The sequence below is a fragment of the Melospiza georgiana genome, chromosome 13, assembly GCF_028018845.1.
Source record: "Melospiza georgiana isolate bMelGeo1 chromosome 13, bMelGeo1.pri, whole genome shotgun sequence".
Classification (NCBI taxonomy): Eukaryota; Metazoa; Chordata; class Aves; order Passeriformes; family Passerellidae; genus Melospiza; species Melospiza georgiana.
Window position 1 is genome coordinate 20,451,554 of NC_080442.1, and position 259,685 is coordinate 20,711,238.

At 53.8% G+C, this 259,685-nt stretch overlaps 24 protein-coding genes across 45 annotated transcripts; 10 read left to right on the plus strand and 14 right to left on the minus strand.

Annotated features, from left to right (window-relative positions):
• Positions 1-751: 751 nt before the first annotated feature.
• On the minus strand, positions 752-3,528 carry CIB1 (calcium and integrin binding 1). The gene is made up of 7 exons (XM_058033474.1): positions 3,447-3,528; positions 3,318-3,352; positions 2,798-2,900; positions 2,264-2,417; positions 1,898-2,016; positions 1,738-1,826; positions 752-1,496 (listed from the first exon to the last, which is right to left on the minus strand). The coding sequence occupies exons 1-7, from the start codon at positions 3,495-3,497 to the stop codon at positions 1,475-1,477; spliced, it is 573 nt and encodes a 190-aa protein (XP_057889457.1). The 5' UTR covers positions 3,498-3,528; the 3' UTR covers positions 752-1,474.
• An 86-nt stretch (positions 3,529-3,614) lies between these two features.
• GDPGP1 (GDP-D-glucose phosphorylase 1) lies at positions 3,615-4,688 on the plus strand. The gene has a single exon (XM_058033656.1). The coding sequence runs from the start codon at positions 3,625-3,627 to the stop codon at positions 4,681-4,683; it is 1,059 nt and encodes a 352-aa protein (XP_057889639.1). The 5' UTR covers positions 3,615-3,624; the 3' UTR covers positions 4,684-4,688.
• A 760-nt stretch (positions 4,689-5,448) lies between these two features.
• Positions 5,449-12,550, plus strand: TTLL13 (tubulin tyrosine ligase like 13). Of its 5 annotated transcripts, XM_058033655.1 has the most exons (13): positions 5,449-5,610; positions 6,113-6,231; positions 6,667-6,797; positions 7,162-7,318; positions 7,505-7,648; positions 8,030-8,115; positions 8,224-8,449; positions 8,814-8,998; positions 9,579-9,767; positions 10,227-10,359; positions 10,677-10,850; positions 11,115-11,466; positions 11,980-12,550. In XM_058033655.1, exons 2-13 carry the CDS (start codon positions 6,139-6,141, stop codon positions 12,222-12,224), a joined length of 2,115 nt encoding a protein of 704 aa, XP_057889638.1. In that variant the 5' UTR covers positions 5,449-5,610; positions 6,113-6,138; the 3' UTR covers positions 12,225-12,550. The 5 variants fall into 5 exon arrangements, with proteins under 5 accessions (XP_057889638.1, XP_057889637.1, XP_057889635.1 ...); XM_058033654.1 differs by having other exon boundaries at positions 5,527-5,610; positions 7,162-7,648; positions 8,030-8,449; XM_058033652.1 differs by lacking the exon at positions 5,449-5,610 and having other exon boundaries at positions 6,000-6,231; positions 7,162-7,648.
• NGRN (neugrin, neurite outgrowth associated) lies at positions 12,538-13,190 on the plus strand. The gene is made up of 3 exons (XM_058033110.1): positions 12,538-12,662; positions 12,727-12,837; positions 12,914-13,190. The coding sequence occupies exons 1-3, from the start codon at positions 12,538-12,540 to the stop codon at positions 13,188-13,190; spliced, it is 513 nt and encodes a 170-aa protein (XP_057889093.1).
• A 24-nt stretch (positions 13,191-13,214) lies between these two features.
• HDDC3 (HD domain containing 3) lies at positions 13,215-15,253 on the plus strand. Its single transcript, XM_058033111.1, has 4 exons — positions 13,215-13,413; positions 13,923-13,978; positions 14,062-14,302; positions 15,123-15,253. The coding sequence occupies exons 1-4, from the start codon at positions 13,260-13,262 to the stop codon at positions 15,251-15,253; spliced, it is 582 nt and encodes a 193-aa protein (XP_057889094.1). The 5' UTR covers positions 13,215-13,259.
• Positions 15,254-15,372: 119 nt separating this feature from the next.
• Positions 15,373-22,217, plus strand: VPS33B (VPS33B late endosome and lysosome associated). Of its 3 annotated transcripts, none has more exons than XM_058033311.1 (23): positions 15,373-15,496; positions 15,652-15,732; positions 15,809-15,870; positions 15,956-16,005; positions 16,127-16,194; positions 16,388-16,433; positions 16,723-16,817; positions 17,044-17,148; positions 17,423-17,519; positions 17,617-17,694; positions 18,117-18,190; positions 19,034-19,120; positions 19,310-19,400; positions 19,549-19,623; positions 19,894-19,958; positions 20,049-20,103; positions 20,181-20,227; positions 20,503-20,635; positions 20,876-20,949; positions 21,438-21,539; positions 21,697-21,772; positions 21,862-21,978; positions 22,096-22,217. In XM_058033311.1, the coding sequence occupies exons 1-23, from the start codon at positions 15,401-15,403 to the stop codon at positions 22,173-22,175; spliced, it is 1,854 nt and encodes a 617-aa protein (XP_057889294.1). In that variant the 5' UTR covers positions 15,373-15,400; the 3' UTR covers positions 22,176-22,217. The 3 variants fall into 3 exon arrangements, with proteins under 3 accessions (XP_057889294.1, XP_057889295.1, XP_057889296.1); XM_058033312.1 differs by having other exon boundaries at positions 15,812-15,870; XM_058033313.1 differs by lacking the exon at positions 17,044-17,148.
• Positions 22,218-22,523: 306 nt separating this feature from the next.
• Positions 22,524-28,011, plus strand: PRC1 (protein regulator of cytokinesis 1). Of its 3 annotated transcripts, none has more exons than XM_058033241.1 (14): positions 22,524-22,596; positions 22,811-22,943; positions 23,195-23,317; positions 23,635-23,865; positions 23,937-24,107; positions 24,616-24,765; positions 25,002-25,149; positions 25,234-25,370; positions 25,603-25,698; positions 25,815-25,961; positions 26,291-26,401; positions 26,553-26,663; positions 27,232-27,417; positions 27,921-28,011. In XM_058033241.1, exons 1-14 carry the CDS (start codon positions 22,571-22,573, stop codon positions 27,993-27,995), a joined length of 1,845 nt encoding a protein of 614 aa, XP_057889224.1. In that variant the 5' UTR covers positions 22,524-22,570; the 3' UTR covers positions 27,996-28,011. The 3 variants fall into 3 exon arrangements, with proteins under 3 accessions (XP_057889224.1, XP_057889226.1, XP_057889225.1); XM_058033243.1 differs by having other exon boundaries at positions 27,232-27,340; XM_058033242.1 differs by having other exon boundaries at positions 26,291-26,392.
• RCCD1 (RCC1 domain containing 1) lies at positions 27,920-33,614 on the minus strand. 5 transcript variants are annotated; one of them, XM_058033245.1, is made up of 7 exons: positions 33,443-33,614; positions 32,742-33,096; positions 30,239-30,360; positions 29,880-29,984; positions 29,588-29,740; positions 29,457-29,486; positions 28,569-29,251 (listed from the first exon to the last, which is right to left on the minus strand). In XM_058033245.1, exons 1-7 carry the CDS (start codon positions 33,597-33,599, stop codon positions 29,109-29,111), a joined length of 1,065 nt encoding a protein of 354 aa, XP_057889228.1. In that variant the 5' UTR covers positions 33,600-33,614; the 3' UTR covers positions 28,569-29,108. The 5 variants fall into 5 exon arrangements, with proteins under 5 accessions (XP_057889229.1, XP_057889230.1, XP_057889228.1 ...); XM_058033246.1 differs by lacking the exons at positions 28,569-29,251; positions 32,742-33,096; positions 33,443-33,614 and adding an exon at positions 27,920-28,386 and having other exon boundaries at positions 29,252-29,486; positions 29,634-29,740; positions 30,239-31,347; XM_058033247.1 differs by lacking the exons at positions 28,569-29,251; positions 32,742-33,096; positions 33,443-33,614 and adding an exon at positions 28,304-28,386 and having other exon boundaries at positions 29,252-29,486; positions 30,239-31,347.
• A 48-nt stretch (positions 33,615-33,662) lies between these two features.
• Positions 33,663-40,102, minus strand: UNC45A (unc-45 myosin chaperone A). Its single transcript, XM_058033240.1, has 20 exons — positions 40,032-40,102; positions 39,415-39,573; positions 39,011-39,047; positions 38,746-38,921; positions 38,551-38,643; positions 38,162-38,329; positions 37,802-37,970; positions 37,393-37,563; positions 37,118-37,289; positions 36,645-36,945; positions 36,352-36,446; positions 36,105-36,246; positions 35,800-35,940; positions 35,535-35,662; positions 35,311-35,377; positions 35,029-35,142; positions 34,829-34,944; positions 34,630-34,747; positions 34,392-34,547; positions 33,663-34,208 (listed from the first exon to the last, which is right to left on the minus strand). The coding sequence occupies exons 1-20, from the start codon at positions 40,041-40,043 to the stop codon at positions 33,948-33,950; spliced, it is 2,796 nt and encodes a 931-aa protein (XP_057889223.1). The 5' UTR covers positions 40,044-40,102; the 3' UTR covers positions 33,663-33,947.
• A 421-nt stretch (positions 40,103-40,523) lies between these two features.
• Positions 40,524-41,834, minus strand: LOC131088798 (protein shisa-like-1). The gene is made up of 3 exons (XM_058033112.1): positions 41,768-41,834; positions 40,917-41,130; positions 40,524-40,743 (listed from the first exon to the last, which is right to left on the minus strand). The coding sequence occupies exons 1-3, from the start codon at positions 41,832-41,834 to the stop codon at positions 40,524-40,526; spliced, it is 501 nt and encodes a 166-aa protein (XP_057889095.1).
• Positions 41,835-42,766: 932 nt separating this feature from the next.
• On the minus strand, positions 42,767-50,872 carry MAN2A2 (mannosidase alpha class 2A member 2). Of its 2 annotated transcripts, XM_058033208.1 has the most exons (24): positions 50,542-50,872; positions 50,115-50,369; positions 49,862-50,006; positions 49,600-49,771; positions 48,906-49,033; positions 48,633-48,806; positions 48,145-48,331; positions 47,883-48,060; positions 47,538-47,740; positions 47,106-47,288; positions 46,839-46,953; positions 46,600-46,667; positions 46,280-46,445; positions 45,796-46,032; positions 45,577-45,699; positions 45,371-45,485; positions 45,147-45,280; positions 44,898-45,039; positions 44,598-44,711; positions 44,389-44,405; positions 44,220-44,297; positions 43,739-43,933; positions 43,529-43,639; positions 42,767-43,376 (listed from the first exon to the last, which is right to left on the minus strand). In XM_058033208.1, exons 1-24 carry the CDS (start codon positions 50,671-50,673, stop codon positions 43,224-43,226), a joined length of 3,525 nt encoding a protein of 1,174 aa, XP_057889191.1. In that variant the 5' UTR covers positions 50,674-50,872; the 3' UTR covers positions 42,767-43,223. The 2 variants fall into 2 exon arrangements, with proteins under 2 accessions (XP_057889191.1, XP_057889190.1); XM_058033207.1 differs by lacking the exons at positions 44,220-44,297; positions 44,389-44,405 and having other exon boundaries at positions 44,578-44,711; positions 50,542-50,870.
• Positions 50,873-51,670: 798 nt separating this feature from the next.
• FES (FES proto-oncogene, tyrosine kinase) lies at positions 51,671-57,485 on the minus strand. Its single transcript, XM_058033445.1, has 19 exons — positions 57,414-57,485; positions 56,478-56,723; positions 56,207-56,380; positions 56,042-56,138; positions 55,500-55,683; positions 55,212-55,349; positions 54,983-55,102; positions 54,784-54,906; positions 54,530-54,716; positions 54,371-54,448; positions 53,949-54,158; positions 53,730-53,852; positions 53,476-53,529; positions 53,237-53,355; positions 52,943-53,037; positions 52,729-52,852; positions 52,462-52,619; positions 52,166-52,288; positions 51,671-52,011 (listed from the first exon to the last, which is right to left on the minus strand). Exons 2-19 carry the CDS (start codon positions 56,697-56,699, stop codon positions 51,869-51,871), a joined length of 2,472 nt encoding a protein of 823 aa, XP_057889428.1. The 5' UTR covers positions 56,700-56,723; positions 57,414-57,485; the 3' UTR covers positions 51,671-51,868.
• Positions 57,486-59,107: 1,622 nt separating this feature from the next.
• FURIN (furin, paired basic amino acid cleaving enzyme) lies at positions 59,108-73,137 on the minus strand. Its single transcript, XM_058033648.1, has 16 exons — positions 73,064-73,137; positions 70,787-71,171; positions 67,013-67,111; positions 66,316-66,411; positions 65,630-65,758; positions 65,315-65,391; positions 64,872-64,960; positions 64,519-64,691; positions 63,451-63,663; positions 63,262-63,362; positions 63,053-63,156; positions 62,760-62,877; positions 61,707-61,886; positions 61,487-61,611; positions 60,960-61,076; positions 59,108-60,890 (listed from the first exon to the last, which is right to left on the minus strand). Exons 2-16 carry the CDS (start codon positions 70,964-70,966, stop codon positions 60,322-60,324), a joined length of 2,370 nt encoding a protein of 789 aa, XP_057889631.1. The 5' UTR covers positions 70,967-71,171; positions 73,064-73,137; the 3' UTR covers positions 59,108-60,321.
• A 5,273-nt stretch (positions 73,138-78,410) lies between these two features.
• On the plus strand, positions 78,411-82,681 carry MFAP1 (microfibril associated protein 1). The gene is made up of 9 exons (XM_058033446.1): positions 78,411-78,570; positions 78,680-78,899; positions 79,576-79,708; positions 80,010-80,197; positions 80,609-80,717; positions 80,788-80,948; positions 81,188-81,347; positions 81,775-81,864; positions 81,979-82,681. Exons 1-9 carry the CDS (start codon positions 78,492-78,494, stop codon positions 82,159-82,161), a joined length of 1,323 nt encoding a protein of 440 aa, XP_057889429.1. The 5' UTR covers positions 78,411-78,491; the 3' UTR covers positions 82,162-82,681.
• Positions 82,682-83,045: 364 nt separating this feature from the next.
• On the minus strand, positions 83,046-84,097 carry HYPK (huntingtin interacting protein K). The gene is made up of 4 exons (XM_058033507.1): positions 83,877-84,097; positions 83,654-83,709; positions 83,371-83,422; positions 83,046-83,204 (listed from the first exon to the last, which is right to left on the minus strand). Exons 1-4 carry the CDS (start codon positions 84,060-84,062, stop codon positions 83,109-83,111), a joined length of 390 nt encoding a protein of 129 aa, XP_057889490.1. The 5' UTR covers positions 84,063-84,097; the 3' UTR covers positions 83,046-83,108.
• A 696-nt stretch (positions 84,098-84,793) lies between these two features.
• SERINC4 (serine incorporator 4) lies at positions 84,794-88,836 on the plus strand. Its single transcript, XM_058033522.1, is given in 13 exon segments — positions 84,794-85,264; positions 85,390-85,521; positions 85,944-86,122; positions 86,209-86,288; positions 86,382-86,475; positions 86,538-86,749; positions 87,017-87,112; positions 87,183-87,309; positions 87,513-87,585; positions 87,796-87,860; positions 87,862-87,903; positions 87,905-88,081; positions 88,377-88,836. Coding segments are annotated over 13 exon segments (1,545 nt in total). The 5' UTR covers positions 84,794-85,213; the 3' UTR covers positions 88,594-88,836.
• A 1,137-nt stretch (positions 88,837-89,973) lies between these two features.
• Positions 89,974-90,691, minus strand: SERF2 (small EDRK-rich factor 2). Its single transcript, XM_058033514.1, has 3 exons — positions 90,619-90,691; positions 90,285-90,393; positions 89,974-90,184 (listed from the first exon to the last, which is right to left on the minus strand). Exons 1-3 carry the CDS (start codon positions 90,623-90,625, stop codon positions 90,121-90,123), a joined length of 180 nt encoding a protein of 59 aa, XP_057889497.1. The 5' UTR covers positions 90,626-90,691; the 3' UTR covers positions 89,974-90,120.
• A 277-nt stretch (positions 90,692-90,968) lies between these two features.
• Positions 90,969-92,992, minus strand: LOC131088799 (peptidyl-prolyl cis-trans isomerase FKBP8-like). The gene is made up of 8 exons (XM_058033113.1): positions 92,758-92,992; positions 92,456-92,622; positions 92,277-92,365; positions 91,882-92,099; positions 91,631-91,803; positions 91,475-91,552; positions 91,242-91,345; positions 90,969-91,152 (listed from the first exon to the last, which is right to left on the minus strand). The coding sequence occupies exons 1-8, from the start codon at positions 92,990-92,992 to the stop codon at positions 91,116-91,118; spliced, it is 1,101 nt and encodes a 366-aa protein (XP_057889096.1). The 3' UTR covers positions 90,969-91,115.
• A 1,480-nt stretch (positions 92,993-94,472) lies between these two features.
• On the minus strand, positions 94,473-102,165 carry PDIA3 (protein disulfide isomerase family A member 3). The gene is made up of 13 exons (XM_058033690.1): positions 101,969-102,165; positions 101,809-101,887; positions 101,002-101,119; positions 100,509-100,616; positions 99,519-99,648; positions 98,944-99,060; positions 98,398-98,523; positions 97,798-97,980; positions 97,139-97,247; positions 96,210-96,338; positions 95,715-95,794; positions 95,159-95,216; positions 94,473-94,876 (listed from the first exon to the last, which is right to left on the minus strand). The coding sequence occupies exons 1-13, from the start codon at positions 102,136-102,138 to the stop codon at positions 94,757-94,759; spliced, it is 1,527 nt and encodes a 508-aa protein (XP_057889673.1). The 5' UTR covers positions 102,139-102,165; the 3' UTR covers positions 94,473-94,756.
• A 2,744-nt stretch (positions 102,166-104,909) lies between these two features.
• On the minus strand, positions 104,910-113,957 carry LOC131089063 (creatine kinase U-type, mitochondrial). Its single transcript, XM_058033582.1, has 9 exons — positions 113,654-113,957; positions 108,447-108,645; positions 108,016-108,111; positions 107,681-107,902; positions 107,090-107,175; positions 106,046-106,169; positions 105,781-105,915; positions 105,344-105,469; positions 104,910-105,152 (listed from the first exon to the last, which is right to left on the minus strand). Exons 1-9 carry the CDS (start codon positions 113,800-113,802, stop codon positions 105,036-105,038), a joined length of 1,254 nt encoding a protein of 417 aa, XP_057889565.1. The 5' UTR covers positions 113,803-113,957; the 3' UTR covers positions 104,910-105,035.
• A 647-nt stretch (positions 113,958-114,604) lies between these two features.
• PPIP5K1 (diphosphoinositol pentakisphosphate kinase 1) lies at positions 114,605-156,777 on the plus strand. 6 transcript variants are annotated; one of them, XM_058033840.1, is made up of 33 exons: positions 114,633-114,648; positions 117,189-117,398; positions 118,187-118,348; positions 118,613-118,787; positions 119,256-119,451; positions 119,544-119,634; positions 120,625-120,710; positions 120,946-121,100; positions 122,081-122,182; positions 122,466-122,627; positions 123,667-123,788; positions 124,251-124,352; positions 125,073-125,159; positions 125,597-125,672; positions 126,184-126,293; positions 127,217-127,302; positions 127,686-127,814; positions 128,764-128,885; positions 129,637-129,819; positions 130,698-130,839; positions 131,296-131,519; positions 132,402-132,529; positions 133,015-133,129; positions 134,468-134,575; positions 135,811-135,927; positions 136,182-136,346; positions 137,424-137,514; positions 142,454-142,576; positions 146,350-146,412; positions 148,891-149,070; positions 153,757-153,894; positions 154,304-154,417; positions 155,026-156,777. In XM_058033840.1, exons 4-33 carry the CDS (start codon positions 118,641-118,643, stop codon positions 155,694-155,696), a joined length of 4,335 nt encoding a protein of 1,444 aa, XP_057889823.1. In that variant the 5' UTR covers positions 114,633-114,648; positions 117,189-117,398; positions 118,187-118,348; positions 118,613-118,640; the 3' UTR covers positions 155,697-156,777. The 6 variants fall into 6 exon arrangements, with proteins under 6 accessions (XP_057889824.1, XP_057889823.1, XP_057889822.1 ...); XM_058033841.1 differs by lacking the exon at positions 117,189-117,398 and having other exon boundaries at positions 114,605-114,648; XM_058033839.1 differs by lacking the exon at positions 114,633-114,648 and having other exon boundaries at positions 115,492-117,398.
• Positions 156,778-161,352: 4,575 nt separating this feature from the next.
• Positions 161,353-208,383, minus strand: MAP1A (microtubule associated protein 1A). Of its 2 annotated transcripts, XM_058033572.1 has the most exons (7): positions 208,248-208,383; positions 203,351-203,452; positions 173,126-173,208; positions 172,603-172,743; positions 163,307-172,067; positions 162,428-162,660; positions 161,353-161,516 (listed from the first exon to the last, which is right to left on the minus strand). In XM_058033572.1, exons 1-7 carry the CDS (start codon positions 208,381-208,383, stop codon positions 161,361-161,363), a joined length of 9,612 nt encoding a protein of 3,203 aa, XP_057889555.1. In that variant the 3' UTR covers positions 161,353-161,360. The 2 variants fall into 2 exon arrangements, with proteins under 2 accessions (XP_057889555.1, XP_057889556.1); XM_058033573.1 differs by lacking the exons at positions 203,351-203,452; positions 208,248-208,383 and adding an exon at positions 188,972-189,066.
• Positions 208,384-216,978: 8,595 nt separating this feature from the next.
• Positions 216,979-243,878, plus strand: TP53BP1 (tumor protein p53 binding protein 1). 3 transcript variants are annotated; one of them, XM_058033821.1, is made up of 27 exons: positions 216,979-217,230; positions 217,315-217,366; positions 217,436-217,523; positions 217,769-217,839; positions 218,482-218,640; positions 219,085-219,166; positions 220,423-220,568; positions 221,389-221,518; positions 221,849-221,940; positions 222,972-223,144; positions 224,096-225,275; positions 229,149-229,268; positions 229,895-230,131; positions 231,119-231,176; positions 232,376-232,468; positions 233,569-234,070; positions 234,753-234,905; positions 236,875-237,164; positions 237,472-237,648; positions 237,913-238,334; positions 238,466-238,657; positions 239,140-239,343; positions 239,848-240,060; positions 240,636-240,730; positions 241,672-241,871; positions 242,683-242,828; positions 243,540-243,878. In XM_058033821.1, the coding sequence occupies exons 1-27, from the start codon at positions 216,979-216,981 to the stop codon at positions 243,725-243,727; spliced, it is 5,715 nt and encodes a 1,904-aa protein (XP_057889804.1). In that variant the 3' UTR covers positions 243,728-243,878. The 3 variants fall into 3 exon arrangements, with proteins under 3 accessions (XP_057889804.1, XP_057889803.1, XP_057889805.1); XM_058033820.1 differs by having other exon boundaries at positions 217,315-217,523; XM_058033822.1 differs by lacking the exon at positions 229,149-229,268 and having other exon boundaries at positions 217,315-217,523.
• A 1,088-nt stretch (positions 243,879-244,966) lies between these two features.
• On the minus strand, positions 244,967-258,056 carry TUBGCP4 (tubulin gamma complex component 4). Its single transcript, XM_058033823.1, has 18 exons — positions 257,955-258,056; positions 257,702-257,830; positions 257,011-257,133; positions 256,578-256,631; positions 256,087-256,143; positions 255,464-255,543; positions 254,648-254,849; positions 252,576-252,741; positions 251,320-251,444; positions 250,585-250,635; positions 250,116-250,221; positions 249,687-249,794; positions 249,318-249,456; positions 248,620-248,797; positions 247,719-247,853; positions 246,602-246,718; positions 246,038-246,177; positions 244,967-245,732 (listed from the first exon to the last, which is right to left on the minus strand). The coding sequence occupies exons 1-18, from the start codon at positions 258,030-258,032 to the stop codon at positions 245,720-245,722; spliced, it is 2,001 nt and encodes a 666-aa protein (XP_057889806.1). The 5' UTR covers positions 258,033-258,056; the 3' UTR covers positions 244,967-245,719.
• Positions 258,057-259,685: the final 1,629 nt, after the last annotated feature.

Consider the following 259,685-nt stretch of genomic DNA (forward strand, 5'->3'; position numbering starts at 1 on the left):
GACCTGACTCCGTGGTGGCTGAGGGCGAGGCCTGGGATTGCAGCCAGGGCTGGTTGTGAGCCCTCCCGCAGCTGGGAAGCACCAGCAGTGCCAGCACAGGCTGGGGAAGCGGTGAGCTCCGCAGAGATGGCGTGTCCAGGCAGGATTCCCCCGAGGGACTGGCACTGCCTTGCTCCCAGCTGGACCCGTGCACGGAACTTCCTGCACAGCCTGTTCTGGGACATCAAAAAAGCCACTGGAGGCGTTGGCTGGTGAGCTGCCAACAGACACGGCCCCGGGGCTGCAGGGGCACGGGCCTCGGCGGGCAGATACCGTCAGCACCGTGGGGCAGCGAGCTGGAAGGGCTGGCAGCGCCAGGAGCAGGAGCCACCGTGTGGGAAACAGCCACGCCAGAGCCCCGAGAGCCAGCGGCTGCTTTGCCCCAGCCCGGGGCCAGCCGGACCCACCGCAGTGCCGGCAGGGCAGAGAGGATCCTGAGCAGGGACAAAGGACCCTGCTGGTGCTGCCCGCAGTGACGGTGCCACTCGCTGCCCAGGGCTCCTCTCCGTGCCCCGGCCTGAGCACCGAGCCCTGTGCTGCCCAGAAGGACCCCAGTGTGCAGCAGGCGGCCCTGGAAGGGCTGTGGTGGAGCAGGACGTGGAGCCGTCCCCTGCAGCGGCGGCTGGCGGCAGGCAGAGAGGGCTGGCAGGAGCCCATGTCCCCAACACCCTGGTGGCACCCGTCCCACAGCCAGACAAAGGCAGCAAAGAGCAAGGGTGAAACCAGAGCCCTTTAATTGTGTCCTTACAGGGACTGGGGGAGGAAGAGGCCAGGGCGGCAGAGCAGCTGCTGTGCTGGAGCCAGAAGAGGGCAAAGACAGAAAGGGAGGAGGAGGAGTGCAGGCTCTGAGCACAGCCGTGGGGGGACAGCTCTGCTCTGGGGTCCCACCTGTACAGTGACTCCTGGGTGACTGCTCAGAGAAAGCACCCCCATTTGGGTTATTGCTTGTGGAAAATGATCCGCTTTTTGGTTATTGCTCAGAGGACCCACATTCAGTTACTGCTCAGAGAAATGGATCCGTGTGGCAGCAGGCAGGCTCCCAGAAATACAGGAGAGGCAGAAGAGGCTGGCAGGGGAGGCAGCTCCCTGCCTGCTGCTGGAAGGCACAAGGTAGGAATTGGTCCTGAGGGCAGAGAGGGGCTGTGCTGTGCAGAGTGGCCCCAGGCAGGAGCAGGGCTGCCCTTGGAATGCATAGGGATTCAAATTCTAATGCTAAGACGGCAGAGGAGCTGCAGGAGAGGCAGATTCCTGGGACTCCCTGCTGCCAAGCAGGCACCTGAGAGGGGAGCAGGAGGGTTCCTGCCCAAGGCACTGCAGCACAGCCTGGCCACTGAGGGCCCGGGGCTGTGCTCCCTGGAAGAGGAAATGGCTGAGCCCACAGAGAGCTGCAGGAACTGGAGCAGAGCTGGAGGAGTGCTGCTGGACAGCCAGGGGCTCACAGGACAATCTTGAAGGAGCTGCAAGAGATACGACAGGATCTGCACCTGCTTGCTAGCTGACACAAAGGGTTTACAAGCACCCAGCGCTGCAGGGACCAGAATGCCCGTGTGGGGGAGAGGCTCTGCAGAGCCAGCAGGGGATGCAGAGCTCTGGCATTAGGGCACGCTTGGCACAGGGCAGCCTGCCCTCGTGCACCACAGCTGTGTGCCAGTGAGCAGTGAGGGTGATGAGCCCCAGCCAGGCTCTGGGGACCCTCACCTGGCAAAGTCGGGGGAGCGGGAGACAACGTGCTGGAACTCGGCGAGGTTGATGGTGCCGTCCTTGTCGATGTCGGACTCCTCCAGGATCTGCGGGAAGGGGAGCAGTGAGCTCTGTGCCGGGGCTCTGCAGGGCCCGTGCCCCGGCTGGGAGCCCTCACGTTTTGGATGAGCTGCTCCATCTCTGCGCTGCTCAGCCGGGACCCCTCGCCTTGCCCTGTCAGGCAGTTCACCAGTTGCTCCAGGTCCTTCCTGTCCAGAATCCCATCGTTGTCAAAGTCTGCGGGGACAGACAAGGTAGGTTTTGGCAGGGCCACAGTGACCCCAGGGAGCCACAGACACCGGCACTGCACCCTCCATGCCCCTCACCATGCCAAACAGCTGTTCCCACAGGGAGTTCCTAAAGCCACTATCCCCATGGGTGCTCCAAGGGCACTGCCCGCCCTCCTGAACGTCAATTCATCACCCTGCTCCCGCTTCCTCCAGGTGCAGAGATCCCAGAACGCAGCACCTGTCCCCAGCCTTACCAAAGATGCGGAAGGCATAGTAGGATTTGACGTCAGAGGTGGCAGAATCGCTGAAGACACTCAGCATATCAAGGAAGTCTTCAAAGGACATGCTGTCATCCTCGGCCTCTGAGGTTGAGAACACGTGGCAGATGCGCTGCTGGAAGGGGTTTGCCTGCGGACACGGGAATGGCTCAGGCAGGGCTGGGGCCCTGCTGGCCCCATCAGGCACACCCTGGCTGTGGCTGCAGGTGAGCAGGTGCCCCGCTCTGCCACTGCTCCATCACCCATGGCACGGTGATGTCTGTTCTGTGCGCCTGCCGGGGTGCAGCCCTGTGCAGCAGGGATAAGCAGGGTCCCCCGTGGCACAGCAGGAACCCCCAGGGTCCGGCACAGCAGGGACCCTTGGGATCCTCCATGGCACAGCAGGGATCCCTGGGATCGTCACTTGCTCGATGAGGGCAGGGAAGCTCTTGGCTGGCACAGCGAGGCCGTGCTGGGTGCACAGGGCCCTAACGCGGAGCAGCAGTGTCCCGGGTGTGCCAGGCACCATACCCGCAGCTCAGGCAGCGTCAGGATCTGGCTCTTGGGGACCCGCGCGGAGCAGGCGTTCTGCCTCTCCTCCTTTGGCAGCAGTTCACTGAACCTCTTGTAGGCACTTTAAGAGGCAACAAAGAGAGCGGCTCTGTGGTGCGAGGGTGGCAGCACCGTGTGCCCGGCCGGCACCGGCCGCGCTCCCCAGGGCGGGCCGGCCCGTTCCCCCCGCTCCTGCCGGCTCTGCCGGGCCGGGCCGTGCCGGGGTCCCACCGGAGCAGGGAGAGGGGCCGGTCCGGCTGCCGCCCACCCGGCTCCGGGGCAGGCTGAGGGTCACCGGGCCGGCCCCAGCCCCAGCCCCGGGTCAGGGCGTCACCGGCAGCACCCGCGGACCTTGGCCCCGTCACAAGCGGCTCCGAGGGAGTGCCCCGGCGCCTCCCGGCTCAGCGGGCCGGAACGGGAGCTCTCCGTGCCCCCCGGCACAGGCTGAAGCCCCGCGGGACCGGGCCGGCAGGCGGGGGGCACTCACGGCGGTACTTACAGCAAGATCTCCTGCTTGCTCAGGAACGTCAGCTCCTGCGGGGACAGCACGGCTCAGCACCGGCACCAAGGCCCGAGGCAGGGCAGCCCAGGCGGGCCCCGCAGCCGGCCCTGTGCCCCGGTGCGGTACCTGGTACTCGCTCAGCAGGTCCCGCGGGATCAGACTGGCCGAGCCGCCCATGGCGCCGCTTCCCTGCGCGCTTCCCCGCCCGCCGCCGCGGAGCTGCCCGCCCCGGGCGGGGCAAACGCGCACGTACCGCCGGCCCCGCCCGCCCGGCACGCCCGGCTCCCGGCCCGCCACCGCAGAGATGGCGGCCACGCCGGCGGGGGAGCCGGGCGAAGCGAGCCCCGAGGAGTTCGTGTACAGCGAGGAGGACTTCGTGCTGCAGGCAGCCGGCTGGGGCGACCCGGGCTCCGCGCCCTCCCGGTTCGACCGGGCGCTGCTGGCGGGCTGGAGCGACCGTATGGAGCGGGGACTGTTCCGGTACCGGCTGGGAGCGCTGCCCACCCGCGTCCTGCCCGGCGCCGTGCGCCTCGTGGCGCAGCTGAACGAGCAGCGCAGCGCGGAGCGCCGCCCGCCGCAGCCCGTCCGCAGCCTCCGCGACCCCTTCGACCCCGCCGCCTTCAACTTCACGCGGCTGCGCCCCGCCGAGCTGCTGTTCCGCCTGCGCCGCGCCGGCGGCCCGGAGCCGCTGCTGGTGGCGATCAACGCCAGCCCGCTGGAGCGGGGACACGTGCTGCTGCTGCCCGAGCCGGCGCGGCGCCTGCCGCAGGCGCTGACGGCCCCGGCGCTGCGCGGGGCGCTGGAGGCGGCGCTGCTCAGCGCCCACCCCGGCTTCCGCGTGGGCTTCAACGGGCTGGGCGGCGGCGCCTCGGTGAACCACCTGCACCTGCACGGGCTCTACCTGGACCGCCCGCTGCCGCTGGAGGCGGCGCCGGCCGAGCCGCTGGGGCCGCGCCTGGCGCTGCTCCGCGCCGGACCGGCCCCCGCCTTCCTCTTCTTCGCCGCCGGCCCCGCGGCGCTGGAGCCGGTGTCGCGGGCCGTGTGCCGCGCGGCGGAGCACCTGGGCGCCGCCGGGCTGGCCTGCAACGTGCTGGCCACGCGGGGCGACCCGCCGGCGGGGCCCGGGGGCGGCCGCGGGCTGCGGGTGCTGCTGTGGGCGCGCCGGCCGCTCTTCGGCCCCAAGGCGGGCGAGCCCTTCGCCGTGGCGCTGTGCGAGCTGGCAGGGCTGCTGCCGCTGCCCGCCGAGCCGCTCTACCGGGACATCACCGAGGAGCAGGCGCTGAGCGCCATCCGCCAGCACCTGCTGCCCGAGCCCGAGCTGCTGCACCTGGGCGGGGAGCTGGCGCGGCTGCTGGAGCGGTGATGGCACGGGCGGCGGCCGAGGCGCTGAACTGGGGGCACGGGCGGTGGCCGGGGCGCGGAACCGGGGGCACGGACGGCGGTCAGAGCGGTGAACCGGGGGCACGGGCGGCGGCCGGAGCGCGGAGACTGTGGCATGGAGAGCGGCCGGAGCTGAACCGGGGGCACGGGCAGCGGCTGGAGCGCCGCAGAGCCGAGCGCACCGAGACCGGCAGGGGGCGCTGCGGGTGGAGGACATGGAAGTGACGATCACGTGGCCGCGCGAGGCCGCTCTGGCCGCATGCCCGGCTCTATGGTGCGGTCGCCATGGGAACGCGGCGGAGCCGGGAGCGGTGCGATGGCGGCGGCGGGCGGCAGCGGCAGGGGCAGCGTGGGCCCGGGCCCGTCCCCGGAAACCCCTCCGAGTGAGGGGGCGCCCATCGCCGCAGCCCCCCGGTACCGTCCCGCTGCTCCCGCCGGACCCGAGCCGCGGAGGAGGCGCAGGCGAGTGTGGGGCCGCAGCCCCCGGCAGGGTCCGGCTGGAGCCCGTCCGGCCGCCCCCGGCGGCGCCTCCCGCTGCCTCACTCGCGCTCGGTCCCGGCCCCAGCCCAGCCGTGGCACAGTGCCCAGGCGGTGCCCGGCGCTCCCCAGCCCCCGGGAGCCGGTGCGGGTCCCTCTGACCCAAAATAAATAGTGTTGCCTGAAAGTGCCCCAAGGATCCCCTGTGTGACCCAGCCGGGCACGGCTCCGTGCCCAGGAGCGCCCTGCCCGCCTCCTTAGGGCTGTAGCGAGCCGGGCTGGCTCTGTCGGGCTGCCCGCTGTGCTCTGTGTGCGTGGGGCATCGGGGCTGTCCCCACTCTGTGCCCTACCCGGTGCCTCGCTGAGCTACTGTCATCTCGTCTCTATTCCAGTGTCCCCTCCATCAACCTGAGCGGCTGCAAGTACGACAGCGGTAAGTCAGAGGGACGGGGACCCGCAGGCTCCCCAGGCGCTGCCAGCCAGCAGCGCTGCTGGCACCCTGTTCCCGCTGGTTTATCCACTGCTACCGGAGTTTGTCACACTTTGGACTGAGATTTCTCCCGATTTAAAATGCAACAGCAGCGCGAGCCCTCAACATCCCCCACACTTGTGTTTGCCAGCTGTCTGCTAAAATGGGCAAGAGGGGTTGGCCAGATAAAACTGGTGTTCCTGACGCCTTCCAAGGGGTTGTGCCAATACCTCTGAGAGGGGAACTGCAGCCCGGAGAGCTGCATGCTCCATCCCTTGGGGTTAGTCAGTCCCTGAGTGCAGCCCCTCGGCAGGGATGTGTTTCACACCCCATCCCTTGGGGTTTGCCAGTTCCTACGTGCAGCCCCTCGGGCAGGGATGTGTTTCACACCCCATCCCCGGTTCCCTGGGGTGTCAGCTGCTGCCCGTGGTCCCGGCTGGCCCTGTCACTGCTTGCCTTGGCACAGTGCGGCGGGCGGCGCAGCACTGCGGGATGAAGGAGGCGGCCGAGCACGAGGAGTGGACGGTGTACTGGACGGACAGCACGGTCACTCTGGAGCGCCTCATGGAAATGAAGCGCTTCCAGGTAAACAGAACACCTGCCCAGCAGGCATCGCTCGGGACACAGGGCTGTCTGTGGAACAGAAGCACCCAAAGTGTGCCTTGTGCCATCTGTGCCTCGGCGCCAGGGCATAGGGTCAGATGCCTCTGCTTGTGCCATGTCCCTGGCTGGTGTCATCAGCAGCACTCAGCAGCTGTGGTGGGAGCAGCAGCGTGCCAGCCCTGTGATGTGCTGTGAAATAAACAGCTCTTAGGCTGCTCCAGGGCTAAGATGGAATAGGCAGATGAATCAGTAGTGAAGCCCAGATAAAGCAAGTCTCACCCCCAGCAGTAGTTCAAGGCAGCCACAGGCCTGGCTTCCCTCTCACTGCTGGTTCTCCGTGCACAGGCTCTCCTCGGGGCTGGGAGAATCCATCCCTGCAGGGCGCTGCTGATCGGGGTTTTTCTGCACCACTTTCAGAAAATCAACCACTTCCCAGGCATGATCGAGCTGTGCCGCAAGGACCTGCTGGCTCGCAACCTGAACCGCATGCTCCGGCTCTTCCCCAAGGAGTACAACATCTTCCCCCGCACGTGGTGCCTGCCAGCAGAGTGAGTGGCGTGGGACAGTGCCCTGGGGACAGGGGACACGGGCAGGGAGGCTGCTGGCCTGCTCCTTCTGGGCACCAGAGCCCAAACCTGCATTGCTTTGGCACACACCGCCCTGACCTCTTCTGCAAACCTCCCAGCAGAGCTGGAGATGTGTGCAGGGAAAAGGAGGCATGGGGAGGCTGGGTCGGGTCACACAGGGACCCATCTGTGACTCCTGCAGATTAGGAATGGGAGTTCAGTTCATCCCCTGCAGAAGTTCAGTGTGTGCTGGCCTGCAGCACCATGGTTTCAGTACCCAGCTGTTAGGAGAGAGTTGAGAGGGGTGTTTTTGGCAGCTGGTGATAGTCACCTCTCCCTTGCACAGCTACGGAGATTTCCTTGCCTATAGATCCATGAGGAAAGCAAGAACATACATCTGCAAGCCTGACAACAGCTGCCAGGGAAGAGGGATCTTCATAACCCACCACCCAGAGGAGATCAAGCACGGGGAGCGCATGATCTGCCAGCAGTACATCTCTGAGGTACTGGGATGGTCCTGGGGGAGGACTCCAGCATCCCCCCTGCTCCCCGGGTCTCCTCAGGCCTGCTGGAGGTGTCGGTGTGGCTGTGGCACATCGGGGACACAGACAAAGCTTGTCCCTCTGCTGAGCAGCACAGGCAGAGGAGCAGTTCCTCAGCTCACCCTGCTCCTGCCTCTTTCCTCTCAGCCCTTCCTCATCGATGGCTTCAAGTTTGACATGCGCATCTACGTGCTGGTCACATCCTGTGACCCCCTGAAGATCTTTCTCTACAAGGAGGGCCTGGCCCGGTTTGCCACCATGAGGTACATCGATAACAGCACGAGAAACCTGGTAAAGAGGAAGTTTTAAAAAAACTCATATAGTATCAGTAGGTATCAGTCCTTAACTTGTTCTGGGGGCATTCCAGGCCTTGAAAAGGCAGGTATTGTATTGGGGGTTGCAGGAGACCTGGTTAACAATAAATTCATACCTGGTTTCTCAGGGTCTCACCCAACCAGGTTTTGAAAACCTGCAGAGTGAAGCCTCCCCCCACCCCTGGTGTCTCTGGGCAGCATGTTCTGCTTCTGGCCCTGATAAGAATGCTCAGTTCCACACCATTCCTACTCTGCCCATGCTCCAGGCAGAAAAGAACATGGGAGTATCTGCTGGGGCTGTTCCTGTTCTTGCTCAGTGGTTCAGAGTGAACAAACATCTCTTGTGGTTCCCTGCCAGGGTGACATCTGCATGCACCTGACCAATTATGCAATCAACAAACACAATGAAAACTTCAACACGGACGACATGGTGGGCAGCAAGAGGTACTGGCATGTCCCAGCACTGCAGGAACACTGCCTGGGGACACAGGTTTACCTCAACTTTCCTGGAGTGACACAGCTGAGCCCTTACCACCCCCTGTTCCCACACAGGAAACTGTCCACCCTGAACGCCTGGATGGCAAAGCACAACTATGACACATCAAAGCTCTGGGCAGATATTGATGACATTGTTATAAAGACATTGATTTCAGCTCACCCTGTGCTGAAACATCATTACCAGAGCTGTTTCTCCAACCGCACTACTGGCTGTGCCTGCTTTGAAATCCTGGGCTTTGACATTTTGCTGGATAGAAGGCTGAAGCCATGGCTGCTGGAGGTGAGGAAGGAGTGGAGAGCTCAGAGCTGGGCCACTAGGACAGGGAGTTTGTTTGATTCAAAAGGGCCACCTTGCTCACAGAATTAACCAGGCTCTGAAGCCAAACAACCTGCTGTGAGCAGGATCCAAGAGAACCCATTTCCTGCACACCATCTAACAACAGGGATTTTCCCAAGCCTTCAGACCCCTTGTCCTGGGAGCACCCTGAATTTGTGACAGCTGCCCCCTGTGGGGTGGGGTCCAGTGACCTGTGGCACAAGTGGGCAGGAGAGAGTGCTGTGTGTGGCTCCTGTCTCTGGCAGGGAGCAGAGCATCCCGGGGCGTGGCTGGGGTGCCAGGTTAGGTTACCTGCTTGTCTTGGCAGGTGAACCACTCTCCCAGCTTCAACACAGATTCTCAGCTAGACCACGAGGTGAAGGATGCCCTTCTGTGTGACACCTTCAACCTGATCAATGTGCACGCCTGTGACAGAAAGAAGGTGCTGGAGGAAGACAAGCGGCGGGTAAAGGAACGGCTCCTGCAGGCCAGCCAGCCTCCCTGGGAGTCCAGGTACTGCTGCTCCCCCACGGTGCTGCAGGTCCCAGTGAGCAAAGACAGGCACGACAGAGCAGGATAACACCGGGGCTGGCTGTGGAAGCTCCCAGAGCCCGGGCCATTGTGCAGCCTCTGAGCTGTCCCAAGCCATCTGCGTCCTGCAAGGAGGAGCCCCGGCTGCTCTCTGGGTGCCAGGAGATCTGTGACACCTTGTGCTCTAGGCCCTGGCAGAGCTCTCCCCAAGCTGCACCTGCCTGTAATCTCTTTTGCTGGGGATGGGCAGTGCCAGCATCCTGGGCTGGCAGGGATGCTCACATGAGGAACCACAGCCCTGCCTCAGGAACTGGGGATACCCTTCTGCAGGGCAGGGGTCCTTTCCAGGACTGAGGGTTTCCCGTTTCTCTGTCTGCCCTATGTCCTTTCACAAGCCCGTGGTCGGTGAGCCTGCTGCCTGGCAGGGAGGCTGTGGCTCTCTCCAGCTGCTGTTTCCATCAGGAGTCCTGGGACAATCCCGGGACATGCTGGGCACATCAGCCCCGCGCTCTGCCCGTGCCAGAGCCTCCCCCACAGCTCCCTGTGCTCCGTCCCGCTGCAGGCGCAGGGAGCAGGAGAGCAGCCAGGCTGCCTGGCTGGCACAGGCTGAGACCTACGAGAACGAGCACCTGGGGGGCTTCCGACGCATCTACCCAGCACCCGGGACAGAGAAGTACGAGCCATTCTTCCAGCAGAGCAGGTCCCTCTTCCAGGATACAGCAGCATCCAAGGCAAGAGAAGAGCATGCCAGGTATGCTGCTCCTGTGGAAACCCACTTCTCACAGGTGGCATGGAGACTGCTTGCTCCTGACCCCTTCCTGGGGAGCAGCTCTGATGCTTGGCAGGTGTAAGAAAGCGGGGAGAGTGGGAGGGGAAAGGAGTGAGCCTGCATGTGCTGGGGCAGCACAGCAAAGTGGCTCCTTTTGGATGGACTCCAGAGAGGAAAGGGCAGTAGTCCATTGACTTTTGCACCGTGGAGACACCATTTCCCAAATGTCCCCCTCCCTTTTGGCAAACACAGCCTAATCCAAGGGCATCTCTCTTTTTAAAAGTCTCTTTACAAGCTTCCCATTCCCTCTCTTGGCACAGTTCCATTATGGGCTATTCATATAGAACTTGGGCCTGCAGTAAATGTCCCAAGGTTGAAACCTGCCCCAGAGCCCTTTGCAATTGTGGCTCTGAGCTGAGTGACTGTGCTGTTGTGTGGCAGGCAGCAGCTGGAGGAGATGCGCCTGAAAAATGAAAAGCTGGAAGCTATCAGGAAGAAGAAAACAGAGAGGAATAAAGGCACAACTCCTACAACCCACCTTTCCTACAGAAGCACCAAGTCATGGGACAGAAAGGTACATCAGTGTCAGCACTGTCTGTGGGCTCTCTAAGTCACTGATATGGCTCTGGGAGCTGCACTGAGCCATTGGGGCACCCATGGAGCAGAAATTCCAGGTTTGACTCCCTGCCTGAAGTTCAGAGTCAACAACTCGTGTTGGCACTACTTGCAAGCACCAGTGTTGTGCCTTTCCACTTTGGCTCTCACTGGGATCTCTGTCCCTGCTGGGACTGTAACTGTGCCCAGGGCTGGAGCAGCTCATGGCTGTCTCACCTGTGCATTATCCCAGCTTCAGCTTTGCTGTAGCTCAGGTGTGTCTCTGCCGAGGTGCAGCGTGTGCAGTACAACTCCATGAAGCCCCAGAACATTGTGGAACACGAAGAGAAGAGGAGACTGAATGCTCTGCAGCAGCGTGAGAAGCAGATCCGAGGGCTGGGCATCACTGAGCTGCTTTCCCAGCTGCTCCCCACGGCTGAAACCCAGAGACCCTACGTGCTCCAGAGCCAGGTAATGGCACTGCCCACAGCCACCCCACACAGAAGTGGGCTGGAGCAGGGCTGGGCACTGAGCATCTCTGCTGGGGCAGGATGGGGGCTGCTGCAGGCACAGCAGCTGCTGTGCCTTCAGAATGACGAGTCTGGAATGGTGCCGGGGACAAAGTGCGGGGTGATGCTTCACTGTGCACCTGGGTGTGACTAGAGACTCTTCTTTCCCATCTCCTGCCAAGGCCTACAGAAGTAAGCCGTGGCCATTTTCCTTCCCTCCTTCCAGCTACTGTTTCCCTGGGATGTCATTGAGGAGCACAACGCCCGCAAATTAATGATGCTTTTCTCATTCCTGGGAGTCCCAGCTCGGCCCTTGGCACACAGGGTTTTACCCAGCCCTGCAGCCCAGGGCCTGCCACAGCACATGGCAGGCCCAGATCCCAAGGACACGGAGACCCTCTGCATTCGAGGCCAGAGCATCCCGTGCCACGCGCGGCGCAGGGGCGCCCGGGCGCAGGGCGGGGGCTGGCAGCAGGGCCCGGCGGCGGGGGCGGCGCTCCCCCAGCCCTGCGCCCACCCCCGGGGGCAGCAGCCCAGGGAGCAGGGCCTCCCTGGCACCGCCAGCCAGGCTGAAGGCTGTAAGTACACAACGCTGCCAGGCTGGGAGGAACGGGTGGGCTCCGTGGAGCTCTCAGGGATGCTGGGACACTGCTAAGCGGTCACTGTGCTCTGCTCGGGGCACTGCTTACCGCTGGAAACCTCTGAGGCTTGGAGATCCCATCTGCAGGGACAGGGAAGAACCATGGGTGGTTTCCCAGGATCAAGGGTTGATGTGCAGGCACGGGGGAGTGTGAGAAGCCAGGAAAGTCAAAGGGGTTTTGGGGATGCATTAGGTCCTGGGCGTCAGAGGGGACATGGTGACACAGCATAGCCCCCACTCTCTTCCCCGCACACTGCTCCCTGCCTGTGCTCCCACCCTCCAGCCTTGCCAGCCCAGCTCCCTGGCATCGGCTTCACCCACTTTGCAGCCTCAGGACCCCGAGGAGCAGGGGCAGAGGAGGGGCTGCCAGAACCAAGCCCACGGGGAAGGGCAGTGGGGGCTGCTGAGCTGCAGGCTCTGCACGACCCCACAACCATCTGTGCCGTTGCAGGTAACGCTGGTAGTCGGTCATCCTCCGATGGGGGCAGCTGTCCCCCGACGTCCCCAGCCAGCCCCCAGCAGGCCCCATGTGATGGCACTTCCAGCTGCGCTGTGGAGCTCCCCGCCGCCACTGCCGCGCAGCACACACACACCTCACACCGCGGCAGAGCCTCGTCGTGCCAGTGCGTCACACCACGCCGGCACCTTGCCCCGTGCCACTGCCCCTCAGATTCACAGCCTGAAAAGCACAGGTAACACGGCCAGGGGCTCAGCCTTCCGCCCGTGCGTGCTTGCCTAAGAACCAGGACTTGCAGGATGAAACCAGCACAGCTGCTGGCTGCCTCCATCAACTCGAGTCAGCTGCTGAGCCCCCTGACCAGCACCTGGGCCCAGCACGGCTCCGGCCACCTGCCCCGGCTGCCTTCACCCCTGCCAGGGCCGGAGACTGGTGCTTGTGCCCTACCCGCTGCACGGCCGCCTGCGCTGAAGCCCTCCGGAGGCCACCTCGCTCAGGACCCGTCGGAAGCTCCCGCGCCGGCCCCGCCCGTCCCCGGGCCTGTTCCGGGCCATGGCGGGGCTGCTCCGGCGCGCTCTGCGGGCCGCGCCGCTCCTCGCCCGGGCCCCGCGGCGGGCGGCGGCGGCGTGGCCCGGGGACCCGGAGCCGCCGGACCCGGCGCTGGAGGACACGCAGAGGTGCGGAGCGGCCGGGGCGCGGCGGGGCGAGCGGCGGCCCGGGCGCTCACGCGTGTTCCCGCAGGGCGCGGCGGCGGCGGGCGGCGGCGCGGATGGAGCGGCTGCGGCGGGAGCTGGGCGGGGGGCGCGGAGCCTCCGAGCGCGTCCTGACCTGGCAGGCCATGGAGCAGCTGCGGTGAGCGCGGGGCCGGGCGGGCCGCGCCTGCCGACCGCCTCGGTGAGCGCACCGGTGACCGTGCCCGTGCTCGCAGGTTCCTGCGGCGGGAGCTGCCCGAGGAGTGGCCCTTGGAGCGCCTGGCCGAAGGCTTTGGCGTCAGCACGGACGTGGTGCGGCGGGTGCTGCGGAGCCGCGTCTGTCCCTCTCCGCAACGCCGCCTGCGGCAGGACCAGCGGGCGCTGAGCGCCGCCGCCACGGCACCGGCACCGGCACGGGGGGCGGGGGACGGGCGCGAGGTGCGCGCCCCCGACGGGACGCTGCTGTACCGGCTGCCGCGGGGCTGGGGCGGGCCGGGGCCCGGCGCGCAATAAATGCACTTGGGGCCCGCCTCCGCCTGTGCCGCTTCCGTCGCGCCGGCCGCGGGCTCCGAGACCGCGGGGATGAGCTCCGAGGCGGCGGGGATGGGCTCCGAGGCCCTGGGAATGGGCTCCGAGGCGGCGCGGCTGCTGGAGGCCGTGGACTTTGCAGCCAGGAAACACAAGGACCAGCGGCGGAAGGATCCCGAGGGCACCCCCTACATCAACCACCCCATCGGTGCGGAACCCCCCGGCACCGCGCCCCGCTCTCGGGAGCCCCCCGCGGCCCTCTCTCCTACCCTGGCACCCCTCCTGCCCCGGCGCGATGCCAGCCCCCGGGAGCCCCTCGCCCTGGTCCCGGGACACAGCCGTGTCCCTTGTCCCGTGTCCTTGGGCCCGATGGGGGCAGAGCTGCCGGAGCACGGCGGCCCCGGCTCCAGGTGTGGCTGCCGCCCCCCCGTTGCCCGGCCGTGCCTGGGGCCCGCGGGAGCTGCTGAGGGGCCCCCGTGCCGCAGCCGCCGCTGCCAGGCCAGGGGACAGCCCCACCTGGGGGGCACTGCCAGCCCCCCGGGCCTTCCAGCCTGCCCAGCCGCGGATCCACCGCGCAGGACGGGCCCGCGGGGTGTGCCCTGCCCAGGGCTGGCCTCGGGGAAGCCTCGCCGCCCACCGTGCGGCGCAGCCCCCGGGTCCGGGCCCGGAGCTGCCTGTTCCTCGCCGCCTCCTCCCACCTTTCCGTTCTCGCTGCAGCCGTGGCCAGGATCCTGGCGCATGAGGCCGGCGTGACGGACATGGTGGTGCTGCAGGTAACGCTTGCCCTGCCCCGCCCTGCCCGCTCCCCGCGGCTCGGCCCGCTCCCCGCAGCCCCCTGGTCCCCTGCTCGCCGCAGGCCGCCCTGCTGCACGACACGGTGGAGGACACGGACACCACGTTCTCGGAGATCGAGGAGCGGTTCGGCGCGGAGGTGCGGCGCGTGGTGGAGGAGGTGACGGACGACAAGAGCCTGCCCAAGATGGAGCGCAAGCGGCTGCAGATCGAGCGCGCTGCCGCCTGCAGCCGCCGCGCCAAGCTGGTCAAGCTGGCGGACAAGCTGCACAACCTGCGGGACCTGAACCGCTGCACCCCGCAAGGTGCCGGGCCCAGGGGGCGCGGGGAGCACGGCGGCAGTGCAGCGGCACCGGCCACGGGCCCCGCCGGTCCCGGCCCGCAGCACGGCTGGCGCTGCTGCCTGTGCCGAGGGACAGAGGGCCCCGCGGCCGCGATGGGCCGGGGCGGGAGGCGGGGCCGGTGTGTGTGACGGTGTGTGTGTGCCGGTGTGTCAGTGCCGGTGTGTCAGTGCCGGTGTGTCTGTGCCGGTGTGTGTGTGCCGGTGTCAGTGGCGGTGTGTGCCGGTGTGTCAGTGCCGGTGTGTGTGTGCCGGTGTCAGTGCCGGTGTGTGTGTGCCGGTGTCAGTGCCGGTGTCAGTGCCGGTGTCAGTGCTGGTGTCAGTGCCGGTGTGTGTGTGCCGGTGTCAGTGGCGGTGTGTGTGGTGTGTGTGCCGGTGTGTGTGTGCCGGTGTGTCAGTGCCGGTGTGTGTGTGCCGGTGTGTCAGTGCCGGTGTCAGTGCCGGTGTGTGTGTGCCGGTGTGTCAGTGCCGGTGTGTGTGTGCCGGTGTGTCAGTGCCGGTGTCAGTGCCGGTGTGTCAGTGCCGGTGTGTGTGTGCCGGTGTGTCAGTGCTGGTGTCAGTGCCGGTGTGTGTGTGCCGGTGTGTCAGTGCCGGTGTGTGTGTGCCGGTGTCAGTGCCGGTGTCAGTGCTGGTGTCAGTGCCGGTGTGTGTGTGCCGGTGTCAGTGGCGGTGTGTGTGGTGTGTGTGCCGGTGTGTGTGTGCCGTTGTCTCCGTGGGACCGCGTGGTTGGTGCGGGCGGCCGCGGTGAGGCGGAGCCGGAAGTGACGTCGCGCGTGTCTCCGCAGGGTGGTCGGAGGAGCGCGTGCAGGAGTACTTCCGGTGGGCGGCGCGCGTGGTGTCGGGGCTGCGCGGGAGCAGCGCGGCCCTGGAGGGGGCGCTGCAGCGCCTGTTCGAGGCGCGCGGCGTGCCCACGTGACCGGGCCGCGCCCGCCTCCGCCAATAATAAACGTGCGCACAGATCGGCGTCTCTGCGTTGCCATGGTATTGCGCGGTTCCGCCGCCGCCGAGTTCCGGCCGCGCCGCGCCCGCGCCCGGGCGTTCCGGTGGCGCCGCGGTCCCCGCCATGGCCCTGGCCGGGCGGCGCGACGCGCCCGAACCGCCGGACTTCGGCATCCTGAAGCGGCTGGCCCGAGACCAGCTCGTCTACCTGCTGGAGCAGGTCCGGGGGCATCCCCCACCGGGGCGGGCATCCCTCACCGGGGCGGGCGCTGGGGGTTGGCGGGATCGGCACCGGCCCCGGGCGGGGGTCGGGAGCCGGGGCGGGCGCGGCTCGGGGCAGCCGCCGGGTGCCCGCCCATGCCCGCCTGCCCGCAGCTGCCCGGCAAGAAGGACCTGTTCATCGAGGCCGACCTGATGAGCCCCCTGGACCGCATCGCCAACGTGTCCATCCTGAAGGTACCGCGGGGCCGCTCGGGCCGCCCGCGCCCGCCGCCCGCCGGCGCCCGCGCCCACGCCGCGCCTGTCCCCGCAGCAGCACGACGTGGACAAGCTGTACAAGGTGGAGACACGGCCGGCCCCCGGCGCCAGCGACCAGTGAGTGCCCGGGCGGGGCAGGGCAGGGCAGGGAGGGTCCCGCGGCCCGGCCCGGTACGAGCGGCCCCGGCCCCTCTCGGTGCAGGTTCTGCTTCCTGGTGCGGCCGCGGGTCAGGACCATGAGGTTCATCGCCGGTGAGTGCGGCCGGGCCGGGGCCGGGGCCGGGGCTCCGCCCGAGGGGCTCTGCGGGCCGGGGGGAGCCGGGCCGGGCCGGGCGGGGGGCGGCTGTGCAGGGGCTCTGCGGGGTCTCCACAGATATCGTCAACGCTGACAAGATGTCGGGCAGGAGCAGGAAGTACAAAATCATCTTCAGCCCCCAGAAGGTCAGTAGGACCCACGGTGATGCCCATTTGCACTTTTCCACTCCCCTGTGGGCACCAAAAGTTATTAGTTTTTAACCCAGAAATGTTTGCGTAAACCCGAGTGCTGTGACACTGGGAAGGCGCTGGCCCCTGCAGAGCTTTTCCTGCTCAGAGCTCGCCTGGCCCTGAGGGTCTCCCCTTCCTTCCCTTGCAGTTCTACGCCTGCGAGATGGTGCTGGAGGAGGAGGGGGTCTTTGGTGGTGAGTGGGGCTGCGGGGCTGGCCCGGGGAGCTGACACCAGAGGATCCCAGTTACATCCCAGTGCTGGGATCCCCGTGTGGGCAGGGAACACGGGTTCTCTCGAGGCTGGCTGCCAGCCTGCAGGCCAGTGTGTGCCCACACAGCACAGCCCCTCTCCTCTGCCCGAGGAGAGGAGAGAGGGTCCTGCCCCCTGGAGCTCCACAGGCCCTGTTCTGGGGCTGCTGTGATTCCTGGGGCTGTTCCTGCCCAGGGCTGCATCAGTGTCCCCTGTTCCTGTCCCACACACAGATGTCACCTGTGACGAATGGTCCTTCTACCTGCTGCCCCTGGATGAGGACATCATTAGCATGGAGCTGCCCGAGTTCTTCCGTGACTATTTTCTGGTCAGTGGGACACGTGGGGGGTGACAGCCTCTCTGGGGCTGGGGACAGGAGGAGCTGTGTGGTGCCCTGCTCAGCCCTCAGTCTGCTCCCAGGGGCAGCTTTTGCTGGGCAGGGGTGGCTCGGCCCCAGCTGGCCTGGGCAGCCTCGGGGCAGTTCCTGCTGTGTGCTGGGGATGGAGCTCCCAGCCCTGCCCAGGCAGCTGCCCACACTGCCCGCCTGCTCCCAGGAGGGAGATCACCGCTGGATCAACCCCGTGGCCAGAGCCCTGCAGCTGCTCAACTCCCTCTATGGCCCCTTTGGGAAGACCCACGGCATCGGCCGCTGTGCCAAGGTGGGGCTGGCACGGGGGGCTGCGGCTGGCAGGGCCCAGGGCCCCGTCAGCCACGGGGCAGCACATCAGAGCTGTCACCGCCCGTGCCACCTCCTGGGCGGGTTTTGGGGGTCCCGTGTGCCAGGGTGGGTAGCGCGGGGGCGGCTGCTGCTCGCTGGGTGCCCCGCGGGCGGGAGTGTTTGTGCCTGGCCTTGGCCGTCAGCCCCGCTGTGTGCCCGGGCCCTGGCTGGGAGCCTGGGCCGTGCCCTGCCCTGGCACCCTGCGCCCCTCACAGATGAGCTACGAGCTGTGGCGGGACCTGGAGGAGGAGGGCGACGGCGAAGGGCAGGGCAGGAAGCCCGAGATTGGCCACGTGTTCCTCATGGACAGAGGTGGGCTGAGGCAGGGGCGGCACATCCCAGAGGGGCAGGAGAGCCCCCGGGGCAGCAGGAGGAGCGGGAGGGCAGCCCGGCCGTGCTCTCCCTGCAGACACCGACTACGTGACAGCGCTCTGCTCCCAGGTGGTCTACGAGGGGCTCGTGGATGACACCTTCCGCATCAAGTGTGGTACGGGGCGAGGGCAGCGCGGGCAGCGCGGGCTCTGCATGCACAGAACGGGGCAGAACGGGGCAGAACGGGCTCTGCACCCACAGCACGGGGCTCTGCACCCACAGAGCAGGGCAGAACGGGCTCTGCACCCACAGCACGGGGCTCTGCACTCACAGCATAGGGCAGAACGGGCTCTGCACCCACAGCACGGGGCTCTGCCCTCACCTGGCCAGCAGGTTTTGTGCAAGTTTGTGCCTTGCATTGTCAGGCACGGTGCTGTTCCCACAGGGACAGTCCCAGTGTGCTGCTGGGCATAATCCTCCCTTTTCCCAAGAGACTGGGCTGGCATCCCCTGTCTGTGCTGCCTCGTTCAGCAAGGCTCGTGCATGTGGGAATGTTGCTATGTCTGGGACAAAGCAGCTCTTGGCTTTTCCCTGCAGGCAGTGTGGATTTTGGGCCAGATGTCACCTCTTCTGACAAGAGCATTAAAGTGCTGCTCAATTCCCAGGACAAAGTGAGTGCTCAGGAGCCTCGGGGGATCCCTTGGTGGGAGGAGGCAGAGTGAACCATTCCCTGCTAAGGCTGAGCAGGGGTGGCTGGGGCTGCTGGGCCCTGGGAGCATGGTTCAGGCACAGAGAGCACAGAAACCTGGTGCAGCTCCACTCTGAACCTGTCAGAGTCCCTGCGTGCGGCGCTGTGTCACAAAGGAGTGCTTTAAGGTCACTAGGGGAACCCCAGCACAAACATGTGCAAAAACAGGTGTCATATAAAAGCTGCAGCTTGACAAAATTCATTGGCAAAGTTCTAAATGGTTAAAGCACACAGATGAAAAAAAATTATAAATCAATCCATCCTAACCAAAATCAACTCAAAAATATCTCCATGGAGGTGGAGGTGGGGAATGAGGGGGGAATCCAAAGGATAGGAAAGGAATACAGCAGACCCTCCTGTTGAGTCGCAAAGTTCATAGTAATTTTCCATCCTGGCCACAGTTCAGGTTGGTGTTTGACTATGGAATTTGACAATGAAAATATTACTCCACTTGGGTCTTTATTCAGGTTACAAAAATAATTTTCCCAGGCTGTTCATTAAAAGACAGTAGCTGGTTAGACAGTTCTAGTTCCTAGGAAGAGAGAGAGTTTCTGCTGAGCTGGGGGGGACCCTCAGGGCTGACCCTTGAGGAGCTTTCCCAGACCTGGCGTGGCCTGGCTCAGAGGGACACGCTGCCAGGGGCTGCTGTGCTGCCAGCCAGGGCTCTGGGGCACGGCTGGCACTGCCAGCGAGCTGTGCGGGCTGTGGGCAGCATTGGCCCAGGGCTGCAGCTGGCCGGGCCCTGGCAGCTGTGCTGCTCGCACAGGTGTTCAGCCAGATCCGGAACGAGCACTTCTCCAACGTCTTTGGCTTCCTGAGCCAGAAGTCACGGAACCTGCAGGCGCAGTACGACGTGAGTGTCACCCTGGGATGCGTGTGGCACTGTCCCTCGTGCAGCCTGGGCACCGCCCCAGTGCAGCCTGGGCATCCCCCAGTGCAGCCTGGGCACCATTCCCCAGAGCAGCCTGGGCACCATCCCAGTGCAGCCTGGGCACCATCCCCCAGTGCAGCCTGGGCACAGCCCCTGCTCTCCCTCTCGCAGCGGCGCCGGGGCATGGACATCAAGCAGATGAAGGACTTTGTGTCCCAGGAGCTGAAGGGACTGAAGCAGGAGCATCGCCTGCTGAGCCTGCGTAGGAACCGAGGGGCAGGAGGGGCCCTCGGCTGTGCTGCTGGGGCTGGGGGCAAAGCAGGGGCTGGGGGCCCTGGGTGTGCCCAGCAGGATGGGGCAGGGGCTGCTGGCCTCTCCCCTCAAAGGCACTGTGTCTCTTGGCTGTGTAGATATCGGTGCCTGTGAGTCTATCATGAAAAAGAAAACCAAGCAGGACTTCCAGGAGACCATCAAGGCTGAACACTGTGAGTGCTGCTCCGTCGGTGCCTGCCCCACTCTGAGGCACGGCCTCGCTGGCCCCAGGCCCGCCCTCGTGCCTGGTGTGCCCTGTGTGGCCCCGTCCTGGCAGCCCCTTCTTTCGGGGGTGTCCCAAGCTCCCCAGTGGGGTCAGGCTGCAGTGTGAGAGAGGGACTGTGGGCTGGGCTGGGGGGCATTCCCTGGGGTGCGGGAAGGGCAGCAGAGCCCAGCAGGCTGGCAGGAGCCCTGGGGTGACGCTGCCCGTGCCCCCGCCACAGCATTGCTGGAGGGCTTTGACATCCGTGAGAGCACCAGCTTCATCGAGGAGCACATCGACCGCCAGGTGAGAGCAGGGGCTGCTGCCTGCAGCAGGAGCACCGTGCTGCCCCCGACCCCGCTCCCACAGGTGTATCCCTTAACCCCACTCCCACAGGTGTCCCCCGTCGAGAGCCTGCGCCTCATGTGCCTCCTGTCCATCACTGAAAACGGTGAGTGCCGCGCTCGGCGGGGCCAGCAGGGCACCCAGCCCCAGCCTGGCACGCAGCTCACCTGCTGCTCCCCGCAGGTCTCATCCCCAAGGACTACCGCTCCCTGAAAACCCAGTACCTGCAGGTGAGCGAGGGCTGGGCCGGGCGGGGCCCCCTCCCCGTGCTCCCGGCCACGAGGGGCTGGGCAGGGCCACGGCAGGGGCTGGGCCCTGGTGCACAGCTGCCCGTGAGCCCCAGCACGGACCCTGCCTGCACAGCCCCCCTGAGCCCCAGGCTGCCCCTGCCCTGTGCCTGCTGGGGGCTCTGAGCAGCCTGTGCCCTGCCTCAGAGGGGCCAGCCCGTGTGCTGCCCGTGCTCACAGAGGGCCCACGCTGATCTGATGCTGCTCCCCGCTCACAGAGCTACGGGCCCGAGCACTTGCTGACCTTCCACAACCTGAAGCGCATCGGGCTGCTGACCGAGCAGGCAGCCGGGGAGACGCTGACAGCCGTGGAGAGCAAAGTCAGCAAGCTGGTGACAGACCGTGCTGCAGGTGAGCCAGCCCCTGCGCCGTGTCCTGCAGCCCGGCAAGGGGAGCTGCTGGCCCAGCTCTGGCTGCAGGCACAGCGATGGTGCTGCAGGCAGGGCAGGACAGGGGTCTCTGCTCTGGGACACCAGGGCTGGCAGCACCACGGCCATTCTGCACAGCACACAGCTCTGCACAGCGCTGCCAGCCTGGCTCCACCGTCCAGACAGAGCCTCCCAAGCTGTTCCTCCTTGTCGTGTTTTCCAGGAAAGATCACGGATGCATTCAGTTCTTTGGCCAGGAAGAGTAATTTCCGAGCCATAAGCAAGAAGCTGGGGTTGGTACGTCCTCCAGGGCTGCTGGCTGGACACAGTGACACAGAGCACAGAGCTGTGCTTAGCCCGTGCCCAGGCTGCAGGCCTGGCAGCCCAGGGGCACACAGCTCAGGCCCAGAGCTGCTGCAGCTGCTCCAGGCAGCCTGGGGGCTTCTCCTGGGGCTGGGGGCCGTTGCCAGCTCCCCACTCTGCCCTGGCCCTGCGCCCTGCGAGTGCTGGGGCTTTCCTTGCCCCCTTCAGACACTGCAGTGGCGCTGGGCAGGCAGCCCCGTGTCCTCCATCCTGGGCAGGGCTCCTAGGCTGCTGGCAAGGTGACATTTCTGGGACATTTCAGGGACATTTCTGTCCCTGGCCCCTGCTGCACAGCCCGCCCAGGCCATGTGATGCTGGCTCTGGCACGGTGGGGACAGAGCCGTGCTCCGAATGTCTGTGTCTCCTCGCCCCTGCACCTCTGAGGGGGAACGAGGCACCTTTGGTGTCACCTGTCACTGCAGATCCCTCGGCTGGATGGCGAGTATGACCTCAAAATGCCTCGGGACATGGCCTATGTCTTTGGCGGGGCCTACGTGCCCCTGAGCTGCAAGATCATCGAGCAGGTGAGCTCACCTGCTGCGGGACAGAGCCGGGCACATCCCTTCAGCCCTGCCCCCTTCTGGGGCACCCGGCAGGGTCCGTGTGCCCAGGCCTAGGGCTGGTGGTGGCCGTGTGCCCCGAGAGCCCCCTGGGCAGTGCCCGTGCCGTGCCGTCCCTCAGGTGCTGGAGCGCCGCGGCTGGCAGGGCCTGGAGGAGGTTGTGCGGCTGCTCAACGGCAACGAGTTCTCAGTGTCAGGTAGTGGGGCTGGGGGCGGCGCGGCTGCCCGCTGGCATTCGGCCTCCTCATGGGGGCTGGCATGGCCTACAGCGCCCTTCCCTCTGCAGACAGCGCCGTGGAGGACAACCCCGCCTGGGATTGCCAGCGCGTCATCCTCGCCGTGTTCCTGGGGGGCTGCACCTTCTCCGAGATCGCGGCGCTCCGCTTCCTGGGCAAGGAGAGAGGTACGAGCGGCCCGGGCGGGGCAGGCTCCGTGCTCCGTGCTCAGGCTGGAGCCCACGGGGATGGGGCTGGCAGTGCCGGTGCTGCCCGGCTGGGGCACTGACAGGCCTTTCCTGCAGGGTGCAAGTTCATCTTCCTGACCACGGCCATCACCAACAGCGCCCGCATGATGGAGGCCATGATCGAGGCCAAGGCCTGAGCCCTGAGGGCAGCCTGCCAGTAAAGATTCTGCTGACAACGACGCGGCCTGCGCCTGTCTGTGTGCGAGCGCGACCCGCTGGGCAGCCTTGATGCCCGGGCCACTGCGGGCCCGGTGGAAGGCGCGGCTTAGGGCCCGGCGGGGACGCGCGGGGAGCGGCGGGGACGCGCGGGTCCGCCCGGGCGCAGTCACGGTGCGCTGTCCAAATGCGGCCGCGCGGGGGCGCCGTTACCGCGCAGGGCGCGGCGGCGGTCTCGCTTCGGATTGGCTGGCAGCGCCCAAGGCTCTGCACTGCCATTGGCTGGGGTCGGCTCGGGGGCGCGGCCCGGGTGGCGGTTGTGGGCGGGGCCGCGGCGGCACGGCAGCCAGTCAGTTTGAATCGGCGGCGCGCAGCGATGGAGCGCGGAGCGGTGAGGAAAAGGTGCGGCACCGGGGCCGGGATAACCGCGAAAACCGGGATAACGGGGGGACACCGGGGCCGGGAACGGGGGCCGGGGCGAACCGGGACTCGGGGCTGGGGCGCGGCGGGGCGGAGGCGCTGCGGAGCGCGGCGGGAGGTGCCGGCGGGACGGGCGGGGCTCGCAGGCTCTCGGGCCCCGGCCCGGCCGTGCCACTGACGGCCCCGCCGTGCCCAGCGAGGCGCTGGCCAACGAGGCCGTGTCCTGCCTGAACCGCGCCTTGGCCGCGCTGCGGGACATCTGGGAGGAGATCGGCATTCCCGAGGAGCAGCGCCTGGAGCGCACGGACGTCGTCAGGAAGCACATCAAGGTGAGGGCCGCCGGTTCTTCTGTTGGGCCGCGCACCTGCTGCATGCAGCGGCAGCCCGCGGCCCGAGCGGCTCGGCCTGAGCCCACGCAGCGCCGCTCTCTCGGGGCTCAGCACGGGGCCGGGGGTCCCTGCCCGGCTGTTGCCGCGCTCCCCACACCCGCTCGGGCCCAGCCGCGGGTCCCTCTCCGTGGTCCTGCTGCCCTGCCCGCCCTCGGTTCCCACGCCCTGCCTCTAACCACACCCGTGTGCAGAGCCTCCTGGACATGATGGTGGCGGAGGAGGAAAGCCTGAAGGAGCGTCTGCTGAAGAGCATCGCCGTGTGCAGGAAGGAGCTGGACACCCTGTGCCGGGAGCTCCAGCTGAGCCCCTTTGAGGTGAGGCGGGGGATCCTGGGCTCTGCCTGGGTGTCCCAAGAGGCCCGAGCTCAGAAGGCAAATATCTATTCAGAACTGCTTTTCTGGGTGCTTGGTAGAGGCGAGGGCTTTGTGGCTCCTCACAGGCCAGGCACTGGGAGGTGGCTCTGTGGTGCTCTCCAGCACCTTGTTTGGCGTGTTGCTGGTGTTCATGCACCTTCCTGGGGAACATCTCACTCACACCCAGGCCTGGTGGCCCCGTGTTTGTATAAAAACTCCCAAGCACAAGCCAGGTGCTGGAGAAGTGTGGAACAGAGCTGATTTCTGGCCTCTTGCAGACAGAGGAAAGTACCATCCTGCAGATGGAGAAGAACCTGCGCACGTGTGTGGAGGTCCTGCAGAAGCAGAAGCGGGACCGTAAGCTGGAGCTGAAGGCCCTGCAGGAGCAGGACCGGGCCCTGTGTGACATCCTGTGCACAGCCCTGTTCTCCATCGACACCGGCAGCGTGCCCAGCCTGGACGACCTGGACCGCTACCGGCGCCACGTGGCCTCCCTCAACACCCTGAAGGTGAGCCTGGGGCTCGGGGGCCGCTGAGGCGCCCACAGGGGGCCCTGGGTCTGACACTGCACCCACCCCAGGAGCAAAGGCGGGAAGAATTTGTCAGCAACAAGCGTCAGATCGTTCTGCTCATGGAGGAGCTGGACCACACCCCGGACAGCAGCTTCGAGCGGGACGTGGTGTGTGAGGATGAGGAGGCGTTCTGCCTGTCCGAGGACAACATCAGGGCCCTCCAGAACCTGCTGCAGCAGGTACGCAGCGCTCTGGGCCAGAGCTGGGGCTGCCACCGCGATGTAAGAGCAGCTGCTGGGTTCTGGCAAGGCTGCTGTGTGTTAGAGCACGCTTCCAGGGGCACCGAGGGGCTCCCGTGTGCCACGGTGTGTTGCAGTTTGAATTGCTGCTAGTAAATTCCAGGGTAAAGAAGCAAAAGAGGCTTTGGCATAATATCCATAGATGTTTAATTCAGCCGTGCTGTGAGATGTTCTCCTCTCCCACACACACCCCCTCAAGGTGCCCCTCTCCCCCATTGGCCTCCTGGCTGACCTTGGTCTCCAGGCAGTATCGAGCTGAGGCTCTATCAGGGAAAAGAGAGGGAGAGCCTCAGGAGCACCTGTGTTGAGGCATAGGAACAGGGGAAGGAGCCAGTGGGGTGTAGCTTAGGAGAAGCCCCTGCCCAGCAGTGAGGCTCAGTGGGTGCAGCAGAGCCGGAGGCTGCGCTGACCCCACACTCCCCTTCGCTCCCTTCCCTCCCGTGTGCAGCTGGAACGGCGGCGGGCCCTGAACGAGGCGCTGTGCGCGGAGCTGCGCTCGCGGATCCTGGCGCTCTGGGAGCGGCTGCAGATCCCGCAGGAGCAGAGAGACTCCTCGGCCGTGCACCTGGCCGGCTCCAGAGCCCGCACCAGGAGAGCTGTAAGACCTTGCGGTGCTCACGGGGCAGGGCTGGGGCAGCAGCCCCGGGGGCTCTCGTGCTCCTGGCTGCTCGGGGAGGGCTGAGGGGAGCGGGGAAATTCTGCCTTTGTGGAGGGAGGAGCTGGAGGCTGGTGCTGCAGCTGCCTCCTCTGGAGAGCGGCTCATGCTGAAGATGAACCCTGCTCTCCCCCCTGTTCTCCCCTGTCCTCGCTGACCTTGCTCTGCTCCCGGGGCAGCTGCAGCAGGAGGTGGACCGTCTGGAGGAGCTGAAGCTGCAGAACATGAAATCTGTCATCCACGCCATCCGGGCAGAGCTGGCTGACTACTGGGACAAATGCTTCTACAGCCAAGAGCAGAGGGAAAGGTTCAGCCCCTTCTATGATGGTGGGTGCTGGCTGGGCAGGCAGATGTGGGGAGGGATCCCAGGGCTTCCAGCAGCCCCCTGACCTGGCTCTTGTGCCCCTCCAGAGGATTACACAGAGACCCTGCTCGAGCTGCATGACGCTGAGGTGGGAAAGATGAAGATCCACTATGAAAGACACAAAGATCTGTTTCAGGCTGTTCAGAAGTGGGAGGAGAACTGGAAGCTGTTCCTGGAGCTGGAGGTATTGTCTGGGCAGGAGCATGGGGAGCCGTGGGTCAGGGTATGCCTCTGCTCCCCTGGGACAGTGCTCTGGAAGGAGCAGGGAGCCAGGGCGGGCCAGTGCAGGGATGAGGTGCTGTGTTTCGAGCACTGGGGTGTTTGTGCAGGGCTGGCTCCTCTGGGGCCTTCGCCATGTGAGGTTGAGGGGTTTGGGTGGTGTGTCTGTGCCTCTCCTGACCACCCTTCTCTACCAGAGTAAAGCAAATGACCCCAGTCGCTTCACCAATCGAGGAGGAAACCTTCTGAAGGAGGAGAAGCAGCGAGCAAAGCTGCAGAAGACGCTGTCCAGGGTAGGTCCAGCCCTGGGGAAGGACCGGTGGTCCCACTGACAGAGGAAGAGGGATCCTTGGGTGTGGGGACAGCTGCGGTCAGGGCAGCCCCTACACTGCCCTCGTGTCCTGATCAGCTGCAGGAGGACCTGGAGAGGAAGGTCCAGACTTGGGAGGAGGAGTTCAAGGGACCTTTCCTGGTGAAGGGGCAGCAGTTCGTGGAATATGTGTCAGAGCAGTGGCAGCAGTACCGGCTGGAGAAGGAGAAGGAGAAGCAGGAGCGGGTGAGTACAGAGCTGAGCGTGTTGGCTCCTGCCTGGGAGTGTCCCTGGCTCCTGCCTGAGAATGCCAGCCTAGGGCAGTCCCTGCTGGGCCCCAGCCACCGCCCTGGGCTCTGCCGGCTCATTCCCAGCTTGGAGGCAGCAGCACTGGGGCTGGTGCCCACGGCTGTTACGTCTGAGCGGGCCGAGGTGACGCTTTGCTCTGGCCTTGTGTGACTCTGTGCTGAAGTTCCTGCTGCGTGGCCGTGCCAGGCTGTCAGCAGAGAGCCTGGCGGTGTCACACTGTCGGCAGCCCCCGGTGCTCAGTGTGTGAGTGCAGCCGTGTCCCACAGCACCTCAAGAAGAGCCGGGAGATGGAGGCGGAGATGCTCTACGGCAGCGCCCCCCGCACGCCCATCAAGCGGCGCATGCTCAGCCCCCACACACCTGCCAAAGTAAGCAAGGTAAAACGTCCCTGCAGGCGCTGGGCTGGGCTGGGCGTGCCTGGAGCGCAGCCTCGGGCTGGCTCGGCCCGTGGGGAAGGCTCAGCTGGGGTGCTGCAGCCCAGGGCAAGGGACGGTGTCCTGTGTGACGCGCGCTCTGCTCTCTGCTCAGCTCCACGGCACCTCCAGCGCCAGCACCGCGTCCAACACCACTGTTCGCTCGGCCCTTGGGGCAGCCCTCTCCCACTCGCCCACCTCTCGGCTGCCTCCCTCCGGGAAGAAGGTGAGGGGCCCTGGGGACTCCCTGCCGGGGCTGGGCTGCAGGGGACAGGTCAGCTGAGGTGGTGCCGCTCTTCTGCTGTCACCCCGTGGTTCACCGCCTCCCCTGCTGAGCCCGTGGGGGACAGAAGCCCCTGTTGGTCTGCAGTTTGCTCTGTGGGGCTGCTGCCATCCTGCTGGGCTGTTTCTGGGACCTGAGGGAGGAGGAGGAGGAGGGCGCCAGAAAATCTTAGTCCAGCCGATATTTCTAGTGCACCTGTTCCTTAGTGCTGAGCCTGCAGCTTGAGGGACCTTCAAAATGTGTGTGGGCTGCCAGACAGGGCCTGAACATCCTTGCCTATGGCAGGGGAGGGGAACAAGATGGGCTTTAAAGTCCCTTCTCACCCACACCATTGCAGGACTCTGTGATTCTGTGCTGTGTGTTTCAGGGGCCAGAATTGGAGTGCAGAGTCTGGAGAGCGCCCGGAGCCTGACCCTGCTCTGGCTCTTCAGAGGGGAGGGCGCTACAGGTGCCACAGCTCTCCTGCCCGTGCTCAGCTCCTGCATCCCGTAACTGTCACCTCTCCCCACAGTTCAGCCGGGCCCGGACCCCCACCCGCCCGGCAGTGAAGCCCCCCCGACGCAGGCTGAGGGAGCAGAACAAGGAGAACGCGTTGCAGCTGGACAGAACCACCCTGAGTGGTGGGTGCACCCCCAGAGCCCCTGCCCAGCATAACCACAGCGTTAGTTCTGTTGCCAGCACCTATTCTGAGTTTGCGGTAATTCACCTCTTCTAACCCCCCTGTCACTGCACAGCACAGGACCTTTGCTCCTCCTGTGTCCCCCCGTGTGTCCCCCTGTGTCCCCTCTGCCCCATGGAGAGCTTCTGGCAGAGCTGGTGGCAGAGGGCCCTGAGCAGCGCTGGGGACAGAGCCGTGCAGGGACAGCTCCAAGGCAGAGCCCCTGAGCGTGGAGTGAGCAGGGGCTCCGGGGGGGCTGCCTTCCTCTCTCAGGATGGGGACCCTGGGCACCCGGGACAGCCTCTGTCCTCCCATCAGGCTGGGCTGAGCCAGGGATTTACCATTGTGGGACACTAACAAAAGTTTTCTACTCTTTATACACTTCAGTAAAGAAAGGCATTAATGTTCACTGGCTACATAATACAATTTGTATTCCATCTCCCTTTGGCGGCCTGGCCTGCCTCTCTCTGTCCCCTCTGAGCTGTGAGGCAGCAGCCCCCTCCCTTCCCTCATCCCGCTCGTTTCCCCGCTTGTTTCCACAGCGCCAACTCTCAAAGGCTTCCAGCTCTGAAAGCATCTCCCGTGTTCTCAACTCCACCACCAACAATGCCGCGTGATGCAGTCCTGCTCCGGCAGCAATGCAGGGCCTGCAGCAGCTCCTGCTCCCGGATAACGCTCCCCTCCGTTGCTGCTTTAGAAATGTGCTTTTATTAAATAAAAAATTTTAGATGTTGTAAATAAAGTCCTTGTACAGCCTCAGCCTCCGGGCGCGTCTGGGGGTCCCTGCGCGGAGCGAGGGCAGCACAGATCCGCGGGGCGCGGCCTGGGGGGTCCCAGCCAATCAGGAGCAGGGCTGCTGCTTCTCCGGCCACGTCCGGCGGCCTCAATCTGTGCCCGGATTGGCCAGATAAACTGGAATTCCGAGCTCCGATTGGCTGAAAGAGCTGGCGCTTCAATCCATGAGGTGATTGGCCAAACAAGGAGCTGTCCCTATCATTTCCTCATTGGCTAAAAAAAAAAAACAACAAAAACCTCGAACTTTCAATCCTCATCCGGATTGGCTGAAGAAGCAGTCCAATCCGAATCCTGATTGGCTGAAAAAACTAGCGCTGCTGTGCCCTGATTGGCCGAACGGGCTGAAGCGCCGATCCGCTCCGCACCGGGAGAGGCTGCGCAAGCCGAGCGTGCCCTGGCGAGCCAGAGCCGCACCTCAGTCCGGACCGTGCCGAGCCAGAGCCGCACCTCAGTCCGGACCGTGCTGTGCGCCCCCTGGTCCAGCTGTGCGTCCCAGTCCCCCTGAGTTCCTCTGCACGCCCCAGAGGAGCAGAATCAGCCCCAGCTCTGTGCCAGCGCTGTTGTCTGTGCCACTCCCCAGAACGAGCACCGTGCTCACACAAACCCAGGCACAGCCCCGTGCAGTCCCCGCCCCAGGACAGCTTCACTGGAGCCCGATATGCTGGAACATGGCTCACACACACCAACACTGCAGCCCTTATGGAAAAGTGAATTTAATGAAGACATCCAGCCCGCCCCAGGGTGTCCCTGGCCCTGACGCAGCTGCAGCCCCACTCCAGCGTGCCACTCAGGTCACTGTGGGCTGAACCCAGCCCCGTCCTGTGCTGCAGGAGGGCTGCCTGCCCTGCCCTGAGCACAGAGCGGTCCTGGAGCTGGTCCTGCAGAGCAGAGCCTGCCCTCACCCCCATCTGCAGCACCCACAGCTCCTGGGGCCCTCAATGCTCCCGCACACGCACATAGGTGGTCCAGGGCCCACACACCACCTCCTCCACCCGCAGCCCCTCGGCCACCAGGTGCTCCACGCGGCGTGCCTGGTCACAGCTGGTGTTGTTCCCGTGTCCCAGCTGCCCGTATTTACCTGCAGAAACAGTCATGACACAGCGTGGCCCTGGGGCCCCACAGGGCAATTGCTCCTGGTGTTTGTGGGGAGGGAGGGAGGGAACACAAGAGCCCCCAGTGTAGACAGAACTCGGACAGCGACAGAAGAGCCAAGGGCGAGAGAACAGGAACCAGAAGCTGCTCCCGGGGAGGTTGTGCAGTCCCAAAGCAGGGGTGCCACTTACCCCAGCCCCAGGTGTAGAGCTCCCCGCCTCCTGCAACAGGGACAGCACCATCAGGCAGCACCCAGTGAGCTCCATCCCCCACAGTGCCCCTGCCCCCAGTGGCACTGTCCCCTGCCCCGCTGGACACTCACGCGTGACCGCGGCTGTGTGTCGCGAGCCACAGCTGACCGCGCTGACCTCCAGGTCCTGTGGCAGATCCAGCAGCGCAGGGAACGCCTGGATGGAGATGAATGCAGCATCCTGGGCAGCCAGCTGCTCCTGGCAGGGCATCAGCTTGGTGCTCCCTGCACAAGAGGGGACAGCAGCATTGCTCACAGGCTGAAGCAGGCTGGCCCTGCGCTGAGCTGCAGGGGCTGTGCAGGAACCCGGCCCCCTGGCCTCAGCCCGGCCACGCGGCACTGAGTCAATGCCCCCAGCACCCACCTGCGCCCTTGTCCTCATCCCGCGCTCGCTCCTCTGCCAGCGCTTTGGAGGGCAGGGCCAGCTGCCCCGACTCGTTCCAGCCCCACATGTACAGGTCTCCTGCCTCTGCGGTGGGGGAAAAACGCATCAGGCAGAGCTTAGGCTGGGCCCCACCTGCTGGCAGCACTGGGTGCTCCGGGGACACGCACACCCCACACAGCCAGGTCCCCCAGGCCATGTGCCACCAGCAGTGTGCCCAGCCGTCCCACCCAGAGCAGCCCAGGGCAGCCCAGCCCAGCTCGGCCCAGCCCGGCCCGGCCCAGCCCAGCCCAGCCCAGCCCGGCCCAGCCCAGCCCAGCCCAGCGCGGCCCGGCCCTCACCGCTGACGCTGGCCGAATGCCACCCGCCGGCCGCCACCGCCCGCATGGGCACCCCGGCCAGTGCCTCCACCAGCCGCGGCTGCAGCTCCGCCTCCAGCTGCCCGTGGCCCAGCTGCCCGTGCCTGCAGGGACACACACGGACTGACAGACGGACGGACAGACAGACACACAGCCCACCGCATACAGCTCCTGCCTCCTGCCCACAGACCCCACCAAGCCCTTCCTGCTGCCACCAACCCAGCTCCAGGCTGGCAGAGCCCGAGCAGCTGAGGGAACAGCCACAGCTGAGCAGAATTAACCCCAGGAAAAGCCAAGCGCCAGGGAGAGAGTGATGCCCCGCACCACAACACCAGCTACAGCCAGGGGTGCGTGGGCAGCAGCGGGACACAGCACCGGGGGCTGCCCTTGTCAGAGATGGGGCAGGAGCAGGAGGGGCTGGCGGGAGCAGCTCCGCTGCAGAGCGGTGCCTGTTTGGTCTGGGGAGCATCAATGTGACAGCTCAGGACTGGAAAGGCTGTTCACGTTGTGGAATGGAAAGGAACGGAATGTTCACATTCCATATGGAATCTGCAGAGGATCTGAGGCAGACACACTGAGAGCTGAGCGGCACGGAAGGGCCTGCTGCAACAGGAAAGTGGCTCTGGGCACTCCCTCACGAGAGGGTAATGCTGACCACAGCCAGCAGCAGGAGAGGGGCTACAAAGGGCGAGCTGGGCCAGCACCCGGCTATCACACAGCACAGCTGTCACACTGTGGGACACACTGGCACAGGCAGGCGCGAGAGGATTCTCAGATGTGCTGAATAACCAAGCTATAAAAAAGCTAATCCTCAAGTACACATCCCCACATGTAGACACCTTTCCTCTGAAGGGAAGAAGGACCAAATAATGCAGTGCTGGCAAAGCAACAACTGCTGATGATAGCTGAGCGTTGTGTCAGCCACCAGCGAGCGGGGAGCAGGGACTGGGAGGGAAACGCTCCTGAGCGGTGACAAAAGGGAGGGCACTGGGCCAGGGCACGCAGCTCTGTGACACACGAGCATACTGGGCTTGTCTTCCTCAAGCAGCAAAGAGGAACAGAGCAACCCTCCCGCGCTACAGCTGAGAACAACCAGCCTCATCAGGCACCAGCAGAAAGCAGGGATCCAGGGCACCTGTGGCTCTCCAGCACCTTCTGGGAAAACTGACTGGGCAGCAAATACAGCCCCGAATGAACACCTGTCCCAGAGTGACTTTATGGGGCTTGTATCCCCCGCCACCTGTTCTCTTTATGCTGGATATTAAGTTCTGCGCTTTTAAGACTGGCTCTGAGAGCAAAAGGAGGAAAAAAGAAACAGAGTTTGTTTTCAAAAACTGCACTCACTCCCCCACATCCTTCTCCTAGACTGTGTTGTCTGCAGCACAAACAGACAGCAGGAGAAAGCACTCCTTTGCTTTTTAGTTAGTTTAGCTAGCTGAGGCGGTGAAGTTCCCTAGACTAGGAGTTTTCTTTTTCTTAGAACTGTTCAAACCTACCCTAAACTGAAAACCCAAGAGAACACCAAGAGCTCACACCTATAACCCCCCAAAGCCTAGAATGCTGCATTCCAGAGCCAGAAAATCTAATAAAAGACTAAGCAAACAATAATCTACACCTCACAAAAACTCTCCAAATTTGCCATCTCTTCGGAACAGCAATTTTTTTTTTGTTTAATATTATTATTTTTTTATACTTGTAAAATATTTGCTTATTAAATAAATAACTTTTTTCCACTTTTCTCCAAAGATATCTTTCCCCAAACCAATTTAGGGGAGGGGCCACTTGAATATACTTTCTAAAAGAACCCACCTCAGAAATTTCCTCCCAAAATTTACCCTAAACCAAAACAAATACAAGAACACCTTTGTGACAATAAACTGAGCAGTGCCACCAGCTGTGAAATGCACCCAAGTTCAGCTGCTGGCAGCTGACACAGGGTGCTGGAGGCTTTTCCCAAGGGGTTCATTCCCCTCCACAGGCTGTACCAGAGGGACCTGGCACTGAGCTGATGGAATCAGTCACAGACTGATGGAATCAATCTCCAGTTCAGAACACAAGAGCTTTGCTGCCAGCGAGGGTGGACTCAGGGGGAACAGGGGCATGGCGAGGCCAGCACCCCCCAAGAGAAGCCTTGATTTGGGATGCCTGTGCCGGGGGACCTGGCTGTGGTGGGGGACAGGTCCCACCAGCGGGTGGGCGAGCACTGGGCACCTGCAGCTGTACCCCAATGCTTCTGTCAGCTGTAAGGTAACATTCCCAACTCCACCCCAGGGGAAAGTCAGGAGGCGTATGCTGGCCCCAGGCAGTACGTGCAGGCTAATGGGGGTTCAGCCCCCGAGGCGACCCCCATTCCGACACCCTCTCACCTGCACTCCCCCGTATCCCTTCTGCATCCATCCCCACCGTTCTCTCTGCCTCCCACCAGCACCGCGCTTGTCCCGGAGCTCCTGCAGGCCCACCCGCCGCCCCGCTGAGCCCCGCTCACCTGCCGCCGCCCCAGGAGAACACCTCCCCGGCGGCGCCCAGCGCCAGGGCGTGCTCCGTGCCCAGCACCAGCCGCCGGGCCCGCACGCCGGCGGGCAGCGCGGTGAAGAAGGGCGGCCGCGGCGTGGCGAAGCCGCCGGGCAGGAGCGGCAGCGGCCGGCGCCAGGGCGGCTCCGGGGGCAGCGGCCGGCTCCAGGCGGGCTCGCCCTGCAGCGCTGCCCCCAGCGCCGCCTCCCGCCGCCAGGCGCCGGCCGCCGCCGCGCCCCGCAGCACCAGGTGCGTCTCGGACGGCAGCGCCTCGGCCCAGCCCGGCAGCCGCCGCCGCAGCCCCGCGCTCCGCACCTCCAGCCCCGCGCCTGCCGCGGCGGCATCTCAGCGAGCGGCCCCGGGCACAGCGCGGGGGACGGGACGGGGACAGCGCGGGGGTCTGGGAGGACGGGACGGGAACGTCACCGGGGGACCGGCGGGGAACGGGCGCGGTGGGAGCGCTGGGGAGGGGTGGGGGGGGTGCATCCCGGGAGAAGCGGCGTCAGGGGAAGGGGCGGACAGGACGAACCGAGGCGACCGGCGCGGCAGCGCACGGTGGGGACGGGACCCGCCATCCCGGGGAGCGGCAGGGGGAGCGGGCACGGGCCGGCCAAGGGCCGCGCTGCCCCGCGGGAGGGACGGCACCGGGGCTCCGGGCGGGCCGGGCGCGCTCACCGGTCTCCACGACCACGTAGCTCCAGGCGGGCCACACGCGGGAGATGCCCTCGGGGCCCGCCTCCAGCCGCCAGGGGCCCGGGCCCGGGCCCGGCTCCCCGGCCGCCTCCTCGGGGCTGAACCCGAACGCGAGCCACAGGCAGGCGGGCGCCGCCATGGCCGGGGCGGAACCGGCAGAGGAGGGGCCGGACGTGACGGCGCGGGGCGGACGGACAGACGGACGGAGGCCGGGCCGTGGTCCAAGAGTAGCTTTAGTGTTCCCGGGCGGGCCTGGCTCCGCCGCGCCGGGCCCGCCCCGGGTCAGCCCTCCCGGCTAAGGCAGACGGTGGCAAAGGCAGCGGCAAGCCCGGTGCTCCCCTCGCCCCGGGGCAGCGCCCGGGACAGCGTGGCCCCCGCCCCGGGCAGTGCTGAGCCAGCTCCGCGTGCAGCCCGAGCCCAGGGCGGCCCTGGGACAGCGTGTGAGCCTCGGCTGGGCAGCGTGTGCAGCGTGCGGGACCCGCGGGCCTCAGGCGAGCCCCGGGTTGGGCTTGATGAGCCCGTAAGCCACGGCGTGTGCCAGGCTCTCCTGGGCCGCCTGCGCCACCCGCGGCTTGTCCTTGTCCTTGGCAAGCACAGAGAGGATCTCCAGCATCTCGCTGGCGATGAGCTGCTCGGCCACCTCCCGAGCAGCTGCCATCATGTTCATCACCACCACGGCGCCACGGTGCTGCAGCTCCGCACTGGGGCTCAGCAGCAGGGCCTGCAGGATCTCCAGCCAGTGCACCGTCTGCAGGGGAGCGGGGCCAACATCATCACGGACCCCAAGGGAAGGGTTCCAGCTCCCCACCACAGCCCCATCTCAGAGTCGGGCCCAAGACACGATCGGCTGCCCTGGCTTCTGGGGCCAGAGCTCCAGGCCACCGCAGGGAGGGAATATGGGACACAGGGTGCTGTGTTAGGGTGCACTCACCACCTGGGGAATCCGCTTGCAGATGGGGGGATGCAGGGTAGTCAGCATGGCTAGGGTGCCCGAGGCTGCTCGCCGCAGCTTCTCATCCTCCTCCCCACTGTACAGGACCATCAGCTTCAGCCGGTCACTGCCCTCAGCCAGGAACATCTCCTGCACCTGCACAGGGGAAAGAGCAGGGATCGGGGGGGTGCGGTGGTCCAGCAGCCCAGCACAGACCCCAGCCCGTCCCGGCCTTCACCTCCTTGCTCATGGCCATGTTGCACATGCACTCAGTTGCGGCTAGCCGGATCAGCTCGTGCTCCTCAAACATGTAGCCCTCGATCATGGGCACAGCGCGCTCTTTCAGGATCTTCTGCCTGGGAGGCAAGCGGGCAGTGAGCGCTCCCTGCGCAGGGCAGCCCCCCAGGGCACAGCCAGCCCCTCTCCCCCATCCCTACCGCAGCCTCTCGCTGATGCCAGCCAGGTTGGTCAAGGCCATCAGCCCCTCAAAGTTCTCCAGGCCCGTGCGCTGCAGGTGCAGGAGGCTGACCAGGGGCCGCACCACCTCATAGATCTGGGGAGACAGAACACATGGCACCGAGTCAATGCCCACTGCTGCTCCCAGCTGAGCCCCTGCCTGGCAGCCCCCAGCACTCACCCGCTCGCCAGGGAACGCCATCTCCGGGTTGGACGTGATGGTGATCTTTGCTAGGGCCTGCGCTGCCTTGGTCTGCCCCACCTCAGTGCCCTCCAGGGACAGTGGGATCAGAGCCTGGGGGCAGAAACAGCAGCCTGTCCTGCAGCCAAGGCCACAGCACCAGGGCAGCCACAGCTTTCCCCAGCCTCGTGTCCAAGGGAGCCAGTGCAGCCCTGCTAAACCACAGAGCGCCAGCACCCCGGAGCAGTGCAGGGCAGAAGCACAGGGGATCCATGCTCTCACCTTGCCTCCTCCCTGAGCAACCACACCACCCCGGTCTTCTGCCTCCTCCACCAGTGCCAGGAACACTCTAGGGACCAAGTGGGACTGGTTGCAGCACAGTGGGGCCAGGCTGCACCAGACTCCTGGACATCCTCCCTGCTGTCCAGGAGCTGGCCTTCAGCACAGGCACGCAAGTTCACCAACAGGATGCCGGCAGGCTGGGAACCCGGCTCCCGCTGTCCCACCTGGAGATGAGCTCCCGGCAGGAGCTGGTGAGCGCCGGGTTCTCGCTCTTCACCATGCAGGCCAGAGCCGACACCACGCCGGCCGTCAGCAGCTTCCGCACGCGCCGCTTCACGAACTCGGGCTTGTCCTGTGCCACGGGCAGGGCACGCTGGGCTCAGGAGCACCTGCGCAGGTGCCCGACCCCCCCGCGGGCCTCAAGGACACCGTGTCCGCACTGGGAGCCCAGGCTGTCCCTCCTCCTAAGCGCAGCCGTGCCCTGCTCACCTTGGGGTGCTGCTCCGGGATGTGCTGCTTGGCATACTTGGCCAGCTCCAGCATCTGCGGGTCCGGCTCCTCGTGGTCATAGCTGTTGGTACAGTTCACCAGCGTGGAGGCAACAGCATAGAGCACACTCCTGTCCTCTGACTGCGGCGACAGTGGGCACCTGTCACACTCACAGCAGGGCGGAGCAGCCAGGACTGGAGCCCACCCAGCTTGTCCCACACACCCCCCCCGAGCACGAGCCCCACACCTGCTGCAGTACATTTCCCTAGTGCCAGGGTGCCCATCCCACAGCTCTTGGTATGCACCTTGGCCAGCTGGAACATGGCCTGCATTGCTGCCTTGTCCTCCACAAACTCCTCCTTGACATCTGCATCGAAGGTGAGGTAGGCCAGGCCCTCCACAGCCCAGCGCCGCGTGCCCGCATCGATGGCTTCGTTGCAGAGCCACCTGGAGAGTGCTCCCTGAGCCTGGCTGTGGGGCTGTGCACAGCCCAGCTGCAGGGAGCCCAGCTGGGGGGCACCTTACCCACTCCCCACACCCGGCCCCGCTCACTTGCGGCACTGCTTGGCCAGCTTCATGGTGGATCCCTCGGCAAACTGCTTCATGCTGAAGTCCGTGCCGCCAGCAGATCCCAGCTTGCAGAGTCCCTGCAGCCAGGAACAGAGTGTGGGAGCAGGAATGCATGTAGGCAACCTGATGTGAGTCCTGGACCCACAGCAGCAGGGAGCAGCACTGTGACCGGCGGTGCTGCACCCACAGCCCAGCCAGGGCCCTGTCACACCCTGTGCCAGCTGCTCACCATGAGCAGTTCCACACCCACAGCCCACCCTGTGCCAGCTGCTCACCACGAGGGCGCGGATGCGGATGCTGTCCCTCTCGCTGTGCTTGTAGATCTCCTTGAGCAGGTTGACGCCGTTGGCCGTGATGAAGGAGGCGCGCTTGGCCTTGTCGGCCGCGTGGATCAGCGCCTCCACGGCCACCAGCTGGTGAGCCTCGCACACAGAGGCGCAGAGGGACAGCACGCTGTCCATGATGCCCTCCAGCTCCAGCACCCTGTTCCCTGCATCTGAGGGACCCTGCAGCAGGCACGACACTGTCTGAATGGCCCGCAGCTTTCCTGGCAGCTCGTGCCCCTCGAACCAGCTCCTTCAGGGAAAGACCACCAGAAAGGGTCAGCATGATCCACCTGCTTCTCCCTGCCCCACCTGCTGAACCTTCCCCACAGCAGGTCCCCAGCCAGCATTAGCACTGAGGGTGACAGGTGCTGCCAGGCTGCAGGTGACAAAAGCCCCATCACTCCCAGGACACCCTGGCTCACCTCACATAGTCCTCACACAGACGGTGGAAGTTTTCCCTCTCGGCATCACACTTCAGGTCCTCATAGAGTTTGCTCAGCAGAACAGAGGTGCTCATGCGGCTGTTCTCTGTCACGGGCAGGCTGCCCGAGCTGCCGCACACGGTGCTGCCCACCTCCAGGATTTTCTTCAGGCCTGGGAAAGGTCAGACAGCCCAGTGAGGGGCACGGTGGCACGTGCAGACCCGGGGCAGAGGAGCACAATGCCCCAGCAGGACACTGCTAGCCATTCCACTAACCCTGATCAATCACCCAGAGGCTCAGGCTGTTGTTGGTCTCCTTTGGTGACCTCCTGGGCACCACTTTGATGAGCAGGTTGAGGGCGTTGTCACGGCCATGCGCTGAGGCCCCTTCCAGCACTAGCAGCTCCAGGAGGTGCTTGATCAGCAATTTCAGGTCCTTGGAGGAATCTTCCAAAAAAGACAGAGCCCAGCAGTCAGCACCCTGGGCATGGCCTCACCCCCCCATGGTACAGCTGGCAGAGATGCTGCCATGACCAGGGGCTTCTGCCTCCTGTTAACCTTGGATCAGAGCCTGGCTTTGCCGCAGGGAGCAGTGACAGGGCAGCAGCAAATAGCCCCACGGCACCTCTTGCACCTACCTGGGGCTGTCCCCGTGCAAGAGCCAGCCAGGGCAGCCCACACTCACCCAGCACCACTGCATCCTCCTTCCCACGGAAGTCCTTCTGCAGCCCCTCCTTCAGGGAGTCAAACACGACGTGCAGCAGGTTGCAGGCAGCCAGGGACACCTGCTCGTGCTCCACGCCCAGCACCGCCGCGAGACGGGGAGCCCCCAGTTCCGCCAGGATGGCCGTGGTCTGCAGGTACAAGCACACCTGTCCTCCGGAGCCCTTGGGGAAGCCTTGCTGCTCCCCAGCCCCTTATCAGGATGGTTTCCTCTCACAAGTTCAGGCCTGGCAGGTAACAGCTCGGAGCTCCCCTGTGTCCCTCTGCAGCCTCCCCAGCACGGCTTTCCCTGGGCCCAGCCCTGGGGTGTGGTGGCACCTACACGAGAGCGGTGGCCGGAGCACAGCCCCACCAGCGTGCGCAGGGCTGCCAGCATCAGGTCAGCCTTGGCCGTGTCCAGCAGCTGCATCAGCAGCCGCACACCGTCACTCTGGAAGATCTTCTCTGCTCCAGCCTCTTCCCGTGCCAGCACGATCAGGTTCTGTGCAGCCTGGGGAAGGAGAGTTCTGTCTGGGTCACAGCAGCACACTGCACAAGGAACTGCTAGCAGCTGCAGCCACCCACTCTCCGCCCCTGTCTTGGGGAGCATTCTGTGGGCAGCAAGCCCAGCCTGCCCAGGCAGCACCACTTAGCCACCACTGGCCAGGAGCAACAATCCTCCCCTCCTCTCCTCCCAGCCACAGCACTGCACCCCACTCCCTGAGCTCAGACTTTCTGCTTCTTCTCCGCATCCTTTTCTTCAAGATCCAGCAAGATCTGGAACATCTGCTCTACTTTTGAGTCCGTGCAGGCCATGGCCTTCATCTGCAACAGAACAGAAAGAGCGGCTCAGTGCTCCCCGCCTTCTCCCGCCAGGCACAGCCCCACAGCCCCAGCGGGCCGGCAGCCCCAGTGCGCCCCGCTCACCTTCTCGTGCATGCTGCTGCCCAGGGCACGCAGGGCCTCCTGGAAGGCCTTGTTGCGGGGCTCCAGGCTGAGGCAGCGCTGCAGGTCGCTGACGGCCTGGTCCATGCGGCCCAGCTGCTGCAGCGCCTGGCTGCGGCGGAACAGCGCCTTCACGTCCCGCCCGTCCGCGGCGATGGCTGCGCACAGCGGTCACTCACCGGGCCCTGCGCCCGCCCGGCGCCCCACGGGCGGCCTGCAGGCTGCTCCCCAGCCCCACCGACTGTACCTTGGGTGGCATCGGCCTCTGCCTTGGCGTAATCCTCCTGTGCACAGACAGCAGAGAAAAATGCCTGAGCACTGCTGGCACAAGCCGCACGCAGCCCACGCTCCTAACTTTGGGGACTGGGGACAGGATGGGAACGGCGGCACTGGAGACAGGGAGCCAGCACAGTGGGACACCCTGTCTTTCCCAGAATACGACCCTCAGAGAGTGTCCAAGGAGCGCTACATCCCCCCGTGCTTTTCAGGCACTTCTGGTCTAATCAAGCCCCTAAAGTTCCTCGTGTCCACCCCCTGCCCCAGACAAAGATTCCCTGCCAGAGATCAGAGAGACTGTGACTGCTTGGGAACAGCCCCAGCCAGCCGGGCAGGTTCGTGCAGGCCGCGGGGACGCACCCGCCCAGCGCTCACCAGCTTCAGGTAACACGCGGCCCGGTTGCGGTGCAGCACGGCGCGCTCCGACGGGGCCTCGCTCAGGCTCAGAGCCTCCGTGTAGGCAGCGAGGGCGGCTGCGTGATCCCCCGCCTGGAACAGCGCGTTACCCCGCGCCCGAAGCTGCTCCGCCGTCACCTGCCGAGGGGCACCGGCTGGGACACAGCCCTGGGCCCCGCACGGACGCGGGACAGGGAGCCCGGGACACGGAGACCCGGGACAGGGAGCCCCGGGACAGGGAGCCCCGGACAGGGAGCCCGGGACAGGGAGCCCGGGACAGGGAGCCCCGGGACAGGGAGCCCCGGGACAGGGAGCCCGGGACAGGGAGCCCCGGGAGAGGGAGCCCAGGACAGTGAGCCCCGGACAGGGAGCTCGGGAGAGGGATTCCCGGCACAGCGATCCAGAGACCCCCGGGACAGTGACCCCCCTGGGACAGTGAACCCGCCGGGACAGGGACCCCAGGTATAGGGATGCAGGGACTCCCGGGACAGTGACCCCCCGGGACAGGGACCCCCGGGACAGGGATGCAGGGACTCCCGGGACAGGAACCCCCCGGGACAGGGACCCGCCGGCCGGTCCCACCCGGCCCCGCTCACCGGCTCCTCCATCGCGCCGCACCCGTGACGTCACCGCGAATCGCCCGGGGAACCCTGACGCCACCGCCCTCGTCACGTGACGGGGCGCGCCCGGAGGCGGGCGGGGCCGACGCTGCAGCGCCGCCTCGCGGCCCGGCGGTGCCAGCACCGACCGGCGGCGGCCCCGTGTGTGTCCCCGCGTCCCCCGCACCCTCCCGCCGCCCCGCTCTGAGCCCCAGAGAGCGAGTGTCCCCCGTACGGAACCCCGGAGAGAGAGTGTACCCCGTACAGCCCCGTACTGAGCCCCGGAAAGCGAGTGTCCCCCGTACAGCCCCTTGTTAACCCTGCCGTTCGAGTGTCCCCCCCGCCCTACCCCCCGTGCGGCACCCTGAGGTGCGCGTGTTCCCCCCATGCACCCCCCGGGATGTGAGTGACCCCCCTCCCCTCCCGTCCCGCGGCCCCCCCGGGTGCCAGCCCCCCCTGTGTACCCCCCTTGCCGTGCCGCGCCCGCCCTCAGCAGCCCTGGCCGGGCCGGGTCACTCTGGGGGCGCCGTGCGGAGCCCGGGTGCGGGCCGGCTGCCCCCGCGGGGCCCCACGGGGCACGCAGCAGCCGCGGGGCAGCAGGCGGCGGAGGCGGCACCGGCGGCTCCGGTAGAAGTGGCAGAGGTCGATGGCCATCAGCACGAGGACGAGGAGCCCATAGAGCCCCACGAAAGGCAGGGCCAGCGGGTTCCTGCGGGGTGGGGCGCTTCAGGGGGCAGCCGTGACCCTGCCGTGGTACCGGGGAGGGCCAGGCGGGCCCCTGTGGGCTCCGAGGGACGCCACAGCCCCTGCCCCAGCAGCCAGGAGAAGCCGCCGGGAGTGTCCCGAGGGGCCGCATCCTCAGGAGGGCAGCTCGCTGCTCACCGCAGCAGACCGGGGCTAGCCAGGCTCGAGAGGTTCACTCCAGTGAGGGCTTCCAGGGCCAGCTGAGAGCAGCAGGACTTGAGAGCGTCCAGGCGGGGCTGGCAGCAGTAGCGGTGCCCGGGCGGGTCCGTCAGCCGCGGGCAGTAGAAGCCGGGGTGGGAGCGGCCATCAGGGCCCACGTAGCCCTCGCAGAGGTGCAGGTTCTGCACCAAGACTGCAGCGGGGAGCAGGGCATTGCAGAGCGCAGGGAACGAGCCCCCGCCGCGGGGACGCGGAAACTGCGCAGCGCCTGCAGGACAGGCTGCCAGCCCCACACCATGCTCTGTGCCGCGATGCAACGGAGCAGGCCTGCGCTGGGCTGGGCTCAGCACTCATGGGAGCCTGGCTGACATGGCACGGGGGGCCCAGCTCGCCCCTCAGAGGGGGCTACACCCCACGAGGCAGCAGTGGCTGAGCAGAGCTCCCCTGGCACTGCCTTCTGGTGCCACGGCCCTGAGTACGCCGTGACCTCCAGTGCTCACCGAGGCCTCGGCAAGGGCAAACGTGGACAAGGGCAGTGATGGTGGCAGGGAGGAGGGGAAAACGCCCAGGACAGCAGGTCAGCCCCCAGCCCCGTTCTGAACCCCTCCCTGTGTCCCCTGTGGGGACAGCACTTAGACCCCACAGAAGCGCGGCAGTGGGAGAAACCCAGCACCACCACACCTGGGCCCCCATCCCCAGTATGGACCACCACCTCTCCCTGCAGAGCCTCCCAGCACAGATCCCCACCGCTGTCGGGGAGCGACCCTCAGGGGACAAGGCCCCATCAGGGATGGGCTCAGGGAGCAGGAGGGGCAGGAATGGGGCTGTACCTGTCCCAGGGATGCTGGGCAACAGAGCCGCAGTAAGGAGCAGCTGGAGCAGGTGCCCATCCAGCATCTTCCCGGCCAGCCCTGGACAGAGGCAGTTGCGGCTCCAGTGGAGGCAGAAACCACAGCCCCTCCTGCTCCCGCCTCCATCGAGCCTCCACCAAGAGCCGCTCAGAGCCATTAGAGCCTCCTGCACTCCCCTGTCCGCAGGGACCGGGCTGGGGGCGGGAGCATCACTAATGAGCTTCTGGGGCCAGGACCAGGATGGCAGGCTCCCTCCCCAGCTGGATGCAGGGCACCCGCAGCCGTGTCCAGGGCCCCAGCTGGGCACCTGGGCCCATCCTGGAGTGTCTGAAAGGGCACTGGACCAGGCCAGGGCACAGGGCAAGCACTGCAAGGTGCTGAGCTTCCAGGGGCCAAACCCTGGGGGGGTTGTGGATGTGCTGGGAGTTGTGCAGGAATCATGGAATCACAGAATCATTTATGTCGGAAAAGACCTCTAAGCTCATCCAGCCCAACCCACCCAAGCCAGAGCTGAGGCAGTTCCACGCCCCACCCTGTCCTTCCCAATGCCCTCCCTGCGGGAAGTAAGCAGCCCCAGGGGGCCAGGAAGTATGGCCTGTGGTTCCCACAGCAACCAGGAGGATGCTCTGGTGACACTGTGTAATTAGCTGCAACTCAGCCACTGCAGCTCCAGCAGAGCAGAGCGCCAGGCTTGCTCTGAAACGGGGCTAAAGGCTCTGGGTTTGGGGGAGGCACTCCCACGCTTCACCCAGCATTGCTGTCCGCACCAGGAGCTGACTCCCATCCCCCTGGCTCCTGCCCAGCACCAGGCACTGCCTGCTCCCAGGCACAGCTGGGCCTGGCCGTGCCACCAGCCTCTCACAGGTGCCAGGGGCTCCTGGCTGGCCCCCGCCTGCCTCGGAGTGCTGCCCTGTCTCCCCACAGCACACCATTCCCGCTTCCCTGAGTGAGAGCCACAAACCACACGGACACCAGGGCCCTTGGAAACAGCTTTGTGTTTCCTATGAGCTCCAGGAGAGGTCAGTCCCAAGTCCACAGCACTTCCTCAGGCAGCTGCCCAACACGGCGGGTGCTCCTGGCCTCCCCTTGCTGCCCTGCCAGTCAGGGGAGCCCTGCACAGGCCCTGCCCCAGCCACCAGGGTGGCCACCCTCCTGGGCAGCCTGCCTGTGACAGGGCAGCAGCGTGTGTCCCACCAGCAGCAGCAAAGCCCAGCCTGCAGCCCTCCCCAGCCGCGCTCGGCCCGCCCGGCACCGTGTCCAGCCACGTCGGCTCCAGCCCTGCCACAGCAGTTCATTCCAAAATCTATCTGAGAACACGGAGCTAATAAATTAGAAAGCGGCAGCACAGCCTCTGCCAGTCTGCTGGCCCCACTCCACTGCTGCACTGGTGCTGCTCCTGTGCTGTCCAGCCACTCCACTCCTCTCCTGCTTGACACTACCCCAGGCGGATGCGGAACGTGGCGATTTCCATGGGGTCCAGGTGGATGTTGGTGCTGTTGGAGGCTGTGCCCAGCGGGTACATCAGTGTCAATGAGGTGGGCTGCAGGGAGCCCAGCTCCAAGCCCTGGAACAGGCCTCCCAGAGCTAGCTGAGGAGAGAGGAGGAAGTGGGGAGGCCCAGGTGAGGATGTGATGCCTGGGGCAGCACTGCGCCCAGGACAGCCTGACACGTGCCATGGCTGCCATGCCGAGCTCCCAGCCCAGCTGGTCCAGAGGAGGTGTGGGGGCAGCCTGGCCCTACCTTGCCCTGGCTGGTGGTGCAGTTGAAGCCCAGGTTCTTGGCCTCCAGGCTGCAGTCGAAGCCTTTGCGGTGCAGGATCAGTGCTGCCTCAGCCGATGGTAGCGAGTCATCCTGCAGGGAGGGGAGTGTGAGGCACAGCACTGGGGACAGCAGGGGCAGGACCCCACCAGAGTCCCACCAGAGTCCCACCATCCCTGGGCCGTGGCTCACCTCTGCCTGCAGCGTCCGCAGGTTGAGGATGTGGAAGTCACAAGGAAGGGTGGTGGCAAGGGGCACAAAGGAGCGCAGGGCTGGCAGGGCTGGCTTCTCCAGTGCCACCGGCATGACCAAGGCCTCAGCATTCTGGTGCACAGAGGTGATGTGGCTCAGCAGGGACGGGAAGCTGATGGGGCGCTCATCCTGCACCTGCCAAGTAGCACACGGGTCAAGTGTGGGCCCAGGAAGGCAGGCAGAGCCTGGGCAAAGCCCAAAGAACCTCCATTCCACTCAAGCAGTGCCTTGAGACCAGGCATCTGCCAGCACAGTGCACACGGAGCTGCCCCTGTCCAGGCAGGTCCCCCCGCCCCAGCACCAAACAGGACCCCAGCTAGCTGATGGTCAGGCTACAGACCTGCTACAAGCCTGGCTAGACTAGTGGCTAGCAGCTAGTGCACAAGACAGGGAGAGACAGCAGGGCCAGGCTGGCCATTACCTCAGGGCTGCCAGTCCTGGTGCCAGGGAAGCTCAAGGCTTTAAACATGGAGACCAGTTTGGAAAAGAAGCCGGAGCTCTGGATGGGTGGCACAGCACACGCATAGAGGGCAGCGAGGGGATTGGACAAGAACACTGTGATTATGAGGGCAACGTGGCTCCACAGGGACAGAGCCCACTGCACGTCCTGCTCTCCCCATGCCCCCTGCTCCAGGCCCATCCCTGCCCAGTGCCAGCATAATGGGACAAGAGGGGAGAGGACACCGCATCCCATCACGTGTGGCTTTCTGCAAATGCCTCCACCCTGCTCCATCCCAAGGCAGGCTGGGCTCTCAGCCCTGCTGCCTCACAGCCAGCACCTTTTTGGCAGTGCTGCGGCGCTCCAGGAGGAGCCGGAACCGGTTGCAGGTACGCTTGTTGTCCTTCAGCCCCTGGCCCAGGCCCCGGTTGTCATCCTGCATGAGGCGCCGGTCCAGGATCACCTCCAGCTGGCCTGTGGAGAGCAAGTCCCTGCAGCCCAGGCTTTACCAGGCGCCAGCCACACCCCACAGCACAGAGCCCCCAGCGACAGCAGGACCAGGGCACCCTGCCCAGCCTGCAGCACCCTCCTCCCCTGCTTCCCTTTGGGAGGACAGCCCCAGCTCCACAGCAGGTCCCCAAGGCACAGAGCCCAGCTTACCGCTGTGGAGGCTGGAGACCCCCAGGGCCTGGGCTGTGAGCAGGGTCAGGCGGCTCTGCATGTCCTGGATGTAGGCCATGGCAGGCATTGGGTAGAAGTTGGCCTGCAGAGGCAGCTTCCGCTGGTACCTGCGGGGCTGGATCTGCCAAGGAACAGAGATCAGTGGGCAGAGGTGGATCCCACGGTGCCTGGTGCCAGAGCACTGTCCCCCTGTGGGCAGCTGCTGTCCCTCCCCAGCCTGCTGCATACCTGGAAACCATTAAGGTCTGTGAAGAAGGTGTCATCACTCTCAATGTCAGTGCTAAAGCGCAGGGCCAGCTCCTTGTTGATGTGGTCACGGATGTCCACCAGGCAGGACACATCCAGGGACAGGCCCTCCACCCCTGTGGGTAGGCAGTGAGAGGCTGAGCCTCAAGGGCAGCATGGCCCAGTTCCCTGGGCCAGCAACACCTGGTGCAGCCTCAAGGCCTCACCTGGCACATTGTACAGCCGCACCACGGTCTGGACATGCTGGTAGTAGCTGGCAACCTCTGAGTAGAGGGGTCCCTCCATCACCCGCACCACTGGGGGGTCCTTGGGAGCGTAGGGCTGGGGAGAGGGATAGCTGTGCTGACGCTGCTGCCTGAGGACAGTCCTACGGACACAGCTGTCAGCTGGCTTCCACAGGTGAACCCTGTACCTTGGCCTCGCCGTCAGGCAGGAAGAGATAGGCCCCGCTTTTGTCCTTGGACGTCCTGGTGCCATAGACGAGAAATTCGCTGCTGACCCTGTGCGCCTGCTCCTCCCCAGCTGGACGCAGGCTCTGCAGGTGTGTGCCAGCACAGCAGTAAGAGCATGAAGCAGCCGGATGTACCCCTCCTGTCCTCCACCCCACGCCCTGTCAGAGGCCCACACTCACCTGCAGCAGGCCCGTGCGCCCCAAGAAGCAGGCCTGCAGGTGCTGGTTCTCCAGGCAGAAGTCATCAGCAGCAGCTGGGAAGACGTGCAGGGGCAGAGCCTCGGGCTTGCGCACGGGCACGTCCCGGCCGTGCAGGTACAGGCGCGTGGAGGACCTTGGCGTGGCGTGGCCGTCCAAGGCCTTGTGCAGCTGCAGTACACGCAGCCCCAGCGCAGGCAGGCGGGCCAGGACAGACACCTGCAGGCAGCACGGGGACCTGAGCCAGTCCCCGCCTCTAGGAACGACGGGGGCTCAGTGGGGCAAAGACCCTGCTCAGCCCTGCAGGGCCGCTGCTGAGGAGGGACACGCATGGGCACCCGCAGGTTTGGCGGCTGTGGGATCTCGTGTTGTGGGGCAGGGACAGAGCAGGGCTGCCGCTGTGTCCTGGCAGCATGCAGGATGGGAGGCTGGCACAGATGGGCTGTGGGTGTGGCACACCCCATACCTGGTAGACATTGGGCACCGCATCAGTGGCAGAGCTCCACACTGCACTGAGCTGGGAGGGCAGGGGCTGCCCCTCCTCGGAGAGCACACGCACGTGCGGGGAGTCCACCAGCACTGGCACCACACTCAGGCGCTCCTGCTCCAGCGGGTTGAACACCACCAGGAACCTGTGTGGGGTAACACAGGCCTGGCATCCCAGCCTCACAGCATCCCAGATGTCCCATGCCCCACACTAACTACAGATCCACTGCACCTACCCACAGCTTCACAGGTACTCCCCCACAGCCCCATAAGTCCCCAGAGCAAGGCAGGAGGCCCTACCGAGGTGAGGTGCCCAGTTTGACCACTGTCCTCTCTGGGAGAGAGTCCTGGCTGGAGCGTGTCTCATCCTGGGAAGGAGTAGTAAAGAGTTGGAGTGTGCCCCATGCCCCTGCCAGTTGGGCCCAAGGACATGGGCACAATCTGGGGCTCTCTTCCTGGCCTCTGCAGCACCGAGTTGCTTCTGGGGGCATGGGGACAGTGTGCCAGAGTGCAGGGAGGCAGGGGCTGGTGCTGCTCACCATGCCAAGGAACGGTGCAGCTGGGTCGTGGCGGTACGTGTCCTTGTCCCCCAGCACAAGGTAGTGCGCAGCATTGATGATGACGCGCTTGAGGTTGGTGAGGGATTGGAGCAGCCTAGGCAGAGGCAGAGTGAGCCACCATCTACATCTCCCTGGGAGAGGGAGAACCTCCCCACAGCATCCCCACACCTAGCCGTTCTCCCAGCCCTGAGCCCACCAGCCCCACTCTGAGACAGGCTCTGAGGGCGCCCTGGCCCCCACACGCACCGGACTCCGTAGTCCACGGCCACAGCCTCCTTGGCAGTGCCAGCGATGGCATCGTGGTGCTGGAAGAGGCCCAGGTTGCGGCGGGCGTTGGTCAGCAGGGCGTAGTCAGAGAGTGGGTACCTGCCATCGGCACCGGCACGGCGGGAGTGGGCGAGTGCCAGGCTGTACAGGATCTCGGCCCCCCTGCACAGGGACAGAGTCACTGAGTGTCCCTGGTGCTGCAATACCACGGGGGCTGGCCTGGGAGGGGGGTGGCAAAGGCACACACTGTCCTGGGACTGGGTGAGGGTTTGGCACTCTGTGCACTGGTCCAGTGTGTTGGCAGCTGGCGCAGACCAGAGACTGTTGAGCTCCCAGATACTGCCTGGCTACCCCTCACCAGTGCCCCCCGCACGCCTCCTGTGCCCCGTGGACCAGCCCACTGCCCCTCACCGGAGGTGGGCCTCCAGCACCCGGTCCAGGCTCTTGTAGAATGGCCGGGAGGTGAAGTATCCTGTCCAGTAGTGATCCTCTCGGTCAGCATAGGAGAAGAAATCCCCAGTCAGAACTGGGAACCCAGGCGGCCTCATCCCTGGCACGATGCCCACTTTCTTGTACAGGGCGTCAAAGTAGTCGGAGAGCGTGCCAAACTGTGCCTGCAAGACAGCATGTGCAGCCCTGAGCTGGGGCTCCTGCAGTGGGGGCTCTTATCACCCCTCACAGGACTGTTCACCCCTCCAACTGTGCTCTGCCGTGGCCTCCTGCTGCCCCCACCTCCACAGAGCTCTCCACACATACCTGGACATGGAGGTCGGGCCGAGAGTTGAGGAAGTCAAAGATGCGCTGGTAGTTGAGGAACTGGGCGTCCCACTCCTGCGGCTTGTCGTAGCGGAAGTCATCTCCCAGGGGCACCAGCAGCACCTTGCTGCGGTACAGCTTGGACTTCTTGCGGTACTGGTCCAGCAGCAGCTGGGCTCTGTGTGGGGGCCAGGGCATGAGGCTGGCCCCTGGTGGCCCACAGGGCTGGGAGTGGCGTGCCCCCTGTCCCTGCCGCACTCACCGCTCTGCCACGTTGGCATCAGTGATGGCGCGGGGAGGCACCTTCCAGGGACAGTTGATCCGGCCCCCGGGCAAGCGCTTGAAGTCAAACTGGCAGCAGATCTTGGGGTCTGGGCCACAGGTGTGAGGCACATCATAGCTGTAGAAGGGCATCATGTGGCAGAGGATGTCCGTGCTCGTGTCTGGATCTGTGGGACCAAGGACAGGTGAGCACCAGCCAGGGCTCTCCTGTGCCTGTCCCTGAGCAGGGGGGCCCAAAGACAGCAGTCTGACAAAGCAGACCTTAGTGCTCAGAGGGCACAGCAGTCTCCCCCAGTGTGTTGCTGGACTTGGGGGCAGGTGGAAAGTCACCCTGACGCCGTCCCACAGGGCAGACACATCACCTCCCAGTGCTTGGCTCATGTGCACAGAAAAGCAGCTGGCAGCCATTCTCTGCTGCCACCTGCCCCACAGGGCCCCCTCTGCAGTCCCCTCCCAGCAGCCTCTCACCCCACGTCTGTCTCCACATGAACTCCAGGTTCTGGGTGGCAGCAAAGTGCTTCTTGATGGCATAGTGAACGCGCTGGATGAGCATGGCCGTCAGGTTGGAGCGCTTCAGCAGGTAGGGCATGGTGGAGCTGTACCCAAAGGGGTCTACGGCCCAACCCGACCGTGGCGTCACACCTGGGGGCACAGAGACCTGTCAGCCCCATGCTGGGCCAGCAGCACCTCACGTGAGGAGGGTCCTGGCAGGCCCCCAGCCACCATCTGCCCGGCTCTCACCAATGTTCTTCTCCAGCCACTGGTGCCCCTCGATCAGCTGGTCAATCATGGCGAAGTAGTGGGAATTAGCCTCATCAGCCATCACCCAGCCGCCCGTCACCATCTCCAGCTGCCCATTGCCCACCAGCCTGCCAGGGGGACACCCAAGATATGACCAGAGCCCTGCGTGAGCCACATGTCCATTGCAGAGTCCTGCCCTGAGCCACCTACAGTCTACATGCAGCCCCCACAGCCACCACTGCCATTCCCCCCTTGCCATGCTGTCCCCACACAGAGAGTCATCCCTCCACAGCCCAATGCCAACCACAGCCCGCTCTCCCTCCACTGTGTCCTCCATCCCCGATGCTCTCAGGGCAAAGGGCAGACAGGGGGACCCTGTCTCACCACACAATGCTGCTCTCCAGGTCTCCCACCCTTCCATGAGTGCCCTGGGCCTTGCATACAAGTTCCCCAGCCCAATCAGCACAGGGAGGGGCCCAGGGCAAGACCTGTCTCTCCCACCTCTCCCTCCACAAGGCAGTGGGTCTGACATCTGATGGCACTGGGAGGCTGCTGGCAGTTTGAGGGCACCCCATGCTGAGCAGTGCAGGGCCCATGGCAGCCTTCCAGTCCCCAGAGCCGTTCCCTCACACACGCTCTGCTCTCAGCCTGCCTGGGAGCTAGGTGGGCACTGGGGCCAGGGGGGCAGCCATACCTGCGCACAGCAGCCCGCTTCTGGGCACTGATGTTGTCCCACCACTTGGAAAAAAAGGAGATCTCAGACCAGATGAAGCGCCGGCGTGGGTCCTCCTGCATCTTCAGCACCATGCTGTTGAGGATGTGCTGTGTCTGGTCGTAGTAGTACTTGTCAAAAGTCTTGATCCAGCCTGGCAGCACAGGTGGGGGTCACTTTGGGGGCCCAGGTTCCCTGCCAGCACTGCTCCCTAGCAGGAGCTGGGCCAGCCCCTGCCTCTCACCTGGGTCATTGTGGGAGTGCGGCACCACAAACACCTGTAGGGGCTCTGTGTCCCATTCGTTGGGCTCGTAGGTGATGTCGAAGCCCTGCTTCCAGACACCACCGTCCTGGTTGTCAAAGGGCAGCAGGGAGTACACAGCCAGCATCTGTGGGTAGGAGACAGTGCTATATAGGCCCCTGAAAGAGTAGAGCTAGGACTCCATGGATGCCAGGTATGGACTCCTCATATGCTAGCAGAGCTACCAGACGCTCACCTGCAGGTCTGGGCTCTGTCCTTTGCCCCCTAGAGCAAACTGGCAGTCTTGTGGGGAGACAGAGAGGAAACTTGGGCGATTCTCAGGGGGGAGCACCCAGGAGCCATTCAGGGGGTGCTGGGGCAATGCCGGCTGCCCCTCTGCATGGGCTGTCAGCTCCAGCACCGAGTCCTTAATGTGGCTGATGATCTCATGGTTCTCCTCCAGCAGCTGCTCCAGCTGCTCGATGCGGTTCTGTAGCACCGAGATCTGGCTCTGGGGGCACAGCGAGGGGCAAGAGGTCACCCACAGCTGCGGGGAGCCAGTCTTGGCCCTGGCACCTTAATGCCCAGAGACCAGGGCCGGCTTCTCATTAATTTCCCTGGCCGAATGTCCCTGTTTGCCATCCCAGGACCCCTCTCACTCACCCCAGACCCTCCAAACTCACCCTGGGGAAATTGCCCCCACTCTGGTGTCGTGTAGGGTCATGCTGTACCCGGTCCAGCATCAAGTAGAGGGAGAAGACGGCCACGCAGAAGATGGCAGCTCCACACACTGTCACCTGCTTCTTCAGCTTCATCCCGAAGGGATGCAGGGACTCACCTGCGCCGGCACTGGGGGGGAGCCAGGCCGGACAGCGCAGCCCCGCTCCGCGGCCTCCTGCCTCCTCCTCCAAGAGTCCTCACCGCGTCCTACTTGGCTTAATCCGATGCTGGATATTTATATCCGCAGATGGGGCCGGGGCCGGAGAGGCCGCGCGGCCCCGCAGGGCCGGGCAGCGCCCGGGCCCGCCGCGCTGAGGCCCCGCGGCGACGGCCCGGGCCGGGAGAGGCCGGGCCAGCACCGACCGTGTCACCGCCGCCACCCCGTCCGCGCCCCGGGCGGCTCCGCAGCCCGGCCCAGGCCCTCACATCGCCCGCCGGGGCCCGCCGGGATGGGCCAGCCCAGGCCAGGCCCCGCCTCGCGCTCCGCCCGCTGCGCCGGCCCGCGGGGGCGGCACCGAACCGGCCGGCACCGAACCGGCCGGGCCACGCGGGGGCGGCACCGAACCGACCGGCACCGAACCGGCCGGGCCACGCGGGGGCGGCACCGAACCGACCGGCACGGCACGGCCCGGCCCGCGGGGGCGGCACCGAACCGGCCGGCACCGCACAGCCCGGCCCGCGGGGGCGGCACCGAACCGGCCGGCACCGCACAGCCCGGCCCGCGGGAGCAGCCGCCCCCAACCCCGCAGCCGAGTTCAGATGCCGGTGCCCTCCCGGTACCCTGTCCCGGTGTGCCCCATCCCGGTGCGCCCCATCCCGGTGCCCCATCCCGTCTTTGATCCCTGTCCCGGTGCCCTGACCTAGGGTCCCGTTCCAGCCCTCTGTCCCAGTGCCCTGTCTCAGTTCTCCCCCACGCCGTTCCTGTCTAAGTGGACCCCATTCTGGTAACTTCATCTCGGTACCCCATGCTAGTGCACCGCGTGCCCTGGCACAGTGACCCGTCCTGGTGCACCATTACAGTGTCTCATCCCAGTGCCACGTCCCAGTGCAGTACAAGTCCGTGTCCCCTCACAGCTCCTAGAAGCACAGCTGCAGAGCTCGTGTGTTTATTGTACAAGACGAAGCCGGGCAGGAGCTGTGGCTGCCATATCCCACCCTGAGGTATGCAGGAGCCCTTGCCCTGGGGCTCAAGCACCACACAGCTACCCCTCGGTACCCACTGCCCAGACAGGGCTCTGCTGTGTCCCCAGCAGTGCCGTGGGATGGATCCAGGGCCCCTGGTGCTCCCTGTCACCGCTGCCTCTTGCGGATGGCGACGAGGTCCTGGTGGATGGTGCAGAAGTTGGGCCGCTTGTGGGGGTCATACTCCCAGCAGCGCTGCATCAGCTGGTACACCTCCTCAGGGCACTGCTCGGGAGGGTCCAGCCGCAAACCTGGGCAACAGGGATGGGCATGTGGATCACTGGCCCCTAACACCCCACATCCCACCGTGGGATGTGTCCGGCCCATCCCACAGGCACAGCCCCACAGTGCTGGACCCACAGCTCATGGTGGCTCTCAGGAGCCAGCCCCAGCCGTGTCCCCTACCATGCTCCACTGCCTCCCGTGTCTGCTGGTTGCTGAGGTTGGCATAGGGGACGGCACCCAGGCTGAAGGCTTCCCACAGCAGGATGCCAAAGCTCCAGACATCACTCTCTGAGCTGTATCGGCCTGGGGACATTGGGCAGGACAAATGCTGTTGGCAGGAGCATGGGCCCAGTCATGCCCATGCTCCTGAGGGCTGAGGTGCTCGGGGTCCCTGCCTCCCTCCCCAGGACCAGGTGTGTGGGAGTGGAATAGTGCCAGCTGCGGGGTGCCAGGCCATGCCTGGCTCCATCCTGTACCATAATTGAGTGCTTCAGGGGCCGTCCACTTGACAGGGATTTGCTTCATCCCCCCTGTGGCGGCGTAGATGCCATCCTCCTCCTCCCGTGACATCCCAAAATCACTGATCTTCAGGGTGTTCCTCTCCGTCACCAGGCAGTTGCGAGCAGCCAGGTCCCTGAGACAGCCCCAGGCAATCAGCCGTGTGCCCAGCTGTCCCTGGGGCTCCACCTGGCACGGGATGGGGTGGTGAGGATCCCAGGGCTCCCCGTGCTGCCAGGGCCCACCTGTGGATGCAGTGCTTGCTCTCCAGGTACTCCATGCCGGCAGCAGCATTCTCTGTCATCTTGACCAGCTCCTTCACTCGGAGGTGGGGACCCTCACTGCGCAGGAAGGTCAGGAAGTCCCCCCCTGTGCCCAGATTGCAGAGGCGGTGGGTGCCAGGCAGCGCTGGCAGCTCACCCAGGCGCGGGTGCGTGGGAGCGCGGGGCGGGTGCTCACCCTGCACCAGCTCCATGACGATGTAAATGGGCTGTTTCTGCGTGCAGACGCCGATGAGCCGCACGATGTTGGGGTGCCTGTACTGCTTGAGAATCCTGTGGGGACAAGGATGGCGCTGTGAGTGTAGGGGGGCCTGGCTGCTCTGGGCACGAGCCACCCGCTGCCATCGCCAGGGCACTGTGCCCAGCCAGCCTGGGGACACAGCCCTCAGCACGAGGGTGCTGCAGTCCCAGCACTGTCCAACAGCTCCAAGAGTGGACAGATGTGACAGGAGAAGCCCAGAGCCGCACGGACCTGGCTTCCTGCAGGAACTTGGCCTTGAGCTCAGGCGGAAGGGTTTCCCGGCAGGATTTCACAGCAACGGGAGAGTTGTCAGCACGCAGGCGTCCGCTGAACACTTCCCCAAAGTTACCCTTCCAAGACACAGGTGCACTAGGCTCAGCTCACCGTGCGGCCCAAGGCAACCCTTGTCCTCCTGCAGACCTGTGAGGACAGCCCTGCCCTCCTGCAGACCCCACAGCACCCCATCTCACCCGACCAATGCGCTCCCCCAGCAGCACGTCCTCGTGGTTCAGCACCCATTTGTCCTGCAGCAAACAGACACCCGTGAGCTGCCCCTGGCCCACAGACCCCTGCAGGCCCCTCAGGCAGAGCCCAGGTCCAGGTTCCCCTGTCTACCTGGAGAAGCATGCCTGTGGCCCTCAGCCCAGCCATCAAGAGGAGAAAGGGCCAGGCAGAGCCGCCCCTGCGCAGGGGGCCCCACCCTCCTCCCCACTGCCTGTCTCACCCTGGGCACAGCCCTGGCCAGGACAATGCCACTCTTGCGGGTGATGGGCTGCTGGCTCTGCAGGAGTTTCTGGATCAGCAGCGGAATGGTGGGGAAGCCGTCACCCTCCAGCCGAAACATGTTCTGCAGGGAGGGAGGCCAGGAGGTTGTGATGGGCAGGAACCTGTGCCTGGCCACGCAAGGCCACCCCAGCCATGCCCCCTGCTCGTGGTCACTCACTCCCACAGCCTGGATGATGAAGTGCCGGGGCTGCCCGTCCCACAGCACGCTGAGCACGTACTCCTGCTTGCCCTGGCTCTCCCGCACCAGGAAGTCCCCAGGGCAGGTGAGCAGCTCCTGCACCTCCGAACGCGGGATGGCCCCGTGGTACCAGACCTGCTGGCACAGCGGCTTCTGCACGTCTGGGATGAGGGGCACGGGGGGTGGCAGCTGGAAGGAGACAAGGTGAGCCCAGCCATGCACGCTCCTGACTTGTGCCAGAGGTGGGGCAGCAGGAGTGTCTGGAAGCTGTGCCCAGGGCAGGTGGGAGCAGAATCTGGAGGTGCTGAAGCAAGGGAGGCTGTGTGGCCAGCAAGGACAGGACAGGCTCATCAAGGCAGCTGGCCAGAGAGCAGGGTGGCGGGAGGCACCCAGGGACTCACCGAGTACTTTGGGCTGAAGATGCCCGTGATGTGGTTCTTGAGGGTCTCCAGCGCGCTGGCCCCGCTCCGCTCCTGCTCCTGGAAGGAGGCACGGGCTGTGCACCAGCTGTGCAGCCCATCGCTGCGGCTCCTGGAGCGCAGGAGGCGAGGCCGACTCACCGTGGAGGAGACGGACTGCCGGTCCTCCGGCAGAGGCAGGGCAGGCAGGGGCTCCCTGGCGCCCAGCTCCGCCAGCTTGCTGGCCAGCAGGTCCCGCTGCGCCCGCAGCTTGGCCTGGGCACACAGGCAACCCTCGAGCTGCTGCCGCGCCTCGTGCAGCCCCTGCCGCCTGCCCAACAGGTGCACCCTGGCGAGGGGAGGGCACGGTCAGCACCCGCTGCCCGGGCCCCTCGCCCCCCTCTGCTGCACCTCACCGCTCCCCGGGGCTCCGGCCCTGCTCCTCATCGTGGATCTCTGCCTTCAGCTCCTGCATCTGCTGCTCCTTGATACTCACGGCCTCTGTGGCGGCCACCAACTCCTCCTCAACCGATGTCAGGCTGCAAGAGATGTGTGCCGGCAGCGGGCTTGGCCCCTGTCCCTCACCTGCCCCTGCCCACGGCTAGCCCCACTCACCAGTGCTGGACACTTTCAAGGGTCAGCTCATTCAGCTGCAGCTCCCCTGGCACCAGGTTTTCTGTGTCCTCCAGCAAGCTCTCATCAAAGCACACAGCTGGTGGCATCTCAGATTCGTACCTGTGGGCACCCAGGACAGCTGTGCCTCCACTTGCCCGTGCTGGCCGCTGCCAGCCAGAGGCAGCAGGGCCGTACCCAGCAGAGAGGCTGCGGCTGTGTGGAGCCATACTGGTGGCTCTGGATGAAGCTGCTGTACTCAGTGGCAGGGTCGATGGCCTGGATGGCACTGGCAATCTCCTGGTGAATGGCCAAAAGATCCTCCTGTACCAGGCTGCTGATGCTGCAGTACTCGCTGAGGATCTCCTTTCTGTGGGAGCACTGCTGGTTCTGGGGGGCCGTGGGCGTGCCCAGGGGGTGGGAGTGGGGTGCAGGGTGGCAGCAGGGCACAGGATGGGCGGTGCAGCACAGGGTGGGCAGTGGGGCACGGGACGGGCAGCGGGGCAGGCAGGGCTCTTACAGGACGAGGACCATCTCCTGCTGCAGACCGTAGAGGGATTGATGCAGGCTGGGCAGCACCCGCTGGTAGTGGTGCTGGTGGTGCAGTGCGGCCGCCTGCACAGCCAGCACATACTGATTGTGGAGGGCATGGAGCTTCCAGAGGCTGCGCACATACTTCTCCTTTGCCTTGTCGCGCTCCTTGTCTGTGGAGAGAGGCTGTGGAAAACCCCAACCACCAGCACACCACCTGCCCCAACAGCGGGGCAGGGGTCACAGGGTGAGGGCTGGGAGAGGGTCCCCGGGCAGGCAGAGGAACCGAGCCTGGGGTGGTCACACTGTGACACAGAGATGCCCCTGACCCACAGCGTGGTGTCCCAAGGCCCCCAGGCTTGTGCCTGGCTTCCTGGGGGCCAGGCTGCGCTCTCCTCTATGGCCCAACCCCAGAACCCCCACCCACTCCAGGCTGGGCTGTAGTTTTCACGGAGTGCAGGGTGCTCCAGCCATCCCTGACCCATAGGGGAAGCTGGGAGGTCACGCAGGGGACAGGGGCCAGGTTGGCACCTTTGCTGGCCTCCTGGTACTTGCGCTTGGCCTGGGCACTGTCACGGGCTAGGCTGCGGTACTGTGCCTTCAGCTTCTCCATCTCCTGCTGCGTCGTCTGGAGAGGGACACAGTCAGGGAGCGGGTCCAGCACATTCTGCTGTTCCCCTGCTGGCTCCCACGTACCCGGCTGTAGTCCTGGCTGAGCTGCTGCCACTGCTCGCTGAAGGCTCTGCGCAGCTGCTGCTTGTCGCGGATGAGCAGGCTCAGCTTGGCCAGCGGCCCCGCTGCCAGCTCCTCCGCGTGCCGCCGCAGGATCTGGCTCAGCGTCTCCGTCCGGCTCACCAGCACCCACCAGGACTGCAGGAAAGGGAGTCAGGGATGGCGTGGAGATGGCATCCTCCAGCAGCACCTCTCGGGCTCTGCAGCGCGCCGTCCTGCTCTGAGGCATCCCTACCTTCTCGATGTGACCACTGTGGTTGCCATGGAGCTGCCAAGTGCTCTCCTGCTTTTCCAGCTGGGAGAACATGTGGTGCAGCATCCCTGCATACTCGCGGTCACTCTTGGCCCGCTGTGACATCCACTTCCTCATCAGCTCCAGGAGGCGCAGCTCCCCATCCTGCAGCCGCAGCAGCGCGCTGTGCCCCTGCGGGCACCACAGCTCCGGCCCAAAGCCCATGGCACCGCTGTGCAGCCAGGGGGGCTGTGGGGCACCGGGACAGCCTGAGCCACAGCTGCCACCCTGCACTGCCTGCGCCAGTGGCAGGGGCCTTTGCATTTCACACCCTCCTAGCCCATCATCCGGTCTGTGCAGCAGAGATGGCCCTCCCCACCCACTGCAAACAGCCCTGAAAAGCCTATTCAAAGCAGCAGGATGAGTGCTCCAAGCTCTGTGGGAGCTGGGGCCTGTGGGGATGGTGCTGGGAAGGAGGAAGTGTGGAGCCATGGACAGCAGTGTCACCTCTGCCATGCACAGACTGCTCCCCAAGGGCAGCACCAGCCCCTCCTCTCTGGCAGCTGCAGTCCTGTCCTGCCCTTTCCCACCCCTATGCCCGCGGTGTGGGAGCTCCCTGGGGCTGGGGCACTGGTGGGAAGCCCACAGAAGCTGAGGAGGGTGCTGAGCCGCAGAGAAAGGTGCGGAACCTGGATGTGTTCCAGCATGCAGGACGCCAGTAAGGCCACTGGGAGTTAAGCTGATCCCAGTGGCAGTCCCCGGATGCCCTGCTCTGAAACAAGAGTGCAACAGGAGCAGGAGAGTGCTGGGGCACCTCCCTGTGCAGCGCAGGATGTCTCCTGGCACGGCCCTTGACCTCACCAAGATCTACCCCCCAGCCTTTCAAAGGAGTCCCCATCTCTGCTAGTACCTCACCAGGGCACAGTGCCTCCGACCTACCTTTGGTGCTGGGTCTTCGCTGTGAGGCTGCTGCTGGCGTCCTGCTGGGGCCGGGGCTGACGCGGTCTGGACCCGGCGCAGCTCCGGCTCCTGGGGAGGAACAGGAAACCCAGTGCTGACCATACAGCCATTGCGAGATTTCCTGTGCTTCCTGCCCTCCCTGCCAGTCCCCACACCAGCAGCCAGCACACAGTTCTGCTGCAGCTAGGCAGTTCCCAGCCCCACCAGGGCCTGACACCAGCAGCTCCAGCCCTGTAACCAAGGGCTCCCCTGCTCCTCTGGAGCCTTCGCTCAGCGCCAGTCCCACCCAGCAAAGCCCCTCAGCTGTGCCTGGTCCTGCCTGGCTCCCAGCCCCACTCCATGTCCCTGTGTCTCCAAGAGACTGCAGGACCTGGGGGGTTCCTGAGGACTGTGTGTAGCCCCACTGAACTGTGGCCACCCTGTCACCATCCCCAAGCCTGGCCCTTGTGACAGGGAAGGGCTGCAGGACAGAGCATCCACCAACAGACATGCAGAGTGCTATGCCCCAGCCCTTACTGCCAGCCTGCATCCACAGAGCCAGGACCACACTGGGCACCTCCCCTTCCAAGGGCTTCGCTGGTGCCACAGCAGCACTGCCCAGCCCTGGCAGCTGCCACCACCACTGCCACTGCCCAGTGGCACGGCCCAGTCAGCTCCACTCAGCTCAGCCTAGCCACCGCCTGGCTGTTGGGCCTCCCGTGCCTGCCAGGGAGGCTCCGGCGCCAGAGGAGTTTCAATGTCACCTGCAGGACATTGCCGGGCCGATTCCACTTTTAGAGGAAGTCAGGGAAAAAATGTGTCAGCCGGGAGCTTTGCTGACTCGCCTTCCTACAGCAGAGCAATGTGGGGTGGCCACGTGCTGGAGCAGCCCCAAGGAAGGGCTGCCACCGGACTGCTTCTCCCACCACCACCATCCCTCCAGCATCCCCTCCCCGCCTGGCCAGGCTGCTCCTGGGCGGCCGGGGCTGGGCGGCTCTGCGTCTGACCGCAAGGGCAGCAGCTCTCTCTGGAAGGCAGATTGCTGCCCGGCCCCAGCCCCGCCTAGGGAGAAGAGGAAGAGCAGGGTGAGCGCGCTGCAGGCTGTGCCTGCCACGGGGACCTCGCTCCTGACCACAGGAAGCCGCTGCGGCCCAGGCGCAGCGAGGCCGAGCGCCTCCGCGGAGAGGAGCTGCCTCTGCGATGGAGCACAGCCACAACAGGCTCTTTTGTGGGGCTCCGTGAGGCTGCGGTCGGCTGTGTCCGCAGCTTGGCCACAGCACAAGCGGGTCCCAGGTCCAGCCAGGACATTCCTGCACCAGGGTGGTGCTAGACACGGGGGCTGCAGCCAGGGCCCAGGCTGTGGTGAAGGGACTGAGCCTTGTGCTGTGGGAAAGGGGTGCTAAGTCCCCAGGCTTTTCACACGCACACACCCACACACCCACACAGCCCGTTTCTGAATTAACTGCCCTCGATGCACGTCCCCATAAGCAGCTCATGCAAGGGACATCCCCTGCCTGTCCCCACCACATTTCCTGTCCACAGCCAGGGAAGGGCAGTGCCTGGCCCGGGGGAAGGTCTGCAGGCTCCAGCCCACCTGCAGAGCACATCTGGGTGCCCCTGAGGCCCACAGTCTCCACGGCCAGGCCACCGCCCCAGCCGGGCACCCACGGCACATAGAGCACAGGCAGCAGAGCTGGTTTGCATAGTTCTGAACATTTAATAACTCAGTCTCTCTAGCGTTATATCCACATCCATTAAATTAAAAACAGGCTCAGGAGGCAGCTCCTGGCCGATTAAATTACAAGAAAAAATTACTGTGCACCAAAAAGTTGTTATAGAAAAATAGTCCTGTGGCCCCTGGCCAGCGGCTCCATCCACGGCTGGCCCCGGTGTGCGGCGGCGGACGGCAAAGGGGCGCGTGGCACTGCCCCCCAGCCCACGGGGAAGGGGCAGCAAGGGGAAGGGCTCCAGCGGGGAGCAGAACAGATTGTCACCAAGTGGGGGCAAGGCACGTCGGGGGGCTAGGGCTGCAGGAATGCTGGGCACTGCCCAGCACAGGCAGGACGCAGGCAGAGCTGGGGCAGTGCTGGCACTGGCGCTACCTGACGGTCCCAGCCAGCAGCACCTACAGCCCTCCCCAGGGGCAGAACACAAGGGGCCCAAGGCAGCCCCCCAAAGCAGGGACTGTGCGAGGGGTCCCTGCCCAGGCTGTGGGCTGTGCCATGGGCACAGGGTCAGGCGGTGCCCAGCCTGATGCTCCCCGGTGCCAGGGCTCCTACCCGCTGCAGGCAGCGGCGGTGGGATGGGGAGGCAGTGGACAGCAGCAGCTGAGGCCTGGCCATTATTGCTGTCGAAGGGCACGGGTGGAAGCAGACAGGCCCAGGGGAGGCGGCAGGGAGCTGGGACACAATGAACTGAGCCTGGGACGCAGCCCCGCACGGGCTGAGGGTGGGAGGGGCAGCGGGATGCTGTGACACAGGCTGGGCTCAGCCCTGCCACAGCCAGCCCACCTTGAGCCATGGCAACCCAGGGATTTCACACGCTGCCCATCCTGCAGAACTCACAAGATCCCAAGCAGCAGCCATACACCCAGCAGGGGAGACACTGCTGCCATTGCAGGGCCAGGAAGCGTTGGGCCCCACTGCCACCAAACACCCCGGCATGGGGCACAGGGTGGATGCAGGGCCAGGAGAGATGGTGCAAGACTGGGACGGTGCTGTGCTGGGGATGGTGCCTGCGGGACCATGCCTGGCCACCCAGACTAGGGCTGAGGGATGGTGCCAGTGGGTGGGAGCCCCAGGCTGCTGCAGTGCAGGAAGGGGACAGGGGCAGAGTCCAGGGCCCCTCAGCCTCACCTGCCCCAGGCCTGCAGTGCTGGGCAGTGAGGAGGGAGGGGCAGGAGGGCTCATCAAAGGGCACTTTGGTCTCTGATGAAGGCAGTCCTCTCGCTGTGGGCCTCATAATCCTCACCGTCCGACTCAGAGGGACCCTCCTCCTGCCAGATGTCGGAGGGGAGCCCCTTGTAGGAGATGATCCCGCTGTCCAGGGCATACACCTTCACACCCCGCAGGCTGAAGCCTGAGCGTGCTTGCAGCACCAAGAAGATGGTGACAAAGATGATGACAATGAGGATGCAGCTGAGGCTGGCGATGAGGACAGGCAAGTTGACCGGAGGGGGGGCCTCAGCTGGTCCTTCGCCATCTGCCAGGGCAGGGGACGCACGGCTGCTCTGGGTCTGGTGGGAGCAGGAGAAGTCCAGGCTGCTGAAGTGGGAGTGCGCAGGACAGGTGAGGCACTGGTTGGGGCCAGGTCCCGCACAGGTGGCACAGGAGGGGTGGCAGGGCAGGCAGAGGTGGGGTGCGATGGGCTCCACGCTGTTCTCCAGGTTGTAGTGCGTGCTCTGGACGCCGGGTGCGAAGCCGGGAGGGCAGCGCTTCAGGCAGCTCTTCTGGTGCAGGTAGTACCCCTCCTCGCAGACTGTGGGACAGGCAGGGTCAGCTGGGGGCTCCCGCACCCGCACTCCCCCCCTGCTGTCCCCACACTTACCCACGCAGGTCTGGCTGGGGGTCAGGGTCTTGCAGCCACTGCTCTCCAGCTGGTTGGAGAGGCTGGGGGACTCGGTGGCCGTCCCATACAGCACGAGCGTGAACTTGGTGAGCGTGCCTGCAACAGCGCAGGGTGAGGACCACAGAGGTGCCCACAAGATGTGCCCATGACAGGCACAGGGAGGGGGCTCACGCTGGTTCCCCATCCTGGCTGCCAGGGCACAGCAGGGTTGTGCCCACCACCTGGGAGAGCGTCTCTTGTGGGGCCATGACCCTGCACGGGACTCCCAAGGGGCAGGGGGCCAGGTGAGCTGGCACGGGGTCTCCTTTTGCCTGGACTGCCCCAGAGGGGCTGCAGCACCATCCCACATGCCCAAGTCCAGCCTCTCCCCAGCCACACCACCCTAAACATCCAAGATGTTACTGGCCCCTCAGCTCAGGAGCAGGGGCAGGGGGGGAAACTGGGTGACTACACAGCTCACATCCCAGACTTGGAGGGAGGCAGCAGACAGGGAAGCACACTCCTACCATAGTTCTTGGCATCACTGGTGTTCTCAATCTCCAGCACCCACTCCCCAGAGGGGTCCTCATCCCACGAGTGCGTTGTCATGAAGGCCCAGTCATTGAAGCCATCGGCCGAGAAGTCGTGAGGCCTGAGCGACAAAGGCAAGGGCACAAAGATGTGGCTGTCAACACATGCCAGACTCACCAGGGGCCAGCCTGGGGCACGCCAGAGCCCAGCACGTACCTGGCAGCCAGCAGGGTGGAGCGGGTGCCCATGGGGCTGACCAGGTGGATGGCCAGGTCCCCGCGGCGGTTGTAGGACAGCGTCAGCCTGGCCTGCGCGTGCTCCAGCCGGCTGATGTAGTTGGCTTTCCCCAGGCAGGCATCCACCTTCCGCCGGACCTCGAGACGCTTCCCAATGTCCCTGCCGAGCACAGGCAAGTGTGAGGCCAGTCCCAGACTGGGGGGACAGACCACAGTCCCCATTCCTTGCTGTGGGGCTCTGCAGCTGTCCTGGGGACTGGGCACCAGGACAGCTAGAGCGGGAATCAAATCCACAGTGGGTCAGAGTGGCACCACCACAGTACCATTCCCAGATGGGTGCAGGCAGGAGAAGGGGTGCCCCAGCTCCTGGGCATGAGCGGCGGGAACTGCGCTGCCCAGTGCTGCCACACATGAGCCCTGAATAGGCCCTTTATTCACACACGGCAGGCCAGCTACACCCTGCATGGCCCAGCCAGAGATGGGATGGGCAGAGCCGTCTCCATCCTGCTGCTGGCCTGTGGCCGGTCCCCCCCGATGCCAGCACAGGATGTGCCTGCTGTACCCACACAGGGCTGGCTCCCCAGGCGGTCAGGGCAGGGCCCAGCCCTAGCTCCCCTCGTGCACAGCAACATGATCTCCCCACCCAGGAGCCCCGAGGGAGTGCCCTGTCCACAGACAAGACTGCACTGTGGCAGCAGCAGCCAAGCAGGAGTCAAAGGAGCTTCTGTCTGCCCCCTGAAAAGCCCCTCTGTCCAGGATGACTCGTGCTGGCTGCACCCCAACCGCAGCGCCCCAGTCTGCCCATGCTGACTGGCCCAGCCCCACAGCAGGGAGGCTCATCGGCGACGCCAGAGCGGGATGGCTGGAGGTGCCTTTCCCAGCTCTCCCCAGGCTCTTGCAGGATGCTCCAAGGGTCTCAGCAGCAGTTCAGTCCCAGAGATTCTCCCCATTCCCTGCTCTGGGCCCAGAGGCTCTCAAGCTCCTGTGCAGAACAGATGCTGAGTGATCCTCTCCTGGGCTCACCAGCCCATACCTGGGCTCTGCAAGGATGTCAATGACACACTTCCTCTGAGGTCCCACCGTAGTCCAGTTCTTGGCCAGGCTCACCATGGCCCCAGCATCCAGCAGGCCGTAGCCATACGAGTGGCTGACTGTGGACAAAGAGGGGGTCAGCACCGCTCCCGGGGGTGCCCAGGGAGGGATGTTTGCCTGGCCATGCTGCCTCCTTCATGCCACAGGGCTGCCAGCGCACTGTGCCTCAGCACCCCAAGGCCAGCGGTACGTGTAGGAGTGAGAGACCCCGCTGCCCTCCCAGCGCCCCGGTACCTTTGCGGCCAACGCCATTGGTGACCCAGTCATTGGCGTTCAGGTGAGCCGGCTTCGAGGTCTGCACCACCAGGTGCTGCATGTCCCGCCACGTCAGGTTCTTGCTACAGGGAGACACGGAGCTCGGGTCAGTGCTGGCTCCTGCTGGCCCCACGGCCAGGTGCCAGTGCAGCATGGGGCAGACACAGCCACCCCCAGCCATGCCTTACTTGGCTTCCAGGGCGAGGGCGATGATGCCGGCAGCCAGGGGTGCTGAGGCTGACGTCCCCGTGTGCAGCTCAGTGCACTTCTGTCTGAGGTCAGTCGTCACCTGCGAGGAGGAGAGCCAGGGCAGGAAATGCTGCAGGCACATCCCACCCCGAGCCCCCGGCCTGCGGGCAGCAGCAGCCCCCACTCACAATCTGCTTCTCGTTCTGGTTGCCGCTGCTGTAGGTGGTGGCGAGGGTGGAGGAGCAGGCCTCGCTGTACCAGGGCACGTTGCCGTACTGGGTGGTGCTGCTGATGGACAGCGTGTAGATGCTGTTGGTGTAACCGTCACAGTTGCAGCTGTCATGCTCGCGGCCCCCATTCCCAGACGCCCAGACGAAGATGGAGCCCAGCCCGCCTCGGCCCTAGCAACAGAGGCACGGTGAGGGCAAGCACCAACAGTGCCACACACAGGAAACCCCAGGCTGGAGCTGAGGACAAGTGGGTGGCACCAATCTGAATCAAACAGACAGAGCAAATGCAGCTGGGACACAGGGGACAGCATGACACCCCAGTCACAGCCCACCAACATGGGCGCCCTCAGCACCACTGTGCCTATGGAGGGTGCCCAGCACCTCGGCAGAGACTCCAGGGCTGTCCCAGTGTGTGACACACCAGGCAGCAGGAGGCCCAGACAATGTGAGGCTTCCAGGAGCCCAAGTCTTTTTCTGCTCAGAAGTCACCTGGCCTGACTCTGTCTGTGTGGGATTGCAGTGCCTGGCAGAGCTGGGGGAGCCCACAACAGAGTCCTGGCCATGTCTTGGCACCCAAAAGTGGCAGCTACCCTCGCAGAGGACGTGACAGAGTCAGCATGACACCACATGCATCTCTCTGTAAGGAATCCTGGGCAGAATATGACAGCTCACCAGCTGGGCAACACTGAGAGCACAAAGGGACAGTGGGGGACGACGGGTGGAGGATGCGAGGGTGAGCACCTGACACAAAACCAGAAAAGAACCAGGAGAGGGCTTGGGAGAGCAGGGAGAGAGCATCTCACACAGGAGCCCTCACAGAGATAACACCACACGGGAGGAGTCCTGACTCAGAGCCATCACACAGGAAGAACAAGAAAAACTAACAGAGCCTGATCCTAGAGATGGGCTGGAAGATGGCTCATCCCGGGAGGGCCAGGGTAACACCCAGGGCAGGCAGAGGGAAGGGAGACGCGGGAGGAGGGCAGGAACGAGGCCAGTACTCCTCCAGCAAACCCTCCTTCTCACCTGGCTGACCCCACGGAAGAAAGCCTCCTCTGCCAGCCGGGCCGGGCCATCCACAGTCTTGCCGTCGTCCTCAGGGCCCCAGCTGGCACTGTAGATGTGGATGTGGTTGGGGTTCAGGCCCAGGGAATGGGCCTCCACAGCATCGGTCACCTCCCCATCCAGCATGCGCACTCCTAGGCCAGAGAGCAAACGTCACCGGCGCCCGGCCGGGGCAGAGCGGCCACGGTGCCGCCGCTGAGAGCCCCAGCGCCCCGCTGCCCCCTGTGCCACGGGCTGCCACAGGGCTGCCACAGCCAGCAGGGCCCGGGGACCCAGCTCAGCACCCCCAGGAGCCGGCGCAGGGCAGCACCCACCTCCGATGCGGGCGTTGTACGCCACGCCAACTCCACAGATGCCGTTGTTTGCCACAGCAGCCACTTCCCCAGCACAGCGTGTGCCATGTCTGCAACCAAAGTAGGATGAAGCATGCTCATATAGGGTGCGAGGAGCACAGGGGTCAGTACAGGCTGCAGCCCCTGCAACCCCCACCCGGGCTGCCTCCTGTCCCCTCAGACCAGGCAGCCAGTGAAGGCTCCTCCATCTGCCCTCCTGCTCCAGAGCCAGGGCGCTGAACAGCCCACACTGGCTCTGGGCAGAAAAAGGATGCTGCTCAGGGCAAAAAGAGAGGTGAAGGGTTCCCCATGGGGCAGAAGTATGCCACCAGCCTCACAGCTCCCAGTGGCCCATGTGGGGTGGCACTGCACCAAGTCCCTGCCACACGTAGGCTCTGTGTCTTCGCCCCTCCCTCCTGCCTCACCTGTTGTCATTCATCTGCGTGTAGCGAGGCTGCGGGTCCGGGTCCTGGTCATTGACGTCAAAACTTGCCCCTGGGTCCTGGAAAACAAATTGGACACTTGGAGACTGTCTACCTCAGCCACCAAGCCCTACTGCCCTTACTCCATGGCATGAGGCTGAGCTGCTGAGCAGGGTGGGCAGGCTCCAATCCCATCTCCGTGTCCCACCATGGTGGGCACCAGACCTGTACCTCACAGCTCTGGGGTTGCCCTGCATGGACACAGCTGCCCAGACCAGCGCCCACGGCACTCCACCCTGCACCATCACCCAAACTCACATAGTTGGCCTCCAGGTCAGGGTGGTTCTTCTCAATGCCGTCATCCAGGATGGACACCACGATGCCCTTGCCCGTGTATCCCTGTTCCCAGGCCTGACGCACGTTCAGGTCCCGCTGGTTTGTGTTGTACTGCCAAGAGAAGCCTTGGCACTAGGAGAAGCACCCAGACATAGCCACTGTGATAGGCCCAAAACCCACCCAGCTCTCACCCCGCTCTTCTGCGGGTTGTGACAAGGAACCCCAGGGACCTGGGCACAAGGTTGGGCTCAACTAGCTGAGAAGGGCTGCTCTGAAAGCAAGATTGAGCCCCAGCCTATGCTTAAGTCCCACAGGCAAGGCACCCTTTGCAGAGATCAGGCTTGTGCCCAAGCTCCAGGAAGCAGAGGCAGGGAGCCATTCCTGGGCTAGGCAAAAGGCTGTGCCTCCTAGTCCAGCACTGGGTACGCCACCCGCCCTCTCAGCATTCCAGCCAGGAGCCACAGCTCTGTGAGCACAGCCTCCTCCCTGGGGTGTTCCCATAACACAGCACGGGTGGCTGCCTCAGGCTTTCCCCCTTCTCCTCCTCCTCCTTCCTGCCAGCCTAGCAGCAGCTGCTGCCTGACAGCAGTTCCTAGGTTGCCACACCTGTGTCCCCAAGCTGGCAGCCACAATCATGGGCACAGGCCTCCTTCTCACCCGACACTCACCAGGTACCACTGCTGCGGGAACTTGGGGTCCGTGGGCTCCATGAACACGTCTCGCTTGGTCCTGCGCTTTGCCACCTGCTGCTCCAGCCACTGCACCTGAGGGCAGAGAAGGTGTGGGGTCCCCCGCCAACCCTCACGAGCCCAGCCCTCAGCCTGCCTGGCGGGGCTCTCCCCGGGAAGCTCCCTCAGCTCTGGCCTGGCAGAGCACTGCACCTGTCAGAGCTACTGCCACCCCCAGCCGGCCCCTGAGGCCCCCCCCTGGCTGTGCCCTGCAAGGCTCTGCTCCAGTGGAGCGGGACGGTCAGAGCACCAAGCTCTGCTGAGACACGGCTGCCAAGAGCTGCCATGCCACACCACACACCTTCCGGGGCCTGGGCTGAAGCCAGAGGGTGGGGAAAACAGCAGCCCCCACACACCACTACTCTGGGATCTGTTTATTGCCCTGCACACCTTGTCCTGTCCCAAGCACACAGAGCTCTCCTGGGGACAGAGGCTCTCCTGGGCCCTGGCATTGCAACAACCCACAGGCCACTGACACTGGCTCCACCACCCCCCTGCCCTTGCCAGACACGGGGTGGGCTCCCACGCCCCTCTGCCAAGGAATGGTTAAGGCAGCTCGGCGCTGTCCCGTGCCCAGCACTGGCTCACGTGCCTTTGTGAAGTGCCGGGATCAAAGTCAGGCCCTGCTCGCTCATACCTGGGGCTCCCTGGCCAGGCGGCTGTGCCAAGGCTGGTGGGGTGACAGGGAACGCTTGGCCACGCCGCGGTGCCGAAAGTGGTAATAGTCACCAAAGATCTGCAACAGAGAAATGCTGCTCGCGGGACAGCCCTGACAGCCTGGTCTCCCCGATCTCTACACCCCGCGTGTGCAATGTGAGCTCCAGGGCTGCCGTGCACGGGCTGGGCCCCACTCCAGAGTGCTTGGTATTATGTCTGGTACTCTGGGCAGGACCGCCCGTGAGAAGCTGTGGCAGCTGGGGACAAGGCAGCTAGGAAGACCCTGGAGGAGCAGAAATGCAACTGCTGTGCACCTCACCCTCCTGCAGGTCCCCACATGGCAGCAAGTCTAACATTGTCCAAAAAAACTGCTGCCCTAGCAGGAAGGCCCCAGGCAAGCAGTGGCAGAGAGGGACAGGCCTTTCACAATCAGCCTGTGAGAGACGCCAGACTCAGGAAACAAACCCACTGCTTCACCCCCAGTGCCACCCAGCTCCTCCTGGAAGAAGGTCCCAGTGGCTCCAGGCCCCACACTCCAGGAGATCCTGGCCAGGGCAGGGTCTGTACCAGCCTCTGCATCTCTGGACAGGCTGCTGGCTTCTCCCCAGGTGCCCCACTGGAACACCCACCCAGTGCCAGCCACCACCTGAGGCACAGCCAGTTTCAGTGGGGCAGAGCAGGGAGCATGCAGGCATCCAAGCCCAGCAGGGTCCAACTCCCATTGCCAAGCAGCCGTGCTGTCCTCACCCCAGCTCCACTCCCACTGAGGACAGCCCAGAGTGGGACTCCAGCACAGCCCAGCCGGGGCAGGACGGGAATCCAGGACAGCTGGTGGGGCCAGGAGGCCATTCTGCCGCCCAGATGGTTATTTTTAAACCCCAAACCCTCTCCAGTGCTGTCATTTCCGTGTCCCCTCTCGCACATCCTGGGGCTGACGGACACAGTGGCCCCACCCTGGCTGCCCAGGGCCTCCCAGCCCAGCAGCCTGCCCCAGCTGGGAGAAGGGAACAAGCACACACAGAGCAGCTCCCTGTGAGCCACAAAGCCCAGGCAGCAGCCACAGGCAGGATCCAGCTGCCCAGGCTGTGCCAGAGCTGGAGGGGCTGGGCTGAAAGGGCTCTAGGAATACGAAGACATCTCACCCTCCTCCATCTCAGGTTGCCCCAAAACCGTCTGTTTGGGGCTAACAACCTCCCCAGCTTATGAGAGCTCTGAAGATGTGCTGCCAATGTGGACAGACTGGGCCAAGCAAGGTGCACCCAGCTGAGCACCCTGAGGCCAGGGCAGCAGTCAGCTCTCTCAGGTACGCATTTCATCCCGAAGCCTGGCCCGTTCCTCTGGCACACCGTGTTCCCCAGGGTGCCTGTCAGTTCAGAGCCCCCGAGGAGGTGTCAAGGTACAAAGCCTCTGCACAGGGCTGGTGGGGGAATGCAGGCTGGTTGCTCTCCCTCAGCATCCCTCACCCCCTCCGGGGTATGGACAGAGCCCAGATTGTTCCTGCACACAGAGTGCAGCTCTGACTGGTCATCCACCTGGATTAGGTATGCACTGACACTGTGGTGGCAGCCAGGAGCTGGCCAGCCCACACACTTCCACCCTAATCTTCACTGTCCCTGTCCTCAGCAAGGACAAAGGCACCCCCCAGCACCACGTGTCCCTGGTGCCAGTTCAGTGCTGCTGCTTGACCCCTGGCCACAGCTCACAACAACCCTGGCCAGCCCCAGGGCTAGGAGGCTGCCTGCATGCCTGACCACAGCCCCTGGAGTGGAGCAACATGCTGCACCTGCAGCCCAGTGGTGTGGGAGACAGGACCACCCCCTCCCAGACGGCACTGTCCTGTCAGCACAGCCCAGGGATGGCTCCAGCAGTGCCCCTCCCCAGTGACCCCAATCCCAGCAGTGGGGGGCAATGCCTTTGCCCCCTTCTCTGCACAATCCCAGCAGTGCAAACCCCTACAAACCCACCTCACTGCCACATGCAGCCCCCACCTCTGACCCACGACCCCTCACTGTCCCCTGTGCCCTCCTCAAGCCCTCCCCAAGGTCGCTAGAGCCAGTCATGGGCCCTCTGCCCAAGTGCCACTGGCTCCTATTCCATAGGCAGCAGCATAGCCACAGGTATGCCAGGACAGCACAGCTTTGGGGACAGCGTCCTGAGCCCAGGCTGAGGCCGGGATCCTCTCAGAGAAGGACACTGGGTTCCTCTTAGTGGGGCACTGCCAGATGCACCCAGTCCCCCACTCCCAGCCTGGCTGCATGCCCTGTCCCAGCGGCACACACCCCCAGGAGCAGCAGTCCAGAAACCTGCAAGGCAAAGCCCCAGGCTCTTTCCAGCCACGTTCTTCCCACTGGACTGCCACAACCCGTCTGCAAAGCCCTGGCCAGCAAACCTCGTCCCACAGTGCAGACAGTGGGGCAGGCTCCAGAACGGGAGAAAACATGTCCAGACCAGAAGCTCCTGCTACAGCCTGGGCTGCTGCAGCGTGTGGGGCTCTGCTTGCAAGGGCAGGCTCACTGCTGTGAGGGCACGGGGAGCCAGGAAGAGGTGCCAGCTTCCAGGCGCAGAACCACGGTGTGGGGAGAAGACAAGGGCAGAGCTGGCACAGAGCCTCTGCGGCTCACAGGGATGGAACTCATGACAGCCTGGGCTCTCAACTGAAGTACAAGGCCCTGCACTGTGGAGATGAAGCCACAGAAGCAGTGTTCCTTGGCCCTGGGACCAGGCACCACAGCATGATGGGCAGCACTGCCAGGAGCAGGCTGATGGTACCTCACCCCCATCCCCACTCCATGGGTCTCATCAGACATCCAGGCTGGTGGACATGCCACTCTTGCAGTCCCCTGTGCATGGCAGCTGCCTTAGCCTGACAAGTTCTTTCCCCTGAGACCTGCTCTGAGCCACTTCCACACTGACAGCAGCTGCCTAAGGCAATGCCCCACCCAGCACAGACACCCTCACTGGGGTCTAGCCACAGCCCCCACAGTTCACTCCTACGACACAAGTCCCAGAGGGCCCAGAGTACCCAGTGCCCATGCAGGGCTCCTTTTGGGTGGCAGGACAAGGTCCTGCTGGCTCCTGTAGCAGCCACCCTCCCTCCCACTGCTCCCAGCAGCTGCGCACAGCGAGGTCCTGACACCACAGCCACAGTTGTGCAATTTCCTCTGGGATTTCACCCTGCACTTCCTTCCCAGAGAAACAGCTCACTCCCAGCACAGCCACGCACACTGCCTGGTCGCTGGCTGACAGCAGGGAAAGCTGAGAGCCGGGGGGACCTGCTGACACACCTTCTGTCAAGGACAGCTCAGGAGTAAGAATACACAGCTGCTGTCAGACCCCTCTGGGGACAGCTCAGAGACGCTGCTGCTGTCCCACTGAACCAAGGCCATGCTGCACTGGGCAGCTTGCTGTGGGGAGCAACAGTGGAATCTGGAAGCCTTCCCCATCCCTCATCACACAGCGCTTCCAGGCCAGCTCCTCATGCTAGGATGGGCTTTTCCTCCTTCCCCATCCAGCAGGCAGCGTACCATGTCACCAGCGGTCCCAGGGACAGAGGGAGACCCTGGCTCCGTACAGGTAATTGCCACCACTGAGTCAAGGCAGCAGATGCTGGAAGGCCACAGCAAACAGGCACAAACACAGTGGTCCTGCTGCCAGAAAGAGCGGGCCCCAAGCCAGCTCTGGGACTAAGCTCAGCACCTGCCCAGACCACGTCACAGAACACTAGCTCAGTGAGAAGGGGAAGCAGGAGACTTACCGGGCCTAGGTTGAGGAATCCATGCTTCCTGGCCAGCCTGTCAGCCTCCTGGGGTCCTGCAGGGACGAGCACAGCCCAGGTGTTGGTGTAAATATGCTGGGCCAGCACCTCCTGGTCCAGGAGAGTGAGGGCAACCACCAGAGTCCAGAGCAACAGCAGCGAGCAGGGCCTCAGATCCATCAGAGTAACGGGGTTCCTCGAGCGGGCGAGCAGGAGGGTCCCAGGAGCAGGAGGGTCCTGGGAGAAGCAGGTCCAGCAGCCTCCCGGCGTCAGCACTCCGAGGCACACTGGCCTCTCTGCCCTACTGGTCCCAGCTCAGCCCAAGGCCACATGGGGCCAAGCCCACAGAAGCACAGGAACAAACCATCCAGGACAGAAGCACGATCTGCAGAGACAGGACAGAAGTCATGCCCAGGGCACCTTTCCTCAGCCCTCGGGAGGGCAGGCTGCGCCTCGCGGAGACCCTCGTGGGTCAGCCCCTGGGCAAGGGGGCCTGGCACACAGCGCCTGCTGCCCCCACGGCACACCGACAGCCCAGGAGCCGCCTGGCTTGGCCCTGTGCCCACATCTGCTCCTGCGTGGAGGTGCTGTTTACCTTGCCTATTACCCAATGTTTGCTTATAAACACAGAGAATTTACCAGGAGGAGAGGAGGGCACCAAAGGATGGGAGAGGCAAGGCAAGAGAGACTGCTGTGCCTCCTGCTGCCACTACCCCTGCTCCAACTGGGATGGGACTATCTGAGTACAGAGGTGGGAGCAACTGAGGCCTGCCTCTCCAGTCCCAAGGGGAGCCCAAAGGAGATGTCCTCAGGTGCCAGCAAAATGAGAGACTGGAAGGAGAAAAGTCAAGGGGAGCTCCTGACCTCTAGCAAACCTGCAGGCTCTCATCTCCACAGCCATTGACCAGGCAGTGCCTGGCAGCCACGGCAAGCACTGTGCTGCCTGTCACCAGCAGCAGCTCAGCTCTACCCTTCCTCATGGAGCACAACATGGTGACACCAGTGTGACTCATCCCCGCAACCCGGTGGAACCAGGACCAGGAAAAGGGGCACACCGTCACCTCCAGCATGAACCCAGGGATGCCCAGGAACAGCTCACACTTTTGGGACAGCAAACGCAATAACTTGTAGGGAAAGAGCAAGGAATGACCCACTCAGTGTAAGGGAGCCCATGACATGATGGTACCAGGGTGAGCTCCAAACTCGGAGCTCCAGAGGGACCCTGGTCATGCTTCAGAAATCTGAAGCAGAATATCTGGCCAGCTGGAAAAGTGAGAGCCGGCAGTGCCCAGAGGAGCCACAAGCCCCTCCATCCAGAAGTGGCCACAGCGAGCTAACAGCCTGCGGCACTGCCACAAGAGAGAGCTCCGAGCAACGCCGGAGACCCCGCCAGAGGCTACGGCACAGACAGCGCAGCGACCCTGGCACAGCTGGGCTTCCCCATCAGCGATCACACCTCGGCCAGCCCCGGGCCGGACCGCCCCGACAAATGGCCCAGAGCCGCGAGCACCCGCCGGAGGCTGTACGGGAGCCCCGGGTGCCAGACTGTCAAGGCCCTCAGCACAGTACGGCACAATGGAAAACTACCTGCCGTGGTCCACCAGCGTACGTGCCAATACCGGGCACCCAGGCCGGGCTGTTTCCCCGCGCTGGTCCCGACGCCGGCAGCCGTCCCGCTCCGGCGGTGGCCGCTGCACGTGGGGACAGTCTGGCCGCCGGGGCACAGCCCGGACCCCGCGGCGCCTTCCCGCCGGACCCGTCGCCAGCGAAGCACCGCGTGCTGGGACGGCCCGGCCGCCGCACCCAGCCCGGAGCCGCGCTCCCGGCTCCGCACCGCGGCCCGGCCCGCGCCCGCTGCCGCTGCCCGAGGAGCCAGCCCCGCACGGGAGCAGCCCGGCGGCCCCGGGCTGAGCGGCGGCCCCGGGCCTGCACGCACGGGGCGGCTCCAGCGGCGGAGCTCCGGACGGCGGCGGCCGGGCCGGGGCCGGGGCGGGAGGCGGCCTGGCTGCCCTTCGGTCTCCCGCGGCGGCGGGGGCCGTCCGGAGCTCCGAGCGCGGCCTCCCGGCTCCCCGCTCGCTCCCGGGGACCGCCGGGCCCGCACATCCCCGCCAGCAGCGCCCTAAGCCTGAGGCTGCCTAGCGGCTGCGGCCCCGGCGGTCGCCCCGGCCCCGGCCCCTCCGCCGCCCGGGTCCCGTCCGGCAGGGCCGCTCCAGCTGTCAAACCGCGGTCGCCGGCCGGTCGAGCCACCCCAGGCCGATGCCGGTCCCGCGTCCTTACCGCGCGGCCTGCCCGCTCCGCTCCGTCCCGTCGGCAGCCGGGCCCGTCTGTCGGCGGCGCCGCGTCACGCCGCGGGGCGCCCGGAGCGCCCGCCCCGGAGCCGGGCCCGGCCCAGGCAGGGGCGGCCGGGGCGGCCGGCGGGGCCGCTTGTTTACGCCGCGCAGCTGTCAGCGCCGCCCGGCCCCGCCCCGACGGCCAAGCCACCGGCCCCGCGCGGCTCCCTCGGCTCGGCCCGGCCCGGCCCGGCCGCCGCTCTGCCGGGCGCCGCCGGATGCCGTCACCGCCGCCCGCCCCTCCGTCCCGTGCTGCATCGCCGGGTCCGGCACGGACCCCCGGCAACCCCTCCGCGCCGCCCGCCAGTAGCGGGGCCGCTCCCCGTGGCCAGTGGCGGGCACAGCCCGGGGCTCTGCACGGCCTCTCTTGCAGCCGAGCGCGGGGCTGTCCTTGCCACCCGGGGGAAACCCTATGCCAGCCCAGGCGGGAAACCCGGATCTGCGCCGTGAGAGCCGTGAGCCCCCGCCACGGGCCCGCGGCAGTGACCGGCGGTGTAAGGGTGCCTGCAGTGAAGAGCACGCAGAAGATGCCCAGTCTCCCACCTGGTGCAGCAAGTGGTGCGTTATGCTGTGACACGGGGCTGGCAGGACAGGAGCCCCGCCAGATTAGCCTGTTCCAGCCATGGCAGACCCCGGAGTAGAGAGTTCCCCAACCAGGCTGCGGGAATCGCACTTCCCATGAGGTCCATATCGTGGGGCTGCAACCCCAGGTCTGTGTGCAGCAGCCTGACAGAAAAACTGTCTGGTAAAGAATAACACAAGGAAAATCTATTAGCCTCGTTTCAAGAGAGATCTCCACCAAGGAGAAAAGGTGAGAAGTGAAACACGGCTTCAGTCATTTGTAAAGAACAACCCACGGTGAGCACGGGACCATGTCATTAGCAACACAAATGCAGCAGAACCCAAAGTGACCTGAACCCAAACTGACCTGAATCCTCCACACCTGTGATGAGTCTGGCAGCCCGGGGCAGGAGCAGGTCCTAGTGCTCTTTACAGAGAAAAGGAAGTCACTAAGATACCATGATCGAGATCGTGAAGCATTAGCAATCACACAGGAAACAGTCACCTTGGTAACCGAGATGCTGAGAACAGCCCAGAAAATCTAGCACAGGGCAGGTTGCTGTGCTAAACTGGGTTAGTTCTGCAGGGCAGTACCCTGGCCGCAGGCTGGGCCTACCCTGGCAGCCAGCCCCAAGTGCTGCACCAGAGACCGCCAGCCACAGGGGCTGTGGTGCCCCAGGCCCACCTTCAGGGCCACGGTCCCACCAGGGGGAGAAGGCACCCACCAGACAGGCAGCACTCACCGCAGTGTCACTGCAGCATGCTCAGGACTCGTCCCTGTAGCTGGCGAGCCCGGGCCTGCCCTTGGGGGCACAGGGAGCCAGCTGTGCCCCGTGGGGTTATATGGAGGATGCATGGACAGGGGCAGGGCTGGAGCTGGAGTCCAGAGCGGTGGTGGGAGGGAGGACGGGACACGGGCTGCCTGCCCCACCCGTGAACCTTATCTCTGGATGCCTCCTTTGGGCGCTGGCAGCCGTGCCTAGGCTGGTGAGGAGCTGCTGCACAGCCCTGTGACACGCGGTGCTGAGAGGAGCTGACAAAGGGCCCTTGTCAGCGCGGGCTTATCGCGGTGCTGCGGGGCAGGCAGGCAGGAAGCACTGCGCTCTTACGCAAACCGTGGCCTGGGACCCGCACTGACCCCACAGCCCTGCCAAAGAAAATGCCTGGCTCGGGAAGCACCTGGCTGCAGGTGGCACAATGCCAGGACGGGGAGGAGACCCGCTGCCCCAGCAGCCCCGGGCCCAGCTGCAGAAGGAGCAGAGAGGGCCCCCAGCATGGACCTGAGCAGCCGCTGTGCCCCACTCGCCTCTCAGGGCTGCCGGGCACCCCTCTCTGCCCCCAGCCACCATGCAGCCAGGGGCTGAAACAGCGACTGCCACACATCTGCCAGGATCACAAACCCTTCTCTCACACTTGGGGACCATGGTCTGGGGGACCTGCAGGATTGCAGGTGAAAGCAGCTAATGAATAGGCAATAGCAGGAAAAGGGCAGAGAGCCCACACAGAGAAACCAGCAGAGAAAACCAAGCAGGCAGAAACTTCTGGATGCACCAAATAAACACCAGAAGGTTTACCCAGCACAGAGCAGCCTGCTCTGCCCCCCATGCCAGCAGAGGTGAGCCCACAGTCCCTCTGTTGTGCTGTCCAGCCTTCTCCCTGCACACATCCTCACACTCTCCCAAAGCTAAGGCTGCCGTCCCTTTCCCTGGAGTCTCTCCAGCCCATCCCCTCCCCTCCACACTGGATAGTACCAGCAGGCCCTTTAGTGCCCAGGGAGCTGGGACTGCCATGGCACAGGCAGGATTTCTGCTCCACAAGGTCCAGCTGGCTCCAGCAGCTCTATTTATCTCTGACTCCCAGACACAACATCTCACTGTGGCCACATGCAGGGACTTGGGCCCAGCCCAAACACACTGACCTTGTCCTGCAATACAGCTGCAGACACAAACAGCAGCTGCTCAAGGTGAGGTCTGTAACTATCTGCTTTAGGCTTTGTCAGCAGCAGTCCTAATGCTGCCAAGGCATCGATCCACAGCCTAGTCTAGCTCTGCCCCTGCTCTGGGCTGCAGGCCGTGCCCTTCCATCACCTGTCCTGCGACAGCACCCTGTCATCACCTGCTGGTCAGGTGCAGGGACAGCCTTGCCCAGCCTAAGTCCATAAGGTGCCCGTGGCACTTGGGGCGTTGCACACAAGTGACACGCACAGGGACACACGCACACACAGGCAGGGAACGCCAGGCTGGGAGCCCACCTGCAGCCCAGCAGTAGGAATGCCATGTGCCCACGGGCTTTGTGGGCTGCGGAGGGGCTGCTCACGAGCACGGACACACAAACCCAGCCCAAAGACCAGCAGGTGTGCCTGGCACAGCACTGAGGGGCAGACTGGCCGGTGCTCCAGGCTCACTCATGGAACAGCTGCCAGCCTTCCATGGCCTCACACCCGCCCAGGAATGGGGGGCTCAGCCCCATGAAGTGCCTCCCACCCTGTTGCAGCCCAGCTGCCCACTGCCAAGCGCTGCAGGGCCAAGATAGCAGCAGCCACTGCACTGGGGAAAGGGAACATGGGGCAAAAGACTTCACAGTGAGGGGCATCTTCCTGCCATGGCCTCCAGCACCTGGAGCCACAGAAGTGAGCCAGGCTTGAAGGCATTTCCCTGTTTGCCCAGGTCTTTAGTTTAGCTTCAGCTGAATGGGACAGTATCTGCTTTGTGTGCAATCCCCAAGCTTCCTCATAGCTGTGGCCAACTGCTCCTCCAAGTCCTGTTAAAGCTTATTCCTTGCCACGTGGCACAGGAGTCACCAGCTGGGAACACGCTGTGACAATCCTCAACATTAACAACATAAACACAGAGTGGGTGTTCTGGTTGTCACCTGGGTGCAAAGGCCAGAAGCACACCAACAAGCACACAGATCCACTCTTGCTCGTTCCTGGCAGAGGCTGTAGGTGCTCTAGGATTATAAAGGCACCAATGCCTCAGTTGCTCAGGCAAACCATCAGCTTCACGGCATCATTTCTGCCTGCAGCAGAAACAGGTCTGTATGGAGGGCACTGCAGGGACACCCTTCCCCAGAACTAGAGCAGGGACTGAGTCAGTGCTGCAGGGGACTGGGCCCACCTGCCCCCATGCCTGGATCTGCCCAGCCCTGGCATCTCTGTAGGGCAAGGAGAGTCCCCCAGGTGAGAGCCAACCTCCGTGGTGGCCTTGGGACCTCTGCAGCCACTTCTGGGACCAGACTAGGGTGGTACTGCTGCAAAAAATTGGGTCTGCTCTCCCCTAGACTGGCTGCAGGAGACGCTGCCAGAGGGACATCTCCCAACCCAGACCAAGGACACCAAAACAAAAGCACTTCCCTGCACTCCCCTACGGATTGTGCTCCACTGCTGACCCACCAACGGGAAAAGCACATGTGCCCTGGCCTTTCCTGGCTGCCAGAGCTGGCCTCACCCCACAGGGCCTCTGCCACACAGGCACGAGAGCACCTGCTCTGCTACTGCCAGTGAACTGTTAAAGCATGGCTCTGCCCCCCTGCTTCCTAAATTTCCCTGCCAGCTAGCAGATTTCATGGAAGATAAGAGGGTTTCCTCTTCCTTTCTTCGTAGAAGCCAGCAGAAGGTGGCAGGCAGAAAGTGGCAGACGTGGCAGTAGTGGCTTGTGACGCAGTTTTACCAACTTAAGAGAAACGATTATCTTCTGCGGCAGGATGTGCGCCCAGGGACATCCCGCGCCCGCCGCTCCCCGACCCCGTGGGACCGCGCAGCCCTCGGGAGCTGAGAGCTGCTGACACAGGCAGCGCCCGGCTGCTCACGGAAAACCCCCACGCAGCAGCCGTGGCCGCAGCCGTTCCCCGCAGACACTTTACCACACCCCCGCCAGGGGGACTCCCGGGAGCTGCCCCGGCCTTGCCGAGCGGCACGGCGGAGCTCCTGCCCCGCCGCAGCCTCCCGGCGCTGGCCAGGCCGGGCGCTCCGGGGCCCGCGGCGGGGCAGGAGCTGTCTGTCCTTGCTGGAGCCGGCTGGCAGCGGGCAGAGCAGGCACACTGCCCTCCCGGCTGCCGGGAGCAAGGGCGGACGCCGCACGAAGGAGCTGCTCGGCTGCAGCAGCGGCCGCGGCCACGGGCCCCGCTCCGCCCCGAGCGGCCGCGCTGGCAGCGGGCACGGCGCAGCCCCCGCGGCCGCGCTGTGCGCCAAAGCGAGCGGCGCTTTTCTCCGGCTCTGGGGGGCGGTTCGGCACAGGAATGGGCCGGGGGACGTTCCCCCGGTCACCGAGCTGCGGGTGACCCTGAGCGCTCGGTGTTCCAGCAGCGGCCGGCCCAGCTCCAGCCCCGCATGGAGCGCTCCCTGCACAGAGGGACGGCCGGGCCTGCAGAGTCCCGGCGCCATTCAGACACGGCCGCAGGCGCCAGGCGAGCCGCCCCCGGGCGAGCAGCAGAGCGCTATCGCGGCGCTGCCCGGTGCCCCCGCCGGCCGATGGCCGCTCGGCCGGTGCCTCGCCCTGACGCCCCTTCGGGGGGAAACCCGCGTGGTGCGGGAGGGAACGGAACGTCTCCCGGCCGAAGGCGGGTGCGAAAGGAGGAGCGGGGCCTCCCCCTGGCAGCCAGCCGCGAGCCCGGCACACCCCGCGCCGCGCCGAACCGCGGGCCCGGGAGGGGGCTCCGAGCAGCGGCCCCGGCCCAGCGTCACTTCCGGGCCGCGGACGGTGCCGGTCGCGGCGGAAGCGGCAGAGGTTCCGGTTCCGGGTGAGCGCTCGAGGCGCCGTTGTCAGCGGCTCCGCTCGGTTCGGCCCGGCCCGGCCCGGCCCCCGCCCGCCGCCACCATGTCGGTCCCCAGCGCCCTCATGAAGCAGCCGCCGATCCAGTCCACGGCGGGCGCCGTGCCCGTCCGCAACGAGAAGGGTGAGCTGGGGGCCCGGGGCTCGGCGGGGTGGCCGCATGGGCGCGGGGCCGGGGCTGGAGAGGCGGGGGCGCGGCGGCGAGACCCCCGTTGACGGCCCGGCGTCCGCAGGCGAGCTGTCCATGGAGAAGGTGAAGGTGAAGCGGTACGTGTCGGGCAAGCGGCCCGACTACGCGCCCATGGAGTCCTCGGAGGAGGAGGATGAGGAGTTCCAATTCATCAAGAAGGCGAAGGAGCAAGAGGTCGAGCCCGAGGAACAGGAGGAGGAACTGGCCAACGACCCCCGGCTCCGGCGTCTCCAGAACCGCATTGCCGAGGACGTGGAGGAGCGGTGAGTGCTGGGTCAGGCAAGAGCTGAGCTTCCTTTGCCTGTTTGGGGCCAGGGGGCTGGCACTCTGCTCTGCTACAGGGAGAAACTGCACAGGGCAGGAGCTGGGAACATGGTCCAGTGCAGGAGTGTTCGTGACTTCTCATATCCATGCTGCACTGTACCTGGGGCTGCTCTTCAGCCAGGAGCCAGCCAGGTGCAGCCCATGTCCAGCTGTGTTTGTGTGGATGGTATCAAAAACAGGCACCAAAATAGAAATTAGTGCAGCGTCCTGAGGCTCAGGGTAGCGAGGAAGGATGGTGTCTCATGAAGTGTACAAAGGGTGATAAGAGCCTCCACCACATTGTCCCTGCCCTCACGCAGGCTGTGCTCCGCTGCTGCCCGTGATACTTCCATCTCTGTCATCTGCAGAAAAACACCACTGAGTGCTGTTTGCCTGCCGTGGAGCTGTGGTTGGTTTTGTTTTCAATAACAGTCTTCTCATTGGGAACTCCATTCTTCCTTGGAGCATGGACAGGGAAGAGCTGCCAGTGCCCAGCCACTGTGGCCTCCTGAGGGAATGTATCCCTGTGGCAGTCCCAGTGCTTACTGTGGCCTTGCCAGAAGTGGTGTGTGAGCAGTCCCTTTCCTGTAGCCCCCTATTTGCCAAGTGCCGTGTGTTAACTGGCATGTCTTGCAGGCTGGCAAGACACCGCAAGATCGTGGAACCTGAGGTGGTTGGAGAAAGTGATTCAGAAGTGGAGGGGGGAGAAGCTTGGCGCCTGGAACGGGAGGACACCAGTGAAGAGGAAGAGGAAGAGATTGATGATGAGGTGTGTTTGCAGAGCCAGATAATGGGCCTAGGAAAGCTGGAAGGGCACAGGCTGGAACTGCCCTTTGCATGGATATGTGGGCTGTCTGAGGTATTTGGACAAGTGTCACACCTAGCCATGACTTAACTGGCGGGTTACCATCCTCTGGCATGGAACAGGACACTGGGGGAGGCCACGCTACATCCAGAAAGGCATGTGCATCTTCTCAAAGCCAACAGTCCAGACATGACGTGTGTTTGGCAGGAGAGAGAAAAGTGGTAGCAGGGCTGGCCTCTGACTGCTCTGTGCTTGTCCCCATTAGGAGATCGAGCGTCGGCGTGGGATGATGCGTCAGCGAGCACAGGAGAGGAAAACTGAGGAGATGGAAGTGATGGAATTGGAAGATGAGGGTCGGTCTGGAGAAGAGTCTGAGTCAGAATCCGAGTATGAGGAGTACACGGACAGCGAAGATGAAATGGAGCCACGTCTCAAACCAGTCTTTATTCGCAAGTAGGTGATGGAAGTGCATGGGCTGGCCCTGGATCGTGGTAGTCAGAAGCTGGGGCCCTAGGAGACCTTGCAGCCACGGTCTCTTCTCACTGTGAGGAAGCCATTCGCCTCTTTGGGGTGGGATGGGATGGTCACAGCCTGGCAGGGCACAGCTAGGGAGCAAGGAACAATCCCTGCTCCCACAGCCCTATATCAATTACATTGGGTTGCTGTGACATCAGGCTGCAGAGTCTGACCAAAGCTCTTTGTGGCAAAAGGACGTGGTAGTCCCCAGGAAGGGGAGATCCCCGGGACTTGACCTGTCCTTGGAGAGGGCAAAGGCTGAAAGCAGCTGCGGTGTGGGAGCCAGCGAGAGGCTGAGCCACTGCTGGCTCATGGGAGGGCTGAAGGCTGTCACCGCTCTGCTCTCAGGAAGGACCGGATCACAGTGCAGGAGAGAGAAGCAGAAGCTCTGAAGCAGAAGGAGCTGGAGCAGGAGGCAAAGAGGATGGCAGAGGAGCGGCGCAAGTACACGCTAAAGGTGCGGAGGGGTGGGCTGGAGGCCGGAGGGGGCGGTCACTGCAGCAAGCTTAGCTTGGACCTCACTGCAGATTGTAGAAGAGGAAGCAAAGAAGGAGCTGGAGGAGAACAAGCGCTCACTGGCAGCACTGGATGCACTTGACACAGATGATGAGAACGATGAGGAGGAGTACGAGGCCTGGAAAGTCCGTGAGCTGAAGCGTATCAAACGAGACCGCGAGGAACGAGAAGCGTAAGTATTGTCTGCTAGAGGCTGAGAGCCCACAGGCAGTTAAAGCACCTTTTCCTCAGTTGCCCTTTGGCAGCAGGGTCCCAGCTGGACTGAATGCCCAGAGCTCCTCCTGCCTGCCCTCAGGGTGCCTTTGCTCCCTAGCAGTAAATGTGTGAGCTCTCAGGTGGTAGCTGGGGACAGCCTCTCTCCCAGGAGATGCTGTGGGGACACAGGGTCTCAGGAGCTTCTCTCCCACCCAGCATGGAGAAGGAGAAGGCAGAGATCGAGCGCATGCGGAACCTGACAGAGGAGGAGCGCCGCGCTGAGCTCCGGGCCAATGGCAAAGTCATCACCAACAAGGCAGTGAAGGGCAAATACAAATTCCTGCAGAAGTACTACCACCGCGGCGCCTTCTTCATGGTGAGTGTGCTTAGGGCTAGGCCTGGCTGCACTGGCTGCGGGTGTGACACCACAGGGCCACCTTTTCCCTGTGGGGAGCCTCCCCTCTCCCGCGGTGCCCTGGGACAAGAACCAACTTTCAGAGCTGACCCAGAGTAACCTCACCAGAGCATGTCAGGTTAGGGGTTCCCAGTTGAAATGGAGCTGAAGCTGCAGAGCTGTCCCTGTGCTGGTGTTCAGGCTGACACACCCAAGTCAGCTCTGCACGGGCCACTGGAGAAGCAGCCTGGGGAACAATGCTCACATCTCCCACTCTGGCAGGAGTTAATAGGGCTGCAAGTACTGTGGCAGCCCTGGCAGAGCAGCAATATGACCTTCAGGCAGCTTCCCCCACTGCTGCCAAGACTTGCTGGAACCTTTTAGGCTAAGCAGGTGTTTCCTCCTGCAGGATGAAGACGAAGAGGTGTACAAGAGGGACTTCAGTGCTCCGACCCTCGAGGACCACTTCAACAAGACCATCCTGCCCAAAGTCATGCAGGTGCGTGTCATGCTGGCAGAGGGTGCCCAGCCTGGATGCCAGGGGGTGGGCAGGTGGGAGGAGCTGGTCCTGCATCCCCCTGAACAGCTGCTCACAAGCTCCTCTGCTCCCCAGGTCAAGAACTTCGGGCGCTCAGGGCGGACGAAGTACACGCACCTGGTGGACCAGGACACCACCTCCTTTGACTCTGCCTGGGGCCAGGAGAGTGCACAGAACACCAAGTTCTTTAAGCAGAAGGCAGCGGGGGTGCGGGATGTCTTTGAGAGACCCTCGGCCAAGAAACGGAAAACGACCTAGGAGCACGGGCTGGAGGGTCTGGTGTGGCAGATGCTGGCAGGAGGGTGCTGCTCTGCCAGCTGCCAGAGCCTGGGCAGGGCCAGAAGGGACATGTTCCAGGACTCCTGTGGTGGCAAGCCCTTCCCCTCCCTGTACCATGCCCACCCAGATGAGGTGTGCCTCTCCCTGTGCTGAGCAGACCCGAAGGGTTCCTTGCCCACGCAGTGTGGAGGATGATGGCCTGTGGTGCTGGCCAGGCTGGTGGCCACACTATGTCCCAGCAACAGCCACCGTGGAGCCTTGGCAGTGTCTGGCACATTGCAGCACCACCCCTGGCTTCAGCACATCCACTTCTGGAAGAATTACAGGACTTCTGCACTTCACTGTTCTACAGCCCCTTGCTTGTACTGTCCCAGGTGTCAGTCTGGGCCCTGTTTTGAGGTGGTCATTGGTGACCCTATCTCCTCACCATGGTCCTGCAGGGCTTGGCTTTTCTACCTGTATGGGGTGGGAGGGTTTGATTAAAGATTGGATTTTCTTACTCTGGCTCCATTGTTCTTAAAGACATGGCCATCCTGTTCTTGTGCCTTCCTTGTGAGCCATGGTGAGCTGGGGTAGCACCGGAGGCACCAGCCTGGGCAGGGCATGCACGATCAGCTGTCCCCACTGCCTCAGGACTGTGCCTGGGCCTGTCTAGCCTGTACTGTCCCGGGGCAGAGATTAAAAGAGGGGGAGAGCAGAACATCTCACTGCTCAGGCAGGTCACTTTGTCCTGCTCTTGTCAAGGGGGTGCCCAGCTGGCACTGCCAACACAATGCCACATGACTGGGCCCCACTTGTGGGTGCCATGCACTCAGGGCCAGGGGCATGTGCTCAGCACTGTGTAGACCACAAAGACAGCCCAGTCCCACCAGTGCCTTTATTGGTATGGCAAGAGGCCCATGCCTGGCAGCCCATGGCCCCCCAGCTCAGTTGGTGAGGGTGATGAGAGCCTCCACCACGTTGCCCATGTGCTCGCGCAGGCTGCGCTCCGCTGCGGCCCTCGATATTTCCATCTCTGTCATCTGCAGAAAAACAGACACAGCCCCATACAGCACCCGCAGGGCCCTGGGGGACACCCACCCATGGGGACACTGGACCGGCCTCAGGGCAGGATGCCCCGGCCTCCTCCGTGGGTGCACCCACATCTGGGACATGTCACAGCCTGCTTGGGGTCCCGCCCGTACTCACAATCAGCTCTAGGTCCTCCTTCTTGATGGTCACTTTTGCCAGTTCTTTCTCCCTGCGACCAGAGATGGACAAACCTCCGGTGACCAACAGTCCCTGCCGGCCCCCGCCCCGGTGCTCCCTCGGCCGTCAGGTGGGCAGGAGCGACCCCTCACAGCAGCGTGGGGCTGGGAGGGGGCCGGGGAGGGGCCGGGATGTCGCACGGGACAGCAGATGCCTGGGTCCTGTCCCGAGTGGCGACAAGTTGCAAGACAGGCACTGCCCCGGAGCGAGCGCGGACGGTTACCTCTCCTGCTTGGCTTTCTGCTCCCGGGACCTCCGGTCTCCGATCACCGACATAGCCTGCCAGAACGAGCGCGGTCACCCCGATGCGCGGCACCGGGCGGGTCGGCGGCACGGCCACCGGCACCGGCACGGGCGTGCAGGCGCGGCTGTCAGCGCCCAGCTCGGCCCCGCTGCAGGCAGCGCCCGGCCTCCCACCCTGGCCCGGTCCCGTCCCGCCGCCGCACCGTCTCCAGGTTGGAGCTCTGGATCTCCTTCTCCTCCGCGTAGTCCGTGACGCGCTCCAGGTCCGCCGCGCCGCTATCGTGCTTCCGCGGCTTCTCGGCCGCGCGCCCGCCCGCCCCATCGCTGCCGCCGCCGGAGCCGTTGGGCTCCGTCTCCAGCTCCAGCTCCACATCGCCCTCCGCCGCCATGCCGCCGCCGCCGCGGCCCGCTTCCGGTCACGTGCGCCGCCTGCGGGGGCGGCGAGCGGCGCGCGCCGCCAGAACGGAGCGCGGGCGAGGCCGGCTTCCAGGCCCGGCCCCGCCGAGAGGGCACGGCCAGCGCTCCCCGGCGCTCTCGGGGCTCCGCGCAGCTCGCAGCTGCCAGTGCCGGCACTCCGGGCCGCTCGCTAGCAGCGGGCCGCCGGCGCTGCCGAGGCGCGGAGCCGGCCGGGCGGGCGCGGCCCCGCCGCTCCCCGCGAGTGCCCCCTGGCGGCGTACCGGGACTGCCGGGTCAGCCAGCCCGACATGGCCGCCGCCGCCCCCGCACGGATGGGCGGACGGGGCAGCCGCGGCGGCGGCCTGGCCGACTCCCCGGGCGCTGCCGGAGGCGAGAAGCGGCCGGGCTGTGGCCGTGCTTCCCCGTGCCCCGGTGCCGGGCCGTCGGAGGCCGTACCGCAGCGCGGCCCCGGCTGCCGCCCCCGCCGCTCCCGTGGCATGTCACCCCCCGCCGTGGGGACACCGCGGGCCGGGCCTGGCCCCGCGCGGTGTGCGCTAGCGGGGGCCACGGGAGATCCGTGTCATCGCCGCTGCAGGCGCAGCCCCGCCAGCCGCCGTCTCAGGGCTCTGTCCGCACAAAGCCTGAGTGGCTGTGGAGCGGCTGAAGAAAGGCGACGCCGGCCCCCTGCATCCCCTTGCTTGTCCCCAGCTCCTGCCGACCCCGGGCCAGCCTGCTACCCGCTGGATGCGCTTCACGCCGCCCCGCTACCCAGCGAGGTACCTGTGTCCCTTGGGTGCCTCTGTGCCCGGTGCTGCACCCCCCTCCAGTAAACTCCGCATCCCCCAGCCCCTCCACACAGCTGTATGGTACCGCTCTGGGATCAGGGAGACGCCCTGTGCAGAACACAGGTGCCCCTCACGCAAGCTCATGTCCAGGGCACCTGCTCGGGCCTTGCCCTGCCCAAGGAGGGCCGGGCTCAGGGCAGGGATGCCCAAGGCCAGGAGTCACCGGACAGTGCCCATTGAGCACGCCAGGGGTGGCTGCCTGGAGGGAACAGCGAGCAGATGGCAGGGCGGGCCGAGCTGACAATCCCCTAATCCCATCAACGCCGCGGGGGCTGAGCAGAGCCGAGCCGAGCTGGGCCATGGCGGGCACAGCGGCACGGGGGCACCTCCTGCACCCGCTGCTTCTCCAGGTGGGACTTGGGGTCCGGCGGGGCTGGGAGCGGACGGGGAGCGGACGGGGCGGGCAGGGTGCGCTGGGCCGGGCTGGGGAGCAGCGCCGGTCCCCGGGATCCCCACTGACCGTGCCCCTCCCCAGCTCTGCTGCGGTTGTCACGGGCTCCGCGTGTCCACGAGCACGCGTATCCTCTACACGCTCCTGCACGTCCTGGCCTCTGCTGTGTGCTGCCTCATGCTGTCCCGCACTGTGGCCCAGGCTATCACGGAGAAGGTGACAGAGGGAACCGGGACACCCAGGGTACCAGGAGTATTGGGGGTCCCAAGGGTACCATGAGTTCTGGGGGTACTGGAGTGCCAGGCACTTCAGGGCACCCAGGGGAGCACTGGGCATGCCAGAATTGCCGTGGGCATCAGGAGTACTGGGATTCTGAGGATACTGGGATGGTGGGATAGCGACAGGGCTGCTGGGAGAGACAAGGGTGCTGGAGGTGCCAAGCAGGAAGGCGTGCCAGGGGTACCAGAGATGCAGGATTTGCCTGGCATGCTGGGGGTCCCAGCAGTCCCAGGGTACTGAGAAAGGTACTGGGAATGGTGGGAATATTGAAAGTTTGGATGTGCTGGATGCCATGGGCACTGGGGGATGGTGGGTGGACACACCAGCAGCCCTTTCCCATCAACCACCGTGCCTGTCAGGTGCCCTTCTCCGTGGTGCTGTGCCAACACCTGCCTGGGGGCACAGACTGCGAGCAGCTGGTGGGCTCCTCGGCCGTGTACCGGGTCTGTTTTGGCACTGCCTGCTTCCACCTGGCACAGGCTGCCCTGCTGCTCAACGTGCGCTCCAGCTCTGACTGCCGTGCGCAGCTCCACAACGGGTGAGGATGGGCCATGGGGCTGGGACAGGGTGTCCTAGGACGGGGCTGCCAGGGGCTCTGTCCTACTTACGTTACCTGCCCTGCAGGTTCTGGCTCCTGAAGCTGCTGGTGCTGGTGGGCCTCTGGGCCGCAAGCTTCTTCATCCCTGAGGAGAACTTCATCCAAGGTGTGTCCCCGCCCTACCTGAGCTGGGACCCTGGGCACCCCTTTTGTACCCCACTTGCCCTGTGCCATCTCTACCTCTGCCGTCTTCCCCCAGCCTGGCACTACACAGGTGTCTGTGGGGGCTTCGCCTTCATCCTCATCCAGCTGGTGCTAATCACAGCCTTTGCACACACCTGGAACAAGAACTGGTGAGTGCCGGGGTGCCGGGTGGGTACCTGTCCCCTGCCACTGCTCATCCACTCTTCTGCAGGCTGACAGGAGCTGCGCAGGACAAGCGCTGGTATCTGGCTGTGCTGCTGGCCACGGCCACCTTCTACACCCTCGCCTCTGCCGCCTTCTCCTTCCTCTACAAGTTCTACACCCACCCAGCCGCCTGCCACCTCAACAAAGCACTGCTCGCCATCAATGGCAGCCTCTGTGGCATCATGTCCTTCATCTCCATCACACCGTGTGTGCGGCTCAGTGAGTATCACACAGCACAGCGTGCTGGGGGCTGCCATGCTGCATGGCCAGCTGTGTCCTGTGCTGACTGTGGGCCCCAGCTCAGGGCCAGCACTGGGGCACTGGAGGAGAACCCAGTTCTGGGTTCCTGGCCCTTCCTTTACCTTGGCACGAGGCGTTGGATGGGCGAGTGGCAGGAGGGGGCTGCCCAGGGCCCCCTCAGAGCCCCACCCACCAGCTCAGGTTACTCCAGGAACTCCAGTAACACCTCTATCTGCGCTCTTGCAGAGCAGCCGCGGGCAGGGCTGCTGCAGTCCTCAATCATCAGCTGCTATGTGATGTACCTCACCTTCTCTGCACTGTCCAGCCGTCCCCCAGAGAGAGGTGGGTGTCCCTGTCCACCACCAGCCGTCCCCCTGTGATGCATGCCCTTCTCACGTCCACCTCCTTGCAGTGCTGTACAAGGGGCAGAACCTCACCGTGTGCTTCCCGGGGGTCGGGCAGGACGAGCTGCAGACAGAGGACACCACCGTCGCCGTGCTGGGCGCTGCCATCATGTACGCCTGCGTGCTCTTCGCATGGTGCGTGCGCCCTGCCCAGGCACGGCCGGGCTGCCAGGGCTGTCCCGAGGGGCGGCAGGGCAGGAACAGGTGGGGCGTTGGTGGGTGGACACGGGCAGCACAGCAGAGCTCCTGTGGCGTTGGGAATCCATGGGGCAGGCTGGGAGCCTAGCACAGCGCGATGGGTGCCTGTGTCACGATTTCTGCCTCTCTCCTGGGCACAGCAATGAAGCCTCGTACCTCGCTGAGGTCTTTGGGCCCCTCTGGATGGTCAAAGTCTACAGCTTTGAGTTTAAAGTGAGTATGGATGCAGCTGTGCTCCATGTCCTCCTGCTAAGGGCGCCCCAGACCCACCACCTCAATGCCCTGTCCCAGCCCCAGAGAGGGGCAGGTCTGTCTGGCAAAGCACAGAGGGCTGCCCACACCACCTGCCCTGGCATCAGGCAGGGCTCAGCCTGGCCTTGCTGGCCACGGGGCTGGGCTGTCAGTACTCTGCTCTCCCTGCAGAAACCTTCCTGTTGTTTCTGCTGCCCTGAGAAGATGGAGGAGGAGCTGAGAGGTGAGTGCAGTGTCTGTGTGGGAGTGGACAGAGCCTGTGTCCCAGCCTGGGAGTGCCATATCCCCACACTCCCCCAGGCACTGACCAGACATGTGAGCAAGTAGAGGAGAGTGCCAGAGGACAGTTCATCATCGAGGATGAGCAGGACCGGGTGGTCTACAGCTACTCAGCTTTCCACTTTGTCTTCTTCCTTGCCTCGCTCTATGTTATGATGACACTCACCAACTGGTTCAGGTAGGGCTCTGTGCTGCTGCCCAGCCCTCCCTGCTCTCACTCCAAACCTCTGTGCCAGGCTGTGCCAGTATCACCGAGCTGGCACCTGCTTGGGGTTGCTCAGGACTGTGCCCGCAGACCTGCACTGCTCCAGTGGCAGCCGTGCAGCGCAGCAAGAAGGGCTGGGGGGCCATGGAAGGCACATGCCCGGGGGCACGTGGCCACTGGGACACAGGGTGATCTGGTGGCTGCAGCTGGCACTGGAACCCCCTCTGCTGGCATCCTTTGGGTACCCAGCCCTGCCCTCTCCCACCAGCTATGAGAACGCAGTGCTGGAGACCACCTTCACACATGGCAGCTGGTCAACCTTCTGGGTGAAGGTGTCCTCGTGCTGGGCTTGTGTCCTGCTCTACCTGTGGCTGCTGCTGAGCCCTTTCTGCCTCCACGGCTCCCCACAACACCGACGCAGCAGTACAGGGCCACGCATCGTGCGGCGCCGACGTGCTCCACAGCGCATCAACGTCTCCACATAGCCCCTGCCGGGACAAACTGTGCCCAGGGCTGGTCCCTGCTGTGCCCCGTGCCTGTGCCCTAGCCCTGCTTGGTACTCCTGGCCTCCCCTGACCCCCTGTCCCAGGAGAGGCATCACCTGAGAGCCTGAGGGGAACATGGGAGACGGATGCCAGGGCCACCTAAAGGGCCAGAGCCAGCTGGTGGCAGGTGCTCAGCCCGCAGCCTGGATGCCCTGGCCTCACTGGGTGCACTAGGGGAGCAGGGCTCTGCCCTGGCTGCCACTGCCGTGGTGCATTCACTGTAAATACCTGCCTGAATACATTTTTATATAAAACTCCGAACTGAGCCTAGGCCGTTGCCCTGCGCAGGCTGCTGCCATGGGGATGGAGGGAGGGGGTGCCAGCTCTGTGAAACACCCCGAGTCAGCAGCACTGCTGCAAGTCCCCACAGAGCCTGAGCCGGATGGGGGTTCTGCTAGACCCCCGTGCTGCAGGCAGCGCAGGCTGTCCTCTGGGGAAACAATGCCTTGCTCATGCCTGCTGCAAGCACAGGCCACTGGGCAGCCTGCCACAGCACTGGCATGGCCCTCTGGGGCAGCCCCAGAGAGCCGCATGCCACCCTTCTGTCCTACAGTCAAGCAGTCACAGCCATTGATGCTGATGGGGAACAAGACGGAGCTGTGGCCTGGCCTGGCAGAGGGGGTGCACACAGACCAGAGGCAGCCGGCCATGGCGAGCAGCAGCTCCTCAGGGCCCCCGGGGTAACCAGGGCCCCGCTGCCAGCCCCAGCCTCCGGGCTGCCTGTTCTGCGAGACCAGCGCCAAGGACGGCACCGGCGCGGTGGAAGGCGGCGCTGCATCTGGCTCGGCTCGGAGCCCAGGCTGCCGCGGGACCCGTCGCCGTGCTGCCGGCTGGGGCTGACGCCACTATTACGGCCCTGCGGGGAGGTGAAAAGGCCGATCGGCGCCGGCCTCAGCACGGGGCTGGACCCCGTCGCCAGGCGCACGGCTCCGCGCTGTGCCGGACGGGCAGCCACAGCTGGGCCCGCCCCGGCCGTGCCGCAGCGCGGCTCTCCCCCGGTGCGCAGGCCCGGCCGCCATCTCTCCACCGCCGCCCTCCGAGCGGCCCGGAGCCCCGGCTGCGCCCCGGCGCCGTGCCGGTCAGCTTCACTCCTCGACGCTGCCAGCTCCCCCAGCCGCCCCGGGGCGCTCGGCCCTCAGCCCCGCGCGGAGCCCCGGGTGCTGCCCAGGCCCGACCCCACCTTTGTTCCTCACCGTCAAGATGCCGCCGCTTGACTCCGCCACGGCCGTGCTCGGTCCTTCTCCGCGGACGCGATTGCTCCGCCGGCAATACCCATGCTCGCCCACCCCCCGCCCGGCGCACGGACGAGCAGACGCAGCGTGCAGGGCTCCACAGCTACTTTAATAGGGGACGGCGCCGCAGGGCGCGGGGCGATGCCGGGGGTCCCGGCGGGACCCGGCCTGGGGCGGCGCGGGGCATCCTGCCGGCGGGACCGGCCCTGAGGCGGCAGCCCGGCGCGGCCGCCCGTTACTTGTTGCCCTCCTTCTTCTCATCGGCCTTCTTCTGCTTCTGCTGCATGATCTCCGAGTCCCTGCGGGGAGCGCGGCGGGGCTGGCGGCGGGGCCGGCACCGCCGCGGGGCGGGAGCAGGGAGCGGGGCAGGGGAAGCCGGCGGGCCGGCCCGGCGCTCACCTCTGCTTGCGGGCGGCAGCCGAGAGCCCGTCGTCCCGCCGCTTGCCCTTGCCCGAGTCGCTCTGCTTCTTCAGGTTCTTCTGCCGCGCCAGTTCGCGCTGGTTCCCGCCTGCCAAGCGCGGCCGCCTCAGCGCAGCCCGGCCGCGCTTACGGGCCGCGCCGCCACCCCCCACACCCGGCACGACCGCTGGCCGCAGGCCGGGTCTCGGCGCGCCGGCGGATCACGACATGGCCCCTGACCCCGGCCCCGCCGCACTCCCGGGTCCCAGGGCAGCCTCCCACCACACTCGTGAGCCGCAACCCCCTTTCCTTCCTGCCTTCCCCCCCAACTCACGGGTCATGGCGCCGCTCCCTCCCACCTCCACTCCACCGCCACGTCCCGCACTGACCCCCCCGCGCCCCGCCCCGCGCCGCGCTTTAAGGGATGCGACAGCCAATCACTGCGCCGATCCACCCCCCGCTGCACTCCCATTGGCGCGTCTCTCCGGCAAGGCCCCGCCTGATTGGCCGCAGGCTATGGCCTCCCTTCTGCCGGCGGGGGCGAAAAAGGCGGAAGGTTGGGCGCACGCGCTGCAGCCGCCTCCGCGCGAGAGGATGCGGGCCAGGAGGAACCGCCCCCCGCTGTGACGTCACGAGGAGTGCGGGAGCCCCGCCCGCGGAGAGAGCGGTGCGGGACGGGCAGTGCGGAACGGGCAGTGTGGAACGGGGGGCGGGCGCCGTCCCGCCCCTCCCGCAGCCCTCCCCGCCCCAGGGCGTGTGGGGCGATTGGGGGAGGATGGTACGAGAGCTCCTCTATGTCCTCGGTCAGACTCTGGGGCGCTGCGGGGCCGCTCAGATCGCTCCTTCCGCCGAGGGCGGTGCGGGGGCTCTACAGGGAGGGACGGCTATAAGCGCTATCCGCGCCAACCGGGTACGGGACGGGCATCCGTCCCTGCACAGCCCAGGTCGCCTACGCACGCGGGGCTCGGCGGCGGCATCGGGTCGTGGCGGGAATTCTGCGGGCCGGTGCTGGATGGAGGGCTCTGGCGCTTCGCCAGCCGTGAGAGCTCGGTGTGGATCACCTGCGGACGAGGGGCGGCTGCGGTGGGACACCCGACCCACCGACTCCCACGAGATCCTCTTCCTCCCCGTCACTCCTAGTACCAGGTGCTGTGGGACCACCGCCCGCCCTCGCACCCCGCATCCCGCACCTTGCTGGCCGGGTCCAGCTCCAGGGCTCTCTTCAGGACGAGCGCCGCCTCTGCGTCCCGGCCCTGCTCTGCCAGCAGCTGCGGGGAGAGGAGCGGAGGGTGGCTGGACGGCCGGGCCGAGCGGAGCGGGACGGTGCGGGGCGATGCGAGTCCCACCTGCCCGCGCCGTAGCAACGCCCGACCGTTGTCGGGGCAGATCCGCAGGGCCGCCTCGCAGGCAGCCAGCGCCTCCTCCGCCCGCCCCAGCTTCAGCTCGGCAGCCGCACAGTTGTTGAGGCACTTCACGCGCTGCTCCCGCAGCTCCTCTTCCTCCTCGGGTCCGGGCGGAGCTGCGGGGCGAGTGGCGACCTCAGCGTTCCAGCCCCGCAGCCCGGGGCCCTCCCTCCCTCCCTCCCGCCCGGTCTCACCGGCGGTGGGGCCGTCCAGGGCGCGCAGGGACAGCCGGTACGACCGCAGCGCCGCGGCGAAGTCACCCCGCGCGAAGTGGAAGTTGCCCCGCTCCCGGCGCTGCGAGCCCAGGCGCAGGCGGACGGCGGGCGGCAGCGGCTGCGGGTCGGGGCCGTCCCGCACCTCCAGGAGCGTCACCTCGAACAGCAGCGGCGCCTCGGGCGGCACGTCGGGCTCCCTGCTGGTACAGCGCCGGCTGCCCGCGACCCCTGCCCGCCCCGGTGCCCTGCTCTACCGGCCCCACTGGCTCGGCTCCTCCTGTCCCCGCCTGTCCCTCCTGTCCGCCCGCCCCGGTCCGTCTGCCCTCCCGCCCCCCGCGTGCTCCAGTCCCCGCCTGCTCGTTCCCCCGCCCTACCTGCCCGGGCGGCCGTAGGCGTAGGGGAAAGCGGCGAGGAAGAAGGAAACCTCCCCGGGCTGCATGGTGGGGACGCCCAGCTCCAGAGCCTGTGGACGGGCACGGCAGGGCTGGCGGGTCGGAGCCCAGGGCGGCGCTGAGCCCGCACAGCACTGAACCGCGCACCGGTTCGGGCTCACCTGCACGACGTCCCCGTGACCCGGCACGAAGATGAGCCGCGGGTCCCTCTCCACCAGCCCGCCGTCCTCCAGGGCGCCCAGCACCTTCACCGACACCTCCTGGCCCGGCAACGGCCGCGGCCCGCCCGGTCCGGCCCGCACCACGCGCTTCCGCAGCAGCCGGTCCTCTGCGCGGGAGGAGGCGCTGACAGCCGAGCCGGGAGTCCCGAAATTGGCACTCCCTGCTCGAGTCTCCCCGGTACCGGCCATCCTAGCCTGGGCCGCCGGCCCGGCTGGCCCTGAGGCCGCCCGTCGGCGCTCACCCGTCAAGTCGCTCCAACCGTCGGAAGCGAAGAGGGGCCCGAAGCCGCCGGGCCCCGGCACTGCCAGAGCCTCCAGCCGCCGGTAGAAGAGCTGCTCCTCCTCGCGCACCGACGGCACCGCGATGGCGGTGTGAGGCAGCCGGAACCGCACCCGCCGGTCCTGGCCAGGCCCCCGCGGCCGCCCGCCGGCCCCTGCTTCCCTCTCCGGGGAGCCGCCGGGCGACGGGCCCGGCATGTCCGCCCCCGGCCCTCCTCACCGCCCGCCGCTACCCGCTGGCCTCGGTCCGGGCCCGCCCGGGGCTCGGCGGCGGCTGCCCACGGCCCCCAGCCCGCAGCACCGGGCGTGCCGCCGCCGGTCCCGCCGCGCCGCGACTGCCGGGGGTTGCCCGGGCCGGGGACACCGCGGAGCGCATGCCGCCGCGCCGTTACCTAATGCCGGGAAGCGGCTCAGGGGATTAGTCCGCGCCGGCGGCAAAAATAGCTGGCCCAGGGCGAGCCCCGCCACAGGGCTCCCGCCGCCCGCCCCTGCCCCTCGGGACCGCCCGCCGCCCCCGCCGCCCCTTCCCGGCAATGCCGTGGCCGGGCGGCTCCGGTACCGAGGCTGCAGGCCGGGTCTGGCCTATCCCAGCTATCAGCAGAAGAATCACTGTGAGCATCTCCATCCAAGGCTGTCTCACATCAAAAGCCTGATTCTAACAAGAAGCGGGGTCTCCCAAGCAATCTGCTGCTGCTGTTTTTTCCTTGCTCATCCGGCCCAGTCTTTGAAGCAGTGCCAGTTGCTCCAGCTACCCTGAAGCACCATTCCCTGCTTGGGGGAAATGTGTTACTTTGGGTGGTGGCTTCTCCCTTACACAGGACCAGCTCTCCACGCAGGCCTCACTGAAAGGTCTGTAGCCATCCTGTTTGCCAAGTATTCCAGGCAGCAAATACACAAATACTTCATCAGATGCCTTTTTCTCCTCACTTTGAAGCTCAGTACCTTCAGTGCAGCTGCAGGATAGCAGGGGACATCTGGGCAGCCACCAGCACAGCGCTTCCACATCCTCTGTCCATCCTGCCTGAAAGTTTCCCCAGGCCTGTGCTAACTTCACCCAGGCTGCCCTGAGCACCAGCAGTGATGCTGTGGGCCAAAGATGCTGACAAGTTTTACCTGCGTTCAGTGCCCCAGCGGGCACCAGGGCAACAGTCACAGAGCAGGGAGTAAAGACAGGACTAGAACCACTTTCCTGACTTTCCTTGGCTTGATGGAGAGCACGGTCCTGCCCATCAAGGAAGCAGCACTACTGTTACATGGGTAATTGTCAGATGTCAGTGGAGCTGACGACTCCTGCACCAATTTGAAAGCAGATTTATTGCTGCTGCTGAGTGAAGCCCTTGCCAGCCTACTCTGCGTGCCTGCGCTGCTGCCCACAGGCACAGTATGCACCATGTACCTCTGAACTCACCAGGGCAGCACACAGCAAAGGCACTTATGGCCACAGCTCTCCTGTCCAAAATGTGTGTAAATGCAGCGCCCCAAGCCCAACACTGGGACTGCTGTTGCTGCTACATTCTGGAGGGGCTCAGGCAGCTGAGGAAAGAGGATAATGGGCTAAAAGCTAAAGTCAGTGACTAGGAGGGCTCACTGTAGGGAACAACTTGCAGCAGGAAGCTGCTGCCTATGAAGAACAGGATCCCATTGCTAGGTCTGACGGGCTTCCTCAGGACAGGGACACTTGGTCTTAAGGGGGTCATTTTATTGTTTCACTTCTCCAAATGTACAAAAAAAATTAGAAAATAACTGTACCCCCACCCCCTCCCAAACCACAAAACAAACCTGGGGAGCCCCACAACAGTGCAGCTAAGAGACGGCAGAAAATTAAACATTACTAGATACAGCAGCTGGGGCCCCTCGGCCCCCATGGCCACTGGCTCTCCACAGCCCAGAACTGGCCCCAGTCTGACCAGCGCTTCCCCAATTCATACAGAGCTCATTCTGACAAGATGGCAAGTAGGTACTTTACAAATCCTCCTTCACCTTCTTCTTGGATTTCTTGGATTTCTCTTCCTCCTGCAGCACGGGAGTGTTGGTTGCCTCCCGCTTCAGGTAGCTGATGAAGTCACTCACTTCTCTGCCTCCCTGCAGGAAACAAATGACAGTCAGGCAGGAGCTGTACCCACTATGGACCTCCCCTCTCCTGAAGGGGGGCTCAGGTGCTTGGAGGGAGACCCAGGTGACTGCAAGCAGAGTCTCCCCAGGGCCTACAACTAAAGTACAACACTCCCAGCAGGTACCATCAGGTGTGTTCCCAGGGAAACAGGACACAGTGCCACCCCCAACTCCAAAGAGGCTTGAGTATAATTAGAACACCTGGATGCTCTTCACTTCTTTACAAAGCATCAAGAACAGCAAAATACTCACCTCATACTTCTTTGGACTCTGCTTCTTGCCAGCTGGAGCAAAATAGATGGTGGGGAAACTGGAGAGAGAAGAAACACATGAGCTCCTGAGATGCTCTGATTTCTATCAGACCAGCCCCAACTGACGGGACTCACACCCCACACTGCCCTGGTTTAACATGGCACAGCTTCAGTGGCTCTGAGGCACCAGGTGTGGCCTTCAAGAGCCTGGCAGATCTGGATGAACTCACAGGTTCAAGTTTGCTAGCTAAACTGCTTTTGGAATAGCAAGCCCAGATTTGTTTTCACACTGCCAGGAACAGAATCTCAGCAGATTCCAAAGCAGCAGGACTGGCCTCCAGGCAGAGCCAGGACACCAGAATCCTGGAGAAGCCAGGCAGATCAGTGTATTTTGTTTTCACTCTTGATTTCTCCACATCAAGCCATTGCCCAGCAGTCACCTAGCTATTGCCTGGCAACCCCCACACCCTTCTCCATGAGGCTCTTCCAGCTCTTCAGTGCTGTGCCTGAAGTCAGACTCATGCACTGACACGTGGTGTCACAGCAGTCACACCTACCCTCGGACTTCGTAGGGAGAAGGCACATCATTGGCTGTAGCGTCCATTTTGGCAATGATGATATTGGGATCTTTGCTGAGCTGTGGGTAGAAAGAACCCATCAGTAACCAATTCCAAAATCCAGGAACCCAGCAGTCAGCATGATCTGAGACAGTGGTGTCAGAGGACAGTGCATAGGGAATGCCACTTCACCAACCTTCACAACATGGGAGACTATCATCATGCAGAGGGAAAAGATCCAAAAAGAAACTTGGGCAGTTGAGGCCAGTCACTGAATCCTAGAATATTCCTGTGCCCTAGCCAATAACACAGACTAAATATACCAGTGTGGTTGCTACCACAGATCCTGCTGCAAGATATCTGCACTCTGCAAAGAAACCAAAATTTGTAATCCTCAGGAAGGCACAATTACACCCCATTATCACAGAAGCTGGAAAGGACCTGCAGGATCATTTAGTGCTGCAAAATTCTAGTTCACATTTGCAAGAATCTCACCTTCTCCCCCAGTTCTTTGTATTTGGGCTCCAGATTCTTGCAGTGGCCACACCACGGTGCATAGAACTCTATCAGGACATCTTTGTCTTGTGCATTAACTATTTCATCAAAGTTCTCAGCCACCACCACCTGTAAGGGTTGATCACACCAGTTAGTTCCTTCCAAGGCAGAGATGAGGTGATGACATGACGTGCTCCATACACTCCACCCAAGCCTGGGTCTCCCACACCTGCACAGCAAGCAGCAGAACCAAATACAGCACTCCTCATCTGCACCATGCAGGGAAAAACCTGCTGTAAGTTACCAGCACTACCTCCAAGTGAGGTCTGCATACGGTGTCCTCGCAGGAAGATAAAGCCATTTCTTTTTAATCCCAGCAAGCAATCAGCAGGACTGGCTGAGGCCGTCCCCATCGCCCCAAAAACATCTGTGAATCCCGTGACTTGCTCTCCTGTGTAAGGCTCTCATCAAAAAGCCAGGCCAGGGAATGCTGTTACTCAGGGCAGAATTGCCTGGGAGGGTGAAAGGCAGGAATTGTACCAGATCCCAATGATGAAATAAACAGGGAGATCCCTTAAACAGTGCAGTCACAACCAACAGGAAGACCATGCCATGAAGGACTGAGCATAAGCCAAGAGGGCAGGCCTTTGTGTAAGCCCTGGAAATCTGGATGCTGCTGCACTCACAAAGCATGTAACAGCTGGGGCCAAGCAGCAGTTACTATGCTGAGAGAAAAAAAACAGAACCCAAACTGCAAGCTGCATGTCTCCCTCACCTCAGAAAGCTGCAGTGGAACAAGGGAGTGAGTAATTCCTCTGTCTGTCAGCACAGAGGCCTCTTGAGCTGCCACCATCCTCACTCCCAGCACTTCACACAGGCACAGGAAGCTGCTGCTGAGCAGTGTCTCTGCAGCCGTAAGCAACACTCACCTTCACAGGGCCATCGTTGCTTTCAGGGACAGGTTCTGATTTCAAGTATTTTTTCAAGTTTCCATCAAAGTAATCTTGCAGGAATCTCTCCAGAGCCTTTCCGTCACGGCTGAAAGAAAAGTGATGTTACAGCCATCATCACACACACAGGATGAGAGAGGGAAACTTTCAAGGCTTATTTAAGCTACTTCCACCCACACAACAGATGCCACCTGCATCTCTGACAGCACCAGTCTGGGGCTGGCTTAGTAGACCCCAGAACAAGTGCAGTGATGTCCTTAAGGGCTCTGACAGGAGGCTGGATACACATCCCATTCAAAGTTTTAGGCATTCCAGCATTCTTCATGTTTTTTTTTTTTTTTTTTTTCAAAATGAAAGGTACAATGAATTCTTCTGCCCTTTGTTGCACCCTAAATCCTAACCAGAATTTCAGGATCTTGAATTAAATTCTCTCCCTTTATATAACAGCAGGGACTGCAAGCTTTCTAAAGAGTAGAAAAACACACGAGTAGGAGCAATTTTGACCCAGCAATTGCTTCTTCCAGCTGCAACAGCCAGCTTTCCTGTTTCCTCAAAGCTAACAAAGTATCATCTGGTCAGAGACCTCTAGACCAAAGTCCATCGAATCAGACCCATTACCATCAAGTTCAAGAACTCACGAGAACTCTTCTTGCATGACATATTTATCTCCTTTGGCAGTTCTGATGGCAACGACGGGGGCCTCACCCACACTGCTGTCCAGACCAAACTCAGAGAGCTCGTGGCCAAAGGTTTTTCGACTAGCAACAGCGTAAGACAGTTTGTGGCCAGCATCCAAGAACTTCTTTGCAATCATCATAACTCTGAGGGAAAAAAATAAACAAAACCCCAAAGCGTTATTTCTTTGAACATCTTTGAACATCTTCTACATGATGTAACACCCTTCAAGATGACATACACATCAGACTAGGAATTCAGTGGCACAATGTGCTCTTCAGAGCCAAGTCCTACAGAAATGGTGCTGAGAAGCAGACCAGTAGACTCGTGCCTGTGGTGACTGAGGCAAGAGTTGCACGTTTCCATGCCCCACCTGCGTGAGCCCAGGCTCTCAGGCACCAAGGGCAGAACTGCACAGCACAGCAGTGAAGCAGGCTGTGGGTAAGGTCTAGGTTCCTAAGGACCAGGGATCCAGGAGCAATCGCCCAGGATTTCAGAGCACTGTCACCCAAGCTCTGGAAGCGCAGCAGGGCAGGAACAGTGCGAGGCCCATTCACCCCCACCTGTTGCGCCAGTAGTTGGATCCCTTGGCATTCTTCTCATAGTCAACGTCGTAGTATGCCACCAGCAAGTCCTTGCCCTGGATCAAGTCTTTGTTGTCTTCAGTCATGTGAGGGCAGATGCCAAAGCTGTCAACGAGAGAGGTATTAGCAGAGTCCATGACCCCAGAACAGGCCTGACACAGCACACTTGCTTCCCACCCAGGAGTTAAATGCCAGTGACCAATCAGGCCCCAGGAAGAAATGCTTTGCTCATTCCCGTACCAGGTTTTTCTGAGAAAAATCTCCATCTCCTGCCACATCAGTGGCTAGAGCTGACCCAGTTAAGGCCAAAGCTAGCACAGCTCTCACAGGTTCAGTTTTTAAACAGAATGGTTAGAATATGGAGAGTGTATGCCAACAGCCACATCAGGATTTCAGGAAGGTGTCCCCAAAGGGAAGCAGTGCCAAGACATGCAGCAGAAGTGGCAGCAACGAAAAAACAAGCTCTGACAGGGCCAAAGCCAACTGGGGCCAGTCTATCACATTTGTTGGTGAGAAATCACTCACATGTTCTCCTGGATGAATTTCTTGATCTTTCCACTGGTGATTTTGTCTTCTGCATACTTGACAGAGCTCTCCTCAAACTTGTTGGTCAGGCGTGGAGGACGGAATAGGACTATACCTCTGTGGGAAAACAGGTATTATCAATTAGTTCAAAGTGTCCCTGGGAGTCCAAGGACAGCAGCCAGATATGACAAAAACCCACTCTCAGTAACAATCCCCACTCACCATTCATAGCTCAAACATCACCGTCTAGTTTCTTGATGGCACTAGTGCACTAAGTGTACCTGTCAGTTCCTTCTCCATGATTCAGAAAGGCCACAATGAGAAACAAAGCTCTTACCATAACAAGGAATATGGAAACAAAATGTCTCTGTTGAGATACTTTTGACCCAGAGGCAGACACAAACACTTCTGAGACCATTTACACCTTTCTATCTCAATTCAAAAGAAACACCACTGTCAGCTGGGGATGAAACCAGACCTTAAGCTATGTTTAGAAACTGAAACCATTTAAGTGGAATCCATGATTTTTTTCCAAATGCCTAAATAAGAAGAAATCTTTGTATTAAGTAACTTACTCTCCATCTTCCTTGTACTTGTGCAGCAGCTGCTCCTCGGTGGTGTGTGCAAAGCGGTAGTTATCCCTGAGGCTGTTGGCTGCTTTCATGAACTCCGAGTAAGCATCCCCAGATGCATCACCAAAGAAGCCTGCAGCAAAAAGGCAGACTGTGACCCCAAACCAACCCAGCTCTGGACCCTCTGCAGGTCTCAGCATTCCTCCCTACAATGCACTGGATCAATCCTGAATCCAGTCCTTCAGTGCATGCTGAGGTGTTTACCTTTGACTGCTTCTCTCCCATTTTCCAGGGCCTCCCTGCACCACCCCCTTCCCCCATTCCAGCAGCAGAAAAGTTACTCAGGAGAAGCCCAAACTGGTCATTCAGCCAAGGACAACTGTCCCCTGGACACCCAGACATCCACTGGTGATTGTGTAACAGCCACTGGCACTTAACAACGGTAAGTTTAGGAATGCTGGTTAATACTCATGTGGTTATACCCACAAGATGGCACCTGATTTGCACCATCTGCTGCTGCCACGTGTAACCACAGACACCCAATGCCAGCAGCCCTCCAATGTCACCAGAGCAACAAACACATCCAAAACAACCCAAAGCTACCTGCTGTCAGCCAGCCAAGAAAGCAACAACCTTTGGAAAACATATACTGTGGTGCCAGGGGAGCCAACGAAGGCAGATGGCCAAGGGAAAAAAAAGAAAGAAATTTGGAGGTAATACCCAAAGGTCCTCAAATCCAATCTCCCACTTGAAGCGGGACGAGCCCCAGTCAGAGCAGGTTGCTCAGAGCTTTGTCCAACTAAGTTGTGAAAATTTCCCAGGCTGAACATTTTAAAATCCCTCTGGATACATGTTCTAGGCTTTATTGCTCTCATTACCAGCAGTGGTTTTGTTCACGTGCATCGGGAATTTCATTTGCTGCAGCCTGTGGCACTGCCTGTGCTCTTTGCACACCAGCTCCCAGAGCCCACTCCTTCCACCACCTCTACTCACCCACGACAGAAGCATCTTTATCACCAATGAACTTCTCAAACTCAGCCACAGAACCGAGAGCCACCGAAGCAGGTCCCGCCTGTTTCTTCAGATGGCTGACAATCCCATCTTGAAAGATTAGTAAAATAATTAAAGGTATCAATACCAAGTTCCATAAGGTATTTTTCAAGCTTCCTAGATCAGAAATTGTTTCTGCAGAATCCACACACATCTCCCATACAATAAATATGTGAACTGAAGGACTGCTCCCATCAGCTTCACACAGGAGCTTTCTAGCACCCTGGGAACTAGGAGCTAATGTGGAGACCTTCACCTTTAAAGGAGAGCTTTAAGGGAAAATAAACATCCCAGGCTTTGTCAGCACAAAGGGTTCTGGAGAAACTAAGGGATTGGGGGCTGTATGTGTAGGTGTGAACCTTCTCTGCATCCCTGGCTGTTACATGCTGCCTCCTGCAGCAGATCAGCAAACCAGACACTGCCAAACAGTTCTTACCTGCTGTTCTGGGCCCATCATAGGTCCCTGCCTCTTCTCCATCTCGAAAAATCTTTAATGTGGGATATCCACTGACTCCATATTTATTACAGGTGTTGGAGTTTGCTGTACAGTCAACCTAAAGGAAAAGAAACCTTGCTACTCAGACTGAGGTCCAGCCCTAACACACCCATCCCAAATAAGGGACTAGAGGGATCCGTCACACACTGCCTGGCGCTCAATAGCCCAGACTGGGAAAGAGGTAGCACAGGAAATGAGATGCCCGGAAAAATATTTGAGAAAACACTGCAAAGACTAAATAGTTTCAAATTCGACCAGACTACACACTAAAAAAAATACTAGAAAGGATAGTTTCTTGCAATCGATGACATGGAATTTCTCAGCCCCTTGTCAGTCCCAAAGTTCATATAACATTTGAAGAAAACAGGCTGACCTGACGAGGAGGCCATGGTGCCAAGAGTCCATGCCACTTCCCGTAAAGGAAGAGAGAAACCCTGATTTGAGAAAACGCTACGAGCTCTGTGCAGAAAAGAAATCTCCTAGTCAGGATGCCTCAGTGGATACGTGCAGCACGGTGCTCGCTCTCAGGCTCATCACACAGCGCCGAGCAGGGCCATTTCCCCGGCTGGGGCGAACCCTCACACACCCTGTGCACACCCGCCGCGCGGCTGCGGCCCTGCAAGGACCGCCTTCCACGTTATTTCAGGGCTCCGAGGCACCAAGCAAACGGCGTCCGCCAGGTCTGCAGAGCGGGAATGCGGCCGCTGGCCGCCCCCGGGTGTGCCCAAGGCGGGAGCCCACGCTCACCTTCACGAGAGGCACGATCCCCTTCAGCCGGGTCGCGGCCGACTCGTACTCCGGCGCCAACCGCTTGCAGTGTCCGCACCTAGAGGCACGGAAAGGAGTCAGACCGGCCGGGTGCCCCTCGCGGCCCGCCCCCGGCCCCCCGCCCCCAGCGGCCCCTCACCAGGGCGCGAAGAACTCCACGAGCACCAGCCCCGGGCGCTCGGCCAGGCCACTCTCGAAATCGGCATCGCTCAGCTCCACCACGTCGGAAGCGCGGGCGCAGAGGGCGAGCAGCAGGAACAGCAGCAGCGCGGCGGGCAGGGCCGGCTGCGGGGGCCGGGGCGCGGACATAGCGGCGGCAGCGGCGGGAGCGGCGCGTCCAGCGGTCCGGGAGCGGCGGGGCCGGGAGCGGCAGCTGAGGGAGCGCCGGGGCCGCAGCCGGAAGTCCGGCCCCCGCATCCGGATCTGCCGTGTGGCAGCTCCTGATTGGCCGGAACGTCACGGCGCACATGCCAGCGGGGCGGGGTGTCCGCGCTGGCCCCGCCCCTCCTCATGGCCGCCGGAGCTCGGCGCTGTGCGGGCCGCGGCGGGGGCGGGCTGGGGCCGTGCGCTGGATCCGTCCTCGACCCGCGGTGCAGTCCCCTCGCACCGAGCTGTGTCGCGCCGACCACAGCGCCTGCCCTTTCCCCGAGGCCGCGCTCTGCCGAGTGCGCTGTCGGTGTCCGGGAGCTGTGCTGACCCCGTGGATGGATGTGCGTTAACCCAACCGTGGCCGTATCGCGCCGTGCCAGTGACACGTGCCCAGCACATGCCGCACGACAGCGCTCGGCTCGCTGCAGGCTCGCCTGCTGGATTCACCGCAGCCCCGCATTTTCCCCCACCACCCCTCCCGCTCCGCCCCTGGGACAGTCTGGCGTTCTCCTGGCCCCGAGCCAAACGTGGGAGTGGGTCTTTACCCCGTAACCCCATCCGTCGGCAGTTGCACCTTCTGCTGGGGTCTGCGGTCGGAACGTCCTTCCTCTGTGCCATCCCTGCCAGGGTTTGACCAGGTGCGGCCTGCTCCCACCTCGCCCCACCGTGCCCCGGTCCTGCCGGGGCCTAGGGCTGTCCCTGCACAAAAACCGATCCTCACTGACCTAGCGCCACCTCCCTTTGCAGCGCGCCGGGCAGCTCAGGTGGGCCTCGGGGGACAATGCATCAACTGGGGAAACGTTCTCGGTACCCCGTTTCCGCCTCACCATCCGTTTCTCCTTAGAGGCCACGGGCTCCTGCCCTCGCCTTGTCGTCAGGTCCCTACCGCTGACGGCTGAGTTTTAGCAACTGCTCCCAGCATCCCCAGAGCTCGTGATTGGGGCCAGCCCTCATCAGCTCACCTCCGGCACGGGGGCAGCCGCCCGGCTTGTTTCTGGCGTGTTTGTCACCAATACTGAGCTGCATCAGCCAGTCGGCCCCAGGGCTGCGGGGACAACCCGCCTGACATCTCCGACAACATCGTCGCCATTGGGACAAAGGGCCCGGGCCCGGCCCGCCCCGGGCAGCACCGTGCGCCCCGGACCGCCAGGGGGCGCTGCCCGCCGCCCGGGCCGCTCCTCCGGCCGGCGTGAGGCGGCGGGGCCGGGCGGTGTCCGCGGCCCCGGGCGGTGTCCGCAGCCCCGGGCGGTGTCGGCAGCCCCGGGCGGTGTCCGCGGCCCCGGGCGGTGTCGGCAGCCCCGGGCGGTGTCCGCGGCCCCGGGCCGTGTCGGCGGCCCCGGGCGGTGTCGGCAGCCCCGGGCGGTGTCCGCGGCCCCGGGCGGTGTCCGCGGCCCCGGGCGGTGTCCGCGGCCCCGGGCGGTGCCCTGCCGCCCGGCTGCCTCCGCCCGTGCCGGGTTCCTGTCATCAATAATACGCGAGCTCGGCATCCTTTGCGGTGTTGGGGCTGGCGCCGGCCTCGCATTAGCGCCCAGAACCGAGGCCAGCGACAGTCGGCTCCGTCTGGCGTCCAGCCCCGGCGGCCGCAGCGGGGTGAGCAGGCAGGGACCGGGCAGGGTCCCGTGCCGGGGAGGTATCAGGTGTGTCACAAGTTGTCTCGGCGGTCTGTGGGACGGGCGTCTCTGGGACTGCCGGTGTCGGAGGAAGGCTGGAGCCGTAGCGAACGCGAGAGCGGCGGGGGCTGGAGCCGGGCTCTGGGGCCGTACTGCGGGAGTTGCCGGAGCGAGCACTGCGGGACCTCTCGCTCGCTCCTACTGCCCGTAAGACGCAGGAATGGCTGCTTTCCTTGCCAGCCCGGGGATGCTGCTTCTGCTGGTACTGCGGTACCCCAACCCCAGTGAGTGAGCACGGGCCTCCGGGAGCGCAGCCGCCGCGGGGAGATGCATGCTCGGGGGCCGGTTCTGCTCCCTCCGCTCCAGAGCCGTTCCTCGCTACTGCACGGGCACAGGGAACGACTCCCAGCACTGACACCCGCTCCGGTCACTGACTGGGGCATGTGCTCTGCTCAGCCACCAGTGGCTGGGACCGGCCAGCCCCCGGATTGGGGGTCAGAGCTATGGCTCAGAGTGAAGACTCCCCTTTATCCCTGCATTCTTATCCTTGTAGCAAGCCTGCCACAAACCCGCTATGGGACATTGAGCAAGAAGCTCTGAGGGAAGGTGCAGATTGCACAGGCAGTGCAATGTTGCTCTTTCCTGCAGCCTGTGCTCCAGGACCTGCTCCAGGACAGCAAGGGTGCCATGCCCTTGAGATCCTGGTGCGGGCACTGCCCATCCCAAGTAGGCTGGCTGCAGCCCATCCAGGATCCTGAGGACCATGGGGCCCACTGGCTCCTGCTCTCCCACTGCCTGGGTGCTCAAGACACATTTCCCACTGGAGTGCCTTCATTTGCCAGAGACCTTCCAGAGTGTGCTGCTCAGTGTGGGACCTGAGGCCATGCAGTGCTTTCTGGCCCTGCTGCACTGCTCCTGATACCAGCTGGGAGGTGGCCGGAGTGGATGGGATGGGGCAGGGCGTTCAGAGCACATGTGTGGTGATTGTGAAGCCTTGTGATGGAGGGGAAACCCGAGCGGTGCCTCTGCAGGAGGACAGGGCTGGGAGGTCAGTGGGGTGCTGAGTGCTGGGGTAAGAAGAAGCCCAGAAGGAGCCACAGCTACAGCAGCGCACGTTTATGGGGTCTGACCTGACGCGTTGTGGGTTACAGGATGCAGCACATGCTGGGCACAGAGATCGCACAAGCTAAGGGGGACCCGGGTCCCAGAGCGCTGCCGTGGTCCCGCTCAGTGCCGGAACTGCGGCAGCGGCGGCGGGATGCGGATGTCCTGCCCCTTCTCCAGCCGCCGCTCACAGTCTATCAGGTAGTTCACACCATCGATCACCAGCTGCACCAGTTCCACCTGCACAAGCACAGATGTGGTGACTGAGGGACCATCCCGGGAGCCACTCCCGCTGCATGCAGGGCAGGCACTGCCACTCCCAGCACCCACATGCTGGCCCCAGCACACGGCCCTGGGGCTGCATGGGCACTGTGGGCCCCTCATGCAGACACATTCCAGAACCTCCCTCCCCAGCTCTATCTGGCACCCACCTCTGACTTCCCCAGACGGTCCAGGTTCGAGATGTCAAAGACACAGCCTTTGGCTGCAGTGTCCACACCACCCGTCCCACGCTTCTGTAGCCGGAGGTTCTCTAGGATCTTAGGGAAGCGGCTGTCCTGGTGCCCAGAGAAAGTGTCAGTGCTCAGCAGGACCAGCAACGGGGAGTCAGGGCTCTGTGGCTGAATGCTCCCTGGTGTGGGCCCCTGCTGCTCACAGGGTCCTGTCAGTGGGTCACCAGCCCTACCAGAGTGCTGCCCTAAGCACACCCAGGCCTCCCTGGCTAGGAATGCAGGCAGGGGCTGGACCCCACACCTCCTAGGGGAACCCGAGTGTGGCCCAGGGCTGGGTCCCATGTTGTCCTGCACCTTTGTGGCTGAGCTCCCCACAGTCTCAGCCTGGGTCACCACCAAACTGGCCATGGTAATACCTTGCTGAGCAGTGGCAGCTTGATGTGGACGCCTGCTCGCAGCCCCGTGCCCAGGTTAGAGGGGCAGGTCAGGATGTAACCCAGCCGCTCATTCCACATGAACTCCCAGCCTCGCTCCTGGATTAGCCGCTCCACCTGAGTCAGAGGCACAAGCAGTCGCTCAGCCCTGGCCAAGGATCGCCCAGCAGAGGGCCAGCACCACAGGAGCTCTGCTTGCCCCTCTTTGCCTGTTTATGGGGCTGGCACAGCAGAAGCTGACACCCACCTCCTTTAGGCCCCGGCAGAACCGCTCAAAAACGCGCTTCATGTTGCCCCCCTTCTCCATGGAGATGATACGTGTGTGGTCCTCCTCATTGATCCAGATCAAGAAGGTCTTCTGGTGGTTGTGCCTAGGGACAGGGCAGTGTTTGGCTGTGCTGGCTTGCAGAGACCCTCTGCCCACTCAACTGTGCCCCTTCTGCCCCTGCCACTGTGCTACCAGTGCTGCCCTTGGTTCCCACGTGCTGAATGCACCAGTCTGGGCAGCCAGGGGATGCTCCTGGAGACGGGCCAGTGCCCATCCACATGTATCACTGCTGCTGATGGGAGCTGTCTCCAGTGCCCTGGGCACAGATGGGTGCCAGCACGGTGGTGACCCAGCCTGGACTGGAGATGGGAGCGCGGCTCCTGCACCGTGCAGGCAGTGGGAGGGGGCTTGTGAGGCATGGAGCGTGCTCTGGAGGGCTGGGCTAGGTGCAGCTGGAGCTGGAAACCGTCTCTGCCCTGGAGATGTTTTCCATGTAAAGGCACAGCGTCAGCGAGGGTGGCATGGGCGGACAAGTGTGCCGGCTGTTGCTCTGCAGGAGCGTGGGATGTTGCATGGCTGTGCAAAGATGCTGGGAGGGAGCAGTGAGATGTGGCTGTGGCAGGGCAGGTTTGGTGTCACACAGAGTGTGCAGAAGCCAGGAGGAGTGCTGGGGATTGCCCAGGGAGCAGAAGGCAATCAGAGGTTTTTGGCAGCCTTAGAGTGCAAGGTGCTGCAGGATGGTGAGAGCAGGCAGGATTGGCAGCTGGTACCGGCTCCACAGTCCCTCTTGCCAGTACAGTGCTGTGTTTATGTAGGGAACAGTAGACTGCTGACAGTGATGCACGGAGCTCCCAGGTGAGGCCACAGAACCCATGGTGAGCACGGCCCAGGGGCACTGGTGCCATGTGCTAGGGTCTGTGGCGTGGCAAACAGGGGAAACATGGGTGGCAGGGCTGAGATGGATGGAGCAGTGCGTCCCCCCCCATTTGTGCCCTGCTGCCCGTTGCCAGGGCAGAACCTCACCAGATCCCTCGGGCGTCAGGCCAGTCCCGAGCCATTCCTGCTGCTGTCAGGAGCGGGGACACCGGCTTGTCAAAGAGGAAGTGGTCCTGGAAGGAGGCAGAGTTCATGGGCTCACCCAGGCTGCATGGCTGGAGCCAGGGCACCCTCACTTGTTCCAGTACTCCCTGTCATACTGGTCCCATCTGCCATGCAGGAGATTCACCACAGCTCTCCCAGGCAGGGCACCCAGGGGCAGGAGCCCTTGCCTTCCTGGCCTGGGAGGCAGAAGGTTGCTGGTGCATAGCCCACCCTGTGGCAGGGGCTGGTGGGGCACCAGTTGAGTGCAACAAGACTGCCTTCCTCTGGGCATGGGCAGGGAAATGGAGGCAAGAGTCAGAGGCGGCCATGAGCTGCTGGGGCTCAGTTTGGGGAGCTGCTGGCTCACGAGGGCTGAGCAGCACTGTGTTGTTGGGCTGCCTTCCTAGGGCAGGGCTCCCGGTTGAAGACAGCAGAGCTGTAAAAAGAGGATGCAAGCTGCCAGAGAGGCAGTGCCAGGAAGGGGTCCTGCTCTGCATGCACCCGGGGGGCTGCTGGGGAGCTGCGCTGACTCACATCAATGAGCTGCTGCTGCTCCGACTCGGTCATCTCGCTGAGGCGGTAGTAGCGGCCCGCCAGGTCCCCGGTGAGGCCGCTCAGGGCGTCCACAGCCACCTTCTCCACCTCGCGTCTCTCGGCACGGGTGCAGGCCGGCGGCAGGCTCAGGCCGCGGATGCTGCGCCCGGTCCGCACCCGGGACGAGAGCACGTAGCGCTCGTCAAACTGGCCAAACTTTATCTGGAACAGACAGGAGCCACAGGCTGTTCATGGGCGGCCCTGGGGCTGCCAGGGCCCGACCCCACGGCCCAAGGAAGGACACCCCGTGCAGCACCGCTGTCCAGCTTCTGCACCTTTGTGCAATCCAGGTCTGTGACGTGCTTCATGGTGCGGGGGTTGTATCCGTTGTGCCGCTCCTGAATCACAGGGTCAAACAGGTCGGCAAACACCTGGAAACAAGTGGGACAATGTACAGCAGACCCAGGGCTCCATGAAGCCCCTGCCACAAGCCTGGCAGGGCCACACTGCCAGTGTGGGGGACAGTGTGTCCTGCAGTGCAACGGCAATCCACAGGGCAAGCGGAGCAGGAGGCTGCAGGGCTCCAGCAACAGCTGCTCCAAAAGAGCCCTGTGTCCTGCAGGAGCACATGGAGGCTTTCCAGGGGCCTCTCCAGCTGCTCAGGCTGGGCAAGAGGAGGTGGGCAGTAATGACCCAGGCTGCTGGTTGTACCATGGGTACTGGGATTCCTCTGGATGCTGCAGGCAAGGCTCTGGCTGCCACTCACCTCATAGGTCTCCTCATCACCAGCTACAATGCCCACAGTCTTGATGAAGGGATGGCCAGGGTTGTCGACGCCAGTCTGAATGCACTGGTCCAAGGTCCAGCCATTTGGGGTTGCCTTGTCACAGAGCCTGGCGTAGATGGCTGGTGTCAGGTTGCTGGCCATGCAGTTGTTGTGCTTCCGCAGGTCGGGGTACTCAGCGCTGTGAGAGGAGACACCAAGGAGTTCTTTGGGGCCAGGGGACCCCAGCACTTGTGCCTGTGCTCCACAGAGACTCTTGGTGCAGGTGTGGGCAGGGGAGCTCAGGGAGGAGTCAAATACTCTGCTTATCCACAGCAACTGGGAGCAGGGAGAGAGTTACAGGCCTTGCTGGGCAAGGGCAGGGAGAGGCCAAACCCCGGGCTGGCACTGAACCAAGACAAGAGTCCACAGGCAAATCTGGACCAATCCTTAGGGAGCGGCTCCTTATCAAACACACAGCAGGGCCCCAGAGCGGGAGAACCTGCTGGGTGAGCAGTGGGGCCACGTGAGCCCATCCCCACACTGAGCTCCAGGGCAGCTGGGCTGCAGAGTGGGGTCCCACTCCCCTTGTCCTCCCTGGGGCTGCCCTGATGCCAGCTCAAATGGAAAGAGGCTGCTCCTGGTCTGCCGATGCAGTGGGCAGGGGAGGGAGGACATGCAGTCTGCAGGGTCCTGGCTTGCTTGAGCCCTGGACCCCTGCCCCCCGGATGCTGTGGGGCAGGAGATTGGCTGACCCTGATCTGCAGCCAGTGGGAACAGCACAGTCCCAGTGCAGTTTATTGTATTAGGGGGATGCTTTCCTCTAATCAGCTTAGAGGGAGGCTGTCTCTTGACCTCATTCCCACTTTAGACAGACTTTGTACTTGTTCTGCACTCACAGGGAAATTGGCAGGGCAGGACCCGTTGGCCTTGGCCAATCGCTCTGGAGGGTGCCTCCACGCACCTTAGTGGGACGGGACCGGCCCTTGTCAGCCCAGGAGACCACACTGGTGGCTGGAGGGGGTCCTGCATTCCTGGGGACACCCCACTGAGAGACGCTGCTTTGGGGGTGACATAGCTTGGGCTGGGGGTCCGTGTGGAAGGAAAGGTGCCTGGGGGGGCACAGGTCTGGTCGTTGGAAGCAAGTCAGGCATCAGCACTAGCAGCAAGTCCTGGCACCCCCTGTGCTCGCTCCTGCGCTTGGGCTGAGTGCTCACACTGGGCATTGGCTGTGCTGCCAGCACCAATCCTGTGCTGCAATGCAGAGCCTGTGGCTGCCACTGCCTCCTCCCCTGTGTCTGCAGGCCAAGGAATGTGGCCCTTCGCCCACAGCTTGGCTACTGCTCATGGCTTCCTGTGCTGTGCAGAAACAAAGGGAGCTAGGGCTTCCAGTGCATTGTGTGGGGAAGCACTAGCACTGCTGCCTGGACCAGCAGAAGGAGGCATTTGCTCCAGACAAGAACTGGTCCCAGGGTTGAGGGGGCTGAGGGCTGCTCCCAGCCCACACACACACCTGTGCCCTGTTGAAATGATCCAGACAAGAGGCTGACATGCCATGCATGGGATGCAGCCTACCCTGGCCTCCCTCACTGCTTCTGCCCCTGTCATCTGCTGGCCACTGTCTCCCCTGAGTGACACGCTTGTAAAAAAAGCATTTGCTGATCAGAATGGGACCCTTGGGCAGGTTCCTCCACTGCTCCAGCATGGTCATGCTGCTGGGCATGCCGGGACCACTTGCTGTGCTTTCTGTGTCACAGAGGATGCCCGGCAGCAGTAGAGGTCCCCAAGGAAAGCCAGCTTACTCCCAGCAGGCAGGAGAATGCTACGGGCTGAAGCATGCTGTCTGCCACAGCTGTCTACACCTTCCCTGAGGTGCTCAGCATGTAAACCGTGGGACTCCAGGCTCCTGCCTGCAGGTGCTGTGCCTGCTGCAGAGCTGACTGAGCACCTGGTTGGAGTGCACCCACCCCAAACAGCCCCGGACCACAGCCAGCAAACTGGGGCAACTCGGATGGGTGCTGCCAGGAGCAGCTGGGTAATGCTGAGGTGAAGGTCCTGAGCACCTGGCGCTGTGCTCGCCGTGGTGCCACAGAGCTGCTGGGGGAGGCTGTATCCAGGCTGGCACTGGAGGCTCTGGCAGTGGCACCACGCTCCCACCATGTGCTCAGGGTGTCCACGAGTCCTCTGGCATAGTGTCAGGATGATGCTGCACCCAGGCTGCTTTGACCCCTTGGTTTTGGTCCCCAAGGCTGGTTTCAAAATTATGACCATTTCAGCACCATCTATTTTGTTCCCACAAAAATTTTTTTTTGTGCCACAGCACCGAGTGATATCTTAAAAGTCTTTTCCAAGCCCAGTGATTCCATGATTGCACGGTTCTGTGGTGCTGTGGCTCCTGCCCAGCTGCAGAGGCTGGAGGCGTGGATGTGTGCCAGGAGTGCAGCTCAGCACTGGCGCCCACGCTGTCCTGTGCTCGCCTCAGCCTGCCGTCCTGCCCCTGACCTCGGGCTGCAGCTGCCCTCTCTGCCCTTGAGCAGGCAGGTGCCTGACCCAGAGCAGACCTGCTCAGCAGCCAGCAGGGATTATTGCTCCACTGTCCACTGACTGGGCAGCTTCTCCACAAGTGACAACCACCTGCACCTCCCCACAGCTCTTCACCTCTAACGTGGCAGCCGCCAGTGCCCTTCCTGGCATCACTGGCCTGAGGAGCCCAGGCAGTCGCAGGCACACGTGGCCTCTGGAGAGGTGTGGGGGTGTGTGGGGTGAGCAGCAGAGCCTGTGTCACGGCATGGAACTGGAGCTGGCAGGCAGCCAAGCACGAGGCTTGCTTACGCAGGGAGGAAGGGGCTTGGGCTTTGTCTGGAGGGGCTTTGCAGGGAGCGCCATCGTGGTGGCCCAAATGACGGGCCATGCCTATCACAGGACCCCCGTGGCAGAAGGCAGGGGTGGCAGTGCCTGTGCCCTCCCAGCGTGGCCATCCATACCACAGGGTCTCTGAAAGGAGGCTGCAGAGTGCTGCTCAGACCCCTCAGGGCTGCCGCCAATGTCTCTCGGTTTTTAACTTAGAGATTGGAGGGGCAAAATCCTCGGGCAAGTCAGCTGCCGAGTGAGGGATTGCAGCTCACTCCTAGGGTTCCATCCAGGTGCTTTTCAAGTGTCAGCACTGTCACAAAACCATTCCTAACAGAACAGAACCCCCCAGGAGGCTCATTTTAGAGCTTCTCAGCCACAGCCTCACCTTGACTTCATCCCCTCCTGACCTATGTCTGTGTCTCTGCAGTTGTTCGGAAAGCTGGAAAACACCCCCCTCTTGGGAGGTAAATAATCAATAACATCCGGCCTTTGTAATTCTATTAACTCAGTCAATTTCTGTCCCCGACTTTCTGTAGCCCAACGCAGCTTGCCAGAGCCCCAGTGCCAGCTCCTTGCGAGCCCTCCACATGCCCAGGGTTCCCAGTCTGCAATGCAGCACAGCAACACACCGCTCTGACTGTCGGCATTTGGTGCAGGGATGGCAGCAGCTGCTGGTGTTCGGAGCAGCAACGCGCTGCCTCCTTCCCACCATGCTCCTTCCCTGTGCACAGTCTCTGCTGGTGTTGGGATGGGCAGGAAAACTCACTCCTCGTTTTCCTGGCCTGCCTCTAGGATGTGCTAAGCCAAGCAGCTGTTGCCAGCACACGGACTGGCTGGTGGCCACCACATCCCTCTCCCCTTCTGGCCCTTGCCCCGTTCCCACTGTGCCTAGCCCTTGTGAGGCACAGGTAGTTACTGTGCCCAGTCCTGTGTGGCACCGTGCTGCTCTGTGGTCCTCAGGGCTGGCAGCACAAACACTGGGCAGGACCAGCCTGTGTCTCCTCCACCCCACTTGCCATGGCAAGCCATGGTGAGTGGAACCATGAGAATGTGAGGCACTTGGCCCTCCTGGGCTTCCTGGGGCAACAAAGAGCCGTTTGGAGGGGAGCGACGTGAAAGCTTCTGGTCTAGAGCTTGAACCTTAGCATTGTGCTGCAGCTGTGACACTTATCTGGCTTAAGGGATCAGGCGCTGGGTGTGCAAATAGAGCCAGGGCTCTTGCAGAGCCAGCATTACCTCAAAAGCACCCCTAAGCCAGCCTGTGGCTGTGTATGCACCCACTTGGCCCAGCTCAACCCTGTGCCCACCTCCCACAACTCCTGACTGCACATCTCATTGTCATCCAAAATCCACACATGGGGCTATTTGCTCAGCATCCACAGGCCCCTCCAGCTCTCCCTTTAAAAACTGGCCCAGAGAGGGAAGAGGCAGGACCTGCCAGCAAAGCTTTTCTTTTCAATAGAGGAGTCCCTGTCCCGAAGGGAGGCACGTGGGAAGGCTGGTACAGCCAGATGAGGTCGGGCCAGGGGCTGCTCTGACACCAGCTCCCACAGTTAGAAATCCTCGGTGTTCTGCCAGCAGGACAAAATGGACCCTTTGCTCCATCCCGTTCCTACCAGGACATTGGCAAAGTCTCCCTGGCTTCTCTTGGGCCGAGCCTGGGGTATGTCCCCACTGGCACTGGCGGTCCCAGCACTGCTGTCTCCCAAACAACCCCAATCTCTGCCCTCCAGCCATCGCAGGAAGTCCCCCGGGACCCCAATCGTACTGTCAAGCATTTGTCCCCTCCCGCTCCCCCATGTCCCCGGCTGCAGCGGCTCGTCCTGGTACTCTGGGACCACCCAGGGCAGCTGGCAGCTCGGGGCTCCCTGCCCGGACCGCAGCGCCCCGAGCCAAGCCCCGGACACGGGAATGTGCCCGGGCGGCCCCCGCAGCCCTCACAGCCCCTGCCGGCGCGGGTCCCGCCAAGGAGGCCCGCGGCAACGCCGAGGAACCCCGCAGAGCCGGGACCCGCGCTCCCTGGTCCCTGCGGGACCGCACCCGGCCCGCGGCTGTGCCGGCGTCCTTGCGCGCCTCGGGGGCCGGCGGGGCCGGTGACCAGCAGCCCGAGGTTGATCCATCCAACCCCTGCGGCCGCTCCGTCCCCCTCCCGGCCCGGGGCCCCGGGGCCGGTTCAGGGCCTCCCGGTCCTTCCCGCCATGGACGAGCAGCGTCCATCGCGCCGTCCCCACGAGCTGCCCCGGGACCCGCCGCCCAGGCTCGAGCCGGGGGGCGGCCGCCGCGCCCGCCCCCGGTGCCGGTGCCGGTGCCGCAGGGATCGTCCCCGCCCGTGCGCCCTCGCCGCCCGCGCGCATTACCTGGGCGGGTATCGCCGACGCTGACGGTCGCCCGCGCTGACCGAGTCCCGGGCGAGAAGGAAGCCGGCGGCGAGAGAGCCGGCGCCCACCATGGCCAGGAGGCCGGCGGAGCGGCGAGAGGAGAGAGCGCGGGCGAAGGTGCTGGCCATGTCGGAGCGGCGGAGCAAGCGCGCCGGGGCGGACAGCGGACGTGAGGGGAATGGGAACGGGAATGGGAATGGGAACGGGAACGGGAGCGGCGGCGGGGCGCGCGGGGGCGGGGACCGGCGGGGCACGGGGGGGCCTAGCGGCACCGCCACCTGCTTGGCTGCCCCGCCCCGCCCCGCCCCATCGAGGCTGCCGCCGCTTTCAGCACCGCTCGCCGGACAGCGCCGGAGGGGCGGCTGCGCCGAGACCGGCCGGCTGCACACCGGGACCCGCTCCTCGGGCCCCTCGCCGCGCCCTGGGGCGGGTCGGCGCCGCCGGGTCAAAGTTCGTCCACCTGAAGCCGGGAGCGGCGACCGCGGCTCCTCGGCGGGATGCGGCCCGCGATGGGTCGCGGGGTCGGGGGGCCTGTTCTCGCCGGTCACCAGCCCTCCCGCAGTGCCCGCCACACCGACGGGGCCGCACCGGTGGGCCCCGGAAGTGCGCTGCGCTCGCTACCGCAGAACCCCGAGGGACGGGAGCTGCTGGCGCAGACTTGCGCTGCTCTGGGACACGGGAAGCGGCCGCCCAGTAGAACCGTGCGCCCAGCCCGGTACGGCCGCTGCGGCCGCCTGTCCCCCCGGTGCAGGCGCGCGCCTGCCGTTACAGCACGGGCCCGGCGTGGGGCCCGCGCCCACGTGCGCCCGGCCGCGCTGCATCTCCCGCAGCCGCCGCCAGGCGGCGCCATGCCGTGCCCGCTCGCGTCCCGGCCGGCCCGCCTCCTCCGCGCCGATTGGCTGCCTACGGCCGTCAGCAGACGGTGATTGGCCGGCGGCAGAGCCCGCAGCGCAGGGTGCGCTCGGAGGCCGCAGGTGAGCGGAGCGAAATGGCGGCGCCTGGCGTGGCGCCCCCTGCTGCCGCCGGGGGGGCAGGGGCGGCCGAGGGGCCGGGGCCGGGTCGGGGAGCGAAGTGAAGCAAAGCGCAAGGCGGGGAGGGGCAGGGCGGCCGATCGCGCCGCTGCTGGGCCCTGTTTGTTGGCTGCTGTCGGGGAGCGCCAGGTGGGCGGCAGCGGCGGCTCCACGGCGAGACGCGGCCCGGTCCCGTGCCACCCCCCCGGCTCGCCGCCGCCGCCGCTCGCCTGTGCCGCCGGGCCCGGGTCCGGCCTCGGGCGGCGCGGCAGCTCCGCCCGACTCGGGGGCAGCGGCGGGCCAGGCTCGTCCAGGCCGCTCGGGGCCTGTGCGTGCCGGCGCGGGGCTGGTGCCTGCCCGCTGTCCGGGCAGCGGCGGCTCGCCCTTTGCGGGGCTGCTTGAGGTCGCGCCGCTCTCCGGGCCCGGTCCTGGCTCCCGCCTGTGCCTCTGCCCCGCTCTCCGGGGCCGCTGTCTCTCCCGAGCCTGGCGGGCCGGTGTTTGTGAAGCCGCCACGCTGTGCGCGGGGTAGAGCGGCAGCAGCCCCCCGCAGTAAACCCTCAGCGACAGCGGCCGTGTCGGAGGAGTTGCCGGTGCTGAGGAGTTTCACGCTCTACAGGTCCCACGAGTGTGATTAAATATTTCGTTGCGAGCAGCGCCAGACGCGGCGGGGCCTCGCCGCCGTGCGCACGCACCGCCCGGTGTGCGGGGCAAACCGAGGGGCTGCCCGGGGCTGCCTCCGCTCCGCCCTCCGCGCTCGCAGCCCGCGGGGCGCTCGGCTCCCCGGCAGCGCTGCTGGCATCCGCGGAGCACCGCTGCGCCTGCCTGCTGTGAACGCGCCTGTACTACCAGAACAGAGGGATTGCCCTGATACTACGTGTCCAAATAGTTTTAATTATTAGCCCTAGGATAGGTAATGTTTGTGTTCTGAAGCAATAAAGTGCCCATGAAAGGAGCACAGCTTTCAGCATTTTAAAGTATGGAATTGACCTTAGTGCAAACAGCCCTTGTAACAGTGGAAGTAACTCTCCGTGTGTCACTGGTCATGCAGAGGTGTATTAGTGGTCATGCATGCAAAGGTGCTTCACTGCTCAGGGCCTAAGCTTTCAGGGTTGGTTTATTTTGGTCTTTTGGTTGGTTGTAGGGCCATCAGTGGTTTCAGATAGTTCTACAAGACATTGTCAGCATAAGTGTTTTAAAATGCCAGCTGTGTGTATTTCTAGAAGTCGTGATCCTACATGTACTTGACCTGGCTTGGCTAGACTGTGGGTCTCTAAGTTGGATCATGCTTGCAGGCTTTTTGCTTGCCAGGGTAATCCCAAATTCCTGCCACTGGCAGTGGTATAAGTCATATTCCTGTCTGTCAGCCCAGCACTACAGGCACTGCACCTGCATCTGCACCTTGTGTTTAAAAAATGAAGTGAAACAAAACCCTGACATGCAAGTCCACTCTTTGGTTAATGCCACACTGAGTACAAAATACAAGACCTAATCACATATTCTCACCTTAAATGCCTGGTACCTCAGAAGTAGGGCAGGAAGAATTTCTTTACTCTATTAGCACCCTTATCTGAACAGCACCAGAATGATCTGCTGGGGAACAGGATAATAATTTCCTATATGGTTTCTTATCTCTAATCCAGGGCAGTGTAGGGAGCTGAAACAGTCCCAGGCCATCAGAGGCAAGGTCTGTGGCTCCATTTAGGGTTGTGTGTCAGCAGATTTGGATTGCTGATGGGGTAATTTTGGTAACCTTTGGTATGACTGTGCAGCAGATCACAGCTGCCCTTCTTGCAAGTGCAGCAGGAAAGTCTCCGGGTGTAGCGACTGGCATGTACTTTTTCCTGTGTGAAAAGTGTGGGCTGTGTGCTGTGCAGGAGCCTGTAAGGGTTCTGTGATGGTATTGCCACCCTGCTGGCATATGGGCCCTGTGCCAGTTCAGCACTAGAGCTGGCTCAGGTATGGTGGGCAAACTTCCTGTCACTGTCCTTGGATACCAGAATAGAACTCCACTCGCCTGTGTCCATTTAAGAGCAACAGTCTGAGTTTTTAATGCCTTTGTTGTGCCTGTAGCTAAAAGTTCTGTTCATCAAGAGTCTGTAGTTGCTTGGTATAAGTCTATGGTAAGGAATGTACTTTTAAGAAAAACTAGAAGAAGGTTCCAGTTAACCCTCCCCTCACACCTGAAATCATGAGGCTTTCCTTATTAACATCATGGGCACACCTGTGCTATCAGTGGCTGTCAGCTTCAGTGAGGCTCTGAGGTTTTGCTTGATGTGAGTATGATGTGTCATGGCCTTGAAACAGAGCTACAGAGCAAGGAAGAGGCTTTGTCTGTGGGGTAGGAGGAGGAATATAGAGAAGTTGTTGCTTTCTGAGTTCTTGGAGCAAAGGTTTTCCTGCTGCTTATCTGTTTTTTTTCCAGGAGGGAGGGGAGATTAAGGGATTGGAGAAAATAACCCTCTTCCTCCTTTTGCTTGGTTTGCTTCACTTCATTAAATCATCAGCCTTCAAGCTGATGGTATACCTGCCAGGGGTTCATTCTGCACTGGTATGCTGAGGCAGCAGGACACAGGCGTGAGAACGGTTCCTGAGTATGTTGGGAATGCCACTCTTGTCCTCCTCTGGAGATAGCAGGGCTATGTGGAGTGCACAGTGAATGCCTCTAGAGCCTGCTCTGCCGGCCCTGTTCCTCCCACTAGCAGCGAGCACTGGTGGTGAGTATCAGCTCTGACTGGTGCTGCTCCAGGTGTTTCAGTGCCAGGTGTGTGCTGTGCTTTGAGGGTTTTGTGGCAGCAGCAGCCCTGGGCTCGGTGCGTGGGACTGGGATGGAGGAGACCGTCCTTGGTGTGGTATGTACAAAGTCCAGGCTTGCTGTGTCCCCTCGTGTGCTTTCTGTTGGGTCGATGTCTGCTCCCCCAGTGGATCCTTATGCAGGAGGAATGCTTTTGGCTACTTTATAATAAGGAAAAGCACAGTGAAAGACGCCTGCTTGACGCTGGGTGGAGCTTAGGCCAACGGTGAACAGCTGTGTCCTTGGCATGGCTAGGTCAGTTGAATGGTGTGTTGAGACTCTGTCTCCTCTGAGGCAGGCAGGGCTGCTCTTGTAGGTGACACTGGAGGACACGATCCTTTCCTGGTGTTTCTAACTCATAGCATATATTCAGCAGCTGGTCAAAGGAGGTGATTGTTCCATTCTGCACTGGTCACAGCACTAAGCCTCTCTAAGTTGAAGAAGCCTGTGGACAATGCTCTCTGGCACATGGTGGGGTTTTTGGGATGTCTGCACAGGGCCAGGAGCTGGACTCAGTCTTGATGGATCCCTTCCAACTTGGTGTATTCTGTGTTTCTGTGCCACCTTGCAAACCCAGACATCCTGACCTGTTACCCAAACTGTTGCTGATGCTCCCTCTGTGTCGTCTTTCCCTGCCATAGAGTTTTCACTTGTTTTTCCTCCTCCCTGCAAACTCCTTCAGCTCTCAAACTGTTCTCTCTGTTACTGTAGGTCTTCTTGAGCTGAAAGGATGAAAATTGGCAATTGGAAAATCACTGTCACTGACCTGAGCTTTATCCTGACTTCTGGAGTCCCAGTTGATGTTGTTGGGCATATGAGTCTGCAAGAGTGTCCCCTGTCCATGATTTAGGCAGCGGTTGGACATGCATCACTGTAAGGGTTACATGATTTCAGTGCTGGTGGCAACGCTTTCCCAGTGCGAGGGGGTTAATTGCAAAATGGAGCTGCTTATCTAAATTGATCCAGAATTCCAAATCCCCTCCCACACTGAGAATGTCTTCTTGTTCCCCGTTTTTGTGCTGGGCAGCACTGTCCCTGGGTTCCCTCATGCTGGCTCAGTCCCTGCCCTTCCCACATGGTTTGCTTCCCCGTGCAGCTGTCTCTGACCCCTCTCCCTTTTGCACTCTGTGATTCCAGAGCGGGATGGTCGCCCACCAAAGCTGCAATGTCGTCCCTGACGACCTCCAGTGAGGGAGAGAACTCTGCTCCCAGGTTTGTTCTTGGTTCCAGAGATGATGAGACAGAATTTCTGGGATCAAACATGAAGACAGACGAAACTGATTTCTTTGAAGATGACGAAGAGGAGGAGTCGGTAAGGAGGTCCCAGCATTCTGGGCTGGAGCACCTGTGTGGGATCCCTGGGTCTCAGCCAGGTTTTGCATGGTTACTGCTGGGGCTGCAGGTAGTTGGGACTGCAGGGGGCACGGCAGTGGCATTGATGACAGGACACATTACATCATGCTGCTATACTCACTGCCTCGGGAAATACAGCTTTTTTGCTTGCAGATCTGATTTGAGAAAACTAGATGATTCCTTTGTTCTAGAGACTTAACCTCACACTCCTGTAAGTCTTTCTGTTTCACCAGGGAAATTTTTGGGGAAAACTCTGTCGTGTGTGAAAAGGGCAAAGGTGTCTCTGCAGAGAGGAAACATTCATTTTTTCTATAACCTCCAGGAGCAGGATGCAGAAAAAATGATCTCTAGCTCCTGACTGCTTTTGGCCCCTATTCAGTGTTATATTAAATGCTACTTAACTGATCTCTGTCTTCCTCTCTGTCAGCCTCCAGAACGGCAGATCGTGGTGGGAATCTGTGCCATGACCAAAAAGTCCAAGTCAAAGCCCATGACACAGATTCTGGAACGTCTGTGTAAGTTTGAGTACATCACAGTGGTGATCATGGGGGAAGATGTTATTCTGAATGAACCGGTAGAAAACTGGCCCTCTTGTGACTGCCTGATATCCTTCCACTCCAAAGGTAACACATCTCTAGCAGTCCTTAGCCTGCTTGAGCTGTGGGCAAGGGATTTTCCTTTCAGCCCTCCCCTCTGTCCTCACCCTGTATTTCAGGATTCCCCCTGGATAAGGCAGTTGCTTATGCCAAGCTGTGCAAACCATTTCTGATCAACGACCTTGATATGCAGTATTACATCCAGGACAGGTGGGTGTCTGTGAGACACTAAAGCCCTTTCCCTCTTCCTCTGATTCTTCTCAGCATGCTGTGGAATTCTAATTTTTCTGGTCACAAAGGAGTGAGATGAGGAGGAAGGGGACCTTAGCAGTGGCTTTTTGGGGTTTCTCCAAAGCGTGGAGGGGAATGGCTTTGAGGGTAAAACCATTGAGACCATATGAAATCATGCTTTGTTTTCTGGTGTAAATGTCCTGTAAGGAGTGGCTGGGATGTAGGGAGTGGAAGAGTTCTCACAGAACAAGGCTGCCATAACTAAAGCAGAAAGACTAGTGTCTAAGCAGGAGAGCCAAATGGTGAGATGGGGCTCTGGGTCAGAAATTGGGAGCAAGGCTGGGTCAGAATCTGTGCAACCTGTGTTGTTCAGACAGGTGAGGTTTCTCAGTCTTCTGTTGGTAGAGGCCACTGGCAGCCGTGTACTTGGGCCCGTATAGCCAGGCTGCTTTGGCTGTGTGTGAGTAGGGCTCCTAACAGATCCTAAACCTCCTGCCCTGTCTTTGGGGTGGCGAGCAGTGTTATGTGGGTGCTGGCAGGCATCCCAAGGTGTAACTAGTGAAAGAACTGGGATTTGCCCCTTGGCACAAGATGAAAGAAGGCTCCTGCTGCTTCTGCCAGGCCTGGGCACCGGACAGCTTGGCATGACAGGGCACTCTCCAACAGGATGGGTCTGGGCAGGTGGTGTGTACTGGGTGTGCTGCTGTGCTTTGGGCACATGCTAATAATTGAGCATCCATGTTTAGGCCAGGTAGAAATTTACTGTGGGCTGTCTGTGTCCAGAGCAGGACTGCAGCAAACCCTGTAGCCTGTGGGACTCGGCCAGAGAGCATGTGCTACAAGTACCTGCAGTCTTGATGCTTATTTGTGTTCATCTGACTGTGTTTCTCATCAGAGGGAGTGAAGTCTTTCCCTTGGTGTGTACTGAGGACCTTCTAAACTCTTCTGATGCTCTTGTGTCCTCTACAGGCGTGAAGTGTATCGGATCCTTCAGGAAGAGGGAATAGACCTGCCCCGCTATGCTGTGCTCAATCGAGATCCTGACCGACCAGAAGGTCAGTGTCCAACTTCTGCTGAAAGCCATTTCCCCAGGCTCTGCTGTTTAGGATAGTCTGCAGAGGACAGATACTGGCAGTCACCTCAAAGAGGTCTGGCTCCTAAGTCTCCCGGGTTTTTCTCGTGGGCAAAGGTCCCGGCACAAAACCGACTGATGGGCCTGGAAGGGGCTGTGGCTCTGCACTGGGACTGTGTCACCTTTCCCGATGTGCTGCTGCTGTGCTTTGTCTTCAGAGTGCAACTTGGTGGAAGGAGAGGACCACGTGGAGGTAAATGGAGCTGTGTTCCCAAAGCCATTTGTAGAGAAGCCAGTCAGTGCTGAGGACCACAATGTGTATATTTACTACCCGACATCAGCAGGTGGGGGCAGCCAGCGGCTCTTCCGCAAGGTGAGGAGGGGTCTCCAGGGCTGCTGCTGGGACCAGTAGATCTGAGACTCGTGTGGCTTCAGGAGGGAGTGTTGGGGCAGGGGAAGGGCAAGGGAGGGTTTTGTGTGGGGGAACTTTAGACCTTCTTAGAACTTTGAGTTCAAGTGCATCTACCTGGGAACCACAAAAGGACATATTTTAGTGGTAGTGCTGACTTCACTTTCCCCATCCTCTTGGTGACATTTATCCTGTAGTCATGGAGCACTGTGTCCCTTTCTGAATTGCATGCTGATTTCTCCTGGGTTTATCACGATGAATTTTTCTAAAAACCTACATTCCTTTCATTTAACATCATTCTTGCCCTTCCCATTTACTGTAGCTTGCACACGTGATAAAAGCAACATTTATTCCTAGATTTCACAGGAAATCTGCCCTTACTCATGTCCCCCACTTTTCCAGTGAACAGTAATAGGTGTGATGTATTTTTTTCCAATCAGATACACATCTGGCATGAATAAACCTAAAATGATTGTTCCCTTAGGTAAGATACAGGTATGCCTCTTGAGTCTGTATCCAAAGCCTTACTACAGATGAAAACAACATTATCCTTGATGTTGATAAAATCAGTCATGGTTCTAGAAGGAAATTAAATTATCACCTGTTATAATTTATTTTCATTTGCATGTTAGTTAGGCTCCTTACCTTGTAGTATTTTTTCACTTTTTTTTTGTTCCATGTCCTTGAAGTGATTGGAGACAAATTAATGGTCTATAATAGCTTTTCTCCTCTTTAAAACCTGGAAAATGACATACCTGCTGCCTGCATTCTGGTGTCTTTTGTCCTCCATAAATAAGTGTGCTGTAACATCTGGGGAGCCTGAGATGCTGATGCATTAAGTCTGCTAAATTCCCTACTGACGGGATGAAACTTCTGCTTTTCTGCTTCCATCTAAGAAAAGGATCCCCGCGCTCTGCCCTGAGGTGTTTATTCTGTGCTTTCAGATTGGAAGCCGGAGCAGTGTGTACTCCCCAGAGAGCAGTGTGAGGAAGACAGGCTCCTACATTTATGAGGAGTTCATGCCTACGGATGGCACTGATGTAAAGGTGAGGAAAAGCCTGGCATGGTGCCTTCCTTTGTCAGGCTTGGGGGAGCTGAAAGTTCAGCTGTTCTGCTTAGTCCTTCATAGGCTGTGGAATGTGTGTTCAGGCTTTGAGGTGCTGACTGCACAGTTTGACCCCCAAAGTGGGGAGTGGGTGCTCTGTGGATCACGCCAGGAGGAATGTGTGAGACCATCTCATCTCCTTTTCTGCGTCTGCAGCAGGAATAGCTGCTGGAAGCTGCAGTTAGTCGTGGTGGCTGTGTCAGGTGTGCTCCCTCTCGCTGCAGGTGTACACCGTGGGGCCGGACTATGCCCATGCAGAGGCTCGCAAGTCCCCTGCTTTGGACGGGAAGGTGGAGCGGGACAGCGAGGGGAAGGAGATTCGCTACCCGGTCATGCTGACTGCCATGGAGAAACTCGTTGCCCGTAAAGTCTGCGTAGCCTTTAAGGTCTGTGTTTTCTTTCCTGTGCAAGCAGGACTCCACAAATGTCTGATATGTGTCAGGATTGGGATTAAAATTTGTCATCCTGGCATGTCTCAGGCATAGCAATCCCCCGTGCCTGGTGCCAGTTGTTGGTCCTGCTGGCTGTGGCACTTTGCTGGGCAGAGGTGACTGGGACGGCAAGAGGGCCTGCAGCAAATGCCCTTTGGGCTGGTCGGTGCCTGGTGCCCCACACACATCTGAGCATTCAATACTGAATCCTGAGCATGCTCTCTGTCTGACCTGTGCTCATCCTGTCTTGACTTATTTCCTGCTTTTGTTTATGTGGAAAATTTGACTTGGGCTTTTTTTCTTTTTTGTGTTTTGGTACTTGTGTTTGGTTCTTCTGTTTGTTGGCTTTTTGTTTGTCTGGTTTTGGTTTTTTTAGTTCTTGGTTTTTTTTAATATGGCTCTGGTGCAAATTGATGTTTTATTTTAGAGTTGGGTAGAGTGAGTAAGAGTCTAGGTATGGTTCCATGACATGTTCAGCAGTATCAGTGGAAGAAGCACTGGACTCCTTGTTCCTGTTCCACTGCAACTGGCACCCCGTGTGGTTGGGCTGATGCAGATTTGGTCTCTTTTCTACCTTGTAGCCTTTTCCATTTAGTGATGGGTGTCTTTGCCTACTGCACTTCTTGTGCATGCTTGTCAATCTGGTTCAAAATTATTGGATTTCAAAGGAAGAGCAGGATATCCAGGAACTGCTCTGTTTCAGGTCCTTAGAGCTCTGGAAAGTCGGGGGTTGGCCCTGATGGCTCCATCTGGGGGTTTGTGGTTAGGGCCTTTGGCTCAGCAGTAAGGGGGTAAAGGGCTGACTAACAGCATGTCTTCACACTTGTTGTAGGCTTGTGAGGCGGGCATGGACTGTAGGATGGCTGTAGCATCAGCAGGCTGAGCTGGGCAGCGTTGGCTGGGTCTGTGCATGCCCTGCTGGCAGGGTCGCTGCTGTCCCCCACTGCTTCCTTCCCGTGTGTCCAAGGGCCCTGTCCTCTGCTTCCTCCTGCAGCAAACCGTGTGTGGCTTCGACCTCCTGCGGGCCAACGGCCACTCCTTTGTTTGTGATGTGAATGGCTTCAGCTTTGTGAAGAACTCCATGAAGTATTATGATGACTGTGCCAAAATCCTTGGGTATGAGCAATCTGAGTTTTGATAAGGTGGTAAGGTAACTCACAGCAAAGTAAAATGAAATATGGAGTCTTGGTCACTATGTCAGAGAAGTCTGCCAGTGGTTCATGCGAGTCACTTGCTCAGCAGGTGAAAGCTTGGCTCTTGGAGGAACAGGTTATTTTCAAGCCCTGGAGCTCCTGCCTGCAATGGCATTAGCTGTCTTTGTCTACAGCTAGATATAGATATATATCTTCCAGGACTTTTCATTGCATGCTGAGCCCAGTTGTGGTATTGGTGATGTGGGGAAAACTGGTACCCCTTTGGGGTGCCCTAACTAGCCCACAGTGTGGTAGGTGTCTCTGCAATGAAAGTGAGGGGAAGTTCTGTGGCTCCCTTCACATCTTTCAGCGGGACTGCTAAGGAGGAGGTGGAGAACTAAGGGAATGGGTTTTCTTGTGAGTGTTGTATTTTGATTTCTTTCAGAAATATAATCATGAGGGAGTTGGCTCCCCAGTTTCATATCCCCTGGTCCATCCCAACGGAGGCAGAAGACATCCCCATTGTCCCCACTACTTCAGGCACCATGTGAGTACCTGCTGTCTTCTCAAAAGGATGCCAGTGATGACTGTGTGAGGGACAAAGTGTGACAAATCCTGTCCAAGGGCCTGACACCACTAGCAGCATGGCATCCTCCAGCTGCTGTGCTGCTTATAACCCTGAAATGCCTGTGGAAAGGCTTAGCTATGCACATGGAAGTTGTGATAGGTTGGAGATTAGTTGTAGGTTTGATGAATGCAGATGAGCAATAACTGAAGAAATAACAGAAACTGCTTGCATGGCTTTCAGAGGTCCAAATTCTTCGTCAGGACAGGAAACAGATCAGGACAGATGCTGTAGCTGGCTGCTACATGGAGAAAGTGCGTGTTGAGCTACCAGTGAAATAGGTGGAAACACAGTTGAAACATTCATCATTACCAATATGCTTGGCAGCCCCTCATTTGATACCTTTGACCTTACTGGTTTTCTGGCACATAAGGCTAAAAGATCAAAGGCAAAAGTTTCTTTGTGATCCTCAGCGTACTTGTACACCGGTATGAAACCCCTCACCTTAGTAGTGTCTGCAGAGCTCTGAGTCCCTCTGCAGCTGTGGCACTTGTGTCTAGTTTAGGCTGGGAGAAACTCTACCCCTGCTGAGGAAAGCAGGTGTCAGAAGAATGGAACTGAATGAGCAATAGGAAGCTCCTTCCTGGTGGCAGTTCTGGAGTGTCAGGGCACATTTGTCCTCTTTATCTTATGTTTGCCCAGGATGGAGCTTCGCTGCGTTATTGCAGTCATCCGTCATGGAGATCGCACCCCGAAGCAGAAGATGAAGATGGAAGTGAAACATCCCCGGTAAGAGCCAAGGGCAAAAGGTGTTCTGCTCCTGGGAAAGGATGAGGGCCTATTCTCTAAACCAGAAGCAGGAGCAGAGGGCTGAGTGCATAGGAGGCAGTATTTTTCATGGCCCATCCAAGCAAATGCTTTCTGACCAGTTGAGAGAGCCCCCTTTCCCCACAAGGATCCTGACACCTTTTGTGTGAGCTGGAAGGCAGAATGAAGGTGTGGTAGGTGCTGAAAAGGGAAGTGCCTCACTAAATGGGAAGCTAGTATCTGCTTACTGGTTGTATTTTGAAAAACACTTGTTTTTTCAGAATTTCTGAAGCGCAGGGAAGAGCCAGCAGCCTGCTGGTTCTCCCTGAAGAATAGAGACTGAAGGCACATGTGGGAATGACCCTCCTTGTGTTATGAAACAGCAGAAAATGGATCACCATTCTTTTTTGTCTGTTCAGGTTCTTTGAATTATTTGAGAAATATGATGGTTACAAGACAGGAAAGTTGAAGTTGAAGAAACCAGAGCAGCTACAGGTGAGGAAGTGCATTCTGGGGTTACTGCGTGGGATATGCAGATAATACAGATCCTGGTGCGAGGCAATTCTTTGGGAGGGTACAAACCTCCAAGAGGGCAAGAGTGTGTCACACAGATGCTCTGTGTCCCATTCTGCACCCTGGGCCCACTCAGCTGGGTGACAGCAGGAGAGCAGAATGGAAACTTCTGCTGCCTGATGTGCACGCTGTGGGATGGAGATGACCTGATGCAGCTTGCCCACCAGGCTGTGGTTGCCTCTGGTGACAGATGGGTCCACGCTAAGGAGTGGGGCAGTTGGAGGTACCTGCTTGGTTCTCAGCAGGGCTGTAGTACAGCATGAGGATGAAGCAAGCTGCAGTGTGGAAGTTTGTCCTGCCTGAGCTGTGTCTTATGAAATGACACACCTCTGAGGAGTGTCTGTATGGACCTGCTTCTGGGTGAAGCTGTTAGGAGGCCTTGCAGGAGTGCACTGGTGAGTCTGAGGCAGAATTGCTCTCTGCTTCCCAACAGGAAGTGCTGGACATTGCACGGCAGCTTGTGGTGGAGCTGGGAACCCACAGCGATTGTGAAATCGAGGAGAGGAAATCCAAACTGGAGCAGCTGAAGAGTGTCTTGGAGATGTAAGCATTCCTGTCTCAGAGCGCTGTGGGTTTGCCTCAGAGGATGTGACACGGGACCAAGCTGTGCTGCTGGTGCCCAGAGACAGGGCTCTCCTCTGTCCCCTGTTAGTAGCTGTACAGCAAAGGCACCATGTTCCTCACTTTTTCTCCTTGACATCAAAACCCTGCTGATCCTTGTCCCAAGCATGTCTGGTGTTTGGCTAAACTACTTGAGACAAAACTGAGCTTTCTTTGCTGCAGGAGAGGAACTGGGGTCCTAGATGGACTTTGTTGATCTGAAGCATTTTGATATGATTGGAACAAAGTTGTTTTAAATAAAGTTGTCCTGGTGCCAAAAGTTTAGCAAAAAAGAGCTTGGAAAACATGAAAAGATGTTGTGTCCTCTGAGGTTTTGTACAGTCAAAATAAAAATGTGGTGATATTGACAGCTTCTATACAAAACAGGGTTCCTCTCAGGCTGCAGCTGGCTATGGCACACACAGCCAGCATCTGTGTTCAGGCCGTGTCTCTGGAGCACAGAGGAGGACTTTTTGCTGTGATCACCTCCTCTGCTCTTTCTGCTCATCATGGTTATCCTCAAAGCATCTGTCAGAGTGGTTTTTTCTGTGATCTCATTAATCCACTTGTTAAAGGTGTAGATAAGAGTTTAAAGCTGTAGTGAGGAATGACAGCATAGAGTGCTCTTGGTAGAAGAGTAAAGCAATGGATCTTTGAATTTTCTTTGAGGGAGCTGTTTGGCTTTTTGTGGGGGTCTGTGCTGGGTCACAGGGAGATGACAAAAATCATGTTCCATGGCTATGGGTGTTGTAGCAGAAAATCTCTTGCTTGTGCTATACTTCTGCTGTGTACTGCCTGGGGGCCTCTGGGCAAAGGTTGGGTGGAGTTGATTTGTTTCAGTGGTTTTTCTCCATCCCTTGTGACAGGTATGGACATTTTTCTGGCATTAACCGTAAGGTTCAGTTGACCTATCTTCCTCATGGACATCCAAAAGCTGCGAGTGAAGATGAAGGTAAAGGAACCTAATGGTGCTACCTAAACCTGATCTTTAAGCCCAGAGTTCAGGTGGGAGTGCAGCTACCATCTGTGTATAGGCCTCTGGACATGCTAGCAGAGTTGGTGACCCATATCTTATCTTTGCTCACATCATAGGAAGGATTGCAGGGATTCCAGTACACCCTGGCTGGCTCTACAGGGCTTGCATTTCCAGTTTTATGAATGTCATCCTTCAAAAAGTAGTGACTCTGAATTTCCTACTTGCTGATTTGTTTCCTGGGGGGCTCGGGTCAGGCTTGTGTTGGGAGCTGTGTGCAAGGTGCTGATGACGGCCTCTTCTTCCTCCCTCGGCAAGCTCAGGCAGGAGCTCTGATGGGTGAATGCCTGTTTGTCTCCTAGAGGCTCGCCGGGAGGCCTCCCCCTCGCTGCTGCTGGTGCTCAAGTGGGGTGGGGAGCTGACCCCCGCGGGAAGAGTGCAGGCTGAGGAGCTGGGCCGCGCCTTCCGCTGCATGTACCCTGGGGGCCAAGGTGAGTCTGGCCCTGCCCAGCCCAGGCGAGGGCTGCTCGGGCATCTGTGGCTGTACACAGCCTCTGGGATAGTGTTTGTTCTTTTGAGTTGGCATGGTCGGGATAAATAATTCAGGTGGGTTTTGTACCCAGATCCCTAAGCTGACCTGAGAGGTCTGCTGTTAAACTTCAGTGTGTCTTGGAGAGCCTGGCAGCTTTCCTAAGACATACATTTCCTCTGACTTGTGGCTGGTGCCTGTCTGCCAGGGTGTTTCTCTGAGCTGTGAGCTCTGAGCTGGGAGTAGTTATTGTTCCTGTCTTGTCACACGGTGTGACTGGGTACTGTGCAGAATTGCCCTGGGATTCCAGGTAGCAGCAAAGAGTGGCCACTGAACTGTCTTTGGAGGTCAGACTCGAGAGCTTCATGAGTTACTTTCCTCCATTACTGATCTGACTCTTGTGGTTGACTCAGACATGAGAAATAAACTGGCAATTTGTGCCACAAAGTAATTGTAGCTGTACAGGACTTGCTTTGGAAACTTCTTGCTGAACCACCCTCCCTGCAGTTCTGAGGGCTGCAGGATTTGCTCTCATGCAGAAACTAAGCAGAAGAAAGTGGGGTTTTTTTGCATCTTCATTCTGCACCAGGGTATTCAGGCTATCAGATCTACTACAGGGTGTTCAGTAGAGTTTGCTGCAGAATTTGGGCAGCATCAGACTTAACTGGGGGATGCTCATATTTTTCCTCAAAATGAACTTTCCCAAGTTAAGCAATGACTTTGTTACATTTCTAGTCCTTGTCTATAGCTAGAACTGTCTATTTTGGAGCAGCATAAATGCTGCCTATGCAAGTGACTAGTTCTCTACATAACTTTGTTACTACAATAAAGTTTGTTTGTGTAAACCAATATATTCAGCTGGTAATTTTGCAGGTGTGAGAATATAAATCTTGAGTTGTCCTTGGTTGCAGGCGATTATGCTGGTTTCCCTGGCTGTGGCTTGCTCAGGCTGCACAGCACTTACCGCCACGATCTCAAGATCTACGCCTCGGATGAGGGGAGAGTGCAGATGACAGCAGCAGCTTTTGCAAAGGTCTTTCTTCTCTTTTGGGCATCCCTTTGTTCATCACTCTTAAAATATGCCAGTTCTAAAGGAAAGCCTCTGGTGATGAGGAAGGAGTTTTCCTAGGATCTTCCTCCTCTGTGTTGGATGGACTGGGGTACACTGGGCTAATAGCAGGTGTATGGGGCAGTACTGAACATCTGGTGTATCTGCACACACCTGTCACCTTTTATGTCCTGTCCAGGACAGGACTCTCAGTCAGGAAGGAGTTCCATATGGATTATTGCTGATGCTTGATCTTAGAGCACACCAGATGTGCTGCTGAGTATTGATTGCCTATAGAATGAATGTTTCTGGGGTGGCTGCCCAGCCAGAGGGGTTATTCCTTGCCTGCTGAATTTAAAAGGGAAATGAAATGTCTTTGGTGAGGTATGGGGTGGAAACAGGTTCATTTGCAGCTAAAGCCAAGGGGAATCCTGCGGTGGCCTTAGCTGGTCTTTGGAGCATTCGCTGTATTTTCAAGCAAACTGAGCTGCTTGATAGTTGAGCCTGCTCAGTAGTTGCCTGGATAAATCTGGGGCTGCCACAGGCAGATCTGCCCTTTGCTTGAACGGCTCTAGAACCATGCCAGAGTCATCTCTGACTGGAGGGGGTGTTGCTGTAAAACTGCCCTTCAAGGACAGTTGAGATTTCGCTTAAGTTGCCTGAGTTCTGGCCATGAAACCACCAGAATTTTTGTTGCTTGGTTGCTGAAATCTTGTCCTATGTGGTGTGGTTTTAGGGTCTGCTGGCCCTGGAAGGAGAGCTGACCCCCATCCTGGTGCAGATGGTGAAAAGTGCCAACATGAATGGTCTGCTGGACAGTGACAGTGATTCCCTTAGCAGCTGTCAGCACAGAGTGAAGGCTCGACTACATGAAATCATGCAGAAGGATGCTGAGTTCTGTGAAGAGGATTATGAAAAGGTAAAGCACCAGTGTGGCTTCATTGCTCCCTGGATCTGAAAGGAGAATAGCATCGCTGCCGTGGTTTGATGTGAAGTCTGGTATGTGGACAGTGGTTTGGTTAGTTTGAGATCAGTTCTGGTCAAAATGGCAGGATATGTATGGAAGTGTGCAAGTTAATAGCTTTTGTCCTTCCTGGAGTGACAGTCCTCAGTGTTGCTCTGCTGTCCCCTTCAGGACTGATCACGGTACCTTTTTCTCCCTTCATAATTCCCGGTTCATTTTGTTCTTGTGAGTGTGCTGGAAGAGCTCCTGCATGCTGCTCAGATCAATCCCAGCTGCTGTGGGCAGGGACTGTGTCTCACTGCATTCTAGATCCGTGCTCTATGCACGTGTGAACAGACCTTTTGGTTACAAATTGTTGTGTGTCCTGTCAGGCTCTCATTGCTGCAGAGTGGAGAGCATGGGCTGCATGCAGCACAACAACCAGTGAAAGCACTATTGCTGCTTCTCCAGCAAGTCCCCAAAATACTCTTTTTCCCAGACTCTGAAATGTGATTACTGGACTGAAGTCCTTTAAGGAACATATTTATCATCTCGAAGAACTACTTAAAATGAAGCCCTTTTGCTCAAGCACAGAAGCAAAATGAGACAAGAGTGGATATTGGAGGTGGAGGGAGGTCCAGACTAATGGGAGCAGTTGTTTGCTCCCTCTGAGTTTGATCTTGAGGAAGATTTTAAGACATGCCTGACTACTCCTAAGAATAGGCCAGCTTATTGTGCTCAGCTGGGAGCTCAGCTTTTGTCCCAAGTCAGAAAGCAGTATGGCTGCAAAAGACAGACATTTTTCATTCCCCATTTGTGTAGACTGGCTAATGTCTGCTGGAATCTTCTTTCAGCTAGCACCTACAGGCAGTGCTTCTCTGCTCAACTCCATGACCTTTATCCAGAACCCAGTTGAGGTCTGTAACCAGGTGTTCACCCTGATTGAAAATCTCACCTCCCAGATACGAAAACGTCTGGAGGACCCAAAATCTGCAGGTGAGCAACAGAACTGGAAAAGATTAATTTATTGTTACATCTTCCGAGCTCCCAAATACCACTAGGGCTTATGATTGTCTGTAGCAAAGAAACTGTAAAGTGTAATTCCGTATGTGCTCATTGATGTGGAAGGCTCAGCTTTCAATTACTGTTAAAGAGAGCTCTAATGTAAAGGAAATGATATGTGCATTTATGGCAGACCTAAGCAGCTAGGCAAACGGTTTCACTTTTCTCAAGCATTTCAGAAGTAGCCTGTTGCTGCAGGTTAAAACTCCTGCAACAGTTCCAGTGGCTTTTCCAGACTAGGATTCCTGTGGGTGACACAAGAATTGGAGCCCTTTCGTGCTGGGAGAACTCAGTTACAGCTGGCCCTTGAAATCTCTGCAGCAATAACCAGGGTTCTGTGATTCTGTGGCTCTAGGATGTGCATGTTGTTTGCTGTCCTTTGCTTTTTAGACCTGCAGCTGTACCACAGTGAGACTTTGGAACTGATGCTGCAACGCTGGAGTAAGCTGGAGCGAGATTTCCGCATGAAGAATGGGCGCTATGACATCAGCAAGATCCCTGATATATATGACTGCATCAAGTATGATGTACAGCACAACTGTGCACTGAAACTGGAAGGCACAACTGAACTCTTCAAGCTCTCCAAAGCCCTGGCAGATGTGATCATACCCCAGGTAGAGCCTGTATGACAATGCCTGTGCCACCAGTTTCTGAGCCTTTGCCTTTGTGTTTTGTCTCGATTCTCTTGCATGTTAACTGCCAAGGCAGCCTGTCACAGTAGGGTGCTTCTCAGATCTGTCTCAGTGTTTGTATAAGGCCAAAACCATTTATGACTTGAAATGTGGCAGGGCTGAGCTTCTGGTTGAGGATTCTGGCAGGGTCAGAGTAATGAGCAGCTGATGCAGCAGCTTTTCCATGTTGCTGTAGTGCATCACAGCACAGCTCCAAGCTGTGTGTGTGTGCTACAATAACATTCCATCCTCTCTGCATGTAGGGTTGTGGAAGTGAAGGGAGATTTCTGTGTTAAAGTTCTGACAAGTTTGTTTTTCTTGTCAAACTAGGACTTGTTCAGTGTCCAATGCAGAGTTGCTTCTGACAAAGTTTAATTTATATGGGATGAGTTTCTGCCAGCAAGGTCCAGCTGCCCCTGTAGAGCAGAAGTGGTCTAAACTTTTTCAGTGTTGCTGGTGATGTGCAGTCTGGCTTTCAGCTTAGCACTGCAGTTTATATCTTTGCTAATAGCAGTTGTTGCTTTAATGCTCATCTAGCTCGGGGTATAAGTTTGCATGTCATGAGATCTGAGATTTGCTCATGGTCCTTGCACTCTCAGCTGTTGAGGATAATGATAGTCATGTCCAGACATAACTGGGGTTCTTGGAAGTCTCAGTCCTCTGTTACCCCCTGCAATACGTGAGGGAAAAAAAAGTGAAAAGTGTTGAGTGACATTTCTCTTCTTGTCCTTGCTTAACCAGTGGTGCTGCGGACTGAAGTGGCCTTTTATGTGAGGATCTGGCAAAGAACCAGGGCTCAGGGTATCTGTTATTTTGTTCCTGCAGGAATATGGGATTAATAAGGAGGAGAAACTGGAGATTGCTATTGGCTTTTGTCTTCCTCTCATTAAAAAGATCCAGCTGGACCTACAGAGAACTCATGAAGATGAGTCTGTCAACAAGCTACATCCGTTGTAAGGCTTGTGCTGCATGCTGCTGGCAGTGGGGAGGGCAGCTGTGGAGCAGGGGTGGTTCCCATGCCAGAAGAGTGTACTGTTGTGGAAGGAGGTGCTGAGCATACACTGAAGGACGTCCAGGTGGAAGGCATGTTGGTGCTCCCAGAAGTAGAAGGCAGATGGAGAAGGCACATTGAGACAGAATACCAGAAGTGCAGGGCCACAAAGGCTTGTACCCATTGTAGCTGGATGGTGATGCCTCATCCAGGCATTTCCCTGCACAGGGCCACTGTAGAGTGATGAGCCACCTACTGTGTGTCTCCATTAGGATTTCACAAAATTTGTTGCTCCTGTGCCCAGCACTCTCACTGTTTGTTCTGTCCTGCTGCCTTTGACATTTCTCAGTGTGGGGCTGTGTCATTGCATTAAGTGTGCAGAAGTGCTGACGTGTGACAGATGGCAGTTGATGGGCAGGTGAGTGACTGTGGCTGGTTTTGGTTCAGGTACTCACGAGGAGTTCTGTCCCCGGGCCGCCACGTCCGCACTCGGCTGTACTTCACCAGTGAGAGCCACGTGCACTCCCTGCTCAGCATCTTCCGCTACGGGGGCCTTCTGGATGTAAGTGTCCCGCAGTGCTCACACAGTAGGCCTCCCTGCTTTCTTCCAGTAGCCTTTTCCAAGGCAGACAGTGTACGTCTGTAGGTTGCCCCTTTAGCCAGCTCTGCCACGAATGCTGTGCATCAGTGGCATCGGGCCAGCTCCATCTCTGCTGTGTTTGCATGCTGCAGCTTCCTGCATTTCTGGCATGTAGGGGGATTGTTCTTCCTCAGTGCCTTCCTTGCTTGCACAGAGACATGTTTTCTCCAAGATCTCCTGCTAGTTTCAGGTGGGCAGACCACTTACTTGTATAGGAGAAGAGCAGTATGAGGCAATGGGGATGATTGAATTTCTTCCTTCCTGCTTCCTTCAACCCTTTATTTTAAGAGCTTAGTCCTGTATTTATAGTCTTTATATCAATTCTAAGTCAATAAAATCAGTTTTCTTACAGAGGAAGCAATTCAAGGTTGCAAATTCACAGGATGTGCTCTCTACCAGAGAGGCAGATGACAGTTTTTAGGGATTAATTCATCCAGCTTACCCTTCACTTGCTCTCTCTTCACCTGCTTCCTGAATGATTTGGTATGCAGACCCTGAGAAAAGCTCTGCTTTAAGAGGCTGTCTGATTTACCTTCCCATTTTTAAGCGTGGTCTGAAATGCCTTGAGAGTTTGGGCTTGCTTAACAGACATGATTTCTGGTGTCTGTGGCAGCTTAGCATATCTGTAGACAGTGATCAGAAAAGTGCCTCTAAATCACTCACTGAACAAGATGCTCCCTTTTCCCTGACTCAGGTGCCCAAGGATGTTGTGTTGCCAACACAGGGATATTGGGCTGCATCTGAGTTCTTTGTAATGGAGAGTTCAGTTCATGTCCATCAACGTGGTGATTCACTCCACAGCATCATGGGTGGCCCTTCAGGTGTGCCCATTTCCTGGCAGTGCTGGGGGGCAGTGAAGGGTGGGCTGCCCTGCTCTGTGGAGCCCAGGGCTTCAGCCTGTCTCCACATTTTCCATTCAGCATCAGGTGACAGCCTTTCACTTGGTCCCTTATTTAGCACAAGCTTATCCCCTGTGCTCGTTCCTGTGGTGTGAGAATGGCTGTGTTGGGAGCCTGCTGTGGGCTCTGCTTGTCTCCAGTCAGCGCGGCACAGCGGCTTGCGGCTCCCATCTGCCATGGGTCCCTCTGTGCAGCTGCTCCTGACTGCAAGCACCCCACCACATGGCAAGCTCATTTCTTCATGCAAGTTAAGCAAGGTGTTACCTTGTGGAGAGAGGAACTCTCTCAGTCCCGTTTCACTGAATGCTGCAAGGTGTCTGCTGTTGCTTATCCCATGCGACTGTTTGTGTGTATATATCAGGAAAACAAAGACCAGCAGTGGAAGAGAGCCATGGACTATTTGAGTGCTATCTCAGAGCTGAACTACATGACCCAGATTGTTATCATGCTCTACGAGGACAACAACAAGGTGAGGGATAGAGCGGTAGGATGCAATGCTTCCTGCCCCGTTGCAAGGCAGTCCTCAGAGATGAGCTCAGTTGGAAGTCTGTAACTTGAGCTCTTGCTGCTTGTGGACAAAGATGGATGGATCATTAACACAACTGCTAGTTTTTAGTTTGTGTGGGAGGCAGTGACCTAGTTAATGCTTGTTGCATGTAAGCAGAAAGAGCAGTAATACTCTGAGCATAATACCCAACTTATGTAATTAATACTGACTATTTTAAAGCATTTTCTAGTCAAAATTATTTGCTCTTTTTAAGTATTAATTGCAAGTAAGCAGTAGGAAAAAATAAATATATTTGAGTGACATTTGATTTGTATTTTTGAAATATGTCTAGAAAATATCCAGAAATTCCACATCCGTTAACTATTTTTTATTCTGAAAGTGTACTGATATAGTTAGGGAAATGTAAACTGGTATCTTCAGGAAGTAAAGAGAATCATTTAATAAACAGCTAGAATGTGGGAGCTGAGGGTGCTGACTGTAAGTAGGTTTGCCACCAAACTGCATGTCTTGATCATCAGACCTTGTGACTTGGATCTGTGCTGCAGGAGGTTGTAGTGGTGAGGGGAGCAGCCCCTTAGCCCACACCTTACAGAGTTAGAGCTTTGCATTCACAGAGCTGGTGTGAGCTTCTAATGTTAGAAGTGATGCTTCTCAAAAAATATGTGACTAGAGCTCTCACGAGTGGTGTGGATGTGTCAGTCAGTCAAGATGGGTTTATATCATTAGTGCCAGATACTGTAAAAACTCTGTCTTCCTTTAAAAAAGGTTAATGAAAAATTATTATTAGAGACAGTTGCTTAAGTCTTGGATCAGCCTGACTGAAGGTTCAGGGGGGACCCAGTCTCCCCCTGTCCTGGCATATGCTGGGTTTGCAGCAGGAGTGGGTCAGAAGGAGCTGGGGTTTAGGGAGATATGTGTGTGTACATATATAAATAGAGCCTGATTCTGTTATACTCCTCTGTGGCTGTTGTCTCAAAATAGCAACAGTCAGAATGGCTCAGCTGGGTGCTGATGAGGGCTGTCCTTTTGGATGGGACAAATCTGGAGCCATTCTGTTCATGCTTGTTGCCTCTGCTTTCCCTCCGAGGGATGGGCCTGGGATGCGTGCTGGCCAGCACAGCAGGGTGGGACCTTGGCCTGGGCTGATGGTAGGATTAACTGGGTTTTGTTCTTTACCCTGTGACATGTGTTCACAGGACCCCTCTTCAGAGGAGCGTTTCCATGTGGAGCTGCACTTCAGCCCTGGTGTCAAAGGCTGTGAGGAGGACAGGAACATACCCACGGGGTTTGGCTTTCGACCGGCCTCAGCAGAGGTAAGCAGACACCTGGGCAGGAGCTGCCAGCCCCAGGGGACACCTGGGCGCTGTTGTGCTCTGTCTGGCCCTGCGGTGTGCACGGGGAGCTGGCACGCTGTGTCTGTCCCGTTTGGGCCCGTCGGGGTGGCTGTGGGACTGTGAGTGCCTCCTGAGCTTGGCACGGCAGGAGATGCGAGCCTGCAGCTGGTGTGGGGCAGCGTGGGCAGAGGCCACGTGCCTGGGGACACAAGGGCAGCGTTTCCTCACGGCAGAACGAGGACAAGAAGGCGGACCAAGGCAGCCTGGAGGACCTGTCGCGTGAGAAGGGCGGCGATGAGGCAGAGCGCGCGCGGCAGAAGTCCCCGCAGCCCTCGGAGCCCGTCAGCATCCAGCGCAGGTCGCCGCTGGTCAGGAGCCGCAAAACGGGATCCATGGAGGTAACCGTGCTCCTGGTGCCTGTCCTGCTTCTGGCAAAGGCCTCTGGCTTGGTGTTGGTTTCCTGCGTTTCTTTTAACATGCCAGAGTCCGAGTTGATTCTGGGAAAGGATCTGCAGAAGGCAAGGAGGGATGTTGTGGAGGGCAAACCTCTGAAACTCTTCCTCATTGAGGAAGGACAGGAACACAGGCCAGAGAAACTGAAGAGCAAGTAAGGAAATGCTTGAGAAACACTAGCATTATTTGGATTACATGCTCTACAGAGGCACTGGTGTAGCCAGTATAAGATTACATGCAACCTCACCACCAAGCTGTGATGACATCTTGCCAGTCTGCCTTTCACAAAGGCAGCTCCATGTTTCACATTCCTCCATCCCATCTAAGATCTCATGCTGATGAGGGTCCCTGCTCACTGGTGGATACATCCAGGATGTTTAAGCTATCAGGGCTTAGAACTGTCCCATTCACTGATTTGGTGAAGTAACAAAATTAATTTTACTGTTGTAACATCTCTCCTTCCAGGCTGTTCTGTGTCACAAGGCCAGTGTCACAGTCAGCAGGTGACTGTTACCTTGAGAGCACTCTGGAATTGTCCCTCCTTTAAGAGGGATTTCACAGGCATTTTTGCCATCAGTTTTCTGAACCAGAAAACAGCAGAGTTAACGTTTGAGGTATTTGTTAGCTGTCTTCCATCACTGTATGTTTCTCACAATGTGCAGCACTCAGAGGCTCTTTGTGATAGGCACATACTGAGTTAAAAGGGATATGATTTCCTGCTGCTAAAGAAGGAAGTCTGAGTCCCAAGGATCTCAGAAAGAGTCTTGGGAGAAAAGATGCTCACTACATGAGTCCCGTCCTACTTTACAGATTTCCATTGTTCCACAATCCAACAAAATCTTGAAATTACAATTGAGCATTCATTATCACAATCCTAGCATATGACTACCTTTGTGCTTCTTGAAAATGGTGATTTTAAGGAAGAGATATCCATTTCTTTACCTTCAACTGATGTTTAAAGGCTTTGATAGCAGTGGGTAACTTGGAGCATGGTGCTGATTATTTACACTATGTCTTTGCAGGTGCTGTCTGAATCTTCTTCTAAATCAGGAGGTTATCGCCTCTTCAGCACTTATTCCAGGCAGTCTTCTGAGATGAAGCAAAGTGGATTAGGTACTGTACCTGACCTGTAACCAGCCTACTTGCTTGTGACTCTATTTCCATGGGCATTAGTCTGTGTCTCCACATACACATCTGGCTTGAGTTCCTTGTATGCCTCTGTGTGTTTCGCGTCTTCTCTCAGTGTTGCTGTTGAGACCACTGTAGAGACTGTCTCACTCGGTACCTTTTGTACAAACTTCTTCAGCTGCTAGCAGCACAAGATGAACTTTTCATCCTTTCCAGTACAGGAGCAACAGGGCAAACTGCCTGCAAACCTGCAGGCTTGCCTCTGCTTCTCTGTTGCTCTCATTTGTTACGTTTCTCAAAGGAAGAGACGATTTTAGGTGAGAACTCGTGAGCTTTCTGTTCTACAAAACATCAGTTTATCTGCAAAGCTGTTCTTCGTGTGAGACTGTTCCGTTTCTACCTTTGCTTCATAAAGATCTGTTGTATGGAACAGATGTGTCACATACAGGATGTTTGATAGCTCTCTAATTGAGCCAAAGTCCTTGGTCAGCCATTGTCTTGTGGCAGCCAGTGGAAGAGAATATTTCAGGGCATTTGACAATCTCTGTCCTTGATTGTTTTATTCCATGTTATCTTAACCTAAACTATGTCTGAACAGCTGAAATTCTTCCTGAAATATTTCTGCTAAAGCAAGAGCCATTTTGAAACTGGAAGAGCTATCTTTGCTGTCATGAGCTTCAGAGATGGCTGTGCAACCTGTGTCTTGAGGAGAGGAGGTGATAATGCCCAAATCACGCCCACTTTCTTTTTCTTTAAACCATCTTAGCATTGTAGCATGGCTGCAGACTTGCAGCAGTTCTGACTCATCAATCTATTGTATGGAAAACCTGCAGCTAAGAGACTACTGAAAGGCCTGCTCACTTCTTTGCCACTTCTGAATGGGCAGCTTCTTTGGAATCTAATTCTTACGAAGGAAAGAGTATTTTCTTCTGAGTGGTTAGAAGGTATCCCTGGAGCCTGCAAGCTAATGCGTCCAACCAGCTGGAAAAATCTAAATAGGAATGACTGATGTACGTTATTTTCATAAAGGGACAGTATCCTTGGCCAGGGTGATTTTTGAATGTGTTATTTCACTTATCTCTGCTTTTCCCGGTGCCACTGTGAGATTCAGTGAGCTGTGACAAACTGCCATGCTTTGGCTTGAAGAAACCTGTGGCTGTTTTGGATGAATATGGGAATTTCTGAAACGGCACATAGTCAAGGAGGTGCATCTGCTGGAGAATTACTGGGTATATCAAATGGTACTGCAAACTGGTTTTACTGTTTGAATGTGTGACTACCAGAAGGCCTGGGCTCTGGAAAGCAGATATTACAGCCCTTGGACTAGAGCCTTTTCCAGGTTTTTGAGGAATGTCTGTTTTGGCAATAGAGAAGAAGACCACTGCTTTTCTACATCTTTGTACAGTACTACTTTTCCTTCACAACAAAATCTGAGATATGATCCTGGCAGGTTTGATTTCAGAATCTTGCTTCGTGTGCCTTGCTGGGAAGCTTGTGCTGGTTGCTCTTCTACCTGTGAAGCTCTGCAGGGACAAAACCTTGAGCAGGAGCTGATAGATCTGATCTGTGCTGTAGACCTCCAGCCCAGCCATGGTTCTCCTCTGTAGAGTCCTGCAGGTACAGAAGGATTGAGCAGGAAAGACCTGTTGTACCACACCAGCTTGCACAACACTTGGTGATTAGGAAATCTGTGTTTCTGTGAGGTTTTTTTCACCTGAGGCCTGCTAGGAAGAACCGTGCCCCTTTACCTGTACAAGTCAAGATCTTCAAGGAATCTTCCTGATTCTTTTCCTGCTTGTTTTTTAGAAATCTAATTTCTTGCCCCTTTATGATTTGAAATGTGTTCTCTCTCTAAGAGATAGTACAGAACTGTGGAAGCTTGAGCTTTGGCTTCAATACTTGTCTCAGCAGCTTTGGGGGGTTATGAGGGGGGTTCATTCAGCTGCTGTTTCTGAGTTTTCTAAAGCTGAGCACACCTCCTGTTGCCTGACCTTGTCAGTCAGTGCCTGGCTGTCATTCTCTCTGGAAAATGGAATATCTGTCCTGGTGTAAGCTCCCATGTGTAGGCATGCAGGAGCAGAGGGAGCACGAGGGAGCTCTTGCAATAGCTCTGCCCTGCTGCTATACCTTCCAGAATGGTGCATCTACTGTAATTTAAAAAAATGTAATTCCTTCTTTGAAAATAGGTGGCTGCACCTTGCTTTGTCTGTGCTTTGGAGTGTGACAGGTTTTTCTGGGCAGCATCAAGTGCAGTGCTGTGGATTGTTTGCCATAGGGAATGTGCTTCTAGCTTGAAAAGCCCAGGGATGTTGCAGTACCTTTCTTTGCTTACAAGAACCCTTCAAAATGGAGTAAAATCACTGCTGGCTATTTGAGCAGTAGAGATGGTGCACTGCCAGTGGCACAAAGCCTTGTGCTGAGATTCCCAGAGGGGAACCAAGAATGACTAATAAACATCTGACATACTGAATGAACACGTGACAATTAAATGCACAGTAAATATCCAGCACGTACAGTAATTCCTAGCAAGTGTTGCTACATTTAAATCCAAATGGCCATTGTGTTTTTAGGATGTGTGTGTGTGTGTGGTTACTTGGGTGCAGTGGTCTTGTGGAGTTCCCTGTAGACAATTGCTGTTGTCCATAAAGTCATCTTTGTAAATTCTCTTCTGACTTAATGCCTCTGTCTGCAGCAGGAGAGCAGAAACACTGGGGTATCCCTAGCTGAATGATTAACAGCACAAGGTTGCTCAAGACATACAGTCCTAAAAAGTTCAATTTTTATCTGCCAGTAAATGCATCTGTTGGGTGGTTTTCGTTGTTGTTTGTTTTTAAAACCATGGAAGAGCTATTGGGAGCATCGTCCTGTCTGATGTATGACAAAATTTCATTTTCATTCCAACAGATTCCAGTTCATGCTGAGTCAGCACTTTGCATCAATTTAAGGCATTTAGGAGAAAATTTTCTAAGGTTTGTGTATCAGTGACTCTGCAGGCAAGAGTTCCTTTATGTTCAAGGCACATATGTGCTGGTCTGTGCTGTGGAAAGCCACCAGCAGGGTCACAGTGGGGCACCAGCTGCAGTTCACTGCCACAAGGACCCTTTTGGTCACCCAGTAACAGATGTCCTCAGCTCAGCCTGAGTTTACACAAGAACATTTTAATGCTCAGGATCTCTGTGTTTTCTCCAAAGAAGCTCTGGCTTAAGGATCTTTGCAGAAACAGAGCTGGGGTCCCCAAGAGCAATGAGTGGATGTGAAGCAGCAGTGTGTCCTCACACCAGGGAAGGCTGATGGCATGCCTGGCTGCATCAGCTGGAGTACAGCTGTCCAGCTGAGGGCTTTGGCTCTTTCTGTTCACCTCTCGTGCGTGCCTGAAGCTCTGCTGTCCTGCCCCGGGCTCCCTGGGCTGTGTCAGGGCTGTGAGCTCACTGGGAGGCAGTGGAAATGGGTGAGAAGCCTGGAGCTCATGGCATTGGAGGAAAAACTGGGAGCTGTGCTTGTTCAGATTGGAGCTTGTGGGGACTGGAGACCTTAATGCTCTTTCAGCACCTAAATGGGAGATTGCAGAGAGAGCAGACACAGACTATCCCCAGAGCCCCGTGGTTTTTGATGGAGAACCAATGAACACAAGTTGCAGCACAAGAAGTTCCAATTAGCTAGGAGGAACAGATTTTTCACCCACTGTGAATGTGCCAGATGTTAGAGCAGGGGCCCAGAGAGATTGTGAAATTTACTTTGTTGGAGGTATTGACAACTTGACTGGACAAACCCTAGCAAGCTGATCTGAGCTGGTCCTCCTGGGGTGTTGGGAAAGAAGCTTCAGTCTCCTTCCAACCTAAATCATGCTATGCTGCCATATTTTAGAATCAAGAGCTGCTTCCAGTATAGGCAGGTTCTCTTTCAGAGCAGTAACAGTTGCACTGTTCTGTGTTGCAGGTTTTTGCTGTGGCAGACCAGATCAATCTGCTTGTTTCTGGAAGCCCTTTGTTTGTAGGAGCAATGTTGGTTTGAGCAGTCAGTACAGAATGCAGCAGCAGGACTGTTTACAGAGAATCTGCAGCCAATCAGTGGCTGTGTCTGGCCCATAATGAGGTTTTGTCTCGACTCACAGTTGCTTTCCTCAGTCAGTTGAAAGAATCCTCTTTCAAATGCCTGGTGTTCACTAAATATCACGGGAAGCCAAGTCAGTGTTCAGAGCACTGTGCCTTGGAGAAGCAAAGCCAAAGCCCCAGGAAGGAGGTGGCCCTCCACCTTGCATGCCATGTTCCTTGACTCTGGGTAGGTCAGGTTCCATGCTGTGTGCACATCTGGTGCTTTGCAAGGCTCTTGGTGGGCCCGTTGCTCCTGTGCTGGAGCAGTGAGCCATGAGGAGTAAAGTCTGTCTGTGATGGAAAGTTTGGGAGAAGTTTCAAAGCCCTCTGGTCACAGCACTTTCTCTGCTTGTTTGCCTGGAGACGAGTCCACGCTGGCTGATCCACAGATCAGACAGTTCTTTCCTCTCCTCAGTGTCCTGCACAAAAAGGAGCTTTCCGAAGAGAAAGGGCAAAGAGCAATGAACCTCTGTGACATGAACATCAGTGGTTTGGCATCCTGAGTGTTCTGGCATCAGTGTGTAGCTTTGGCTTTGCTGACTAAAAGGGGTGAAGGTGTTTCCCCTAGGTGAGGGCAAGAAAGCCAAATGGAAGTAAACCTCTGGATGAAGTTAGGAACTTCCCTGGTGCTGAGGTTTGTGCTACCTGCTCTGCATTTGGCACTGTGGAATTTAGAATGGAGAACACGGCCTCCCTGTGCTTCCAGGCGTCATGTTTTTTTCCTGAAGTTGCTTGTGAAGTGGCCAGTTCACCCTTCATCCTTTGACTAACCCTGCTTTTCTGTCGCTGCATGCAGTGGGTATGTGTTACTAACACCTTCCCTGCCTTTCCAGGGTCACAGTGCACCGGGCTGTTTAGCACCACTGTGCTGGGAGGCTCCTCCAGTGCCCCCAACCTCCAGGACTACGCACGCAGCCATGGCAAAAAGTTTGCCAGCAGCCTGACATACAAAGACGGTATGTGTGTTCCCTGGCAGCAGGGCGGTACTTTGTGGACACTGGCGTCTCAAGATGTGCCTGTGGCACAGACTTGGACTGCAGAAAACAGTGACAGTTCAATGTATGTATTCATCACATCTACAATGGTAAATTTTACCATGCTGCAAGAAATCATGATTCTTGCTAGCACAGAAGGGACCTAACATTGTGAGAGAAGTTTTAGGCTGATGTGTGGTATTGCTGGGGTCTGATTTTGGTCTGATGTTTTAATAGTAGTTGGCTGTTGTGAAGTGGAATTTATTGGTCGAGATATTAAATCAGTTTGTCCTGGAAGGGCAATCCAGCAGATCACATCACCTTGCTTACCTTGATCATCTTGCTGATGATAAAATGAAGCTCTTTTTGGGGCAGTAATCCTTGCCCCACGGAAGGTGGAGCCATCCCAAAGACAGAATGATGTGCTTGGGCATGGTTAAGGTGGGCACTAGAGAGAGGCTGAGCACGTGGCAGTCTGAGGGAGCTCTCAGGAGCCAAGGGCAATACGCCCGAGGTGAGTGAGTTGCCGTGGATGAAGTACTGCAGATGAAGTACTGGAAAGTCTGGTTTCTGTGCAGCTGTGCAAAAACTGCCGGGCAGGTCAGCAAGCCTTTGGTGAAGGCATTGGGGCCAGGGTTACAGACACTCCATGCCCATGGCTGCAGGTGCTGCAGCTGCGCCCTGGCCTGCCGGCAGCACTCGGTGCCATGTGCAGGGAGCAGCAGAGCGTTGTTATTTGCAGGGAAGTTGGGGCACAGGGCACAGGCTGGGCTGTCCTGGAGCAGCTGGAGGGTGTCATGCACAAGTGCAAGTGTCCACTGTGGTCCTGCTAGGAAAGACACTCACTCAAACTCTTCAGTACTGATTCACATACCATTTGTTGGGGCACTGATTTGGGGAGCTCCGTGGGCAGGGTTTGCACAGCATACTCTGACAAGGTTGGAAATCCACCTAAGGTTTCCCAGCATTTGAATGGATGGATGTAAGGTTGTCTCTATTGGATGTCTTATCTTTTTGATATTTTACTCAATGCAGATTCTGAGTGCCTTTCTTATTGGGATTGTCAGGAACATTAACACTGCTGGTTTTCAAAGTGGGAAGAGGATTAAGGGAGTAGTTTGGGAAAGACACGAGGTTGGTTCATCTGGATTTTTGTCCAGTTTTGAGGCAAGGAAAATGGCCTAGCAAATCAGGATGGAAAGATGTTGTCCAATTCTCATCCCCGTTGGAACTCTGCAGGTGCCACTATGTACCCTAGCTGCGTGTGCTGTTTTTCTTGTATAAGAGAAAGCTGAGCTGGTTCTCCCCTCCTCAGGGCACTCCCAGCCACACATTGGGCTGTGAATGATGGTGGCAGGGAGGGTGACACGGGAGTGTTCTCAGCCCCAGTGTACCAGTCTGAGCTGCCCCAGGCAGCAAGTACTGGCTACTCCGGTTGCAGAATAAGCTGATGGTGTTTGGCACAAAACCAGGATATGAGTCACAGTGAAGCCTCTGAAAAGGCCAGCAAAGGCCCTGGCAGCTGTTCTTTCCTGACTCTGCAAGGAGTGGGAGCCCAAGGCAGCAGCGATTCTCAGGGAAAAGCATCAGAGGCTGCTGTGTGTCCAGCTGGGCACAGAACCCTGCTCAGTGCTGGTGCTGGGCTCCGTGCCTCTGTGGAACTGTGGGCTGTGCAGCAGGACATGCCTGCAGCAGGCTACAGGCATTTGAGGCCATGGACTCCTGCTAAGCCTAAATTCAGTGACAAGTGATTTCCCTCACCAAATCCCAGCTGCATCTCTGTGTGCTGAGATGCACTTGTACCCTCAAGTACCTAAAATGCAGACTTAGTTGCCTAGCATGTGTCTAACACAGCTCAGAATTATAAATCTTGATGTTATGTTTCTGTTTTCATGTTCCTTGGCATGCCCTGAGACCCTGTGCTGCCAGTGCCTTGCTGCAGTAAGGGCATTTGGAGGGAAGGTGTCAGGAAAACAAGGAGAAGGCAGAAGGACATTTAGCTTCTGGGGAAAGTAGTTTGGAATGTGAAATGAGCTCTTGATGTGCATGTTTTCGCTTAAGTGGGCACTACTGCAGCGCTGAACAATGGAATTGGATCCAAACATCACTACACATGGTTGCAGTCCGTGGCACTGCAGCTACAGCAGACTCTTGGAGAACATTTGTTTTAAGACCTGTTCCACACTCTTTAGACTAATGCCATTGAAAAGCAGCACATTTTTGCATGAACTCTTCGGTAGTTTTTTGTGGCTGTGACGCTTCAAGGTGCAGTGTGTGGCATACAGTACTTCACCAGTGTAGACTTGCCATTTTCTGGGGAAGTTTCAAGGGCCCTTATTTCTGAAGCCTTTTATGCTTGGAGCTGGAGGAGGGCTAAGGAATACTTGAGCAGGAAGTTTTCTGAGCCTCAAGCTGAGGGAAGGTCCGTGGATGGTTGTGGTTACAGGCTGGCTCTCCTGAAGCCAGGGATCCAGCAGACTGGGTCAGTGCCATTTCAGTTGTTGTGCCCCCAGGGCAAGGGGAGGTGTGGAGATGGTCACCAGCTGACTGCAGCTGCAGGACAGACACTTCCAAGGGCTTGCACGTGCAGGGAAGATTGTCATGCTGTTTGTTGAGTTTAAAGAAAGAAAAACAATTTTTAGGGCTGGTACACTAGAGGAGGAAGTTCCAGTGAGAGTTGGTTTTAGATACATTCTTTGGCCAAGCCACTGCATGTAGGAGCACATTGGGAGTATGGAGCATGCTTTGGTGCACTGATGAAGGGTGAAGGCATACACATCCTGTGCACTAGGGAGAATGGATGCATGAAACATGAAAGAGAAATAAAAGGGTTTTCTACTATTTCCTGAAAGATCCCCAATAGCAGTAAAAGGTATGATTGGCTGGAGTCTCACATCAAATCCCACATATAGGTGGTCTGATCCAGGCCATTCTTTTTCATTATAGCTGAGGAATTTCCAGTGTGGGGAAAAAAGCAAAGCTTCCAGCCTTTTTGTGTGTGTGTGCGCATGTGGAGCCCAATCCATGTCCTTTAAAGCCTATCTGTTTGCACCCATTGGATGCACAGTGTCTGTCCTTGCACAGTCTTTCTGATAGGGGATTTGTATGGGAGAGCTCGGCCTGGCCTGGGGCATGGCCAGGAGAAGCCTGAGGACCACTCTGACAGGTGTATCCCAAAGCTTCCCCCATACTGAAATGTCTTAGAGAACTGTAGAGGCATGTCTTCATGGGTCTTTTCCTTCTTCCCTACTCAGGTGATTTGCCTTTAAATTCATAAATAGCTCTCTATAGCTTGCATTAGGAGGTTGTTTTGAGCTGTACCTTTGCTGGAACTCCTTAGTCCCTGTGCAGAACAGTGTTTGTTTTCCTGGGCAGAGGTGAATGCTGAGAGCAGTCCTGCTGTGGTGCTGCTGCTGGCTGGGACACGTGCTCTGGTGGCTGTGAGCATGGCCTGGCTGCATTCTGCACTGGCTGAGCCTGCTGCGGTGGGAAGCTGTGAGCTGTGACGGAGGGTGACCGAGTGTGGCTGAGTGTGCGTGCTGGGGAGACCCTGGCAGGGTGGTGCGAGGGCTGGGCAGATGCAGAATGCTTCAGGTGGGCCCACAGGCAGAGTGTTGAATGCCACAGCAGTGCCAGTGGGGGCAGCTGTTGTGGGGGTCAGGAAGGTGAACCTGAAAGCGTAATCAGGTGTATGAAGGTCGGGAGATCCTTTGAAGCAGGCTGTTAACTGAGATGATCTGTTTTTATTTCCTCAGAGCTCTTGTCTATGCCAGCCGTAAAACGATTTTCTGTGTCGTTTGCAAAGCATCCGACTAATGGTATGTTTGCTTTCTGGATTTGATGTTCCCTCACACTTCTAACCCCATGCTCACGTTCACTTTTCTCTGCACACGTTCTCCTCTCAGCCTTCTTGTGGTTTTTTTGTGTTTGTGTATCTGGTGTCCAAACATGCTTCACCTTCCTCCATTGTCTCCTTGTGACTAATGTGCTCACTCATACCCTGCTACTGCTCAGTGGTGCCTCTGTTTTCCCTGAGGTGTTCTTGTCCCAGGGGAAGAGGCAGAAGCCATGGCTCTGTGAGGGTACTGCTAAAGCAGCCTTTAACTCTGCGGTGACATTGAGGCCTTTTGTCGTGCTCCTTGTTGGGAGGGTGGGGATCAGGGGGAAAATACCACTGGACTGGGGGCTGATGCTCATTCCATATCATGAAGCATCAGCAGCTTAGGTCCTCAGTTCCTACACTGCAGATTTGCAGAATGAAAACAAGAATAACACTAGGACAGCTGTGTGTCTGTCACCTGGAAGGGCCTAGTGTACGGTGGGAAAGAAGGAAGTGCACCTGGTGCATCATGTCAGGAGTGCTGGTAGCCTCCTGTTGTGAAACATCTCTGTTAGGCTGGTCTTGTGGTTCCTCCAAGCACGGTGGTGTTGGCACAGGTAGGCTCACCTTTTCTGCAGACGTTACCCTGTGCAATGTCTCTCCACAGCTCTTACTCATCTGCTGTTGGTGGATGGTGCTGGCTTGGGGGAGGGAATGGGCATCATGCTACCTGGGGTGGCATCACCTGCTTCATCCCATCCTGCCTGTCCCTCTGGAAAGGTTTGGGGACAGATGTCGGCCAGGTGTCGGACAGAGCTTCTGCTAATTCACTGTCTCTCCTCCATGTTGCTACTTGCCTGACAACCAAAGTGTGAGTCTGTGAGGTTACAGGCCACTAGCCCTGCTGTAGCAGGTGCCTTGAACCAGTGTTGACTCTCCAGCTCTTGCACAGATACTTTTAAAGAGGTTTCACAGCACCCCTCCTCTTGCATGGCTCCTGCTGCTGAGACAAGCCGGAACCAAAGGAGATCACTGAACACTACCAAGTATTTCTGCCTGATGTGATCAAGGCAGCTTGCGAATATGAAGACATCCTGCTTGGTGTAATCTGGAAGATGAATGAAATTCAGAAGACTGTTCTGAAAATGAAAGTTTTGGGAAGGATGAAATGGGAAAGGACAAGTCACTGTGGCTTTACTGTTTCAAATAACTAGAGGGACCCTATTCTCTGTGTTTGCTTGGCTTTGGTTTTCCCAGAGTGGCCAATTGCTTGGTTTGTCTGTATGTCTGGACAGCATTGGAGCTCACATGGTGTATGTCAGCAGGGTGTGTTGTTCTATCTTTCCTGCAAAGGTTGTACTAAGTTCCAGCCTTGTGTAAGACACGCTGTAAAGCAGTTGCCCCTGCTCCAAATACAGTCTGGTTAAACTGGGCATCATGTTTCTCCCAAAAGCCCAAATAGTATTTTTGATGGCAAGGAGCTTCTTAATCAAGAAAAAAAGACAGGGGTCCAGCAGGTGAGAGCTCAAAGTCAGGGATATTTGGTCTAGGATTTGCACTACTTTGAGCAGAAGGGATGTTTACCCCATGAAGCACTTAAAAAACTGAATGCAAAAAGTGTTCCTAGCTCTGAGTCAGGATTTTGTGTCTGGAGAGCTGCCTCTGTGTGGTGAAATGGAATGGGTGAGCCAAGGTAGCGGTCAAGCATAGCATCAGGCCAGATAGTTTGTGCCCTGGTCGCACAAGTCTTGGGTGGGTGACGTGAGTCCTGAGGCTGTGTATAGAGAGAAAGCATGCCTGCATGCTGGTATCTTGTCTGCTATGCGAGGCTATCACAGAAGGTTGCACAGGGCTGTTCTCAAAGACAAGGAAAGTCAGTGCTTCTGTGCCCCCTCTGTTCTGCTGCACTCTCAGCACTTTGCTCTCAGTCAGACCCTGCTGTTCCCGAAGTGCCTTGCACAGCCTCTGCTCATTTGATGCTGGGCCATTTGCTCTCTCCCCGTGCTGATGTGCCTGGCTGCGCTTGGATGCAGGACTCAAACACTGTTGGCAGTCTTGGCACCGCTGGATTTCTCATGTGAGCTGCGGAAGGGCGAGTCTGGCCCTGAGCCTGATCCTTTTATCTAGCCAGACCTGAACTGCATTGGTCTTGGAATGTGTCCTGAAATTTGTTCCCTTGTCAGCCTTTCCTTTACAAAGATGAGCCCTTGCTCTCAGGCAGTGCCCTGTGCTGCAGCTGGGCGAAGCCTGGGCTGGGTGGGAGTCTGGTCTGCCCTGGTGTCACTGGGGAAGCATAACTCTCAAGGGCATTCCTGACCTGCTCGCTGTGGGAGGGATTTCGCTTAATGTGTGGCGTGTGTCCTTCTCACCCAGCGGCCCCGGTGCTGGCAGCTCCATGCCCACATCTCCGCAGTTTCTCTGTCCCCCAGCTGTACCTGCCCCTCTCCTCTCACTCTCTATGGCCCCTTTCCTCCAGATGTGTTGGAGCACCAGCACGTTGCCCAGTTGCTACGCCGTTTTTCCTCTGACTGTGCCGCGAGCCGGACCATCTCCTTGGATGCCACCCTAGCCCATCACCTGCAGCAGTGCTCCTACCACCTGCGCCTCTTCAGGAGCTGGCTGATCTCAGGGCAGGATGACTTGGAGTGTCTTTACGGTACTGCACGCTGCAGCTGCCTCTGTCCCGTGCTCTTGTAGCTGAGCGGGGACCACTGTCTGCTTGAGAGTGCAAAGTATGCTTTGCTTCTGAAAAAGGAAAGTGTTTCCCTCACCAAATCCCAAAGGTCTCTAGGCTGCTGCTCCCGCAAGCTGTGTGGGCTGTTGTACCAGCAGTTTTGGAGCCTTAGGCAAGAGCCTTTCCACACGGAGCCTCTACTCCCCATGTGGCTGTGACTGCTCTTTCCATCTTTGGCAATTGTTTGTTGCCTCCTTCCTTTAGCCAGGGTAAGCCTTAAGCTCCCTTCAGGGAGCTGATGATCTGCTATCGATGGGATGCCCTGCTGGCAGGATGCTCTGTGCAGCTCTTGGTGAGCTGCCACAGAGTGCCCCCTTAGTAATGGAGGAACCAAAGTGGGTAGTGAGAGTAGAGGAAGAGATTAAGGAGATGCTGCAGCTGGTCACAAGCTGAGTGAACTTGCTGTGGAAATTTTGGGGAAGTGAGTGCTTGTGGGTGTATTGTATCTAGAGAGACTGAGTTAAGACAGGGTAGAGCTGAGCTTCTGTGTGGCTGCACTGCATGGCATCTTTCCTGCCTGATAGGGCCTCTCAGTGTGTCCTGTCTCTGGTGGGAAGAGGTAGGCAACTTCAGCACTGAACCCAGATGTTATCAGTCAAAGCTTGCTGCTGTTTCTCTGGTGTTTTTCAGCCTCTGTCACAGACGGGGAGTCTGATGCATGGAGGCCTTGGTGCTGCTCACACAGGCAGAAAGGTTGCTGCTCCCTGAAGGAGGCAACGAGCTGGGGCTGGCTGCTGAGATTTACTTGCACCATAGGAGCTGCTCGGAGCATGTGGCTTGCTGAGCTGTGTGGTGTGATGCATGGACCCCTCTTTCCATTCAGACCCACAGGTGGAAAGGGCACAGACAGTGCAGCCTTCCATGTAGTGAAGCAGCAAGACCAAGCATTTTCAGAGCCTGGAAGATGAGAATTTTTCTTAAGTCTGTTTTTCCTTGATATGGCCCTTTCTGTCAAACAGACAGATTTGGAGACAGTTAGTTGCTTTTCACATGTAATTAGGACAATTCCTTGGTCTCCTGGCAACAAATGCTAAAGAGGAGCAAGAGCTGCTTCAAGGGAAGAGATGCTGGATCACAGCAGACTGCTTCAGAGCAAGGGCTGAGCTTTCCCTGCTGCAAGTCTTGGCCCTGTTTGTGAGCTCGGGTGGGGAGAGAAAATGAGCTCAGTGCTTTGGACACAGCACCTGGTGGGGGCTGCGTCCTGCCCCAACACAGGCGTTAGGTGCTCCCAACTCCTTACCAGTGCAGCAGCCCTCCCAGCTGGAAATCAAATATCCAGCATCGAGTTCATGCTGTTTTCCCATCCATCAGCAAGCCCACAGTTCATTGATATGTTTGGGATTCCTGCTGAGGCTCTTCTCAGAGCAGACATGGTTGACAGCCCAGGTTTCTTCCTTGTGAAAACTGCATTCTTCTGTCCTCTCTTGGCTTTCCACTGTACTTCTATCCACACAAAGGAAACATGAATTAGAAGATAGAATCAGTGAGTCAAAAGTATGCAGTTGGCATCCATAGTTGGAAAAATCAACAGTGGAGCCCTGAAGGAATGTCTGGGAACCTGTGTGGTCATAGCTGGGATAAAGAATGTGTGAAGTGAGTTCATATGGGTAATGAATCCCACTGGTACTGAAGCCAAAGGTCAGCTGTGGACAGAGAGCAGTCCTGTGATGATGAGCAGGAGAGTAGCAGTGATGTCCACTGTAAATGAATTTAAATTACAAAGGGAAACAGCCCCAAACTCGTCTATGAAATAGTGGGCTCTGATCTGACCATCATCACTTGAGACAAAGTGGAAGAGGTAGAAATTTGCAAAATTAGAAATCTGGGAAGGCTGTTTGTAATAGTGGTCTGAGTGGCCTGAGGGAAGGGGTGGGGACCCACAGTTTTGTGTAGATCCAGGAGCAAGAAGGTTTCTAATGGAGTGAGTTGAGGTACTTTGGACAGAAGTGGGTTTTTTCCAAGCTCCGTACCACGGTACCTGGCGATGTTGGGAGCTTAACTGAGTTCAAGGGGAAACGAGAATACGGCAGAGACAGATGATATCCACAGCAATTCTGAGCTCTGGGTCCCTGATGTTTGGAGCCCGTGACTAGACAGTTGTATGTGCTGTCTAGACTTGTGATCCTTCATATACAATATACATGTGGCATGTTGGAGTTCGTCCAGGAGAATAGGGGTGGATTGATGATGCATGTCAGAGAGGAGCCTGACGAGTGCTTTTGTTTGTGCTGAGACTGGACAAGTGCTTCGTCAGTCCAGAAGAACTGGCAAGCAGAACACTGGCACACAGAACTTCCTCTGTGGGCTGCTGTTGGATGTTGGTGCAAAATGGGTGGAATTCTGTCCAGTTTCTTGTGCCATTGCCTGCATCACAGACTCCTGCCCTCCAGGCCCCAGGAAAGAGTTTGGGGGAGCATCAGCAGTAGCTGCACAGTCAGCACAGGGTAACTGACAGTCAAGGATGGTTCCTGTGGCTTGCTGTCACATTTTGTTTTTCTTGCCCTTTCCCAAAGGTGAGAATCCTTGCTAAATGTGTGTGGTGCAGCAGTGGTTGGAGCCTTCACTGGAGACACATCGGGATTGTGATCCGTAGTGGCAGCTGCTGCCTTGGCTGTGCTGGGGTGGCGTGAGCCGCTGTTGGCCTCTCCCCAGCAGCCCAGCAGGTCCAGGGAGGTGTACAGGGAGTGGGGTCCTGTACACAAGTGAAAAGGATTCCTTGAACACAGTGCTCCTCCACCTTGAAAGAGCAAACTTGGGCCATTTTCCTCTGCTTGCTCAAGAGTGGTGCAGTGCTGGGCAGAGCACTGGGCAGAGTTGCATGAGCAGGCACCTGGCACTTTGGGGATACAGGTATGTGATTTCACATCAGCTGTGTGTCAGTGTCTAATGTTTCTTTTATTGCTGGACCTTTGATTTCCTCATCTTACTAGAGGGGAGCCCAAGCACTCAGATCCCCATTGGTGCCCCTAGTGTATCTTGTAACATTGCTTTGCCCTATCTTATATTTAAACTTCCTTTTTTCTTTGGAGACCCCAATACCTGAGCCAACTTGGGCCCCTCTCAAACCAGATTCTGTTGTGAAATGACATTAGCCTCAAACTGGGCTGCTCCACAACTATCTCCCACGATCATTTTAAGATTTGCCTTCACCTTTTTTGTTTAGCTTTGTCTCCCAGGAGGCCTCTGAGAAAATAGAGGACATTCATTCTTCCTTGCTCAGCACTTCCACTCTCAGGACTTCTCAGCAACAGACACAAGAATGTGGTCTTTTTTCTGTGTCTTATGTTTCTTCATCCTAGCCGAGGATTTGTTATCCTTTTTGTCTTGAATTATGTTTGTAGGTCCTTTGTGGCGTAGGTAACCTTGTGAACTCTCTGGAGGATTCTTTATCTCCACCAACTGTTATTTATTGCAGTGAGCACCTTCATGGCTCATGCTCCTTGCCTCTTGCAGAACTGGGTTAGGTGAGGATATTGGAGCAGAGCCTGTCCTGGAGGCGACTGGAACAACTGTCTGCAGTACACAAACAGGTGCTCCAGGGCTTCTCCTGAGGTACTGCCAAGTGCAGGGGTCAGTTTTGTCCTGTTGGTGTGGTGGGCAGACATCTTGCTACAGATTGCATCAAGAACTCTCTTACTTTTTGCATTTCAAAGTATTTTTCCTTCTCTGTAGAAGCAAACACAGTTTCTTTCCAGAGTCTTTTTGAGGTCCTTGGAGGAGACTGGGGGGCCACAGAATGGGAAGCCCAACCCTGAGGAGTTGAGAGGCCATTAAACTTGAGAGAGGCATTAAACAGAGCAGGGGGCAGCCTCATTCCATATACCCACGGACTCATCTGTTTCTTCCTTGCTCCTCTGACAGTTCAGGTTGGCTTGGTTCCACAAGGCATTTACAGGAAGCTGGGATGAAGAGGAAGATGCTTTGCTATGATACTCTGCTGGCTTGAGCAGCAAAGGATTTATTCTGAATGGTTGTGATGCAGCTTAGCTTTGAGAAAGTGTCTATTACACACTGAGATGCCTATTTTATGCTCGTTCTGGGTTTGCTGGCAGTGAATTCTAGTTAAAGGGACAAATAATTCATTACCCAGCCCTTCCTTTGGACACAGCCTGTTGGGGTGCACGGGGGGCTGCTGTGACAGGGAGTTTCTGTGGCTCCTTGTGGCTGCTGCAGGGTGTGCTCCCTGCTGTGGGGAGAGGGGGCTGTGCCAGCCAGGGGTCACCAGCGGTGGGACCTCTTTAATGGAAATTCTGTTGGCACCACTTCAATTCTGTTTGGCTTCTGTAAGAGGGGGCACTGTGCCAAGCTCTGTGCCAAGTTCTCCATCATGGCTGTGTATTTTAAGTGTCCCAGGCTCAGCAGCAAAAATGGCACCTGCCAGATACTTTTCCTCTTTTCCCCTCCATGTGTACCCAGGTGCTTGCTTTCAGGTCTGTATTTGCATGGGATTGCTTCGTGGTGATTTTCTTGGGTTAGAAGAGATGACCTGAGGCCTGAGTGTGCCTGTTGTTTGATTCCCAGAGTGCCCAGCTCCTTCAGCCACGACTGCTCCTGCATGGATTTTCCCTGCTGTTTCCTCTATTCATTCTCTGCGTGGTCTCTTTGCAGGTTTTGAAGGCTGCTCCATGGTTCCCACCATCTATCCCCTGGAGACGCTGCACAACTCGCTGTCTCTGCGGCAGGTGAACGAGTTCCTGACGGCCGTGTGCCGGAGCTGCAGCGAGCCGCACGCCCACTCCACCGCAGGTACTGCTGGCTGGCTGGGCTCTGCCAGGGCAGGGAGCACGCCTGCTCTTTCCCGTTCTTGGGCAGATCAGCCTGACAGCACTGCAGAGCAGTGCAGCCCCTGGAGCCTGTCCCTGAGTGTTCCAGCCCAGGAATGAGCCACGGGACCCAGCTCAGAGCCATCCTAGGCCGCTTACGTGGCAAATAATCAGTCAGGCCTGTCTCTAGCTGATGAGTAGGGTGATGAGGACACCGACTCCAGCTCTGGAAATCTTAGCCTCAGATTCCCAGGACCTGATGGGCTGGCATGGCTCTGAATTGGCAGTGGTCTTTAGCTCTTCCCAGAGTGCCTGCTCGTGACTGCTGGGCTACGAGCCGTTCCTTTATGTCTGTAGGAATATTACTGATGTGTGTGGTTTTTTTCCTGAAGCTCTGTTTGATTCAATGATTGGGAGCCAGATCCCAGGAGACCCCTTCATGTCCCAACGAATCCTGTCGTCGTCGTCGCTGCCGCTGCGCCCGCGCTCGGACAAACCCCCTTGGTGTGAGTGTGCTCCGCGCTCGGTCAGGGCCGATGCAACGGGCAGGAGGGAAGGCTGTGCAGTCAGCAAGGCCAGGAAACCAGTCTGGCTGAAAACAGTTGTTTCATTCTCCTCCTTTATTGGATTAGATACAATATAGCTATTGCTCTAATTTTGCTTATTGTGCAATATAAGGCAAGAATAAGCATTAGTAGAGAATCAATATTTCTTTCTCTAGTGTTGACTCTCACTCAACACTCAGGGACTGTGTGTATCAGGAACCAGGAGGAGCAAGTTGAAGCTGGGATTGTTCCGTAATAGTAAGGGAATGAAATAAATTGGTTTGCATTTTGAAGCGAAACATCACACTTCACATTTTGTGCTGTAACAACAGTCTGCTCTTGGCTGTATGCCAACATATAGCACTGGATTAAAAGGTAGCAGTGTACTCTGTGTGATTGGGTTTTCATCAGCTGAACTGCCAGAAATGTCCCAGACCAGCTTCAAGCCCCTGACAGGTCACACAGCATATAGACAGCCCTCACCTCTTGATTGCAGAACTGTGGGACTGTGACAGTTCGGGTAGGAAAATACCAGCTACATGTTTTAAGATTTTTCTTCCTCTCTGCAGACAGCAGTGGCCCCTCCAGCACCGTCTCCAGTGCAGGCCCATCCTCCCCAACTTCTGTGGACAGCTGTGCTCGTTTCAGCTTCACTGAGAAACTTTCCGTCAGCCCCCCAAAAAGTGAGGAGCAGCTGACCAGCCAGTCCCCTGAGCAGGAGGAGAGTCAAGCGCCACGCAGAGAGCCTGACGTGCGGGAGGGTGTGTCTGGGCTGCCAGCAGCAGAGCCAAGTGCCCCAGAGACCCTGGTCTGCAATAAGGGCCCAGAGCCAGGCAGGATTCTGGAGCTGGCAGGGGAGGATGCTAACCCAGAAGAGAAGAGCATGGGAGAGCGGGATGAAGAAAAATCATCTGGGGAAATGTTAGAGCCAAGTAACATAGGAAACCCAAAGTGTGGTGAAGGATTTGACCTGGGGCTGGCTGGGGAGACAGCGAAGCCAGGTGAGGGGTCTCTCAGGGGAATGACTGGCCTGGATCTGTCCAAGGAGATCCTGGTGCCCTGTGAAGAGGAGCTGCTGGGAGAGATGTTGGACCCAGAGCATACAGGCAAGGAGCTGCTGGGGGACAGTGCTCTGTCAGACCAGCTTTTCTCTGGTCACCTGTGCCAGGTGCAGCCACTGACTCCTGAGAAGAATGTGGAGGAACTGCAGCTGCTGTGTCAGAAGGATCAGCAAATTTAGTGGCTTACTGGACAGCACACTGCAAGCACTTCTCAGCCTGAGTGCAGCCCGACTTCCTGCATGGCACCTCACGCAGCTGGCGGTGCACAGCAGAGAGGAAGCCACGTCCCAGGGCTACAGGACTCTGTGGTGTGGAAGAGACTGCTTTGCTCCTCCACAAGCCAGCTCTTTGCCATTCAGCAAGAATGCTTGCCTCGTTAAATGAACAACAATGCAGTCTGGGTACTGGCATGGCACCTTCATGGAGCAGGGACATGGTGCTGCCTTGGTGTCCCAAGGGCTTTGTGCTCACTGGGACAGCAGCATTAGAGGACTGGTACAGCCAAGGCTTTTAGGGTGGTAAGTCCAAAGAGGACAGATCCTCCTGACCCTTTGGCCCACAGCCTTCAGAGAAAGGCATTCTGGGCCCAAATTAATCAGATCCATCACAACCACCAACCTCTCCTCTCTGTTTCTTCCTTCTTCCTCTCTGAAATCCCACTGCTGGCCACCAAAATCAGGTCCAGAGAGTCCATGGTAGGAAAACTAGCAAAAGCAGAAAGCATTCTGAATGAGTGTGGAAAAGAAGGGTAGTGAGGGTATCAGGTTTGACTGCCACTTGCAAGGAAACATCCCTTTGGCATGGCCTTGGATGTTTCCCTGCTGGACTGGGGCCGGCAGGAGCCTGGGCATCCAGCCTGAGAGAGTGTGCAGGGAAGACACACACAGTTGTTTTCTCTCGTCCCCAAGGATCAAGCAGGGTACAGCTCTGAGGTCTTGGTGACAGGGATTAAAAGAAACTGCTATTTTGATAATTCAGGACTATTAGAAACCAATAAGGAGAAATCTTTATTATATAAAATGAAAAGTATTTAATGGATATTTATGTAAATGCCTTGTGAGCACAAGCCTGAGGGCAAGATTGATACGGGTGTCCCTGCCGCATCCCGAGTGCCGGCCGGGGCTGTGCTTCCCACTCCTCTGTATTTATGGACAAGTCTGCGTGTCTGTCTGTAGCTAGGATCTCTGTTTTTGTGAAGCTGTGCCCAAAGATCTCTATGCTGTGTTGTGACAATGTGTGTTCACAGTAAATCTATGCTGTGGGTCCGGTGTCTCTGTCTCTGATGCTGGCTTGGCAGCAGTGTGTATGTGCCAAAGCTTGCAGGTGCTTGGAACAGTAAGCCCTGCTCATGCTCTCTTGTCCTGGAAGACCAGCTGTGGCTGGAGCCAGACCTGTTGGAAAAGCACAGGCTCCAGGCCAGGAAAAAAACCTCCTTTTTCCTACATAGGAGAACTGGTCATACTGGGGAAGAGCTCCTGGCTTGCCAGGTCTCAGGGGCGTTTGTGGTGGAATGAGGACACTGGAATGGTGTGTCCAGCACTGCTGTGGCAGCCACGTCTCCTGCCAGGGCCTGTGTGTTCCTGTCGGGGGACAGTGCCAGGGCAGCGTGGCTGCCACGATGGGCCCACGAGCACCTGCTGCAGGGGCTCATTCCTGAGGGGGGCATGGAGAAGGGCCCTTGGGTGCTGACCCCTACAGAGCCTGCACGCCCTGGGGAAATGCACTGCGGTCACAGGACCTTGGTTAGCACAGACAGTGTCATTTACTTGAAAAGTAGCTGTGTGTGGAAGTAGTTCCTGGTTTATGGTAACAGTTCATGGTTCCTCCCATCAGCACCGGGTTTGGCAGCTGCCCTGAGGTCCCCACCAGGGCCTGCACAAGCTGTGGTGTGGTCTGGGGCAATGATGGCCTCTCTCCTGAGGACTGTAGCACAGAATCTTTCTTTTTTCCTAGCACCCACCTGTGCCATTGTTTCCTTCTGAGGACAGGCAGGCAGGAACAGAACTAACTGGGCATCAGCCTCTCCTGACTGTGTTGCACCACAGGCAGAGCAGCAGCTGTCCCAGTTTTCTGGTAAGGAGCTGGAAGATCGTTCCCTTGTTGGAGGTCAGGCTGAAGTTCTGCAGAGGTGCCAAAGCCCAGCTGCTGCAGTGGGTCAGGCATGGAGTCCCTGGCATGCCTGTGCCCAGGTGCCACGCCAGCGGGTGTGCTGCCTGCCAGAGACCCTTGCAGCTCAGAGAGTGCCAGCAGTGCTGGGCAGAGCTGCCATTGCCAAGGAGTGCAGGTGGAGGGCCGCAATGGAATGCATGATTCTGGAACTGAGGAGGGATGGTGCTGCATGGCAGACAGGCCACGCCAGGCTCCTCACTGCATTGTCAGGAGCTGCTCTCCCCCCGCAGCCCCTGGCCAGCTGTCCCAGACGTGCCCCAGGAGGGACCCACAGTTACCCTGCTGGGGCCAGGGGCTGTCCCGGGCAGGCTGGGCCCTTGTGTGCACGTCCCTTTCCAGGTCACAGCAGAGTTCAGCAGCTGCTGGCGAACGTGGGGTGTTGCTGGAAAAGCTGGGGCTCGCCTCAGCTGGGAGGCATGGGAGGGTGGCACAGCAGCCATGGCTGTGGGCTCACTGAAAGAACAGCTGGAAACCACTGGAGATGTTCTCATTCGCAATTAATGTGGCTTTATTTTTAATGTGTTGGGCTCCTCTCTTGACAGCAGTTAGTTACAGTGTTTCACATGGAAATGGGCAAAAGGACAGAACTCAAGGAACTAAATTCAAATAGAAATGTGATGCTGAAGAAAAGAATCAGGGCTCTCTTCTTAAAACATTTAGCATAGAAGAAGCTAGGAGCACAAGATGCCATTTCAATACAGTTAAGACGTTCACTTTTTTTAATTATAGGTTTAAAATAGTATTTTTTACCTATTACATACAGGAAGATTACGCGTTGTTGCCCACATGCAGAAACAAGCAAAAGCAGAGTTTAACTGTTTCTCTCTATAGTGTTGTATTACCTCTGGCTCCAGATAGGTCCTGCTGGCTCCTGTGGCCTGAGCAGGGCCAGACTCTATGAATCAGCATTTTCCTAAGTCTTTTTTCCCCATTGTTTTTTTAAGATGGACGGGAGTGGGGGAGAGAGGGAGATAGGGAGTGAGAGAAGCTCAAGGCAGAACAGACTGCGACAAAAACTGAAAAAAAATGTGGAGCCTTGAGGACAGGGAAGCAAAGTGGTGTAGGATAAAGGTAGCCAAGCAGCAGAGCTGCAGAGGGCAGGAGCAGAGCATGGAGGGCAGCCTTCCTCCTGGAATCCACCAGTGGCCACACTCCTGCCTGGAGGATGCAGGTACCTCACAAAGCCTCACTATTACTGCTGCTTAGTCAGAACTGCTTCAAGTTTAAAATTGAGAAAACATTCATGTGTGTGTCTATCTAAAGTTAGTGCATTAGCTTTTACATCTAGCTACGCAGAGGGATCCCAGGAGCCAGTGAGGGCCATGCTTGTGCCTCTGGTGTACGGCATCCTGCAGCTGCCCCCGCGGCGAGTGGGCCAGGGTCTCCCCAAAGCACAGCAGGCAAAGCCCCCCAGCATTCCAGGGAGGGGCAGCGGCAGCTGTTTCAGTGCCTGCAGTTGCCAGAACCAACATTCATGAATGCTGACCCCATCAGGGTGCAGAGAATGACATTTATTATGCTGGCAGACACAGTGTGATTCCATGGTTAAAATGAACACAGCACAGGGCAGGAATTAGCTAAAGCCCTGAGTAAGCTCACATGCTCCTAACGGGGGCCATAGCCAAAGAGCTGGCTGTGCCTTGGGGAGGCTGCTGGCCTCAGGCCTTGTCCCACAGCTGCTGGGTTTTAGACACCGCCTTGCAGAGACATTTTTGCTGCCCACAAGTTCTCTATGGTCTTTTCATTTGTTTAAATTGCAGCATGTTAGTATTTGTACTGAGAAAACCTCTGAACTGACACTAAAAGCACATGGTATCATGTTAACATGTATAAATTAAAATATTAACACAAAATGCAGCTTAAAGTTAAAAAAATAAATATATAAATTAAAATGCAAAATAGACCATTTCCCTAGAAACTCCATTTTAGTGCTAGGAGCAGGTTTCTAAGCAGCGTTTTCTTCATGTCACCTGCCAGAAAGCTAGCACCGTGACTGAAGTGTCCCAGGCTAGTGCAACACAGGGCCCGAGGATGCTCATGGTGGAGTCAGCCCTCTGCTCAGGGCCAAGCACAGTGGGTGTCACAGCAGATGGAAATATTTTGTGCTGGCTGACAACCACTGCAGCACAGCTTTCCATCTCACTCCTTCTTTCTCAGAGCACAGCCTGCTGCCACTCTCTTTGTCTTACAGAAAAGCTATCTTTGTGGTAAGAGCCTCTGTTGGTTCTCTGGGACGTGGCAAAGGCTCGTGGATGCTGCAGGCTTGGTGCACCTCAACACCCCAGTCCCTGCTGGGAGAACGTGTCTCCCACAGTGGAACGGGCCTGCGTGCCAAGGAGGCGCCACAGGGCACTGACTGCACACACTCCTGCTCCTGCCAGGCCATCCGAGAGCAAGGACAGACACCACAGTGATGCACAGGCCAGGGAGCAAGCTGCAAGGTGGCACCACACGGATGAGCAGCGCCTCACCTGCCACAGTGTGAGGGAACTGAGAATGGCTACGCTTGCTAAACTACTTTTTCCCGAGTATGTTGGGAAGGGCCTTCTCTTCCCTCACACCACAATTGTATTCCCCACATCCTGGACACTTGGGGGGACAACAAAAAGCTTGAACAGAGCTCTAAGGCTTGGAGCCTGGCACACGGGCAGCGAGGCGATGGCTGCTGTGTGCAGGCTGGCACAGCACAGCCACAGGGCCCAGCCTCCCAGCAGGGCCCGCGGCTGCCTCGGCACCGTCCTCAGAGCTGGCACAGGGAGGTTTCTTCCACATCCCGGGCCAAGCGTGGCCAAGGCTTCCTCAGCCCTTCTGCTGTTGAGGGGGCTGTAGTTGTGCGTTTGGATGCTCTTTGTGTGTAACTGTTCAGGCCACAGCCTCTCTGTGCCTCCTCCTGCCACACAGCTGGCGTGCAGGAGTCAGCCGGCTGCTCTGTGTGCGAAGCTCAAGTTAGCAGGTTAGGAATGTGCTGAACCCTCCCCTCCCACTGCCGTGATCCTTCATCCCAGCTCCCTGAGCACAGCAAACAGGTGCTGCAGGATGCCACAGGTGAGTACTTGGGACACAAATTTGCCAAGCTGGCATGTGGTGGTCGTGCCTAGTAGGAGCACAGGTCCCCTTGCTCAGAACACCTCCTGTATGCTCAGGAGGGGAGATGGAAGAATGACCTTCATTGTCACATTACAGTTCAGAGGGTTTTGTCTTCCCTCGTCTCCCTGGTGCAATTTCTTTGCAAGTTAGATTTCACCTCTGCCCCCTGCCTCCCATGCACTCTGCATGCAGCAGCAGCACTTCAGCCCTCACCAGAAAGGTGAGGTTCATGGCAAGGTTAAATGGCAAGGCAGCCAGGAAGAGAGTAGAACAAGCTCTCACAGCAGCAAGGCAGCCAAGATAGTCTACAGAAACTGTACAGGCAGCAGAATAAAGCAGGGAAGGTGAAAGTGCCCCTGGCCTGCAACTGCTCTTGCACAAACTCTTAGCTCAGTCCAGAAAATTACAGAGCCCTGCACTTCTTCCTCACGGCATCCAGTGCTGAGCAAGATGGATACCCGATTGCCTGACAAATGGGAACCATGTAGAGGACTAAACCAGAGAAGAACTGGACTGTGATTAGATGGTGTCTCTCATGTTGCATCGGTGACTGAAGAATCAATGGATGAACACAAAATGTGGAAGATCTAGAATTCAATCTTACAGGCTGGAAAAGATTCGTCCTGCATCACAACAGTGCTGCTGCTTGCCAGTACCATGATGTTTAGCTCTTGCTGTTTCTCATGGGTCTGTTGATACCATTCTCGCGTTACCTCAGTATCGTGTGTTGGGATCAATGTCACCTGGGAAAAGAAAGCAGCAGGGATGATTGAGAACAACTGCAGTAACAAAGAATGCCCATAGGAGCTGCGGCTAAAATTTCTTGTTAATTTTGGAACACTGTACCCTTGGTACTGCTTGTTCTATTTAGTGTCTTTCAGATGTCGGGTTCTGAGGCAGAGCTTTATTTTATACAGTACCAGCACAATGGGGCTCTGAACTGGCTGCAAACTGGCAGCACTGACACCATAATGATGAGAATGGCTGCAGTGCAGGGGAGAGCTCTGGAGCTCCAGAAACAGCCTCAGAAAGATCCTTCAGTATGAAAGGAACAATACTGGCAGTGTCACTCTTAATGGACACTATGTGCCCGTTGACCCAGCGTGCAACTCAGGGACCTTGAAATATGGGGCTGCTTCATCTGGAAGAACATTTATACCTTTCTGTACGTGTCTTCAGGACTGCCCACCTGGCGTGTCCTGCAAGCCTGCCTAAACAAGAACTGTGTTACAGAACATTCTTGCTTAAATGCTCTATTAGTAAGTTGATGTCAGAAAAATCTTCAGCAAGCCAGGCTAGCAAGAGATGCCACTGGGTGTGGGACACTGATGCAAATTCAGCTTGTGTTGGTGTTTGATTTTGCTTGAGGATACTCTCATCCTGCAGTAGGTAAGGATGAGTGTATGATCTCTCAATGCTTCCTCCCCTCAGGAGGATGTGGAAAAGAGGACATATCTGCTTCTATTCATACCATTTTGCAAGTGTTCTCCTCCTCATCAGTACAAGCAATTACTCTGCTGAGACTGCAAAACAGGATATGCCCAGTACCATTTGCTTCCTCTCAGTGTACTCCCTTGGGTATGTGATACCCATCTTTTCTGAGCACTTGTGACATCAAATGCGTGACACAGTGCTTTGCATTTCCATGACCTACCTGCAGGTTCTCTCCCCACTGAGACTTCCCCTCCAGAAGTGCATCCAGCACTGCACGGCTCGGCTCTCCGTTGGCTGCATCGTTCCCACTCACAACATAATAAGATGCTCGAACCCGCTTGAAGAACTCTGGATCTGTGTTCTTCCCACTGCAGTGGTTGGGGATGTAGGCCAAGTCCACGTAGACAGGTGGACCCATAGGCACCGACAAACTGCTCTTAGGACTATTGGAAGCTTTGGAAAACAGGAAACAAGAGGCTATCAAAACCCTTCTGCAAGGGACAAACACTCAGATTAACAAAGAAGGACTTGGATTCCAGAAAGACTTTTCCATTGCAGCAGTGAAGTTGAGACTTATCCATGCTCTGCTGCTCAGAGGTGACCTGGATGGATTTCTGGGCCAGTGCTGTGACAGGTCTTGGGTGGGAAAGGAAGTTCTGCTATTTTTTGGGGGGAGGGATTGGAAAGCTTTAGGATCAGAAGATTATTTCTGGGGGAGGGAACCAAAAATCTCCATTATTAACTTTTGCAGAGTTGTCATCCCAATTAATATTTAGTCCTAATTTTTGTCAATAACCTACATTTGCTTAAACACAGAGACACACCCTCTCCCCCATTCTGATGGCCTATGTATGCTATCCTAGGGCATTACAGTAGTCTTTGTCCATCCTGGCTTCCTGCCATCCCTGTGAATTGCTGCTGCTCCTAGGACTCTATTGCACTTTCATATCAACCTTTTGTACATCTCAACCTTATCACTGCTTATAACTTTTTATGCCTGACTGGGAAGATCTGTTCTCTGTTCTGCTGTATTTAACCTAGTGCTTTTCTCGGCGTTGGACCTATAGAGATAATGCATTTTTCAGGAAGGATTTCTTACCGGGATTTGTTTTGATGCCATTAACAAGGCTCTTGCCAGGGTTGCTGTGACTACTCCGGGATAACTCATCCTCTGGCATCAGCGCACTACGTGCTTTGGGCTTTTCTCCTCCATCTCTTTCTTTTTTGGCAGTGACAGATTTTGGAGATTTGTCCGATGACTGTTTCACAGGAGTGGGTGATCGTTTCCCTTTCACATCTAATTTTCGGGCAGGTGAGGAAGATTTGGGTTTGCTCAAAGGCTTCCTCACACCTTTGTTCTTTTCTTTTATGTCTTTCTTGGAAATTTTATCAGTTCTGCTCATGCTTTGCTCATTTAGCAACATATCAGGGTCTACCATGCAGACATCAGGGTGAGGAGGGTGGGGATGGGGATCTACCATTGGAACAGGCTGAGGATCATGGCTAGACCTAGAACTGGCATGATGAGCATTCCCCACAGCTTTGTCCACTGGGAGGAAATCAGCATCTTCATCTGAGTCCATGTTGGCATCTGCTGTGATGGACGGACATTCTTCAGTCTCAGGAGGCACATCGGAGTCTGACTGGGAGGTTCCAGAATCACTCACTGATGTTGGAGGGGTTTCCTCCACTGTGGCACTTTGCATGGGACTGCTGCCAGGGTGGGGTGGTCTCCCCTGCACTGAAGGGTGACCCTCCTCCTCTGAGAGGTCACTGTCTTCAGAGAGCTCATGGGGGCTCGGGTTGATGAATGAGGGAGAGAGCTCTCCCTTTCTCTGCTTGTATTCACATGAGGAAAATTTCTGTCCACAATCAGAACTGCCTCCTAAATGGGTCTCCGTGTCATGGGAAGCGTCTCCACAGTCCTCTGCTTTTTCACCCCTCTGCACATCTGGGAAAAATGGCTGGAAACTGTTTTCAGGGGACATCAGAGAGGAAGGACGGCTTTGCCTCTCTGTTTCCTCTTTGCCCGCGCATGGAGAAAAACTGCTGTCAGAATCAGGACATGTTTTTTCATCTTTTGCCTCTGCTGCATGGTGTGTGCTTTGGAAAGCTGGCAGACTAGTGCTCACCTCTGTTGGACCATTAGCTGTGGTTTCATCTTTGTACTGATGATGAGAAAATGATGCCAGCACATCAGGGAGAGATCTCAGAGGCAAGGGCTGCTCTGCAAACGGTGCCTTCTGCTCTGGGCTGCTCCCACAGTGCTGCTGCTCTTGCTCTGCAGAGAGCGGTGTGGGCTCTGAGCCCTGGCACTCTTTTCTGCGTGGCAAGGTGTGGTCACTCATGCCATAGGGAAATGGAGACCCATGTTCTTCAGCAAAGACAAAGTCTTTGGTTTCAGCTGTATGTATTTTCACAGCATTATCTGGAACCAGTGGAGACACATCCCAAGCACTCCTCGTACCTGATTCCACTCCTGCACCTGTGGATGTGGAAAGCATATGGGAATAGAAACTTTCTGCTGTAGCCAGTATCACAGGAGTGGTGGCCTCAGATGAGGGTTCCTCTGACAGGCTGGAAGAGTCATCTTTCAGCTGCTGCTGGGTCACAGACTCTTTCTCCACACCTTTGGAGAACACCTTGTCTTCTTCATATGGACTCAGTGGTGAGAATTTAGGAAAAGATGAGTCAAGGCTGCTGATTTTCTCAGAAACCTCCAAGTACTCATCTTTGTTTCCCTGGGCTGACAGCAAAGCACAAGGAGACTCTAAAGAAAGAGAAATATCCCCTAAATGGCTTACTGAGGTTTGCTTATGTCTGAATGTGCTGGCTGTTTCAAATCCAGAAGAGCTATCCATCCCTCTGCTCTCTACCCTTGGGCCCTGTTCATATACTTCTGTTTGTTTGCTGGAAGCAGATTTCATGGCTTGCTCTTGGCACTCGGAGGCCACTGCTGCACTTGGGTAATCTGCTACCCAGAAATGGGATTCCTTTGTGGATTTTTCAGCAACCTCTATCTTTTGTGAAGAATCATGGCACATTTCTGAAGTTTGTTCATCTCTGTCCATGTCTGGCACGTCACTGTAACCAACGGCATATGTCTCCACAACAGCAGCTGATGCAGTCGCCCTACTTTGATATTTCTCTTGCCAGCCTGGACCAGAGGGAGAGGAGGCAGCGGAGCTGGGTGAAAGGGGCTCCTGACATTTGCTCTGCAGGAAGGGGTCTGAGACAGGGAAGTTGCTGATGGCTGAGATGCGTGTATAGACGGTGCCTGCAGCTTCAGCAGGGCTGTGCAGTTTAGATTCCTTTTCAGACTTCTCCTTAGCACCTTTTTCTAGCTCTGAGTCACTTGCACTTTCTTCCCCCCGACCTGCTTTCTCATAGTATGTATCTTTGGGATTTGGGATTTCAGATTTTAGGGACAAAGATACCTGCTCCTGGCTAGACAAAATGATATTCTCATCTGGACAACCAGCATCAATATAGGCGGATGACTTTCCTTGATAAAAGGTGTCAGCTGTGACGGTGGGAGAGGCAAATGCTGCGCTCGCAGATGATGGATGCATTGCAGAGTCCAGTTCTCCTGGTAAAGCAGAAGACACAGTCAGTTTTTCCTGTCCTTCTGATGTCCTAGGCTTCCCTGTTTCAGATAAGGGCAAATATCTTTCATGGATGTCTCTATAGTCAAAGACTGAATCTGCTTTATCCTTAGGGGATGCTGGAGAAGACAGTTCCTTCTCAGCTGAGGTATAAAGGCAGGACTCTTCTTCCTTTGCAGACACATGGAAATTTTGACCTTTTTGAGAGTTCAGTGCTGTCACTGGCACCTTGTCAGTGTGACCTGGGCTGTGTGCACCCATGGCTGTGAAGGGAGAGGGTCCCACTCCAGACACAATTATCTTCTCATAGATGTCAGCATACTTGAAACTTCTTTCATCAGGGTAGGGAGTTGGTTCTCTTTCTTCTGGTTCTTGTCTTGTGGAAGTGTCATCATCTCTCTGTGTGCAGACCCCTTCCTCATAGGAATAAGGCTCAGGGGAGCTCCTGGAGTAGGTCTCTGCAGGGTACACCTCTCGGGTGGTAGCACCCACAGCCCCAGCACTGCCAACAGCATCACCACTTTTTTGACCCAGGCCTTGTGCTGGAGGGGAGTGTGCACACTGCCCTGACAGCTCAGCACTCCCTTTTGTGGGCTCTGCAATGTATTCTGCTGCTCTTGTAGATTGCAACAGAGTAGGTGCTGCTGCTCTCTGCTCTTTTCTTCCTGTAGAGTCATACAGACCCTCAGTGGATTTGCAGTCATCCTCTTGCCTGCTATCTGACTTGTATTTGCAATCAATTTCCTGATACAAATCACTGATGTCTGATTTCTTTTCAGATGCCTTCGATGGGACATCCTCCCATAAAGGTGGCTTGCACTGATCTAGCTTGCAGGGCCTGTCTGCTCCTGGAGGTGCCTCTGTCTCTTTTCTCACTGCAGACAGGGGAGATGCCACAGCTTGGTCTAGTGACTTTGCATAGATATCTAGGACAGCTTTGTCCTCGTTGTCTAAGCAGGAGCAATCTTGTTTAGAGGTCAACAACAATTCTTGACTTTCTTTGTTTCCAGTTAAAGCTTTGGCCTGATTTTCCTCACCAGGGATATACTGAGGAGATAGAGGAGAACCTTCCCTTTGTGCTCTTTCTGGGACAGTGATGTCAGCAGGAATCACATCCACTTTCTTTGTTTCTGACTTAGGTTGGGCACCCTTCTGTGTGGCTTCTTTGTAATCAAATGACTCCATCTTTAAACATTCAGTTTCTGCTTGCAGTAGCATGGGTTTGTCTTCAGCATGGTGAAGCTCCTCATCCTCCTCACTGGGTAACTGCTCTCCTCTCCCACTGTCTCTCCCTTCCTTGAGATACCCAAAGGCAGAACCCCATGCTTCCCTTTCTGCCTCTCTCCAGGTATGGCTGCCAGGCAAGGCAGGAGGCAGGTTCTCCTCCTTTCCCAGTTTAGGAAGGGATTTTGTTTCAAATTCTGGTACCTCATCCAAGAATGTACACTCCCTCTCTTTGTCATATCTCTGCCGCGTTCCCTGAACAGGGACCTCTTCTACCTCTTCTGGAAACCACACTTTCTTCTCATAACTTAAATCTTTCATGAAAAACTTATCCATTTCCGGAGATTTTTTTTCTTGAGCTTCCTTGAACTTGCAAGATTTTATGTCTTCAGTAGAAATGTGTGAACATGTTTTATCTTCACTTGGGCTAGGTTCTGTAAAATGAAAGCTCTTTGCATCTGGAGATACTTCCTGAGAGTCCAAGCCTGCATTTCTTCCCCTCAACAGGCTCTTTTCTGATGCAGAAAATAAACTGCTGTCATCTGGAGACATTTCTTCAGTTGAAGAATCTCTCGGTGATGTGCCTTTAACTGAACTACTTTCTGGGCAAGGAGAAGATTTTGATGCTTCTTTCAGTTCTTTGGCAGAAATTTCCAGTGATTTTTCATATGTGGCTGCACTCTGGTCGATGAGACATGTGGATTTCACAGCTTCTGAAGAGAATTTGTCAGTGCACTTGGACACAGTTTTTTCTTTTGCAGATATCTCTTCTGTGAAACTAAGAGCTTTGATTTCTTCTGGAGAAAGTCCTTTAATAAAAACATCTGAAGAGATTTTTCTACTGGAACTCTCAGTGAGAGAAATGGATTTGGTCTCTTCTGGGGAAATATCTTCAACAGAAGCATGAGAAGATTTCTCTTCTTCTGATGTGTCTCCTGTTAAATATAGCAGTTTTCCTTCTTCAGTAGTAATTGTCTTAGAAATATCTGAGGATTTTTCTTTACCAATCCATTCTTCTGTAAAAGAAGGTGATTTGATGCCATCTGGTGAAAATTGCAAAGATTTGCCATTTTTACATTTGCTTTGGCTTGTGAACTGTGGAAGATCCACATTTCCCGGAGAAGCTCCTGTGGTTTCAAATGGCTCAAAGGACAAGTGTTTTGGAAATCCCATTAACCCTTCTGTCACAGTTTTAGCTCCTTGCTCTTTTTCTGGTTTCGTGCTCGGAGGCTGCTCGTCCTCCCCGACCACCACCGTGTCCTGCTTGTGGTAGGAGGGCCAGGGCAGCTCGTCCCTGCTCGCTGGTGCTTCCTGCGCCTCCTCCTGCTCAGGAGACGCTGCAGCATCGCTGCTCAGAGCCTGTTCGTGCTGCACAGGCCCCGGCGCTTCTCCTCCGTGCCTGGATTTGGCCACAGACGCCTCGTCTTCCCTGAGAGCTTCACCCTTGGCTCCCTTCACCACAGCAGGACTTTGGCCTTCCAGTTTCTTGGCAGCAGCGCCCGTTTGTTTTTCAAACAGATCTGAATCTACCGTTTCCAGCTTTTCCTCCACTGGAGACTGGTGGAAGGGCGTGTGCCCTGCGCTGGTGGGGCCGGAGGGAGTGGGAGAGGCCATTTTCACTGTGCTGTCATCGGGGCTGGTGCATCGCTCCTCAGCCTCTGCAGAGTCGGCCTGGGAAAACGGTGCCTCCTCAGAGGACAAGGGCATCCCCTGTGTGGGAACACTGATTATCACATTACCAGGGCATACTGGAGGAACAAACACAGGGGCATTGTAATGCCCTCTGAGTTTCTCAGGCACCTCAATATTTGGAGTCCCATCTTCTTCATCTTCTTCATCTTCTGCCTCCTCATGAAGGTCCTTTTTTTGTGTTTCCACTTTCCTCTCTCCTTCTGCTAATGCATGGAAATCTTCAGGGGGTGGAGATTTAAAGCATTTGTCTTCCTCCAAGGATGATGTGGGGGAAATGGTGCCAGCAGAAGGAACGTAGTCGAGACCTTGGGTTGCTTCAGTCCGAGAAGAGGGCATACTGTTTCCTGTGTCCAGAAGTAAAGAGCTTTTCCCAGTCTCTTCGGTCTGTGGTGCTGTTATGGATGCAACAGATTGATCCTCTGCTACGGATGTTGCAAAAGATGAAAGCTTGTCACATTCAGTAATGGAGGTAGCAGAAGATATGTGTTCCTCCTCAGCTAGAGGTGCTGCCACAATGTTTGTAGGATATGCCAGGATTTCAGACTCCTGCCCAGCATAGCCCTTGGCTGAAAGGTCAGCAGGAGGCATGGCCTGTATTCCGTGTACTGCTTCAAAAGAGCCTGGATGGTCAGGAACAGAAATGTTATAGGCATTGACATCATACTTCAAGTGTGGGATCCTCTCTTCCTGTTCATCATGTATTTCTTCATCAGAAATGGTCTGCTCTGTTTCTGAGTAGCCAGGGATAGTTTCATCTTGGATATAAGAAACATGTTCTGCTGTTGCTCCTGGTGGGACTGGCAGGCTGCTCAGATATGACTCTTCCTTTGTTATGTCCTTTTCAAGTAACTTGGTTTTCTCATCCATGAAACTAAATTCTCTTTCCTTCTCTGTAACAGTAAACAGTTTTTCCTCCCTATCATCCTGATTCAGCCTACAGAATTCTCTATTCTTCTCCACTTTCTCCTCTGCTTTCATGTGCTGTTCTTCCTTTTCTTCCAGTTCTGCCTTTTCTATCACATCTTCTCTCTTTTCCTTCTCATCCTCTTCCTGTACCTGTGTCCCCTCAATATACTTTTCACAAGTTTCTGCTTCCCTCTGTTTTCTGTCCAAAGAGATTTTCTCCTCTTCCTCCTTTTCTTCCTCTCTGAACACAGGGGGCTGAGCACCTTTTGCCAAGAGGTCTGTATGTGATGGCAGGTGTTCTTTGTCAGGAAACACCTCGATGTCCTTGCCCTGCTCAGCTTTTCCCCCCCAGTATCTCATGTCATGGTTTTCATCTACTGTTTTTCTTTCATCCTCTATTGTTTCAGCAGAACCTCCCCTCAGCTCCCAGTGATGGACTGCCATTTCCTCTGCTGATGATTCTTTTTCCATACCAGTAGTAGTTACTCCCTGGTCAGGGATCTTTCCTTTTAAAATCAGATCCACTTCAAGGTTACTCTGACCAGTCACATCAACAGAGTCTCTTATCTCTGCTTCAGGTGCTCCCATAATCTTATCACTAACTTCCATATCAGATCGTTCTTGAGTCAGCTGCAAGGCCCCTTTCTCCTCATGCTTCAGTTCCTCAAAGTCCTTTGTGAGATCTTCTGGTGAAGACAGGACCAACCTCTGTTCCACCATGGATGTCTCTCCTGGATCCACTTGTACAGGTGCCTTCTCCATTGGTAATGTCTTAAGGTCAGCAGGTACCTTTTCAGGCTCTTTTTCAGGTTTTACTTTGATCTTCTCAGTTCTGAGTCTGCCTGGAAGTTTTGCCTTGTACAGTGTTTTTCTTACTTCTGGGGTAAATGGTTTCAAGTCTGGTTTAGGAATTTTTTTGATCTCTGGTTTGTTTTCTTTCTTTTTATCCTCTTTCTTTGAATCTTTTTTCTCATCCTTCTTTCCATCATCTTTTTTTAAGTCCTTTTTCTCCTTCTTAATCTCTTTCTTTTCTTTGTCTTTCTTCTCCTCTAATTTGGATACTTTCTCTTTGAGATGCTTTTTTCCAACCTTGTCTTTTGCCAATTTTCTTTTCTCAGCTTTGAGAGCATCACTTATTTCTGTCTTTATCTTTTCATGTTTAACAGGTTTCTCAGGAACTTTCTCTGTGTGTTCCTTAACCTTTTTTTCAATTTTAGCATCCTTTACAACTTCTGGTTTTACTTCCTTAATCCCCTCCTCAACTGCTTCTTCCTTCTTGACTTGCTTTGTCACAGATGGCTTGGGGGAAGACTTAAGACTCTCTTTACTGTCAGTTCTTTGTTTAATTTTGGTCTGCTTCAGCACAGGTGGAGGTATTCCAGAGGTGATATCTTTCTGAGTAGCCACTGGATACCTCAGAAAATCAAGGTGCTTGAGTTTCTCAAGACCTTCCAATATCTTATTTTGAGGAGCATTTCCAGGAAACAAAACCCTTACAATTTTCTCAGTTGGGCTGGCTGGTAGCCATACCACTAGGGCTGTGATAGATGTGAGATAGGGAACAGAAATTTCACCTTCTTTTCCATTTGCAAGAATGATGCCAGTCTTTGCTTTACTATTGCCAGCCCATTTCTGCATTAGAAACTGCATTTCTTTACTGTCCTTGACAGGGTTCAGTATATACATGTCCAGCTTACCCACGCCCATTTTGTGGAAGAGTGTGATGGGCTCGATGGTGCTGCTCACCACCCTGTAGAGAGGCTCTGATTTAATGCCCAGTCTGTTGAGATACTGCAGTGTCATGCACGCTTCTTCGATGCTCCTCTTTACTTTCATGGAGGCTTCAGGCATCTTCAGCTTTTCAGGAACATTAAAAAAAACCACCCCGAGCTCAGGAGAAATTAGGTTTTTCATCCAGTCGCTGTAGTTGGTAGAGCCCTGGGATTGTTCCTCCTCTTGCTCAGCAACTTTCCTCTGCAGCAACCCGTTGATGCCAGGCAGGTTGTCTGCACCAATGTGGGTGAGCAGGATTGAGTCAATCCTGTCCAGGTGCCTCACCAGCTTCCAGAAACATGATTTCCTTTCAGAGCCACCATCCACAAGGATGTTAAACCCATTGACAGCAAAGAGAGCAGAATCACCTCTTCCCCCAGGGAATATGTAGCAGCAGGGCTTAGAAAGCTTCAGAAAACCCCCTGAGGTGGGTGGCTCCAGGAGATCAAATGGAGATGGTACATCAACTGTCTCAGAGACATATTCTGCAAATTCAGACACCCCATCCATTTCTGGCAGAACTGGATCAGGATTCAGTTTCAGATTAATAATGTCCTGAAATCGAGGATGCCCAAGGTTGCTCCAGGCTCCTTCTCCCACGCACGACACAGTAAGAGAGGTCTTGGTATCTGAATCAGAGTTGCTGAGAATCTGGGTGACCTAATGGGATAAACAGAGACAAATAAAGGTCAAATAGAGCTTTGAGACCTATACAGCACTTAAAAAAAAAAATGCAGCCAGTTAATGCAGAAATACTGAAGGTACCATGAGCACTTTACCAATGGGAAACATTGGGCATACATGAAATACTTTGAAAGCCGTGGAAAATCAATGCATAGAGCCACGCTCTCTTTTGATATTCTTAATGTTTTTGGAAACTGCCCACAGTTATGTTAAGACCCACTTTAAGAAATTTTGGGCATTTGTCCCCTGCAGAACCAGTCTGGAAGGTTATTTCAAGCTGAGCACTTAAAGGAATCACCCATGCCTGCACCCTGGAAAACTTAAGACAGAGAGTTAAAGCAAGATTCCCAACAAAATAACATGAATTATTTTTAGTATGCATTTTGCTGGGTTGCAAACCCATCTGTCTGCAAATCTGCCTGAAGATTACCCTGAAGGAGGGCCCAGGCTGCATTATTCTACCACACACTCTGAACAGGAAGGGATGTGCTGGATTACGGCTCACACTCACCTCCGGATCCAAAAGTATCTCAGCAAACTTGTGGTAAGTGAAGGTCCCTGTCTGCAGGACCAAGTCTCCTTCCTGGTCTGAGCTCTGGCCACAGAGGATCAGTAGTTTGTGGGCTGATGAATCACACACAAGGGAGCGGACCTACCCAGACAGGAGATGAGACAGAGGGCTGCCATTAGAATTCACCTGTACTGCACACCAGCACCCAGAATCCCAATCCCACGACAGGCGATGACCACGTTATTCACAAATAGCCAAACCCTACGTTTTCTACATACAAGGAAGTTGCTTATTGAAGAGGGCAGACACTGCCCAACACAGCTCCACGTCACACCAGAGTTACTGTGTATATCCTGATCACTGGCAAGACCAGAACACCTGGCCTTTTCACCACACCTTGCAGCAGACTGGCAGCAGGTTTGCACTCTCCAGAAGGTACAAAGTGTGCTAATCATGACCTCCATTGCAAGCAAGGGCAGGAGAGCTGATGTGGAGAGAACTTGATGGCACATCTGGTCCTCACCTCGGACACGACGCTGTCCACATTAGGATTTACCAGGATCACCGTGTCCAGAGTGTCACTCCGGTGATGGAGAGTTCTTTGGCCTGAGGAAAGAAAAAGGATTAGACAGGATGAGAGAAGCTGATGAGACAGCATCCAGCTAAAGATATTTTAGCCTCAAAAGTTCCGCTTCAGCATGGGTTTGATTGCAAGGCTTCAGACTGTATTCAAGACCCAGTTTGATACCCAAGTCTCATAAAACAGAACAAACTCTTTTCAACAACAAGGAAAGAAATCCTTCTTCTGGATCAGCACGCTCAGCTCCAACATATTCAGAAGTGCACAGACCCTGCACCTTGAGCTGCCTGCCTGTGCCAGCTGGCTGTGTCTGCAAACACTGGCACACACAAATGACCCCTTCCAGACACAAGTGCCTTGCCTCACTGCAGCTCCCACAGAGAGGTGTCTCTAGCACTGTCCCAACCCCAGCCAGCGCAGGGCTCTGTGAGTGCCAACTCAGTGGGTGCCAACTCAGCTCTCACTCGAGTGCCGCAGCACTGGTAACAAGTCTCCACTCATTTGTAACAGTTTTTTTCTTTAATGAAGCATTTTTCTTTAATCCAAATGTGCACTCCTAAACTGCTGCTATGGGAAGTACCTAGACAACAAGAATTCTCATTCTTCTGTCAGAGGCACGAATAGGAAACAAGACAGGACTCCGCTCTCTCTATATATTTAGAGGAAAAAAAAAAAAGAGAAGTCAAAGAGCAAACAAGATCCTGGGAATGCAAAAAAGCAATTTGTGTGCTCACCTTGCCATGGGCATTGTACAGATATTTGGCAAAATGCTACCCTAATTCCAGGGCCATATTAAATTATTAGGCAGTAGGGTAATGGGTGTCTGCCACTGCTGCGTGCCCACACCAGACAGCTCTGGGCTGCAGGACAGCATGCAGCACCTTCCTGCAGCGCTTCCCTGGTCACTGCAGGCAGCACGGAACCTTTTCTGATTACAGTCTTTGCTAATACCTACCTCTGGACATTTTATCCACTCAAAAAGCCAGACACTTAGAACTTAACTCCTGGAATATATAATTTATAGGCTTTAAGACTTTCATAGGTTTTAATCCCTCACATAGACTGGAGGTCCACAGATCTTCACTGAAAATGAACAACTATTTTTAGTTTGCATCTTTCAGACAACTGTTGCTTCCTGACAATGTTCTTTCCACCCTCCACAACCTCCCATTGCCTCTTTTTAGGCAGATCTCAGTTCTTCTAAAATAGCTTTATCAATCTGGTGGAAGGATGGAAAGGATTGGAAGGATGGAAGGTCAATATTCAAGCATAGCTTTAAATCAAACTCACTTTACTGGAATGTTTTTCTAGCAATTAATCAGACAGATAAGCCCAGAAGTAGCTTTCAGCCCAAAGAGAGCTAAGCTCTCAGCAGAATTATTTGTACTCAGCATCTCTAGCTGCTTTCTGAACTTGTTTTTCAGTTTGGCTAAAAATCACCCCTCTAGACTAAAACCAAACCATCACTGTGCAAAATGCATTGAGTTCAGTGGCATTTCTGGCACTGATGTGGAATGGCTGGAGACACTGGGAAGCAAGTTCCTGTACCCAGAAGGGACATTGCAAGTGAGCCGTGGGCATGGGAGGGTGGGAGGACGGCCCAGGAAGCTGGGCCTGGGGCATTCTGTGCAGCCCAAAGAAACAAAACCACAGTAATCCTTGAGGCAATGATAATTGCGAAGGCATTGCTGATGTCCCAGAAGAGCTGACAAGGAGCACCCTGGATCTCCATGGATCCATAGTGCAGCATCCACACAGCTCTCCCCTGCCAGGATCTCCAGTGCTGCTGCTTGGGGCATCCAGAAGAGCAGTGCTCTGCCCCCGTTAGTCAGCACTGCCACTGGGATAAAGTGACGCAGCCTCTGCCCCCTTGGTGCCTGCACAGCCCAGACAATTTTAGCAGTGGTTCCCACATCCCTCGGGGATCCCTGTGTGGTGCACAGCACCAGCACCAGCAGCCTTGTCCTCGTGCCACACGCCAGGGAGGCTCCTGGGCACAGTGTGGTCACCGTGCCCACCTGTGCCCATCTTCCCAGGCCCTGCCATCTGCGGGGCACGGCAGCCTGCGGGCTGCACTGCTGACAGGGCCAGCTGCAGACGCACGGGGCCCGTCTGCAGCACCAACAGGCATGAAAACACTGCTTCTCAGTGCCGTGCCATGGTCCCAGCCCAGGCAGCTGGGGCTGTGCACAAAGCCTGGCTGTTAGCATTCTGCTGGCAGCCCCTCACCCCCGGGAATGGCCCCTGCACTGGGCAACAAAGAGAAGGCTCAAGCTGCAGGGCCAGCAGTTGCTGGCAGATGGGGAACGACTGAGTCGTGTGAAGACTCAGTCTTGTGAGGATGATTAAGGGACTAAATTGTTTTCCTACAAGGTGAGGCTGAGTGTGTGTGTGTTGGGGGGGGGGGGGGGGGGGGGGATATTTTCAATATGAATAAATAAATACCTGATGGGAGGGAATGAAGAAGAGGAAGATAGGCACTCTCAGTAGTGCTCAGTGACTGGACGTGAGGCACAATTTAAAACATAGGCAATTTCATATAGACACAAGAAAACACTATTTTTACTATGAGAGTGGTAAAATACTGAAATAGGTTGTACAAAGAGGTTGTGGAACATCCATCTCCAGAGATACCAAGAACACAACTGGATACAGGCCTGGGAAATCTGCTTTTGCTTACCCTTCTTGAACAAATGTGATTGGACTAAACAATGTCCCTTCCAGCCTACAGGTAACCAATTCTGTGACATTGTGAAGCACTGCAGCCCTCCATAACTTTGCTCCTGGCACACTGCAGGGTAGATTCCCTCTGTTCAGTTGCAGCAGTTCATTCTCAGGACGATCCAGGAGCAGAGCTGTACACATAGGCCATTTCCAGAAACATGGACTCCCTTAATACCAATGGACCCATGCACGCCAATACCCCAAACTCTTTTTTAACTAAATCCAGAGGCAAAGCAGAGCAGCACATGAACTCCAGGCTGAGCTGCAAACTGTGAGTAAGGCAGCAATACAGTGCCCACATGCCCGGCTAAGGGCTCTGTGAATCCAAGTGCTTTTCAGGCTGAGAAACCCTTTGCTGGCCACTTTCTCTGTACAGCCTGTGGTAGCAGCCGCACAGACAGAGGATTTAAACACACAGCCTGGCACATCATTCCTCTCACTACCAAAAACCATATGCACCAGGAATGTGTAGTGGTATGAGTGACATTGCAGACATGGGGGCTTGAAGTATGCTGTTCAGGTCACTTCCTGGCATTTGTCCTTATTAGAGCTCCATCACAGTGAAATGTGTGCATTGCAAATAAGAAAATCCCTCCATTCCACTGACCAGTTCAAGAATATCCTTCTCAGGCTCCTGAAGGCTGCTGTCTTCAATTTACCTGGAACAAATATCTGGACACAGCTCATCTCCAGATGCATTCTGAACACAGATCCCTGACCCTGTGCAGCCCTCTCCAACTATACTCAGAAGCTGCTACATTAAATAAATATCCTCTCTTCAGTAGTATTGCGTTTCTCATTTTGTATGAACCCTCACTCTGTGTGTTCAGGCACGTTATGATTTCTGCAGTGATCCTTGTGCACATGCACTTGCAGGAAATATTTCCATCCATCATGCCCCCACCAAGGAAGAAAGCCCTTGGTCTTTACCACTTGTTTCTTTGGAGCAGAGTTTCTTTAGTCCCTAGGAACTGCTATCATTTATCCCTATGGCCACTAGGATGAGCAAGAACAGAAGTATACAAGAAGGAGCACAGAAGATTCACAGGGTGTCATTATTGTATTTTCTGTATTATTCCCCATCCTATTTTTTTATGCATCATAACATAACCTAAGATCAGCTTTGCACCAAATAAAGATCTTCAGTTAGGATACACAGTGAAATCCAAATGCCACCCTGCCATGAAACTATTAAGCCCTTTTAGGGAGTCTAGAAGGTTTAATTTCTTTAGTGTGCTTGACTTTGTTTTTTTTTGACTATGAATTTAATGGACACCATGACTGTGCAATTTAGTTGCTGAAGTTCCTCCCAGACTTTCCTACATGTCAGTAACTGCATCATCTATAAATTTAGCCACCTCCATGTCCCTTCATCACTACTGTACTGATCAACTTTGTATTTAGTAGTGGAAATCATGAAGCCCTTGTACTTTACCTCTGAATGCTGCACAAAGATGACCATATATTTGTTTGCTAACTTGATGTCTGTCTTTTAAGTAGTTTTGACTCATGGCATTACTATGTATAGCTCACCTAGAGTAATGTATAGAAGAGCTGAGGTACCCTTGTTTGCTGTTCACAGCATTCTGAAGAAGGGCAGCAGAGGAGAAGCTGCTGATCTCCCTTCTCTGGTGACCAGCACTAGTACATGAGGAAACAGAATGAAATTGCATCAACAGAGTTCAGATTGGACATTAGAAAATGTTCTTCACCAAGAGAGTGGGCAGCCGTGGGAACAGGTTCCCTGGGGAATTGCCAACAGCACCAAGCCCATCAGAGTTCAAGGGGTATTTGAATGATGCTCTTAGTCATGGTTTAATTTTAGCTAGACCTGTGAGGAGCAGGGAGTTGGACTTGGTGATCCCTACGGGTCCCTTCAAAATAACATATTCTGACTATATGGTCCCTTGAGTGTAGAATTTCTTTGGTTATGGCAGAGGATAGCAAGTGAAGAGCAAAGCCACACTGGCTCTGGAGTGGATATGAACTAACCATTCAGGGCTGCACCTGCAAAGAGGCAGAGGGAGAGAACAGGGGAGCAGATGCTGTGGGTTTAGTGCTCAGCAATCAGGCAGAGAGGTCTCTTCTGTGGAGGTCAGGCTGGGCTGGAAGAAAGGACAGTGCACTGGGGTAACTGTGACAAACAGGATGCTTGAGAGAGCGAGATGATCCTACAAACAGACAGATGGCTGTAGAGGCAGAAAAGGAGGTCATGCTGACAGCACAGATCCTTGTGTTCTGCTGCTTTAAATGGAAACACCTAAAGCCCTTGTAGCTGCAGAATAAATTCTGGGCTAGTCTGAAGAGCTGTCAAGGATGGCTATGCAAGATGCTGCTTGTTATTTTCTTTAATCTTTCAGACCATCAAATCTCAAAGGTCTTATTCTGTTAATCATGACTGGAAGAACCACCCTTAGAGCTCACCATGCTGAAATCAGAGATCAAGTGTCAGGGCAGCAGGACCCAGTTTCTCACCTTTGTGAAATGACGCCTTAGGTGAGAGCACTGGGTGACTTTCAGGTGACAGTGCTGAAATCAGTCATGATGCTCTGACCAGTACAACAAATCAGAATGAGCAGAGGGGCCAAAAGGACTGGCACATCTCAATGAGAGGAGAAGTCGGGTGGGACTGTTTAGCCAATAAAAGAAAACTCAGGGCAGAGATCTCACTTACCAGTCTGTGTACCTGTCTGATAGCAGGTCCAAATCTGGGCTGCAGAGCTCCCACATCTTTGCCATCCAGAGGATGGAGACTGCTTGTCTGACCACATAGGAATCAGCCCCTTCCCACCCAAGATGCATTCTTTATCCCTCATTACCTCTCTTAGGCCTTCCCACACCCTTCCTCCCTTCTTTGTCCCTAAAATTATTTAGGTTTATCAGGCCAGGTTCTACCTGTAAAGTAAACACCAATAATACATTGATAAAAAATACAGAAGTTTTGGAGTCTGAAAATGTTATCAAGGCTCACAAACTACAGTGATTAAAAACCAACTCTACCTCACTTCTGGCTGTCTTAGCTGACATGAACATCCCTCTTCAAGGGGACACTGTTGAAAAGACTCTAACAAGAAGATCCTAGATATTGCTATGGCTCAGTACCTTTCTGCTACACTTCAGCAAAGAGCTGAACTTGGGATCATGTGCTCTTCCTGATGTTCACTGAACAAAATCCATCTCTGAAGACAGTGAAACCATGCATAGGGTTCTTGGAGTGTATGCATTTGCAGAGCTATTGCAAGCTGAAAGACTGCCATTTCCTTCACTCTGAAATTACATAATAACACTGAGATAGTAACAGTCTCTCTCATTCTGAGGCTGTGAGGCCTCCAACTGCAGTTTCTTCAGTGCCAGTGGAAGAAAAAGGATCCAGCCCCAAATGGTGTCCATTCAGAGAATGAAACAACACAGTCATTCACCAGCACTCCAGGACTGTACCAAGTACGGCAAGCCACAGCTCCTTGGTGGGAGATTGTAAAGGCCAGAGGAAGAGCAGACAAGGTTCTGCACTGAGCTCTGGGCAGGGTCTGCGCACATGCACAGCCTGTGCCCCACTCCTCTGGCACAGCAGGGCTGCCCCACGCCGTCCAGCAGCGAGGGAGAGCACTGAGCAGACAGCCTCAACGGTGCACAGCTGGCAGGTGGGAAAGCAGTGAGCAGACAGCCTCAACGGTGCACAGCTGGCAGGTGGGAAAGGAATGAGCAGACAGCCTCAACAGTGCACAGCTGGCAGGTGGGAAAGGAATGAGCCTGCCCTTGGTGGAAGCACTGAACAGACAGCCTCAACACTGCACAGCTGGCAGGTGGGAAAGCACTGAGCAGACAGCCTCAACGGTGCACAGCTGGCAGGTGGGACCAGCTCTGGCTGACACACACCTAGGAGCTCTGCCAGCTAGTGAGGTAGGCTCAGGAGTTAAAAAATAAACACAAAGTCTGCTTTGGCAGCCAGTACATAGCCAACAACTGTGGATTCACCATTCAGGTCCTCATGAGCTGGTTCCAGCTCAGGAACTCAAACACAGTTTCTGGCACCCCAGGAATAGACCTGGATGTGTTTATCACAATGACAGGACAAGTCCCACTCTGTTCCTCCTTGCCATTTACTGGCAGTGTTTTGCCAGGTGAGAGGAGACTCTCAGCCAAGGCAAGGAGAGAGACATCAGGTGAGGGATGCAGGTAGAACTTGGCAGAAACCCCCCAGCAAAGGCTAAGAGCCATTCTGAGTCCTAGGTGGGTGGCTGCTGTGCACACTGTGCCTGACCACTGCCTTCCGGAGCCTGAGGCAATGCAGCAACCCCAGAAATCCTGGGCACATCCAGCTGTTGTTGCTTTTCCAGAGATGAGCAGAGCAAAGGGCTTAGGCAGATCACTAGGGATCACAGCAAAAGGGCTGTCTCACTGTCTCCTTCCCTCCTGACACAACATGTGATAGCTGCAGTAGCTACTTATTTTTGTAAGATTATTGGGAAAGCGCTGTAGTTTTAGCTTGCTGGTGTGATTCAGCATCTGAGAATCATGAGAAACTGGCTACAGATAGTGCTTTGTGGTCTAGCAGCAAGTGCTCTGCCTCTCATAGTCTGAAAAAAGTCTACTGTTAAGATTTATTTCATATACTTTCTATTTTTAGGTCTTCAAACGCACCGCAGAAATACAGAAATATTTATTTGTCAATAGCTAAATTAAAAAATCTTTCCCCTTAAAGGGAATCTTTAGTGATTTTCTGAGAAATTCATGGTGTACCAGCAAAGGGAAACATATTTTTAACAGAAATATGAAAATAGTCTGAAAATTGGGAGGCAAGAAACTGCAGCAAACTGCTGAGCCCCTGTCAAGGAGGGCCAGGGCAGAGCCATGTGCTGCCTGTGGAGCAGTGGAAACCATCACCAAACAGGCCACAGATTCAACCACAGCATTAAATGAGGGATTTTAAACTGCACCTAGAAAAGGAGGGGAAGTCAATGGTGTTTAAGCAGGAAGATATTACTATATGTAAGAGTTTTTATTTTTTATGAATATTTCAAAATAGTGTTTGATGATTTTTCACATTGAGATACCAAGACACACAGTTAAAAACACAGCACTACTGAAATAAAGTCCTGTGGATTTGCAATAGGAGATGTGCCTTATCTGGAGGAACTGAATAAACAAAGCACAGGAAAGCTCAAAGCAGCGAGCAGAGAGAAGGAAGATGATTCAAACATCTTTATGAAGCAAAGCATTCTGTTCAGACTGAACGCACACCCACACCAACTCATGCCTGTTAACAAGGGCAAATCTCCAGATACTGGCTTTGGCTTCGGCTAATATCCCAGCTGCAGACTGAGGGGAATTTGGGGTACACGTGGTCTATTGACCGCTATTGCTCATATTCCAGTGACACTGAAGCTGAGCAGAAGGCAGAGGAGCAGCCTCTCTACACGATGCCCACACGCGCACCGAGGGTCTCCAGCTGTGCTGTTCTGCACTGGGACCAGGGGCAGCAGGGCTCCCGGCCAGCCCCGACTGCGGAGCACACAGCACCACGGGCAGGAGCACAGGGAGCCAGAGCAGGGCCGTGACGCGCCCCGCGCTCCTCCGAGGGCTCACCGCAAGCTCCCAACCACAACACCCGCACAGCTGTCTCCAGGAGGACAAACAGGACAACCAGTCACAGACACACTCCCACAAACCAGCCGCATTCCAGCTCCCTCAGTGTAAGGGGAGCTGTGAGGTACTAACACCACAAGAGAAGAGAGCATCTGATTTGGGACACAAAAAGCAAACTTCAGAACAGCTCAGAGGCAGAGCAAAAGCCTTAAGAGCTGCAGAACTCTGCAATCAGAGAACTTAGTTTAAGAAACTAAAGAAAGGAGACAGTGTCATCAAGATAGCTCCACAAATGAAAAAAAAAGATTTTCAACAGGAACAGAGTGAAAAAGTAAAATTAATTGAGAACCATACGAGGATGGACAGAGAAAGGAAAAACATAGCCAGTAGAAAGAAGAATATTTCTGGGAGGACCAGGCAGCAGTGAAGGAGAACAAGATCTGGTTTCTAGAAATGTTGCTGAATCTGTCAGGATGAAGAGGGCTGAGGAATCTGAAAGTGTTCTCAGGTTTCCTTTTATGTGTAATGCTGGAGATATTTCATAACTCACCTTCCCATACCGTTACTGCAAGCCAGGAGAATTGTTCATGCTTTAAGGTAAGAGCAGGCTCTGTGAAATGACTGACTGCCTCCTGGGCATTTACTACAAAGGTGAACCAGCAGCAGGGCCAGAGAAGGAAATGAAATATTCCTTAAGGTGTGGGAGGCTGTGGGCACTTGCCACATCCCAGGAGATATTTCTGCTAACCACTTGCCTGTGCTTTCCATCCTCCCTCCTCCCTGTGGTATTTTCATGCCATCTAGAGCTCCTCTCCCAGGCAACCTCTATTTCTATACCATGTCAACCATAGCAACCATCTCTTTGCTCCCTAATTGCACATACTGTCTCACTCTTATGCTAAGGAGCAATTTGATAGCTCAGCCATTTTAGAACCACTAATTGAAGATGCAGGTACTCACTTTGGAAATAATTTCTCATATTTTTACTGCCTTGCAACTGGAAGTTATACCACCACTGAGATAATTGATAAGGTGAGCAGTTATACCTAGTTTGTCAGCTGCTAGATTGGCCACAAAAATATTCTGTTCCCTGCAGCAGCTTTGCTGACTCATGTAGGCCTTGTATCCTTCTGCTGAGGAACAGTGTGTGGCATTCACATAAACCAGGAATGAAGCCCTGCACAGGCTCCAGCTGTGAGCAGCTGAAGCTGTGACTTTTTAAATGTCTCCAGCGAAATCCACAAAAGAAAACCTGAACACAACTTAAGACACCCTCTTATCTGGTGTCCTCACTCCACCCAGCCCTGACAGACTTATTACAGCTGATCCCTTTGGAAAACAAACTAATGTTTCCCATTCCTGTGTCAGCTAGACTTCAGCTAGGAGTTGCTGAAGTCCCTGAAACAGAAGTTCCATAAAACCACTCCCACTGGCATGAGGCAGATACCCTGTTCCGTGTTCCAGAGATGAAGACTCCTGTAAGTCACGAAGTTAGACAGCTTATTATCCCTTAATTTTTATAAGAATATGCATTCCTTAACACATGCTCTTACAACAAGAACATAGCACAGACTGAAGAAAACTGCATGTTTCTCTTTGTTGAGAAGTATCTGGGTAAAACTGACTCTGACTGACTTGGAGGCACAGCAGCTCATGATGATCTGTTCTATTTATCTTTTTTTTTCCCCTCAACTGATCAATATGACAAATAAACTGCCTGAGGTAGGGAGAACTTAATTGTATAAAAGAGGGGATGACTGCACACACAGGAAAATAACTCTGAGATTTCCTCCTGTTTGCTTATTGAGATGCCAAATTTTTGTAAGAGAGTCCTGCCTCTGACTTACAGCAACTGTTTGGACTCTTTAAACCTCATTCCTATTGCATACTATTAACAGTCTCATTCCAAGTAGCTTTTCTTCTCTCTCTTGCTTGTTTTTAGGATGACCTGCTGGATGTCAGCCCCCACGAAGATACAGATATTAAACCAGCTGTGAACTCCGAGTGGCTGAGGTGGTTGGTGAAGCACAGGACCGCATTCTGCCAGCCCTTGAGAAAAAGCAGCTCTCCCCTGCCAACAGCTTTCTTTGTTGCATCCTGACTTTGCACTCCTGAATCTAGGTGACCCTTGAGAGATCCTCTGCGTGGTCTGTGCTCCAGGGATTTGATTTGTGGTGGAGTACAACAATAATGAATATGATACAAAAAGTCATTTCAAAGTTGAGAACTTCGAGGCCTCCTCTCCATTCTGCCAGCAAACACAGGGCCTGTCCATTTGGAAGTGGAGAGAGAGGGCCCTGCAAGCAGCCAAGGAGGTTTCCAGCAGCGTAGTCCAGGCCATACCCCCTCGTTATGTCCTCTCAGCCACTGCCTCTCACCAGTCTGCTTGAAACAAGCTCACTCAAGTCATTCCACCTCAGGAGCCCCTGCTTCACAATGCCACCCCATCCAGACAGGTCCCTTTCAGCTTGCAGATTACACAGTGCAATCAGGAACTGAACGTACTAACCAGGGAGAATAAAAAGGACCAAGAGAGGCTTCCATCACCACAAATGCTTCTCTCGGGGCCTCTTATTGTTCAGTTCCCTTACATCCATGCAGGCATGGAAACCTTTCTTGCTCCCATGCCTCCCTCTTCCTTAGCAATGGTCTTTGCCTTTGAGTGTGGACCAAAGCAAGAAGAAAAGCCCTAACAAATGAAACTGACACAAATCTAGCAACAAAGAACTGGGCCAAAACACGTATTATACCTATCAGCCTGCAAGCTGACTCTTCAGAAAGATGGATCAAAGGCGCAGAGAGCCACCCTATCCAATGCTTTACCCTTGTGCAAAGGAGTAATTTTTGATGGAGGCCATTGACTTCTCACATGGCTTGGGTAGTGTCTGCATTTCTATGTGCTGCAACTTAACTTACCCCTCTTAATCCATTTTAAGCAAGCTTTTCAGAACATAAATCTAGTCACCCAGAAGAAAAACCACTGGCTTCTTGCCCATTTCTCTTCTAAGAACATCTGGAGTTCCTGAGGACACACTGACACTCCTCAGACAATTTTCAACAGGGAGCTACTAATGGTCTTTTCCTTCTAGTTTTTCTCTTCAATTACTTAAAATTTTGACACTGAAGCTTAATAGAGAATGGACAGGTGATATCAGTGAAATAAAAGGTTAGCAAAGTGTAAAAGCAATTAACTGAATTTCTCAACTTGAAAGTCAATAGAGGAAGCCAGTTATGCTGCCATGCTTCTTAAACACAGTTTGTTTGTAGCTATAGCACGTTGTGAAAAACAGCACTGAACTTTTACAGCCCCGAGGTAGGTTCTAGCACATTGCCAAAGACTTCAGTGCCTCGCAAGAAGGTGCATGAGTGACAGTAACACGTGCAAAGAGAGACAAATGTTATTCAGTAGCTTTGTAGCTATGTATTGATAACCGGCATGCATATTGAATCCTGCCCCTCTGTGATTTGCAAGTCTCCTTTAGCTGGTGATTCTCAGCCTTCAACTTCTTGGAGGAAATATTCAAGGCTTTACTTTCGAAAGCAAAGAAAGAAAGGACTCACTAATATCTTTCCAAATACTGATATTGAGATAATGCTGCTTTTCAAAAAAGCAGAAATTAATCAAAATTGTATTCCTCGTTAAAAAATAAAACCAAAAAACCAAGTCAACCCAGTAACATTCTATGCATTTGAGAAATCAGTTGAGCAAGACTTCAAGGGCTGTCTCAGGAGAACTAAGAACCTGCTGGCCAAGGAGATTAGTGCTCATGTTCATCTGTGAATAAAGCATCAGAAGGATAGAAACTTCCTGAAGAGCTGGATACATAACTAATTGTGCCATCAATACTAACTTTTGAGATCCTGGAGAGGAAGCTATGAGAGGAAGAAAACTGATCTAAAGTCACCACATGTAGAAATTTATCTCCATTTCTTTAGTGTGAAGCAAAGGTAAAAAGCCACAGAGCTTAGGCACAGCAAAGCATGAACTAACGAAGACTGCTTTTTGTGCGGCCACCCTGCTCTGTTCCACCACCATAATCCCAGCTTCCTCCACACTCCCTGCTGCCCACTGCCCTACCCTCACTCCCCTTGTGAGCCAAAACTCCCAGCTGTGCAGGTGGCAGCGTGCTCGGGGACAGCCACGGGCAGGACAAGCAGATGCGCGCTGCTCCCACCACGGCACTGACCCCGATCCCCTGCCTGCTCCACCAACTTGCAAAACACTGGCAGAAGCTTGTTAATGCCAATGTTTAATTGAAACATTTTCAGTGTTTTAGAAGGAAAGTGTTTACGGCAAATACAGCAGGTGTATTTGTAAGAGGAATTCATAACTGTGCACCCAAGCACCTCTAAGGGAATGGAGAAAAAAATAATACAAATTAAGAAGTTAGCTCAATACTTTCTCTAATCTTTCCTGTCAACAGCTACTGTGCTGGTGTTGGAGTCCAGAACGTTCATGATTTTTGAGGGGGAAAGAAAAATAAATCTTTTTTCCACCTCAGTAAATTCCCCCCAGAATAAATTTTAGGCATTCATTTACACATAGCTTGCTCTCCTTCCTTCCATACACAGTTTCTGGGCTGATGGAGGGTCTCTATCAGCTGCCCTTCTTCCACAGGTACTTTTGCCTAACAGGCTGGAAGATACTCCCTGTGTTTTAAGCTAGCTGCTACTGTCGGGTCTCCGTGTACTAACCTGACTTACCTGAACTGCTCCCATAGCATCTCCTCTCAGGGTCTGGAGGCCCCTCTCTTCTGCCCATCAAGGAGCAGTGGAAAGCCTGTGATAGTGCCTGTCACAAGCACCCTGGGCTCTGCTAGAAGCAGCATCCACCAAGATCTCTGTACTCAGACGCCTATCACAAGAATCTATTACTGCATCTTTATCTGCTTCTGAGTTTCTTCTTCCTTTGCAAGATGCATCCCAGAAGTTACCTAGGAAGGTCTGTGTCTGACCATGTACAAAGAGCACAAGTCACATCCCACAGAAACTCGTGCTGAGGAACTACTCTTCTGTGCCTCCCCTGGTGTCCAGCCATGCCCCTTGGAGACATATTGCACCTCTTGTTCACACACATGCAGCTTCCTTGCTTTCACCACAAAGCTGGCAATTGCTCACCATGCTCCCGTGATCCAGTCTACCATCCATTTACCACCACACCTGCTGAAGATGTGACTCAGGTATGCCAGCATGACAGACAATGACGAAGAGCGGCAAAAGGACATGACAGGAGGTAGATTGTTTTGTCAGGAAAGAAACTACTGCAAAGCTACACATCTCTCTATCTGCAGAATGGGAGTAGGCAGAAGGTCTCACAGCCTGGCCTTGCCAGATCACAGGAAAGGAAAGGAGAGGAGAAAAAAATGTGTCCCAACTCAGTAACTACTTGCTGGAGAAATTATAAGGACAGCAACAGAGGCTGGATGCAGCCAACCAGTGTGAAGCCATCAAGGAAACAGAGAGGGTACTGACCTGACACAGCAAAAGGGCCCCTACCCCATTAGAAGAAAGAGGAATCCCCGTCATTCTGGAACAATGCCCAGCCTGCAGGGCTTTTCACAGCGGAACCAGAGCAACTTGGAATAGAAACAGCCTCGTCTCTGAGATCAGAGAATTTGAACCGGAGCTTGTTTTTTCTGCAGTCACAAGCCAGCAGGCACCAGCTGCAGAATTTGCCGCAGTGTGTGTGTGCGTGTGTCTCTGCGTGTGTGAGCGTGCAGCAGCCATGCTCCTCCCCTCGAGCTCACTGTAGGATCAATGACACAGTGATCACAGCTCCCTCCCTTTCCCCTCCCTAAGCACTGACAGTCCCAGTCTGATCGCTCGCAGCCCCCTCTCTTCTATATTAAGAGAGCTTTTGTTGGTATCTCTACTGACTTTTTTTCATTGCTCCCTCCCTGATTTACAAGGTTTTGCTTGTTCTCTTTTTCCCTCTTAGCCAAAACAACAGTGTCTGACAGATATTCACAGTCACATACCCAAGTCTATCCAAAGTGCCAAACCATGCTCTTGCTCCTCTAGTTCGGAACCCTGGAGATAAAAGGCCATGTTTTGAAATACTTCAACACATTTCAGCTCTAGCATACAGATAATTTAACACTTTTACCAAGAAGCTTGCTGGTGGCGACACTAACGAATGCCAGAGATACCCTATTAAAATAGAACCTCATGTGTCTGTGACTGCAGCAGTATCATCATCACACAGTACCACTGGTAAAGCAGGAGAGCTGATGATAAAGAGACAGCTGGCCCCTTATCCCTCTGTGTTACAAGGGCAGTCCAGCAAGGTGAGGGATGACAAAGGACTACTGCTAGGAAAAAGAAAGCATTTTGTTATTCTCACTTCTTAAGCACAAAGTCCCTGCTTATAGCCTACTAGGGTGAAAATCAGCTCCAAGACTGGCCACATCTCCTTCTGCTGCCACAGAAAGGCTGCATGACTCACATTTTAGGGGAACCTTCCCTTTTTTCTCTCCCACCTACTGGACACATTTGGATGCTTTTTGGTTTCCTGTACTGGAAGCATGTAGTGTTGTGAAGCTTGAAGTCAGACTTCAGCTACTTCATAGACTTCAGACTTCATATGCAGGTGTGCAGCACCAAAGGACAGAGAAATTGCAAAAGAAGACAGGCCTTGCATCTCTCTTCCATCAAATCGATAGCACGACAGTCCACCTTAACAACCCTCCCCCCTCCTGCCTGGTATTAGCCTCATTCCAGCATCAGCTGAACGGTGATACAGACGCTAATGCTGTCTTTTACCAAGCCTTGCCCAAAGGCAGCATCTGTGAGATGCCTTGTACCACCTCCTCCGTTCTCCAGCAGCACACCATCTTCAGGGTCAGAAAACTATACTGGGATAAAACATAATGATGCAGGACTCCTTACGTTCCTGACAGGCAGAATACTTTCTCCAGATTCTTCTCTAAACCCATCTTCATACATTCTTCTCTGTGTTTGAGCTAAGGACACAAGCGCAGCAAACAGCTGAGCAGCTGGGGAATTTGGGTTTTGTTCCTATACTCGAGCACAAACAGCTGAGAAGGGGGAAGGTCCGCAGATCATAGAAACTCCAAGCTCCATCCGCAGTCACCTTCCCCTCTTGTCACTAATCCCCCTCAACCCCCCAAATTCCAAGGCAATAAACCCGCACCCGCTATGAGCGCTCCGCGCAGGTGCGTTTGCTCACCTGCGACTCTGCCGGGGCTGCGCACCCCAGCAGCTCAGCGGGACCGCGCACAGGAGCGCAGAGCCCGGACAGGTCCGCCCGCCGTCACCGACATCCCCCGCTACCTCCCCACAAGGGCCCGTCCTCCCCGCCGACCAACGTCTTCCAAAGCAACGAGCAGCATCCGAGCGCGAACAAAGCGCCGCCGCCTCCATCCCGCAACCTCCGCGATACCGGGGCTCCTCGCTCCCGACCGCCCCGGCACCTTTCGCTGCTCGCCCCAGGCCGGTGGGGAAGGAAGATGCACCTACCATCCTGCCGGGAAGCGACGCCGACGGGCTGCGCTGAGCGCGGAGGATGCGCCGGCACGGCACGGCACGGCCCGGCCCGGGCTGCGGCGAGCGGGGCCGTGTCACGGAGGGGGCGGCGCCGCCGCGGCCCCACCCGAGCGCAGCGCTTTAACCCTCTGCGCGCCGGCCCCGGCCCCTCGGGCGGCCTGGCCTGCTCCGCCGCTCCGCCGCTCCGCCGCCGGCCCGCTGAGGCCCCGGCTCCCGATCGCCGGGCAACGGCGCGCACCGAGCTCCGGTCCCGCGCTGCGGAACACCCGACTGCGGTCAAACCGCGGCCCGCGCTCCGAAATACCCGACGCAGGTCAGAGCCCGGCCAACACGGCTGAACGCTTTCCACATCGCTCTTGGGCCTCACGGGCCTCTCTGTCCTCGCGGGCTGCCGGAGGGCTGCTCTCCATCCCACCTCGGGCGCCTTCGGCTTAATTGTCTCAAACTGGAACCGCACGTCGGACTCCAGCTGCAGAGCTGCTCCTCCAGTTAAAAACCAGCGACACGAAGCACCCCTGCGACGGGACAGATGTACCTGACCCCACACACCAGCACCTGGCTGCTCATGCACGGACACGGGCCAGTGCTGAGCTTGGACCACACTGGACAGACAGTGAATGCCAATGAGTGAGGCAAGAATACCAGATATTCAACCTCTGGAGACTTATTTCCAGCATGTTTTCAGATAAATGTTTACATTGTTTTCTGAGAACCTTGCAACTTGTTTCATAGTCAGTATCAGCTCCAAGGCACTTGCAAATAATTGTGCCTCCTTGTTTCTCTTTTGCTGGTCGCAGGCATCCCAGTCCAGCATTGGAATATACAGATTACTTCATGGTGTGCTAGTTGGCAATAGTGATTTTTTTGATTTTTTTCCCCACAGCAAAAACTGAAATCACTCTCACTGCCCTGCTTGCTGTACACATGATGCTGGCTTACTTTAGATTCCAGAATTAATGTGAAAGCTGGAGATGTCCTGTCAGCTGCACAGCAGGTCTCCCTCAGTGGTTTTTGTCAGACACGATGCAATGCTCAGAAATAGAAATATCACAGAATTTTAAGTTTTAAAAGTTAAAAAACCCCAAATCAGAACCTTTCTTTCTGTAACTTTCAGATGACATCAATCAGTGGCAAATATCTGTAAACCTGAGGAAAAATCAATGCACTGGATCAAACATCTTAAATTTCTGTATGTTTTGGACAGGTAACATTGCATCATATTTTAAAAAGACCAAAGGTTAAAATATTCTCAAAGGACAAACTATGAAGAAAATAGCTCCATGCTATAGGTCCCCTTTATATGGACATTCTTTGAAACAGAGGGGGTCATTATCACTACCCATTGTAGCTGTCATCCCACTATAACCAGTATAACACAAGTTGAAGAGTTTTGCATAGTCAAAGTAAAAAAGGAGTCAGAAGTAAAGAGCCAAGTAAACAAGTGGGGATGCAGATGACTGCAAACCAAATGTGCAGTCCCCTTTTTAAGTTTAAAGATGCACCAGGTGAGCAAAGGATATTACCTTAAAGGTGCTGCTATGTAGGAGTGCTGAAGACAAAGCAGGAGGATGTATTTGCTATTACTGCTTCATATAAGCTAAGCTTCTTAGTATTTGAATTAACATCATCCACTTCAGTGCAAGAACTGCCCCAGATGGCTAGCCCAGGACAATTTCACCCCTTAGGCAGTTCTTGGGGTCTTTTCTAATGCACCCACAGCACTGAGATGTGTCTGTCACTTCAGAGAGCAGCGCCAGGGGTGCAGGAGGGAAGGGAGGGGATCACATAGTCTGCTCTAGAACTGGCCCACACTGCAAACTGCACTGCCATCAGCAGATTTTTCAGAGCACTCCAGAAGGGCGGCTCCCGTTGCACACTCAGGAAGGGCATATACCCCAGGCCATTTCATACAATGACACACAACTCTACAAGCCTTTTCCTTTTCTACACCCACTACAACAGTGATCAAATTTAGCCCCTAGCAGGATATTTGGAGTAGCATGATCTCTTTCTGCATTGATTTTTTTTAATATTGATATATTCTATTTCAAGCAGCAAAATTAGATTTTACTGTCTAATCAGGACATTTCCTGATATTAGTAATTGTTTCAAAATCCCTTCCTATTAACACTCACGCAAGTACAACTAAAGTATGAACTAGCTGGATATCCTTAAATGCATTAAAACCTTTTTAATATATAAACAGACCAATTTGTTATCTTCCATCCATGATCTTATTTTACAAGAAACTATATTTTTTCAACAATATGTCGTGCTCTTTTCTCTTTTGCTTCAAAATACTTCTTTATGTCACAAAAAATTTGCATCGTCCAGTTGCTATTGAGAATGTACATCAGAAACAGCTATCTCTATGAAATTAATGTCTGAAGCTAGGTGCATCTTCTGTCTCTAGTTTCCCTCTCACTTTCCACTCTTAGTTACATGTTCACACCCCAGCAAACTGGAATGCATATTTTTATACATTGCAAGTGGACGTTTACAAAGCAAAAGTAATTTACAAGGTATGGTGGTTTTCACAAAGCACAGTTCTTGGCATATGTGTACTGTTTGACCAGCAAAACACTTCTCAAAACTGAAGAGGTTCTTAAAGTAGCTGCTGCTTTTACCATGCACCTGTTATTTAAGTGGACTAAGCAGCCTCCTGCACACATGTTCTCTGAGGCAGCCCCACTGCCTTCATATGATCAGATAGCAGCTGCAGATAATCTCTTCTTTTTAGCTTTTAAATAAAACAACATTTAGCAATAAACCTAAAAATAGTCATCAGAAGCAAAAGGGAACTAGTAAGGGAAGCACTCACCTATCTTCAAGGCTCTTCCAGTTCCTAAAAAAAGGGCACTGAGCTTCTACTAGGAAGACCTAGAGCTATGATCAAGGTAATTTCCATTTCTTCAGTCCTTTAGGAGATCAGGAGATTCACCTGACAGTTATGGAACCTCACAGAGCGGGCACCAGGACCACTGCTAAGATGAGGCTCAACTACAACGACCACTCAAACATGAAAGGTTAAAGACACTATTATTCTCTGATCCAAGGATGGATTTATTTTACATATTGAATTAGAAAGAGACAGGGAGGGTTTCCCTATTTATGCTAAAAAGCCTCAAACCACTTTTTTCCATTTTGTCAAATGGACAACTATGGTTTGAAACAAAGATCCTGTCTTTAGGCTGTTCCCTGTCCTCATGGCTTTGAAAAGGCCACAAAGCTTCCTGTGATGTTAGGTGTCGTTCCTTTCTGACTAGGATATGGAATTAAACATGGAATCAAATTGTTAAAAATGTGAACACTTATTTAATGACTACACACCTTAGCCAGTATCACACTGACAGGAATATCCTGGATCATAAATAATAATAAGCTATAGACAGGGTCTTTCCCTAGGCCAGCATAAATATAAAAAGTCACTTCTTGAAATGTTTTTCTGTTATTTTCAAACGCCATGGTCATATCTCCATGTTTTTCTCTACTATGATGTTTAAAACAGTTTTATATAAATGAAGGCTGTATGTTTTTTTGATGTATGAGATATCCAGAACTACAGCTAAAGCATAAGTCTTACAATGAGTCTAAAGGTCATGCTTCTCTAAACAAAAACTCCAAGCTGCCTACCATCTCAAGCTCAAAAACATTTGATTTTCTAAAAAACTATAGGCCAAAGGCTTTAATAAGAAAATACATTCTAATCAAGAATATACTATCTTCTGAGAACCTTGGGACAAAGAATAACCGTGGTCTGACCCAGACATAGCCCAGATATTATTTTGAGTAAAATATATTTATTTCCCCACACCTTTGTGTGAAATGCAGAGTTGTGCTGACCTCTCCATTAGTCTACACCCCAGCTTTCAAGCTCTCACTGCACAAGGCAATCACAGCACATCCAAGAGCAGACAGCACACAGGACAGAAAAAACTGCCAAGAAGCACAAAGATTTGTTTGCATTTGGAAGCTTTCTTTGCTTAGACTATCCAGTTACTGACTTCCACAGGCTATCTGCTTTCAATCAAACAAATGAACCAATGACTTGGTCAAGTCTTTGGCAAATCACTCCCCAAATCCTCTTGGCTGTCTTAATTTCTGCAATTTTTACAGTGATTTTTACAGCAATTTTTACTCTTTTCTACAGGCTGCACTAGGATGCATTTAAAGGACTCATTTTTGTTGAATACTGTATCTTTCTCTGCAACCGTTCACTGAGTCTTCCTATCTCCTTTCTTATTTACAGGTATATGTATCTTTTTAATCTGTATGTCAGCCTAAATTCTGACCAAAAAGGTGTTTCCCACTTTTGTCAAGTTTTCTTATTTTTAAATAACCATTTCTGAAATGTTGTGACAACCCTTTGATTGTCAGTATCGTTCTATTTAAAGTAACCTTTAATCCCTAAAGTATTTTATTCTTTTAGGTAGCTTTGCAGGTACAGTTGTTTATTATTATTATTATTGTAGTTGTTGTTGTTGTTCTTGTCTATTACAATACAGTCACATATTTAGGCTTTTCTTCCTTAATTTGAGAATGATGTTTTCATCTTTCTGATGCTTCAGGGCCCAAGAAGTGTTTATTATCTGAGCTATTGAGAATTAACAGTCCTAATGTGGAATTTTAAAAGTTTAAAGGTGGGAATCTCAAGTCATCCAATCCATTTAGTTTTGTATCATTTTCTTCTTCAAGTAAGGTTTTACTGTTGTGGTAATAGCATCCCTAATGCAGGCCCAGAGAGACTGTGTGCACCTGTTACCAACCTCTTTTCCAATTCCTACTTTAAACAAATTCATGAACCCTATGAGTTTTCAGTGGCAACATTCTGGTCCTTCTTGCCCCAGAAAATAAGGTTTTAAAAATGGTGATCCTAATTTAACTCAGCAACTGCAAACCTTTAGGGAAAACAACGGAAGATGACCTGTCTAGAACTCTCGGTGGAAAGGATAAGGAGGTTTATAAATCAAGGCTGTAAAACTGGAGCAAACACCAGCAGTGCCAAAGGCCAGGAGGACAGGAGCAGAGGGACTGAGGTGAACCCCAGAGCGCAGCGAGACCAGCAGGGCGCTCCTGCACAGAGCAGCTCCGCTCCTCAGCACCCAGGGGTGCCACAAGGGCCAGGGGGACAGGACCGAATCCCAGTGAGTGCTTAGTGACGCTGGGATAAACCCTAGTGTTCTCCTAATTACACTGAGCTCAAAGAGGAGACTTCTCCCAGGGCATTTCCCAGACCAGCATACATCCATCGTGCCTTCTGCCAGCGCTGGGGTTGGCCGCACTTCTCAGCCTACATGAAGGCACCCCTGGGCACAGCAAAGCTTCCCACATCACCCGTCAGACACAGAGAGCACAGCAGAAGGGACAAGCCAGGTCTGCCACTGGAAGTAAGAAAGAAACGCAACCAAGGCAATGTGAGCTACATGAGCCAAATCCTAGTGCAAGGTTTCTCTTTGTGCAGAGGGTATTTTCTCCTTCCAGTCATGCTTAACTGCCTCAGATTCCATTCTTGCCCTGAACCAGACAGCAACCTGTTGGAAAAGGTACCAGCTGCCCCAAAAATGGATTCCTGGGAACCTGCTGTTTTAACTCTGTCTTCAAAGCCTGCACAGGGGTGCAAAGGCTGCTAACACCCTTATGGGGAGCAGTGTCACTCCAGCAGGTGCCCTGCCTGCTGTTTGGGTAGCAAATGCTGCAATGCTCTACAGACAAGGAAGGACAGCTCTGACAAAAAAAAATCACAGCAGGATCTTAAGAGAGAGGCAACAGGCATCAGGCATCACACTGTAGGTGCTGCAAATGGCAGGCAGGAGCAAAGGCTGGCAGAGAAACCAAAAGGAAGGCTGTGGAGAGGGCAGAGTGGAATTTAGAACTGGCAGTGGCACAAGTAAAATTGTCAAGACAACATACAGTTGGGAAGGTTGACAACACTGTATATAATTCCATGTTTACATGGCTGTGACATTGACTAGACATGACTTGCCTAAAAAGAGGCATATTTTTTATTCACCCATACCACAGGTTCATAAAACCACCAGAGGTGCTTCATTTTTTTTGTATAACATTTAGAATTGGAAACCAAGATGTAGACATGCAGACATTTTTACGTAAGCAATACAAATCAGCTCTGACACATTTTGTGAGGCGGTAGAACCCATTACCTGTCAGGTTCAGGCAGTTTTAACAGGCATTGTTTGAAGACTTCTCTCAAAATGAATCCAGGTTTGAAGACAAGCTGAAAATTCTAGAAAAAACTAACAGTGACAGGATCTAGTTGCTACTAAATGCAAAGACACCACAGAAATAACCATATGCTATTATTATAGAACAGATATTGCTCTTTCAGGCATATTTTAAATTTAAACAGATAAAATGTTAGTCCCTACAAACTAATGCTAGTAAGTTATGTGCATGTTTAGGATGTAATGGTTTCTAGACACTTTCTGCTTGTAATCTGCTTAGTTAAGAAAAAGGAAAAATTTGAGAAATATGCAAATATTCTTCAGACATGGATCAAACAGGACATCCATTTCAGGCACTATTCCCCCCTGGGTTTATGCTCTCCTGTATGATAAGATCAGCACTGCAGCACATGCTTTCCTGCAAAGATCTAGCTCAGATGAAACCAGAGAGGGAAAACAAATAGGGGGTAGGGATGTGGTGAGGGGAGGAAGGGAAATCAATAATCACTTTGAATTATTCATCCCCATGAAATAGGAATAAAAATGCAAGCAAATGCCATCTTTATAACAGTGATCCCAGGAGAATTTTCTTTATAGAAGTCTGTCTACTGCAGATTTTTCGACAGAAGCATTAGTACTCACTAAAATTTCAGAGGCAAAGAAGTAGGATTAAGTCAAACTCAAACCATTCACTTACCTGAAGGCACATAACATTGTAAATAGTCACTGTCAATTTCCACATTAGCTACTGTCAAAGTGAAGGCAGACAAAATCCAGAATAGGCCTTAGTGTACAAAAATATGAAGGAAACACTGAGATCAGGTCATCTGAAAGAAATATGTATCCTTGTCCTATTGTGTTGTTCAGAGATCTTTTTTTTCTTTTAACCATCAGAAATTTAGGTGTCATCCACCTTGACCATCCTAAAAAGTTCTGTAGATGAGGACCAACATCACTGGAGCAAACTCCATCATTTCAAATCAATTCAGAATGTATTCCACCAAAGCCATTTAAAAAGGGCCCGAGAAATCAAAACCGTTGAGTTATTTCCAAGCTACTACCATAAGCACAGCCCAGGCTCAACATTTCTTTTTTAAAATGTAACAAAGAAAAGGTAAATTTTAAAAGGCAATAAAAAACCAATCACACCTACCAAGACACAAAGTACTAAAGGAAAAAAACCCCAAAATATGCTTGTTTTATATTGTGTCCTGAAGGAAGGCCCAACCCTTTCCCAAAGATCTCATAATTATTTTCCTTTTCTATCAAATTCAAGGGTTAATCTTCCCTCAAGGTCCATTCAAACAGATCCTGACCCCTCGGATATCCTACATGACAGCACAGCAGGAGTGGCTCAGCTCAGTGCTCTCCCTCCTCTGTCCTCGAAGGAGAACAAAGACTGGTCCAGGATAAACCCAGTTATTTTTTGCCTCCACATGTGTTTCAACAATTTGAATTCTGTGAACTGCCAGCAACATTTAACCACGGCATCTGGTTTCAGAAGCAAGAGTAACAATTTAGTAAGGCGAGTTCTAACTTTAGAAATGCAACCAGTTAATTCACAATTGGGGTGATTTCAACTCTAGGAGTTTTGAGCTAAGAAACTTGCAAAATTGGAAAGTTAACTATCTGTGGAGAAAAAATGCAGAAAACACAGGAAAAACCTTCCCAAACGTACATTAATTTTAGCTCCCCCCTCCCCGCCCCTTCAGTCAGTAACAATGTTCGGGCAGAACAGCACAAACAAAAGAAACTGGTGTTTGCTGAACCTGTGCTGAGCTGAAGCTCAAAACAGCTCACCAGGGCTTTGGTTTCTTATTTCCACAGCATAGCCTTTTGGGTGTCACAGTGAGAACCTCAAAATACTGGTAGGAACAAAGGAACAGTTTGAAATACAACAGCCAACTGAGATGAAGGCTGACAGCTCCCTGGCCTGCCAAAGCAGCACCAGTATACTGGCATCAGATGCACGACATGAGGCCCATCTTCCATGTTCTCATGGGAAGCATCATTCCTATGAAGGAATCAATTTTTCACAGCTGCTCTGGTTCTGTTGGCTCCTCTGCTGAGTATTGAGGGGAAAATTCTGTTCAGCTTCTTAGAAGAAAAGAGAACTCTGAGGATGTGCAATGTCCAGAGGAGGTGTCTTAGCACAAAAGCAAAACCATGTAAGATCATATATAAAAACACTGCTTTTACCAACTTTAGCAGATGTTTTGATGCTATCTCATTTTAAAACTAAGCTCTTCAGGTCAAATAGAGCCAGAAGCATTCAGTAAATGCTTCTTTTCTGTAGTTGAAAGAAATTAAAATATATTTTAGAGACAATGAACTTTTAACAGTAACAATGGTGGGAGACTGCAGCATTCAGACCAAGCCTATGCAAAATATAATTTCTTGTACAAGATCTAAGATTGACTAAGAAGCTCTCAGCTTCCAACATGAGCTCCACTACTCTGGCATTTAAGTCCAAGGAGACTGGAAAACCCATCAGCAGTAAAGATTCAAATAGAATACTAAATTAATGTCAATCAGCATGGCTTTACAAAAAATATGACCTTCCTTCTTAATAAAAACCAAATAAGCTTGTCAAAATCTCAAAGGTTGTATTGATATAGTGCAACTGTTATTTTATAAGTCATGTCATATAAGCCTACACTGTGACTTGTGCTGCTCACTGTAGCCTACCTGGAAAGGAGGAAAGCAGACTGGAGGCAAAGCTTATGGATAGTGCCCAGAATGGCTGCAGATGAACTGCCAGGGAAACTTCACAATGCTGAGTTTCATTCGCCCCTTTATTCATAAGTATGAATCACATATAGAGTTACACTAACTATTGCTAACCAGAGCTAACTTGTACCACTGGGGTATCTTGAGGTTATGATCAGCTCAGTTCCATTCATGAGTCAGCTCACTGATCAGCAGCAGTCAGAAAGCAATAGATATGTCAGAGACAGGGAAAGGAAGGAAAAAACCCTTGTGCCACTGTGTAAATGCATAGCTCTGCCCCACTTTGAACACTACACAGTTCTGTTCCCAGCATCCCAAAGAGGTACATCTGAAAGGCATTAATATAAAACGAAATATCTGGGATAGATTCCCAGACTTATCCCTTAGAAAAGTCTGGCCTCTGCAATCTGGAGAAATCATGAGAAGGCAAATATGCCAGACCTATAACACAATCAGATTGGACAGGATTGTCCAATATAGGAAGGTATATCAAAATGAGACCAGGCAGGAATAAGAGTCCAAGCAAATAAGATAGTGTTGCAGGTGAATGAACCCTTCTATTCCTTGCTTGCTCTACTTGCAGGGAAAAACTGAAAAAGCACTTTGTGGGAATTGAAAAGTGCTGTTACTAAACAAGTGGAAAACACCTCTCCATGACCTGGAAAGAGATATGAGCTAGAATAGTACAAGGAAGAAGTATTTTATGTACTCATCTTACACTCTTGCCCATGCATCCATTTTTTCTTGCTGTGCTGCATGTACCTTTGGCTTGAACCAGGACCAATACCCACCCTGACATACAGCAGCCTTAGAGAAGATTTATTCCTGCAGAACACATGAGTAACTGATTAAAGTATGTCTAACTGGCAGATCCTACCAAGTCTAACTGGTAGATCCTTGCAAGTCCCACAGAGATATTCTTTACCAGTTATCTGGGAGAAAAATCTAAGGATGTTTGTGACAGGAATCAGCTGGAAAGAGCAATGCTTGGGACTACTGCAGCCACAGGTACCAACAAGAAACAGAGGCTGTGCTTACAGCCTGGGAAGCCACTGTAGTAGACTGCAGCTCATGGGATCTTTGAGGTCCTGCTCTGTGTGGTTACTATGAAAGCAAATACAGCCCTCAAGCACACAAGGAGGAAGCACAGAAGCTGGCAAGTGCTTGCTTTGTGTTTCTCTGGTCTAAAGAACGGTGGCAGACAAATGGTACGAGTCAATTAATAGCTCAAGCACTAGAAATTGCATCAGAAGTCCAAATAATCATTGTTGCATCTGTGGGGAAAAAAAAACAAATCAAAAAGAAAACCCAGTAGTGTTAGTCACTGACTTTTCTGCTACCTGAACATGCAAATTTAGGATATAGCAGTACTTTCATTAAAACAGCCAAGACCTGAACAAAATCCATCACTCAGTGACCTATGTTACAGAAATCTCTCTAGCAAGAGGCCACAGCTGTGGGGAATATACACTTTCACTGTAATCTAATTTTCACAAGCAATTGGTCTTTTGCCGCCTGTCTAGAACAGCTTTTGCTTGAACACACAGAATTATCTTCTGTACTATCTAGAAGCTATAATTTGAATAAACAAGGCAGCTTTTTTTACTGTCATGCACTTGAGACTCACCACTGACGACCAACTAAGCAGTGCAGTTGGAAAAAGCATATGGCACAAGCTGACACTCCAAGCCATTCCAAGTTCCATGAAGAAATTGAATCACTTGCACAAGTAAAAACATTGACCTAGGGGATATTAATGCAAAAGGAAGAGCTGTGCAGAAGTACATGTGGGGCTGCCCTTAGCATACAGAAGGGCACACTTCTGTTCATTTTTTCTTCCCATGTCACACTCTCCTTCCTTCCGACAATTTACTAGCTTCCAGAATCTCCAAATAGACCCACACTTGATTTCTTGCTGTGCCTTCCATGCTGTGAGATTACCCCTACAGCAAGGGCCACGTTGTCTGTGGTACTCAGAGGACAGCCAGCAAGTGGGGGGAAAAAAACTCAAAAGCCCAACAACAAATCAACTTGCATAAGATGCATCCAGTCTCAATTTACTATTACAAGCTCTGCCATGAGCTTTTCTCTTCTGCATTGTTCTGCATTTGAGACTCACTTGTTCCTCATCATCTTTACGCAGACTAAAATCTTGTCTGAGGGATAACTGTGCCATGTCCATTCCCAGAGAACACTGCAGTTACATTTTAATTTCAGCTGCAAACACTATGCATCGACATCCTACAAATACAGGTTGGAAATAGCTATTGTAACCAAGTGAGAAATTGCAAACAGGAAAGTCTTGGAATATTCAGGTAGACTGCTCTACTTAGTCATATTGTGTTACCAGTCTCCATATTTTGTTTCTTGCCAGTGGTGTCAAACATTTACTGGTTACTACAAATCTGTCAAATGAGAAACTCAAACAACTGCTCTGGCTTTACAGTAACTGCTGTGCTGCAGCTGACTTCTCCCTAATCACACTGCAAGCATCAGCCTTTAAGGGAATTATATTCTCCAATTAATGCACCTCTGAAAAAAATAGTTTTATCCTTCAGATATCCTACTCAGCAGACCAGTGTGGAGGTACATGTTCCCCACACAAGTCAGACAGATCTTTCCAGTAGCATGGAATCAAAACAACATTAGCTGGGAGAGATTTCAGGAGAGCTCTAGGACAGCCATCTGCTCAGAGAAGCTAGCACCAAGCCACGAATGCTAGGAGGAAAATCAGTTGTGTACACTCTTCCCTTTGCCCACAGTAGGAACAAGAGGGTAAATAAAGTATAAAGCCAAACAGCAATAAATAAGCTCTAGTTTTATGTATGTTCATCTGGAGAATAGTGATGAACAACACCTTCACAGGGCTGTTACAGGATACATAGCAATGAATTTGCAGCAAGCTGCAGCAAAAGTTTAAAAAATAAATTAAAATTATAAAGATTCTTTACCATCAAAATAGTCAGTTAAAAATAGCTGCTCAAGCAGAAACTGCAAAACTAACAGAGCATATAAAACTGCAGCTATATTCCAAAGGGTATTAACTGATAGTACATATGGAATGCAGACAAGACTGTTCACAGTTCACATTTTGAGCTTCTTCTAGATTGTATTATCAGTTGTGACCTGAAATTTCTCTTGTAGCAGTCTTTCCCACTTCCTCCCCACAAACCATGCCATAACCATAGCTTACTGCTGTCCCTGAGAGAAACCTGTCTGCATTCAAGATCTACCACCATCAAGTAAATCCTGGGATTATAGCATAACTCCTCAATTTAGCTTTTCAGCATTCAAGATACACTATCTCCTACACAATCTTCCTGTACAGACTGTCATTATTTTCCACAGTCCCATATAGCTGCTTAACACATTTTAAATTGTATCTATTATTCTCATACACATTCCTTGTGTCTCTGACAGATCATCTTGCTGCATTTCAAGATCTATGCTTATTGAATAAACATGGGTCCAGACAGGAAATGTGCAAATATCTAACTTGAGGCAAAGCTTCTTTCTAGACCCCCTTAATCCCAAAGCCTTTCTCTTTCTGGCTGTTCTGGCCTTAAGGGCTGCCAGGGAGATTTATTAGAGAAATTGTGAGTGCCAGATGTTCGCACTTGCCACAAACCAAGGAGCCCCTACAGTTGTACCTCTGGTCCTCAGGTCAATCCATGCCTACTAGGATCCCCAGACCAGAATCTCTCACATCTCTACTGCTAAGTACCCGAGAGGCAGCTACGCTTTTCCTTTCCCAGAAATGTACCAGAGGAAACAGACACTATGTGGGGCTAGCTGGAATGTATAGTCCCACAGGAAATTCTGTAGGTGTGTAAATAAAGCTTTAAAGAAGAGGGCAGCATGACTAACACCAGGTTAAGCTTCAAGCTTTCAGTTCAGGACCAAGTCTCTATACACAGTGCATATCAAAAAAAGTTTCTGTTTACCCATCGTTTTTTCAGTAACTTCTGCATACCAAAGCCTGATCCCGAATTCTGTGGCCAAGCCATTAAGGCTTTCTTAAACAGACTTCATAGACTTAGATTCCCCAAATATTTTTGCTTGGTGGACTAAATCACTCGTCTACATGTTTGCTGATCTCTTTGAAGAACTACAAGACATTTGAAAAGCAGAGCTTCCCTTTGCAGAACCAATGGTGAGTCTTCCAAGACAGACACTAATCCTGCCTTATATTTTAGTTGCTGTTTTGCTCAGTAAGTCTGACAGTTGGTTGACAGACTTGCTGTTCCCCAGATCCACCACAGAAACCTCTTCATAGACTGCCAACACAGTCATCATCTTTTGCTCCTCAGGAACAAAGCTAGGGCACATTCATCGCCCCTTGCTCCTCGGGGACTACACTGAGGAAGTGAGTAGGAGACATTTTGCTAACATTAATCCAACTCTGACTTAGAAGAATTCTTGGGCAAATGTTATATTCATGGTAATTTATTATTGTTCTGCTCTATTTATACTATAGGCCCTGTTACAGCTACTTCAAACTGAGACAGATCTACTGAGTGTTTCAAATTATATGTTTCACACACTTTTTTTTTTAATCCCGTAAGTGTACACACATGCACACACCAACTTGCAAGAAGAGAGAAATTCCATCTCCATGTTAAAAAGTCACAGAGAAGGTGAGACCTCTCAGTCAGTGGCACATTTGAGAATAGTCCAGGTACTTTTCTTCACAGCTGTCCATTAGGAGAACAGTTTCCCCAGTGGAAAAAACTCAGAAGCTTTGACAAGAGTGTAAAACATACAGTGAACTATAAGATGGTCTTATATAAACTAGGTTTTGCAAGTGTCATCTGTGCTTCTTATAGTAACTTAACATATGTTACATAAAAGTATTATGAACAGAGTTTAAGCTTTTCACAAGCTAAGCAAGCCAAATTTCTAATGGTTGGTGCCATTTTTATAATGCTCTTATTCATTTTTCTCAGGAAAGGGAGCTTCAAAAAGACAAATCCAAAAGGTCATTTGGCTACTCTTACACACTACTTGCAACACCTTTTGTGCATATGAAAACATATTTTAAAACCTCAGAGGAAGGGGCTGATAATAAATAGCTTACGAAGTAAACTACTTTGTGCCATCTGAATAAGATACAGATAGATAGATAGATAGATAGATAGATAGATAGATAGATAGATAGATAGATAGATTCTAACTTTTAACTAGTTTAATAGGCATTAAAGCTGCACACTTTTCTATTCAACTCTATTCTCAGTAGTAAGGTCTGTAATTTTAAGGTAAATTAATTGCATCCAACACACTGTTAAGATTGTTTATCTTTCGCATTCAGCCCCACAGAATCCTAGGCAAACAAATTGCTAATTGAATCACAATCAGTTTTATTCTTTGTTGTTGTTTTTTTTTTTTTCCCCAGACTCAAAACAAGAGTTAGAAGTTAATGCATATAAACCAAAAAGCTGACCTTTGACTTCAGAAGAAAACTGAGCCAGATGTCGATTTACAAAGAGCCGCAGTTGATGATTCAGATCACAGTACAGAGGATTAATGTTCCAGGAACGAATTCCTGTTTAAAAAAATAAAAAAGGAAAAAGTAAGCTGTCCTTGTCATTACATCTACTCCAGAAACACAAGTGGAGAAAGAAAGGTGAGCAGGACACACAAAGACCAGGGATGCTCTACTAGATGAGCATCCTTAGGATGGAAAAGGTCTTCAGAAGCAGAGGACCATAAGATACTTACCTTGCATAAGACATTTCTTCCTGAAGAAATGAAGTGTTCCATGAAGGACATGCAGTGAGCAAGTCTCCATTCAACTTGGACTTCATGCAAGGGAAACCAGCAAGAGATGAGGCCAAATGAATTACACTACCGCTTAACCAAACAAATACACGATGTTAGTTTTACATCTGCACTCTCCAGCACTGGTCACCGGCAGAGATGGGCTACTGCATTGTTCTGCTACTGAAAAGCCCAGAGACATCAGCTTCTTTGCCCTTACAGCCTGTGCGTCCTCCAAGCCACAAAAGCGTCCCACTCCTCCAAGTCGCACTGCCCAATCACTCCTTCAAAGACACTGATCCCACTGAGACCATTTGAGTCTGTTCTTTAATCTTTATAATCTCTGCCGGCTAGATGCCTTCATATCACAGCAGGAAGATGCTTCTGCTCCCACAGCAAGTGGCACCAAGCCATACTGGGGAAGTCACCTTCAGACCTCAGTGTGAGCAGCTGCACATTCTGGAGGACACCAAACACCACAGACCACAGATTTTCACACCCCAGTAGGGAGCAGCCTTTCCTGGATGGTGTGACTCTTCTACACTGTGCCACAATGAACAAAAGCAGGATATCACTACGCATCCCTACTCCAGCATCTGGTGCTGATGCCTGCTGATGTTCAGACATTGAAGGCCAATGCCACAGACTTCTAAGGTTAACTGAAACAAGAATTTCAGCTCCAGTATTTATTAATGCAGTCCTCACTAAGAGTTCTTTCACCATCTCTCTTGCATAAAATACAAAGTTTTATTGCCTCTATTATCTACTTTCTTTCAAAGTAACCACGTTAATTTTCCATGGAGATATTCCCATTTACTGCAGTTCTAGCTCTCCATGTTGTGCAACAGCTTTTGCTGGCCACTGGTGGGAGAGGATCCTCAAGGATACACACTCCAGCTTTCTACACATAGCAAGACACAGTAGGCATTGCATCACACGGGTCAGTAGTCTCAAGGCCTGTAGAATCTACAGCAGCTAAAAAAACTTTGAGCTTAGTTTCTTTTTCTGGTGACAGCTGACACAGCAGAGTAACAAAGCTTATTTATTATGCTTATTTACTGACAGTATTCACTTCAGACTGCACAAAAACCTCCTCTATAAATCATCTGACCTTCGGTAAAAAAAAAAAAAAAAAAAAAGCCAGAAAACCAAACAACTTTCCAGCACTGACCATTTCAATTTGGACATGGGATACAAATAAACAAAACACATAGAGCAAGAAGATGGACAAAGTGCTTTCCTATCCTACACTCCAAGAGAGCATAATTGTTTAACCAAATGTCCAGTGTAAGAGAATCTTAATGCAGTACTCATGAGCTTTCTGACCCGGACAGGAACAAGGTGGCACTCTGCAGGGCAAATCCTGCTGACTAGCTGCTGTGTCATGGTCATTGTGTCCTACTGCAGCAATAAGTGCTATTTGAGGCACTGCTACATCCTCTAGATTGCAGAAGGAATAGGTGCTCTTTCAGAGCAAGAAAGGGAATTATCTCACTTGTTCTCATACTTGCAACAATTTATTCAACATTTTCTTTCCTACAGGTAGTCTGAATTTACCTATAATCTCTATAAATTTGTTACAATTTCACTTTATCACTCCATGGCACATGAGCCTTGCTGATTAGAATCCTCTACCATGAGAGTGCAGACTATATCACAATAAGGGTAAATATTCCAGCTCTTTGCAAATGCAAAGCCCAGATAAGCGACCATGTGACTCATCAGTTTTCAATCTCATTCTTTATGCCCTTGTGAATGTTTTATTTCCTGCTGAGGTAATTTGCTTAAAAGATTTGGCCTTTCTCCCCAATACCAGATCTAGTCTTCTGGATATTGTTTCAAAATTGGACAAAAGTAACACAGTAACAGAAAAATAAAACTAGTATTTATTAGACAGTATTTTGGGAAAAATGTTGTTCAGATATCCCACAGATTCACAATGTCACAGCCTACACAGCTCTACACCTGGAAACAAGCAGGTTCCTATAATGCCCTGTAGCCACTATTGCATTCTTCCGAACCAAGGTATAGAAAGAAGTCTGGAAGAACATACTTTTTATATCAGTCAGGGTAAGAGATTTATCAACTGAAAAAAAATCTTTGTTTGTTTTTTGTTTTTTGTTTGTTTGTGGCTTTTGTTCTTTGCTTGTTTTTTTTTTTTTTTTCCTTTCTTTGTTTTTTTGGGGTTTTTTTGGGGGGTTGTTTTGTTTGGTTTTTTTGTTTGTTTTTTTTTTTTTATTTTTAATGCAGACAGGGTGCCATGGCCAACAGAACAGACACAAAACAAACCCTAGCTTTTTCATCCATTTTATATTCACTGCTCAGCAGCCTGTTCTACCTTCACATGAGCCCTCTACAGCAGCTAACACTTCGGTAGGAATCATCATTTCCACATTGCTTGAACTCCCTCAATCAAGAGTCCAGCTCTCTACAACATCATAACATGCTGACTATTGACAGGTCTCAAGATTGCTGTCATTTTAACTATTCTCATTTTTCATATCTTTCAATTTGCAAATATTGGTCCATTTTAACTAGAGGTCATTCTCCCATTTCACAGTGGGGAAAGCTCTAACTTGCTGGAGGTGCTATTCCATGTAAGAGGAGAGACTGAAATCCAGGTTTCCAGCTCTGAGTGATTCACTTCTACTGCCAGTAACTTACTAATACCGCTGAAATGGCTCCCTCCGATGCAAATGAAAGAAGTGTTTACATTTGGCAGAATTTCAGCAGGTTTCTAGTCAGACAAGGCCAACTGCAGAACTTATTTCTACTGTGGCAGTTACAATTTATGTGTCAAACAGCAGGTTTTTCCTCTGCAATGGGAAATCTCTGGCATGTGACTGCAGAATTAGAGTGAAATCCTTTAGTTCCCAGTCTGATCTGTCACCATTTCAAAGATTCAGACAATGGATAAGGGTGTAGGTTGGCACACCAGTTCAGTGAAGTGCCAAGTGAAGATGACCATCCTGCTGGGCAGGAAGCACGAGGGGCCCCTTCAAAGAAGGTCTTTCAGAGGCCAGATGGTCATAATCAGATCTACCACTCCTGAAGCCATCCCTTGAAAAAGGGAATGAAATATTCCTCATGAACAAAGGGGCCTGCCAACAGAGATAGCTGGAAAAGTGAATCAGGAAGTGAAGAAATTGGACAATATTTGACATTTTCACACCCACCCTTTTCTTAAATTGCACTGTCCATCTGTTCTGCAGTAATGCTGATGCTTGGGAAGAAAACAGTCACAGAATTATCTCTGAATAACACAGTTTGTCCAATAGTTATGACTGTTATTTCAAACCAAAGTGCTTTGGAAGTGGGGAGCTGAGGGGAAGAGTGAAGGTGAGTCAGAAAGCTGTTACTTCATTTCTCAAAGGTGTACTAGCTGCTTATTAGAACAAAGGTGCCCTTAAGGTCCTGATGTGGTTGATCAGCTCTCCTTTGTCTTTTGGTCAGAAACTATCAGAAACTGCCACAAGGGAAGAACTGTCATTCAGCACCTTCTTCCCCCTTACTTCTAAACAACACTGTGTCTAATATACAAAGACTAATTCATTGCCAAGACCTCTGGATTTTACTAAAATATTGATAACAGAGGAGAAAAATATTATGGCAGACCTATCCTGAATTGTGTAATTCCTGAAGCAGTTCACTGTGTGTCACCCTGGTCCATGCAGCTGCTCTATAGACAGGGAGAGGCCATACCACAAGGGACCCTGTCCACAGCCGTCCCTGGGACCACAGTGAACAGTGCAGCAAGACAATTCCTCCAACAAGACAGAATTTTGGGGTAAGATGGAAAAAAGATGCAATCCTCCAAAGCACTAATAAAATAAAGACTGAGGGGAAGAGAACCAAGAAATGTCTTTAAGCTTTAAGACGTTCGAAAACTGCGTTAGTTACAAGTCACTAATGCATATAAAGCAATGATCAGGGGAGAAAAAGAACGGAATGCCGTCTGACGCCGCAGAGACCGGCCCCGCAGTGCGCCGGGGACCCGAGCCCCGCCCGGCCTCGCCCTCCGCCCGGGCCGCCCCGCTTCAGCCTCGGCCCCCGCCCGCGGCCCCGACAGCGCCCCGACCCTCCCGCAGCCACCGCCCGCGGGCCCGCGCCGCCGTCCCCCCGGGAGGAGTCGGATGAAGCCCGGCGGCCAGACGGCAGTGCCGCAGGGCGGGGAGGGCGCCGGCAGCGGCAGAGGACGACGCGGCAGGCGCGCAGTTGCGCGGCCCTGGGGGCAGGGATGGGTCCGCCCGGCCCCGGCCCCGGCCCAGCCCCGCCACAGCCGCAGTGCCCGCAGCGCTCGCAGTGCCCGCAGGGCCCGCAGTGCCCGCAGGGCCCGCAGGGCTCGCAGTGCTCTCAGTGCCCGCAGTGCCCGCAGCGCTCGCAGTGCCCGCAGTGCCCGCAGCGCTCGCAGTGCCCGCAGGGCCCGCAGTGCCCGCAGCGCCCGCAGCGCTCGCAGTGCCCGCAGTGCCCGCAGCGCTCGCAGTGCCCGCAAGGCCCGCAGGGCTAGCAGCGCTCGCAGTGCTCGCCGTGCCCGCAGCGCTCGCAGTGCCCGCAGCCCTCGCCGTGCCCGCAGTGCTCACCGCGCTCCAGCGCGCCGCGCAGCGCGCCCCGCTCCGGCTCCGTGCCGATCTCCCCGATCACGGCCAGCAGCGCGTGCCGCCCACCGCCCGGCGGCGCCGCCGTGACCATGGCGACCGGCCCCGCCGCCGTCTCCATGGCAACGCCGCGGCCGCTGCTGCAGCGCGCGGTCACTGGCGCGCGGCTCTTAAAGCGCCCCGAATCCCCCGCTGATTGGCCGAGCTGGCACGTGGTCCCGCACTACTGCGGGAGGGGGCGTGGCCTGCCCCTCCGGGCCCCGCCTCAGCTCGCGCCCCGCCCCGCCCTCGGGCTCTCCCCTTCGGCCCCGCTCGGCCCCGCTCGGCCCCGGCTGCGGGAGCCTGCTGCTGCCGCTGTCCCGGCTGCTGCCGCTGTCCCGGCTGCTGCCGCTGTCTTGACCCGGACCTGCTGCACCCGCACTGCCTGCCCAAGGCAGGTCGTGCCGGCGCGGCGATTGCCGGTGAGCTCTCGCCGGCGCTACGGCGCGGGGTCTTAGTTCCTTCCGTCACGATGGACAGAGCGGAACAGCGACCAGCTCGGATGCTCAAAACCGTGAGCGGGGCTCAGACCTTTGAAAGAACAAATCAAGGGCGAAAGGGTGTTGGCTTGTAGTTTAGTTTAGAATTTAGTCACTTAAATACAGAAATCCACGGAGATTTTTAAATGCTTGGTGTTGAGTTGTTCCAATACTCGCAATAAAGCCATAGAAGACAACAGTTCTAAAGACTCAAGGCTTGGTATTATCATTCACCTTCCTTATCTCTTCTCCATTGCTTGGCCATCAGCAGATCCCTTCCTGGTGGTTCTTCCTTCTAAGAAGAACCTGTTCAATTAAAAGCAAGTGTATCTCCAAGGATAAATAATGGGATTTCCCAGATTCCAGACCCATGAGCTACAAGAACAATCTGAGCTTTGCTAGCTGCCAGTGCAAAGCTGATGTGAGCTGCCCATGACTGTACTGGCAGGCCATGATGTATGCAGGAGTTCTCACTATCTGGGGTGGCCAGAGAGGCCATATCTTTGGGCACAAGTCCTTGTTGCTCACAGTTCTGGCCAGCCACTGCTGAAAAGAAGTTCAATGCAGATGGCCTTAAGCTGAGACATAAGAGATCTGGATTAGATATTAGAAAAAGTGTTTCCACTGTCAGAGTGGCCAGGCATGGGAACAGGTTGCCCAGGGAAGTGGTGGAGTAACCACCCTGGTGGTGTTCAAGAGGTATCTGGATCTGTATCTGCACGATGTGGTTTAGGGGTTACAGTGGTAGTGCTGGATGGATGGTTGGACTGGGTGATCTTGAAGGTCTCTTCTAACCCTGGTGATCCTATCATGTTATGCGCAAAAACTGAGCAACCCCAATGTATGAGACTTCTACAGGCTGAAGGGAGAGCCACCAAAAAGTAGTTTCAGGTAGAAAAATTTGTATCTTTCCTGACAAAAAAGGAAGAACCACCCTGTGCTGATGTCCTTGTCTGGAAAAGCGACCCAGCGATTATTAAATGACACAAGTCAGAAATAATATGCAGTGTTTCCTAAACCAGTGTCAGATTCTGCCCTGCAGTGCACAGGATTTCCACAGGTGAGCTATAGTTTATAAACTTGATGGGCAGAGAAGTCAGCATCCTGCTCTCTTTCATTCTTTTGTGCCCACCAAGACTGCAGTTGAAACCTCATAAGGTTCAGAAAGTTGGCACTTTGGCAATCATATATGAACCTATAGTGTCACAGGACTCTGACAAAAGATAGTCAGGAAAAGAAACCAACCACAGAAAGGGAAACAAATATAAAACAATTATCTCTGCAGGCTACAGCTGATGCTACTAGCTTATGGAGTTTTCTCAAATTAAAATCTTAAATTAAAAGGTTTTAGATAAATTAGGAGATGATGCAATAGGTCTTTTTCACATTAAACTATGGTGACATCACAGGCTATGAATTTTATGAACTAAACCTTGTAAAGAGGGAGAATTACTTTATCACAAGGGTTTTTATTCATTTCTGTGTGTTGTAACCTGCATAGCAGCAATGATTTAGTTTTAGAGGACTGCACTGAACAGGTAAATAAGTGAATAAAATAGTAAACCTGGAAATAAATTCTAATGCTAGTACATTGAATTCTATCATGAAAGTAGGATTGTAGATCATAGAGGGAAAACATGACAACAACACATGAAGGTGAAAAATATTCAGATATTTTCATACCAGCTGATAGAAGTACCTTCTGTTTTCTGGTGATTCAGTCTTAGTACTTGCTGCTTGTTTTTGACATGGTAGCTTTCCAGAGCTGCAGCTTTTCGCTGCAGTGCAGAGATGCTCTTCCAGCTGGCTTTCTGCCAAGGAGAAATGAAACAGGAGACATGCAAACTGGAGTGGAAGCTTAGAAAGAATATCCAAACAGAGACTTCTTGGGGAAGACTTTACAATTAAAACACTAATTCTGCAAATGTGATCCATTTGCATTCTTCTACTGTGCCATCAATTAATAGAATGATGGTATTACTCTTGCTTTCTAATGTGAATCAGAGATATCTGTGGTCATGGTAGAATTGCAGTAGAAAAGGCTTGTGTCCTAAGTGTGTGTGCACTGCATGAGACAGTGAAATTGGGTATTTCCAATTTACTGAGTTCCTCCTTTCCCCCGTAAATTCACACTCCAGAACCATATAATAGAACTGTATAGAAATTATGGTGTAAGCTTCTGCTTTCATGCACTGCAGCAGTAGCTGGCACCGCCATGAAAATCAAAAGCTGACTGTGCTGAATGCAGATATTAGAGGTCCTGACAAACACCACAGGAGAGTGGCAAAAGCAGACTAAAGGATTACTTCAAATGGAAGGACAGCGAGTCACAGGTAAATGACCTTTATAAAAGGAGATTTAGAAAGTAGGATCAAAATAGTGCAAAAAGGATTTTCTTAATACTGTGAGAAGAACAATCTACACTATTTCAATTCCTCAGTCCTTCAGCCTGGAAGGATTACTTCCTGTGCTTGCCAGCTAAAAATTTCCAAGTGAATAAAAATACTTCAGGGAATCAGAGACCTGTGACAGTACCCAAGTGAGGATAATGCCTTTAACAGTGGTGAAATATAGTATCATTTTGGCTGTGACATTTCTAAGAAGCAGAGAAAAATTGGGTGACTACCTAAAGGGACTTTGTTCAGGTCTTGATCTCTCCTGTGGTGAACACAGCCATCCCTACATGGAGCACAAGAAACCAGCATTGATAATGCTTTTATATACAGATGGAGCCTTATGGTTGTTTATACTGACACTTCCAGAATGTGTTGTAAGATGGAGAAACAGAGGGCTAAGCCTTTCAGTTTGACCAAACCACATTTTTGCTTCTGTTTAATCCCATGGGTAATCAGAGTACTACTCCTATCCTCCCATTTTTGTCTTACAGAAAGTGTGGCAAGATACTATCTCCTGTGCAATTTGGAACAAAGCTCTGATCAAGGCCAGGATATAAGGGCCAATGAAATTATCAGGTATAGTCTTTGCATCAAGTGACTCAGCTTTGGAATTAAAAGACATGTTTATCAGGCATTGAAAGGTACTAATTTGTACTTTTATGGCAGTCCTTCTTTGATGCCAAGGTGATTTTTAATCAATTAAATATTGAATACAAACTGGTGAGAATCTGTACCTCTTTGTTTCATCTTTCCACATAACTAAAGTCAAAATAATACAGCTGAAATGGTCAGGCAAAGTACAAGTCTAAAAAATCGAATATTACTGACATTTTTTGCAGACTAAACTGTCCATGTAGGTTGCCTGCAGCCTTACTGAACATTGCAAAGAAATGATGATGCCACACTTTCCACCATAATTGTGCGTGTTTTCACAACTTCTCCTGCTCAGTTTTAAGTCAAGCACTCATTTCAACATTTCTCCAGAAGAAGATGCAGACAAACTGCACGATCCCAGCTTGTAATGAAATAACTTAATTGCAGTATTTCGTGGTGCATTTTGTGCGATTGACTAGGTTGCTAGTGTTCAGAGAAAGTGATGTGCATGTAAATAAAGTGAACGCTTGCGAAGTTAATTTGGTTTGGCAACCGCAGCCCCGTCTGGCATGATGGAATATCTGAGCGTTCTCTTGTCGCCTTCATGTGGTGAACGCTTTCGTGTGAGCAGCCTTCGACAGATTAAGGACACACATACCTTGCGTTACCGGTAGGAGCCGTTGCCGGAGGGGGCAGGACCACGCCCGGGGCGGTACAGGGGCGGTGCCCGGGGCGGTGCCCGAGGCGGCGCCGGGGCGGAGCGGAAGGCGGTGCCCGGGGCGGAGGCCGGTGGCCGAGGCGGTGCCCGGGGCGGTACCAGGGGCGGAGCGGAGGCCGGTGCGGGGCGGTACAGGGGCGGGCCGCGGGCCGGTCCCGCCGGCGGCGCCCTCCTGATGTCAGCGGAGCAGCGTCAGTCTTGTTCGTCGGCCCGGAGCAGCTAAAGGGAGCGGCCCGGGTCTGGCGGCCGCCGTGTTCATCACCCGAGTTCTGTTGCTCCGCGGAGTGCCGTAGGGAGAGCGAGCAGCTCTGCGGCGGGGCCCGGGAGCGCTGGGGCGCCGCAGGCCCCGTCTGGGCAGCCCCGGCCGCTGCGCTCGGGGCGCCCCGGCGGAGCGGGACGGGACGGGACGCTCCGAGGAGCTCCGCGCAGTCCGGGAGCGACTGCGGAAGGCGGCGGTCGCTGCAGCTCCCCCCGGGGACGTGGGTGTCCTGCCGGCGGCTCGTGGTGGCTCTCCCGTCGGTAGCTCGGCGGGCCGGACTCATGGCCCACGAGAGCGGTCAGTGCCCGGCACTGTTAGTTCTAAAGTCACGGCGCAGAGAACAGTGCGTACGGAAATTGGCCGGGTAGCTTTTAAATGCGTCTGCATCACAATAATTGCAATACACAGCACAAAACATAAAGCTAGTTTTGCAAATACAAGTAGCATCCTTAGTCTTTTACCAAGCTTAGCTATCTTGTTGAGTATCTTCGTTTGTTGTAACTAATTCTCATTTGAAATCAGGATCTGGAATTTGGTCCTTTTTCTAGGAACACTGTCCAGTTTTGAAGATGAGGCTTGGGGCTGCATTGGGACATGGAGAACCAGATTCAAAGTGCAAGAAATGAGAATGAGGAGTAGCAGTCCTGCTTATTGGCTCCCATAGTTAGTGGTTTGCATTGGAAAGGAGCTTTTGGATGAAAATCAATTACAGCCTCAGCGTGCTATTGCAAATTCTGTAAGATACAAGAAATTTGGAATCCTCCAAATATGAAAAATCAGACAGTCACCATACTTTCATTCATTGGAAGTCTGGTGTTGGACATGTTTTGTTTGAAGCAAAAGGAAGCAAAGATTCATTTTGCTCTTTTATTCTTTCTTAGACAAAGGTAGTCATGCCCTGTTCCTAGTTTATAATTAGACTCAGATAAAAGGCTATCTGCTGAGGAAAAATACTTAAATGAAGACATGTATATTATAAACAAAGCAGAGCATTTATTTTCATAGCATAACAAAGCTGGGAAAAGTGGGATTACAAATTTGACACAAATAATGGGCAGTCAGCTTTAAAACACACACAGATTTGGCATTTACAAATTTGTCCATCTGGACTGAGTTTTCAATTTTGTCCTATTCTGGTTCATATAAAAGAACTGAATTGCAAAAAAACAACTGGAAGGAGATTCTGGAGATAATGTAGTTCAACTTCCCATTTCAGACCAAGATCAACTATACCCATTTGTTTTACTTAAAAGAAACCCAACTTAAATGTTAGAAATGGCATAAATTTTAGAACTTCTTTAGGCTTACTTTTCAAATATTTTTGCTTATTTCTGTTTAGTCTTTAATTTACACCTACTTGCAGTTCATGAAAGCAAATTCAGTTGTCCTCTAAACTGTGAATATTAATAAACAAATTATTTGCCATCAACTTTTTTTCTATCTGGAGAATATTATGATACCCAACTCTTTTGCCGTCTTCTCACTAGATGCAGGGCTTAGCTTAGGCCATGCCAGTAAAAGAGTAAAGTAAAAGAATTACTTCATGCATCTAAGGTCTGCATACTACACACAAGTACAATGCTGTTTGCTCCTTTTTTTTTTTTTGTGGCAGCAGAATGACACTGACTCGCTTTGTGAGGCACTACAGTCCCCATTGCTTTATTTTGCAGAAAAACTATACAGCCCAGCAGCCCCCTCCTGAATTTGTGCAGTTATTTAATTTTATATAAAATTGTTCTTACCTGCATTGTACTTTGTCAATTTTCCAGACCATTAAAAAAAAAAAAACAAACTTCCTTCTAGCACTTCTAGAACCTCTCAATTTCAGATTGCTTGTGGATTAATAAATGTACTTATTTTGTGACCAAAGTGATTAAAGAAAACAGTGGACTAGGAACAGCACGCTAATGTTTGAACCTTCACTTAAATGTACTTGTTTTGAACTGAGGATTATTACTTTCTGAGGATGAATACCAAACAAGTTTTTTCCTTACCTTACTGAAACTTCATCACCTCTATGCTTCCCTAGTTTGCCTACGAGAGTCCCATATAGATACAACTTACTATAGTAAAGTTGTTACTCTGCCACCTACATCCTGTTGCTCTGACACAAGGTATCAGATCAACTGTAGGCACCTTGTCTTTTGTTGGGGAAGATGAAACAGGAAAGCCTTACAAATATGATTGCTTGGCAAAAGTTTCTGAGAATATAGAAACTATAAGCGAGATTGAAATGAAAGCAAGTTTTGAGATCCCTCAGTTACTGAACAACTGGAAAACAAAGGTGTGGCTGGCTGAAGGTAATCCCCTTTTGATGGAACAATACCCTCTGCCTGCAGGCAGGTCTAAGGGCCTGAGCAGACTCGGCCAGCTTGGCAGAAGGGGTCTAAAGAGGAGTTTTTAGGGTTTAAAATGTAACACAGTATGGTAATGTAGTGATTCTTATAAGTTGTATGGAAATGCTATAGGATTTCTATCTTGTACTAGATTGGTTAGTGAGAATTAGAATATTTAACACAGAAGATGATTTATTGTATTGTTACGGGAACTTACTTACTTTTCTATGCTCTTACCTCTTACTCTTGCTTCCTGTTTCTTAGCTCTTGCCTTTTACTCTCTTACCTTCTTTGAGTCCCTTACGCTTTCCTCTTCTTTTCTCTGGGGCCTGCTCCGAGCTGTGGCTGCAGCTCCCAGCAGGGCCCTGCACCCAGGCCCTGTGCAATGAACCCCAAATCCCAGCAGGGCCCTGCACCCAGGCCCTCTGCAATGAACCCCAAATCCCAGCAGGGCCCTGCACCCAGGCCCTGTGCAATGAACCCCAAATCCCAGCAGGGCCCTGCACCCAGGCCCTCTGCAATGAACCCCAAATCCCAGCAGGGCCCTGCACCCAGGCCCTGTGCAATGAACCCCAAATCCCAGCAGGGCCCTGCACCCAGGCCCTGTGCAATGAACCCCAAATCCCAGCAGGGCCCTGCACCCAGGCCCTTTGCAATAAACCCCAATCCCAGCAGGGCCCTGCAGCCAGGCCCTGTGCAATAAACTGCAAGTTCCAGACCTGGCTGCAGAGATCTCTGGTCTCCGTCCATCCCGACCGTGCCACCCCCATCAATCCCACAGTCTTTAGCGATCTGTGTAGGCTGGTAACTCCTCTCCTTGTCTTCCAGATACAAACCTAATTTGTCTGAGGATTTGTTATCAAAGTTTTCAAGAATTTGAAAGGAATTTTGAGAAAGTGGCTGGCACATTTGCTGTTTCTAGTCTTCAGTATCCGCTGTGAATTTTGTAAGGTATCTGTTAACCCTTCTAAAAAAACCCATTTCAATAATACAGCTTAATATACATGCTAGAGTATCTTCTAATATACAAAGGAGGATCTTCTGGGATTTGAACAATCAGCCACTAAAGCATCCCTCCTGTGTAGCAATTGCAAATATTTTTAGCCTTTTTAATGTTCTTAACATGCATGTGCAAACTTGGATTTCACATTACACACAAAATTTGTAACATACTCATATTTACAGTGTTTCGCTATGTACAACCTTTTATCTATAATGTTGCACAGTAAGAGTTTCTTTCAGGTCAGGTACCATTTTTTCCGATTCTGTGGTTTTGGTTCTACAACAAATTTTAAAATAAAATGTACAGAATTTTCATCTATAAAATACAGAGACGTGCAGATATAAAAAACAGAATTGCAAAAGTTGATTTAAATTACGCTATTCGAACTCACTGATTATTAGGCAAGAAGGTGAATGCTGGAAAGACAACAATACAGTCACAATTATGCGCAAGGCTTCTTCGATAACCGTTTAGTGATATAAACACAAGGAAATTAATAGGATTTCACTCTCCCGTGATATCCAAGAAAGGACATACCCGATGGTGGCTGTTCGGGGCACGCGATGCTCGGTCCGTGCGGCAGCCCGAGCACGGGGGTGCTTTGTACCTGAGAAGAAAGGGGATCGGGAGGGCACCGTGCGGACACTTCCCGGCCCGCACCCGGCACCCGGCCCGGGCCTCCGCCGCGCCCTGGCCCGCCATGCGCGAGAGGTCGCTGCGTTGGCCCTGGAGCGAGCTCCGCGGACGGAAGGCGCGAGGCTTTTGTGTCTCCTGAGGCCTGGCGGCGCTCCGCGGCGCTCTCGGGGCCCTCCCGCCGGCCCGGCCCCCCCTCACCGTCTCCCCGGTAACGGCGGGGCGGACGGGTCGCGCGCACCAATCGGCGCGCGGCAAGATGGCGGCGGCGGGAAGTGCGGCTGGGTTGGGCGGCGTAGGGCCTGGCCCGGCTCCGCAGCCTGCGCCGTCCTGCATGGAGCGCGGCGGGAGCAGCCAGCTGGACCCGGGATTCTCGCAGCAGGGCACGCCCCTCCTCATCGTGGAGGACTCGCAGCCCCAGGGCGCGGAGGCGGAGGCGGACGCGGAGAGGGCTAGGCTCGGCGCGCTGGCCCGCCGGCTGCCGGCCTGGCGGAGCCCGAGCCCCGTGCTGGTGAGCGCCTGGCGTGGTGGCAGCACTCCTCGGCCTCGCCCGGCCCGGCCCGGCTCTGACGCGGCCCCCGCCTCTCTCTTGCAGGACATCGTCCGCGGTCCTGCTGGCAGCCGGGCGCTGCGGGAGCGACTCGCAGGTAAGGGCGGGGCGCGGGATCACGGTGGGTCCGGGTACCGCGGTCGCGCTGACGGCGCTGTGCTTGCAGAGCCCATGGAGGGCCCGGCCCGCCCGAGCGCCTCTGGACCGCGGCGCTGCGCAGCGGAGGAGTCTCCAGCGCCGGACCGGGAGAGCAGGTACGTGGGGCGCGCCAGATGGCGGCTCTCGGCCGCCGTCTCTCTGGCCTGCTGCAGTCTCTCTCGTGGAGGACAGGCCGAGAAGGCGGGCTCGCTGCTGTAGCGGCCGTGCTCGGCCCCGGCCAGGACGTGCGGTGCGGAGGGCTTGGAGCGCCTGGACGGTGCCAAGTGATCCCTCGGAACGAGCCGCCGGGAGGCGGCCTGCAGGAGCCCCTGCGCGACGTTAGCGAGTCTCTCTGTTGCAGCGCCCTTGGAGAGGCCAGGGAACGAAGCGAAGGTGATGTTGAGGACTGTGCTTCTTCGCCGTGTGTAGAAGGTAACTAACCCATTTCAGGTCGGTTTTTTGGGTTTTCGGAATTGGATCAACCGTCTGTGCAGTTTTTCAGTTGAGCTGACTCACTTGTTTCACCAGGGGTAATTGTGCCGGTAGTAATAGGTCAGAAATTGGCATCCTTTTCTGAAAGTGTATTTGAATGCTTTGGTGTTTGGAAAAAAAACCCAAAAAACGAAAAGAAGGTTGATTTATTATTGTTAGAATGGATCTTCAAGATTGAAGGTGGTTTAGAAGAAGCAGGGATGCATTGTGATCATTCGGAAATGGAGCCTTATTATGAACTGGCATAATGGTCGTTATCATCAGAGGATTTTCAGACACAGGCTGTGTGTTATCAAGATTATTTTCTGTTCATGGAATGAAAGTCTACTGCAGCTCCTAATGGCATTACATAAGCCCTTGCTGATTAATACAGATTTTTGAGTTAATGGCCACTGTCCCTGTTGTGATACCATATTTTAATTAGTACAGCTGAGATCAGATCAGTTAGTTTATTCAGAGTTTCAGCAATAGCCTAAATACTTTGCATGTTAGAGGGTATATCTTTTGCCCTTGTAGAAGTGATGGATGGCCCTTGATTTTTTCTTTTTGGTATCTATGTTTGTAATGGATGTCTGATGTTAGATACAGGCATGTCACAGCTCCAATTCGGAGTTCTAGAGCTGTCGCAGAGCCAGGACTTTGAGAGTGACTTGGTGCCCAGTGAGGGAGATGCTAGGCATCAGATCCACTCTGGACCCACTGTCGTTTCTTCCAGACTTGTTAAGAATGAGTCTAAATATGGTAAGTGAAAACGATCATAGATGTCTTCTTGCTGCTATGTAGATTCTATCTACTTTCTTTCAATGTTATAGTTTTTTGACAGGAAATACGGTACTAGTAGTTTCCAAAAATGAGTTCACAGCTCACTGGTAGTTGCAAAGAATTTTGCCCCCTCTTTCCTTTGGACTAATTAATTTGCTTTCTTGTACCTGTCCAAGTGCTATCAATGATTCTTTCACTTCTCTTTCCTAATTGATTTCCAAAATATTTAGACAATCAGATACTGAATTCCCTCCCTGGTAAAAACCTCATCCTGCTTTGGTTTTTTTCCTTCTTTTTATCATAGATCGTTCAAAATTAATTTTGTTAAATATAAGGCTTGCCTTGGTATTTGTGTAAATTACAGACCTACATTTTCTTATTTGTATATTAATCCAGGTATTTTTCTTTTGTCTCTCTTTCTAGAATTTTGTGCAGACAACTTAGAAACTGACTCCAGCACAGAAGCACATACTGCTTTGGAGAGCCCGGCAGAGAAGTCTGAAAGGTAAAGCAGTCTGTCTTTTCTGTAGGTTGTTTGCTGTAGGCACACAGTTTGTGGTAATTGGGAGTGCAGTGGGGCTGCAGCCCAGCCTCGTCCCCTGTGGGTGCAGCTGTGAGCAGCAGGTGGGCAGCCCTGGCAGCAATGAGCCATGGAGTGCCCAGGTGTGCTGAGCAGCCACTCAGGGAACAGAGGGCACACAGGTGCCATGCATGAACATTGGGAGTATAAAAGGTTAAAGAATATAAATATATTCTTTATAAATATATTCTTATATAAAGAATAAGAAGGGCAAATGCTTGAAGCCTTCTGAAGTGGTGTGGTGTTACTTTGTATGGGTAGAAGCTTCCTGAAATTGTATGAGGATATGCTGTGTAGCGTGGCTGTCTCAACTGCAACATATGCTGTGGCAGTTTGTGGGCATTCTGGAAGGTGATTTGTTCAGTTTTTTAACTAGATTTTTAGCTATGGAAGAGGGTTCAAGGCAAAAGAGAAAGGTAAAGGGAAAGATGACATACTGCTGAGGCCTTCTTGTAGCAGTGCTGACTAAGGAGTGCTCTTAGTATTCCCTGGTGAGAAAAGATGTGATGTCAAACTCCTAAACACAAAGATATTGATAGGTTTGTTTTTAAGGGCAAGTACATGGCGTAATAAAATATGCCAGTAATTTTCCTGAAATGGTATGACTGGAATATACTAGAAGCAATAATTCATTTTGAGTCACAGAAGTTATCGTGAAATAACTTAATTGCTGTAGCATGGGCTTTTGCTGCACAGGAGAAATATGGAGGCTAAGTGGTGGGTATTTCAGGATGCTTTTGCATATTTGCTATTGTAAGCTTTGTTTTAACTGTTTTTAAGTGTGAAACTTCAATTTGTTGAATAGTATTGATTCTCTCTGGCATAAAATTTATATAATATTTAGTTCATCATGTATTATTGTATTTTGCTACAAAATTATGTTCAAGAGGTGAAGTGAAATTCCTAGACTGCATTGACTAGAAGTCAGTAGAACATCTGCATTCCATTTAAGCATTGCTTAGATTGGTGGAAAATGTGAAAAACTATTCTGGAAGTATAACTTATCAAGGATGAAGATGTTATTTTGTCAGGAGAAGCTGGTTTTCTTTCTTCTTTCCTATTTTCCCCTGTGTTATACATGAGTGAACACCTTCTATCTGTTACTGATAGATTTTCTTTACAATGCTGTGGTCTTCATATTTTGAATTTCTCAGGTCAGAGACTGTGTCTTGCATTTTCAGAACTCTGCTGGAAGCAGAAGAGCATACCAGAAAGGAAACGCCTGTCAGTGGTGCCAGTAAAACTGAGGAATCCCTTGGTTCTGGTCATGAGGAGTCAGACATCTTGTCAACACAGGAAGAGATGTTTCCTGAGAATCATGCAACAGGTAACAACAGACAAGCAGAACCAAAATGTCCATCCCAGAGCTAGTTATAAACATCATACCTACTTGATCTTCACAGACATTTAGTGTTTTAGGGTGTAGAGCGCTGTGAGTATTTTTCGTGTAACTACTGCTAAAATTGAGAACACTATGGAAATAAAAGGCCACAGCCTCATTCACTATAGTATGGAACAATATCTAAACGTCACTTCCTGTTAGAATGGCTACTGGCTTGTTAAATACATTAAATTTCCTTTATTTCTGCGCCCCTTGAAGAGCAAAACCAAAACCCAACTTTTACCATCTTCTGAAACTAATGGTGCTCTGCCTTTGTAATGACACCCCAGTGTGGATAAGTAGTGTAGGCAGTATAGGCAAACTTCTGCTCAGTGGTGTCTGTTCTGGCTTGATCTTGTGAATGAACCTTCTGTATCCAGAAGGTTCAATAATATTCTTCTCCTCATGCCAAGTCAGTGGTCAGTGCAAGGTGTCTTTCTTACAAGAACCTTGCCTGTATTTGTATTTTAGTGCTGGATCAGGTGTGCTGGTATTGGAGCCATTGGGGATTTTTTTTTTTAATTCCCAGGTAGGAACACTTGTACAGTCTAAAATCTATTCAGATTTTTCTTTTTCATCTGAACTATTTTGTGCTCACATTTCACATACTGAACTGTCATGTGCAGTTCTTCACCAGCTCTGAAAATCAGCTTGTTGTTGCCTATCTGAAAAGGAGCTGTGCAATAGCATGAGTTTAATTCCTCAGAATTTTCTGATCACTGTGGTTTTTGGCTGTATTTCTGTCTTTGTTTTCTTTTGTTCAAAGTAACTTCAGGGAGTGGCTCTCTGATAACCAGGGTGGAAGAGGGAAGTTCTCTGGCGTGCACCCCTGCCCGCAGTCTGCAAGTCCTGCAGCTCTCTGGGCAGGCAGTCCTTGTACAGGAGGGTGATTCCACGTAAGTGAAAAATCCCCAAGCTCTTTCAAGAATTTTGTTGCAGTAGTGCATTCCCCCTACTCTCTTCATTATTCAAGGACTTGTGCTTGATTTTAAGCAATCAGTGTTTACTTTTTGCACTATGAGAGGAGCATGGCCTTATTTTGCAATGAAATGAACTAATGGTGGCCATCTGATCCCTGACTGTCACTAGTCTCTTACTGGTGAACACCTGACACTTGCCTTTCATGAGAAGAATTGTATTGTGGCATGCTGGAGCTTGATAGGAGAACTTAATGCATTTTTTAGTAAGGTGTGGTTTTCATTTCCTTGTTTCCTTTTGGTCTGCAGTGTCTCTTCAGGCCTGGTTATTACTCCTCCTGTTTCCTTTGGACCCAGTGCCCTTGTCCCCAGCAGTCCTACTGAACAGGGGAAAGCAGAAGGTAATGCTTTTCTGTCTGTGGTCGTGTTTTAGTGCACTGATTTTATCAGAGCTTGCAGCCTTTTCAAAATCTATTAAAATTATGTTTAAAGAATAAAGTAGAACTGAGAACAGTGAAGGAGTAGATGGAGATCTATATTTTTGACTCTGTTGTTTAGGATTCTCTATCTGCTATTGATATTTCCTGCATAGCTATCATAATTAAATGAGTACTGTTGACTAGTGACCCTTCATTTGAAAGATCGGAAATTCTTTGTATAGCATACAGATTTCTTCTGGCAATTATCTTCTTTAGGAACAAGCCATTCTTGCTACAGGCAGAAACCTATATTAAGTCTATACTGTTAGGGCAATAGGAAGGACAGATAAGAATTGCATCATAATAGGTTATTTTACCTTAATAGACAACTTCCACAATATTTGTAAAACCTTTCATGTGCTACAAGTATATGTCCTAAATTCTGTTGCCTAAAGAGAAATTATTCTGTATGATACATTGGTTGTTAAATATTTGCTCTAAGCACACATTTACCATCAAGGATAAGATATCCATCCCTGCAGGTTTTGAGTATGATACAAAATCAAAAATTCCTTTCTGAGAGATTCCTGTCACAGAATGTGAAATACTGTTTATAACAGGTATTTTCTTAGCTGGGGTCTGAATGTAGTTGAATTTTAATAAAGATAGCAAAAGGAAAAGAAATACCTCAGAAAAATGCTTTTTTTATAAGTTGCAGACACTTTTTTTTTAATTGTAGAAGTTCTAGACCTGTAGCAAAATAGTAATATGAATTTGTAACAAAACGCTTGCTTCCCCCTTTGAAAGTAAGAATACAGATATTTTTGTTGATTTTTTTTTCCCTTTACGAAAAGAATGCTGCTGCAGACAAGATTTTACAAAGTTGAATACACCACTGAAGACAAATCTTTTAATAAGATGTTAAAAGCTTCGACATAACACAAGAATTTAGTGCTAATGTCTTTTCTGCTCATTTAAACCAGATGAACAGATGGATATATCTATCCCTGCAGATGGAAGAGAGCTGATGCAAAAGCAGAAAGGAGATATGCTGGTGGAGATGGCCTTCCCTTGTATCCCTCCAAGACCTCTTGCTCAGCCACAGGCTTCAACTCCAGTGTCCCAGAGTGCTCCAACCTTCTTTCCTGGATCTTTAGCTATGCCATCACAACCAGAGTTCTCTCATGTAAGGGTCCATGTATATAGCTTTTCTGATGTTTTTATATGGCTGAGGCAGAAGTTGTGTTTCAGTCAACCTCTATTCTTTTATGTTGAGCTTCCCTACTAAGCTGTTCCCACCAGTTGCAATTATTTATTAGTTATACTGTGTGGCAGTTTTTCCTGCAGAGAAAATGCAGAACAGCTTAAGAGGGCATAGTGAGTTACAAAACATAGAAGCTGTTGACTTTGACTGTGCTGCCTTCTTATGCTGAACTGGCCATCCTGCATCTCAAACTGCATCATAAATTAGTTTTTTATTGGGCAAGACCTTAGCATAATTTTTGTGGAGAAAGGGAAGCTGTTCCATAATAAAGTATTTTTATTCTACAAGGCTAGAATTTATTTACTGCATTTTGCAAGTTTCTTGTTCTTGCTGTTGTTTCCTTTGTGTATTTTGATTCTGGAAATTATAATTATTCAAAAGGATTTAACAGACAGTTTGTGGGTTTATACCTAAATATTATGAATTGAATGTCGTGAACTTGCTAGAAGCTTCACTAGTTGAAGCAGTGAGTGCTTCTCCTCAGCTGAAAACAGCATTCGTGTTAATATAATATAGATACATAGAGGCTCTTTCTGAAACCCTTGGTGGATCAAGTAAAAATAACTACTAATTTGCCATATTGGCCCTGTATTTTGTGATTTGGTAGTGAAAGATACCAAGGATTGTGTCTGACTTTGCCAAAGATCACTAAATAGTAATTCATGGTGATAATTTTTCTCAGATCAATTATGGCTCCCATAAATGTGTGGAGAAAAAAAGTTTTGGATATTTTTTGTTTTTATTGATTGTTTTTTAATTAGTAGTTTTGTGCTAAACTTGCTCTGATCCATAATCTAGTGTAATTTTTTAGGAATAATAAACAGTCCTACTTGGGATGCCCTAATACTCCATGTCCCACTTTTCTCATTTTAGGATATCTTTGTTCCGACTCAGAGTCCAGAGAATAAGCTTGGAGAAGAAAAAACTGCTGGTTTAACCCCTTTATGCTTACCAGGAGATCTCTCTGGATCTACAGATGCTTTGTCAAAGATGTCTACAGATGACTCTGTGTTACAGCCTCCTGATTCTTGTAAACTGATGCTTTCTGCAAGTGCATGTAGCCAGCCCACAAATACAGACGTCAGTTCAGGCTCTCTGAACACGGGCCAAGGCTGTGAGACCACACAGGTAGAGAGGATTTCTGAATGCAAGGCCTCAGACTCAAGACTCTGTTCTGTGGACAATGATAAAATAAAACTAAAAGTGAATGCAGGTGATCAAGCATCCTCTGAAAACTGTGAAAAAGCAAAAAAGGAGGATGTAGAGACTGCAGGAATGCCTGTAGGACAGTTTGTTAATGCAGGTGTTGGAGAAGAGGGGCCATTAGCCTCTACAGTTCATCGGGAGATTGAGTGTATTTCTGGAAGTCAGGCTGCTGCAGGCAAGTCTGGTCTGCTTGAGATTTTGTCCTATGCTCAAGAGGCTTCCAAACCTGAGGCAGTTCCTGAGACTCAGTGTGAAGAACAAGAAGAGAAACTGCAAATAAAAGAGAAGCAAATAAAGGAAGATAGGTCTCTTGTTAATATAACACTTTCTCATAGGTTTATTCTTGAAAGGGAAGGACAGTGTCATGAAGATAAAGAAGTGAATGATTCTTGTAAAAATAGCAAAAATGTAGCCGAGGAATTAGAAGAGGTTGGACCAGAATGCCAGGGAAAAGCAGCTTTGAAAGGTTGCACTTTTGATGCTGGAGAGGCAAAGAGTATGGATAAAATGACTACTAACAAGGCAAAGCTCAATGAAGTTTTAGCTAAGCCTTCTGTAGGGGAGTTACTGGAGCAACAAGATTTGCTTCCAAAGTTGAAGAGTGATGTCCAGTCAGAAGTGGCATTGTGTGCCAAAAACCATCCCGATTGTTCAGAAGTGGGACAGGTAGTGATAATAAGCAATCAGCCATCACTTCCAGAGAGAGGGTTTGAAACACACGTGGTTCAGCATGAGAATCCCCTACCGAAGAATACGGAGGATACTGTTACGACAAGGAATCTGGAGCAAGAGGAGCAAATGCAGCCACAGGAGAAGGCAACTTCTAAGTCCCCCAGTCCTTCCAGTGGTAAGTGAATTTAGGTTAGTAGTTCACAGGTGTATATTTTGAGTAATGTCAAGGACAGCTGTATACAATCCTCAGTGTTTTCAGGGAGCACTGCTATTGGATGCAAGTTGAGCAGCACTATACCTTACTGTGTTATATGCCGAACATGACTTTGCTGGTTTCCCCTGTAGTGTAATTTTCATTCCTGACTCTCACTGCTTTAAGGTAGAAATGCAGGGTGGGTTGAAGAACTGAAAATGCTGTGACCTTGGCAATGTTCAGGGATTTTTCTGACTTCTCCCCCACTCAAGAAGCAACAACAGCAGGGTCCTTGAAAGGAATAGAGTATGTGGTAGTCAGTATTTTCCCTTTTGTAGGTCTCCTTTTCTTTTTCCTTCATTTTCAGTGGAGAATTTTCTTTGTGGGGTTGTACAGAACAACTTTGAGCTAGAAGCTAGTAAAGCAATTTTTTTCTTGAGACTTTTTTTAAAGTGGAATGGCTTTTCACTCTCATGTAAGCTCTGGCTCAGCAGGTATTGTCGTGACCCATTAAAACAATTTAACATGCTGTGTGTCACTATACAAGATGTGGGATATTACACTTGTTTTGTTTGTGCCTCTTAGCTGGCTTCATCTTTAAACACAGGTTTTTTAAGACAATTTGGCATAGTCAGGAGAACAGTTCTGGTCTTCAAACTTAAAAGAGTATAGGGTTTATTAAATACAACAATAACTTTGGCAGTACACTGCTAAAATGATGATAAAGAGAAATAGCTGCAGTTACATAACAAGGTTAAAATGTCAGGTTCCACTTCAGTATTGTCTTTCACAATTTTCACAGTCCAAAACTTCCTTTTTAAGAGAGAATAAACAGAATTGTGTTTGACTTTGGATAATATTTCGTCTCTCATACTGTACTGAAAATGTTTTGGTTTTTTTTCTTAGACAAATCTAAATGCAATTTAAGCACATCACAGTTGGCTGTGTTTGCTTTTAAAAGGGAACTATAAGCAAATTTTTAAAGAAAATGAATTCCAAAATTAATACTTGTTTGTGTTTTATGCATTTGTATTATGCTGAAGGGCTGATTGGTGTTAGGAGAGAGTTCAGGTTTTTGGCCTACTCTACTTAATTGCCTTCAGACTCATGAAGCATGGTGGAAAAAGTATGTAGAGTGGTATTTGCTCTCCTGACATCACTCAGTCCTTAAGGTATGAAGAGCTGTAGAGCATCCCTCTACTCTTAAAGCAGCTTTGTTATTGTAATAATTATTTTCATAATAAATATTTTAGGAGTCTAATCCCTTATCAACAAACTATGAAGCATAGATCAGTAAGCACAAACTTTAGGTGGGGGCTTGCTAGGGGTGCACTCTGTACCTCCATCCAGGTCACTGATGAACAAGAGGCTGGACCCTGCAGTGACCCCTGGGGACACCGCTAGCTGCAGGCCTCCCAGCTAGATTCCGTGCCACTGATCACAGCCCTCTGAGCTCTGCTGTTCAGCCAGTTCTCTATTGACTTTGCTATCTGTTCATTCAAACCACACTTCCTGGCATTACCTATATGGATGTTTCAGGAGACAATTTAAAAAAGTCTTCCTGAAGGCAGTGTAGACACACCGTGCACTGTTCTCTTCTCATCTCCCCAGCTAGTCATTCCCTCACTGGAGGCAATCTTGTTGGTCAAGTGTGATTGCCCCTTGGTCAATCCGTGCTGACTACTCCTGATAACCTTCTCCTCCATGTGCTTAATGGGGACAACCAGGATGATTTGTTCCATCTTTCCATGGACGGAGGTGCAGCAGTGCCTGGTTCACTGAGTCCTCCTTCTTGCCCTTTTTGAAGACTGGAGTGACACTGGCTTTCTGTCCTGAGGTGTCTCCTATACTCCATGACCTTTCAGAGATGAGGGAGCGTGGCTTAGCTCCTATAGCACTCATGGGCACATCCTGTCAGGGCCCATATGGGTGGTTGTGGGTGTCAGATTTGTCTAAATGATCTCTAACTTGATCATCCTTGGCTGAGGGGAAGCCTTCCTTTCTCTATACTTTCTCTCTTGCCTCCAGGATCTGGGTTTCTGTGCCTCTGGGCTTATTAGTAAAGACTGAAGCAAAGCAGGTATTCAGTAACTCTGTCTTCTCTGTATTCTTCATCACCATGGCATCCACCTCACTGAGCTGCAAACCTGTGGTGGTGTTCGCAGGGGTCCCAGGATGAGGGAAGAGATGAGTATGTTGACTCCATGTTTCAGAAGGCTGATTTATTTATGATATATATTATATTAAAAGAAAATTATATACTAAAACTATACTAAAATAATAGAAGAAAGGATTTCATCAGAAAGCTAGCAAAGGAATAGAAAAGAATGATAATAAAATCTTGTGACTGCTCACAGCCTCGATACAGGTGGCTGTCATTGGTCATCAAGCAAAAACAATTTCCCATGCTGGGTAAACAATTGTCCAAATCACATTCCAAAGCAGCAAAACATGGAGGAGCTGAAGCTTCCCAGTTTCTCAGGAGAAAAGATCCTAGCGAAAGGATTTTTTCATAAAATATGTCTGTGATACAAACCCACATTTTCCTTAGGTTTCTTTTTGCTACTGATGTTCTTGGAGAAACCCTTCTTGTTTTTGACATCCCTTGCCATGTTCAATTCCAAATGGATCTGAATCTGTTACAGGTTGATGGTCATAAGAATGTAAGAAAAGTTTAACTGTTTTGATTAACTCTTTTCATTGATAGAACAGTTGAGACTTCAATGTGAATGAAAACATTTAAAATTTTAGTTGAGGCATTCACATTTTTTTCAGTTCTTCTGAAAGCTTGCTTGTATTCCCTTTCATGGTATCCCTTGGTATAATAATTAGAATATGCTGTTGGTCATCACCTGTACTGGTGATCAGTTCATAAATTCTAGTGATCATTTGTTACTAGCCTGCCAAATGTGGATTTATAGGTTAGAAGGGCTTGTGGTAGCTAAATCAATATTCAGTTGAGTTGCTTCAGTTCTTAGATAAAAGACTTTTTAAATGGAGACATGCTCTAGGACATAATATGGCAAGCATTCATAAACTGTTCATGAGGAGGGGTGGTTTGCCTTACGGTGTGTGAGTACCATTGTGCTAGAAGGTACCTACCCACTGCAAAAATACAGTGAAGTTCTTGGATTGGTCTTCAGGATGTTGCAGTTGCTCAACCATGTCTTTAAAGCTTGTGATAATCAGATAGGCGATGGTTTTCAGAGTTTTCAAACAGATGATACATAATTGTTTGCTGATGGGGCATTTTTCTATGAGAGGATTATGCAAGCTACTTCTCTATAACATTGAAAGTTTGCAAGAAAATGCATGGAATGAGGCAAAAGAGCATTTTCCTAGGTTTTTGATTTATTTATTTGTTAAATCCTGCAACATCTGCACATAGTAAATCCACCAAGGCATGGTTTCCCTGATGCGATAGGCCACCTCAGCCATCATTCTGAGTAAGTTTTAGGTTATCAGTTCAGGCACATGTAGCTTTTCCAGTTCATTTTTGTCCTAATCTTCATTTCTATTTTTGACCTCATTTTCATCTTCTTTGGAAAATGCTGAGCACCTCTGAGGCAAAGCTGCATTCTGTAGAAGTCCTCTTCATGTTAGGATATTTAATCTCCCTTTTATCTAGCACCTGTGAGCAACTGCATTCAGTTGACCACAGTCTAGATTTTCACTGGGAGAGATTTTTCACATAAAATGTGAGGATTATCAGTTAGAGCAGCTGTTCAGGGGGGTTTTGTACAGCACCAGTGTTATGCTTTTTCCTATTTCCACAGCACAGTGAATATGTGCTTTTGATACTTGAACTAAAGTAGATCCTCTAAATTACTAATTCTGGTGCTGTGTGTCTTTTAGGAACCCCGTTTCATTTTACTTTGCCGAAGGAGGGTGATGTCATTCAGTCCTTAACTAGCATAACACCACCTCTTACTGGCCATCTCAAAATGGGACCCAGGAGACACAGCACACCAATTGGTGAGTTCGACCCAAATGGCTGTGTTCTGCAGTGAAAGCCTGGAAGCTTTTGATTCTTGGTGCAGTATGCATTAGGATAACTCAAACCTGCCTTGGCAAAAAATTGCTACATTCCCCTTCAATGGGGGAGCGTTTATCCCTTCCCTACAGTTTCCTTGTCATGTTTTCTCAGTCTCTAGTGAAGGTGTTTGCTCCCTGAGTACAGAGTGGTATGGAGCATGTCTTCCTTGCACTCACTGTGGTCCTGAATACAACTCCATTAAAGAATGTCAGAGAGCCTTCTGAGTACCAAAAGAGCTTAGACCAAAAGAAGATTGCTTCCAGTATTCATCATCTTTTATCAGAACTTTCTCTGCTAGTTTTACAAAACAGCACTCTGCACGTGCTAGATCAAAAGAAGTCTGTTGTGCTTGGATCATAGTAAATTATTCTGTCATAAACTAAGGACAATACCTCTGCTACAGAATTTTCATGCTTCAGATCTCTAGAAAGGAATTTCCACTACTGCAGCATTACTAATAATGTGTGCAGTGCAGTGTCTTCAAGCCAAAACTAGGACCTCAACCCCAGCAATGTGAATGACAGTAGCTACTTCTTGTTTCTTGTTTTTGTTTTTCTGTTTTCAGTGGATGATACTTGCCCAGACAGCACTATAGCAACCAGTGATGTTACAGCAGAGGGCACAATGCGGACCAACGATGTCACCATGGAAAGTGCAGTGGTATCAGCAGATGTGTCAGAAGTATATGAGAAAGGAGAGTCTGGTGTGGTTCCTGAGTTGGATGCAAAACTTTCTCTGCGAATGAACCTTGTGACCCCTGTGAATGATGGGAGCGAGGAGTCCTTGCCGTTCAGCTTGGAAAGTAAGAGGATGAAACCTGAAGTGTGTGAGTCCAACTGGATCTCAGCCCTAACTCAGAACCTCTCTGTGGCATTCCCCAAGGCAGTCTCTGAGTCCCTGTAATTTTTCTCATTTTTCTTTTTGGGCAGTGTCACTTAAATTTGTTTCTCTGTTTCTGCAATGCTCTAAGCAAGGATGAAGTGAGAGGAGAGGCTTCTGTTGTGAGGAAAGGTATTTCCAGCAGACTACAAATTGTGATGTATAGTGGCAATGGTATACAGGATAGGAAGCGAAGTTTGATTGTGTTGGGTGGGGAAAAAAAAATATAAGAAAATCATAGAATGGTTTGGATTGGAAGGGACCTTAAAGATCACATAGTCCCAACACCCCCTGCCATGGGCAGGGACACCTTCCACTAGACTAGGTTGCTCCAAGCCCCTTCCAGCCTGGCCTCGGACACTTCCAGAGTTGGGGCAGCCACAGCTTCTCCAGGCAACATGTGAAAGTGCATCACCACCCTCACAGGGAATAATTTCTTCCTAACATCTAATCTAAATCTCTTGTCTCTTAATTTAAAACTGTTTTCCCTTTTTTTTTTTTTTTTTTTTTTTTTTTTTTTTTTTTTTTTAATAAGCCCCCTTTTAAGTACTGAAAGGCCACAATGAGGTGTGTCTGGAGCCTTTTCTTCTGGCTGAACAAGCCTACCTTTCTCAGCCTGTCTCTGTGGGAGACATTCTCCAGTTCATCTCATCATATTTGTTGCTTCCTCTGGACCTGTCCATAATCTGGAAAAAAAAGTTTGACAGGATTTTAACCAGAACAGTGGCATTCAGTCTAATAGTCTAAAACTTGTAGAAATTTAGGTCTGTTCTGAGAAGTTGGATGGAGAAGCCTGGGCATCCTTTGTCCAGTGTTACTCAGCCTCTCTTCACTGAGTGTATGGAGCTAGGAAAGGTTGAGAGAGGCCTTTTAGATGATGCCAAAATCATCCTTCCCTTCCTTGTTTCAGAGCCTGCAGCCAGTGACAGGAAAGATGGATCCTCTGCTGCTGCTGAGGCTGCTGCTAGGTAACTGGGCTTCTTGCTGGGCAGAGTTAATACAAAGGTCTGGGTAGATCCTTTCTCCACATATTATCAACTGTAGGGGAAAAAAATTAGGAGACACAGAAGCAAGGAACGTTCTAGCAGTAGATGTGATACTAAGTCTATAGCTCTTGCAGCAGGTTTTAATTACATAAGCAAAGTGGGAACCTCACTTGTTTGTTCATTATGGGCTCTGTGGTTCCTACCAATGTCAGCATTTTGCCTCCATTAGATTGTAGTCAAAGCCAGAAGTTCATGTCTTGTGCAGTCCACAATGCAAGTCTGCCTTATCCATCTCCTAAATTTCAAATATATGGGTTTCTGCTGTCTTTCATGGTGCAATTTTCTGCCAAGAATCTGAGAAGTTCTGAAGGAGAATTGTCTTTTTAGTATAAAGCTGATAGAAACTCATAATCAGTTCATGGATATACAGAAATCACAGGTTAACATTTTGACCAAAACATTGAGTTATTCCCTTGGTCTTTTGATTTGTATGTATCAATCTTACCTCAAATTTAAGGTCTAGCATTGCTTGATTTAGCTTGCAGGAAGTAATGTTTGTAAATACTAACAGGAATCTCAGTAGGAAGGAAGATGGTGACCTGTAGTAATCAGAGTGAAGAGTAGTGGTTTGAAGTAATGAGAAAACATAGGAATAAACTCAGTACTTTTGTTACAGGATTGCTTGTTAGATGGTAATCATGCCTCAATGCTGAGGATGGGTGATAATAATTTCTCTCTGGTTGAGCATGGATTACCTTTATAGGTATGGGATGAATATGAACTCTCAGGGTCTGCTTTATGACTGTAATTCCCAATATTCTTACGGTGCCATGAAATCCCTGAGAAGTAAGCCATAAAGGGTCTAACTGGTGGGTACCAGAGGCACTAGATGCTGAAACTCTTGATGGTGCTGCAGTTTTCCACACAATGGTTTCTGGAACTGTTCCATTGCTCTTGGCTGTTAGGGTGTCTTCAGAAATGACAGTAATGCTTGTGCAATTGCAGCTTCATTCTTGGTCTTTGAGATGGATCCTATCAGTCATTCTGTGGCTGTGTAGGTCAACAAGCTCAATTCTCTGTTCTCACGAGGAGCTAGAGAATTCTTGTTTTGCTGTATGAGGGTTTTTCTCACTTCCTGATGCATTTTTGTTTGTTTGTTTGTCTTAAATCTGCACTGCTAGCTCCCAGAAAGCATCATCTGTGTTTAGTCGTGTCTGTGAAGTTCGTCGAGAGGATGAGGCCAGAGGTCATGGTCTTTCCACTTCTCCGTTTAGGTAACTCCTCACAGTCTTTGCCTGCCAGTCCTGGTTGGATTTATATTCAGGTGTGCATTTTCTACATCAAAGAAATTGTGCTAAGCCATTTTCTTTGGGTGACTTAGAAGGTTGGGGACAACGGGGTAAGTATACTAAATCTGTATGTTTGTGTCTCACGTGGTTATCAGGCTTACCTTTTGATTGAGTGGCCATGTGATTCCAGAAGGCTAATATACTTCAGTGAAGTCTTGGGTTTGAGAAAATTGACACCATATTTAAGGCTGTTTAAATACCTTTTCTGTCTCCTCTAAGATCTTCTGACCAGTTTTGATGGTTTGTTGTTGCTGTTACTATTGTCCCCCTTCCAAAGGACTGTACAGCTGCGTATGTTACAGTGAGGAGGGTGCCACCTGGAGAACTAGAAGTAGAAATCTGCTTCTTCAGTGTTTTCCATTCTGTCTTTCGATGGGACAGTGAGGTCTATGTAGAAAGAGTAACCTGAGTTTCAACAGCTACATTAAAGACCATAACGAATAGGGAGTTCCAGCGCTGGGCAGGGCACAGCCAGAAGGGAGAACAGTCGCTCCTCAGAATCCTCAAGTACCCAAGGGAAGCCAAATACGTACTTCTAGTTTGGATCAGTATAGTGTCCTATGTAGTACCTGGCAGAGGCAGTACTTCTGGCAGAGCAGACAAATTGTAATGAAAACATTAGACAGCGTTTGTGTTTATGCTGCTGGGTCTTCTTGCTACCTGTGATTATCAGTTTCAAGCCAGTTAAGCACTGGAGGAGCCTGAAGTAACTTCAAGATGACATGCTTCTGGGAAGTTGCATAGTTGGTGCCTAATGTGTGGAGTGTAGCAAGAAAATCTGTATTTCAAAAAGCACTTAGTTCTGTACAGTGTCAGCCATATGTTTTACCACCCTATGTATCACTTGAGAAGTGTTGAAAGATTTTTTTATTATTTGAACTCTCTGAGTTTTGTGCAATTGTAAGAAGCAATTGAGTGACTGCCAAGGTGGGGGTTTTTTAATACTGTTTTTACTTGAGTGGCAGCATATTGGTTGTCTTGTTTTGTAAATCAGTAGTTTTGATCTGTGTGTAACTGGTTTGCAGGGGGGATCGGTTAATTTTTCCTGGCACACAAGAAGATGCTGAATTACATACCACTCCTAGTGACTGGCAGTACCAGCAACAGAAGGCAGATGGCAGTGGTGGACAGAGCCTAATTCCTCAGAGGATGCAGCAGGACTGCCATCAGCAATCTTCTGGTGCAGAGGATGGAGAGTCTATGGAGACTGATGTTGCAAGCACTCAGGCAGAAGATAGGAGAAGAATGCTGAGAAAACTAAGTAAGGCTGTTCAAATTGATCAAAGTCAAGAGAGGTGGGAAAACATCAAGGATAAAGGGATCCAAACTACAGCAGACTGTCTTTTTACCCCAACAACTGTTACAACAGCAACACAAACATCAGAAGAAATCTGTAGACAGGTGGAAACGGGAACCAGTATGTCTGGGCAAAAACCTGGGCAACAAGATGTGAACATTCAAACCGACGAGAGCGGGGAAAAGCTTGTCAACACCTCTGGAGATGACACCGACTCTTTGCGCAGTCAGGTGGGATGAGAGCTGCCTGTATTTAACTGCTTTAGGACAGTAAAGTATCCTTTCAGCTAGTAGATTCATTAACAGTTGGTTCTCTATTGAAAAAAAGGCCAAGGGCCACTTTAAAATGTTAGTCACAAGCTGTCCTGAATCAAATGTTAAGGTAGCAGTACTCACTGGACAGCATGAATTTGGGAAGTAAATGTCTCCATATGTATTTTCTGGAAAAATGTGACAAATTTTGATTGGTTGGTTGATTATTTTTGTTTGGGATTGGGTTTTTTATTAACAGAAAGACTAGAAAGATGATTTTTTACTAAACATGATTTAAGACTAATGTGTCCTATGGGAAATAGGAGATAAACAGGGCCATAAAAAGACAGTGCAAGATTGATGTGATACATGTGGGAGTCTACTGAATCAAAGAGTATCAGAAGCCATGCTAAACAAGTTTGCTGTTTCCTCCTTGGACTGTTGTGATTTCCCTTCCTCTACTTGTCAGCAGAATGCATTTAGTTCTCCTTTGTTTAGGGTCTCCTGTGTTGCATTAATTTGTAACAAGATGCTTAAAGGTTCCCTACTCCTGTACTTTAGCATGGTATGAGGAAACTGTACTGCAGAGGTACCCCTACTCAGAAATAGTTTGCTTTTTATTGTGGTCTGTTTTGATTTTACTGTACCGTCTTTATTACAGGGAGAAGAGGAATTCAACCTTCTTCACCCACCCAAAGGCCAAGTTCAGCGTCGCCACGTGCGAACCATTCGAGAAGTGCGCACTGTTGTTACACGTGTTATAACAGATGTCTACTACATCAATGGTGCAGAGGTGGAACGAAAGGTAGTTGAGGTAAGTTCCTGTTTTCGTGGCTAAATGGGATGAGATACTTGCTGAAAAGTAGTAGTAGTTAAAGTGAGAGCATGTTTTGACTGCAGGAAACAAGTTGAATGAACAAATCTGTGTGCTGTGATGCCAAGGCTTTCTTCATGAGCAGACTTGCAGGCCATTTAGTGAACGGCAAAAGCTGTGGTTTTGATGCTGGTATACTTCATGCCATGTGTTCTCAAGACATGTTCAAGTCCCAAAGAACTCAACAAAAGACTTATTGTAACATAAAAATGGAGAATTAAGCGTCCTGAAATATGCTTACATTGTTGGTGTAATCACAGTCATATAACCATTTCTGCTTTACCTACCAACACTTGATATCATTGTTCTGTAGATGCATGTTTTTATATCCATAAAGCTTTAGTAACTCCAGATGACAAGCTGTCTGAAACTGATCTTGGAGTATAAGCAACCCAAAGCTCCTAGTGTCTCATGTATTTGTTGCAGTCTCACACTCTAGAGGGATGGGAATTATTCAGAGCCAGACCAATTGGATACAAAGCTGAGCTCTGCCCTGTTGCTAAGGAAACTTTCCTGTCCAGGCATCCAGGAGCCACTCTGGCAGTCACAACTGTCACCACCTGAGCTGGGACTGAGGCCCCTTCACAGTGGACAGAGCTGATGGGTGCCCTGCTCAAGTCCTTATGTGCCCCACACTCGCACAGTTAGATCAGGTTTCCTCACCCTGGACTGGACCCCAGGTTTGCCATGGCAGAGTCTCAGACATCTGGATCCTTAAAATAATTTAATCTTGTTGCAATAACTAAATAACAATAACACCTTGAGCTGGTGCCTCCAAGGAGAGACCTCAAACAAAGGGCACCCTGGGCTTTTTTACCCTTACAGTCTAAGCTGGAAAAATGCAGGAAGGTCTGGGGGTTTTCTGTTCCTGCTGTGCCTCCAAGTGTCCAGGTCCCATGACCTTTTGCCTGGGGCTCTCACCTCCCAGAGCTCAACATGCAGCTTGCACTTGCAGCCCTGTGCTACCTGCACTGAAAGCATTCCTCAACACTGCTGACTGAGGTCTTAATGAGACTTCTTGATACAGAGCAGCTGCAGACCTGTAGTGAGAGATGCACTGTCTACCATGGATTGGCCCAGACTGAAGTTTATGTGGCTGTCATCAGCTTCATGAATGTGATATCAGCTTGTCTGCACTTTGGACTGGTGATTGTAAAGCGTCTAGCACTTGTATTGTTGGAGAGGATGAAACAAGAAAGCCTTTTAAATATGACTGTCTGACAAAAGATTTTGAGAATATAGAAACTATAAGCGAGATTGAAATGAAAGCAACCTTTGAGATACCTTAGTTGCTGAAAAACAATGATGTAACCAGCTGAATGTTATCCCCCCTAGAGGAAACAATTCCCTCTGCAAGCAAGCCCTGCAGCTTGGCAGACGGGGCCCAAAGAATAAGATTTAGGGTTTAAAACATAAACGTAGTATAGTAATGTAGTGATTCTTATAGGTTGTGTAGAAATGTTATAAGATATGCATGCTGTAGTAGATTGGTTAATGAGAATCTGCATATTCAACACTGAAGATGATTTATTGTATTGTAACGGGAGCTTCGCTCTCTTTTCGCGCTTTCTTATCTCTCTTCTCCCTTATCTCTTTGCTCGCTCTCGCGCTCTTCTTTGCGCCCTTTTCTTTCTTTGTCTCTTTGTCTTCCCTCTGCACTTCTTCACCCCCTCCTTTCTACATGCTCTCCGCTCTTAAACCTTTGCCGTTGACTCTCTTACACTTTAAGCCCCTTTTCTCTCGGGCCTGCTCCGAGCTGCGGCTGGCAGCTCACGCCCTTTGCAATAAACTACAAGTTATATGACTTGGCTTCAAAGAGATCTCATGTCCGTCTGTCCCTACTGTGCGTGACCCCCGTCACTCCTACATGTATCATCTTAGACAATGCTCTTTTTTTGCTTATTTTAAGGAAACTGAGGAGCCTGTAGTGGAGAGCCAGGAATGTGAGACCGACATGTCCCCTTCAAGAACTGCAGGGGGCTCGTCGCTGACCTCAGGGGACCTTGGTGATGTCAGCTCTTTCTCGTCTAAGGCCTCAAGTCTCCACCGTACATCCAGTGGAGGAAGCAGTGGTCACTCTGCCACACACAGCAGCAGCATCTCAGGGCGAGGAACTGGAGCTGTAAAAGGGAAAGTGTGTGGGACAGAAACCGGAGAATTTGCTTTACCCATTGGCAGAGGCATCTTAGGAAAATTGAGGTAAGTGCAGAATCTTAGGAAAAGAGGAAGAGATGTTTTGCAGAAACAGGCATCTGGCTTGTGAGTGTGAAGCAGGGTAGACCTAAATCAAAGGTTTTCTGAAAAAGATCTGGCTTTATGAACAGAATTAAGGAGGTAGTATTTGCTTTTGCATCTGTTCTTCCTGAAGGAGTAGCTTCTTTTCTTGTGAGCCATTATTTTGCAGCAAAGAGGCAAAATTCTGGATGTGTTGTGATGATCAAGAAAATGGGAGGACCCTAGTGGGCTGGCTTCTCTCCTCAAAACAGTTAACTCATAAATTCTCTAGCCCTAGGAAAGGAGCTGGTCAGCCTGCATCGCCACTCAGAGTTAGCCAAACAGGAGCACTGCCTTGTGAGGAAGAGGAGGACTGTATGCCTGGCACTCATCAGGCTGGCAGAGCACCTGTGACACCTCGAGGACGAGGAAGAAGAGGACGCCCACCATCTCGAACAACAGGAACAAGGTACCCTGGAAAAAGGAGACTGTAACTTTAATTTATTGCAAGAAACAGAATAGGGAACTTCTGTCTTAATGTCCTAGAGGAAAAGGAGTACTGAATATTTCAGAGGTTTCTGGTCATACCATATAGCAACTGCAAGCACCTCCTCCAGGTATTGTATACTTAGTAATTGTTTTTTCAGATCTTTCTGGGAATGCTTTTTGTCTTTTTTTTTTTGTCTTTTTTTTTTTTCTCCCCTCTCTTATATGGGGCTGCTTTTTTTTACAGAGATTTAGCTGGACTGCCAGGTATGGAGGATCTCTCAACTACAGCATCACCTGAGGAGAAATCATGTACTCGTTCAGTTCGCCTGCCAGATGGAGGAGAGAAATCTGGCACTTCTGGCTTCTGTGCCTTACGCCGTAGTGACTCTCCAGAAATCCCGTTTCAAGTGGTGACTGTTCCTTTGGACTGTGCAGACTCATCCACTGGGAGCAGCTTTGTGGGCCTCAAGGTTGTAGCAAAGTGGTCCTCAAATGGGTACTTTTATTCGGGGACGATTACCCAAGATGTTGGAGCAGGAAAGTACAAGCTGCTCTTTGATGACGGATATGACTGTGATGTGCTAGGAAAAGATATTTTGCTCTGTGATCCTATCCCACTGGAGACAGAGGTGACTGCACTCTCTGAGGACGAGTACTTCAGTGCAGGTAAGAGCAGTGCTTGCGTTTCATACTTGGTTTTTTGAGTTGCTGAATGTGGTGGGGAATGGGTGCTTGTTCCAGGAGGATGAGAAGCCTGGGTATGGTTGGCTAACAGCTGTTAGTTGCTGTCTTGTCAGGTGTGGTGAAGGGACACCGGAAGGAGTCTGGAGAGCTATACTACTGCATTGAAAAGGAAGGCCAGAGGAAGTGGTATAAACGAATGGCTGTTATCCTGTCTCAGGAACAAGGAAATAAGCTGCGGGAGCAGTTTGGGCTAGGTCCTTATGAACCTGTCACCCCTGTGACCAAAGCAGCTGACATCAGTCTTGGTAAGGAGAGGTGCTGTTGAGCTGCTGACTGCTATTTTGTGTCTTGTGCCTTTGAGGTAACTCTAGTGCCTGATCTGAATTGCCAATATTTAAATGTTTTTGGATATTCAGTGATGCTTTTTGTACTTTATAGTGAGATTTTTGAGATCCTTTTATTGTTTGCCCTCAGAGACATAGTGGTATTGACTTGCTTGTGGAAAGTGGTCTGCTTCAAGCACAGTGATGCTTGCCGTACTTCAAATAAACTTGGTGGATGGCTGCTTTGATAATAAAGTCCCAGCAGTACTGAGAGGAAAGCAGACAAGCAGGATACAGGACTTGAGAAGATAGATGTATTTTTTTCTTGCTTTCCTCTGTCAGAGGGTGGTGGCATGTATCTTCAAGGTACTATTGAGTTCTGCCACTTCTGTACAGATAGGTAGGGTGAAAGCTTGTGGAGTTTGGTGACAGCCCATCACTAATTCCTGCATACTATATTGCAGATAATCTGGTGGAGGGGAAGAGGAAGCGACGTAGTAACCTTGGTTCTCCCAGCACTTCCAGCAGCAGCACAACTCCCACTCGTAAAGGGCAGGAGAGTCCACGTGTCCCACCAGTCTCACTGTCTGGGAAAAGGAAACTTCTTGCTTCTGAAGATGAACGATCCCCAGCTAAACGTGGCCGCAAGTCAGCAATGATAAACCCTGGTGAGAACTTGAATTCATCTAGTTTTTTCAGCACTACTTTTTCTGTAATTATCTTTCCGCTTTCCATAACTAAAAAGTAGATCAGATTGCTTTTTTTTTTCCCTGCATAGTTTGAGGCTGCTTCTCCCTGGATGCATTCAGCAGCCAGAGATACTGTCAGCGTAGTCTGAGTATTTACTTGCCGTCTTTTGAGTTCTGCCTTTTGACTTTAATGTTGTGGTTGGTCTCTCTCTTATTTCTTTAGTCAGTCCTGAAAGCTGTTAAAGGGACCCCTCACAGCAGTCAGTGTTGTTTCAGGATGCTGTTAAGACTTGCAAACTTGTCCCATTAGTCCTTCGTATTTTGATTTGAAGATCCAGAAGGATAAAAGATCCCTACCTAGCTAAGTGTAATTGTAGCCCAATCCTGCCTCTCTGTGTCTCCTGCAGTAAAATATCTGAGTTGAACGGGTTCCTCAGGTAAGACATATCTTTGAAGACTCATGGTGCTTCTGTCTCTCTGCAGGGGCTCTGAGAGGTGGAGAGCTTTTAAGCACCTCTGAAGGTGTAGATGCTGCAAATCCCCCAGTACTGGACAGTGACCATGGACCCTTGCCCCACAATAAGACCCTCTTTTTGGGCTATGCCTTTCTTCTCACCATGGCAACACCAAGTGATAAATTGGTCGACCACCAGAAGCCATCAGATGGTCCCACTGGGAGCAGTGAGGAGGAAGAAGGTGAGGCAAATCTTACCCACTGCATTTTCAAGTGAGATGCTGTGTCTTTAGGAAAAATGCTGGATACTGTCTGATCAGGCATTTGCTCTTTAATCCTTTGCAGAAAGGACCTAAGATTCAGTCTCTGACTTAGCCAACTTGTGGCCTAAGATGTGACAAACCTCGATGATGATCATAGGCTTGTTCAGCAAGCTAAGAAAGGTGTGAAGATTAGTGAGATCATCAGTGTCAGAATAGTATAATGTAAGAAGGAAGGTTTTGAGAGCTAAAGGATAGTGCTGGCAAGCAGAGAACATGAAAGCATGTATGGATTGCTCCAGTTAGCCGTTGCTAGTGTCATGTTTCATGCAGTCAGAGAAGTGACAAGGTGCTCACCTGGCTACTGGTGTGTTGTTGCCCTTTCTGCTGCCCCCCCCCCCCCCCTTTTTTTTTCCCTTACCCTTTTAATGATTTTCTCTAGAAATTCTTGGGAGTATAGCTGAGATCCCTTACTGGAATAGATGAAGGCTTTGTAGACTAAGATGTAGGAATATAAGCAGATAGATTATAATCAAAAATTGAACTTTCTGCTGTAGATTTTTTAGAGATGACTCCGTATGATAAACATTACATAGCACAACAGCTGCGAGCAGGAGCTGGCTATATCCTGGAAGACTTCAATGAAACCCAGGTAAGGGTTCACTTACTAATCTAGAACAGTCACAGAATAGTTGAGATTAGAAGGAATTTCTATAGCTTATCTTGTCCAACTGCTCTGCTGAAAGTGGGTTCAAATAGAGCAGATTGCTTAGGTCCTTGTCCAGTTGTGTTTTGAGTATTGTCAAGGATGGAAACAACAAAGCCTTTCTGGGCAACTTGATCCAAATAGGGAGAAAAAAAAAGGATTTCTTGTATTTCAGTTTGTAACTGTTGCTTCTTGTCCTTTGAGTGGATAACACTGAGGCGAGTGTGGCTGCATCTTTTGTATAGCCTCATATCAGTCATAAATATGCATTAAAAAGACCACCCAAGCCTTCCCTTTTTGATCTTTAACAAGCTCAGCTCTCAGCTTCTTCTGGTATGTCAGGTGCTCCAGTGCCCAGGCCTCTTAGTGGTCCTTCGCTGGACCTGCTCCAGCATGTCTGGTGTTTTTGGTATACTGCAGAACCTGGGAGTGGATGAAGTACTCCAGATCTGGAGTGGTCTCACCATAGGTGAGCTCTTCACTTACCAGATCTACTTGGACAACTGCTGTAATTTAGTGTGGCTTTTACATTTTTTTTAATAAACAGGGTAAATTGTTTTTGGAACATCTTACTTGAGGAAGCAGTCTTGTCTAGTGACTTACTGAGTCTCAGACTAAAAGGTCTCTGTGTGAACTAGAAAAGAGCTATGATACAAAAACTACTAGGCAGTTTTTGCCTAGAGCAACTGCAGAGCTTGGAATAGGATATGATTAAACAGATTCTGAAATTGATACTAGCTTTATCTAATTCACCTTTCACATAATATGGCTGTGAAAATCAAGGTTTCAGTTGTTTTCTTCTTTAACCTGTTTAGCATCAGGACAATTTGGGGAGATTTTTTGCAAGCATTGCCTCCTGTTTACATGCCTTCTTTTCTCCCCTGAAGTGTAATGCAGCATACCAGTGTCTTTTAATTGCGGACCAGCATTGTCGAACTCAGAAATACTTGCTGTGCCTTGCCAGAGGGATCCCTTGCGTGTCTCATATCTGGGTACATGATAGCTGTCATGCTAATCAGCTTCAAAATTATCGGAATTACCTTTTGCCAGCTGGATATAGCCTCCAGGAGCAAAAATTGCTAGAATGGTGAGTGCCAATAACCATGATCTGAGTCTACAGACTCTTGGAGAGACCTGTTCCACTTGGGAGGCTCTTAAATAGCTACAGATATTGAAGCTGACCTGAGTACTGACTCCCTATACTTTCCCTTCCATATAGGAGCAGCATTTCCATCTCTTTCTTTGGACTTAAAATGACCTCTAATGCCAAGGTACATTTGAGTGCCATATACACAGAAAACAGTCTCTTTGGAAGTAAGGAAGGTGTCAGTCTTTCTCATGAGGAAGGCAGAATTCAGACAAGGCTTCCCACACCCTCGGCTAATTTCTCTAATTGCTCAGAAATGGATAAAGGAGAACAATACTATGTTAATTTCTTTTTCCCTTGATACATTTTGAAGCTAGCTTCTGCATTTTCTGTGGAGTCTAATCCAGTTAGCCTGTTCTGAGATGACAGAGGAAGTCAGACTCCTTAGGCAGGCTGAGGGACAGACACAGTAGATAACTGTAGACTTTTGGGCAGGAGACTCAGGTCTTCCTGCTCAGCCCCATCAAAGTGGAAGTAATTTGGATGTGCACAAAAAAGGCGGCTCAGGATTAGGAGGAGCTCAGTTTAACTTTGGATATAGGCTGCTGCGCACATACCCCACCAACACTGTCTAGCTCTGTGTTAGTCTCTATAAACAAAGGATAGTCAGTCCAAGTACTTCAGGAAGGGTGGTAAGAGAGTGGGTCATGGTGTGCAAGATACTAAAAAAACATACATGGGAGCAAATCAGGTGACGAGGCTACTGGCTACTGGATATTCTTACCAGTCTGCATTTCTCTTCACTCTGCAGGCACCCACGAGAAAACCCCTTCCATAACCTGAAGGTTCTCCTGGTGTCAGACCAGCAAGAGAACTTCCTGGATTTGTGGTCTGAAATTCTCATGACAGGGGGAGCAGCATCTGTTAAACAGCATTACTCACGTGCTCACAACAAAGGTACTCGCTGCCAGTTTCTCAGGGAATCCTATGCCACTGTGGTCTTTAGTATGGTTTAAAACCATGTGGGATGGTTTACAAGGTTGTCTGTAAGCAGAAAGGCAGGCAAAGGGTGAATGCTCACTACTCTAATATAATCTGTATATAGATTACATCTAGGACACCTGTCTTGCAGAGAAGCTGCAGCAATTCAGACAAAAGCCATCAGCTTCCAGCCTACGTTGAAAGGGGGAAATTGGTGTCTCAAATTGTGCTTCTCTTGTCCTCCTGAACTGGGCTGTCTCTCCCTCTCTGTATGTGATGTAGGCCCTAGCACTCACAGCCTGAGGTCAGGACTCAGGGTTGTGCCTATACTTCTGGCTACTGGTCTTCCCCTTATTTTTATCTGGACTAAAAGGAATATTTTCTTGTGAGGTGCAGGGCTGCTGTAGGTGTGTCTTAACTTTTACCAAGAGAATTCACTGCCTAGGAATGAAAAGACATAAGAGTGGTTCATAGTGGCAAAACACACTGAGCTGCCAGGTTGGATGGGGCTTGAAGGAACCTGGTCCAGTGGAAGGTGTCCCCATTCTTGGCAGAGGGTGGAATGACATGAGCTTTAAGGTCCCTCTCAAATCAAATAATTTAGCATTCTGTGTTTCTGTGATGTTCTGCTGCAGAGCAAAATCCTCTTTCTTCACCTGACAGATGCCTGTCTTTCCTCCTGTACAGATATTGCTTTGGGTGTTTATGATGTGGTGGTGACTGATTTTTCCTGCCCAGCTGGTGTCTTGAAGTGTGCAGAAGCTTTACGGCTGCCTGTTGTCTCACAAGAGTGGGTGATCCAGAGTCTTATTGCTGGGGAGAGAGTAGGCTACAAGCAGCATCCAAAATACAAACATGACTATGTCCCTCACTGAGTGAAACTCTGCCCCGCTGTCCAACTGTTGTGCAGACTGTGTTTTAAACAGGTTTTAAATGTTTGTGAATTGGGCAGTATGCATGGACTATTGTATATAGTTTTACCTGCTGGACTTTTATGATTAAATAAATGTTTGATCTCTTGTGGTATCTGCTGGTACTCCTCATTTATCTAAACTTACTCAGGCAATGCCTTCAGGAAAGGAGTGCAGAGAAAAAAGAAATGCTTACATTTCTCTGAGCTGAATATCACTAATATTCTGCTTTGAGTAAAGCCTGAGCTAACACAAAGTCAGTTACAGAGAAAGAGTGTTTTCCATTAGCAGAAGTTCAGGGCCATAGCATTTCTGTTTGTTGGGAAGAATACCACCATGTATTTCTCCAGTTTGCTCCAGCTGTTATTTTCTATTAATTTCATTAAGGTGCTGCTGAAGTGAGTGCTAGAGATAGACACAAGAACCTTGGACAACTAAACTACTAGGAGACTGAGGTACAAAGAGTATGTAAGCGCTATGTATCTTTAAATGGTAATGGGATAAATCATCTGCTTTTGAGCATCTGCATTCACATCTTAGGGGTCAACTGGTATAAAGGCAAAAGCTCTTCACACAAACAGTGCTATAGGCTGAAGCCCTCCCTCCATCCTCATACAATCTTTAGTCCCTTGCTTCAAAAGTGTAAAGTTTTTCTCAATGTGTATTCCTTCCTCTATCATTTCATGGCTCAGACAGTTGACTGTGGTGGTCTCTAAATCCCACATCCAACCTTCAACACTTTCTCTGGCTTTCTAGCTTTTTCCATGGTCAAGGGCTTTTAAACCTTGCATCAGGCGCAGACCTACCATAAACAATTGTAATGTGTGGAAGGTGCCAAGTCCTATACTTGCTGGCTGTTGTTACTGTGTCTTCCTGAGTGAGCAGAGAGGATTTTTTCCCCCCAAGGACATGTAACTTCAGTGTGAGCTGCAGCTGTGTGCCAATACCAACCCTTTGAGGGGAAAGCTGGTTTCCTGGCAGCATTTGTGTTCAAATTGGGAAACCTGCTACAACACCCTAGTGATGGACTGGAGGCTTCTCTTTTGCTAGTCATTCAAGGGTCTGTTCATTATAGCAAGGCTAGGAAATCTTAGTAACAGGCAAGAGTTCCTGCCAGATCATGCTCTTCAGTGACAGACAAGACCGTGCCATGCTATTCCCTTTGCACTGGGGTGCAGACATTGACAATACTCCATATAATTGCACGACAAGATATTTTTATTTTGGTTCAGTAGGGTAGTCACTAGTAGCATTCTAAATCGTCTGGAATGAGAATAGCACAGGTGAACATCCCAGGTAAGCATCTCCTTACCATTTTCCTGCCAGCAGAAGGCCCTTTCTACTCAAACAGGGCAAGGCTCCTGTCTTGGCAAGTGTAATTTTAGCACATAAACTATTAAATTGTATAGAGAAAGCCCACAGTGTCTCCATGATCTATGCACATATACTAGACTAGTGCACTGCATGAGAAGAGACTTAAAAAATATTTCTTTTTCCCTCCCCCTTCACCTCAATTGAAAATTGCTACTGTTGTTTCATTTATGGTGGTGTTTGACTAGAAGACATTGTGTACTGTAAATCAGCTTACTACACAAGTGGAACTTCTGAATACAGCCAAAATTTAGAAGAGGATTAATTCCTCCATACTCATCTAATTCTGGTTTTTCACTTTCTGAAGAGGTTCAGACTGCCTCCCTGGAAGCACCTATAAGTATATGCAGGGCTGCAGAAAGCATATTTTTTTGATTTCTCGAAGAAATAGAATAGCTTTCTGTAATTGCTGGTCAGCCTCAGATAAGAGGCAATTCCTGCCAATTCCCTGTGAAACAGCATTTCATCAGGCAAAAGCCAGCTACAAAGAAAAATCTGAGCGCAAACTCTGCAATTGTCCAAGAGCGCCAGTCTCCAGTGCTTGATGCATCACTAGTCACAGCCTGAAGCAAAGGCCTTTAGTGCTTAAACTCCAAAACTGCAAGAGAAAGGTACAATATTAGCTACATGTTGAAAGTAATTCCCTTCACCAACCCACACCAGCATTTTCTGGCCAATATGAGCTAGCAGCTTGTTCAACTTTCTGCCAAAAGAAACTCAATGGGAAGAAAGCATATGAAACCCAAAAATTACCATATGCTGATTTATTATTGTTATTTTTCTGTCATAGTATTTATCAACACTTAGTGTAAGTCAAAATAATTATAAGCCATTAATAAAAAATGGCTTTGTGCTTCAAGTACCTCAGGATAATGCTACAAGCAGCCCTCAAGATATTCCTACCTGCCCAAGGTTCCTCCAGCCTGGGTGTAGTATTTGTTATAATCCAAGCGTAGCAGCAGTTGAGCTAAGTCGGAGTTTATCTGATGATTGCGAACACTAGAGAGAATCTTGAAGAGCAGTGATGACTGACGACTGAATCCCTACAAATTTGGAAATGTCAGTTCTGGGCCTTCTCAGAAGAGAAGGAAAACAAGCATCTCATCTCTGTTTCTGCCTACCCAGTCTTTTAACAGCCTGAAGAAGAGAATCACTATAAGAGATGTGATGCTTGTGGTCCAGGATAAGGTCAGCTGTGAGCCACAAGAACTTCTAGATGTTAGTTATACAAAAGGAGGGGTAGAGGTACCAACCTCTGCCTCCTTTCTATTCCAGTATCTGCCCTCATTCTGCCTCTCTGTGCACACAGAATTTCCAACTCAAGTTGATTAGGTAAAATAATTACAAGCACTTACATAGAAGGTCTTGGCTTACACTCACAGTTGTTCTAGAACTTTTAAAGCCAAGATAACTGCTTAGTTAAAATGTTTGCACGGGAGGAGAACAGATCCACAGAAACAAATTCACCTTCACCAAAATACTGAGTTGTGCAGCTCCCCGTTCATCTAAGGGACCCAGATTCTGACTGACCAGAGAACAAAAGCTATGACAAAGATCCAGAATTTCATTTAAGCAGTGGAAAACCTACATGGAATAAAAAGTACAAGTTAATAGTTGAAACAGAGTTCATACACAGAGAGAAAGCAGAAAAGTTGTAGCATTCCTAACAAAGATGTTTCTGATACTGTACTTTTTATTCAGGAAGATATTGATGCAGCATTTTAAAAAAAGTTTTCTATGGAAAAGGGATTTAAATGTTATGCTTCATCTCCCCTCTGCCCCTCCCACAACCTTTTGCTTACTTTTCTGGGAAAACAGCAATTAACCATCCAGATAGGCACAGGAGTTGAACACTAGCTTCTCTATCCAACCAGCAGGTCATCACTGCAGCTTTGGGATTAAGAAGGCAGGATAAAGACCAACAAGAGCTGTGGTTCTTTCACTGTTTGCTAAACTAGGAATTTCCATTGTATCAATTATCTGACTGGGTAATTACTATTCTGACATCTTTATTCTATAATAACCTCATAGATGAGCACAGAGACGTTGTGTTTCATTGAAACTAACCTTCTTTGCAGATGTTTTTGTGATGCTGTTTATAAAAATACGTCTAACTTTTTTTTTTTTTTAATGAAATTAAAAACACCCTAAGTCCACTCAGGAACATCACAACTAATCTTTTCTCTTAAGTAGAAGATGAAATTTTTCCTAGTCTAACCCATATCTGTGAATCCCTCAGGAATACAGTTCCCAGCACTATGCTCTTTAGTTCTTCTTTAATAAAATAGCCTGTGATAAAAACATGGTGATAAAATACAAATTAGTAATGTTAACTGAACACTGAAATAAGCTTGACTTAGAATTGCCAGGAATACAGCATTCACACTCACCAACTGTAAAATAGACGATCTTAATTCAATTATCAGTTATAGTTTATACCTGCCTAACTCCTACAATTGTAGTCTGCAGGAGATTATCACTGATCTGTTTTAAAAGATGTGATTTGTCATACCTGTTAAAAAAGGTGTGTTTCTTAGGGCACTTGGATAATTGGTAGAAAAAGGTGAAAACAAGACCTACTTACAGGTTTTAGAAGGATGAAAGACTGAGCCAACAAATTACTTAGGAAATGATCATGAGCCAATCGTATACTCTCAAAATCTCTTGTGGCATTTATCTGCTGCAGAAGCTGTGAGAACTGAGACTCCAGTACATCGACCTGATGAGTATGTGAAGATACCTCATTAGTGGTTTGAGGAACTGGGAGTGCTTCAGACCAGCCAGAAGTTTGGAATAAGAAATTTACTTTCCTTATTGCTACCTTTATTTTATAGGCTGAGGATCTCCTTCTCTCTGGCTGATCAATGAATTATATACAAGAGCAGTACATAATGTGGGGTATGCAACAATTTTTGATGCCTAAGTAATATCTAAGTAGAAAGGGGAATTGTAATTTTCTTTAACTAAGGAAAGGTATATAGCTAGCATGTAGACAAAGGCATTTGATTGTAGTAATTTCTGAATTTTATACTGGGAGATACTATTTGGAATCTTAGGGCAAAGACTGCAGTACAAAAGCTCAGCCACATTACTGTGCAGAATTTAGAAATCCAGGCTCCCTCTCAGTTATTTAAAAACCAAATAAAAAAGCCCAAAACTTCACTCAAAGTAGAGTTTACTTAGAGGCCAGAGAAGGAACCAGGATGGTATCTTAATGATGGTCGTTCAGAGATGAGTGGTTTCTCACAAACATTTAGTAGCATTAGAGAGCTACTAAAGAACTCCTCCATTTCACTGATTCACAAATCCAAAAACTTCGTAATTGGAGCAGTAGTCTGGAGGAAGCTCTAGACTTGCAAAGGAAATCCTGATTTCCTTAAGGTACAAGGAATCAGAAACCCGAGATAGGTCTTCAGTGCTCCCTCCATGCATTTCTGCCAGTTTCTGATTAACTGATACAATTTTTCTTTCTCTGTTATACTGACCTGCAGATAATACTGAAGATTGTCCACAAGGAAAGCCATGTGATCCCTCAGACGCCACTTGATGGCATCTGTTCTATTAGATTTTAGGTGTTTACGTTGCATCTGGAGAGCCCAGCAGTGCTGCAGCTCAGCCTGAACTCGTCGCACACTCAGCAGGTATTTGAACACAACGTTGTACCTACAATCAAAAAGTACAAAGTTGTTTAAGACTAAAATCTTCCTCTGTTACTGGAAAATGGAGTTACTGGAGTACTGGAGTTCAGTGTTACTGGAGTTATTGGAGAATGTAACAATGCAAGACTGGAAAAAGAAACAGTCGGTGACTGCCAATAGTTAGGGCCAGTCAGGTCATGGCCCATGTGCCCCATGGCACATCTTGCAGAGCAAGATTTCTGCTTGTACTGATTAGTGACCTAAAAAATATGAAGTTAGTTTCAGTGTCAGGAGGGGAGCTGTCAATGAAAACACTGTCAAAGTAGTGCTGTTTGTAAATCAGTGCAGATCTGTCAGCATCTTGCAGGTCTTACTGTCATTACAAGTACTTTCAATATGGGTAAATGGAACGAACCATTTTAAGGTTCAGGGAGCAATTGCTCTGTCTTTTTCTCCATAGAGAATAAAATCCCCCAACACACTAGTGAATGCCTCACATCAGGGAACATACAGATGAATATAGAAAGACCACACCTAGTACTTACTTCTCGAGAACAGCGGGAGTAAAAAGAATGTGCAGTGGCCACTGAACTTTGTAAGAAAGGCCCAGAGCCGCCCATCCAGATGTGGGGGCTTCACGTGGAGATAATTCCCGAGAAGGCCCTTCACGAGTCTGAGAAGTATCTAAAAACAAATAAGGTGCTGAATTATGTCATCTTCTCAGTCAGTGCAACCATGGCAAGGAAAAGAGGAAGAAAATAATTAAGAGGAGCCAAAGTAGTCTAGGCCATCACATAGGGCAGTAAAGGGTAAAAATTAGTATTTCTTTAACTTGAGAGAAGGGTAAGTAATCAATTTAAGAACAAGGTCACCATCTGCCCTCTTAATTTACATCTAAAAATGCAAGTAGATACCTTTATGTTCCTTTCCATGATACTCAATGGTTAAGTGAAGAAGAGGAAGAAGGTTGTCATCATCTAACAGTACCTTATGAGCAGACAGCTGAAATGCAATGTTGACATCTGACAACAAGAGAAAATGTATCAGCACAACATGATGCAGCTAGTGCTAATTTTGCACCCATTAATTATTTACTCTTGGTCCTAAAAGACAAAATTGATGCACTATTGACACTCTTTTCTTTTAATTACAGTTTCAAATACCTGCCATCAGAAGGTTTCTGAGAGATTGTTTTCACTCACTTTCTGAGACATTCTCATTCACAAGTGCTGTAGTTTCAAAACTAGAGAGTTAAGATAGAACTCTTCTGTACTGGACATGGCTTACCAGTTTCCTGTTATACCACAATGAGGCCAGTTGGTTAGCAAATAAGCAACACTCACCATGTTCCGTTACAGCTGTAGGTGGTGTCTTTAACATGTGCTGTGCGGTGTCTATGAAAGCCTGAAACAGCTCACCTCTTCCCAAAAGGTAAAAGTCTTTTATAATCTGTGGAGATAAGTTTGTTGTACCTAACATACTAAAAACTGAGCAGAAATTTTAAGCATCCTAGCTGATTGCACCCATTTTTATTATTTGGACAAGTGCTGTTTCTAAACACAGCTCTGAATTTCATTCATTGACCAAAAAGTCTATGCTGCATTTGTTTATTTCAAGATGCAAAGTACACATCCCTCTAACTCTGTCTTTGAGCATACAGTGATAGAACCTGGCCAATCTTGAGACTGGAAAGTGAAAACAGCTCTACCTAAATGAAGAAAGCCCAGAGTGTAAGGCAGCAAAGTATTTAATAGAAAGAAACGAAGAGAAGAAACAGCTGCTTTAGCAAAAATAAAGTAGCAGTTGCATTACCTTCAGTTGTCCTAGTAGATCCGATTCCTCCACCATCAGTTTCCAAAGATGCTAGTGAAAATACAAAAATCAAATGAAACAACAGAAATCTCCCCTCAGAATTATCTTGGCCATTCAGAGAGAAGAGTAGCTGCTGTCTTAAAACACTTGCGATGCATACAAAAAGAGCACCTATACAAAATACTGTATAAACTACAATAGAACACAGTCAGAGTCCTGTGTAGCAGCTCATGCTACCAGTTAAAATTCTTGATATATATTGACAAAAACTCTGCCTAAGAAACCTGAAGACCTGTGGCAAAAGAATGCAAATTTCTATGAAACCAGTTCTACTCCAGCTTTGTTCTTGATTCTCCAACCTCCTCCTTTTCTTAGGTTCTCCTCCCTGCCCCAAGTGAAAAAAAGATTAAAAATTGCCAAAACATGTGCCCAGCAAGATGCCATCTATTATGCTGAAAGTAAATGAAAAGTTCTGAAATAATTTCAATAATTTTCTGAAATAATTTTCAATTTTAATTAAAATTAAAAAAAACACCATAACTCCCTTCTTTCCCTCATGAAAGAGCATAGTATTTGTTAATGACCATTTGTGACTAGAAGTTCTGAGACCAGTTAGAACAGCTGCACCATTGAAATGTTTGTTCAATCACTGGCACTGACGAGCCCTCTTCTTCCAAGTCCTTAACAAAAGAGCTTCTCAGCCTGCAGAGTAGTTACCCTTCCTAGGATGCTCACCTCAGCAACAGTGCTCCGTATCCAGTCAACCACTGATTCAAAGTCCACCAAACTAAAAAGTGGTTGCTGCTTGAGTCGATGTAGCTCTGCTGCAAAAGTGTCCTCCTGGTTTTTTAGGATGGAGCCTGTGCAGCAATGAGAAGAATTTCAGAGAGTAAAAATGGATGCCATTTGGAGATGTGCAGACAGAACAGAGGAACAGAAAGGCTCTCCAGGAAGCAGTTTCAGGTCTGGCAAGGAATGTGAAGAGGAGGCTTTAAAGTACAAGTACAAAGGTATAACATTACTATTGCATGTACAGTTGCAGTATATTTACTTGCCTCGGCAGTGCTGTGGTATCAGTAAAACCCCCAAATATTTTCTACATAAATGGTTGCTGCTAAAAGCCCTTTTTCGAGGACTGAGCTAGATCTTCAAACCCACAAACTTTTCTGCAACATTAACCAGCTAGTTTGGGTCTTCCCTTACTCCTGCCTCTTTCAAATCTATCCTACTGCCTGAACTTGGGGACTTTGTGTTTTTTTAACCAACTGAGCTAGAAGACAAATTTTTCCCCCCCTCCGCTTCTGCTACTGCAACAAAACAGTCCACCTGAATTGGTCCTTTGTTCTCTGTAATGTCACTCAAGTAACTGAAGTACTTTTGCATAGGCATGCTCAAGGTAGTGCCACCACAGCAGTCCTCCCCCACTGGCGTAGAAATATATTTCACAAACCACCTTCAATGTAAACTTTTCAAGCTCTCAAAGTGAACTATCACCTAGAAATTTCTCTCCCTTGCTGTCTTTATGGCTCCATATAATTTGTCTTTCATAGCAACTTTGGGACTACCTTGCAAGTGAATCTCTCATGTTTGTGGATGCAAGTTAATCCCATGACACCATTCTGCAATATATATAGAGCAAGATGTGCCTTTGTGTCAGTTTGCAGTCTTTAGGGAGAGGGATGCAAACTGAAAAGAAAACAAGGCCTTTGCAATTGCTTTATGCAGAGCAAACCACATAGTAACTTGCTGCTGGAAACTTGGAGACTATGTTTGGAAAGTGTTAATCTACTCGTCCTGTTTTTACACCTCTCCCTTGGAATCAATCAGAAGCAGAACACTGGGACTACTGCTCTGTCCTGGCACAACTATCCATACAGTCTGAAGAATAATGGCCAATAGTCAGTGACTGTTGAGGAATTAATTAATGTGGCATTTTGGAAACTACATGTCAGTCATAACTGAGCAAAGGTTGCAAGAAAGATGTTCCTTACCTTTTCTGGTCAGGTTAACATTCTGATTCTCAAACATCTGAACAGATTCTCCCACAAAGAGGATCTTCTCAGCAACCCGTACAGGAATGTATGAAGGCAGCATTTCTACTCTCAAAGAAAACTGCTTTAGAGATGGAGCTAACATGTTCTCCTCCTCAATCAAGCGCTGCCAGAGACACCAGGGAAAACAAAAATCAAGTGCAAAACAGTGTCAGGAAACCAGACAGAAAAGGTGTATAAAGGGGAATGTGTGTGAGGGGGGCATTTAAGAGCTTTGGAAGTAAGCAGAAAGGTAGCAGAACTGATTTGTATCATTTAACTAAGCCAGTAATCTTCCTTATACTTCTGGTATGCTAGCAGATCTCCCTGGAGATATTGGTTCCATCAGAGTGCAGCAGAAGGGGGAAAAAAAAGTTAAAACTTTGTGGAACAGCAACAAATTGGCTGTATTGAAGGGTTATGATACATAAGAAAAAGGAGTGTTATTGCAAATACATTACATCAGTCCTTTGCTGCCATAAAAATGTTAACTGGCATTACCAAAAATAATCCTCCCCTACACCCATTCCTATGTTTCAACACTGTTAGAACTCTTGTGATACAGGCCAAATATAATATAAACACTTCCACTAGTGAGCAAATAGGATAAAGATCCAAAGGCTTACTAGCAAAGATAAGGCAATTTTCTCAGTTCCTGTGAAAGTTGTCTTAGAACAATACAGTAAGTTATTAATTTTTTTTCTGAATGTTAATAAGAAACTCCAGGTATGGAGGCAAGATCTTCCTTCATGAATGCAATATTAATAATCTCATCTGGCTTTCTTGTTACTGCAGAATTAGTTTCAGTGGTCCGTAATCCAGAAAAAAATCACCCACAGTTTTGAGAATGTTTGCCATCTACAAAATTCTTCATTCCAATAGGAGAATTCAGTAATAATTTGTATACTGATGTTAACAGGTTGGCAATTCTTAAGATTCTAGCAACACTTTTAGATGAGGCAATACCCAAGTATTTCATCAATCTATTCCACTAAAACTCAAGAGTTCCTATTTTACTCTTTGAAGAATTGCCAATGCTGTTAGTCGATAATACTGAAGAAAGAAGTTGCTTAGTCTGCAATTTCCACCATGGACCTAGAAGACTGAACAATTTTCACTTTCTTTATCCAATATAGTGAAGTAACAGATTTTTCCACTAAATGCCTTTTAAAGTTTTTCCCAGTTTTTCTCTGGGTGTAGTCCATTTTCAGCAGAGACTGTTGGCACAGGGCACCTAATTAGTATGCAACACAGTTTCTGTGTAGTCACAGCAAAGCTGCATGTACCACACTAACTCCATAAGTGCCCATGAAATGTTTTCTCACCATAAACTAGAGGGTAAATTTAGAGTTGAACTTGCTCCAGACCATTCTCTATTCAGACACTATTCAAATGCTCAGTGTGGAAGACTACTCCATTGAGAAAGGTACTTTGCAAAAGGGCACTCTAATGGTATAGCATCTACAGGAAGTGTTACCACATTTCACCAGTGTGCTGGCAGGTTGCTCCCTTGCTTAGCAGTCCCTTGACTCTCACATAACACATTTTCTACCAGTAATGTCAGTAGCATTAACCTGTTATGTAACATTTGCACAACTAATGGTTGTACAAGAAAGGCACCTGACCCAGGTGCCCATAGAAAGTGTGCAAATCAAATCAACAGCCACCTTCCCCACACCCTGTTTCTTGAATTATTCACACTATCACCATTGCCTATGCTAAACAGATCACAATGTTGACCATAAGGAATGAGGAACCAGTCAGTCAAGAGCAGTGGGCATGCAGCAGTTCCCACTACTTGACATTAGCGTCTATTCCATCCATAGGGCTTTCTGCTGTGGAGTTATCCAGCTGTGCCAAACAATAGGTCTCTGCCCCTTAGGCCTGGCAGCAACCTATCACAGTATTATTTCACTTTACCATCCTAGAAGGTTTCAGTATAGTCTAGCATAGCTTGAACCAAAGTAGAATACAATACACATCTTTAGTTCACTAAGAACCAAAGATGCCAAGTTATGACTCATAGATCTTACCAGGTCCTGCAGTTCTCGTAGCTGTTTTCCTGTAAGCCCCCCAATTCCTAAGTCATCGTCATCTTCTTCAGGTTGGCTAGGGACATTTCCAGAAGAGGGGCCTTGTTTGATAAAGAACTCTTCATGTTGGTCTAGTAGTAATCCATGCAGCATCCAGGCAGAGAGCTGCTTATACATGACTCCATGACACACAGCCAGAATCCTGAGGTCATGTGAAACACTCAGTCAGGCCTTTGCACACAATAATCAAAACCTCATTGTATGTTGTTCCAGAAAGTCCAGTTGGTCAGCTAAGGAGTATGGAAAGTACTAAATGCCTAATGTGGTATTTTATATTTATATATTTTTTTTTTAAACAAGGGTGGACAAAACTAGAAGGTGCAAAACTAAGCTAACATATCCTCTGAATATGTGGCTTCTCCATGGAAATCTGCTGGTATACCAGAGGTATAAGTCTGCAGTGGTTGCTGTTTCTACTCAAAGGACATTTTAAGTGGTTTGACTTTCTCCACAAGGACATACAAATATCAGAACATTCACAGAGTCACATTTATAATTTTGAAGGATCAAAGATCAGAGATCAGTGATATGCACAAAAAAGAAGAAAAACCTGGGTCTGAAGTTTCCTAAGCCCTTAGCTTTAATTCTCACCAGAAGCCTGCTTTAGATAAATAATGAGGATGGTGACAGTTTTCTCCTGCATGATATTCCTACTTTTATACCAAGGCTGTTTTGCATGTACTGTTTCAACAAGTAAGAAACACTTTGACACTAACTCCAGAAGAATGAAGTAATAGCTTTACTGGATCTACATACTTTTCAAGAGCACTGCGAACAGGAGGCAACCCCCCACAGCTATGTTTGTGGACTGTCTCCAATATCTGGCACCCATGAATCTGGAGAAAGAAAAGGTTACACTAGGTCTGTTATTTGGATATGTATTGACCTTTTTATACATTTAAATAATACACTTTCAGTTAACAAAAAAATGCCTTCACAGTCTTGCAGAAAGAAAGGTGTAACATGCTGCATGTAGTGATGAAAAAGGCCTTCTATGTGTGGCTTTACACTCAAGTTTCTCTCAATACTTTCCCTTAAAAAATGTAAGCATCTCTGGATTCTTAAAACATTAGCCTCTGCCTTTTTTATTTCAGGCAACAGCCAGAAAAAACAGTCTCAGAAGAGAAAAATTCCAACCTACTGAGCATACTGTCCTATAAAATTCAGCACATCAAAGACTATGGGATAAGGGAAAAATTAAAATACAGTGTAAATGAATTTGTAAAATAGTCTCAATAGTTACAGCAGAACTAGTAACAGGGCATCCTTACTGGAACTACATTATTTTCTAGTATTAGAAGTCTGCAATGGGGGCAGAAATTACTTTGTCAGTTAAAGAGAAAATCTGTTAAGAGAAATTAGCTGCAATTTTACTGTACCTTCTGAGTTTTGATCTGTTCCACCATGACCATCACAGAGGGGAAGAGTAACTGAAACTGCAGAACAAGAAGTGAAATATTGCTTTAGGTTGTTATGTAAGGAAGAGAGTTGGACAGCAACTGAACACAATAATTTAATAAAACTATTATCTGTGTTTCCTCACAAATTAGAAACATGACATGCAACTCTCCAGGAAGTATGTCTTTCCTTCACTGGGCCAAGATGCACAGTTACTATATTCCAGCAGTAGTTCAGGCTAAACACAGTCAGTGAGCAATGTGTGAGGGTCAAGGTAGAGGACCTTAGCTTTGTGTTGAAGTGCAGGTGATCCTCTGAGCATGATTAAGGAACTACAGATGTAGAGGCATTAGATAGAAATGGCATGACATGATGGAATAAGCCTCGTTTATCCACCCACTTTCTTATTAGATAGACTCAATGAGGGATACAAGCAAGCAAAGAACACTACCTCTTTAATAACATGACATACCTGGTCCAAGGAGTAATTAACATGTGAGATGGAAAGATGTGGGTCAGCCAGAAACTATAAAGATAAAGCAATTAAAGAAGATTAATTATCACAACCACTGGATGGTGACACTACCCAAGGTATGACAGCTACTAGTCTAGCAGAGATTAATCAAAACCTCTAAAACTGAAAACAGAAACCACAATAGTCTGAGACAGCAGACAAAGATGGAGCCTTTACTGAACTGAAGGAAGAGGGGACAAAATAGGATGAAAAGTAATTTACAATGGCATCTCACAGGAATAATTCTCACAGGAGGGCATCCCTAACGTGGAAAGGAAAATACCTTGTTTAATTTTAGAAACTACTACTCATATATTAATTGCAGAAATGACAAGTTTCCACAATCTGTCAGCAGCACTACAACCTCTTGTTCTGTATCTCTCTCCTTTACCTCTTGTTCTAGATCAAGTAGTGCCTGTCGATAAGGCTGCAGCACTGAATCAAGACCTGTACAGAAGGCTCTCAAATAAATGCCATGCAATCCACTCTGGTTTTGCTGAGATGGATGGTGATCCTGAAACCAAACAATAAAATCTGCATCAGCATCCTCACACAACTCTGAAGAGTAACGTAGGATCTGTGCAGTATCACAGCAGTAGTCAGTGCTCAGAACATCTTGAAATGTAGCTTAGCTCACCACAAAGTGATCAGAAAAACATATAGAACCTCGTCACAATTAGAGTTACTTGAGCAGACTTATATTTAGCTCTTTTGTGGACATATGAAAGTGCTGGGAGCCACTGGTATCAGTGCTTCTTTTCACTTAGGTATGCCTCTTGCATCTCAAGGGTCTTCGCAAATCATGAGGAGATAGTCATGAGCATTCTGCTCAACTGACAAACACTGGCCAGTCCGCTGTGGTCAGAAATTATTACAAGACGTCCCCAAGAATAAGATCTTACATTTGATTCATTTTTCATTGCTCTCTACCCTCCCTTACAAGCATCGCAGAGAGCTTTCTGGAGCTCTGCTCGGTGCGAGCGCGCGTATGGGCCACGGGCCACTCCTGTGTCCTGGGCAGCTTGGTCTTACTAGCACCTGCCGCGCTCTTCCCGGGAAATACCTCGGCCCGGCGCCCCCACCTGCTGCTGTACGTGTCCCGTGTACTGCTCCACGAATTCGGCGAAGCGGATGTAGTCGGTGCCGAGGCGGCAGAGCCGGTTCAGGACGCTGGTCTCGCTGGGATGCAGAAACGGCAGCTCTTGAGACACCTGGAAGGGAAAACAGCGGTGACGGACGGACGGGCCGCGCAGGGTGGGGGGCAGGGACCACGCGGGTCGGGAGCGAGGGTGGGCTTTGCCCGGGGGGTGGGCTTTTCCCGGGGCCATGCCACACCTGGAGGCCGCCGCGCTTGCTCCAGGTGAAGGCCGCCCCTGGGTACCCGCTCAGGGCCAGCAGCAGCTCGTGGATCATCCTGCCGCGCCGGGCCGCGCGGGCTGCCGGGAGCAGCGCGGGGACCGCCGGGAACGGCGGGCGGGGGGCGCCGAGGAGACGGCGGGGAGGGCGGAACGGCGGAACGGCGGAGCGCGGCGGGAGGGGCGCCCTGAGGAGGGGGCGCCGTGAGCGGTGTCGCCGTGAGCGGGGCCGAGAGGGGTGCCCTGAGGAGGGGGCGCCGTGAGCGGGGCCGAGAGGGGTGCCCTGAGGAGGGGGCGCCGTGAGCGGGGCCGAGAGGGGTGCCCTGAGGAGGGGGCGCCGTGAGCGGGGCCGAGAGGGGTGCCCTGAGGAGGGGGCGCCGTGAGCGGTGTCGCCGTGAGCGGTGTCGCGCGGGGGGTGCCGTGGCGCCGCTCACGCCCGGCCGCTCCAGAGGCGCGTTGGCTTTGGCTCGCGGCAGGAGGACGGTGCAGTAACGTGAGTGGCTGTGATGGCAAGTGCCTGTTTGAGAGGTCCCGATTCAGGACAACAGCAAACGCGCAACCTTCTATGTAGACTTGGTTTCGGTATGCCTCAGTAGGTTTCTTTATCGGTTTCGCAGGTTATCTGTCAGTGTTTTATCAATGCCAGTTTTACCTTTCTCTCTTTATTATATCTTGCTTTCCTTCACTTCCTGTCGTATGCCCGGTAGTCTTCAAAACGGTCTAGTTTGAAAACTATGAAGTTAATAAATAAAGTATTTTTTAGCAGCCTCTTTTTCATTTCCCCCCCAATTTTTGACAGTGTTTTTTGCAATGTGCATTTTTACTCTTCTTCATTTAGAAGAAATGATTGCTTAGTCTTAAGGGTCATCTAAGTTCTGTTCGGTTCAGCTTGCCACAATAAGGTCTGAAATGTAGCAAGAATATGGGCATGTACTATCTTTAGCTGTACAGCTTTATGTGTGAATTGGGAGCCCCAACATTATTGTTTATCATGTATGAGTATAATAAAACGATCGTCTTTCTGTTGACAAACCTTCTAGCGTCATAATAAAGACTGGGGGGTTGGGCTAGACATTTGTTATGCATCCTTGACATAAATATCACAGTAAACATTTGGTCCGGAAACCCCTGCAAAAGAACAGATAACAGTAGTTTATTTAAAGGATTTTGGTTTCCTCTGGGAAGCCTAGTGATTAGTCACTAAGACCAAAAACTTAAAAGATTTTTTTACAGAATTGGTTGCTCAGAGTTTGAAATGAGAGAAAAATTGGTATCTCTATAATACTTGCAGAGCCATCTGACTAGTGCTCATTCAATATTAAGGGGAAAAAAAAAACAAGGAACAGAAAAGGCAATAAATTAGACATAAATACACAGCTCCTAATAAAAACATTTTGCAGAGTCAATAGCAAACACCAGAAATCTTAAATCAGGAGAGCTGTTAGAGGTACCGTTGACTACAACCTTGAAGAGGTTCAGAAAGGTTCTTTGATGATATGTAATAATTGTGTTTTATTTTTCTTATCAGAATAAGATGTTTTTGAGGGAGGATTGTGGCACTGTGCAAAAAAATGTTACGAGATTTTTAGGGGGAACAAAATAAATTCTGCATTCCACAGTCTACATATAAACATTATTTTGAATGTCTTCTCATTGCATAACTTCCAAGTGGCCACATGTGAAGTAATACAAATGTTAATAAATAGAACCC

Excerpts from the sequence above, each read along its gene's own strand:
- LOC131089063 (XM_058033582.1), bottom strand. The coding sequence starts at position 113,802 with ATGGCCAGCACCTTCGCCCGCGCTCTCTCCTCTCGCCGCTCCGCCGGC. Across the intron at positions 108,646-113,653 it reads CGTCGGCGATACCCGCCCAG|CGCTGAGTACCCCGACCTGC; the intron begins GTAATGCGCGCG and ends CTCCTCTCACAG. Across the intron at positions 107,176-107,680 it reads AGCAGCAGCAGCTCATTGAT|GACCACTTCCTCTTTGACAA; the intron begins GTGAGTCAGCGC and ends GCCTCCTTCCAG.
- FES (XM_058033445.1), bottom strand. The coding sequence starts at position 56,699 with ATGGGCTTTGGGCCGGAGCTGTGGTGCCCGCAGGGGCACAGCGCGCTG. Across the intron at positions 55,103-55,211 it reads AGCTTCATCCAGAGCCACCA|GTACGAATCTGAGATGCCAC; the intron begins GTATGGCTCCAC and ends GGGTGCCCACAG. Across the intron at positions 52,620-52,728 it reads AGCAAGCACTGCATCCACAG|GGACCTGGCTGCTCGCAACT; the intron begins GTGGGCCCTGGC and ends GGGCTGTCTCAG.
- MAN2A2 (XM_058033208.1), bottom strand. The coding sequence starts at position 50,673 with ATGAAGCTGAAGAAGCAGGTGACAGTGTGTGGAGCTGCCATCTTCTGC. Across the intron at positions 46,033-46,279 it reads CGGTGCCCAATGTCTACCAG|GTGTCTGTCCTGGCCCGCCT; the intron begins GTATGGGGTGTG and ends TGCTGCCTGCAG. Across the intron at positions 45,040-45,146 it reads CAGACCTTAATGGTTTCCAG|ATCCAGCCCCGCAGGTACCA; the intron begins GTATGCAGCAGG and ends GTTCCTTGGCAG.
- TP53BP1 (XM_058033820.1), top strand. The coding sequence starts at position 216,979 with ATGGCGGCGGCGGGAAGTGCGGCTGGGTTGGGCGGCGTAGGGCCTGGC. Across the intron at positions 221,519-221,848 it reads GTACAGGAGGGTGATTCCAC|TGTCTCTTCAGGCCTGGTTA; the intron begins GTAAGTGAAAAA and ends TTTGGTCTGCAG. Across the intron at positions 230,132-231,118 it reads CTTGCCGTTCAGCTTGGAAA|AGCCTGCAGCCAGTGACAGG; the intron begins GTAAGAGGATGA and ends TCCTTGTTTCAG.
- LOC131088799 (XM_058033113.1), bottom strand. The coding sequence starts at position 92,992 with ATGCCGGGCCCGTCGCCCGGCGGCTCCCCGGAGAGGGAAGCAGGGGCC. Across the intron at positions 92,623-92,757 it reads CGGTTGGAGCGACTTGACGG|AGGACCGGCTGCTGCGGAAG; the intron begins GTGAGCGCCGAC and ends CCTCCCGCGCAG. Across the intron at positions 92,100-92,276 it reads GCCTACGGCCGCCCGGGCAG|GGAGCCCGACGTGCCGCCCG; the intron begins GTAGGGCGGGGG and ends CTGTACCAGCAG.
- NGRN (XM_058033110.1), top strand. The coding sequence starts at position 12,538 with ATGGCGGGGCTGCTCCGGCGCGCTCTGCGGGCCGCGCCGCTCCTCGCC. Across the intron at positions 12,663-12,726 it reads GCGCTGGAGGACACGCAGAG|GGCGCGGCGGCGGCGGGCGG; the intron begins GTGCGGAGCGGC and ends GTGTTCCCGCAG. Across the intron at positions 12,838-12,913 it reads CAGGCCATGGAGCAGCTGCG|GTTCCTGCGGCGGGAGCTGC; the intron begins GTGAGCGCGGGG and ends CCGTGCTCGCAG.
- RCCD1 (XM_058033244.1), bottom strand. The coding sequence starts at position 30,725 with ATGCTCCCCAGACCAAACAGGCACCGCTCTGCAGCGGAGCTGCTCCCG. Across the intron at positions 29,985-30,238 it reads GCATTCGGCCAGCGTCAGCG|AGGCAGGAGACCTGTACATG; the intron begins GTGAGGGCCGGG and ends CCCCCACCGCAG. Across the intron at positions 29,487-29,633 it reads ATCTGCCACAGGACCTGGAG|GAGGCGGGGAGCTCTACACC; the intron begins GTCAGCGCGGTC and ends TCCCTGTTGCAG.
- CIB1 (XM_058033474.1), bottom strand. The coding sequence starts at position 3,497 with ATGGGCGGCTCGGCCAGTCTGATCCCGCGGGACCTGCTGAGCGAGTAC. Across the intron at positions 2,017-2,263 it reads CTATGCCTTCCGCATCTTTG|ACTTTGACAACGATGGGATT; the intron begins GTAAGGCTGGGG and ends CTGTCCCCGCAG. Across the intron at positions 1,827-1,897 it reads TGGAGCAGCTCATCCAAAAC|ATCCTGGAGGAGTCCGACAT; the intron begins GTGAGGGCTCCC and ends CCCTTCCCGCAG.
- MFAP1 (XM_058033446.1), top strand. The coding sequence starts at position 78,492 with ATGTCGGTCCCCAGCGCCCTCATGAAGCAGCCGCCGATCCAGTCCACG. Across the intron at positions 80,198-80,608 it reads AAACCAGTCTTTATTCGCAA|GAAGGACCGGATCACAGTGC; the intron begins GTAGGTGATGGA and ends CTCTGCTCTCAG. Across the intron at positions 80,949-81,187 it reads GACCGCGAGGAACGAGAAGC|CATGGAGAAGGAGAAGGCAG; the intron begins GTAAGTATTGTC and ends TCTCCCACCCAG.
- FURIN (XM_058033648.1), bottom strand. The coding sequence starts at position 70,966 with ATGGATCTGAGGCCCTGCTCGCTGCTGTTGCTCTGGACTCTGGTGGTT. Across the intron at positions 67,112-70,786 it reads GATTCCTCAACCTAGGCCCG|ATCTTTGGTGACTATTACCA; the intron begins GTAAGTCTCCTG and ends TCTCTGTTGCAG. Across the intron at positions 64,692-64,871 it reads GTACAACGCCCGCATCGGAG|GAGTGCGCATGCTGGATGGG; the intron begins GTGGGTGCTGCC and ends TCTCTGGCCTAG.
- HDDC3 (XM_058033111.1), top strand. The coding sequence starts at position 13,260 with ATGAGCTCCGAGGCGGCGGGGATGGGCTCCGAGGCCCTGGGAATGGGC. Across the intron at positions 13,414-13,922 it reads CTACATCAACCACCCCATCG|CCGTGGCCAGGATCCTGGCG; the intron begins GTGCGGAACCCC and ends TTCTCGCTGCAG. Across the intron at positions 13,979-14,061 it reads CGGACATGGTGGTGCTGCAG|GCCGCCCTGCTGCACGACAC; the intron begins GTAACGCTTGCC and ends TGCTCGCCGCAG.
- PDIA3 (XM_058033690.1), bottom strand. The coding sequence starts at position 102,138 with ATGTCCGCGCCCCGGCCCCCGCAGCCGGCCCTGCCCGCCGCGCTGCTG. Across the intron at positions 100,617-101,001 it reads TGATGGGCCCAGAACAGCAG|ATGGGATTGTCAGCCATCTG; the intron begins GTAAGAACTGTT and ends TAATCTTTCAAG. Across the intron at positions 97,981-98,397 it reads TCCAACTACTGGCGCAACAG|AGTTATGATGATTGCAAAGA; the intron begins GTGGGGGTGAAT and ends TTTTTCCCTCAG.
- MAP1A (XM_058033572.1), bottom strand. The coding sequence starts at position 208,383 with ATGGAGACGGCGGCGGGGCCGGTCGCCATGGTCACGGCGGCGCCGCCG. Across the intron at positions 173,209-203,350 it reads GTTTTCTTCTGAAGTCAAAG|GCCAAAGAACTCTCCATCAC; the intron begins GTCAGCTTTTTG and ends TTCTTTCCTCAG. Across the intron at positions 161,517-162,427 it reads AGTGGGGAGAGAACCTGCAG|GTGACATTGATCCCAACACA; the intron begins GTAGGTCATGGA and ends TTCTTTTCCCAG.
- PRC1 (XM_058033241.1), top strand. The coding sequence starts at position 22,571 with ATGGAGCGCGGAGCGGTGAGGAAAAG. Across the intron at positions 25,371-25,602 it reads AGCTGTTCCTGGAGCTGGAG|AGTAAAGCAAATGACCCCAG; the intron begins GTATTGTCTGGG and ends CTTCTCTACCAG. Across the intron at positions 27,418-27,920 it reads GCACCTATTCTGAGTTTGCG|CGCCAACTCTCAAAGGCTTC; the intron begins GTAATTCACCTC and ends TTGTTTCCACAG.
- HYPK (XM_058033507.1), bottom strand. The coding sequence starts at position 84,062 with ATGGCGGCGGAGGGCGATGTGGAGCTGGAGCTGGAGACGGAGCCCAAC. Across the intron at positions 83,423-83,653 it reads CAGAAAGCCAAGCAGGAGAG|GGAGAAAGAACTGGCAAAAG; the intron begins GTAACCGTCCGC and ends CTCTGGTCGCAG. Across the intron at positions 83,205-83,370 it reads AGGAGGACCTAGAGCTGATT|ATGACAGAGATGGAAATATC; the intron begins GTGAGTACGGGC and ends GTTTTTCTGCAG.
- LOC131088798 (XM_058033112.1), bottom strand. The coding sequence starts at position 41,834 with ATGCTGGATGGGCACCTGCTCCAGCTGCTCCTTACTGCGGCTCTGTTG. Across the intron at positions 41,131-41,767 it reads GCCCAGCATCCCTGGGACAG|TCTTGGTGCAGAACCTGCAC; the intron begins GTACAGCCCCAT and ends TCCCCGCTGCAG. Across the intron at positions 40,744-40,916 it reads GCTAGCCCCGGTCTGCTGCG|GAACCCGCTGGCCCTGCCTT; the intron begins GTGAGCAGCGAG and ends CCCACCCCGCAG.
- TTLL13 (XM_058033654.1), top strand. The coding sequence starts at position 6,139 with ATGAAGGAGGCGGCCGAGCACGAGGAGTGGACGGTGTACTGGACGGAC. Across the intron at positions 7,649-8,029 it reads ATAACAGCACGAGAAACCTG|GGTGACATCTGCATGCACCT; the intron begins GTAAAGAGGAAG and ends GTTCCCTGCCAG. Across the intron at positions 10,851-11,114 it reads CCTACGTGCTCCAGAGCCAG|CTACTGTTTCCCTGGGATGT; the intron begins GTAATGGCACTG and ends CCCTCCTTCCAG.
- GDPGP1 (XM_058033656.1), top strand. The coding sequence starts at position 3,625 with ATGGCGGCCACGCCGGCGGGGGAGCCGGGCGAAGCGAGCCCCGAGGAG.
- VPS33B (XM_058033311.1), top strand. The coding sequence starts at position 15,401 with ATGGCCCTGGCCGGGCGGCGCGACGCGCCCGAACCGCCGGACTTCGGC. Across the intron at positions 15,871-15,955 it reads GCCCCCGGCGCCAGCGACCA|GTTCTGCTTCCTGGTGCGGC; the intron begins GTGAGTGCCCGG and ends CTCTCGGTGCAG. Across the intron at positions 19,959-20,048 it reads AGGAGCACATCGACCGCCAG|GTGTCCCCCGTCGAGAGCCT; the intron begins GTGAGAGCAGGG and ends CCACTCCCACAG.
- TUBGCP4 (XM_058033823.1), bottom strand. The coding sequence starts at position 258,032 with ATGATCCACGAGCTGCTGCTGGCCCTGAGCGGGTACCCAGGGGCGGCC. Across the intron at positions 256,632-257,010 it reads TACTTGATCTAGAACAAGAG|TTTCTGGCTGACCCACATCT; the intron begins GTAAAGGAGAGA and ends TTATCTTTATAG. Across the intron at positions 248,798-249,317 it reads ACTCCCGCTGTTCTCGAGAA|GTACAACGTTGTGTTCAAAT; the intron begins GTAAGTACTAGG and ends TTTTGATTGTAG.
- SERF2 (XM_058033514.1), bottom strand. Across the intron at positions 90,185-90,284 it reads GCTGCCGCCCGCAAGCAGAG|GGACTCGGAGATCATGCAGC; the intron begins GTGAGCGCCGGG and ends CGCTCCCCGCAG.
- PPIP5K1 (XM_058033841.1), top strand. The coding sequence starts at position 118,641 with ATGTCGTCCCTGACGACCTCCAGTGAGGGAGAGAACTCTGCTCCCAGG. Across the intron at positions 132,530-133,014 it reads GTCAACAAGCTACATCCGTT|GTACTCACGAGGAGTTCTGT; the intron begins GTAAGGCTTGTG and ends GTTTTGGTTCAG. Across the intron at positions 142,577-146,349 it reads CAGCCTGACATACAAAGACG|AGCTCTTGTCTATGCCAGCC; the intron begins GTATGTGTGTTC and ends TTATTTCCTCAG.
- UNC45A (XM_058033240.1), bottom strand. Across the intron at positions 35,941-36,104 it reads CCATGTTCCAGCTGGCCAAG|TCAGAGGACAGGAGTGTGCT; the intron begins GTGCATACCAAG and ends CTGTCGCCGCAG. Across the intron at positions 34,209-34,391 it reads GCAAGCGGATTCCCCAGGTG|ACGGTGCACTGGCTGGAGAT; the intron begins GTGAGTGCACCC and ends GCTCCCCTGCAG.